This window comes from Myotis nattereri (assembly GCF_964212035.1).
Source record: "Myotis nattereri genome assembly, chromosome: 9".
NCBI lineage: Eukaryota > Metazoa > Chordata > Mammalia > Chiroptera > Vespertilionidae > Myotis > Myotis nattereri.
Window position 1 is genome coordinate 54167867 of NC_138084.1, and position 283296 is coordinate 54451162.

A 283296-nucleotide genomic window follows, 5' to 3' on the forward strand; every position below is an offset into this window, starting at 1 on the left:
ATGTCACCTGTTTTTGTTTCTCTCTTTCAAAACTCGACCCTTTGCTGCCAGTCTAAATGTAGATACTAACCAGCCAGTTCTATCTCTAGTGCTCAAACAGGACGGGAATCACATAAGTTTCACTAGAATTTGAAAAAGGAAGTAGTAGGATGATGTCAACCAGAGATTAACCTGAACCCTATAAGGCTAGCTGATGTGATGATTATACCACAGAAGGAAGTGAGAGGAGCGGTAAGTGGAGGAATCCCATTCAAAAAATTGAGGCATCAATACTTGCCATCCCCTGGTTTAGTCTTTCTTCTTTTCTCTTGCATAAATCAGATTTTCAAGGAAAAAAAGACATTGACACTACCCAGTAGGCATTTTAGAGAAATTATTATATCCTGTGATTTTGTTTGATGAGATCCAGATCTATTAACAAAGCCTTTTTATATGTTATTAGGGCCCCACATTTAACTCAGGTTTAGGGATTTAAAATTTTTTTTTTTTTTTTTAATTTCAGAGAGGAAGGGAGAGGGAGAGAGAGATAGAAACATCAATGATGAGAGAGAATCATTGATCGGCTGCCTCCTGCACGCCCCCTACTGGGGATCAAGCTCACAACCCAGGCAATTGTCCTGATCGGGAATCAAACCGTAACCTCCTGGTTCATGGGTTGATGCTCAATCACTGAGCCACGCAGGCCAGGCTTGGGATAAGTTTTAAAACATATAGTTAAATTACCATGACAGTCCTATGTAATCCTGCTAGCTTCAAATGAAATGCTAACATACTCAGAAAGTCTGTGTATACCATCTGCCAACCAAATCTAAATTACTGTTCTTCAATCTAGTGATTCTCAAAAGATGCAAGCTTATAGATAGTTAACATGTTATGTATCATATCATGAATTTTGTGGTATCCTCCCATTTCCATTCCCCCTCCCCTTTTTTTTTCACTATGGCTGGTGGAATTCTATAACACCATGCTTTTGCCAAGAACATACAGTTCTTAAACCAGCAGGCTTCCTCTTTGTCAAGCCAGCCCCAAATTTCATACAACTGTAATGACTTCCTTCAGTGCATCTGCAGTCCATCTGTGGTTTGGTGTCCAGCTGCCCTGTTTCTATCTGGCAGTGGAATTACCCAATTCTCAAGACATGTCAGCCATCCTTGCTACTATTCTATGGATTCTACTGAATAAGTTGCAATTGGACTGTGAGCTGTGTGCTGTTAAACCCCCTGATGAGGTCATCATGAGCATGGCGTTTAGCTATCAGTAGATAAGTATTTCATTCTTGGGGAAAATGTTGCTTGAATGAATGGATGAAAACATTTTGAAGTCATCCATTTGGAAACATCAAACCTCTCATTTGACAAAATCACATTTACATCATGTCCATCCCATAATTATCTATCTGGAGCATCATGATTATTGCAATATTTTATTAATTCACTATATTTCAAAAAAATATGTATTGAATACCTACTTCATGTCAAGCATCTAGGTCAGGGGTGGGCAAACTTTTTGACTCGAGGGCCACAATGGGTTCTTAAACTGGACCGGAGGGCCGGAACAAAAGCATGGATAGAGTGTTTGTGTGAACTAATATAAATTCAAAGTAAACATCATTACATAAAAGGGTACGGTCTTTTTTTTTTTTTAGTTTTATTCATTTCAAACGGGCCGGATCCGGCCCGCGGGCCGTAGTTTGCCCAGGGCTGATCTAGGTGCAGAATACTGTTCTATTGGTGAACCCATCAGTGCTTTGGGAACTAATCAACTTAACTTTGATCACCAACTTGAAGCATATTTGTATTAATCATAAATGAACAGAACTAAAAACAGAAGGGAAAACTAGAATAGCACATGATACTTCCTAGGTTCCCCAAATTAAAAAGTATGTTTCCCAAATTAAAATAGTGAGGTGTGCGGTTTAGGGGACAACAACGGTTTTGTTTTGTTTTTTAATGTCTTCTATATATTAGGAACACTGCATACATAAAGTTTTTCATTTAATTTTATCACCTGGCTTGTGTGGTTCAGTGATTGAGGGTCAACCCTTGAACCAAGAGATCACAGTTTGATTCCCAATCAGGGCATATGTCCAGGTTGCCAGGTAGATCCCCACTGTGGGGCATGCAGGAGGCAGCCCGTCAATGATTCTTCCTCTTCATTGATGTTTCTATCTCTCTCTCTCTCCCTCTCCCTTCCTCTCTAAAGTCAATAAAAACAAATAATAACATTTAATTTTCTCATTACTATAATTCTGAAAGTATTATGCCTACTTAATATGAGAAAAAATAAGTTTTAAAAGTTAAGTCTTTGAAGTCCTAGAATCCCACAGATATTAAAGTGGCAGAAGCAAGATTTAAAAACTCATTGTCTTTCTGTAACCTTACCTAAAACCCTTTAGACCATCGGTTCTCAACCTGTGGGTCGGACCCCTTTGGGGGTCAAACGACCCTTTCACAGGGGTCGCCTAAGACCAACGGAAAACACATATATAATTACATATTGTTTTTGTGATTAATCACTATGCCAGTAATGGCGAACCTATGACAGGTGTGTCAGAGGTGACACGTGAACTCATTTTTTTATAAATATAAATATAAATCTTTGTTATACTATGGTTGCAAATATCAAAAATTTTCTATATGTAACACGGCACCAGAGTTAAGTTAGGGTTTTTCAAAATGCTGACACACCGAGCTCAAAAGGTTTGCCATCACTACACTATGCTTTAATTATGTTCAATTTGTAACAATGACAATACATCCTGCATATCAGATATTTACATTATGATTCATAACAGTAGAAAAATTACAGTTATGAAGTAGCAACGAAAATAATTTTATGGTTGGGGGTCACCACAACATGAGGAACTATATTAAAGGGTCGCAGCATTAGGAAGGTTGACAACCACTGCTTTAGGCAAAACTTGTACAACTGCCAATACAGGTTAAATTTATTCAACAAATATTTCTTGCCTGCATACTCTATGCTAGGCATTGCTAGATGCTAAAATATAATAATGTGTCAGACAAACATAGTCTCTGTTCTCAACTTATATTTTAATTAGCAACAGATGAAAGGTAATATGCTGCACCTCAAGCAACTTGGTAATGTCTATGACATAAAAGTAAGAAAGTGAGCAAGAAAAAGAGTATGAAAGAGAGGATTAACCAAAATTTTTATTCCTTATTACTTCACTCAAGCACTTTCCAAAATCTAGCAAGCCTATAGCTCCCTATTCCCACTCTTCTTAGACATTAGGATTATCTAAATTATAATCTTTTGACATTCTGTTAGCTAAGCTAATATGAACACCTGGCAAACCCTTCCTCCCTCACCTTTCTATATTTATACTTCCTGATGCTGCCACATCAGTTAAAGATCATAATCTTATATAACCTTACCAAAAGTAAGGACATTTCCTTGAATGTAGCTGAGTTTTCTTGCCAGAACCTCAAAGTAAATTCTCTACTTCCAGTTGTGGGATTCTTATTCAGGCTCTCAGCTTCCATAATGGTGATAATAAAGGGTGTCCCAAAATTCATGCAAGAAGTAATTTTGATAGAAAACACAGGTTTATAATGAAAAATTGTAAATTTTTTATTGATTCATAAAGTATACAGTATAGGGTTATGTATAGAATAGCATATCGGGTAAATGGCCTCCACGGCTTTGCTGGCACATACGCAGTCTTTTGTTGAAATTTTCCATGACTGTTTTGCATAAATGTGGCTGAATTTCGATGAGGCTCATTTTCATCTTGATGGCTTGGTTAATCGACAAAATTGTCACATTTGGGGTTCAGAAAATCCACGAGTGATTGTTGAGAAACAAATGCATCCACAAAGTGTCACTGTTTGGTGCGGATTTTGGGATGGAGGCATCATCGGACCATTCTTCTTTGAAAATGCGGCTGCTCAGGCAATAACAGTTAATGGTGCTCGCTATCGAGACATGATAATCCAGTTTTTCTGTATGCTATTCCATACATAACCATATATTGTATACTTTATGAATCAATAAAAAATTTACAATTTTTAATTATAAACCTGTGCTTTCTATCAAAATTACTTCTTGCATGAATTTTGGGACACCCCTTATGTAACTTCGTTGATTACTGACCTTGTGTCCTAAACACATTACATGCATTATCTCAGTTAAACCCTCAAACTACTTCATGACCTTAAGTTTGTGTTGACCAAACTCTGTTTCCTTTTCTCCTGAGCACACAAACTTCATTTCCCAGCCTCCTTTGTAATTAATTGGGGTCATATGACTGATTTCTCTCCAACAGAATGTGAACAGAGTTAAAAAAGCCACTTAAAGCTGGGCCCAAAGAACCTCTAAAAACACCTACACATAAACACACACACATACACACACACACACACCAACACATACTCCACATTCTCTTTTTCTCTCCCATCTACCCTGTGAATGAAGACTTCAAAGAATTTAGAGGAGTTCAAAACCACAAAATGGAAGATCCCTGAGGCCCCAAATTAATCCTTGGAGGATTGCTGCCCAGGAGAAATGTAAGACCAGGAAAACCTGTGTTGGATTTGACTTGTTTTATTAAATTGTGCCTCTGAAATTATACACTTCTTTTCACTCCATTTTACTAATGGAGAAACTGAGGACTAAGAAACGTTTAGTGACTTGCTTAAAATTCTCAGCTATTAGGGGAGCTAGAATTAGATCTCAGATCTCTCTGACTTTAGAGCCTGGGCTCTCACTGCTTGAGTGTCTCATGACAAAGTTCGTGTACATCTACATTGTCATAAACTTCCATATGGCCTTTAATATACACTGCTTCACCTAGCATGCTGAAGGGTAACAATCATCAGGGTAACCTCCAACTTCTCTCTCACATAAATGAAGCTCTCTTACTGTCCTTAACTTGAAGTACGGTAGCAATCATCTCAGGTAGAAACTATAGTTTACCTTTAACCCTGCTGTTTGGCTTATGTACCTATTTGCTTTGTTTAACAATAGACAGGTTATTTTGATTTTCTGAATTATATAAATCATCCCATTCGATTAAATACCCTATTGATTATGTGACTATCCCATGGGTTGTGGTCATACTGGTCTCAGAAAGCACATTTTCCCTTACCTGGGAAGGACAGCACGATTATCCCAAGGTCAGAGGCTCCAGTTAACGTGTCCCTGTGGACTCAGTGTTCCGGAAACCCAAAACAAAAACTGTCATTTAGAGAACATGCTTAAGTCTGACCAGGTTCCTCATTCCAGACCCCAGGGTTCTAGATAATGTGTTTCTGTCAATTCAGTGATCCAGAGACCCCAAACTGTAATTTAGATAACGTGCTGCTTCTGCTTCTGTAAATTGCTTTTTGCAAATCAGGTTCCTCATTCCAAACCTTGGGATGTAGTCAATACCTTTGTGATCTTTGCCTATGTAAGTCTGGTTTTGCGACCATCTTACTACTATGAGATTTGGGGAATGGCCCCTCATAGTCCCGGATTGCAATAAATGTGACTCTTTAATTCGACTTCTTGAGGCGTCCTTCTGTGATTCGCAGGGTACATTACAACAAACTCACCCTTGCCACACTCTCCTTTCTTTCAGGTATATTAATTTTTCAATTTCAATGACTTTTGATTTTATAATTTCAATATATATTTGGACCTTTTATACCTGTTTAGAGATTATGTGTAGATGAGTTGTTAAATATAATCCTTAACTTGAAAGGGAAGATTAACCAAATCTTGACCGTGAATCATCATCAAAAATTCTGTAATTATGAAGCAGAATAAAAGTAGGATACCTGAGCCATTAAGATATCTAGCATCCATTCTTTTCTGTAACCTGTAGAGGCTGAATCAATCAAATCAAGTATTAGGACATGCAACATTGAACTAAAATAAGATCAGAATTTTAATGTCAATGTTAAAATTAGGATATTGAATTTTGACCAATAAGTATTAACCAAATGAAGGAGATTTATTAATTCATTTGAAGTAATGGGAGAAGTACCAGATCTGGAGCCATTCACACTTAGGTTCAAAATTCTATGCAAGTTATTCAGATTTCTTATATGTAAAGTGGATGAGCCCAGCCAGTGTGGTCACTGGTTCAATTCCCTGGTCAGGGCACATGCCTGGGTTGCAGGCTCAATCCTCAGTGCAGGGCGTGCAAGAGGCAGCAGATCCATGATTTAATGCTTTAAGCATTAAATTGTCAGCATTAAAATAATGTACGTGAAACACTAGTACAATATTTGACACCCAGTTGTCAATAAATCACTTAACAAATATTTACTCAGAATTTACTATGGGCAAAGCACTCTGATAAATTCTCAGAATACAAAGATTAATTAGACAAAATATTAACAATGTTCTAAGTAATATGACCAAGGTATGCACAGAGTTCTTTAAGAGAAAAGGACATCTCGTTCTCCTGGAGGAATGAAGGTTTCTCAGGGGCAGTGACAGGTAAGCTGAGTCCTGAAGGATGATTGGGAATTGTGAAGGGATCAAAAGGAAGTTATTCCAGGCAGAGGAAAACCATTTATGCAAAAGAAGCCATTTGAGAACTCAGTTTTATATGGCTTACACAGTGTATGTGTGAGGTTTTCATTTATTAACTCAATCAGCGAGTAGTTCTTGAGTACCTGTGTGTGCTAAATAGTGTTTTGGGTCCTAAAAACGTATAAGTGAATAAAATAGAAATGGTGCCTCTTGAATGGTGCCTCTACTCAAGCAGGGCATATAACAAGCAATAAATAAATAGAAAGGAAACAAATACAGGGAGTGATGAGTGCAGTGAAGAAAAATTAAGCAGGGTAAAAGAAGAATGACAGGGGAGCGGGACTTTAAAGTAGATGACAAGGGAAAGCCTTTCTAAGGAGGTGGCATGTGACTTGAATGGAATGTGGGTATCAGCAATGCAAATATGGGAAGAAGATCATTTTGCATGAAGGAAACAATAGGTAGGATGGATGGTTCTCAGGCAGGAACTAGGTTAACTTGTTTGCAGGACACCAAGACCAGTGTTGCAAGAGAAATGAGTGAAGAAGTGAAAGAGACTTTGGAGATGACCTCAGATATGACTTTAAAGCACATTGGGGAGTCTAGATAATATCCAGAACTGGATGCCCCTGCAAATAGACAGCAAGCCGTATATCCTAGGAATAAGCTGTTGACTGCATGAAATAGGCTGTTTCCATCAAGACCCCACAGATTGCCATATTCTTCTTTGTATGTGTATCCCATTGGTTTTGTTTATTTATCTTCTTGGCTATTTTCTTCCCCCTCGTCTGGATTAAGGTACTAGGTTTTTAATAGACACCCTTGCTTTTTACTCATGGTATTCCCAAGCTCTGTGTCCTACAGTTACCACAATCCACAGATCAGTGTTTCTCTCTGGCATCAATGTTTCTCTCCCTCTCTCCCTTTCCCTTCCTCTCTCTTCAAAATCAGTGAAGATATATGATTTGAGAAAGAGAGGATGGGAGAGGGAGAGAGAGAGAGAGAGAGAGAGAGAGAGAGAGAGAGAGAGAGAGAGAGAGAGATCAGTTGCCTTCCACATGTACCCCGACTGGGACTGAACCTGAAACCTGAGTATGTGCGCTGGCTGGGAATCAAACTTCGCCCTTTTAGTGTACAGTATGACACTCTAACAGAGCCACACCAGCCAGGGCATAAAATTTATATTTTAATTGCAGTTTTAGGTTCGCAGCAAAATTGAGTGGCAAGTACAGAGAGTCCTCATGTTCCCTGTCCCCACACATGCACAGCCTTCCCCACTATTAGCATCCACGGTGGTACATTTATTACAATTAATGAACCTACATTGATACATTATTGTCACCCAAGTCCATAGTTTACATTATGGTTCACTTTAGGTGTTGCACATTCTGTGGGTTTCAACAAACATATAATGCCATACATCCACCATTGTTTTCTCATACAGAATAGTTACACTGCCCTAAAAATCCTCTGTGCTCTGCCTCTTTATCCATCCCTCCCTCTTAACCCTAACATCCTTTGATCTTTTTACCATCTCCATAGTTTACCTTTTCCAGAATGTCATATAGCTGGAATTATACAGTATGTAGCCTTTTCACTTAGTAATATGCAATTGTTTCCTCCATTATCTTTTCAGGGCTTGATAGTTCATTTCACTATAGCGCTGAATAATATTCCATTGTCTGGATGAACCACAATGTATTTATCCATTCACCTACTGAAGGACATCTTGGTTGCTTCCAAGGTGTGGCAATTAGGAATAAAGCTGCTATAGACATCTTGGCGCAGGTTTTTAAAATTAAATTTATTGGGGTAACGTTGATTAATATAATTATACAGATTTCAGGTTTCTATGTTACAAAATCTGTATATTGTACTGTGTACCCACCACCCAAAGTCAAATCTTCTCCCGTCACTATATTTTAGGATTCCCTTCACCCCTCCACCCCCTTCCCTCTGGCAATCACCACACTACTGTTTGTGTCCAAAAGTTTTAATTTTATATCTCACATATGAGTGATATCATATGGTCCTTAGCTTTTTCTGACTGACTTATTTCATTTTGCATAATATTCTCAAGGTGCATTCATGTTATTGCAAATGACAGTATTTCATCCTTTCTTGTGGCTGAGTAGTATTCCACTGTGTATATGTACCACCTCTTCTTTATCCAGTCATCTATCACAGGACACTTTGGTTGTTTCCATATCTTGGCCACCATCAGTAATGCTGCAATGAACATAGGGGCGTATATATCTTTGCAAATACATGTAAGTGCAGGTTTTAATATAGACTTAAGTTTTCAATTCATTTGGGTAATACCAAGGGGCAAGACTGCTGGATTGTTTTGTAAGTTTTGTAAGAAAATGCCAAATTGTCTTCCAAAGTGGCTATACAATTTTACATTCCCACCAGCAATGAATGGGAGTTTCTGTTATTCCACATCCTCACCAGCATTTGGTATTTTCAGTGTTCTGGATTCCCTAATGCCATATGATGTTGAACATATTTTCATATACTTACTTTCCATCTGTATATCTTGTTTGATGAGATGTTTTGCCCATTTTTAATTGGGCTATTCGTTTTCTTATTGTTAAATTTTAAGAGTTCCTTGTATACTTTGGGTAAGTCCTTTATCAGATATTGTCTTTTGCAAATATTTTCCCCCAGTCTATGGTTTGTCTTTTCTTTCTCTTGACATTGTCTTTTGCAGAGCAGGAGGTTTTTATTTTAACTAAGTCCAGCTAATCAATTTTTTCTTTGATGGATCATGTCTTTGGTGCTCTATTTAAAAAGTCATTGCCACCCACTCAGAGTGGTGCAGTTGGTAGAGTGCCATCCAGTGCACCAAAATGTTGCTGGTTCAGTCTGGTCAGGGTACATACCTGGGTTGCAGGTTTGATCCCCAAAAGGGGAATGTATGGAAGGCAAACCAATCCATGTTTCTCTCTTCTCTCTTCTCTCTTCTCTCTTCTCTCTTCTCTCTTCTCCTCTCTTCTCTCTTCTCTCTTCTCTCTTCTCTCTTCTCTCTTCTCTCTTCTCTCTTCTCTCTTCTCTCTTCTCTCTTCTCTCTTCTCTCTTCTCTCTCTCTCTCTCTCTCTCTCTCTTCCTCTCTTTAAGCATGTCTTTGGCTGAGAATTATTTTTAAGTCATTGCCATACCCAAAGTCATCTAGGCTTTCTCCTAAGTTTTTCTATATTATCTACTATGAATTTTATACTTTTGCATTTTACATTTAGGTCTAATACCCTTTTTAAAAAAATGTATTTTTATTGATTTCAGAGAGGAAGGGAGAGGAAGAGGGAGAGGGAGATAGAAACATCAATAATGAGAGAGAATCTCAGGTGCCCTTGACCAGAATCAAACCTGGGATCCTTCTGTCTGTCTGTAGGCCGATGCTCTATCCATTGAGCCAAACCAGCTAGGGCTAATATACTTTTTTGAGTTAATTTTTGTGAAGGGTGTAAGATTCATGTCTATATTCTTTTTGTTTGTTTGTTTGTTTGCTTCCTTGTTTTTGCATGTGGATGTCCAGTTTTCCAACACCATTTGTACAAAAGACTATCTTTGCTCCATTGTATTGCCTTTGTTTTTCCATTAAAGGTCAGTTGACTTATTTTTATGTGGCGCTCTCTCTCTTGCCTGTCCATTTTGTTCCATTGTTCTATTTGTCTATTCTTTTGCCAATACCTCACCAATTTGATTACTATAGTTTTACAGCAAGTCTTAAAGGTTGGTAATGTCAGTCTTTCAACTTCGTTCTTCTTCAATATGTAGTTGGCTCTTCTGGGTTTTTGCCTTTCTAGATAAACTTAGAATGAGTTTGTTGATATCCATAAAATACCTTGCCGGGATTTTGACTGGAATTGCAATGAATCTATAGATCAATTAGGAAGAACTGAAATCTTGACAATTTTGAGTCTTCCTATCCATGAACATGTACTATCTCTCCATTTTTTTAAGCTTTTTGTTTTTTTAATATCCTTCACCAGAATGTTGTAGTTTTCCTCGTATAGATCTTACACATATTTATTAGATTTATACCAAAGTATTTCACTTTTTGAGTACCAATGATCATTGTTTTTTAATTTCAAATTCTACTTGTTTATTGCTGGAATATAGAAAACTAGTTGATTTTTATTTATTGACATACTATAATCGTTTTTTAGTTCCAGGAGGATTTTCCCCCCCAATTCTTTCATATTTTCTTCATAGACAATCATGTCATCTGCAAACAGAGATAGTGTTATTTTTCCTTCCCTGTCTGTATACCATTTCTTGTCTTATTTCACTAGCTAAGTTAGTAGGTTTGTTTTTTTATTTCTCTCCACACTATAAGTATTTTACTTCATTCTTGGCTTGCATGGTTTCCAAGAAGAAGTCAGATATAATCCTTATCTTTGGTTCTCAGTGGGTAAGGTGTTTTTTTTGTTTGTTTGTTTGTTTTTAACCTCTGGCTTGTTTTAAGATTTTTTAAAATTTTATTTGATTTTCTGAAGTTTGAATATGATATGCCTTGGTGCAAATTTATATATATATACTAGAGGCCCGATGCACGAAATTCATGCAAAAGTAGGCCTTCCTTTCCCCAGCTGCTGGCACCGGCTTCCCTCAGAGCCCCAGCTTTATCTGGAAGGTCGTCCGGAAGGACATCTGGAAGGATGTCCATTCTAATTAGCATATTATGCTTTTATTTTATATATATATACTGATTTCAGAGAGGAAGGGAGAGGGAGAGAGAGATAGAAATATCAATGATGAGAGAATCACTGATTGACTGCCTTCTGCACACCCCTTACTGGGGATCAAGCCCAAAACCCGGGCCTGTGCCCTTGACTGGAATCAAACCTAGGACCCTTCAGTCCACAGGTCGATGCTCTATCCACTGAGCCAAATCGGCTAGGGTGGTGTAAATTTTTTAAGGCATATATCCTCCTTGGTGTTTTCTGAGATTCCTGGATTCGTAGTTTGGTGTCTGACATTAATTTGGGGGAAATTCTCAATTATTAGTGCTTCAAATATTGCTTCTCTCTCTTTCTTTCTTTTCCTTCTGGTGTCCTCATTATACATATGTTATAGTTTCTGTAGTTGTTCTACAGTTCTTAGACATTCTGTTTGGTTCCTTTAGTCTTTTTTCTCTTTGCTTTTCAGTTTTGGAAGTTTCTGTTGTCATATCCTCAAGTTCACAGTCTAGTGATAGATTTTCCTCAGTCATGTGTAGTATATTAATGAGCCCATGAAAGGCATTCTTCATTTCTGTTATAGTGCTTTTGAATTTACATCTCTCTGCTAATATTACCCATCTATTCTTGTATGTTGTCTACTTTTTCTATTAGACCCCTTCTCATATTAATCAGTTGTTTTAAATTCCCAGTCTGATAATTTCAGTATCCCTGCCATTTCTAACTCTGGTCTGATGCTTGTTCAGTCTCTTCAAACTATGTTTTTGACTTTTAGTATTTATTATAATTTTATATTGAAATCCAGAAATAATGTACTGGGTAAAAGGAACTCCAGTAAATAGGCCTTTCATGATGTGGTGGTAAGATATCAGGGAAGAAGTGTTCTCTAGCCCTATGACTGGGTCTCAGTCCTTTGGTGAGCCTGTGCCCATGTATTGTGAACCCTACCCATGCCATTCAGTCCCCCCACAAACATGCACACACCCCTTAGGTGAGACAGGATGACCAGAGGGAGCTGGATTTGTGTATTTCCCTTCCCCTGGGTAGGTTAGGCTCTGATAAAACCACAACATCTTAGACTCTGGTAAATAGCTTCCCTGCAAGTAGACTTTATTAAAAACAGGATGCTCAGGCATATTTCAGAATGGTTCCTTTTCCCCTTCTCCTGATGGAAACACCAAGAGAATTTTCTTTGGTATTCACTTGGTGTGAGGGCCTGGTAGAGCGCCTGGAGGTAAAACTCACAAAAGTGGGGGTGAGGGAGGCTATGCCTGAGTTCTCCTATAGTTCTTAGCTCTCAGGCTTGTCCACATAAGGGCTTGAGTCTCCAGCAATTTATTAATTACATTTTAGGTTTTCTTTTCCTTGCACTCATTTTTGCTTGGGGGTTTCAGTTCTGGTAAGTTGTGATTTTTTGTGTTCACCTGTATGTCTCCAATTTTGAAGGTAGTGGTTTGTAAACCTCGTGACCTCACTTCTCTGACAGATATAAGAAGAGTTGATTTTTTCAGTTTATTCATCTTTTTACTTGTTACAACAGAGTAGTAACTTCTGTGCTTCTTATATGCAAATCAGAAACTGGAAAACATGCTCAAAGTCACTAATCATCCAAGAGATGCAAATCAAAACAACGAGGTATCATCTTACACCTGTCAGAATGGCTATCATCAACAAATCAACAAACCACAGTGCTGGATAGAATGTAGAGAAAAGGGAATACTTGTGCACTGCTGGTGGGAATGCAGACTGGTGCAGCCACTATGGAAGATAGTATGGAGTTTCCTCAAAAAGTTAAAAATGGAACTCCCATTTGACCCAGTGATCCCACTTTTAGGAATATATCCCAAGAAACCAGAAACACCAATCAGAAAGGCTATATGCTTTTCCTTGCAGCACAATTTACCATAGCGAAGATCTGGAAACAGCCTAAGTGCCCATCAGCAGATGAATGGATTAGAAAACTGTGGTACATCTACAGGATGGAATACTATGCTGCTGTAAAAAAGAAGGAAATCTTACCATTTGCAACAGCATGGATGGAACTGGAGAGCATTATGCTAAGTGAAATAAGCCAGTCAGAGAAAGATAAATACCACATGATCTCATTTATGGATAATAAAGACCATCTACACTAATAAAAGAGAAACATGGTAATTGGCATACGACCGCTACCCTTTTCATTGGCTAATCAGCAAGATATGCAAATTAACTGTCAGCCAAGATGGCGGCCGGCAGCCAGGCAGCTTGAAACTAACATGAGGCTTGCTTGCCTCAGTGACAGAGGAAACCAACGTTCCCCTCCTGTGGCTCCAGGCCTCTGAGCCTGCAGTTTGAAACATTTTAACAAATACTTCAGCCAGCAGATTCGCAACATTGTATGCAAAGGCCAGAAACCTACTTTCAGGAGCGGAGGCCTAAGAGCTGGAGCCAAGCCTCAAGCTAAAGCTGGCCCAGAATAAAAAAAAAAAAAAAAGGAAAAAAGGAGTGGTTGGGAGTTCAGTCACCCCCAGCCTGAAAACAGCCCTCAGCCCCTCACCCAGACTGGCCAGGCACCCCAGTGGGGACCCCCACCCTGAAGGGTGTGTGACCAGCTGCAAACAGCCATCATCCCCTCATCCAGGCTGGCCAGGCACCCCAGTGGGGACCCCCACCCTGATCCAGGACACCCTTCAGGGCAAACGAGCCGGCCCCCACCCGTGCACCAGGCCTCTATTCTATATATAGTAAAAGGGTAATATGCCTCCCGGCACCGGGATCAGCATGACAGGGGGCAGCGCCCAAACCCCCTGATCGCCCTGCGGCTCTGTGTGTGACAGGGGGCAGGGCCACAACCTCCCTATCCGCCCTGCTCTGTGTGTGACAGGGGGCGGCGCCACAACCCCCCCCCCTCCCCCCCCACGGGCCCTGCTCTGTGTGTGACGGGGTAGAGCCATAACCTCCCCATCGGCCCTGCCCTGAGTGTGAGAGTGGCGGCGCCCCAACCCCCTGATCAGCCCTGCTCTGTGGGTGATAGAGGGTGGCGCCCCAACCCTCCCCCCACGCCCCCACGGGTCCTGCTCTGTGTGTGATGGGGTAGAGCCATAACCTCCCCATCAGCCCTGCCCTGAGTGTGACAGTGGAGGCGCCCCAACCCCCTGATCGGCCCTGCTCTGTGGGTGATAGAGGGCGGCGCCCCAACCCACTGATCCGCCCTGTTCTGTGTGTGACAGGGGACGGTGCCCTAACTCCCCTATGGGACCTACTCTGTGAGTGACAGGGGGGAGTTCCTCAACCCCCTGATGGGCCCTGCTCTGTGTGTGACAGGGGGCAGTGCCCCAACCCCCGGATTGGCCCTGCTCTGTGCGTGACAGGGGGTCGCGCCGCAACCTCCCCATCGACCCTGCCTTGAGTGTGACAGGGGGTGGTACCCCAACCCCCCAATCGGCCCTGCTCTGAGCCCGACCAGGGGCTGCACCTAGGGATTGGGCCTGCCCTCTGCCACCCGGGAGCAGGCCTAAGCCAGCAGGTCGTTATCTCCCGAGGGGTCCCAGACTGCTAGAGGGCACAGGCCGGGCTGAGGGACCCCCCCCCCTTCCCCCCGAGTGCACAAATTTTTGTGCACCAGGCCTCTAGTTATAATATAACTGATGAACAAAAAATAGATACAGAGGCAGAGCAGCATTGAGCAGACTGTCAAACTTCAGCGGGAAGGCTGGGGAGGGTTGGGGGGCGGGAGGGGGGTAAGAGATCAACCGAAGGACTTGTATGCATGCATATAAGCATAACCAATGGACACAAGACATTGCGGGGTAGGGGAGGCTGGGGAAATGTCAATTGGGGGTGGGGGGGGACATATGTAATACTCTTTGTAATACTTTAAGCAATAAAACAAAATTTAAAAAAAAGAAACTGGAAGGCTGAACATATTGATTTTGAGGTGCTCAATAGACACCCAAATGGAGCTGTCCAGTACACCATAGAATATTAATGTGGCTCTCAGTAAGCTGGAGGTATAGGCCCAAACAACATGAGCATATAAGCAGTTGGTAAAATCACGGAGTGTATGAAGTTAACCGGGGAGTGAGCTCCCAGGAGCAACACAGAGTCCTGGGGAATTCCAACATTAAAGAGACAGCATACAATTTTGAAGGAGCACTAAAGATATAGTCACTCTCTGATAAAATTAAGTTTTCCCTAGTACCTTGCTATTGCTCATATAAATTTATCAAAGTTCATTACCTTTTCTTCCTTTATACCTGCACCTCCTACACCCCAATTAACTAAAGCAATTATATTACATAATCCACTCATCCCAAAGCAATTTTTAACATGGAGACATTTTTTAAAGTAGAATAAAATATTCCAGTCTACCTTTTAAATAAGGTTCTATAGATAGTTCTGTAAATCTTTTGTTTGAAAATATCACTTTAAAATGAAGATATTTTATTCCCATTGACAGTCCACAGAAAGTTCTGAGTACCAAATTCTAAACCTCCAAAAGTGGGATTAAAATTTGAGATACTGAAAGATGCCAGGAAACAGTGGCATTTCTGCATGCCACAGTGACATGAAGGCAGGAGAGACACATCTGCCAAACTTTTTATTGTAAGTAAATCACTTTGTACTGACATAGCTTTACTTTAGAGGAGAATGTTTGTGGGGATTTTCAATCAGATAAAAATAGGGCTGCTGTTTTCTATATGCCAATTAACATACTTGACATGTAGCCAGATCTGCCCTGGACACAGCAGGGGATGTACAATTTGTCCTGATTCTGTGTGAAATGAAAAATGCAGTACTTGGCACATGAAAAAATATGTGAACCCAGAATATGCTGTCAAATACAGAAAGTCAAATGAAGAGAATTGATTTACTGAACGGCAGTCTATGCTTTCTAGAGAACAAAGGAGGAAGGAAGACTCTCTGGACTACTAACATACAATAGGAATGTTGAGTTTAACTGTTAATACTACATGTCAATGAATAAACATATTTAAAGACATTTTCTTACAACTCAATTAAAGATGCATTCTTCTTACCATGAGTTTAAAAAAGGAACTGGTAGTGGCTTATACACAGCATATAAATACATGTTAAAAAATTTTGCACAGAAAATCTGCCTTGATGTCATCTAGTCCAATTCCTTTACTTGTGGATGAGGAAAATTGGTCCCAGGGATGTTCAGGCTACTTTCATAAGGTCACCCTGATACACTGTCCTCACAGATTCTTTGGCTCATGAACTGAAAACTTTATGGGAGCATCAAAGTTACAGTAACATTTCAAATAACTAGAGTGCTTGAAAAATAGTTTATTCTTTAGAAAGAAAAGTGTTTTTATATTTATAACATCAAAAATTGACCTTAGGTGCCCTAGCTGGTTTGGCTCAATGGCAAGAGCATTGGCCTGCAGACTGAAGGGTCCCAGGTTCAATTCCGGCCAAGGGCACATGCCTGGGTTTCAGGCTCGATCCCCAGTAGGGGGTGTGCAGGAGGCAGCCAATCAGTGATTCTCTCTCATCATTGATGTTTCTATCTCTCTCCCCATCTCCCTTCCTCTCTAAAATCAATAAAATATATTTTAAAAAAATTTTTTAAATTGACCTAAGGTATCTTAGCTTATAGTTCCACCCTTATAAGTATCAGGTTGAAAACATGAAATTGCTGATCTTAGATAATTATTTACCCACAAAAACAGCAAATTTCATGTGGTTCAACCGAAAATATGAAAAGTAAACTAAATATTTCAATAACTCATAAAAACTCAAGTTCATAACTTCAAAGATTATCATATAGTTTAGCATTATGTCTCCAGATATCATAGTCCAAATGACAGTATAGAAAATATTCTGGCGGCCGGAGAACCAAGATGGCGGCATAGGTTAACGCCGGAGTTTGCTGCCTTGAACAACTACTTCAAAAGTGAAACTAAAAAACGGAATGGACATCGCCCAGAATCACAGGAACGCTGGCTGAGTGGAAGTCCTACAACTAGGAGGAAAGAGAAATGCATACGGACACTCAGAGGAGGCGCAGTGCTGAAGTCAAATTCTGAGGTGCGGAGTGTGAGGAGCGGGCTGGCGGCGGAGGGTGCGGTTGGTGTTTTCAATCGGGAGGGAGTCGCAGACTCTGAGCTCCAGATACAGGCGAGTCTTTAGGGACCCAGACTCAAACGGGAGAAGCAGGACTGTCTGGCTTCGGTCAGAGCGAGTGCAGCTTTCTCTCCGAGGTTTGCAGCAGGTGCTGGGACTCAGAGAGGCAGAGCCCCTGGGGACAGGACTGAGAGCCACCATAACTGCTCTCTCCGGCCCACCCTGTTGATCCTGTTCGACCTGCCCCACCCAAGCCCTGCACAGAGGCATTTGCCGGATAGCCTCAGGCAAACGCCAGATTAGCACCTCCCTAGAGGACAGAAGTTCTCTCACTGCAGACACAGCTGATTCTCATAGCCACTTGGTCCGGAGGTCAAACCCTCCCAGGTATTAGCTACAACAATCAAGGTTTAACTATAAGACTGTGCACAAAGACCACTAGGGGGTGCACCAAGGAAGCATAACAAAATGCGGAGACAAAGAAACAGGACAAAATTGTCAATGGAAGATATAGAGTTCAGAACCACACTTTTAAGTTCTCTCAAGAACTGTTTAGAAGCCGCCGATAAACTTAATGAGATCTACAAGAAAACTAATGAGACCCTCGATGTTATATTGGGGAACCAACTAGAAATTAAGCATACACGGACTGAAATAACGAATATTATACAGACTCCCGACAGCAGAGCAGAGGAGCGCAAGAATCAAGTCAATGATTTGAAATGTGAGGAAGCAAAAAACACCCAACTGGAAAAGCAAAATGAAAAAAGAATCCAAAAATGCGAGGATAGTGTAAGGAGCCTCTGGGACAGCTTCAAGCGTACCAACATCAGAATTATAGGGGTGCCAGAAGATGAGAGAGACCAAGATATTGAAAACCTATTTGAAGAAATAATGACAGAAAACTTCCCCCACCTGGTGAAAGAAATGGACTTACAGGTCCAAGAAGCGCGGAGAACCCCAAACAAAAGGAATCCAAAGAGGACCACACCAAGACACATCATAATTAAAATGCCAAGAGCAAAAGATAAAGAGAGAATCTTAAAAACAGCAAGAGAAAGAAACTCAGTTACCTACAAGGGAATACCCATACGACTGTCAGCTGATTTCTCAACAGAAACTTTGCAGGCCAGAAGGGAGTGGCAAGAAATATTCAAAGTGATGAATACCAAGAACCTACAACCAAGATTACTTTATCCAGCAAAGCTATCATTCAGAATTGAAGGTCAGATAAAGAGCTTCACAGATAAGGAAAAGCTAAAGGAGTTCATCACCACCAAACCAGGATTATATGAAATGCTGAAAGGTATCCTTTAAGAAGAGGAAGAGGAAGAAAAAGGTAAAGATACAAATTATGAACAACAAATATGCATCTATCAACAAGTGAATCTAAGAATCAAGTGAATAAATAATCTGATGAACAGAATGAACTGGTGATTATAATAGAATCAGGGACATAGAAAGGGAATGGACTGACTATTCTTGGGGGGGGAAAGGGGTGTGGGAGATGCGGGAAGAGACTGGACAAAAATCGTGCACCTATGGATGAGGACAGTGGGTGGGGAGTGAGGGCGGAGGGTGGGGCGGGAACTGGGAGGAGGGGATTTATGGGGGGAAAAAAGAGGAACAAATGTGATAATCTGAACAATAAAGATTTAATTTAAAAAAAAGTGAAAAAAAAAAGAAAAGAAAATATTCTGGCTCCATAAATAACCTGAAAACATTGGGAGCCGTGCTGTTTACCCTCCAAGATAGACATCAGTGATGATCCTCACTTACTGGTATTCATGCCCTTGTATAGTCCCCTCTCACAATGAATAAGAATGACCTTTATGGCCAATGAAATGTTGAGGAAACGATAGTGTATGATTCCTCGGGCTAAATTATAAAAAGTATTGCAGCTTCCACTTTGCTCTCTCTTGGCTCACTGACTCTGGCAGAAGTCAGCCACTATGTTTTGAGAACACTCAGAGAGTCCGATGGAGAGGGCCACGTGGCAGAGAACCCGGGCCTCCTGCCATCAGCCTGCATTAACTTGCCGCCTTGTAAGTAGGCCATCTCGGCAGCAGGTCCTCAGGTACCACAGCCAAGTCATCGGAAGCCCTGACGGATAGCTTGATTGCAACCCCGGGAAAGACCCAGAGCCAGAACTACCCAGCTAAACTGTTCCCAAATTCCTAACTCACAGCAACTGTGTGAGATGCTGTTTTAAACCACTAAGTTTTGTAATAATAGATAACTAATACAGGGTGATACATATCTGTATGTAAATATACAGATATAGATATTTTTATATTTACTTAATTAGTTTCCTAGGACTGCTATAACAAATTGCCACAAATGTGGCTTTAAAACAATAGAAATTTATTCTCTCACAGTTCTGGAGGCCAGAAGTCTAAAATCAAGGTGCGGGCAGGGCTGCACTCCCTCTGAAGGCTCTGGGAAGATCCTTCCTTGTCTCTTTCAGCTTCGGGTAACTCCAGGTGTACCTTGGCTGCATAACTCCATTCTCTATTTTCTCCTTTTCTCCACGTGCCTGGGGCATGTGTGTGTGTGTGTGTGTGTGTGTGTGTGTGTGTGTGTGTGTGTGTGGCTTATAAGGAAACTTACCTTGGAGATAGAGCCTACCCAGATAATCAAGGATGATCTCATGTCCAGATCCTTAATTTTTTTTTCAGATCCCTAATTTAATTACACCTGCTTTATCCAAATAAGGCCACATTCACAGGTCCCAAGATGTGGACCTATCACTGGGAAGACCATTGTTCATCTTACTACATGTGGTGTGAGTTTACATATAATTTAATATGTAATCTGCTTAAATCATCTAGAAGAGTCATGAAGGCAAATAATAATAACATGATAACAGTAATAACAAAAGACCTGGTTGAGTGTCCTAGTGAATGGGTTTAATTACTCAAAGCTGCATGACATCATCTTTTTTTATAAACAGGAATCAGGGGTCCTGAGGTGTAGCCTCCACTGGTTGTGTAGCCTTGGCAAGAAACTTCACTTCTATGACCACTTGTAGGAGGAAGGTTCTTTTCCCCCAGCCTCTTTCCATGCGCAGAGACATCCACTAGAGACTAGAGCAGTGATGGCGAACTTTTTGAGCTCAATGTGTCAGCATTTTGAAAAACCCTAACTTAACTCTGGTGCCGTGTCACATATAGAAATTTTTTTGATATTTGCAGCCATAGTAAACCAAAGATTTATATTTTTGATATTTATTTTATATATTTAAATGCCATTTAACAAAGAAAAATCAACCAAAAAAATGAGTTCGCGTGTCACCTCTGACACGCGTGTCATAGGTTCGCCGTCACTGGTCTAGAGTAATACCCCTGGGCTTTCGTTGCCTCCATACTCACTCTCCCAGTGGAGGAGGGGGGATTTACTTGATTGATGAGTTCAGGAAAAAGAAAGGGACGTGGTTGACCAGGGCCTGGCCTAGTGAGGCATCTGGAAAAAACTTTAAGCAGCCCCGCACTCTCAGGGTCTCCCCAAGTGCCTCATTCACCTCACCCTAGCTCCAGCCCTGTGCATAGCCTACACCTGGTTGGCTCTCCCTGACTGCAGAGTCCTATATCTGTTCTGCTCTCTGCTAAGTGGTAGGAGGCCTGCACCTGATTAGGGAGGTGTGGGGGTGTCCAATGGACCCATGTCTAGATGAGTAAAACTATCCAATTTGGGGGTGAAATGTGACCACATATCAAAGCCATATCTTTCAATTTAGCTTTTTACAACTAATAAAGCTGCTATTTTAATCTCCAGTTATCTGACTCCTTTATCTGTCTCTCAGCTGATTCCGAAGTCAGGTAGAAGAAAGTGCTATTTAATGACATTCACACATACGTATACACACACACACCCTTAGACACACACATAACAGTTCCCTCATTTTTTTTTTTTAAAAAAGGGACTAGATAACAGTAGGAACCTTTATAGCCCTACTGTGGGAGAGGAAGGAGACAGAGGGATGGTATTTTGTTTGTTTTGAAATATAGTATACAGCTCATGTGATCTCCCTGGAAGAAACTGAAATTAAGACCGGTTATGTAATCTGTTCAAGGGCACAAGCAAGTAACTGACAGGGCTGAACTTCATATGAATGTTTTCTGAGTCCTAAGCCTATGCTCTGTTTACTTAGTTCTTGGTTAGCCATCCATGTCTCTTAATTCTAAATTCTTAGTTCTGAGATCACAGAGTATAATGGTACTGTTATTTGTAAGAATGAAAATTACAAGTAACTTGTCATCGCCAAGCTTGGAGCTCCTTGAGGGTAGACATTGTTTTATCCAGCTCTTAGTACAATGCCTGTAACACAATAACACTCAATAAATGTTTGTCAAACCAATGATGATTAATCTGGAGCCACCAGGAGGCTAGGGAAATTAAGAACATAATATTTTGTGAATTGACAATCTAAAATAGGTTCAATAATAAAACTACAGTACTCCCTCTATTTCATGTAATAAATTTTATATGATTAGATAATTTTTTAAGTTTAGTCATCTCTCTATACCCTCAGTTTTGACATTGTTAACAGTGGCATATGGACCTTGATTCTCCCGTGAATCTTTTTAAAATGAAAAATGGGTTTAATCAGAAATTTTCTGGCTTCCACTATTACCATGATCCTTGCTAGAAAACAATTATAGGATGTTTGGAGATGTTTGCCTTGTTTAGATTTTGAACTCTATTGAGCTTTTTTTTCTCTCTCAGAAAAATCTCCTGGTACACAGTTTCATACCAGCTTGGCATATGGTTATTTGGCCCATATGCTATTTTAAATAACATTTAGATTTAAGTTTGTATATTTAGGGATATAGTGATGATACGATAGAATTTTATTTTGAGTTTTAGTTCTTTCGGAGTTCCACAGGGTACAACCACATCTAGAACTGAACTTCTTAAGATGCAGTTCCCAGCAAGTTTAGGGGAAAAAATAAACCCCTTCAGGTTTGCCTCTCTTCTACTGGACCAGAAGCAGCAATTTATTTACACTTTAGTCCAGACTGGGGAAAAAGGGGATTTCAAACAAACTGGTATAGCATAAGCCCAAGTGGTTGGCAACTGCTAACCAAAATGGTGGTGGAAAAAGACTTGTGTAAGACACACCCTCAAATATCGGCTCCCCCATCCTTGCTAGGTGATGGAACCTTGATTTTAGCTGGGTTTATAGCTGCTCAAAAAGAGAAAGAAGAAAAAAAAGAGCTTTGTCTGCAGTTAGGTATATGCATGTGACTAATTCCGATCAATGAGATGTTAGCAGAATTGTCCTTTGGGATTTCCTGGAAGACTTATTAAAGAGAGGCCATGCAGCCTTCCTTATTCCTATCTCCTTCATTTTGACTGAAAATAAAACATAATGGTTGAAGCTCCAGCAATGTTTCTGGGCCACTAGGTAGAAGCCTTTCCATCTTTCTCATCTATACCCACTCCCAAGAGACAAAACGATCTATTAAAGCCCTCAGATATTGTTTTATATTGGGCAAAGTAAAGAGAAGGATCTAGCCTTAGCTCCATGTTCATCTTCTTTTTCTATTCCCCACCCCAAATATTATTCTATTTTCATCCTGACCGAAGAAACCAAAGATACCTAAGCAACTTCTTCCAGAAGAGGAAACTTGTTAACACTAGCTTTTGAATACAGTAGCAATTTTTCAAAAAATAGGGTTATATTCTTCCAAGATGGACTAAATACCCTGGGTTTTCTGTACTAGGAAATTAGTTTAAATTATTTCCCTGCATTTCAAATAGCTCATTAATTTTTATGACTGTAAGGGCCCTAGGACCTTTCCTTGAATACTCACCAAAGGTGACTTTTACCCTTAAATTTCAAACTGGTTTACACATTACAGTTGAAAGTGCCACAGCTGCTTCCCCAGAAAGCCTAGTTTTTCTTTTCAAATGCTTCCTCATTTTCATAATCTAATTTCTAAAATGTTTCAATCAATAATTATGTATTGAGTCCAATGTTGTAAGATTATGAGCTCATTTCTTTTTAACTTTTCTTTCTACCCTTGAAAAGATATGTCACATTTTCAATAGTGTATAATTATTAGTGAGGTAGGTAAGAGTAGAAAATGGGAAGAGAAAAAAGTTAGACTTCAACACGTAGGAAAACTAAGTTCACATCACGTATTTTGGCTAAGTACATTCTTATAAGGAATGCCAAAAGATTTTTAGCCAGCAGGAACAAAAGCCTGACAAAACCAAAAGGCAGGTTTCCTTATGATCTAATAGGATAATTTTGTCTTCATAATTAGCAAATTGATATTGCTAAAATAGCACATGGAAAAGTATGCTCAGATGTTCCCCAATGGAAACAATGTGGATGACTCAGACCGTGAGCAATGGCAGCACAGGATGACATTGGGGAAATGCACACAATTGCCAAATCATATCCTCAGGCACCAGAATATGTGCTAGTCCGCTACCCACTACCGTCTCATGTCTCTAAGATATGTTGACACATTTATTTGTCACGAGTCTTTCTTTAGTCTGTATGTGGTGTAATACAAAAAGCACTGGGTTCAAGCTCTGAAGGCTTGAGCCCTAGACCAGACTCTAACACTTTCGACCTTGCGCATGCCACTTGACCTTGCCCAGTGTCAGTTTCCTCGTCTGTAAATTGGGGTTGATAATACCAGCACTACCTGCCTCACAAATCTGTTGTGAAGATCAAATGACATGTATGTATTAGTGCTTTGTACATATAAAGGTAAGCTTTCTCTTACTGCAGGTCTTTCCTATATCTTCAGATCCACTTGTGACAATCTTTTTGAAAATTTGTAGCCAGGCTAGATCTTTCAGTGACCTCTTAAAAGCAAATCCCTTATTCTCTGAGTCTCTTTATCTGTAAATGACAAGTTGGACTAGATTGATAGGTCAGAGGTTTATTTAAAAGCAGAAAACTTTTTTAAAATAAGCTTATTCAGACAATCACCATGTAAAATGGACAAGAGCAGGTTTGCTCTTGAGATGGTTGAAGTTGGAATGAGAATAACTCGGAGACTTGCCTAATTAGACTCCCGTCCCTTCCTACTATACCCCACTTAGGCAGCCACAACAAACCTCAGGTCCTTCCCACTCTAACCTTCTCTAATACTGATGTTATGGTTCCAACCCTTATGGTTCTTCAAACAAAACTCTCTACGCTAGAAAGGGATAAAGAAAAGCTGTAGTATGGCTAGATACCCTGGCATCTGAACTCTTACCAACAAATTTGCGGAAATGTAGTCAAGTCAATCTAACCAGATAAGTGCCAAACTCATGTCTTTAGGAAGCTACATGAAATGTCTCACAGTCTTCATGGAGCAGAGAACTCTGCCCCAGACTATAAAAGTAAATATTGAATGGGCAATTCTCCAAGTTGTTCTCCACTAAATATACAGCAATACTGCAGGCTCTTTGAAACTGTTTTCAGTAAGAATGACTCAGAGATGAGGAAGCCACTTACAACAAAGCAAGTAATGCAATGCCATTTCTCAATGCCCCAAACAAGAGAGATGCTTAGGGAAGTTGGTTTCAGGGTACACAGTTCATGTAATCACAGAATGTCAGACCTGGAAATAATGTCAGAGAATAACCAGTCTATTTTACAGGTGACAAATCTGAATCCAGGAAGACTGCTCAAGGTTAGGAATTCATTCAAGCTTCATTAACTAAACATAAGAGTGAATAGTAAGTATGTGCCAGGTGGTAAGGATAAGAAGGCAAATAAAGTCACTAATTATCCGAGAGATGCAAATCAAAACAACAATGAGGTACCATCGCACACCTGTCAGACTGGCTATCATCAACAAATCAACAAATGACAAGTGCTGGAGAGGATGTGGAGAAAAAGGAACACTCGTGCACTGCTGGTGGGAATGCAGACTGGTGCAGCCACTATGGAAGACAGTATGGAGTTTCCTCAAAAAACTAAAAATGGAACTCCCATTTGACCCAGTGATCCCACTTCTAGGAATATATCCCAAGAAACCAGAAACACCAATCAGAAAGGCTATATGCATCCCTATGTTCCTTGCAGCACAATTTACCATAGCTAAGATCTGGAAACAGCCTAAGTGCCCATCAGTAAATGAATGGATTAGAAAACTGTGGTACATCTACACAATGGAATACTGTGCTGCTGTAAAAAAGAAGGAAATCTTACCATTTGCAATGGCATGGATGGAACTGGAGAGCATTATGCTAAATGAAATAAGCCAGTCAATGAAAGAAAAATACCACATGATCTCACTCATTTATGGATAATAAAGACCATTATAAACTGATGAACAAAAAATAGATACAGAGGCAGAGCAGCATTGAACAGACTGTCAAACTACAGCGGGAAGGCCGGGAGGGTTGGGAGACGGGAGGAGGGAGTAAGAGGTCAACCGAAGGACTTGTATGCATGCATATAAGCATAACCAATGGACATAAGACACTGGGAGGTAGGGGAGGCCGGGGGAATGTTAAGCAGTTAGGGGAGGGGGGGTGGTGGTGGGGGGGAGGATACATATGTAATACTCTTAGCCTATCTAATAAAGACGGAATATGAAAAAAAAAAAACCAAGGCAAATAAAGCATGACCCCTATCCAAGTAGAGTGAGAAGATGACAAATAAAACCACAAGTGTAGCTAGATGGATACAGAACCAGGACTCACATTCTGTGCCCAAGTTCTTAGCCAGTGTCATACTGCCTCTCAAACTGAAAATCTTGAGAAATTAGTACTGGAGCCAAACTGCTCCAAAGATTATTAATGGCATCTAAGCCTAGGTCCTTGGGGTGCACAAGTACTTATCCACATTTCTTGAGGACGTATCAATAATAAAAAGGACTTTATCCTTACAGGAAAGAAAACTCTTACAAAGATCTATCACTGATTCCTATAAATACTTCTTAGAACACTGATGAAACCATGAATGGGAAGGTCCTACAAAAGAAAACCAATCATAGCATGGTCTTTGCTCCAATTTTTGAAGATATCACCGTCAAGGTCGAAATCATGAAAAATTCCATTAGTTACTGGCATATTTTCCAACCTACTTAAGCAAGAAAAGGTGATTTTCATTAGCTATTTTATGGGTTTATTATTTTTCTTTGGCATATAAAATACTGATGAAATATACAAGATTTCAAATATTTTGCCATCATTTAATAAAGAAAACAAAAAAGCCAAACAAAAACCTATGGCCATGCCTATAAAATTTCATGTCTTCATTATTGGAAAGATTCTAACATGAATTCTTTCTTATCAATTCCTTCCTACTTGTGACTTTTCTAAAGTGCTTTAAAATTTATAGTTTTTAACAGCACATACACCTAACAAGAAAACTTTAGGGAACAACCTCAGCATCTTACATTTACTTGACAAAAGTCTGGCATTAGTAGACTGAGGTCAGGCTACTCTATAAGGAATCTATCACCTATCCATCCATTTATCGGCAAGCATTTATTGAGTGCCTTCTACATGAATGCCATGATATCATATGCTAAGCAGAATAATTTCTCAACGTGTAGTGTGAGGACCCACCCGCATCTTAATCACCTGGAGAACTTGCTGAAAACATATGTTCTTATATCTCATAGCATACGTCTCCCATAGTGGTTATAATTCCTGTTGCAAGTAACAGAAAACAATTTGGCCTTCCTTAGACAAAGAAGGCACTGTCTGGAAGGATATCAGGGGTTCTCAGAATTGACCAGAGATTAGAAACAAGGAAGCTTTAGTAAAACCACAAAAACATGTACAGGAATGACACTATAACTATCCCCAGTTCTAACTTTATCATTGCATCTCTGCTTAGATGGAAAGTTCTGAAAAAGAGCTTTCAGATGTTAGATTACTCTTCCTAACATTGGACACAGAGGTAGATTCCTCTAACGGAAAATGAAAATGAAAATGGGAAGTAGAGTTAAATGCTGGCTAGTCAAAACTGACAAATGCCTGTTACCTAACAGATCAGAACCTTTGAGGGTTGGGCTGGGGATTTTCTACATTTTTAAAACAAACTTCCAAATAATTATGAAGTATTCTAAAGTCTGAGAAATACCAATGTAAAGGATATGATCTATACCTTAGAATAGATTTAAACCAAGGTGGACAGCAGAGACATCTTATTTATGAAATTGAAGAAATATTCCAAGTCCCTAATCAGATGTTGTCTCTCTGCAGACATTGCACCCATCTCTACTCCTTGCCCTCATCAGCCACCTTTTCATTCAAAAATGAGCATCTTTATAAAAAGATACTATACTGATAGTCAATCACAGCACAATATAAGTATACACTCACTTTTATGGGAAAATGTATAGATGCATAAAAGCAAGTTGGGAAGATTCTACACCAACGTGTAAATAATAAAAAAGAAAATCAGTTAAAGCCAGAAGCAGTATCATTTTCACTATTGAGAATGAAGTTTGGCTGCTTTGTAGAGCCTACAGAGAAAAAAATGAACTAAAAGTTGAAATATATGCTGTAAGTTTCAGTTAAAACACTCAGCTGTATAATTTAAGTAGGAGCCTAATGAAGCTCCACACATTTAAAAAAATCAAACTACTAAAACAATATTAACTTATTTTGAATTTTGCTTGTAATTACAGAATATAACAGATATTGAGTCTTTATCAGTGCTTCTATAGCTTTTCTGATTATACAAATCACAAGGAATGTTGATTAAAAATACAATCTCTTAGCTTCCAAGCCTTGGAGTTTTTGATTTATCAGACCTGGGATGAGACCAGGGAAACTGTCTTTTTCACCAATGCCATATGAAATTCTTATTACTAGAGAAATTTAGGAAACAGGATTTTCTGTGAACAGTACCCAATTCCTGTACCCCAGAGGAACTTGGAAGGTACTAACTTTACTTGTACAATCAGTCTGTCAGGCACTGGGCTCAAGGCTTTCCACACCTCTTTTGGTCTTCGCAAGATTCCATAAAATAGAGAGTGTGTTACCCTTTCCAGGAATCAAACTCTGAAAGGTTGAATAACTGGAACAATACCACAAAACCAGGTCCACCTGTCTCCAAAGGCTCTGCCAGTCAGTCTCTAATTGCTTCTGCACATTGCCAAATCCTGTGTGTCAGAAAAGGAAAGGGGGAGGGCGGGGGGAGAGAATTTTAGCAAGTACACTTCAGTTTTTCAAGCTATTATTGACATATACAGCAAGTTTAAAAGTTAAATCTGTCTTTAAATTTTCTAGTTGAGATGTATAATTGTTCAAAAGAATCATGTAGAAGTCCCAGGGGAAGACCAAAAGGAATAGATGATCGTAAAACAGATGGAAGATTATAGTGGATTTCTATATTAATGTTATTTTGATAGAAAATATAGAGACCCTTTTGGTTGAGGAAGTAGAGGAAAGAGTAAATACTAGTATATCACAATATTTGAGGGGATCTGGTGAATTGTTGCTCTGAAGTTGGCAATTTAAACTATAAGGAGAGCATTCTTTTGATGGGTGCAACTCTTAATTCTGACTGAAGGAAGCAAGACAAAAGAAATGCACAGTCTGTACCTCCAACCTTTGTTCTGCATTAAATATGCTGGGAAGGGAGATTCTTCAAAAACTCATGATAAGCAGGCCTAGTTGTAAGAATCAGGTTGTCTTATACAAATGTAAGAATAATTGACCTGAGTTGAACTAGCTTTTTTAGAGAACACAAGCTGAGTTGAACTAATTTTTGTGCAAGCTCTAATGTTCCCTGGAAAAGCCCAGCAAACACAACCTTCAGGCCTTTGGTGCAGAAATGGGATAGGCCATGACAGGAAAGGGTGGAATATGTCAGCAAGTTTTTGTTGAAATGAATGTTCCCTTGCTTTTAATTTGTGGTGTTGGTCCAAATGTAGACAATAGTGATTATTTTTCAGTTTGTTTTAGGATGTGGCTGCTTCCTTGGCTTTCAGAATAATCCTACTTCCTTGTTTTCCTTGTATCAATATGTCATAATATTTCTGATTCACAGTTAGGAGAGGTGATCCTGGAAATAGACTAGTGTGGGTGTGGGGAAGGGGTGGGGGGAATTTATAGCTTAGGAGAGACCACAGTTTGGTAATAAACTTAACTCAGGGGAGCTTCCAAAGAGGTATTAGACCCATCAACCAGTAAGAGGACAGTTAAAGAAATGAGTCTGTATAATGAGAAGGCCATTATAAAGAAATCTGATAGACTGACAGGGCCAGGCTACAAAGCAGCATCAAAAACCATGTCCTTCTTATGTAGATACTAGCAGCCCAGTGCACAAAATTCGTGCAAGGAGCTCAACCCTAGCAGCTTCGGTGGCTTGCCTCGGCCCTCGCAGCCCTAGCTTTGTCTGGGAGGTCGTTCGGCTGTCCAGTCTAATTAGCATATTACACTTTTATTATTATAGATGATAGGCTAGAAATTAATCTAAGAGCTTTGTGTTAGAAAAGCTAAATAATATCACAGGGGAGATATTTAAATAGGGAGAGTAGTTTTGACTTCCAAAGCACAGTTTGCATATGAGGAAGCATCCTACTGATCATTATTTTAATGTTTTGTGTATATTGAATTTATTTCATTTACACTTAATGTTTTAACTAAAAACAGGTTTGAAGACCTGAATCTGTAAGTTAAGAATCTTAAAAAGGCCCTGTACTCAAAAGCTGAGAACTCCATATTAGAAAGTGTGATTTTTCTAGGTGTTCGCAGCCTGGATGCCTTGCATGCCTGAGATCAAAGGTTTCATTGTTCTTTGAGATCCTCCCAATTCTAAAAGCTATAAATCTATGAACCAGAATCTGAAGGGGAAGAAAAATAAAACCTTTTCTCTTTAGTATGTCTATATCTAAGAAACATTTCCAACTAGATTATACTATATCTTCATGCCATGCCATATTTTATCTATGTGCCAAATGAAAAATGTACTTGGAAATGTTTTGGTGGTCAATTATAACTCCATTCTGGAAAACTTCCTCTACCAACCACAGCTATTCAGACACATTTTAGAATGTAGATTAGGTGTCCAAGGAATACCCAGAAGGGTCCCTGAGGCCCTAAATGAACTCTTAGGAAAAACTGTAAATTGATTACAAACGCATCTGGGACTGGCACTGGTGCCTGCCCCTTTTTCTTGTAGATCTCTAAGCTAGCCACTGTGAGAGGATAATGGAAGCATCCTGTAATAGACAAACAAGTTTGCCTTTTAGACATCTCCATGTGACTGTGTCATAGGTCCATCATACTTAAAACCAAATGAAAACCAAATCCCTACAACGTGTTCTACCTCGTCTTGCCTGTCTCAGTAAATGGTACCACCATATGCACAGGAGTTCAAGTCCAAATATAGGACTCATTCTAGTTTCTGCTTTACCTCACTCCTCAAATCCAATTTATCAACAAATTTTAGAAATTTTGGCCCTAGCCAGTTTGGCTCAGTGGATAGAGCGTCGGCCAGTGGACTGAAGGGTCCCAGGTTCGATTCTGGTCAAGGGCACATGCCCAGGTTTTGAGCTTGATCCCCAGTACAGGGCATGCAGGAGGCAGCCGTTCAAAGATTCTCTCAGCATTGATGTTTCCATCTCTCTCTCCCTCTCCCTTCCTCTCTGAAATCAATAAAAATATATTTTTAAAAAAAGAAATCATGAACACAATTTTCCGAGGCAAATCCTGAATTTTACTATCATTACTATTACTATCCTACTCCAAGCCACCATCCTTGCTCATCTGGACTACTATAAAAGCTTTCTAACTGTTTTCACTCTTGTTCTTCTATACTCCATCCTGTAGCCAGAAGATAGAATCATCCTGTAAAAACACAAATCAGTCCATATCTCTTCCTTCTTATTTCAACCCCATCTAAGGCTTCCCCCTATAACTACAATATAGCCAGTAGTCTTACAATATCCTATAAGATCCTACATGATCTGGCCATGCCTACCTCTACAGTATCAACTCCTACCTATCAGCCCTTTGTTCAATTCACCTTAAATACAGTGTCCTTTTCCTGTTGTCTCATGAACCTGTACACCAACTCCTCTATACTCAGTGCCTTGGGTTGCTGTTCCCTCTGATTGATATGCTTTTCCCCAGGCCTTCTTATAGCTATCTCCTTCTCATAATTCGGGTCTCAGCTCAGTTACTAGCTCCTCAGAGAAGCCTTCCCACCTCTCCTCTCACTATTCATTAGATTTATTTCGGAATTTGAATTTTTTAACTATATGCATCTCTTACTTTGGTTTTTTAATTAAGGTAAAAAAAAATCTACATATAATAGCCTAGTCACTATTATATCACTTTGTTTTCTTTGTTGCAAGCATCATTATCTCAAATTAATTTTCTTTATTTATGAGTTTGTTTATTTTGTGTTTCCCACTACAGTGTAAACTCCATGAGGGGATATTTGTTTCAATGACCCTATGTCTGCCATGGCAACAGGTACTTACAAGATCTTTCGTACATTGTAGACTCTCAATAAATATTTGTTAATTGAGTAGATTTCATTCACCTAAGAGAGCAGTACTTTCCTTTTGGCTGAGAATGGTCACATGAATTCATTTAGAAAGAATGTTTTAATGAAATATTTTGTTCAAATTGTTTGCATATTAATACCTGTGCACATGGAATGGTTCTTTGATATAACTGAGAAATTGTCAACATATAGAGCTTATAAGAAATGTGGCAAATAGTATCTTTATTCATTTCAGCACATCAATGGTGAGGTTCCTATCAAAGTGAAAATTGAAAAGCAATGTTGATTCGGTTCTGACAGCTAATATCTGCTTTCTGCTTTCTAGGCAGTGGTGAACTGTGTGGAATTTCTGATGCTGGAGATGAAACCAGAATATCAGAATGCCCTAGGCTGGTTCGCAGCACAATTAAAATGGAAGAATAAGAGGCAAGGACAATTGGTTATGAAAATACGAGGAAGTGGTTAGGGCAAGTGGTTTAGAATTAGGGCTTTGAAAAATAAGATCTCTCATTGATTAGGTGCCTACTATGTGTCAGGCCATTGTCTATAATCCTTATAGAAACAATTCACATAGGTATTGTTTCCCCATTTTACAAATGAGTAAACTGAAGATCAGTGGGCTAAATGATTTGTCAAAGCCACATAGCTGTGTAAAAAGTATAGCAATGGCCCTAGCCTGTGTGGCTCAGTTGGTTGGGCAACATCCTGTGCACCAAAAGGTTGCCAGGTCAATTCCTGGTCAGGGAACATGCCTAAGTTGCTGGCTGGATCCCCAATAGGGGGCATGTGCTCTCTTCACTCTCTAAAAATCAATAAACTTTTTTTTAAAAGAAACTAATTCTTGCCCAGCCAGCATGGCTCAGTGGTTGAGCATCGACCTATGAACCAGGAGGTCACAGTTCGATTCCCAGTCAGGGCACGTGTCCGGCAGGCTCGATCCTCAGTGTGGAACCTGCAGGAGGCAGCCGATCAATGATTCTCTCTCATCATTGATGTTTCTACCTCTCTCTCCTTCTCCTTTCCTCTCTGAAATCAATAAAAAAAATTTTTTAAAAGAAACTAATTCTTAAAAAATAAAAGTAGAGCAATTGCTTAAACTAGATTTTTTCAAATTCCAAAGCTGACAAGCTTTCCACTGCACACTGTCTTCCTGGTGATGATATACACCATTTATGTCTGTGATTCCTGGCACTAAGTTTGGGGCCTGGCATAGCTTCCTAATGGAATTATGCCTAGCTGGACAATAAATGCTTCTGCTGCCATGGAGGGGCGACCTTAGTGAGGTGTCCAAGCCCAACTGGGTCCAAGGTTTGCTGACTAAGCAGGTTTCATGCCTGGTGTTCGCTGAATCTCTCCCTCCTCACTTTCTTTCCCAGCATTCCCCTGCAGCTCACCTCTACCTCTGTCTGCTAATCTAAGCATCCGCCAGGCGCTAATGAAAAAGCGACTCTGGCCATCCTGTGAAGGGAAGAGGCAGCTCAGCAACATCGCTGCTGAGAGCCTTGGCGGCTTTAGTGGTGTATTCCGAGGAGCTGATGTGTGCAGCCCACAGAGAGAAATAGGTAAAATGCAAAACGGAAGAGGAGGATAAGTGTAAGAGGAAAATCTTCCTGACAGAGATGAATTAGTTATAGGACTAACTCCCCAAGGGAAGAGATGTGGCTCCATTCCCTAACGCCCACACAGAAAACATGCTATAGAGGGCAAGCGGGAGACAGAGGGGACATTAATGACTAATAGGCGCTTTCCACCTCTGAGTTTTATGAAGATAAATGATCCACTTTTGAATGGCGGAAGAAATAAAAATGGGGAAATGGAGCTGACTAAGGCACTACAAAGATGAAGAGGATTGGAGGTTCTTGGCCCTCATGCTGAGTGAGGAAAATCACTTCTTCCAACTGGGGCAGTGGTCGGCAAACTGCAGCCCCTTGAGTGTGGCTCTTCCACAAAATACCACGTGTGGGTGCACACGTACAGTGCGATTGAAACTTCGTGGCCACACTCAAGAAGCCAAAGAGCCGCATGTGGCTCACGGGCCGCAGTTTGCCGACCACTGAATGGGGGAATGCAGAGCTGAGCAGTTCAGAGTTTTGAATTGTGAGTTAAGGCTCTGCCACTTGCCAACTGTATGAACCTGAGCAAATTAGCCTTTCTAAGCTACAAAGTAAGAATAATGCCTTATTCTATTGGGTTTTTTTCACTGTATAATAGGGATAACACCATTGCAAAGGGTTCTTGTGAAAATTGAATGAAATAACTCATGTAAAAACAGTGCCTACCATGTAGTAAGTACTCCATTAATGACAGTAATTATTATTGGGTCATAGCTTTGTGTGAGGGGGAATATTTTGGGTCTTTATCATCTATGTCAGATTGTGGGGACAATTCTTCCCTTTAAACTTAACAATAATGCCTCCTGGTTTAAACATTTGCTGTGTTGATATCTCACACCCTAACTGCTGATTTGGCTTCAGCTTACAGGGAAGATGAACCCAAAATAATAGGTACTGCTTTTACTCTTAGGCAAACTTGCCAAATAGCAGCTCAATCCATGTTGATACTCCATATCATTCTGAGGATACAGCCACCTCCCTGTGGAAGATAAAGCTAATAGCACTGTACAGTATTCAGTCTTTTACAGTTTACAAAGTACTCTTATCTGGAAAGAGCTACTGTCTTTATTTTACAGATGAGGAAACAGAGACTTAAAGAACTGAAGCAACTTGATTAAGATGACATAGATAATTCCTTGGTGGAGCAGGGAACCACACCCAGCTCCCCTGACTCCAAGTCGGGAGCTCTTTTATAAGGTGTTGCAGGGGGTGTGAATAGGTAGCAGATTAAAAAGCTAGTTGCTCCTGCCCTGGCAGGGTAGCTCAGTTAGTTGGAGTGTCTTCACATGTATCAAAAGATTGCCGGTCAGGCCGCATACCTAAGTTTCCGATTTGATCTCTGGTCAGGGCATGTCTAGGAGGCAACTGATCGATGTTCCTATCTCTAAAATTGATATTTCTCACCCTAGCCGGTTTGGCTCAGTGGATAGAGCCTGCAGACTGAAGGGTTCCAGGTTCAATTCCTGTCAAGGGGCACATGCCTAGATTATAGTCTTGATCCCCAGTGTGGGGCCTGCAGGAGGCAGCCGATCAATGAATCTCTCTCATTATTAATGTTTCAATCTCTCTCTCCCTCTCCCTTCTTCTCTGAAATCAATAAAAATAAAAAAAATAAAAAAGCTAGTTGCTTCCAGTCATAAAAACATTGAATTTTCAGAATAGGATGGAGCTTTCAGATTACCTAACACTATGGTTTCTCACTGTGTCCAGGGAATCTAGTAGGAGATAGGGAGAGCCAAGCAGGAGGTTGGAATTGTATGCAGTTCATCTTTTATCAATTAAATTTATAGCATTACAATGTACTTCTTCCTTGGAAAAGAAGAAGAGTGTATGAAAACCCCTAATCTAGTTCAACTATTTCATTTCTTCAAGAAGGATATGGAGGTCCTGTCTGGTTAAGGAACTTGTTGAAATCTCATAACTAGGGGCAGAGCTAGGACGAGCCCTCAGGCCTAGTCCCCTGTGTATTTGATAAGCATGCCATCAATCTTTCCAAATATTTTGTCATTCTCTAAATGTTTTTCTTTAATTACCTCAGACAAGTCACTTACTAGTGACAATCAAATAATCAAGGAGAAATTAGTCGCTCCTGATGACTCACTATGTGATGTTGGATCAATCCATTGGTCTCTGGACCCTCAGCTTTATCACAGATAAAATGGGATGATAATTCCTGTGTAGGCAACTCTCAGTGGAGTTGTTGTGATGACTGTAAAAGAGAACAGGTGGAGTTTCACAGGGTTCTTCCAGGGAAGGAGACTCAGCCAGTTCATTATCTTATTACTTACAAGTGCCTACCAAGTATGTCATTGCTTCTAAGGTGATCTCTGTAATTTATCACCCTTGTTTGTTTCTTGTTCCTTATTTAAGAGGGCAATGTACTTTATTTTTGTAACCATATCAAGTACTACCTGTTTATGTAATAGCCTTAAAAACATCTTATCACATTGGTTTTCTGATAAACTTTTGTGATTTCTTACTACCTGCATGTGGAAAGTAAATCTTATAAGGTTAAATACTTTTCATTCTAGATAAGTTATCACTATCGGATTCCAGCAAGCCTGGGGAGCCCTGAGCCAGATGAAATCAAAGGACTTATGTGCAGGTTTCAGAGTTGGGATCCTCCCACCTAACTGGAGGTTTCTCTTCCTTCGACAAGGAATACTGAGAAAACACTCCCATGACCTTCAGGCTGATCTTGTAAGCGGTCTTGTGACTTTGACCAGGTTCTTTATCTCTCTGAGCTATCTCTCACTTGTAAAAGGCAGATAGTTGCCTTCCCTTTCTACCTCACAGGGCTGTCAGGAATCAAAAAAGAGAACACAGGGTGGGTGGCATGTTTTTAAAACTGTGAAGTGTATGCTAACTAAAAGAACTGTTATTTTTAGAAATGTGTAAAATACTACAATTATTTATAACTAGTAGCCCTGTGCACGAATCTGTGCAGAAGTAGCTCGCTGCCGCTTGCCTCAGCTGGCCACCCACTACTACCACCGCCACTGGTAGCTCTCCGCTGCTCATAGCTCACTGCCGCACTCTCCTACAGCCCTTCGCCTAATGGCCCGCCCTCCTGTAGCTCTCCCAGCTCATAGCTTACTGCCCCACCCTCCTGTAGCTCACTGCCCTTTCCTCCTGTAGCTCTCCACCACTTGTAGATTGGTTGTGACATTATGGTGTAATGGATAATTAGCATATTCCTCTCTTATAATATAGGATGTGCATTTCAACTACTTCTTCTCAACTTGTTAGAAATACCCACTTGGACTAATCAACTACTCGGGTTGAAGAAAGATGTTTCAATTTATGCTGATTTCCATGAAGAAAGTCAAGGGGCAACTGAGCAAGGCACAGTAAAAACTAGAGAATTACCTACTTAATTGACATTTATCACAAAACAGAAAGTATTTTTATGTTTTCAATTAAGAACATTTAAATTTTCTTAAAAAAAGAAATTAGCATGGCCGGCATGGTTCAGTCATTGAGCATCAACCTATGAACCAGGAAGTTACAGTTTTTGATTCCTTGTCAGGGCACCTGCCTGAGTTTTGGGCTCAATCCTCAATATGGGGCATGCAGGAGGCAGCAGATCAATTATTCTCCCTTATCATTGATGTTTCTATATCTCCCTCTCGCTTCCTCTCTGAAGTCAATAAAAATATTTGTTTATAAAAAGAAATTAAGCAGATCTTTATCCCAAATTCTACTCTGGATACTCCAAATTTTTAACTTCATCTCTTAGAGAATAGCATTTGATGCTTACCCATGTTGATACTTTAAAAAATTTGGACCTTGTTTCCATTATGCATGTAAGCCAGCCACAGAAGCCAACCAGTATTTTAAGACTGCAGTGTTTACTAATGGATGTCTGGCTAGAAACTGTTGGCAGAATCCTGGCAGAGACTTCCACTAATGATGTGGAACTACACTGCACAATCATGTCCACGTGCATTAAGTCTATCCACGACTGTCATGATTTGCAGTGGAACCAGAAACAAGCACCCCCAAAAGTCCTGGGATTTTCCTGGAGGATGCATTATGTCAGAACTGGTTCAGACCCTCCCAAAGTCATTGCCACAGCCATTCATTTCATTTAGGCATTCTTTACAAAAATGACTTCAGAATACAGTGGATATCAGACTCTTTTGCAGAATATTTAGAGACATTAAGACAGAATAGCCTATATATGGACCAAGCCAGAAAAATTTATGAAACATTTTCTTAAAAACCACAAGTACTTTTCTTGTGCATCCACTGAGATCCCCAAGATATATGGATATTCAATCCATCCTCCCACCCCCTACCCCAGGAAACCTATTGTCTGTTAGGCATTATCATTTTCATCCCTAGTTGTAGCTAGAACTAGGAGCATCAGAAGTCATTCCTCAATAAGGAAGAAGAATGATGACATCCATTTTGACTCTCTGGACATTGTTACTGTATCACTCTTCTGGGGGAGAGTAATTTCTGTTTATTAAAAGAGAGAGATTCCAAACTTAGATACGTGGGAAGTCATTTGATATGTATTAGAATTCAAGTCATTCACATAGTCCTAAACATTATGATTAATAAGAAGCTAAGCAAGGAAAATGAATAACAGCAATTCTTTAAAATGGAAGAATAAAGGAATAGTTTGTTGTTATGTATTAGTATTACTTACTATTAAAGATGCCAAGACACTGTCATCAGATTTCTCTCCCTTCTACCTAGTTCTTAGACCTCTAAGGAATCTTCATTCCATTTTCTCAAATTAGATGCTGCTTCAAAAATTTTAGAAGTAAACCATGAAATCAGGACACTAGAGAAGCATTAATCTTTTGCAGATTGATGTTGAATCAACATCTTTATCCCATATTAATAAGAAAAGGTTCTATGTCTCTCCCTTCTTCCCTCCCTTTCTACTTTCCCCCTTCCGTCCTTTCTTCCTTCCATTTACCCTTCCTTTTTCCCACTCATATGGCCTTATGGTGCTCTTTATGTCTATGACAACATTTCAGTGGAAGGGGACCCTCAGGAAACAGTGTGCTAACATGCTGTGTGGTCAGACAAAGAGATGTATTTGTGAGGCCTGATGCTGTAGTCGCTATGGCTCCCATACATCCTTTATGAAGATCTTTGTGCCTCAGTTGTTAAAACAGTTATAGTCAAAGATTATCCTTTTAATATTTAACATTGTCAAAGTTAATATATACCCTTTACTTTTCAACATTGTCAGTGTTAACACAAACCTTTTAATGTTTAACATTTTAAAAGTTAATATAAACTGCATTAATGTTTCTCAGTTGACCAAACACAGGAATGACCACTATGAACTAGTTGTGTCTGTAGTTTTTCCAGTAGGTAGCCAGTAAAATTTTTTTGGTGATGATATTGTCAGCAGTCATAACGATATCTACCATTATTCTTAGCATTATTTTGTATACAAAGTACTATTGTCCTGGGGGGGGGGGCCTGGAGGGGGTCCATGGAGAGAAAAGGGGAACATATGTAATACTTTCAACAGTAAAGATTTAAAAAGAACAACAACAAAGTACTGTCATCCTCAATACCTCATTTGAGATTCACCTTGGGCCACTGCTCACCAATCCAGGCTTCTTCCCCAATTGCCTCTACATCTCTTCATGTGCTGTTCTCCCTCTCCCTGGAGCTCCATATTCTGTCTATGCATCAGCTCCTTCCTTCATTCTCCCAAGTATAGTTAACACATGCTATTGTGTTATCCTAAGACTGCCATAACGAAGTACCACAAACTCAGTGGCTTAAACAACAAAATATTGTCTGAAAGTTCTGGAAGCTAGAAATCTGAAATTCAGATGTTGGCAGGGTTGGTTTTCCTGTGAGCTACAAGGGAGGAATCTGTTTCAGGCTTTTCTCCTTGACTTGTAGATGGCAGTATTCTTTCTGTGTCTCTTAATGTGGTCTTCCCTTTATGTATGTCTCTGAGTGCAAATTGCCCCTCTTACAAGGACACAAAACATATTGGATTAGGGCCCACTCTAATGATCTCATTTTAACTTGAATACTTCTGTAAAGACCCTGTCTCCAAATAAAGTGACATTCTGAGATACTAGATGTTAGGACTCAACATATCTTTTTTAGGACTCAACATAATCCAACCTGTAATACTAAGGCTTAAAGATAACACATGGAAAATGCAGAATAGAAAAGAAAAACAGACTGAATCTCAAGTGTCATTGTCATGGAATCCATTGGCTATGCCTGGTACAGGAGCTGATTCTCTCCCTCCTTATGTCCAATCTGCTACCATGTTTCTGGGGCCTGCTTACCACCCTGAATAGAAATAGGGTTATACACAACTTTCACTCCCTGTGACAGTTAATTTTATGTCTCAATTTGACTGGGCTACCGGGTGCCCAGATATTTGGTCAACCATTATTCTGAGTGTTTCTGTGAGAGTGTTTTTGGGTGAGATTAACATTTAAATCAGTAGACTCTGTAAAGCAGATTGCCCTCCATAATATGGGTGCCCCTCCCAATCATTTTCAGGCCTGAATAGAAAACATAGCTAATTCTCCCCTGAGTCAGAGTTCTCCTGCCTGACAGTCCTCAAACTGGAACATCAGCTCTTCCTGCCTGATGGCCTTGGACCTGTCACAGCAGCTCTTCCTAGTTCTACAGCAGCTTCCAGCTTTAAGGCTCGAACTGGAACATTAGCTCCGCAAAATGTGTAAACACACATACATACATACGCAGGCACAAGTACACAATATTGGTTCTGTTTCTCTGGAGAACCCTCATACACTCCCTAGGACCAGGTCCTACCTAATGAAGAAAAATCACAAACAACATAAGTATCCCTTCAGGATTGCAACCTATCTGTCACAGAGCCAGCCCTTTATCTTACTAAATACCCAACTCTCCTAATCCTAAGCTTTACATATGGGTTATTCAACTGGTTTTCAGTCATCTTTATGACTGAAAATGCTCTCCCATTGGTCTCTCCAAGAAAAAAGCAAAGGCCTTCCCCCAAATACAAAATTCAGCTGCTAATCTTAGAATTGAGAAATTCTGAGGCCCTAACCAGAACTCTGTGCTATGTTCACAAAACTTCTCACATGTTCTTTGCAAACATTATAAATCGTTGAGGACTTTCTCAAGTTCTCTTTATCTGATTTCCTTTAGGCCTTTTCATGCAACTAAACCAGTGATTTTCAATCTTCTTTTAAATCTCATGGTACTCATAAACTAATGACTGAAAATCTGCAGCACACCAAAAAAAAAAAAAAAGTATATATTGCCTATGTAACACACACACACACACACACACAAAATAGGTATAATTGTCATTCATTCACACCAAATGGCTGTTGTTGTGTTGATTCTTGTCATTTTTTTCATTTGGCAACCTAGTGGAAAAGAGGTCAGTGCCCTTGATTAAATAAGTCCTGCAGCACACTGATTGAAAATTGCTGAACAAGACAATTCCCTTATCAACTGTCTTTTATACTTAATATTGTATATGTGTGACTTTGTACAAAGAATTAGCTTTGTCTAATTAAGACACAGCACAAACCATTCCAAAGTTTAAAAAGAACTGAACCAAATCAGACTCTTGAAAGAGTATCTCTAGGCTGGAAGGGGACAAACAACACCCCCTGACTCTGTGGCTTGACCTGCATCTTTACTTTGGGTTTCTGTTTTCCAGATTCTCTCTGTCACCACAGCACCTGTTCATGCCTCACACCAGGCTGTGTGGTTCCCCTTTAAAAACTTCAGTGTGGACAAAAAATGTTTTCCCTCGGCATAACTGAGACAGGCTGGTATTTTCAAGACAGCTTTACTAAACATGAGGGAAAACAGAGAAGAACTAATTACAGAAAACATACACGGTATAAAATTAGCCAAGTTTCCAACTGCAGGTTTCTGCTTCTAAAAATTCCATCGGAAGTAGGAAAGCATTCCTGGGCCTCAGCCTCATTTACCCTTACTCAACCACATCCCTTAATTTTGTTATATCCTGTCTGGACTGCTTCTCTCCCACCTCCAACACCTCATCTATTTCTGAGTCCTATAATATTGAGCTGCTTCCTTGATGTTTTGAACCCATATTTCAAAGAAAAAAACACAAATTAACTTTTAAAACTATCATTCTCCCAATAAAAATATCCCAGACTTCCAAAGACCTGCCAAAATGCCTGCTTATAAGAGATTTTCAAGTTTTGGCATTGAAGATCCACTGGCTTTCAAACATTGGCTCCTCTCAATACTGATATTAAGCCAGCATAAATCAGAATAGCGGATGTTCCCTGGGATAATGAATATTCTTTACAATGGTAGGTAGGGTTCTGTGGTCAAATAAATTTGAAGAATATTCGGTTAAACTAAGTTTCCCAGTTCTCTCCACTGTATAATTTCTCAAGCCTTTTCAAGTCATTAACAAATATATATTGAACACCCATTATGCTCCAGGAACTGCTGTAGGTACTGAGAAAACCCCAGTGAATAGTGAACAAAATGGTTAAGTTCCCTGCCCTGCCTTCATAGAATTTACTTTCTAGGTGTGGTTCCCTCCTCCGCCTCCCGCCCCCCCCCCCCCCCCCCCCCCGCCGCCCAAAAGTGAACAAGCAAACAAGTAAGATTTCAAATAATGGTAAGGGCTGAAGACCTTAAGAGGAAATGTTATAGGGGAAAACTGAAAGTGGGGAAACCCAAGTGGCAGGGAGAACAGGGAATCCTCAGACCTGGCAGGAAAAGCTTAGCATGTTGGAGGAAGAGAAAATAGCTGAGAAACTGAGGAGGAAAGTGCATGTGATGAGGTATGATCTTAAAGGCCTCAGTAAGAAGAAAGACTTGATTGTTGATGCAATGGAAAACAATTTGAAGGGTTTTAAGCCTTGGCACAATCTAATTTACAATTAGAAGGAAAAGTAATCTCCTTGGCTGTTGTGTAGAGAATGGAATTTAAAGGTCAAGATTACAAGTGGAAACCAGTTAGGAGGCTCTTGCAGTAGTCCATCTGAGTGATAATGATGGGGTTGTCAATGTGATAGACAGAAGAGGATGGCGTCAGCCTGGTATTGAGAAGTAGAGCAACAGGGCTTCCTGATGGGTGAATGTGGGAAATGGGGATCAGAGAGAAGACAGTGATGACGTCTAGCTGTGGGCTTGAGCAGTTAATTACATGGTGGTGTTATTGACTGAGCTGGGAGAGACTAGGGAAGCAAAGTCTCGAAGGGGTGAGGAAAATCAAGAGATCATTTTATTCAGGTGAAGTTCAAGGTACCTATTACACATGTAAGAGGTGCTATCAAGTAGACAGATCTTATATATCTATGAGGCTGGAGCTCAGGAGAAAGGTTTGAGATATAAATTGGGAAATCATTAGCATATAAATGGCATTTAAAGTCACAGAACTAGATGACATCTCCTAGGGAGAGTGTACAGAAAAGCTGAGGCCCCAAGCCAAGCCCCGCGGCACTTCAAGAGTAGCAATCTGGTACAGAGGAGGAGTCAGCAGAGAAGACTTTCAACATGTTAGTGTGCATTAATGACTCCCTAAGAGGCACTTCCCAGGCTAATTTGACCTTGAACCTTTTGTCACATAGCATCTCCCAGGACGAGAGTGCTAAGGAAAACATTTTGGAAAATACTGTTCATAGTCTCCTAGCTACGCTCCATTGTGGTATAATATGTTAACTTTTAAGGCAGATAGGCAGGTCTTCTCCCTCCAAGTAGAGAGGTATTTTAGTAAAAGCCCAGCAGCTGCTAAACCAAACACTGCCCTGATGACCCAGGCCAAAAACTATACCTGCAGGAAGCGCAGCGTGCCAGATGCAGGGAGAAAGAAAGGAGGGCTGTCCCACCGTCGCCTCACCGAGCCAAATGTAATATAGAAAAGGCAGTTTTCAGCCTTTTTATATTAATAACGTAAAGCCTTTTACATGTTCCACCATCGCTCAATGAGCCAAAGCTCACACGCTGGCAGTTTTTATTCTTTTTACCTTAGTAACGGTTTTTTGTTGGTTTTTTTTGAGGAGTGAGAATAAAAGTCTGAGACCCAGGGCATAAATGTTCGTGTGTGTGTGTGTGTGTGTGTGTGTGTGTGTGTGTGTGTGAATTATGTAACTTTTTTCAGCATACTAGCATTTGGATGTTTCTGCACATATATACTCTACCAGTGTTCTTGATGCTCTGGAAGGAGTTCAGTTAGATAAATATATTTTTCTCTATTTTCTGGTTAGGTCTTTTATGCTTTTGCTTTTGTTTTAAGGAACAGAAACTCAGGCATATTATTGGAATCTGAGAAAACTCTAAGAACAGGTTTCTCTCTAGGATGCATTTTTCCTTTCTCTCTCTCCTCCCTCTCCCTCTCCCTCTGCTTCCCCTTTTCCCTCCCCCTCTCCTCCTCTCTTTCTCTCCCTCTCTCTCATACACACACACACACCCCACACAGGTTCAGAGGCTGGATGGTTTTTCTCTCTAGTGTCTCTGAGACCTCTCACTTTTTACCGTTATGCACTAAGAAATCATAATAAAATCCTCTACATTTGCATACCATCATCAAAGTGGAGCACCCATGCTATGGACTAAATGTTTGTGTTTCTGTAAAATTTTTATATTGAAATCCTACCCTTCAGTGTGAAGGTATTAGGAAGCGGGGTCTTTGGGAGACAATTCGGTCATGAGAGTGGAGCCCTCAAGAATGAAATGAGTGCTTTTATATGCAGAAACACGAGTGATGATCTCTCTCAGCCAAGTCAGGATACAAGGAGAACAGAGCCATCTGTGACAAGGAGGAGTTCCCTCAGCAGACACCAGATCTGCGGGGGCCTTGATCTTGGACTTCTGGCCTCCAGAACTGTGAGAAATAAACGTTTGTTGTTTAAGCCACCCAGTCGGTCTATGATATTCTGCTATAACAGCCTGAACTGACTGAGATGACACGCTGAGTCTTGGAGGTTTGTTTTATAAAAGAGGAGACTAAGGGAGGAGAGACACGACCCAGTGGAAGGAGCCCTCGATGGGTTTGATAAACCTGAATTCTGCTCTTGTGTGACTATAGGCAGGTGGCTTCATCTGGGCCTCCGGTTTCTCTTCTGCAAGGGGAGGAGATTGGGGAGGGATGAGTGAACTTCAGGATGCATCTTTCAGCACTTACAGTCTGACTTTGGATTTGGAGGGCTGAGGGCATGCAGTTAGGTGGTTCATGACAGAGAGGGAACCACATTTTCTATCACCTGGCCCAGTGTTTTGTTTGGTTTCATTATATCACAATGCATTTCCATCAAATATTTTTTTTACCTCAAACCATTTTCCTCATCTATTTGGATTGCTGTGAAAACACTGTAGGAAGGCAGCATTGTGCCGCGAAAAAATTATAAACTTTGAAGCCAATGAGACCTAGGCTTAGATCTAGGTCTACTTTCAGCTTTGTGAGCTGGCAGCAGTTACTAACCCCTTCTCAGCCAGTTTCATCATCTGTAAGACGGGTGTATGTAATGCCTGTCTCCTAGGGTTGCTGATCAGATTGAGACTGTATCTACAAGGCATCATGGCCATACTAGGTACCAATATTTTGTCTTAGTCCTTTCGGGCAGCTATAACAGAATACCATGGACTGGGTGGCTTAGACAAAAGAAATTTTTTCTCAACTTGGGAGGCTGAGAAATATAAAACAAAGGCATCTTGATCTGGTGTCTGTTGAGAGCCTGCTTCTTGGTTTGCAGATGACAGAAAAAAAGGCTAGCTGAGTCTTGGCCTCTTCTTTTTGTTTTATTTTTTCGGGTTCCCAGTGCAATTTTAAGTTATTTTCATAAGTACCCAATTTGAAATTAATAGAGAAACTGGGTAAGTATGATGTGGTTTTAACATGTGTTAGGTTTTAGTTAAATACAGTGTATATGAACATGTCATTATTATGCTAATTAGCATCTATCGCTACTCTTTACTGTGCAAAATAAACTTGAAATTATACATCCTGTGGTGGTATAATTTAAAGATCTTTGATATGATACCAACAACTTTCAAATTCTGGTCACAAACTGCATATGTATTGTAAGAGTATTAAAATACGCCTTTTTGAAAAATAATAAGATGACCATTTTGTACCTAAATAAGGTTTCACAGAAAGATATGAAATACTTTAGCATATAAAAGTAGTTGCCACTTCCCATATGGACTTCCTTCTTTTTATTTTATTTTACTCTTATTGTTGAAACTATTAAATGTCCCTCATTTCTACCCCTTTTGTCCACCTCCACCCAGACCCTGCCCTTCCCCTCCCTCTGGCCCTCACTGCACTGATGTCTGTATCCATGGGCTATGCACATATGTTCTTTGGTATTCTCTTCACCTTCTTTCATCCAGTCCATCCCACCCGCCTCCCCTCTGAGATCTGTCAGTCTGTGCCATGTACCCATGCCTCTGGTTCTAAGGCTGAAGAAGAAATATATATATATATATATTACCTTTTCTTTATCCATTTGTCTGCCACAGGACACTTAGGTTACTTCCATACCTGGCTTTTGTTAAGTGCTGCAATGAACATGGGAGTACAGATATCTCTTCGAGATCCTAATTTCAATTCCTTTGGATATATACCCAGAAGTAGGATTGCTGGATCATATGCTAGTATTAATTTTTTGAGGAACCTCCATTTGGATTTCCAAAATGGCTATTTTATGTATTAATTAACATTCCTATCAACAGTGCACAGGGTTCTTTTTTTCTTCACATCCTCGCCAACATTTGTTATATTTAGCTTTTTTTATAATTGCCATCCTAACAGGTATTAAGTGATATTTTATTATGATTTTGATTTGCATTTCCCTAATGTTTAGTGATGTTGATTGAGCATCTTTTCATAAACCTATTGCTCATTTTTATACCTACTTTAGAAAGTCTGTTCTGTTCCTTTGCCCATTTTTTAATCAAATGGCTTTCTGCTATTGAATGGTAGAAGTTCCTTATATATTTTGGATAGTAACCTCTTATCAGATAGATAGTTTGCAAGTCTTTTCTTTTATTCCATAGATTGATTTTTCGTTTTGTTGATTTTTTTCCCTTTACTTTGGGGGTTTTGTGCTTGTACTTTGGGTATCATAAAAAACAACAATAACAAAAATGCATTGCCAAGATTCATGTCAGCACCCTTCTACCCTCCCTTTTTGTCTAAAAGTTTTATGGTTTCAGGTCTTACATCTAAGCCCTTAGTCCATTTTGAGTTGCTTTGTGTGGTGTAAGATAAGGATCCAATCTCATTCTTTTGCATGTGAACATACAGTTTTCCCAATACCACCCAGGCTTGAGGTTTTATTTTATGCCATATTATATAATCTAAGTCAAGTCTCTTGTGATCTCAACTTTTGTTCACTGTACAAACTTCCTTCTCCAACCTTTCCCCCCAGAGAGACCATGTGCTCCTCTGCCTCTAATTATTGCTTATTTCTTCTGCATATGTCTTTTCTCATTATCATGCCTTTACAGGGAGGAGTGGTTGGCCTCTTCTTATAAGGGCACTAATCCCATTCATGAGCGTTCTGCCCTCATTACCTAGTTATCTCTCAAAGGCCCTGCCTCCTAATACTATTACAGTGGGGGGTTAGAATTTTAACGTGAATTTGGGAAAGATACAAACATTCAGTCCATAGCACATTCCATCTCATGTTTTACATCTCCCTCCTTCTTAATTACTTGGGGAGATAAGGAATTACAGCAAAGAGTTCATGAACCAGGATGAGGATAAGGCATGTGATGGCTTCATTTTCTGTATAAGTAATATGTATTCAGGAAAACGTTTTAGTTCAACCCCTCTTGTTGAAAGCCTTTTCAAAATATAAGTCTATGCTTCTCCTTTGGAAACCACAGCGTCTGAATTCTGAATATAATTGAATCTTTCTTGGTGATTAAAGACCTTGCCATGCCTCAGGCTTATTATTCAGCATTTGAATTCAAAGTATTCACCTGCTTGGATAAATATGCAGAAGGTGCCAAACTGTTGGAATGTGTTGAACTCAGGAAATTTCTAGAAGTTTGCTGTTGTTTTGAATTAAATCTTTAACAATTTCTTTGTGGCTCAGACTTCAAATAGAGCAAACATTCCACTTATAGACGAGGATCTTGGGTATTGTGTTCTGGGTAAACAATCAATAGATTTTTTTTATGCCGACTTTTTTGAAGGATCTGAACTAGGCATCATTTTGAACATGAGGAAATATAAAGATAGGTTTGAGGCCTCAAGGAACGTATACTGTCATTAGGGCAGCAAAACATAAACTCATAAAAAAAATATAAACTCATAAAAATGTAACTATAACAAGAGCCAAATAAATGAGAGAACTCTTCATCAGGAAGTCAGTGCTTGAAATGGAACCATGGTAGGGTTTGGACCAGTAGTGCTCTGTGGTAGAAAGAATGTTTGATAGGGAAGGGTCTTTAAAGTAGAGGGAATAGTATAAATAAATACACAGGGATGGGAAAACTTGGGGTATATCCAAAGGACTGTTAAGGTTTTCATTTCAGAGATAATTAGGGTTAACACAAGATATTTTGTTGGGACATTTCTAGTTTTTGGTAATATGTACTGAATATTCAGATGTCTTGAAAAGTGTTTCTTAGGTCCCTGTAGTTGTGGGAAATGGTGACCCACTATACAATCATTCTTTTGTAAATCAGCTTATCTCTGTGGGCCATTAATACATAGGGCACAAGAGAATTTATAGGGTTTCCAATTTGCTTGTTGTTAGAGGCTTAGACCCATCTCCTATTATTATTTTGTTGTTATTGTTAATCCTTACTGAGGATATATTTATTCCCTGTTGATATTTAGAGAGAGTGGAAGGGAGGGGGAGAGACAGAGGGAGAGAAACATCGATGTCACATCGATTGGTTGCCTCCCGAATGCACCCTGACTGGGGCCGAGGATCCAGCCTGCAACTGAGGTACATGCCCTTGACTGAAATGGAACTTGAGATCCGTCAGTCCTCAGGCCAACGCTCTAACCACTGAGCAAAACAAGCCAGGGCGAGACTCATTTCTTAGACACCAGAGATGTCTAGTTCACCAGACAGCCCTATTAAGATCCATTCTCCTTTGTAGAAAACAACCTTTTTGAGCCACGGGATTTGTCCTGGGTTTGGATCCCATTACCCCTCCTTAAACATCTCAAGCCAGGAGTGTGGAGGAGGGAGAGAAACAGGTTTCTCTAATCTTCCCGCTTGCCTCACCTGTCCCCATTTGCCGGGCCAGCCCTGTGCCCACTCCTATCCCACACTGGCTCCTTAAAAACAAGGTCACTTTCTTAAGATAGCATTTCACCTACTGGTCAATGGACTTGCACACTCTTCCTTTATGAAAGTGAGAGAAAGAAGGGGGAAATCTGTGCAGGACCCTGATGTTATGGGACATGACTTAGCTTTGTGGAAGCCATCACTCCCGGCAGAGATTTAAAAAAACATGATACAGCAGTGTGTATTCCACATTGAAGTGTTTGGGCAGAGAGCCCCTTGCTAAAAATTGCTGGATGAATAGAAAATCTTACCAACATTTCCATGAATTGATTGATTCTAATAAGGAGGAAAAAGAAAGGTTGATGAGATCCTTAAATTCATCACGTAAAGCAAATTTGGACTATACCAACGAACATGGCTTTTTTACTTTGTAAGAAAACAGACATTTTATCCTGGACACCAAATGAGGGCATTTGGGTTACTCCTTGTCTAGGGCTAAGGTTCCCTTCTCTTATTATTGTTGTTTTCCCATATCTGACCTCTTTGTTCCTGCCTGTCACCTTCGATCATAACGCAAAACTCCTCTCCATATAGTGAAAAACTCCTTTCCTTATGAGGCACAGGGCCAGCATGGCAGAATTGGTAGGGAGTTTAGAAGCACTAAATCCTCTCTTCTGGCTTTTGAGAAAAGGAAAATGAGACTCAAAGATAAAGGGGGTTTGTTGAGTGTAGGGATGCAAGCAAGTGGTAGAAGGTTATAAGATCATTTATATAAAATTTGACAGTTTACAGAATTCTATCACACATATAATCTCATAAAAGCCCATCATGTAGGTGATATTATGTCCATTTTACTGGTGAGGAAACTGAGACCCAGAGAATTCTCCTGTAAGGCGAAAGAGCACATATATCTTTTTATCAGGGAAACTGCCCATGACAAAGCCTAGTGACACTGAAGTGTCAAACTCTTTTCTGAATGGCTGGCATACAAAGATTAATGACCCTGCCTGTCAGCTCACATATACTAGGGGAAGGTGGTCAGTCTCCCCCAAAGCCACTCGCAGGGTACCCTAATGCTGTCACAAAAAATTCCCGTACCCTAGAGGGACTGAGTCCCGTGTAGCCATTTGACTCCCTCTAACCATGGCTATGTGGGAACTTTGGAAAGGGCCAGCTGTTCTGCAGAGGAATCTACATGTTAAACAGCACAGAGTTGAGATTCTCTGTAATGAGAAAAGTAAATAAATGAAAGTTGGCTCAAGATTGCAGAAGCTTTTGTTGTTTAATTGGAAATAGAAGTGGGGTGGGGATGAACTATGGCTTTCAGGCCTCTTCTTGTCTTTTGCTGTTCTCTGCATAGAACCCACCTCTGTGGCCCTGCCTTTACAGAGTAACTCTGGTCAATGACTAGATCATCCTTTCATGGGTGGTGAAAAATCATTTGGAACCCCTGTTCATCTAAGACAAGGGTCAGCAAACCACTGCCGGCTGACTAAATCCAGCCTGCCACCTGTTTTTATAAGCTTGTGAGTTAAGAATAGTTTTACATTTTTAAATGGCTGGGGAGGGCCCTAACCAGTTTGGCTCAGTGGATAGAGCGTCGGCCTGCGGATTCAAGGGTCCCAGGTTCGATTCCTGTCAAGGGCATATCCCCAGTGGGGGGTGTGCGGGGGGCAGCTGATCGATGTTTCTCTCTCATCCATGTTTCTAACTCTCTATCCCTCTCTCTTCCTCTCTGTAAAAAACCAATAAAATATATTTAAAATAAATAAATAAACAAATGGCTGGGGAGGGGGGATCAAAAGAAGAATATTTCATGCCATGTGAATATCATATTAAATTTAAATACCAATAAATAAAATTTTACTGGAATGCATCCACTTTTATAATTCTTTTGTGCTACAACAGTGGAGTTGCAACAGAGACTATATGGCCCACAGAGCTCAAAATATTACCCTAGCCGGTTTGGCTCAGTGGACAGAGCATCGGCCTGCGGGCTAAAGGGTCCCGGGTTTGATTCTGGTCAAGGGCTCATACATTGGTTGCAGGCTCCTCCCTGGCCTGGGCCCTGATCAGGGCTCATGCAGGAGGCAATCAATTGATGTGTTTCTTTCACATCAATGTTTCTCTCTTTACCTCTCTCCTCCATTCTACCTAAAAATCAATGGAAAAATATCCTTGGATGAGGATTAACAAAACAAAACAAAAATTTACCATCCAGTCCTTAATAGAAAAACGTTGTCAACCCATGTTAGAGCAGTAATCATACTGTATGAGAACTGGCTCATATGTATTTTGAGTTTATGAAAGACTCTACTTTGCTTAGAATGATGCTTTATTCTTGTAGGATGAAAGGGAAAATGATGTGAGCTTGGGCAAGTCAGTTCTCCTTTTTGGGCCTCAGTTTCCCATTTTGTGCAATGAGAGAGTAGGCTAAGGTGAACTTGGTCTCTTCCAGTTCCAACATGCTCTAGTTTCTAAAAATGTTTTTATTGATTTTTTAGAGAGAAAGGGAGAGGGAGAGATAGAAACATTGATGAGAGAACAACATAAACTGATGAACAAAAAGAGAACCAGAGACATAGAAGCATCGAACAGATTGTATAACCTATGAGGGGGGGCAGAGGGGTGGGTGGTGATGGAGAGATCAACCAAAGGACCTGTATGCATGCATATGAGCAAAACCAATGGACACAGACAGTAGCGGGGGGGAGTGAGGGCTTGTGCTTGGGGGAAGGGGTGGTGGGGGAGAGGTCAATGGTGGATAAAAGGAGACTCATGTAATACTTTAAACATAAAGAATAAACATAAACAATAAACAATAAAGAATTTTAAAAAAGAGGAAACATTGATGAGAGAGAATCATCGATCAGCTGCCTCCTGCACGCCCCTTACTGGGGATCGAGCCTGCAACCAAGATACATGCCCTTGACCAGACTCAAACTCAGGACCCTTCAGTCCTTGGGCCAATGCTCTATCCACTGAGCCAAACCAGTTAGGACCAACATGCTCCATTTTATATTAAAGTTACTGTAGCCAAAAATAAGTATCATATTCAGTTCGTTGAATCCTCTTTTCTCCAACATTGGGTTCTCCCTTAGCGACCTCCTGACTGTTGGCTGGTTTCCCAGATCCATCAGTACCATGAAGTGGATGACCTCGCTAACTAACTTTACTGGAGCAGATGATGTTAGTGTGTGCATTGCATGTAGTGTGAAAATTTATTACAAATCAATAACTTCCTTTCTTCATGTCTGTCTGCCTTGTGTGAGTCTAGTGACAGGAACAGTTTTCTCAGAGCCTGATCACCATTAAGAATCTGAACATGTGGAGTCCAGAGATCACACTCCAGATTTATGGTCACCCCCCACCTACATCAAGATGTATACACATGGCCCAGAAAAGAGCCATCTGCTCTTACTTAAAAAAATCTCACTACTTGGAAAATATGGCATTTTCAAACCAAGTAGATATAAAAGGCTCCTTCAAACCTCACAAATGCATAGGACCATGCCCTCAGGTGGTGTTTGGTAGACACCTTTCATGGCACAAGGATAAGGCCTGATGTCTATCAATAGGATTTGATTGAAATCCTGCCCTCTTTCCTCACAGAAGGGTTGTTACCTCTCCCCAACTCCCTTAATGTTAAGGGGACAGGATCTTCCCTAGAATTGAGGCATATGGGACATGATGAAATGTGTTTGCCTGAAATGTGGCCTGATGAAGGCTTCCTGAGCTGAAGCCATGCCAACCCTCATACAGTAGGTGAATCTGTTTTCTGGACTCTTCTGTTCCCTTTTATAATCATCCCTCCAGGTTTCTAACACTATCCACTCTTTATCCTGGGCCTCTGCTATGATGCACCAGGCATGAACGCACCCTTCTAAATGAAGGGTAGTGAGGGATATGAAAAAGCATAAAGCACTTTGAATCAAACTAGTCTGAGACCCCATTCCTCCACTCATTGGTGGAGCCTCAGTTTCGGTTATCTGCTAAAAGGAGATTATACTTACCACATCCCTCTACTAATCACCCAAAGTCCCTAACAGGCAACAACTGTGAATTATTGTTCTTTCTATCTTGAACTGCCCAGTACATAGAATGAAGCAGACACTTGGCATATGCCTCCTGAGCAAAACTGAACTGGCTTTACATGTAATCTTGCATGGATCATGAAGCACGGAGTGTTTGAGCTAAAAGGAACTTGAAAACCTATCCAGCGCAATGTCAGCAAGTAACAGGCACAGGTGCCCCACTTCCCACTTCTGTGCTAAATGGCCAGAAACAGTCACTATATTCTTTCTAGGTGAGTGTCTTTTCTGACCTGAACTTTACAATCTTCCACAAAGCTCTCTGGGAGGCTCCTACCATTTGACTGAAGTTAATCACTGGAAGGGAAAAATCGACCAGTATGTATCATCTGGATTGAGTTCAATTTGCACTTTATCAATGGAGATACCCAGACCTAGAGAGATGATACGATTTGGCCAAGGTCACAGAACTAATTGCAAGGTGAGTTTGAATTAAAATATAAGTCTCTTGGTCCTTCATCCATTGTATAACTTTTGTCTTCTAACAGAAGTCTCAATGCCTTCAAGCCAAGGAGTGAGCACTGGGGGAAATTTCTAGCAAGGACAAATGAGGTGTGTGTGTGTGTGTGTGAGAGAGAGAGAGAGAGAGAGAGAGAGAGAGAGAGAGAGAGAGAGAGAGAGAACGCGCGCAGGGCCTTAGAGTCATGGCTCTCTCCCTGGTCATTCATAAGGCAAGTAAGATATTCCTCACACTTTCACTGAAATGAAAGGCAAAGATACAAGGACCCAAAGATCTAGACCAGTAGTTCTCAACCTGTGGGTCGCGACCCCTTTGGCGGTCAAACAACCCTTTCACAGGGGTCGCCTAAGACCATCCTGCATATCAGATATTTACAATTCATAACAGTAGCAACATTACAGTTATGAAGTAGCAACGAAAATAATTTTATGGTTGGGTCACAACATGAGGAACTGTATTTAAAGGGCCAGAAGGTTGAGAACCACTGATCTACACAGATAAAATGAGGACTTTACCCCAGAGCTTATAGACATACACACACACACACACACACACACACACACAAACACACAGTGACAAAACTCGAGCTATCAGATATGCTGGAGTTTTGGTATGACCACTTAATACCCAGTAAGTCAAGGAGGGATTAATTCAGGAAGCCACTTCTGAGTGGAGTCTCCCAAAAAGAGTCACAGTTCTCCAAAGCAAAGAATGGAAGCGTGTTCCATCAGAGGAAATTGTGTGTGCAAAGGCACAGACTGGAAAGAGCCTGGCACATGTGGGGACTAGCAAGGAGTTCTGCGTGGCAGGAACATCAGATGCATAGTGAATAGGAAGGAAAAGGGAGGAGAATCAGGGCAGTGTCAAGTGAGGGATCTAAAGAGAGAAGCAAAAGCAGCCTGCTCCCAAAGAGTCTACAAAAACCGATAAAATATTCGCACAAATAGGAGGGGTTCTTCACACAGTTTGGCAGCTGAAGCTGGGGTTACACCTGCAGCAATATCCCTGGTCCCATCCATACCACTCAATGATGCTCCCGTCCCTTCATTCCTGGGCTTCCCAATGGATACAGCAACCACAAGTACAACCACCTCTTCAAAATTATCCTGATTAAAGATTCTGGTGTTGGAAAGAGTAATCTCCTGCCTCAATTTACTTGAAATGAGTTTAATCTCAAAACCAAGAGCACCACTGGAGTAAATTTTTCAACAAGAAGCATCCAGGTTGATGGAAAACAATCAAGTTACAGATATGGGACACAGCAGGGCAAAAAGGATACTGAGCTAGAACATCAACATACTATCGTGGGGCTGTATGTGCCTTATTGGTTTATGGCAGTGATTTTCATCCTTTTTCGTCTCATAGCACGCATAAACTAATTACTAAAATTCTGTGGCACACCAAAATATATATTATACTTTTTGCCCATCTGGCAAAAAATATAGGCATAATTTGTATTCATTCAGAATTGATGTCTATTGTTGTGTTGGCTGTTGTCACTTTTTTGTTTGACAATCTGCGGGAAAAAGGTTAATGACTCAGACTAAATAGTCAGGTATTGAATGGTTTTTTTTGTGTTTTTTTTTAAATATATTTTATTGATTTTTTACAGAGAGGAAGGGAGAGAGATAGAGAGTTAGAAACATCGATGAGAGAAACATCGATCAGCTGCCTCCTGCACATCTCCCACTGGGGATGTGCCCGCAACCCAGGTACATGTCCTCGACCAGAATCGAACCTGGGACCCTTCAGTCCGCAGGCCGACGCTCCATCCACTGAGCCAAACCGGCTTCGGCCAGGTAGTGAATGTTTTAAAAATTCTTGCGGCACATCGGTTGAAAATCGCTGGCTTATGACATTGTTAAACAGCTCAAATATGAAAATGTAGAGCGACGGCTGAAAGAACTGAAAGGTGATGCTGACAGTAACATTGTCATCATGCGTGTGGGCAATAAGAGTGATTTGTATTACCTCAGGGCAGTTCCTACAGATGAAGCAAGACCTTTTGCAGAAAAGAATGGCTTGTCATTCTTTGAGCCATCAGCTCTTGTCTCTACCAATGTAGAAGCTGCTTTTCAGACAATTCTGATGGAGATAGGTGGCATTGTTTCCCAGAAGCGAATGTCAGACAGATGTGAAAATGACGTTTCCAAGCAACACTGTGGTTCCATTCATGTTCCACCAACCACCGAAAATAAGCCAAAGGTGTGATGCTTTCAAAACATGAGACGTTTCTCTTCTCCCCTAGAAGGCTGTGTATGGTCCATTTCCCAGGTCTGAGGTTTAAATATATTTGTAATTCTTGTGGTCACTCTTGTGTTTTATTATTTCCTCATACTTTACAAATTTTCCATGACTTAAAGTCTTTTGATTTTAGCTTCTTTTTTTTTTCTTCACGCTATGGTTTCACCAGCCTTGGTTTAATAAACTGACTGTTTGGATTCCTCAATTATTATTTACTTTTCATCATGGAAGCCTGTCGCTATAGGACATAACAGAACTTGATCATTTGAAGCTCAGACCTGTTGGTCTTGATTAAATCAAACTAAAACTTTGAGAAATAAGCTATCATTTAGCCGACAGAGCAACTTTTCATGAGCAGCTTATAATTCACACACTCTTCTCGCAGTGCAGAGCTTGAAACTTTCCCATTATTCTGGAAGTCACTTTCTAGAACGCCTTAATAGGGTTATGGCATTCAGTAAATTTTGTTTTTGATTTTTGTAAGCATCAACGTTGATTTGAGGGGCCTCTTTTTGCTGGACAAGAGTTATCTTAATAAACACAAGAGGCTGTTAAAAAAGACATATACATTCATGGATAATAGAGACCATTATAAACTCTTGAACAATAATAGATACAGAGGCAGAGCTGCCTCAAACAGATTGTCAAACTGCAGCGGGAAGGCCGGGGAGGGTTGGGGGACTGGAGGTAGGGGGGTAAGAGATCAGCCAAAGAACTTGTATGCATGCATATAAGCATAACCAATGGACATAAGACACTGGGGGGTAGGGGAGGCTAGGGGACTGTCTAGGGCGGGGGGGAAAAAATGGACACATATGTAATACCCTTTGTATTACTTTAAGCAATAAAAAAAAATTAAAAAAAAGAAAAAAAAAGACATATACATAAATAATTATAACACATGATGCATTGCTCCAGTGCTTTTCAGATGATCAAAGGAAGTGCAGGGCAGCTCAGAGAAGAGAGCTTCCCACTGGAGGTTGGAGACTATATCACTAATTAGTTAGGCAAGGTGAGAATTGGTCCTTTTGAACTTTAAGGATCCAAGCAGAAGTTAAAAATATAATTACCCAGTCATGTTCTTTTTGGATATTATCTTTAACTTAATGGACCGGATCCTAAATCTCACGGCACTGCCCAGTAGGGTGCACATTCCCATGACATAGCAGGCTTGTTCTGTTCACTCTTCTGTCGTGCCTACACCAATGCCTGGCCCCCTAGTAGATGCCAAATAAATATTTGTGGAATCAGTATCCTAAATGATGTGCTTTTACCATGGCAACCACATGTTGGTAGATATTTTCAGTGTTTTAAAAATATTCTGTCCCTTAGTTGCCATTAGCACAACTGTATATGTCATGCATCTGGAGTCCTGACTTTAAAAATATGGTAACAAAACCCATATATACAACATAGGAAAGCTTCATTCTCTCATTTTCAAAACCTCTCCCTGTGCCAGCTGGAGTGTTTGTGAGGGAGGTGGGAAGGGAATGTGGTTTTGTGGAGACCACACAATTTCTGGGCTAGAAGCCTCAGCCACACCCTTCTGCATGGTTGGCTGCTCACATGGTCTCAGACGCGGGCAGTCCCTTCGTCTGGTCCTTTGCCCACTAAACACGCAGGCTTCAGGGGTCTTGGATGAAAGTCGATTAGCATCTTGGAAAGGATGTATTTGGGGCGCTTGTGGCCTTGCTTGGGTCTTTCCAAACAAGTTTCTGGCTGTTCTGTTGGAAGAGGAAAACTTCGACATCTGCAGAGATGAAAGAGTGTGTTGTTTCACAAACTTAGCATCTGCCCAACACTCCCTGGAATGTAACATTTAATGTGCTTAATTATCACTGTCAAGTGGATCATCAGTGAAAATCATTAGCAACCGTATATGTTCTTCCTCTTTCCTTTTCTTTTCTTCTTTCCTTTTTTAGTCATTCCATTTCATTTAGTTGTAGGTTAGATGTCAAAATTATTGGGTGCACATAGATTTTTTTTTTTAGTTGAAAAGAGGCTTGCATTGTATTCTGATTTTCCACAGCCTATCTTTCTCTCCTTGAAAATTTTGTATTCCATTTGTTTTTTGTTTGTTGTTTTTTATCTCTGCGAGGAAAGGAAAGGAAGAGAGAAATAGAAATATCAATGATAAGAAAGAATTATTGATTGACTGCCTCCTGAACACCCCTTACTAGGGATTGAGCCTGCAATATGGGCATGTGCCCTGACCAAGAATTGAACTGTGACCTCCTAGTTCATTGGTCGATGCTCAACCATTGAGACACACTGGCTGGGCAGATCCCATTTGTATTTAGAAAACAATGGAGAGGGCTGCCTTTCTGAATGGTTCCACCATTCTCCAAATAAAAACTTTTAGAATGATCTTCATTTCTCTTACCACTCCATTCCTGAGTTCTCTCAGTTCTACCCCAAAATTATTCTTATGTGTATCTCCTCTTGTCTGGCATCTTTATTGAAACTCTCAATCTGGATCATTCTAACAGCCTCTTAACTGATCTCCCTGGCTGCAAGATCCCCTCACCAGACCAGCCTTTGCACTGCTCCCTAGCCCACAAGTTAGACTGAGACTCTCCTCTAACACCACAGGCGCCTCCGCATCACACAGGAAATAAAACACACATCCTTCACATGCTATTCAAGACCAGGTTGAGTCTTGACAATGCTTTAGCAGCCAACCTTTGGAAATGAAAAATAAATAAAAGGAAAATAAATTTATAAAATAAACTAGATATATTACCTGAAAACTGTTCTCCAAAAATTCACTGCAAAAATAATGTGGCCCTGGCTGGTGTGGCTCAGTTGGTTGGAGTGCATGTAGTCCCATACACTGAAAGGTTTGGGGTTCAATTCCCAGTCAAGGCCCAGGTTGTGGGTTTGATCCCTAGTCAAGGTGCGTACTAGAGGTAACCAATCGATATTTCACTTTCACATTGATGTCTCTCTCTCTCTCTCTCTCTCTCTCTCTCTCTCTCTCTCTCTCTTTTCCTCTCTCTCTCAAATAAATAGAAGCATGTCCTTGGTGAGGACTAAAAAATAATAATAATGTGTTTGTGTGGGTATGTATATATACATGTAGATAGATGGATACATGTAGACAGGCAGTTAGACAGGCATGAGCAGAGCAAGGATGATGGGCCAGATACAGAAGGTCACCAAGTTGGAAAGTCCCTGGTGTCTAGCAATGGGCAAAACTAGGAAAACAAGGACCTCTCCCCTAGTGTGACCTTTCCTCCCCTAGCATACTGATGGTCATGCGGTTTAAATCTCCTGACCTTCTTATCTCTGGTCATGCATTTCAGACCCTGCCCTAACCTTTCCTCCCCTGGATGTCACTAGTCATGCAGTAGACCCCTTTGGAGGAGGAACAAGGGGCTAAAGAGCAGCCTCATATGACTCCCATGCGGGCCCTTGTACAACCTCCCTCAAGCATTAACCCCTAGGGATCACATCTAGGCCTCAGTTGTGTTTCAGCTTCAGGCCCAGAAAAGCAGCAAATCAGACCAGTGATGCATGACTGATATCAGGACCAGCTGCAATGACTAATGACCCCATGGAGCCGACTAGTCAGTGGGGACCATGACCCTGAAAGGACACACACCTGGGAAGCTGGTGAATATTCTATTGAGATCCTCTCGTGGGAGGATCCCCCTAAAATCCCCAGCCATAAAAGCCCTTAGGAAGGAGGGCCCAGGGCACTCTCCCTCTTGGGAACATGCCTGAGCCTTTCCCATCTTCCTCTTCCCCACCAGGTGCCCTGCCTTTACCTTTCTCTTTCCTAAGCCCTTCTTTTGTCCCTGTAACTGGTTTGCTGAGCCCCTCTTCTACTTCTGTGACTTTCTAAATAAACGTTCTCTTATAGTTTGACTATTGGCTCTGAATTCTTTCTTAGCCAGAACGCAAGTACTGAGGTCACTCAACCAAGATCTGGTCTGACTCCACCAGTCTAACACCAAGTGCTGTTTTCGCTGCCAACAGATAGACACACACACACACACACACACACACACACACACACACAATGTTCAAAGTGGTTATTAGAGTTTATAGGCAAGCCCACAAAAGTCTATTCAACATATAATTGTATGCAAACTACTATGCATGTGCAATTTTAAAAATTACTCAGTCATCCCAATAAATAAAACAAGAAAACCACTGACATTTTAAATAATTTTTTAAGAAATACAACTTAACTACTGGCTCTTGAGGTGACAAGACGGACAGACAACTCCATTTGTCTTAATAGCTAACATTTACTAGTACTTCCAATATGTCGGTCATATTCTAAGACCTTTACAAACGTTAAGTATTACAAGCATTTGATCACACAACAACATTATAAAATTGATATTATCCTCCATTTAAAAAACAAGGAAACTGAGACATATGGGAGCTACATAACTTGTCAAGGTCAGGGCCAGTTAACAGTGGAGGATGCACAGGAAGTGTATAATGCTGTCAGCAAGAGACTGGCTGGGACCAAGCTGGGTAGTCAGGGTTTGGTACTAGGTATGTGATGTTTTGTTGAGGTCATTTTGATGCTAGTGATATTTTGACATTCACAGTTAATTCATTTCTTTAAAGAATAAAGCATTAGCCTGGCCAGCGTGGCTCAGTGGTTGAGTGTAAACTTACGAAATAGGAGGTCACGATTAGATTCCTGGTAAGGGCACATGCCCAGGTTGCGGGCTCGATCCCCAGTGTGGGGCATGCAGGAGGCAGCTGATCAATGATTCTCTCTCATCATTGATGTTTTTCTTCCTCCCTCTCTGAAATCAATAAAAATATAAATTTTAAAAAATAAAGCATTAAATTTTCAATTTTTAAAAAATCATCATACATTTGAAACCTATATAATTTTATTAACCAATATAACATCAATAAATTCAATACATTGTTTTTGAAAAAGATAAGGAGTATTGCCAGACATAAATAAGTTTATTTCATACTGACAAAAAGGTCAATTCATTAAGAAGACATCCCAGTGTTAAGTGTGTTTGCATCTTCAAGCCCTGGCTGGGTGGGTCAGTTGGCTGGAGGGTCATCCCATACATCAAAGGTTGCAACTTTGATCCTAGTCAGGGCAACTGATCAGTGTTTTCTCTTCTCTCTCCTCTCCTCTCCTCTCCTCTCCTCTCCTCTCCTCTCCTCTCCTCTCCTCTCCTCTCTTCTCCTCTCCTCTCCCCTCCCCTGTCCCTGTCCCTGTCCCTCTCTCTCTCTCTTTCTCTCCTCCCACCTCTCTCTCTAAAAATCAATAAAAGCACATCCTCATTGAGGATTTTTTTTAAAAATGGAACTTCAAAATTTAAAAAAAATCATCAAGTACTCTATGCAGAAGAAATGCACCCTAACATCAGGGTAAAGTGAGGATCAGATGGGAGATGCAAGAATGGGCTGGAGTCAGAGATGTGGTGAAGACAGTGAAGCTTAGAAATGGGGTAAGGTTGTTCATTTGTTCACTTTCTATAAGCGATCGGCTTGGTATTTAGGGTCACAGAATGTCCATGGTGTCAAAATGGCCAAAACAAAATGTTCTACTTCAAAGAGGGGCTTGTAGGAGGAAGAGGTTAAGCAGTGAGTGCTAACCACAACCTGTCTTGGGCAGAAGCAGAAGGAAGCCTCCAGCCAAGTAATGGAAGGAAAGTTGCTTTCTGTTTTGGTTGTCAGAAAGGGCAAAGAATCAGAACACCACCACTTTTGCAATGGGTGAGTTTACAAAATTGCAGGAAGTGTCTGACAAGACATTTGATAGATAAGACACATCATCTTCATGCAGTACCTTTTTGCTGTGGAGTATTTCCCATCTGCAAATTGGGGTTATTTGACAAAGTGGCATCCCCTCTGGTATTATCCATGGGTCAAGACAAATGAAATATCGTGGGAAAATGGGATACAGGACCAGATTCAAACCTGGACTCCACCACTTGTCAGCTGTGTGTCTTTAGGCAAATCTCAACCTCTTTGAACCTTAGTCCCTTCATTGATTAAAAGGGAATAATAATATTCCCTAAATCTCGGGGTTGTTGTGGGCCTTAAACTGTACCTTCAACATTCAGTAAAAATTCATCAAATGGCAGGAGTGCTTATTGGGATTACAGTTGAGTATTTTTCTTTTCTGAATTTCTTGATTTCCTACCATGAACACATATTGCTTTTGTAATTAGAAACAAAAATAATACATTTATTCTCTTCACAGTGATAGTCAGAAGATGCCGGGGGATGCCGGTTGTTTTCTATACTCCAGCTTGGCTTTACTGGGGTCAGCTCACCGTGCCCAGGCCTGCAGCACTTCAGCGAGGCCGAGATCAGTGGTAGCTCAGTGCCCACTCAGTGGGAGCTCTGTTCTGTCCATTACATACTGACCCCTGTCCTGCCATTCCCGCCGTCTGCCACCCCGCTGGATGTTCCCAGCCACCCCCAGTCCTCAGGGAGTTCCATTTTCTTAACCTTCTAGTTTCATTTATTGAGCATCAAGGCCTGGAGGCCCTGCCATAGACTGCAGGAGTCAAGCCTGCAGTAGGTCTTTGGAAACCAGGGAGAGTGTGGGCGAGCACATTAAATGAAGCAAAAGACTGGCAGGAAACCAGCTTCTAATCTGGAAGCTCCCCCTGGTTCTCTTCTTTTTCTTTATAAGTTTAGATCTGTGGCTCCCAGAACTGCCTTAGCAATAAGAGAAGAGATGGATGTAGGGATTTAAGTCTGAGTTACAGCAGCTCCTGAAGCATTCCAGCACCAGGAAGCATAACCAGGGCGGCTCTGTCACATGTGAGCTGCCTGGATCGCCCACCCGCTCATTCGAGGGGCCTGTTTGCATTCAAGGAGGTAGGGGAAGAGCCAAAGGGCCAGGATCTTTCTGAACCACGAGGTGTGGTTCATTAACTTCCTCTCAAAACCCCTCCTGCTTGCTTGTTCCTGTATCAGCAAACATGGCTGCCATCCCCCCAGCTGCCTAAGTCAGAAATTGAGGAGTTGTCCTTGACCACTTCCTCTCCTTCACGTCCCACATCCATTATAGATGCAATCCTACTTACTCTCTTCCTTTAAAATGGCCCTCCACTGCTACCAACCTACTCTCCTGCCTCTATAACAGCTATCCCCCAATAGAGAGTTATTTGAATGTCATGTAGCCCCAGGTGACAGCTAGAGAGGATAAGGAACATGTAAGGGTCACACAGGCAGTGAGGGACAGGCAGATCCAGAGGAGAATCCAGGCTTTCTGGTCCCAAGTCTAGCATTGCTCCCGGACACCAGCCTGCTCTATTTGCTATATTTGCATTGATACCCTGATAGCTGCTAGACACAATCATTGTCTCCCTCTGGGGTTTCTCCAGTGTCACCTCTGGGGGTGGCTCCCCATTTGAGTTATGGGGTTTGTTATTTTTTGCCTGATAATTTACGTCCCCATCACTCTTGAAAGTAGAGGAGGGCATCTCTCAGACCCCTGCTGGTCCTCTCATTTCAGCGTTCCACCAGTTGATTTTTATGTGATCTCTTCGCAAACAGCTCCTGAGCTAGTGAGGCCAACAGAAAATATGCACATCGAGGCAAAGACTCTATGCAAGTCCAACATTTAAAACACAAATAAATGGAAATATTTTCCTCTAGACCAAATTTATAATCTACATAGGAAAGGGAAACAGGAAAGTTGATCTGGTTGCGTTTTCAGTCCTATCACACTCCATAACTTCTTGGTATGTCGCCGTTCAGAGCTTGGTAGGTTGGTTCCCCATTGTACTCAAGACTCCAACTGATTCATATAGAGAATTCATATAATTCATATAAATGCATGCTATGGGTCAGGCATGGTAATGGGTGCTGGGAACATAGTACTGTTTCACATAGACAGGTATTCTGCCCAAGGACATTTTATAGGCTAAGGAATCTGACCTAATCTATCATTTAGTTTCCTTTTAAAAACATTCATTTCTGGAAATCATCTTGACAAATTTTAAATACAGGATTATAGAATTATAGATTTTATGAGACATCAAGGATATATCCATTTAGCCCAGTGCCTTTCTCCCTTTAGCCAATGTGTAAATCCCTTTTACAAGACCTTTGTCAAGTGATCATGTAATCCTACTTTGGACATCTTCAACAACTGGGGATTTGCTATGTCTAAGGTGGTCTATTCTACTTTTAAATAGCAGAAGGAATTAGAATGTTCTTCCCTATGTTGAACCAAAATTGGTTTCCCTAAGACCTGCATGTGTTCTGCCCCCTTGGCACACATAGGTCAAGATAGTTTTGTCTGCTCTGAGTCAGCCGTGGGCTATGTGAGAATGGTTATGATGTTCCCCAAACATTCTCTTCTCCAGACCAGACATCTCCACTTGATTCCACCTTTCTCCATAAACATGGGTTTGAGCTCCTTCTCTAGTCAAATGGCCAACAGAACTACTCCCTCCCACTCTGTGGAAACATAAAAAGAATCTTCACATAAACAATATTATTCTCTTTGAGTTTCCTATGTTATGCTCCAAGATCATGTGATCATAGAGCAAATTTCTCCCACCCCTGCAACATCCCATTACATAAGTCTGTAATAGCTTTGAAATAAGCAGGTAAACTTTATTGTTCACAAACTAGAGCTAATAATATTGAGCTTTCAGGGTTGTTGTATTAAAAGAGATAATGAATGTTGAATTAAGTATTTCAACAATATTAATGGAACATCAATCATGTATTGGACACTGTGCTGGACTCTGGGTAGGATACCATATTGAAGATGATAGAGAATACCTCTAACCTTATAAAGCTTAAAAAGATGGACTATAAGTGTCTTTTCAAGAGTCATACAGTTTGAATTGAAACCCAGGGATCCCCATAACCTAAACTGGAAGCTTAAAATTGATACCCACTGTTATGATCATCATCATGATTAACATAGATACAACCATATCAATATCAATAAAGCCTTTAAGTGTTATAATTTCCTTATGAGAATAGTGCTTTTAGAAACAGAGGGAAAACCATAGTGGTATTTCTTATGAATATTAACCATTATATCACAAATTATCTCATTTCCTCCTCCTAGAAACCCCATATTTCCTGTGAATCAAGGGATTTCATAATAAATGAGCTGAGTTAACTTTTACACAGTAACTTTATTTAAATCTGGATTACTTCCCTAACTTGGTCAAATCAAATGAGAGATTCTCGTGCAGAACAGCAGCTTCATCAAGGAAGGTGCCGGCTTCCTTCTTCCTTCCATCCATCTGTCCACCAAGTCCTTTTCAGCTGTCATTTCATTCAGCACGCTGGGGATGGCAGGATGGGCTCCCAACACCAAGGCGGCTTTCAGTTCTTCCAAAAACGGTGTCTTGACTTCCTTATCATTTCACATCACAATTTTCTCAGCATTTGGTCAAGGAACTGATAAAAGTGGAAGAGTTATTTACTGTAAAACACGTAGTATCTTTGCTCAATTTGAAACCACTGATCTTCCTGTTTCTCTGTTACCGTCAGATAATCCACCATGTTGGGTGGGGTGTGCATGAAACCACCACCTAAGATCTCACCAGGGGAGGGGAATGACCACAGGATGTCATCATCTGTGTCAGAAAAGCGGCAAATGTTCCTGTTTGCATAGCTGAGAAGATGCTCCATGTCCACCTTGCTGCTGAAACTTAAGATCTCTTTCATTAAGCCTCCTCCACTCACCCTATATGCTGACAAGACTTTTTCTTAAAAATATATTTTATTGATTTTTTTACAGAGAGGAAGGGAGAAGGATAGCGTTAGAAACATCAATGAGAGAGAAACATCAATCAGCTTGCCTCCTGCACACCCCCTACTGGGGATGTGCCCGCAACCAAGGTACATGCCCTTGACCAGAATCGAACCTGGGACCCTTCTGTCTGCAGGCCAACTCTCTATCCACTGAGCCAAACTGGTTAGGGCCTGACAAGACTTTTAATACTATCTATGACTTGGTGTATTAATCATAGTGAGATTTACTAGTATAGTGACTAATATTTATTATATACAATTAGCCCAGCATGGTACTTGGTAGGTACTGCCTCTCAGTTGATCCTCACAACAATCTTCTGGGGTAAGCATTATTCTCCTTTTCACATGAGAAAATTGGCTCAGAGAGGGCAAGTGGCTTGCTCATGATAGTTTAATGATCCAAGTGCCAGGCTTAAGGCCCAATCCAGTGCCCATGATCTTTTAACTTCCTTGCCCCACCACCCCGTACACATGAATCCCATCCAGAATAGAGAGCACCACACTCAGGTGGTCCTTCCTGCCCTACTTGCTCACTCCCTTCCACTGTTTGTGTCCTTGTCTATGTCCTTCATAGTATTTAAGCTCCTCTGAGGGAAAGATAATTTATTCATCTTTGTATTTCTTCCCAGAAAAGAGAACACAGTAAGGTCTCAGTAAGTGCATTTCAGGTGAAAACACTTATACAAACCAAAATACAGTGCCATGGCGAAAATTTTTGACTTCTACTTCAAAATCACAGAAAAGCTCCTGTTTTAAAATTAATAATGGATCACATCACTTGTATAGCCAATGTGATAGTATCTATGGAATGACTAAACAGTAAAACTCCCTTTTTACTTTGGCTCCAAATTGTACATCCTTTTGTTGTCCAAAGCCAGAGAGAATAAAATTCTCTCTCAGGGTAATGAGTGCACAGGAGGAAAGCTCTCCCCTTTACAGAAGTTTGGCTTCCTGGGCACAGTTGCAGATTGAGAGGCAGAGTTCCTGGCATTCGTAGTTAAGACTGGGACACCTGAAAGTATTCATTCCAAGTGGAATGGAAGAAAAATGGAACAAATGGGTGTATAGGGATCAGTAAGCTAGGACAGAAAACAGACCAAGTTGGTAATAACACTGTACATTTACAGAGCATTTCCTATGTTTCAGGCACTTACTTACATTATTTGTTTTCATCCTTACGACAGTCTGAGGGGTAGATACATTTTAAAGATGTAGAAAAGAATCTTAGAGAATTTAAGTAACTTGCCCAAGGCCTCACTGGTGATAAAGGTAGAGCTGAGAAAATTGAACCCATGTTTCTCTGACTCCAAAGTCTAAGCTCTTAAACATTAATGCTAATCATTAACTGCATTTGCCTAACCATGTCATCGGTTCCGTGGTAAGCAAGCCTAGAGGTAAAATATCAGAAATACCGCATATTATTTATTGTTTTTTACTTACATATATGTAAAAGCTAAATATATAGTTCTCATCTTATAAGATGAATGTTCTTCTAAATTAATCTTTTAGTTGGCAATATAGGTCTGGGCTAACAACTATCTCTAGATAACATGCAGGGGCATCTGGACTCAGTATCTCCAAACTGACCACTTTATTCAAAAAACTGATATTCAGAGTGGGCAGACCAGATAAGCAGCGGCCGTTACCGCTTGAGCCTGATGAAAATGCTGTTTGTTTCACTTATATTTGTAGAGTGGATTATGGTCTACCAGCCATGTCATATATATTATTTCATTTGCTCCTCTAAGGAAAATTATGAGCTAGGTAAGGTAAATAATATCTCCGTTATACAGATGGGGACATTCACCCAGAATTAGAAACCTAATTCTACTAAACCTACTTCTACTAAATGGTAGAAGTAGGACTCCAGTTCAGGTCCTGAGGATATAAATCCCAAATAAATGAACCTTTTTAATCCTTCAATAGTGCAGATTGAACTATGCTCAAGACTTGACTCTATTACACATCTCCTTTGTCAAATAAGGGAATGAGGATATGTATCTCACAGGACTGTCACACAATAAAGTAATGCAGGGAAAGCTCCTTCAATAAAGCAGTAAACAGAAAATATGCAGATCTTGTCCTCAAGAACTTTGTAGTCTGGACTTAGGAGGTGAGGAGTGAAACACAATTAATAATCAAGTTGCAGTAATAGTGTTATGAAGGAAGAATACAGAGCATTATGCAAGCACTCAGTAGGTTGAGCTAAGCTCCTGTGTGGCTGAGGGAAGGCCTCCCTAGGCAGTGACAGCTAAACTGAGATCTGAAGGATGAGTGTCAATTAACTAGGTGAGGTGGGAGGAATGGGTGTGGGTCATCATTGATGAGGAAGTCTGATGCCTTGAGGAATAAAGAAATGACTGTGTGCCTAGAGTGTAAGGGGCTCCAGGAAAAAAGGTATGAAAGGATGCTGGTATGAAAGTCAAGTTAAAATATTTGAATTTGATCCTAAGGGCAACAGGAAGTGATCAAAGGGCTTTAGGCAGGTGCCCACTTCTCCTTTCAGGATCTAGGATAAGCCACCTTTGCTCCAGCCACCTAATATAGTTTCTGTTCCCTCTATGCAAGAATTAGCCTCCAAATTTTAAAAGTACGTTGAAAACCAGTGTACACATTTCTGGAAAGCTTGTTTATCCATTATTTGAGTTGAGCAAACATTTATCAAGCATCAACCATGTAAATACTGGGTGCTGGGGATACAGAGGTGGCTAAGATAGAGGCCCTGTACATTAAGAGCCCACGGTTTGGGGTACAGGTAGACCAGAAGAATAAATAAGTAATCACAATAAACTAGGATATATTACAAGAGAAGAATTACAGGAAGGGATTAGCTCACAGAGCCTCGGGTTAGGGGAAATTTTTAGAAGAGGCGATTGGCCCCATAGTGTGTGCTCAATACATGTTGAGTGATACATGTTGTAAAAATAACAGTTTAAGCAGAGTCTTTCCCCCACCCCAACTTTATTGAGATGTAACTGACATGTAACAATGTGTGAATATGAACTGTACCATATGTTGATTTGATATACTTATATATTCAAATGATTACCACCATAACATTATTGAGCTGAGTCTTAAAGGATGAGGGGAAGTTTACCAGGGAATGAACAAGATTAAAAATACCATGAAAGTGGTCTTGAGATTAGTTTATCAGAAGTCAACTGAATGGGCTGAAAGGGAGAGATTATAGGTGAGAAGTAAAAACCTGGGGCAGTAACCCCGTGAAAGATGAAGAGGACTTGATATTCACTCAACAGTACTCCTGACTGTACTCAGTTTGCCTGGCACTGAGTTGCACTTGGTGGTACAGTGTCTGGCTTGAATCTCTCCCTGAATGGATGTCTGTTCTCCTTCATACGAGCAGAGACCATCTCCTAAAATCCTTACAGCACTTAAATTCTATGTTCTGTACCCCATGTGCACGTATCAAAAGTCAAGTTGACAACTGGATTCACCGAGCTGCAGTGGGAGTGAGGCGTCCTGAAAAGGGGAAGAAGGAGAAGACTTTCCCTCTACTCTGTACCACAGGCACTCTTCCTCCCATAAGAGAGTAGGCAGATCTCTCTCTCTCTTTCTCTCTCTCTCTCTCTCTCTCTCTCTCTCTCTCTCTCCCCCCCCCCCCCCAACTGGGGATTAAACTCGGTATGTGCCCTGACAAAGAATTGAACCCACCACTTTTTGGTGTACAGGACTATGCTCCAACCAACTGAGCCACATTGGCCAGGACAATAGGCAGATCTTAAACTCAGCCAAACCTGCATGTTATCCGTCCCTTCCAAAGCCTGGTATGTCTTTTTCTTTCTTAGTTGCATCTACTTACCTTAGCTGGAAACCTCAAGATAATACTGGAAGCCAAAGACAAACTATGGGGGAGAAGGGGTCATTTTTTAGGCTACTAAGTGGTAGAACTGGGACTCCAGTTCAGGTTCTGAGGATCTAAATCCCAAATAAATGAACATCTATTCCTTTTAATCCCCTTTCCTCCAGTATCTTCAAAAGAGTTTTTCCTTTCATTCACTCACAGAAAGAAGCAGGTGATCCTAAGATCCAGCAATGCCACTTCTCTAAATCTACTCTAGAGACATATGCACACAAAGAACAATGGATAAACGTATTCTTCCTACAAGAGAGGAAAAATGGAAACAGCCTAAATAAAAACAGTCAATTAATACAACACATGCTAAATAAACCATAGCATATTCATAACACAGGATACTGTGCAACAGCTAAAATTATAAGCATTAATACAGAAAGCACTCCAAGACTGCTTAGTGGGGAAGGCAATTTGAAGAACAGTAATTTGTTAGGTATTATATTATACTAGAGGCCTGGTGCACAAAAATTTGTGCACTCGGGGGGGCAGGGGGTCCCTCAGCCCGGCCTGTGCCCTCTCGCAGTCTGGGACCCCTCGGGAGATAATGACCTGCTGGCTTAGGCCTGCTCCCGGGTGGCAGAGGGCAGGCCCAATCCCTAGGTGCAGCCCCAGGTCGGGCTCAGAGCAGGGCTGATTGGGGAGTTGGGGCGCCACCCCGTCATGCACAGAGCAGGCAAATTGGGAGGTTGTGACGCCACCCTCAGTCACGCTCAGGGTAGGGCCAATTGGGGGGTTGGGGCACCGTCCCCTGTCACACTCAAGGCAGGGTCGATGGGGAGGTTGCAGCGCCACCCCCTGTCACGCACAGAGCAGGGCCAATCCGGGGGTTGGGGCACCGCCTTCTATCACCCACAGAGCAGGGCCGATCAGGGGGTTGGGGAGCTGCCACTCTCACACTCAGGACAGGGCCGATGGGGAGGTTATGGCTCTACCCCGTCACACACAGAGCAGGGCCTGTGGGTGGGGGGGGGGGTGGGGAGCTCCCCCCTATCAGGCACGGAGCAGGGCTGCTCAGGGGGTTGGGGCCCCGCCCCCTGTCACACACAGAGCCACAGGGCGATCAGGGGGTTTTGGCGCTGTCCCCTGTCACGCTGATCCCGGTGCCGGGAGGCATATTACCCTTTTACTATATAGGGTAGAGGCCTGGTACATGGGTGGGGCCGGCTGGTTTGCCCTGAAGGGTGTCCTGGATCAGGGTGGGGGTCCCCACTGGGGTGCCTGGCCAGTCTGGGTGAGGGGCTGAGGGCTGTTTTCAGGCTGAGAGTGACTGAAGTTCCCAACCGCTCCTTTTTTTTTTTTTAATTCTGGGCCAGCTTTACCTTGAGGCTTGGCTCCAGCTCTTAGGCCTCCCACGGCTGAAAGTAGGTTTCTGGCCTTTGCTTACAATGTTGCGAATCTGCTGGCTCAAGTCCGGCAGTATTTGTTACAATGTTTCTTAAACTGCCCGCTCAGAGGCCTGCAGCCGCAGGCGGGGAACGTTGGTTTCCTCCAACGATCCTCTGTCACTGAGGCAAGCAAGCCTCATGTTAGTTTCAAGCTGCCTGGCTGCCAGCCGCCATCTTGGCTGACAGTTAATTTGCATATCTCGCTGATTAGCCAATGAAAAGGGTAGCGGTCGTACACCAATTACCATGTTTCTCATTTATTAGTGTAGCTCACTGATATGAAAAATAACTAATGACAAGAGGACAACCTCGAACAGTAATTTGTTTCCTGTGGCTACATACAGAAGCATTAAATGCATAGAAACTGGTAATAGCAATTACCTCTGACAAGGTGGGAAGTGAACTGGGGCTGGAAATGATGGTCTAAAAGAATCAATCCTGGTACTATTTGGCAAAGTTTATTAAAAACAATGCTGTTCATTTTTATGTTCACAGATGTAAATAAATTAGTAATTTATACTTCCATTTTAAAGGAAGTAGATACTGACCTAGCCAGTTTTGCTCAGTAGGGTCTGAAGGGTCCCGGATTCGATTCCTGACAAGGGCACATACCTCGGTTTACAGGCTCGATCCCTGGTCCTGGTTGGGGTGTGCTCAGGAAGCAACCAATCGATGTCTCTCTCTCACATTGATGTTTCTCTCTCGCTCTGTCTCACCCCTTCCCTTCCACTCTCTCTAAAAATCAATGGAAAAATATCCTTGGGTGAGGAGTAACAAAAAGAGAAAAAAAAGAAGGTACTAATTATTATTTTCTGAATTATTCCATTTTTAAAAAATAAATATATGCATAAAAAGGTTTGAGATAATTTTATATTAAAAGTTCACAGTTGTTTCTACATCGATGGGGCTCTAGTTGTGTTTTCTTTTCCTATTTCTTAATTTTTCTATTAGGAATGAATAATAAGAGAAATTATATTTTAAATAAAATGATATGAGGAAACTGAGCTAGGAATAATGAAAGAGAGAAAGGTAAGAGGAAGAAATGCATAGTGGCAGAGAATAATGTAGAGAAGAGATGTTATTGGGATTTTTTAAAAGAGATTTTTTTTATTTTCCATAGAGTTGAGGGGAAAAATATTTTTGTTCTCAGAGTTTTTTAGGATAATTTCCAAGCCATCAAGTTCCTAACCATAACCAAAGATGATGATTTTATAAGCAAGCCAATATAAACATAGTAAATGTTTATACTTCTATATTAATAACATGACATTGGAACTGCACAAGTTCTTTCACATTGGCTCTATTTTATTTTTCTAAAAAATTTCCATTCGAGTCCCCTTTAAAAATATAACACCTCCACCCCCACTCCATGGCTTTAAATTTCAAGAAAAGGCATGACTAGATGAACAGAGCAACATTTAGGAGTGGACCACGGAGTGCAGGAACGGAGGGAGGAGGGAGGAAGAAAGGTAAGCATTTGGGCAGGAACTGGAGGGGAAGACTTTTTTCAGGACTACTTTAGTGTGTATTCGGGTCATCTGGGGATCTTGTGCAAATGCAGATTTTGATGCAGCACGTCTGGCCGGGACTCCCAGGTGATACCCATTCTGCTGGTCCATGGACAACTTTGAGCAACAGGTCTCAGTCGGGGAATTTGCTCTTCCACTCTGGCCCAACTGCATTTCCCTTTAGAAACCTCTGGCTGTGATAACCTCTTTCTTTCTAATCTAATGTTGCCTTTCCATCAAAATACCAAATAATAGAAACTTTTCAGAAAGTCATTTTACCACATTACAAGGTCTAGTTCAAGGCCCGAGGCATGGAAGTGAGTGAAATGGGAAACAGAATATGGACTGGGCAGGAGCTCCTGAAATACAGATGTTATTGGGTATCTAGGGCGTGGTATTCTGGGAAAAGCCCTGGACTGGTTGTCAGAAGACCTGGTTTCATTAACCAGCTGTGTGCCTTTGTGCCCGTCTTCTCTCTGGTTCTGTTTCCTTTTCTGCCAAATCAAAGAAATGGTCTGCATGGCTTCTGAAATCTTTTCGGCTCAGACACTGGAGGAATCTCTAAGGAGAGCCCGTATCAGCAGGCAGGGAAGGAAAGAATAATGTGCCGCCACACACTTGGCTGCCAAGGGTCGTGAGCACGTGATGTAATGATGGAGGAATTTTCCCTTGTCTGCCCAGACGCAAAAATGTTAGAGTGAGAGACTGGGAAACTTGCCTGGTATGAAATCCTAGTACCACAACTTCCTGGTCTTGGCAATTCGAAGTCTTGGGAATCTGCCCCAGCCCCTGTAAAATAAGGCAGACTGTGTTAACAGGCTCTCTAAGAACCTCAGTGTGGCTCTGGCAGCTTTCAGATGCAAAGGTCCTCAATCCTTGGGGCCACCCCCAGGTTCCACCTCATTCCCTTACACTGATCCGCAGCCAAATTCTGAAGCCTCTTGAGCTTAGGGTCCCAGCCAAATGGCCCTACTGCTTTCCTGTTTGGGAAAGCCTCCAATTCCCGGCCAGAGGCCAAATCCAACTTTCGCAGCAACTCAACTCTTCTCTCAACAGCAACCGCAGGACCCCGAGTCTCCCAGACACTGCAGACTCTATTCAGGCCTGGAGCAGCCAAGCCCAAGGGAATTGGGCAGGGCAGACAGTGACACGTCTCTACATTTATGATAGTCCTGTCCTTAATGTGGGGATCAGCTCCCAGTTTGATAAGCACAGGATGGGCAAGGGACCTGCTACGGTGAGATTACCCAGACTCTGAGGCAATCTCCACCTCACACCTCAACAGATCTGTACTCCTGTGGCTTTTTTAGCAAAGACTCTTAAGTCGTCTAAAAGCATGCCAGCTTCAGGAAGATTCCTGTGGTTTGCCTAAGCCCGTGGTCAGTAAACTGCGGCTCGCGAGCCACATGCAGCTCTTTGGCCCCTTGAGTGTGGCTCCTCCTAAGCCTTAGGAGTACCCTAATTAAGTTAATAACAATGTACCTACCTATATAGTTTAAGTTTAAAAAATTTGGCTCTCAAAAGAAATTTCAATCGTTGTACTGTTGATATTTGGCTCTGTTGACTAATGAGTTTGCCGGCCACTGCGCAAACCAGGAAGAGTAGCCAGACTCCAACCATGTTCCTGAGACTCCTGTCTCCCAGCTGACACTCACTCAGGGCCTGGCCTCCTGACATGCCCACTTGGGATACAGTGACCTGCGGGCGGCAGGCGTTATTTTTCCCTCCACCCCCGGCCTCGGCCGACTGACTGGTGGGGCTGGCTGTACAAAGGCTGCTTTTATAATGTGCTTCCTTGGTATTTTTGGTGTCTGGAAAGGGCCTCCTTTCCTCTCACAGTTCATTAGCAGCATCAGAGCATTTCCCTTTCCTCAACAGAAAGTCTGTTCCCGCCCCTGAGGCCAGGCAGAGGTGGCAGGTGTGGCTACATGCTCCGGAGGTTAACCTCAAACTCAAAACTTAGAGCCCTACATGGTAAGAAGCAACGTGAAATGCAGTGTGAGCTTCCATCTGGGCAGAGTCGGCAAGCAGACACAGGTCCCTGGCAAGCCAGGGGGTTGTTTTCTAGCCTCTGGATCAGGTGAGGGGGCAAGAGAGGGGGGTGGGGAGCCAATGTGTGTTTGACACGTTTGTGAATTGTTCCTACAACAAAGGCTTTTTTGAAAACAACAGAGCGGAGCTTTATATGTTTGAGGGAGAAGCACACAGAAGAACCTATTGTCAGGAGGGAAGATTGCATGAGTAATTGTGCATGAGCTCAGTCTTCCCAGATGAAATGTTAGGCGTATTAAGGGTAATTGTGGACATTCCAATGTTTTCACTTGGGAAGGGGGGAAGGGACTCCTGGGAGGTGAGGAGGCAGGTTGTCTAGCAAGACAAAGAAGGCAGGAATCTGAAAAGCTCTTCCCCCACTTTTCCTTGCTGGGTCCCATTCTTCCTGTAGGAGGTGGTACCTGAATTGAGATACCACCTCCTACAGGAAGCCCTCCTGCCCCTTCCTCCTTCCCCACCTCCCACTTTAGGTGTTACTGTACATATCTTCTGTCTTTTCATTATGTGCTACACTGTGGTGGTACTGAGAGGCTGTAGAACAGTGTGCATGTCTCCGCGGCCAGACTCCAGCAGCTCCTAAGTGTATACCATAACCTTGGCAAACTTGCTTGTCCTCTCTGGGCCTCAGTTTCTTCATCTATAAATGGGAGTAATACCTGCCTTCTAGGGTTGTGGAGAGGATTAAATAGGTTAACACATATAAGGCACATAGAACAGTGCTTGAGCCCTAACCGGTTTGGCTCAGTGAATAGAGTGTTGGCCTGGGGACTGAAGGGTCCCAGGTTCGATTCCGGTCAAGGGCATGTACCTTGGTTGAGGGCACATCCCCAGTGGGGGGTGTGCAGGAGGCAGCTGATCAATGTTTCTCTCTCATCGATGTTTCTAACTCTCTATCCCTCTCCCTTCCTCTCTGTAAAAAATCAATAAAAAAAAAAATTAAACAAACAAACAAAAAAAACAGTGCTTGACATGTAATATCCACCCAATACATATTAGCAATTATTATTTCTATTTGTATCCTCAGTGGTTAGCACAGTTTGTAATATATCATGGATCGGTGGTTTTTCCACCTTCATATGCATCATAATTGCTTGAGGTGAGGAGCTTTAAAAATACATGGGCCTAGGCTCCACTGGTCTCGGAGTGAAATCTGGTCATAGCATTTTGAAAAAATTCCCAGCTGGTTTTATTATGCAGCCAATGTCATAGGTGCTCAGTGAATATTTGTTGAATGAATGAAACAAATGAGTTCAAAATGAACAAACTCAGGTGATCCCATCCTTAGGAATGTCGATGTCATTCTGTCCCCCAGAAAGTTGCCTCTCCCTGGGGCAGGCTTAAAGAGAATAATATGACGGTGAATCTAGTGGAATACAGGACAGAATTATAATTCTAGGAATCTCAACATATTGCAACACTGGAGAAATAAAAACATTTAGCTAGAGCTAATATTAGAGATCAGTGGTATTTCCTCTTGTTCTCCCTTCTGTTTAGGTGGACTTATTGCTCAGAGAGTTGCCATAACAACTCTAGCCAGAAGCTGAACTTTGACCTTTCCTCCAGTTTTAATTTTGATTTGCAACCCAATCTTTCATTTCAGTGGACATAATAAAACATGTAAAGACCTCAAGTAAAGCATTTGTACCACTCTAATATATAATTATGTGCATGATAATAACATAATTGTAATTAACTTCTTTACCTAGTTGGTTTACAAAATTTAAACAGACTGCTGCTTATAGAACACTAGAGGCCCAGTGCACGACATTTGTGTACTGGGCGGGGGGGTTTCCTCAGCCCGGCCTGCGCCCTCTCACAGTCTGGGACCCCTCAGGGGATGTCTGCCTGCTGCTGCGCTTGCCAGCCGTGAGCCTAGCTCAGCCATGGGCAAACTACGGCCCACGGGCCAGATCCGGCCCGTTTGAAATGAATAAAACTAAAAAAAAAAAAAAAGACCGTACCCTTTTATGTAATGATGTTACTTTGAATTTATATTAGTTCACACAAACACTCCATCCATGCTTTTGTTCCGGCCCTCCGGTCCAGTTTAAGAACCCATTGTGGCCCTCGAGTCAAAAAGTTTGCCCACCCTAGCTTGTGGCCTAGCTTCTAGCTGAGTGGCGCTCCCCCATGGGAACGTACTGACCACCAGGGGGCCGCTCCTGCGTTGAGTGTCTATATACCCTGGTGGTCAGTGTAAGTCATAGCTACCGGTCGATTTGCATATTAGGGTTTTATTATATAGGATTATCAGGGACCTCACAATAAAAATGAAATAAAAAAAACTACAGCTAGTGTCCCTACTTTCAAGAAACTTATATATTAATGGAGGAAGTAAAGATAAACAAATATAACAGAAATTTTTGAACAGTGTATGGAAGTATGAAGTGGCCTTTGGAGTCAGCCTTTAAGTCTATTTCTCATTCTCTGTATGACATCAATTAACTCAATTAATCTCCTGAGTTTTGGCTTCCTCATTGACCGAATGTGGATTCTGATACCTCCGTCACAGGATTGTTGTGAGGTTTCAAATCAATAATATATGTAAGTGCCTGGCACTTTGTTATTAAATGAAATTATTTTAATTAAAAAAGAAGCCATATTCCAGCAGCACACTTTGTTGTCAGAAATTTCATTATCAAGAGGAGAGATAATATGGACAAGGAGGAAGCAAATCAAGATGGAGAACTAAGCACAAACATGTGTCTGCCCTTCCACCATAAATCCTTTAAAAGACAAGAAAGATAGCTTTAAAAATTAGTAAGCCCTTAGCAGCACCGGCAAACAAGAGAGGAGGCAGAAGTTATGATAAAAATATGGAAAGCACTTGGGGTCTGACTAACAGAGGACTCAGAGTATTAACACACTCCAAACACTTTTAAGAGAAAATTACTTTAAGGGTAGGAGCAGAGAATTTCCTAGCTCAGAGGAAGCAAACAGAAAAAATAGGAGGGGGTTGTGAAGCAGTCATCAGGGTTATTAATTTTTTTAAAGATGTTTTTATTGCATTTTTTTAAGAAAGAGAGGAAGGGAGAGGGAGAAACATCAATGTGAGAGTGAAACATAAATTGGCTGCCTCCTGCATGCCCCCTACTGGGGATGGAGCCCACAATCTGGGTAAGTGCACTGACCCGGAATCAAATCAGCAAACTTTTGGTTCATGGGACTATGCCCAACCCACTGAGCAACACTGGCCAGGGCAAGGGTTATTCATCTTTAAACTACCCTCTGAACAACAGACCTCTTTCTTCCCTCCAACTTTATGGCACTGTAGGGAATGGAGGGAGTGGGTGGGATAAAACACACTTATCAGTACTGGCAAACAAGAGAGGAGGCAGACGCTATGATAGTTAAGGAAGGAAATTATGTCTGGGGAGGGCACCTGCTGGCATGTAATAGCTTGTGAGAAAAGCAAGCGGGACGTAACCTGTCAACTGTGGCTGCATGGAAGTAAAGGTCTCCTTATTATGGCTTTTGGGGATGGGCGAAGGCCTGAGTGGGGAGGAAAACAGTCCTAAATCTGCTCTCTACCTCCTCCAAGCTACTTTCAGGGAAGTCTGCAGTCAATGTTCCCACTCACAGAGTTCCAAAGGAGCCTGTAAGGGAAATAGATCACTCACAGATGAAATAAAAACTTAAATGAAATAGCTACTAATGAACCTATCCTTCAAACATAGATGTGAATAGAAAACCAAGGATCACCAGATACTTGAGGGAATTCAACAACTCTAAAGAAAAGGTCCAGGATGAACAAACTAAAAATTGATTCTAGAGAAAAGACAGATAAAGGAACATAAAAGAACATGCTAAAAATTCTAAGTAACATCATCCTTAGAAAGTTGCTTGAGAATATTGTAGCAGGCTACTATGAAAAAGGAACAACTACTATGACAAAGGAAAAACAACTAACACAAAGGAAATTAAAAATTATGATATGCCCTGACCGGTTTGGCTCAGTGGATAGAGCGTCGGCCTGTGGACTGAAGGGTCCCAGGTTCAATTACGGTCAAGGGCATGTACTTTGGTTGCAGGCACATCCTCAGTAGGGGGTGTGCAGAAGGCAGCTGATGGATATTTCTCTCTCATTGATATTTCTAAATCTCTATCCCTCTCCCTTCCTCTCTGTAAAAAATCAATAAAATACATTTTAAAAAAATTATGATAGTAAAACTAAGAAAAGCAATAGATGGGATGAATAATAGAATGAATATAACAAAAATTGGGGATGTTATTCAGAAGTAAGTGTGGGGAAATCTCCCTGAATATACAGAAAAGATCAGGAATTGAGAGAAAAATTAAGAGACTGCTGCAGACTGAATTGTGTCCCCACTGCCCACCCCAAATCCATATATGTTGAAGCCCTCACTTCATTGAGACTGTTTCTGAAGATAGGGCCTCTGAAAAGGTGATAAAGAAAGCTTAAATGGGGCTATAAGGTTGAAACCCGAATTCAATAGTGCTGGTCCCCTTATAAGAAGAGAAAGACACAGCAAGAAGGCAGCTGTCTGTAAGCCAGGAAGAGAGCCCTCACTAGAAACTGAGTTGGCCAACACTTTGATCTTATCTCTAAAACTGTGAGAAAATAAATTTCTGTTGTTTGAACCACCCAGTTATGGTATTTTGCTGTGACAACCCAAGCATAATAATATAGAGACACAAAGGGTTTATTCAAAAGTGTCTCCATTCATTCAGAAGAAGTGCCAGGAGAGCACTGAGAATTGTGGAAAAGCGATCCACTAAGAAATAATAAGCCGAAACCAGTTTGGCTCAGTGGATAGAGCGTCGGCCTGCGGACTGAAAGGTCCCAGGTTCGATTCCGGTCAAGGGCATGTACCTGGGTTGCGGGCACATCCCCAGTAGGAGATGTGCAGGAGGCGGCTGATCGATGTTTCTCTCCCATCGATGTTTCTAACTCTCTATCTTTCTCTCCCTTCCTCTCCGTAAAAAATCAATAAAATATATTTTTTTAAAAAAAGGAAATAATAAAAGAAAATTTTCCCCGACCCAAAGAAAAACTCAAGACTTCACAGGACCTGCCACGTGTCAGGCAACGTAAATTTTAAGAAATCCTTACTTAGACACACACTAGGGATATTTCAGAGCCAAAAGGACACAGAGAAAAGCCTAAGAGTAGTCAGAGAAGAAAAACAGTTTACCTACAAGGAAAAAGACGAGATTGGCTTTCAGACTTCTGAAAGGTAACTCTGAATGCTGGGCAGCAATGAAGCAATAACTTCAAATTTTGAAAGAAATTCATTTGGAGCCTAGAATTACTGTTCTCTCATGTGAATGCCAAACTAGCATTCACATGAGAGAGGAAAATGAAGACATTCTCTATTTATCCTTCAGGTTGCCAAAAATGGGTAAAGTTGATCAAACCCAGCACTAGCAAGGTTTCAGGGTGAATGGCACGCTCACCTCCGTGGGAGTGCCCATTGGAAGTATGTATCAAAGGTTATCATGAGCTGTCTGCCCAGGGTGTAGGCAATAAGTGGCTTCACCAACAGAGGATAATTTTAAACAATAACTTGAAAACAGTAATAATAATAAAATCTTCTTGGTCTGCTACTTATTATCACCATGAACAGTGAAAATAAACAATGTCAGTGATAAAATACTACTTCCTGCCAGGGCAACCCATTCCTCCTTTTCCCCCAACCCCTATCCTTGCCTGCTACTGAATCTTCCCAAGCACATTAAAAGACTTATCGCAGAAACTTACAGTACTTACCAGATAGATAAATAACTTACAGAAAGAAATGGGGATATTTGAGTAAGGTTTTTACTTTTTACTAGTTATCTGTGTGTTTTTTAAATTATTGCAAAGAATATATTCACTTATTTATGCTTACTTTCTTGTATAGTTAAAAAAATTTTAATTTGAAAAAAGAAATAACATGGTAGGCACAAGGATTTATCCCAGGAAGTCAGAAAAATGCGGTACAATTACAGCATATAACCATCCCCCCAAATATTTTAGATTATGCTTAGGTACAGTGACTGCATTTTCAAAATTAAAAATCAGAACCCAGTGTCTGCCAAAGGGTTTTTGATGCAACTTCTGAGGAGAGACAGCCTGGGACATCCAATCTGGATGCCAAAATGATGAAATTTCTGGGGCACTCTGATGGCTTATTATTACAAATAGACTATTTGAAACCGGGCCTGTCTATAAATCCCCAAGCCCACTCTGTTTTTGGATCCTGTTGTAATGGAACCCCTCTTGATATTATGTCAGCTTAAAACTTAGCATTCAGTGTATCTTACTCAAACTCCCCCAAGTCCAAGACTTTGCTCCCCCTGAGATCTACGGGGAGCCCTGATGCAGTACTCTGAACTTCACAGTTGCTTCAGCAGCATCCCAAGCACACTGCCTGCCCTTGCCTGAGAGGGTAGCTTTTTTCCTGACTCTCCATCAGCCCTCTGCTTCCCTACTGGCCTCCCCACCCCCAACTTGGTCAGCTGCACCCACCACACAAGCCACTATGCCTCCTCCCACCTTGTGCGGAGCTGAGCCAGCCCTGCCTGGGCCGCTGATACAAATCCTGCTGAGACTAGCACAGACAGTCCCAGGCACAGAGCAAGCTGAGACCATGGAAATGAAATTGCTGTGTACAGAAAGGATAGGGGGTGACAGACCCAGAGAAACAGGAAAGAGTTTGCCAGGAAAACAGGCTGAGTAGAAAAGAGAAGTTGGAGCAGAACTCACAGACCATCTTGGGGTCAGTGAAGGAAGTGGGAGAAAGGTAAGAACTAAATGTACACAGTAGTTTTAGTTCTAAGTGTGAGGAAGGGCGCAAGGTAAATGCATGGATCCATCACTGAGAAAGAGAAAATGAAAGGCTCCTGTGAGCCCCAGAGTGTTCTGCTGGGGAACAGGGAAAGAACATGTGTCAAGAAGACCTGCTCCTCATGTCTAGAAAGTTGTTAACCCCCTGAGCATTACCTGCAAGTTGGAGGTTTTTCTAAACATTAAATGAATTCAGGTGAGTAAAGCTTTCAGGCCAGCATTCAAGAAATCTGAATTTCTTGCCCAGCAGGTGTGAGCACTGACCTATGAACCAGCACTGACCATAGAACCTAGATCACAGTTCGATTCTCGGTCAGGGCACATGTCTGGATTGTGGGTTTGATCCCTAGTAGGGGGTGTGCAGAAGGCAGCAGATCAATGATTCTTATCATTGATGTTTCTATCTCTCTCTCCCTCTCCCTTCCTCAATAAAAATATATTTTAAAACGAAGAAGAAGAAATCTGAATTTCTTTTCCCATCAAAATGTAGACAGTGATGATGGAAACCCCCCTGTAGCCTCTACTACCCACTCTGTCCTCGTGTGAGCACTGGAGACACCAGATAATAGCTAATTGTGATAGCTGACATTTATTGAGGGCTTATTATTTGCAGGCTCTGTTCTAAATCCTTTATAGTACTAGCGTAATCCTCACAACAACCCTGTGAAGTAAACAATATTATTTTTCCTTTACAAATGAGAAAGGTAAGGCTTAATGAATTTAAATAATTTGCCCAAGAGGCATAGCTAATAAAGAGGCAGAACCAGCATGAAAATCCAGCTCTAACTGCAAAACCCATGTTCTCTTTCACTGCACTGTATTCCTTCCCAGTAGTAAGGCAGAAAATAGGAAAAAAGTTAAACAGGCAAAGGCCCTATTAGAGGCATCAATGGAGATGAGGAGGCGGCTCCTATTATCCTGTCTCCCTCTGGGAGAGAGCAGCTGCTGTAGGAGGCTTCTTAAAGAGCTCCCATTTGAGAGTGAGACCCAGGTGGGGGAAAGGCTACTGCTGAGATGAAGTCAGAACCCCCTTCCCACTGCCGGACATGGGTGATGGCTTCCGAGAGCTAACCAATCATATATGCAAACAGTGCAGATAAAACAGTACACAGGGGCATTGCCTCGTGTTATGGAAAGATCTTGCAATAAAGGATGTGGTAATATGTCCAAACAGAAGGGTGATGAATCGGCAGGCAGTCTGAAACAAGCAGAGTCCAAGTTTGTCCATGTGTCTACATTCTGTCCACTCTGCTTCCACATATTTGACCTGGTACTGTGGACACAAAGCCTTGGGAGGAGGAAAAGGGCCTGAAGGAGATGCTGCCTGGGGGAGGTCAAAGCACCAAACAAGTAAAAGAAATTACTACTGCCAATTTAATAATGCCAATAATGTTAGAGATTCTAATTAAGGTTACAGCCATGACCACTGCCTCATTTATTTGCTCACTCGTATATTTATCCAGGGAACATTTACAGAGAGCCTAGTGTGTTCCAGGTCTGCGCTAGGTGCTGGGACACTGTAAGGAGTTCCCAAGTACTTACAGCATAGTCAGGAGACAGTAGAAAGAGGCTCTTCCAACACAATCAGGTAAAAGGTCTGCTATCAGGGAGGGCCTTTCACCTGCAACCACGTGGCTCTCTCTGCAAGGAAGTGATTGGTCGGTGGGGAGTCAGGGAATGCCTCCTACAACGTATAATCCAGCAAGGGCCTTTGAGAAGTAGTCCAGCTCCCTCCTGTATAGAGGACACCATGAACCTGAGTTATAAACTGCAAATTAAGAGTGCATATGGGCCCTGGCTGGTGTGGCTCAGTGGATAGAGCATTGGCCCATGTACACCAAAGGGTCGTGGGTTTGATTCCCGGTTAAGGGCACACACCTGGGTTGCAGGTCTGATCCCTGGCCCGGGTTGGGGCATATACAGGAGACAACCAATGGATGTTTCTCTCTCATATCTGTGTTTCTGTTTCTCTCTCTCTCTCTCTCTCTCTCTCTCTCTCTCTCTCTCTCCCTCCCTCCCTCCCTCCCTTCCACTTTCTCTAAAAATCAATGAAAAAATATCCTCGGGGCCTGGCAGGTGTGCTTCAGTGGTTGAGCATAGACCTATGAACCAAGAGGTCACGGTTTGATTCCTGGTCAAGGCACATGCCCTGTTAGTGGGCTTGATCCCCAGTAGGGAGCCTGTAGGAGGCAGCCGATCAATGATTCTCTCTCATCATTGATATTTCTTTCTCTCTCCCTCTCCCTCTCTGAAACCAATAAAAATCTATTTTTAAAAAAATATCCTCAGAAGAGGATTAACAAAAAAAACCCAAAAAAACAAAAACAAAAAAAGACTACATATAGTATCAGATGAACAGCACTATCACAAGTACCCCAGGAGCTTAAGGGAAACAAGCATCACTGAATCAAGAAAGCTTCCTGGAAGAGGTGGGATTTAAGCTGAGCTTCCTGGAAAAATAAAGTGTGTGTGTGTGTGTGTGTGTGTGTGTGTGTGTGTGAGAAGGGGAGACAGCTGATTTTTAGATATTAATTAAACTGTTCCTTAAAGCTAATTTTCTTTTATCTGGTAAATCACCAAAAGTCCTTCAGATCTGTAATTTTTGGTTTGTTTGAGAAGATCTGCTATCAGATGTGATATGATTTGTGGTACAGGCTTTGGAGTCTGTCAGACATGGTGTCAAATCCAGGCTCTGCCATTTTCTAACTTAATTTCCTCACCTGTTAAGTGAGGATAATAATATCTACTATGTGATTGTTATGGGTATATATAAAATAATACATGTAAAGTGTGCAGTATAAGGCCGGACACTCAGAAAACACCCACCATAGCTCCTTAAAGGTTGTTATAATTATTTTTAAAATATATTTCAGAGAGGAAGGGAGAGGGATAGAGAGATAGAAACATCAATGATAAGAGAGAATCATTGATCAGCTCCCTTCTGCAGGCCCCACATTGGGGATCAAGCCCACTACCTGGGCATTGCCCTGACCAGGAATCAAACCGTGACCTCCTGGTTCATAGGTTGATGCTTAATCACTGAGTCATGCTGGCAGGGCAGTTGTGATAATTATTTACCTGTATGGACCCTATTACATTTACAGCGCATCTTATATATATTAAGTATCCATGAATTTTATCAAACAGTTGGGCACAGTGCCAGGCACCATGCTAGAAGCTGGACATAGCCAAGTACCAGGCAGACATTTTCCCTGCCTGCTCAGGACAGTCTACAGGGATGTCAGACATGCAAGCACATGCCTGTAGTACAATGTGAGGTGCACTGATAATAGGGACAGGCAGTGATGTCATGGCACTTCTTTTCTTTATTTTATTTTAATTTTATTTTTCAATTACAGTTTAGGTTCAATATTACTTTGTATTAGTTTCAGGTGTGCAGCATACCAGTGGTTGGCAAACTCATTAGTCCACAGAGCCAAATATCAACAGTACAACGATTGAAATTTCTTTTGAGAGCCAAATTTTTTAAACTTAAACTATATAGGTAGGTACATTGTTATTAACTTAATTAGGGTACTCCTAAGGCTTAGGAAGAGCCACACTCAAGGGGCCAAAGGGCTGCATGTGGCTCGCAAGCCGCAGTTTGCTGACCACAGGGTTAGACAATCATGTACTTATCATAGCACTTCTAAGGTTGTGTTATAATCTTGGGTGCTCTCTCTTACTCTTTCTCTCTGAAATGACTTGCTTTGGGGAAAGTCATAACCAGCAGACCCACGGAGAGGCCCCCATGGCAGGGACTGCAGCCTCCTGCCGACAGCCATGTGAGCACACTTGGAAATAGATTCTCCAGCCCCAGTCAAGTCTTCAGAGACTACAGCTCTGGCCAATAGCTTGACCCCATAAAAGGGCCTGAGACAGAACTACCTGGCTAAGCCATTCCCAAATTCCTGACTCAGTTCATTTGTGAGACAATAAATACTTGTTCTAAGCTACAAAATTTGGGGATATTTGTCTCACAGCAATAGATAACTAATACAGTGCCCCTCCTCTGTGCTTCAAGCATTCTGTTCCTCCTGTCATGGCACTTACCACACTGTGTTGTACTTATCCTTTACATCTCTGTCTCTGCCTCAGACTGTGAGATTAATGGAGATCTTGTCTTATTGTCTTTGTAACCTCATCAACTGGCACATGCCTGGCCCATAGTAGATGGTCAAAAACCTTTGTTAGATTGATAACTTGATTTGTGCAGCACATTAGAGTTGGCAAAGCATTGGTGCATTCATTCTCTCATATAGGCTTCATGGGAACACTAGACTGTAAGTACTAATATCATTCCCATTCAACAGGTGAGGAAACTGAGGCTTGGTGACTTGCTTAAATATCTCATAGCCAGTAATTAATAAAATCAGGACTCAAACCCAAGTAATCCATATCCTAGTCTATTCTACTTTCTCTATACCAAACTGCTCTTCACTTAGCTTGGGTGGTGGGAGGGCAGATGGGCTAGGAGAAAATTTAATCTGGAGATGGGGTGCTGCCCAGTGACGATGGAGCTCCATAGAAGGGGACAAGAAAGTAGCTCATTTATAAATAGGCCAGGTCTGTACCCCACATTCAATATGTCATTCAATCCTCATAAAAATCCTATGATAGGAAATCAGTTATTTTTATTCCCACTTCACAGATGAGAAAACCAAGTAGAGATCTCACCTATGTTAAGTGATAGAGCTGGGACGCAAGCAAATGTATTCAAACTCCTAGTTCAAGGCTCTTTTGAAAAAACTCGAACCACTTCTTTTTCCCAGTACCTATCAGCTGCATTTGGACTCCAGATAGAATTCCTGATTCCAGCAGTGGCACACAGGGCAAGATAACACAATCTCAGACAGTGAGAAGGCATGACTAATGCAAGGATTCTACCTGTCTGGCTATGTCCCACCTCACCCTCATGCTGAGCTCCAGTCACTAATTCTTTGGCCCAAGGTCAAAAGTTGCACAACATCCCTTTTATCAATGAAAGGAAATGTGCTATTGTGCTTAGAGTCAGTTTCAGTTTGCACCTCTTTAAAGTGGGGGGAAAAATGATTGCAACGATGAGGACATGCGATGATGTATGTGAAATGGCTGTAATGGGTATTCGCAAGCATGTAAATACTCTTCTCCCCTCTGGTTCTCTCTTGTCTCCCTATGGGACATTTTCAGGCCAGGGGCACACATCCTCTTGTGAGCCCCGCTTCTCCCCATAAGCTGACGGCTTAGCAGTGGCCGTGGAGAGCAGAGGGAGAAGAGGAAATTTCTGAGGGCTCTGTGCAGTCTCCAGCCTGAAGGGAGCTCACAGTGGGATTTCTGCTTTATGTCAGCTGCGAGGTGGAGCAGGAAGACTCCCATCCTTGGAGGGCAGGTATCCTGCTGAGGAGAAGAAGCCCCAGCTGTTCTGTGGGTCCTGGTGGAATGCGGCGCAGGGCTGCCTGACGCCTGGCAGCCCTGATAAAGTTTGGATAAACTTGGCCTGTTCACTTCCATGCAACCGACCTTTCCCCTTGAGGCCTCACTGACCAGAAAAACATCCCAGAAGCCAATAATTTCTCATTCTCCAGGGACCCAGGGAGCAGACAGTTTCTGGGCTGAACATCAGGGACAAACCAATGGACTGTGAGAGCCTCTGTGCCGAGGGCCCCGTCTGATCCCAGGAAATGGACTGCCAGTTCCGTGTGCTAGAAGACAGCTTCCCGCCAGGAAGAGGAGCTGGGCTTTGTCTCCATGTGCGCCAGCATGTAGATGTAGCTGTCTGGAGTTTCACAGATGGCTGTGGAGATGGCTGGCCCCAGCTGCAAATTGGAGTGGTCCTATTCAATGCAGCTCAGAACAATTAAACAACCAAAAGAGAACCTACCAGGTCAAGCCTTTGAGGAAGTAGGTGATGTTGGGAAAAGGCCATGCATGGGCTTTGACGTTCGAGAGGCTTCGGTTTAAATTCCAGCTCCACCACTGACTAACTATGACTTAGGAAAGATACTTTTCCTCTTTGGGCTTCAGTTTCTTTTTCTGTAAAGTAATAGTAATACCTGCTTTGTAGGGCTGAGATGAAAATTAAATAAAGTTATCGTGTATAAAGGATATAAAATAAATGCCTAGTGCCTGATCAGTGCTCAAAAACCAATCTTTCTCATGAGGAGGTGGAGGAGAGGTGAGTGACAGGCACAGTTAGGGAGATAGCACATGTAAAATTCTATTTAACTCCTTTGATTTTTTTTTTTCAACCGGCACATATTAGAGAACCTCCAAAGCAACTAGAAGGAGAGGTAAGAACAATGGCCACTGACCTAGAGGAACTCAGAGTTCTGGAACTGAGACGGATGAGTAAGCAAATAATTTCTATCAGATTCTAAGTGGTCTGAGATGAACAAGTTAAAATGCTGTGGGAGCAGACTGGAGGAGGTGTTTACATTCTCTGAATGAGTTAGAAGAGGCCTTGCTGAGGAAGCAACTCTTGAGTTCCACTGAAAAGATGAACAGACAGAAGCTTAGTAGGTGAAACGGGGGTGAAAGGTCACTGCTGATGTTGGAGACAGTGTGTGGAAAAAACACGGAGGCATAAGAGTGCTTGGTTAGGGGAATTGGAACCATGAAGTAACTGGATATAAGGGACATGGTAAAAGGCCGTCAGCCTTGAGAGATACTAAAAAGTCCTTGCTTGTTTGCTAAGGAGTTGGGACTTTGCTCTGGAGGTAACAAAGGGGTTTTAAAACAAACAAAAAACAAAATGATTAAATTTGTTTTTGGGAAAGGTGACTGGGTGGAGGATGGATGCAAAGGAGAAAGACTGGAGGCCAGAGACTGGAAGCATATGGAGATAAGAAGCTCATCTGGGTTACATAATCAGGAAGTTGGTGGGGGTCCAGGAAGAGAGGCCAGACCTCCTGGCTCCTGGTTTGAGCTTTTTCGATTAGATTGCTCCTCCTTTCACATCTCTGAAACCTGCCTACTAAGCAAACCTTGACCTAAAATTACAGTGCTCATGTGGACAGGAAAATAAAGCACACAAACTTGCAACTAGGTTCGAACTGGAGTGAGGCACCTGATTTTTATCCATGATTTACCACCGCATTAAGCATTTTTCTGAGCATCCACTCCATGAGGTCTGCACTCCTAAGGAGAATGCAAATCCTTACTGATTTGGGCCAGTCATTCATCCATTTGGTCAATTCATCTGTCTATCCACGGAACCACAGAACCATCCATCCATCCATCCACAGAAATGCATTGGCAGCTACTATGTTCTAGTCTGGCTAAGTCCTGGAGAGGAAAGGCGATCTCTGCCATCAGAGAGCTCACAGCCTCTGATGGAGAGGGAGACAGAAAAACAGACAGACAATCCAAGATGATGAGTGCTAATCCAGTGAGAAGTGTGTGCTCATTACTATGGAAGCTGAAGAGGCATATGCAACAGTCTGAGCAAACATGGAAGGAGGGGACACTTGTGTCAAGCCCTGAAGGCAAAGAAGAGGGTACAAAGGTACTCTAAATAGAAGGAAGAGCAGATGCTGTTTGGGGTTCCAGTGCAATGGTGAGAGTGACTAGGATTCGAGAATATAACAGTCTTCCTAGTCCTGAAGCCAAACACTTGCTGTGCCTATTTTAATTACATAAACCACATTAATTCAGATTTAATGTATGGCTTCCCTCTGGCACCTCACTATACAAGACTAAGCCAGTGCCTACTTTCCCCAAAATTACCAAATAAGCAAAGTTTGCTTGACATTTTCTGACCTCCTCTTTCAGTGCTGCCTGTCTCTGGGCATTTCCACTCCTGGCCTCAATGCCTTAAGTTGTTCCTCCTACGATCCAGAGCTGACTTCAGCCCCTCTAGGCAGTGGCCCAGGTTCCCAGCCTCTGTCCATTCTCACTCACTTCCCTAGCATGTCTTAGCTTGGGCATTAAATCCTGTCCAGCTTTTAGATAGGTTTACATTGTTCACAACTACATTACTTTGTTCGGAACTACTGGCCAGCTTAAATAAAGCATTACCCTGTCAGAGGTGTCTGCTCTCAACATTTCTTTCCTCATCTTATTTGTTCTGTGAGGTGCATGACTTCATCATTCTTCCACTTGTAGTTTTTAGTGGCATCCCGTTCTTTGGAGCCACCTCTCTACCTCTTTGGCAGCCCCATAGGTAAAGCTCTATGAAACACACAGAGTTTTAACCACCTCCCCTACTGTGGTCTTCTCTCCACACAAAAAGTTCTGTATCCTACCCAGTTTTTCTCTTCCCAGTTCCTCCACATAGTGGCAATAATAAAACATCTGAATAAATTAATAACTAAAGTAATGGACTGAAGTCTCTGGAACAAACTTCTGCCAATAGAATGACACTCTAGACCAGGGGTGGGCAAACTTTTTGACTGGAGGGCCACAATGGGTTCTTAAACTGGACCCGAGGGCCGGAACAAAAGCATGGATGGAGTGTTTGTGTGAACTAATATAAATTCAAAGTAAACATCATTACATAAAAGGGTACGGTCTTTTTTTTTTTTAGTTTTATTCATTTCAAACGGGCCGGATCCGGCCCGCGGGCCGTAGTTTGCCCACCCCTGCTCTAGAGTCTAGAGTAGTGGTTCTCAACCTTCTGCCCCTTTAAATACAGTTCCTCATGTTGTGACCCAACCATAAAATTATTTTCGTTGCTACTTCATAACTGTAATGTTGCTACTATTATGAATCGTAATGTAAATATCTGATATGCAAGATGGTCTTAGGTGAGCCCTGTGAAAGGGTCGTTCAACCCCCAAAGGGGTCGCGACCCACAGGTTGAGAACCGCTGCTCTAGCGGTAGAAATGGCAAGTGTAGGAACCTGTATGCCTCTCTGCTATAGGACAGTCCCTACTTTGCCTGGTCTAAGGTTTGTTGAGAAAAGATAAATGCTGCTCTGGAGACAGGAAGACAATAGCTTATACCTTAAATTCTTTGAGCCCTGTCTGGCCTACTTTCTCCAGGCCCATTTCTGTGGGCCTGTGCTACTTTGCATGGTTCTTATTCATGAACTAGGAGCTATTAATGACACACCAGGAGCTGATATTATACTTGACCTCAATTATGTTTTAACATTAATGCTGTGAAATTTCACAGAAGAGAAGACCTAAATTGAAATTAATGCTCACAAAACAGAAAAGAGTAGTCCCTAGTTTATTAGTAGAAAAATCCTGGCCTCTGATCTGAACTTTACTTTTTTTTCTTTTTTTGTATTAAGATCCAAAAATACTAAAAAGTCCGACTGACTAGCCATGCAAAACATATGCTGAGAATTCTCAGCCAAAGCCAAATATGAGAAAAGTCAAATAGTGTATAGAAAACAAATAAATGAATCACAGTGATGGGTAAACTGCTGTTTGGCACAAATCCATGAACACAGACCAAGAAATGTCTCTGCAAAGACATGAGAAATATCTGTAGAAAATATCTCTGAAAAAGATCTGAGTCTGACCTGAAATTTTGTCTACAACTGAGCTTTGTCCTGCAGAAATAATCCATAATGTTTTCCTTTGGTACATATTTGTTCACCAATTTGTCCCTGGGTCATGGGGGAGGCTGCTCCCTGCAGAGTGAACTGCACTCTACGGTGGCCTTGGTCATTGTCGTGCATGGCCAGCTGGAGCCAGGCTGACCCACTGCATGGGAAACAGAGGTGATAGAATCTTGGCGGCTTGGAGTCGTGGAATGGGGCCAGGACTAGGGATTGGGGCCCTGGGTCAAATAGCTGTACACCACATGGAATGTTCTTTAAAAAGCCCCATGCATTAGCATGCAACTGACTACAGAATGTTTAGTCTAATGTCCAACTTGGCATTTAATTACCATAAGCTTCTTTAATTCATGCAATCTCTTTTTTCATGATTAAAGTCATCTTGTGAATATTAGAAATGAAAAAGGAGGAAGGACTTAGGCTTAAGTTTTCCAAAATCTGCCAGATAACTAGTTTTGTGTGCTAAGTTCTAGGTACAATGGGAGCTACAAAAAAAAAAAAAAAAAATGAACAAGCACAAATCCTCTTGTTCTCAAAGAATATCAAGTCTAGGAGGAAACATAAGACAGGGGTATTATACCTTAAAGTAAGGGAGAAGAGAAGAAATAATTATGATAGCAGCTGGCATTTATTAAATACTCACTATGGCCAAGGCACTATTCTAAATGCTTTACATGTATTGGCTCATTTAAATCTAACAAAAAAGCATATGAGGTACATACTACCAGTAGCTCCGTTTTACAGATGAGGCAACTGAGGTGTGGCGAAGTTTATAACTTGCCCAAGATCACCAGTAAGATACCAATAGGGATTTAAACTCCAGTGATACAACTGCAGACATTGTGTGCCTAGCCACTGCACAATTCTGCCTGCCAGGGACTGAGAGGTGTATGTCTAAAGTGTTCTGGGAGCTCAGCTCAGGGAATCCTCACTGCAGCCCAGGAGAAAGATTACCCACACTTTGTGGAGAGATGACATTTGCACTAAGCCTTCAAGGATGGGGACGATGTGAACACACAAATGTTGGCGGTGAGAATGGAAGGTGAATTCAGAGACAAAGAGCAAGGTGTTTCCAAATGGAGAGCAGCATTAGTAAAACACGAAGCAGTAAACACACAGGATCTAAGGAAACAGCCGAGATCGGTCTGGTTGTATTCGAGTAAAACCAGAAAGCAAAGTAGTGGGGGCTGGGAGGGCAAGCTGGAACAGACCTGAACGGTTTGCTCATGGTCCTTACTAACCTATTCCCAGTACTTTGTCAAATTCAACTTATCACCAAAAACCTTGACAATACAAATTAACAGATGAGAAAGTTAAAAAAAAAAAAAGAAAGAAAGAAAAGTCACTTTCCCCCAAGGAACTGCAAGTGCAAGGGGACTCAATTCTGGCTCCAGTTTTCTGCTTGTCACCTGTAACTATCCTTCCAGATGTTGCAAGTGAGCTATACCATTAGATAAATAAGTGCAACATCATATGGGATGGTAGTCAGATTCTTGGTAATAACCCTTGATAATCATGAAGTGTTCTAGAGCTTCTTTAGAAATAATTGAAGTCTGACTTGTTCTTATAGCTATGCAAGTAATGTGTAACTAGAGTATAAAATAAATCTATGTTTATTTTAGAATTGGTAGGGTCTTTAGAAACCATGTAGTCTACTGTTTTGCAAAGGAAGCAAAAAGGAAAAAAGAAAGCTAAAAAGGTTAAATGGACTTACTCAAAGTCATCCAGCAAGTCAATAGTAAAACCATGTTTTGAACACAAAGTTTTGGGGAAGTAAAACAATGCTTTTATTGCACATTATAAAATCTGCTTATGGGAGTATTCAATGTTCTGCCGTTCCACTATTTCTTCATGAATCTTTAAATGTTAGTTAAAACACAATAGCCAAAGAGGAGGCTTTTTAAAATGTTGAACACAATATTTTTATGTTCACTTAGAAAGTGAACTTTTTAAAAATACACCATGCTACAAAACAACTCACTAGAGATATTAAAATTAGCAGCAGCTGACACTGCTTGAGCACTTGCACAGTGGTGAGCATTGTGCTGAGCACTTAAAATGCTTTATCTCAAATGCTAGGACAATAGCACTCACAATGGTACTACTATTATCCCCATTCTCTGGTCAAGGAAACTTAAAGAGATTTAGTAACTTGCTCAAGGTTACACAGCTAACGAGTACCAGTCTGGACTCAGACCCAGGACCACCTGACACCAAATACTGTGTTATTAACTAATAGGGACCCAGTGCATGAATTTGTGCACCTTGAAAGGAACTGTGGGCTGCAAGGCTGCGGTGTGCACAGTGGTGGGTCTCAGCCAATCCTCCACGCCCCTGACTGGTCCCTCCCACCACAGCCCCCCATCATGCGGTCCCCTGTCTGCCAGCAGCCCCGCTCCTGCCGCCGCCACTCCCACCTGCTGATGGTACCGGCCCCACTTGCACCCGCTGACTGCGCAGAGTAATTGGGGCCAGCACCACCAGCGGGTGCCAACAGCGGCTGCTGCCCTGATCACCCCTCAGGAGCAGGGGGAGGTGGAGAAGCCATCAGGGGCAATTGGGACCAGCGCCAGGCACCAACAGCAGGTGTGAGTGGTGGCTCTGGCTCCAGCTGCAGGTGCAAGTGGGGCCGGTGCCGGCAGTGGGTGCAAGAGGCAGCTGCCGGCCCTGATTGTCCCCCAGGAGCAGGGGGAGGTGTAGAAGCCCTGAGGGGTGATCAGGGATGGCAGCTGCTGCTCACACCCGCTGACAGCACCAAGTGATCAGGGCCGGTGCCAGGCGCCCACAGCGGGTGCAAATGTTGTGCCTGGCAGTACTGCGGTGCACGGGAGCAAAGAATTTTCAGTAACCACCAGAGGCTCGCCCCAATGACAGCGACCAGCGCCATCTTGGTTTGGCGTCCCGCTCACCTGCTCCACCATTCCACCGCAGCCGATGCCCGCCATGTTCCGCACTCTGCCACCTGCTGCCGACACCCGCCGTGTTCCATGTGTGCCCCCTAGTGGTCAGTGCATGTCATAGCGATTGGTTGTTCAGTTGTTCTGCCATTTGGTCTATTTGCATATTAGCGTGATATATATATATTATAATACTAGAGGCCCGATGCACGAAATTCGTACAAGGGGCTCGGCCCTCGCAGCTGCAGCGGCTTGCCTCAGCCCTCACAGCCCTGGCTTCATCTGGAAGGTCATTCAGCTGTCCGGTCTAATTAGCATATTACACTTTTATTATTATAGATTTGACCTCCATAGCTAGTCATGGGTGAAACTTAACCTTTTTAGCAGGAAATGTTAATCATACAGATAAGGTACAAAAACAGGCTTAATTTTCAATAATTTTCTCCCTTACTGAAAGCCTCTCAATAGATAACACTTCTCACAGGTCTCCCTGTCTGTGTCTCAGCCAACCATCTTAATGCACTTTGCTGGGAAAACAGACACCCTTGGTTTATCACAAAGTCAAAATTTCAGTGACTGTTAATGACTGTTAGCAGCCTGGGGCCTACCCAGTGTGTGGCTATCAGACAGCTGCCATGAGTGAAGGCTGCTGGGTTAGCCTGGGACCCTGGGCAGGAGTCTAGGGACTTGAGATGTTGTGTTCAGCAGGCCTAGGGCTCTGCATAGCCCCACCTGTGGTTCCACTGTCCATAGGCCTCACTGGCTACATTTAAGAAAATGCCTTTGGGTCTCTTGCTTCCTCCATGTCCACACTGCCCTTCTTTAGATCTCCATCAGTCATCTCTTGCCAAGACTACTCTTAAATCCCCCTTTAATCCTCATGTATCTAACCTGACACCTTCCTGCTACCAGAATGATCTCTCTAAAACCGATCATGCCAATCCTCTACTCTGAACTCCTTGATGGCTTCGTGTTGCTGAAAAAATAGAATTCACGCTCCTAAGTATGGTATTCAATATCCTTCACAATCTGGCCTTTCCTTACCTTCTGGGATTCAACAAATATCTGGTGAATTAGTGAATACTCTCTTATTTAGGCATCCTTTGGGCAATCATTTCCTCCACTTGTTATTCAACGATTGAATTTTACTGAGTGTCCACAACATGTTGAATTTTAACAATCACTATTTTTTCACAAAGTACACAAGGAACACAGTTATGGATGTAGGATCTAGAGCAGCCGTGGACAAACTACAGCCCGCGGGCCGGATCCGGCCCGTTCGGGTGTTCTATCCGGCCCGCGGAGCCGAAAGAGCAGAGGGTTCTCTTGCTCTCCCCTCCGCTCCTTCACCAGCAGCAGTGTTAACATGGCAACGTTGGGAAACACGGCCGCAGCTCCTTCTTCTGAGTCCAGTTTAAGAACCCACTGTGGCCCTCGAGTCAAAAAGTTTGCCCACCCCTGATCTAGAGACTTGGGTTTAGGTGCAATTCTGGCCCTTTCTTTCTCTGTGGCTTTGGACAAGTCATTTCCTTCCTCTGGGCCATAGTTTCTCCATCTTCATAAAAGAAGGTAGATCTAAATCATCTCTAGGGCTCTTTCAGGCCATGTCTATTCTGGTTCTTGATATTAGAATCCCCTTGAGAGGAAAACCAAGAATGTTAACCCCTAGCCAGCCAAAGATGTGTGTCCCACAGCTAAGTTCCGTGCTCAGCAGAATGGGGACACCCTTGCTTTCCCCCCTGCATCACTTCAGCGCCATTTCTTGGAATCTCATGACCAGCCCTGCACTGAATCACAGCACTGGCATTTTCATCTTCAATGTAATAGACCGTAAAGCTGAGACAGTGGAGCTCTTAGAGCCTTCAGCTATGATCTCATCTACTGACCAAGACTTTTCTTGGCTCAGCTCTGAACAAAAAACACAAAAAAGTCTAGCCCAGCCGGCATGGCTCAGTGGTTGAGCATCCACCTAGGAACCAGGAGGTCATAGTTCGATTCCCAGTCAGGGCACATGCCTGGGTTGCAGGCTTGATCCCCAGTTGGGGGAGTGCAGAAGACAGCCGATCAATGATTCTCTCATCATCATTGATGTCTCTATCTCTCTCTCCCTCCCCTCCTCTCTGAAATCAATAATTATATATAGATATAGATATAGATATATAGATATAGATATAGATATATAGATATTTAAAGGCCTACTTCAGGAAATGCTGGTACTGACTCAGCATGCTCTATGTCTAGAATTGGAGCAGGAACTTGTGTGGATCAGCAAGGACCTTGCAGTCTCCAGTAGGAAAGAGAAAAAAGCCAGGTAATCCCAGGAGAATCAATCCTGAGGCCAAAGAGATTTCAGAAGGTGGAAGGTGGAAGGCTGCCTGGCCAGTGTGGCTCAGTGGTTCAACATCGACCTATGAACCAGGAGTTCAGGGTTTGATTCCCAGTCACCGCACATGCCCAGGTTGCAGGCTTGGTCCCCAGTAGGGGTGTGCAGGAGGCAGGAGATCAATGATTCTCTCTCATCATTGATGTTTCTGTCTCTCTTTTCCTCTGCCTTCCTCTCTGAAATCAGTGAAAAAAAAAAATTTATATATATACATATATATATATATATATATATATATATATATATATATATGTTTTAAAGGAGGTGGAAGGCAGCAGGGTTGGTGTGAAGGGAACTCCTTTTTTTTTTAATCCTCACCTGAGGATACTTTTCCATTGATTTTTTTTTTTTTTTTTTGAGAGAGAGAGGGTAAGACAGAAATATCGATGTGAGAGAAACACATTGATTGTTTTCCCCCTGCACGCACCCTGACCAGGGCCCAAGGAGGAGCCTAGAACTGAGATATGTGCCCTTGACCAGAATTGAACCCGGGACCCTTCCATCCACAGGCCAACGCTCTATCCACTGAGCCAAACCGGTTAGGGCGAGAACTTTTTCTTTTTCTTTTTTTTTTTTTTTAAGTATATATTTTATTGATTTTTTAAAGAGAGAAAGGGAAAGGGATAGAGAGTTAGAAACATCAATCAGCTGCCTCCTGCACACTCCCTACTGGGGATGTGCCCGCAACCAAGGTACATGCCCTTGACTGGAATCAAACCTGGGACCCTTCAGTCTGTAGGCGCATACTCTATCCACTGAGCCAAACCAGTTAGGGCGCGAGAACTTTTTCGAGAACCTTCTGTATACAGGCACTTTCAATCTGGGCTATAATTTTGCAAGGTAGGTATTATCCTATTTCCAAAACTCAGAAAGATTAATTAACCAACTTTTTCGAGTCACATGACTAGTAAGTAGCTGTGGAGTTCAAACCTTGGTCTCCAAAGACCTGAGTTCTTCACGCACCCTGAGAAGCACCTGGGAGAAATTTAGGAAATCTTGATAGTAAAGTCAGATGCGTAGGAAATACCCATTGTATGCTTATTTCAAGGAATCTGGCAAAATAATGGAATAATAATGATGGAATAATATTGAGTCCAAAATCATGAGAAAAGCTAGAATGACACTCACTATACTAGTACTAAATAGTTTTAGTTCATAAATAAATGTTGTCCTTTAGGAAGAGAGCACATAATGATGTTAATTCCTTGAACATGGACGTGACTAATAGGCTGGGTATGACATCAGGCATCTTGTCCACACAGCTGTCTGGGCCCGCTAATCTGTGTCTTGCGTCTCTAGCTGCTGTCTACCCAGAGGCATGCTGCACTCTAATTTCCTGGCCTCACAGTTAGCTTGACATTTTTGCTGAGTCTGACTCACTCGCTCCCAGCCTCAATTGTTCTGTGCCAGTGCAGACTTCTTTTACAGTTGGCCTACTTAGAAACGCAGGATGTTAGTGTTGGAAGGGAGCTACCTTCGAAGTCACCTAGTATAACCCCCTCGTGTTACAATTGAGAAAACGGGCCCCAGACAAGATTTGGTGATGTCTGGACGTGGGTAGGATAAGGTATGAAGCATGATGGGACCTCAGTAACAGGGCCTGTCAGGCAGGAGGAGGAGGCTGGGATCAAGCCACACTGAAGCTGGCAATACTAACTCCCCTGCAGGATTACTGGGATTGTGGTCGGCACAGGGAGATCTGGCCTCCTGGAAGAATGGGTTGGGAAAGGGAAGCAGAGAGTCAGGATCCCAGCCAAGCAGTCTGGAGTTCAGGGCAGGGCTTCTGTGCCAGCCGGGAAATGTGGGGCTGGGCAGGGGAATTGGGCTGAAGGTCAGTTGTGAGGACTGGACCAACATGTCCAGGCAGGCAACTGGGTATGAAGAGAAAAGTTATAACGCAGAAGCTATCAGGGTGTGCAGAGTTCACCAGAGGCACGATAAAGTCCAGATTAGTGGCAGCAGACTCCACCCCAAGGTGGTTGTTGTTGAAGCACTCCTTACCCTTTTTTTCAGTGCATATTTTCAATTTATTTATTTATTTTTAATATATTTTTATTGATTTCAGAGAGGGAGAGATAGAAACATCAATGATGAGAGAGCATCATTGATTAGCTGCCTCCTGCACGCCCCCTACTGGAGACCAAGCCCACAGCCTGGGCATGTGCCCTTGACCGGAATTGAACACGGGACCCTTTAGTCCACAGGCCGACGCTCTATCCACTGAGCCAAACCAGCTAGGACTCCTCACTCTTTTTTTGAAGACTCCAGCCTGTAGCTGGAAAGAGCAAGTGACTCCAGATCATAGCTGGGGAGCCAGGGAAGACAGCTCTTTAGTATTCCATCCATTCTGCCTCCCAAGTGTCTCTGGAATGTTCCTTTCCTCCATTTCTATTGTTATCGTCCTGAGCCCTGGTGATCACCCACACGAATTATTGCAGCTGAATTTTGGTTCACCTCTCCCCTTCTACCTGTAATAATGCATTCTTCTCACTGTCACCAGAGAGATGTTTCCATAATACGTGAAGATATCACTTGCTTTCCATAAATGTTGGATGGTTTACCATTGCCTGGAAGCCTTCACAACAGGGCTTCCACTGGAGAATCAAGCCCTACAGAAAATTATTTGAGTGACTATTTTCTCTGTCCTTTCCAGGACGATATATACCTGGTAACATTCTAGGTAACCAGGATATGAATTGATTTACATATGAGTGCCTTAAATCAAGAGGGCTTACGATCCAAATGTCTAAGCCTGGCATACTAGGTCCCACACAACTTCAGCCCAATCTTCCTCTAGCCTAATCTTCTGCCCTCCCTACCACACATCTTACACTCTGGCCACACCAAGCTCTTCCCATTTCTTCATCATGCTGTTTTTTTCATGTCTTAATGTTCTTCTTTCTACCTGGCCTCCTTATTGGTCTTGTAAAGTCTTAGTCATCCTTCAAGACCAAGCTCAGATGTTACCGCCTCTCTGATGTGGTGCCTCTACAACCTTTGAAGGTTGATTAAATTGTTCCTTCCTCGATGCACCCATATTATTCGTGTGTTGCATGCCACTGCTAGCACATCATTCTGAGTTGTAGGTTTACTTATCTGCATGACCTACAAAATTTTGAGCACTACAGGCAACATCCTGTCCCCTGACCTGAATAGATTTTATTAAACTGAATGACCCCAAAGCTCCCTGGATAATTTTTTAAAAAAATGCTAGTTTTGGCCCTAACCGGGTTGGCTCAGTGGATAGAGCGTCGGCCTTCGGATTCAAGGGTCCCAGGTTCGATTCCGGTCAAGGGCATGTACCTTGCTTGCGGGCATATACCCAGTGGGGGGTGTGCAGGAGGCAGCTGATCGATGTTTCTCTCTCATCGATGTTTCTAACTCTCTATCCCTCTCTCTTCCTCTCTGTAAAAAAAAAAAAAATCAATAAAATATATTTTTTAAAAAATGCTAGTTTTGGAACACAGGACTCTAGACTTTTAGTCCATCATTACTTAGTTTTCTACATGACAATAAATAAATCAGACATTAAATATGCCAATGTCAGATACACAAGTGTGCATGGTGGTAGTGTGGGCTGGGAGAAACCTTCCTGGATAACTACTGACAGGAAGTTATCCAGGAAGTAAGGAGTAGGAGCTGGTAGGCCACACTGGGAAGGGAGATTAGAACCAGGAAAGTGTTTGGTAAAGTGTAGGAGTAGACTCTCTCAGGAGTATGCATAGGGCTAACCTTGTAATTTTTCCAGGAAACAAGAAAAGAAAAATAAGGAAAAATAGTTTGTGGTGGGATTAAGTGAAGGACACATACATCAAGAACTGATGTCTGAAATGACTCATCAAAGCCTAGGCCGGCCGTTGTGACTCGGTGGTTGAGCATCCAACTATGGAAACAGGAGGTCATGGTTCCATTCCTGGAATGGGCACATGCCTGGGTTACAGGCTCGATCCGCAGTGGGGGCCGTGCAGGAGGCAGCCATTCAATGATTCTATCTCATCATTAATATTTCTATCTCTCCCTCTCCCTTCCTCTCTCTGAAATCAATAAAAACAAAACATATTTTTTTAAAAGACAGTATGAAAAAGCTGAAATCTGATAAAATTTTTAAAAAGAACTTATATTTTCATAGTGCAGAATATCATCATATACATGATCTCATTTAATTCTTAGAATAACCATGTGGCAGGAGTTGGGATTAGGGTAGGAGTGATGTTTGTGGTGTTACAGTATTTCCTTTACCAAGGAGATGGTTAAGAGAGGAGAAATTACATGTCAAACACCGACTGGCCCTAAGCGGTGCCACTGGAACTGAAAGGCAGGCCTGCTTGTCGAAGGTCCAGATCCACACTAACTTTATTTAAGAACTGGGAGATAGCTCCTCTGGTCTGAAAGCTGAAGGCCTTTCCAAAATCAAATAGGATGACCTGCAGAGGATGTTCTGAGTCATGATTCAGAGGGACTCTCCATAAACTCAAGACTGTCCTAGGCTGTTGTAAAAATGAAGATAGAAAACCGCTAATCAGCTGACTTGCAGGGAGTAGCTGACACAGAGCAATTCTTGGTGTGAACTGGGCAAAAGTGTGACTTGACTAAAGAATCTGGGGCAGGACAGAAAAGCAGAAAGCGGATTGTTTTCTATCTGCCTGTGACCCCAGAGGGCCTAGGGGACAGCCGGTGAGTACCAGGCTGCTGCACTTCTTGATCCGGGTAGGATGGAGGAAAGGTGTCAAAGAGATGGAGAGGAAGAGCTGGGACCACAAGAGGTTGCTCAGCTGGTCCTCTCCCTCTAATTTATCCATGAACCTTGGAAACTGTGAGACTTTAGAATAAAAATACCTCTGGACAAAAATAAAACAAATTTTAAAAAAAACAACAAAAAAACCCACTGGCCAGGCTCTGCAGATGATTCCTCCCATTGTCACTGAGTGTCTTTGGTATGCACTTCCTATCACTCAAGGGCACAGAGTGATTTAAGTAACTTCCTACCCCACTGTCTAATACTCTGAATATATACAATAATTCAGGCGGAAATTTTAAAATATGTTTTTATTGATTTTTAGACAGAGAGGAAGGGAGAGGAAGAGAGAGAAAGAGACATTGATCTGCTATATCTCGACAGGAAATCGAGCCCGCACCACTGGCATGTGTCCTGACTGGGAATCGAACTGGTGACCTTTCAGTGCACAGGATGATGCTCAACCAACTGAGCTACAATGGCCAGAGCAGGAAATGACCTTTTTGATTACAATCAAGATTTCAGGTTTGTTTAAAAATATATTTTAAAAACTTCATAGATAAGCCTGGCCAGCGTGCTCAGTGGTTGAGCACTGACCTATGAACCAGGAGGTCACAGTTCAATTCCCGATCAAAATTAATAAAAATATTTTTAATAAATAAATAAATACTTCACAAATGAGATTCCCTCTCCTTCAAAAGTTAGCTAGAGCCAAAACTGGTTTGGCTCAGTGGATAGAGCGTCGGCCTGTGGACTGAAGGGTCCCGGGTTCGATTCCGGTCAAGGGCATGTACCTGGGTTGCGGGCACATCCCCAGTGGGAGATGTGCAGGAGGCAGCTGATCGATGTTTCTCTCTCATCAATGTTTCTAGCTCTCTATCTCTCTCCCTTCCTCTCTGTAAAAAATCAATAAAATATATTTTAAAAAAAGTTAGCTAGATAAGCTCTGGCCAATATGGCTCTCATCCCATGCACCAAAAAGTCACTGGTTCAATTCCAGGTCAGGGTACATGCCTATGTTTCAGGCTTGATCCCCAGTAGAGGATACGCAGAAGGCAGCCTTTTGATGTTTATCTCTCACAAGTATGTTTCTCTCTCTCTCTCTCTCCCCCCCTCCCTCCTCCCTCCTCCTCTAAGATCAATTTTTTAAAAAAAGTTTTTAAACTTGCCTAGTTTTTTACATCCTCATTTATAGTAACACTAGAGACCCGGTGCACGAAATTCATGCACTGGAAGGGGGCTGTCCCTCAGCCCAGCCTGCACCCTCTCCAATCTGTGATCCCTCGGGGGATGTCCGACTGCCATTTTAAACCGGCAGTCGGACATTCCTCTCACAATCTGAGACTGCTGGATCCCAACTGCTTACCTGCCTGCCTGCCTGATTGCAGCTAACCGCTTCTGCCTGCCAGCCTGATCACCCCCTAACCACTCCCCTGCCAGCCTAATAGATGCCTAACTGCTCCCCTGCTGGGTGATCACCCCCAACTTCCCTCCCCTGCTGACCTGATAGCCCCCAACTGCCCTTGCCTGATGGCCCGATTTCCCCCAACAGCCCTCCCCTGCCAGCCTGGTCACCCCTAACTGCCCTCCCCCGCTGGCCTGGTCACCCTAACTGCCCTCCCCTGCCAACCTGGTCACTCCTAACTGCCCTCCCCTGCAGGCCATTTTGTGGTGGCCATCTTGTGACCACATGGGGGCAGCCATCTTGAGCAGGGGCATGATGGTCATTTGCATAGTACCTCTTTATTATATAGGATTTATAGGATACACTGTTTATAGGAGCCTAATATGTAGCATCTACATATTAGGCTCCATGCTAGGTTCTGGGTACCCAGAAGTGAACAGGAGACAGCTCACCCTCATGGAGGTTAGCGTTTAAGGCAACACGGACTAGCGTGGTTGAAAGAGACCACAAAGACTCATTCAACTGCCTCATTTTAACAGTGAGAAAATGAAGGCCCAGAGAAAGGTCGTATCTCCTTGAAGGTCACACAGTTAGTCCATGGCAAAGCCAGATAAAGAAAATAGTTCTACTTTTCAATTAAGATCCTGATCTGAAGTTATCCAGGAAGCCAAAAAAAGCATTATCTTCCTTCCCTTCTGTCCCAACTCAGTAAATCTCTTTCTTGGCTTCTTGATTATTGGAGAAAGTAAATATTTTCCTACCCTGTCTTTTCTGGAACTAAGCGTGGTCTGTTAGTAATAAACCAGAGTTTCCTCATTCTCTGGAACTCTGTCTTCTGCGTCCTTTGTAAACCCTCTTCTCCACAGAGGCTCTCAGTCTTATAACCGCAGCTCCAGGACCAGGAAAAACATGCGGCCTGTTTTATTTTTTTCACAGGAAGCAGAATGTTAACTCTGTCAGAAAACAGCATGAAGTTCTGTTTCACTGTTGTCTGAAAGATTTATGCTGTTAGGGCCCTAGCCGGTTTGGCTCAGTGGATAGAGCACTGACCTGGACTAAGGGGGCCTGGGTGTGATTCAGGTCAAGGGCACATGCCTGGGTGGCGAGCTCCATCCCCAGTAGGGGATGTGCAGGAGGCAGCTGATCAATGATCCTCTCTCATCATTGATGTTTCTATCTCTCTCTCCCTCTCCCTTCCTCTCTGAAATCAATAAAAATATGTTTTCTTTTTAAAAAATTTATGCTGTTAGAAATACTGATAATATTTGTATTAGTTTGTGTGCTTCAGAGAAACAAAACCAATAAGAGAGAAAGGAGTTGAGGAGAGAATTTTGGAAATTGGCTCATGCAATATGAAGGCTGCCAAGTCCAAAGTCTCAGAGTAGGCCAGCAGGCTGGAGACCCAGAGAAGAGCCACTGCTGCAGTTCATTGGCTGGCAGAATTCCCTCTTGCTAGGGAATGGTCAGTCTTTTGTCTATCCAGGCCTTTGATTGATTGGATGGGCCCATCCACATTACAGAGGACAATCTGCTTTACTCAAACTCCACTGATTTAAATGCCAATCTCGCCCTGGCCATGTGGCTTAGTGGTTGAGTGTCAACCTATGAACCAGGAGGTCATGATTTGATTCCCAGTCCCACATGCTTGGATTTCAGGCTCGAACAATGATTCTTTCTCATCATTGGTGTTTTGATTTTTCTCTCCCTCTCGCTTCCTTTCTGAAATCAATAAAAATATATTTTTTTAAAAGATTATAAAAATAAATGTCAACCTCATCCAGAAATACCTCCACAGAAACATCCAGAATAATGTTTGACCAAATATCTTGGCACAAATTAACCATCTCAAACCTATGAGCTGAGATTTTTACAATCCCAAGAGTCATATATTTCTGAAGTAGCCACATGGGTGTCAGTTGATGGGGGAACCATGGATATAAAGTCCTCGTGAACCTATCAAACAGCATCAGGGGAGAAGGAAGGAAGCCTGGCAAAGATGGAGAAACCTTCAGGTAGACAGAAATGTTACAGTTAGGAAAGACCATCAGAAGGGGGTTTTCTTTTGGAAAATTAGAGGTTCCCTAGCCCTCATCCTTTTCCTACTGTTCTGTTTCATAGATGAAAAGGAGGATAATCCAGAGACCAAAGACCAGACAGAGGAGACATTGCCTTGCTCTTCCTTCAGATATGCTTGTCGGCCAGAGTTCTAAGAGCCAGACCTTTGGGGCTGAGATAATTCCCCTCCTGACTCCTCTGTATGGGGGATGGAGACACTTGGCTTCATGCTGAGGGAATAAAGCCTGTGGCTGCAGAAGAAGGTCTGTTGGGGCTCTGACCATTGGTGAAGCAGCAGCAGTCTTGGAGCTCTGAACACACCCCATGCAGGGATTCCGAAGGGAGCTCTTGTGTACATTGAGCAAGTATCTCTTGCCAGGCACTGTTCTAGGAGCTGGCAAGGCAGCAGTGGATGAAACCCACAAAAATCCCTGCTGTCCTGGAGTTCACATTCTACCAGGGAGACAGACAATGAACCATATAATGATGTAAAATACAGCTTACTAGTATAATATGCTAATGACCGGTACTAGCAAGAAAAATATAGCAGCACAGGGGGCTAGGAAATAGATGTTGCCATTTCAAATAAGGTGGCTAAGCAAGTCCTCACTGAGAAAATGAGTGATATTTGAGTAAAGACCAGAAAGAGGTAAAAGGGTGAGAAATGCAGACATGTGGGGAAAAAGCATCCCAGGAAGAAAACAATTTTTATGGGTTGAATTGTGTCCCCAGAAGATGTATTAAAGGTCCAATTCCTGGTACCTGTGAAATATGTATGCCCTTATTTGGAAATAGGAACTTTTTGTAAATGTAACTAAGTTAAGATAAGGTCATGGGGGAGGGGGGCAATGCAATATGTATGATTGGTGTCCTTATAAGAGGACACAGAACCCGGCCTGTGTGGCTCAGCGGTTGAGCGTCAACCTATAGACCAGGAGATCAAGGTTCAGTTCCCAGTCAGGGCACATGCCTGGGTTGTGGGCTCTATCCCCAGTGTGGGGCAAGAGGCAGCCGATAAATGATTCTCTCTCATCATTGATGTTTCTATCTCTCTCTCCCTTCCCTTCCTCTATGAAATAAATAAAAATAGATTTTTTTTTTAAAAGTTGGACATTTCACCTGTAGCCTCACCGCTATGATGATTTGTGTGCTACAGATGCCCAATTTCTTCAAAAGTAAAATGAGAATCAAAAGTACACACTTTCCAAGGCAGTTGTGGGGATGAACGGAGATCAGCTTTGCCATCACTCAGAGGTTGGTAGGTGCTCTGACTGCCGGTTTGAGGCAGTTCTCTGAGAGACTGGTGATGAGGGGGATGCCGCTCCGCTCTTCCCCTTTGACCCTAAGGGGTTTCATCCAGTGGTGGGAGATCACAGAAAAGAAAATACCTCCCATGAGAGAAGGGGCCTACAGATTGTGCCGAAAATTTGAGAATCATATTGGGGTGAGGAGGGAGTCGATATGAAGTATATCTTGATCTGAGCCCCTTCCAAAGCCTGACTCCACGGTAGGACCAAGAGCCTGGCTCCTGGAGTTGAGAAAGGTTTTCCAATCCCACAAGAATGATTTCAAAACAACCCTCATGGCACTAGGACGGTTCGTCTCTGCCCATTCTGAGGAGGAAACAATTTACCCAGACGCAGGCCTGGTCAGGCTCCCTTCTCTAACAAGATCAGGACGCAGAGCTCAGGAGGGCAGAGGACAGCACATCCATTAACCAGCCGTTTTCACATATTGTTCCTGCACAGCCTTCAGCATTGCTGTTCCGCAATATAACAGGTTGAACAACACTGGGGGAGTAACATTCTGTCCTTTCAGGATAGTAAGCATGATGGGGATTTTGCTACAGGCCGAAGCAGTATAAGAAATGGGGCAGATCCAAATGGGAAAATGCTGTGTGGCTTGTAACAGACACTAAATTATGCGAAGAATAAATTTAGATCTCCTCTCTGAAATTCCTGGTATACAATTTATTAGTCTCTTCTTACTAATTAACTGTAGTGTTCTATTCCAACCTTGGACTTCTAGGTAAATTCTGACCGTTCATTCATTATACAGCTACTAGTATATACTGAGTACCTATCACATGCCAGGCATTGTGGAGAGTGTATGAAATCTTGACTCTGATTCTGAAGAAAAGAGAGGAGATTGCTATGTAACAATTCAGGGGGCTTCTCCACTGAGACCTTACTTGTGGGGCAGTGAGAATGCCTTCCCTATCTGCATATGGAGAAAATCATTTCATGTAGAATGGCTTAGTTCCGGTGTTCACTGGGCTCATCGTCTCATCTAGGGGTAGCTAAGGATTGGGAAGAATAGAGCTGCAGAACATGTTGCTATGGTAACTCAGCATTAACACACCTTGGCTCCTTTGTGTCGCCCCCAAATTACCTTTATAACTACAGTACAGTTTCAGAACGTGGGAAGCTTTTCTTAATTTTCACCCAGCCAGTTATAAGGCGTTTCACAAGGCACACAAAGACAGGGTCCTTTGTGTTTGAGGCTATGCTGATGCTGTTTCCTAAGCCTCAAGCATGAAATCAGGATCCAGACTCTCTTATTCTGTTAGGGAAGATTTCACTTTCAAATCCCTTTCACATGTTATCTCACTCCCCCCGCCCCCCGCCACACACACACACACACACACACACACACACTCTCTTTTTTGCTTATCCTCACCCGAAGATATTTTTCCCACTGATTTTTATTTATTTATTTTTAAATATTTTTTATTTACTTCAGCGAGAGGAAGGGAGAGAGAGTTAGAAACATCAACGATGAGAGAGGATCATTGATCAGCTGCCTCCTGTACTGGGGATCAAGCCCGAAATCTGGACATGTGCCCTGACTAGGAATCGAACTGTGACCTCCTGGTTCATAGGTCACCTCTCAACCACTGAGCAAAACTGGCCTGGTTTTCCATTGATTTTTAGATAGAATGGAAAGGAGAGAGGGAGGGAAGGGGGGAAGAGAGAGAGAGAGCCAGAGAGAGAGAGACAGAGAGAGAGAAATCGATTTGAAAGAGACACATCTGTTGGTTGCCCCCCACATTTACCCTGACCCAGGCCAGGAAACATGCCCTTGACCGGGAATCAAACCCTCAACCCTTTGGTGCGTAGGCAGATGCTCTAACCACAGCACACCAGTCAGGGCTTATCTCACTTTTATTGCCACATTTTTTAACCTCATGCCTAAGCAATCCAAAAAGGCAGGAAAATGAACCCGCTAAACAATTATGCCTCTAAGTAACCATGTGAGGTAGGAACTAATATCCCTATTGTTCAAATGGAGGAGGAGGAGGAGGAAGAGGAGGAGGAGGAGGGAGAGGAGGAAGAAGAGGAGGAGGAGGAGGAGGAGGAGGAGGAGGAGGAGGAGGAGGAGGAGGAGGGGGATGAGGAGAGAGCAGCAGCAGCAGCTTCAAGACAGCAACAGAAGAGCATTAAACTTAGTGCAGGGCCCTTCTACTAGTAAACATGGGACCTAGAGTGATCCAGAAAACCCATGAAGGTGACCCTGAAATTAGGGTTAATGTGTAGGGCCAAAAAAAAAAAGTATCCACATTTTAACAGTTGATAGTTCAATTTTGAAAATGAAATGTATTTTAATAAACACTGCCTTTATAATTATCCAAAGTGTGTGTATACATTTTTGGGACATTCTATATAAATAAAATACACTGTATAGAACAGATACTCATTAAATTGTAGCTATAATAATTGTTATTAGCTTCCTATTGCTGCTATATAAATTATTATAAACTCAGTGTCTTAAAATAACACAAATTTATCTTGCCATTCTGTAGGTCAAAAGTCTTATGGGTTAATATCAAAATGTCAGCAGTGCCCTAGTCAGTTTGGCTCAGTGGATAAAGTGTTGGCCCTCGACTGAAGGGTCCCTGGTTTGATTCCAGTCAAGGCTCAATCCCCAGCCCTAGTTGCATGCAGGAGGCAACCAATTGATGTATCTCTCTCACATTTATGTTTCTCTCTTTGTGTCTCTCCCCCTCCCTTCCACTCTCTCTAAAAATCAATGGAAAGATATCCTCAGGTGAGATTAACAACAAGCAACCAAAAAAATATCAGCAGGGCCAGGTTCCTATTGAAGGCTCTAAGGGAGAATCCATTTCCTTGGGGTTTTTTCCCCAACTTCTAGAGGCTGCCTACATTCCTTGGCTCATGGCCCCTTCCTTCATCTTCAAAGGCAGCAGTGTAGTATGTTTCCATCTCTCTCTCACTTTCTGAGCTCTGTTTCCCTTGACACATTTCCTTCTCTGACTCTGACCCCTTTCTTCACAGTAGGACCCTTATGATTTCCTTGGTCGAACCCAGATAATCCAGAAGATCTCATCTCAAGATACTTAATCACATCTGCGAAGTCCTTTTCACCATGTAAGGTTGCATATTCACAGATTCCAGGAATTAGGACTTGAACATCTTTAGGGAATCATTATTCAGCTTACTGCAGTAACAATGTGTTGATGATGATGATGACAATGTTCTCCTTCTTTGATCCTTCAGTGATTTCAAGATAAAATCCAAACTCTTGCAGGACAGGGTTGGCCTATTGTGATCTGACCCACGCCTACATTTCTAGCTTCAACTCGTTCTACTGCCCCCTAGTCACTGAACATTCCAGTAACATAAATCACTTGTCGTATGAATTTTTTAACTGCAACTTGCTCTCACCTCCTGACCACATTCTTTCCTACTGTTACGGCTGCACAGATATACTTTCCAATCCCCCCTCTTTAACATCCTTCTTCCCTTTCAATTCTTTTTAAAAGAATAATTGGCCAAAAAAAAAATAATTGGCATACAATATTATATTAATTATATTAGGTGCACAGTGCTGTGATTTGACATTTTTAATAACTTACAATGTGATCACCCCACTAATCCTAGTACTTTTTTTTTGATCACTTGGCCCAAGTTTTCTTCTGGGAAACTTTTAACCCACCACTTACTTGTGATCTTGAATACGTGATTTCACTTATCTATGTCGCAGTTTTCGTACTTAAAGAATGAACTCGTAAAATATTACATACATTATTTAAGAATCAAATGACATGATCTATGAGAAGCACTTAGCAGGCTGCCTCACAGATGGTAAGTGCTCACAAATTACCTATCATTATCATCCTAAATATTCCTTGACCATCCCCTCCAGTATAAGAACTTCCTCCTCTGTGCCCTTTAGCAACCAGTGCATAGAAGGTAGCAGCTTTTCTGAAATTGTCTGTTTCTTTTTAAATCTCTTCTGCTGGGCTGACCATTCTTTAAGATCAGGACTCAGTCCTTCACTTCCATATCCCTAGTGGGTTTGTGCCAGTAGGTTAGTATTTATTAAGGCAAAATAGGAAAATAATTTTTTAGGAGGATACATGCAAATTCTGTTCTCAGAATATTTCTGTAATGCATTCCTTCCATTCTGATCTTCCTTCAATGCCAGTCTAAAAATATCCCATGTGCCTATCTTCTGTTTAAATGCAAATGCAGCATTAACAAAACTGACCCTATTGTGCCAAATTTCCTTTGCTCTAGCCTAGCGGTTCTCAACCTGTGGGTCGCGACCCCTTTGGTGGTCGAACGACCCTTTCACAGGGGTCGCCTAAGACCATCCTGCATATCAGATATTTACATTATGATCCATAACAGTAGCAACATTACAGTTATGAAGTAGCAACGAAAATAATTTTATGGTTGGGTCACAACATGAGGAACTGTATTTAAAGGGCCAGAAGGTTGAGAACCACTGTTCTAGCCACTTTCTCCTTTTTCCCATCTATTTCCTCCTGGTAAAAGTCATTGCTCTCAGTGTCACGATCCCATCTTTTTATTATTTTTTAAGAGTGACAGTCATTTTCCTAAAATTTGCATTACTGCAAACTTGGCAGAAAGCTGCAGCGTGTTACCCATAACAAGGGAAGTCCTGCCCTTCTCTTTATGACTTGTACTGCGGTCCTTAGGTCACCAGGACATTGGACCTTGAGCATAGACAGATCGAGTCCATATGAGCTACTTGTCCCTGCAGGGTATAGTCATGCTAAAGCTAGACACCGAGCTGGAGCATCCGGGTCACACACTCAGGAGTTACTACAAAACATGAAGCCACTCCAACCGGTGTGCTCTTTAAGCGCACGTTTGAGGAGGGGGTGGGGCTGTCTAATGTATTCATGAAATCATTCACTTGACAGGTGCCACAGAGACCCGAAGCCCACCCTTTTCACTTGGAGAAGAGACGCCGCAGAGCCTAGTGGAAAGAGTGCTAACTTTAGAGTCACGACTTGGCTTTGAGCCCGGCTCCATCACTTACTTGGCTGGCTGCTCTTTTGGCAAGCCTCCATCTATCTGTAAGCCTCTGAATCTCTGACTTTAGGGTAATGTTAGACCTAGTCCACTTACCTTATTGGGTCGATATAAAAACACTGGTACTTAGCCCCCGTCAGCATGGCTCCGTTGGCTGAGTGATTCCCAGTCATGATGCATGCCCTGGTTGCGGGGTTGATGCCCAGTAGGGGGCATACAGGAGGCAGCCAATCAATGTTTCTCTCTCTCACTCTCCTTTCCTCTCTCTCTCAAATCAATAAAAACATATTTTTTTAAAAAAATACTGGTACTTATTGGTCACTAACTATGCACTGAGAGGTGCATTTTCCCTGTTTTATACACGAGAAAACTAAGGTTCTCATCATTATTCTGTCACATCATTATTCTGGAAACACAAGGGAAACCAGGATTCAAACACAGGTCTTTCTGCCGCAAAAGTCTTTGTTGTTGTTGTTTTCCACTTAATTAAACCAGACTGATGCTCATGAATTATGCATCTTATGAAGAAACTGAGGCCAAAGCAGTGCAGTAACTTCCTTCAGAAGTTGGTTGCCGGGGTCCAACCCCAGCGGGTCCAGGGGTCCCCAAAGGTGTGGACGGAGTCGGCGAAGAAGGAAGGACACGAAGACAGTGTTCAGTTGATCAGCAGCCTAGCCAGGATCTCCAGCCAGGATCTCCAGCCAAATTCTGGTCTGGATCTCCAGAGAGGTTCTGCTTAGGATCTCCAGCCAGGTTCTGTGTCTATGTTCTCTTGCTAGGTTCTCCAGCCGGGTTCTGTAGCGATGTTCCCTCACTAGGTTCTCCAGCCAGGTTCTGTCCAGGTTCTCCAGCCAGGTTCAGTCACCAGGTTCTAGTCAGGTTCTCTTGCCAATTTCTGTAGTCAGGTTCAGTCCAGGATCTTTTGCCATGTTCTCTCCAGCGAAGTTCTTCTGTCTCTAGGTTCCGTGTAGGTTCTGTCTTCTTTCTGTCTCCTCAGTTCTGACTTGTTACATCTGTATTTATACCAGTTGATTCCAATCCTATAAATCTCTATTCCAAAGGTTAGGGCGTTTCTTATCTCCATTCCAGGGAGTAAAGATTATGTAGCTTAAGCATGATTGTTCATAGTTAAAGTGATTAATTACCCGCCTGGCACTTAGTTAAGAGGTTTTATTCCCTCCCTAACTTCAGGGGAAAATCCCTACCTGGGGAAACAACCTTTCTCAGAGACCTTGGTTAAAACACATAGTGTCAAGAAGGTGAGAAAACATATTAAGAACAGTATGCCATATATGCCAGGTCCCTTGAAACAGCAAGCATGGACCGGCTCCCGGCAGTTGGTGGCCTGTTTTAATCTAACAAGTACTCAGTGGGGCTAGTGTATGTGCAGGTCACTCAGGAATTAAGGTGTGGCTGCATCCAGGTGAAAGAGGGAAATCCAACATAGGGGGCAAGTATTTAAAACTATTTTCACACGGTTCCACTCTGTGGTTTCACTCGACAGCTTAGGTGACACAATCTCAGTTCAGATCACAGGAGTTTCCAGATTCCTTGTTGTGGGACATACAGGCCCTCTGTGACTTGGCCCAGCATAAATCTCCAGCTTCATCTATTGTCAGGCCTCACCTGCCACAACCTACCCCAAACCTCCTCTTCAGTCCTAATGATTTGCTTACAGTTCCTGGAAGTCACCCAATGGGTTGTGTCTCTGCCCCTGTTCCCTTTACCTGGAATGCACTTCACCCTCTGAATACCCCATGAGCCCTATACTCATTTCCTAAGACTGCTTAAGTGTCACTTCCTGCTTACATGTTACCTAGCCTCCTCCCCCCTCTCCTCCACTTGAGATAGAATCAACCATTCTCTCCTTTCGGCCTCTAACATTTCCTTGCCATAGTTTTGTAACAATTTTACTTTTTTATTGTATCATTTTATGCAATAAAAATGTTTATTGCAGTGTGCTCTCCCTCCAAGGAGCATGCCCATGCCTTTCTTCCCTTTCAGGCACGCACCTCCAAAATTCCAAGGATCTCCATAAGACTTGCAACTGGGGGAGCAATGGGCAGCAGCAGCTCGTCTTGGACTTACACCCTGAACGTGTTCCCAAGGCCCCCTTTTCTCTGACTTCTCAGTGAGCCAAAGCAGCCCCCACTTAGGCTCATTTCTTTCCTATAACATTTCTAGAGATCCAAAGCAGCCCTGCCTAGCTCTCTCCTGTTGTTTCTTCTATCCTAAGCCGTTCCTGTTTCACTGTCTCCAGCTTTAATAAAAAACTGAAAATTAATGTTGACTGCAATAAAATTGTTTACTTCCATGTCTTTTTTCAACTGTTAACACCTTCAGGGTAAAAACTATCTTATTTCTAACTGCATTTTTAGTCTTTAGTCTGTAGTGGGGTGAGCACCGAACACCTGGTAACAGAGTCTGGTGGCTGGCTCACCCAACATCTACTCCCAACCTGCTTATCTCTGTCTGCCTCCTCTATAAAGGCTGGAAAAGAGTAAATTCTCTTTTTCTAATCTCTGTTGCAGTTATTAGGAACTGTGTGGAAAAACAGTATGGTTGTGTAAATATGTTTATGTAGGTATGTAAATGCATAGAGAAATGTGTAGCGCTAGCCCGTCCAGCATGGCTCAGTGGTTGAGTGTTGACATATGAATCAGGAGGTTGTGGTTCGACTCCCGCTCAGGGCACATGCCGGGTTGTGGGCTCGATCCCCAGTGTGTGGTGTGCAGGAGGCAGCTGATCAGTGATTCTCATCATTGATGTTTCTACACCTCTTTCCCTCTCCAAACCTCTGTCTGTAATCAATAAAAACATTTTTTTAAAGTCTAGAACAGGGGTGGGCAAACTTTTTGACTCAAGGGCCACAATGGGTTCTTAAACTGGACCGGAGGGTCGGAACAAAAGCATGGATGGAGTGTTTGTGTGAACTAATATAAATTCAAAGTAAACATCTACACTAATAAAAGAGAAACATGGTAATTGGCGTACGACCGCTACCCTTCCCATTGGCTAATCAGCGAGATATGCAAATTAACTGGCAGCCAAGATGGCGGCGGGCAGCCAGGCAGCTGATGCGAATAGGGAGGCTTGCTTGCCCCAGCATGAGGAAGCCAAGGTTCCCCGTCTGCAGCTGGGGGGCTCTGAGCTCCTGAAGCAACAACTCCAAAAGATACAATATTTCAATTATAGAAGCTAAAAGATGGCGGTTAATTTGCATACTCAGGCTCCAAGCTGAGCGAAGCCAAACAGCCCTGAAGTGGCAGGGCAGAGAGGCCTCAGGGACCCGGGATCAGTGGAGCAGACAGGCCTCCCGCCCGGGATCAGCGGAGCCGCGAGGCCTCAGGACCCCGGGATCAGCGGAGCCGCGAGGCCTCAGGACCCTGGGATCAGCGGAGACGCGAGGCCTCAGGACCCCGGGATCAGCGGAGCCGCGAGGCCTCAGGACCCCCGGGATCAGTGGAGCAGACAGGCCTCCCGCCCGGGATCAGCGGAGACGCGAGGCCTCAGGACCCCGGGATCAGCGGAGCCGCGAGGCCTCAGGACCCCCGGGATCAGTGGAGCAGACAGGCCTCCCGCCCGGGATCAGCGGAGCCGCGAGGCCTCAGGACCCCCGGGATCAGTGGAGCAGACAGGCCTCCCGCCCGGGATCAGCGGAGACGCGAGGCCTCAGGACCCCGGGATCAGCGGAGCCGCGAGGCCTCAGGACCCCCGGGATCAGCGGAGCCGCGAGGCCTCAGGACCCCCGGGATCAGCGGAGCTGCGAGGCCTCAGGACCCTGGGATCAGAGGAGCTGCGAGGCCTCCCAGCCCCCGGATCAGCAGCGCTGAGAGGCCTCCCGGCCCCAGGGATCAGCGGAGCCGAGAGGCCTCAGGACCCCGGGATCAGCGGAGCCGCGAGGCCTCAGGACCCCGGGATCAGCGGAGCAAGGAGACCTCCCAGCACCTGGATCAGCGTGACAGGGAGCAGCAACCAAACCCCTGATCGCCCTGCAGCTCTGTGCATGACAGGGGGCGGTGCCCCAACTCCCCAATTGGCCCTGCTCTGAGCCCGACCAGGGGCTGCACCTAGGGATTGGGCCTGCCCTCTGCCACCCGGGAGCAGGCCTAAGCCAGCAGGTCGTTATCTCCCGAGGGGTCCCAGACTGCGATAGGGCACAGGCCGGGCTGAGGGAAACCACCCCCCCCCCCCACAGTGCACAAATTTTTGTGCACCGGGCTTCTAGTCATTACATAAAAGGGTACGGTCTTTTTATTTTTTATTTTTATTCATTTCAAACGGGCTGGATCCGGCCCGCGGGCCATAGTTTGCCCACAGCTGGTCTAGAAGGAAGACAAAGAAAATGTTAACAGTGATTACATTTGGGTTATGAGATTGAGCAGAGAGAACACTGGCTTATTACTTTGTAAACTTGTGTATTGTTTGAACAATTGGCATGTGTTATTTTTATTATGTACAAAATAGGGAAAAAAACTTCACCAAAGGAGGTATCCAAATAACAAGTAAGCATATGAAAAGATGATCCACAGCATATTAGTCATTAGGGAATTGCAAATTAAAACAGTCATGAAATACCGTTACCTATTAGAGTGGCGAAAACCCAAAACACTGACACCACCATATGCTGGTGAGGGTGTGGAGCAACAGGAACTCTCATTCAATGCTGGTGGCACCACCACTCTGGAAGGTAGTTTGGCAGTTTCTTACTAAACTAAATATGCTCTTACCACAGGAACCAGCAATTGTAATCCTTGGTTTATACCCAAATTGAAATTTAATTCTACACAAAAACCTGCACACTAATATTTAAAGTAGCTTTATTCAACCCTGCCAGCAGGGCTCAGTGGTTGCGCGTTGATCTATGAACCAGGAGGTCACGGTTCAATTCCCCGTCAGGGCACATGACCAGGTTTGGACTTGATCCCCAGTGGGGGACATGCAGGAGGCAGCCAATCGATGATTCCCTCTCTTCATTGATGTTTCTCTCTCTCTCTCCCTTCCTCTCTGAAATAAATAAAATATTTTTTAAAAATTAAAAAATAAAGTAGCTTTACTTATAACTGCAAAAGTTGAAAGCAACAAAGATCTCCCTCAGTAGGTGAACTGATAAACTGTTGTACATTTAGACAATGGCATGTTATTCAGTGCTAAAAAAGAAGTGTGCTATCAAGCCATGAAAAGACATGGAAGAGCCCTGGCCCACCCACTGAAGGGCCTTTGGTTTGATTCCTGGTCAAGTGCATGTACCTGAGTTGCAAGTTCCATCTTGGCCCCCAGTCGGAGTGCATGTGGGAGGCAATCAACCAATCAACCAATGTGTCTCTTTCATATAGATGTTTCTCTCTCTCTCTCTCTCTCTCTCTCTCTCTCTCTCTCTCTCCCTCTCCCTCTCCCTCTCCCTCTCCCTCTCCCTCTCCCTCTCTCTCCCTTCTACTCCCTCTAAAAATCAATGGAAAAAATATCCCTGGTAAGACATGGAAGAAACTTAAATGCATATTACTAAGTGAAAGAAACCAACCTGAAAATGCTACACACTTTATGATTCTAAATATAACATTCTAGAAAAGGCAAAACTATGGAGACTGTAAAAAGATCAATGATTGCCAGGAATAAGAGGGGAGAAGGAATGAATAGGTAGATCACAGAGGATTTGTAAGGCAGTGAAACTGTAATGATGAATACAGTCACTAAATATTTGTCAAAACTCACAGAATGTATAACACTAAGGATGAGTCCTAGTATAAACTATGGACTTTGGGTTTTGATGTAGGTTTATCAACTGTAACAAATGCACCACTCTGGTGCAGGATGTTAGTGGTAGAGGAGGCCATGTGGTGGGTAAGAAGGAACTCTATGTACTTTCCACTCAATTTTTCTGTAAACCTAAAACTGCTCAAAAAATATCATCTATTTTTAAAAAGAGAGAATAAAAGAAATGACAGCAATTTAAGACAGCCCAACACATTTATTCAATTTTTATTATGCACAATGCAATGGCCTAGGTGCTATGAGGGTCTGGTGATAATTAAAACATAATTAATAAATAAAAAAAACAACATAATTCTTGTTCTCAAAGAGTTTAAATATAATGGATGAAGATATAAAACTATACCATGCTGTAAAATGTAAGTTCTAATGTGCTATAATAGAGACACAAAGAACTGGTTATGAGAATCCAGAGAAAAGAATAGTTTGCTCTGTGCTGATAAGTAGATCTTAGAATACTTGACTGAGGCAAGAATATGTGAGTTGGGCCCTAGCCAGTTTGGCTCAGTGGATAGAGCCTCGGCCTGGGGACTGAAGGGTCCCAGGTTCAATTCTAGGCCAGGGTACATGCCCGGGTTGTGGGCTTGGTCCCCAGTTGGGGGCATGCAGGAGGCAGCCAATCAATGATTCTCTCTCATCACTGATGACTCTATCTCTCTTTCTCTCTCTCCCCTTCCTCTCTGAAATCAATAAAAATTATATTAAAAAAAGAATATGTGAGTTGGATCTTGAAACATAAATGTTGTCAGTCAGATATAGTGTGGCTGTTAAACAGGAAGAGCACTCTAGGCAGAGGGAATATCATAGGGAAAGACTTGGAGGCATGAAAGTGTACATATACTACCCTAGGCAGGTAGCTCAGTTGGTAAGAGAGTCATCCCAATGCACCAAGATTGCAAGTCTGATTTCTGGTCAGGATATCACCAATGAATGCATAAATAAGTGGAACAATAAACTGATGTTTCTCTCAAATCAGTAAACAAATTAAAAATTTTTTAAGTATATATTCTTCTAAAAAATGGTGGCTGACTATGTTGCTGCAAGGGATACAGTGGAAAATAAAAATTGGGAAGGAAAAGTGGGGTAAAGGTATGCAAAATCTTGTATACTCCACGCCAAGTAGTTTATGTTAATAAGATAAAAGCACAGGTCAGCAAAGTCTGGTAGACTGGATACCTTGTCCTGCAGCCAGGACAGGGGTAAAGAGGCACAGGCTTCCGTTGCCTGGGCCAGTATTCAGGAAGGATGGGATCTGGTGAGCCGCACTCAGGAGCCTGCAGCTGGATGGAGCTGCAGGAGAGAAGCATGGCTGGGGTTGCACCATCAGCCAACTAAGAACACCTACTGGTTTTGGGATCAGAGCAGCTCTGCCTTCCCTGCTCAGCCTCTCGCTGGCTGGGCAGAACTTCCATAATTAAAAATCAGGCTTTCTCATTGTTGGTGTTCTCTTTTTTCCCCCAATATATATATTTTTTATTGACTTCAGAGAGGAAGAGAGAGGGAGATAGAAACATCAATGATGAGAATCATGGCCTCCTGCCTGCCCCTTACTGGGGATCGAGCCCACAACCCTGGCATGTTCCCTTGACAGGAATCGAACCCAGGACCCTTCAGTTCTGCAGGCCGACACTCTATCCACTGAGCCAAACTGGCTAGGGCTGGTGTCCTCTTTTAGGGTCACCTCCAAGCAGACAGAGGAGATTTGTGGGGATTTCTGGTGAGTCTTTTTTTCTTTCCTTTTCCTTATTCCCCCTATTTTAGGCATTAAGTAAGGGACCTGCCACTTGATCCAACTCTCTCTGATCATCTGTATTTTATTCAGAGAGTTGGTACTTTGGAATGTCTCTAAATTTTCCTAACTCTGGTCTTCTAAGCTCCTGACCTTAGATTACTACCTTACTTATTCTCTACTGCTCTATTTGTGTCCCTGGCTGATTCCCAGTTGTTCCAAAACTTATTGGTTTCGTGGCTTGGCTCTGCTTTTTACTTTACTCTGAACCTCTGCCTCAGAAACCTAAAAATAAGGGCTTGCCACCTATTATGGGCTGCAGCCATTGTTCCTAAGCTGCTCGTAACCTAATCAGGGATGCACAATTTATAAACATTAAACAAAATGCAAAATTGGGCAGAATTAAACTCTAAAATACAATAGTTGGGTAAAGAAAAGGCAGGAAAGTGTAGAACTAAGTCAGGACACCTGGGATTCCGTTGTAGCAGTCACTAACTGGCTGAAGGACTGGCCAGGTCTCTGAACCTCTCCTATAAAGTTGGGGGCTCGTTCTACATGATTTCTAAGAGCACTTAGAACTCTGTGACTAAGTACTACGTGAGGGGGAAAAGGGAGAGATCCATTTGGGTGGCATTTGTTGGGTAAATCTTCCAGAAACAAAACAAAAGAGAATTTAAAATAAGTCTTAAGGATGGATGGGATTTTTGACCGAAGATTGACAAGATTGAGAACACTCCCTGGGCAGTTGCTCAGTGGTTAGAGCGTTGGTCTTGGGATGGAAGGGTCACAGGTTTAATTCCCGGGCGGGGCATGTGTGGGAGGCAACCAACTGATGTGTGTCTCTCTCACATTGATGGATGTCTCTCTCTCTCTCTCTCTCTCTCTCTCTCTCTTCCCTCCCTCCTCCCCTCCCTCCCTTCCACTCTTTCTAAAAATAATCAATGGAAAAAATATCCTCAGGTGAGGATTAACAGAAAATATTGAGAACACTTGCCAGCTTGGAGGTAAAATCATTAGCCAAGTAGGGAGGGAGGAACGAGCAGAGTGGTTTACAGCACAGAAAACACACCTGTTGAGCAAAGCAGCAGGGAAGCAGTAGGTGGGCAGGTTATGGAGGATGCTGGATGCAAAATTGAGGGGTAGCAGAGGATCCTTGAGGAGGGAAGAGGGTCTGGGAATAGTGGGCAGGATGGACTGGGAGAAGAATATGTTGGGAGGGAGATGAGATTGTGACAGTAGTCCAGGTGTGAGTTATGTAATTTTGGGCAAGGGAGCTGAGGTGTGAGTGAAGAGGAAGTGGAAAATCTGAGAGACATTTTGAAGAAGAGATTGAATAAAGAGGGGAATGAAGAGGAAGCAATCAAATTTCACAACCAAGGGTGGAGGGTATTTCTTTGGGGAACATTTGGTCTGTTGGGGAGTTTCATAGATTCATTTTTAAACATGAGCATGCCTGAATAGTTTTACTGGAAGTCTTCTAACATAAGCAAGTCTTTGTAGGCAGTTAGAAATGATTGTCAGAACCAGATATATAGGGTTTTTAATCATTGGCACCAAGGCAGTATTCAAAACCATAAAAGTGGATACTATGTTTGAAGGAGAATATTACAAAAAGAAAGTCATACAGGTAAATTATTGAAAGAAAAAAAGAATAATAATAATGGTATTGCCCTAACTGGTTTGGCTCAGTGGATAGAGCATTGGCCTACAGACTGAAGGGTCCCAGGTTCGATTCCAGTCAAGGGCATATACCTTGGTTGTGGGCACATCCTCAGCAGGGGGTGTGCAGGAGGCAGCGGATCGATGTTTCTCTCTCATCAATGTTTCTAACTCTCTATCCCTCTCCCTTCCTCTCTAAAAAATCAATAAAATATATTTTAAAAAATAATGGTATTCCTTTGGCCTGTCTGACAAATTTCTCTCTCTCCCTCTCTCTCCCTCTCTCTCTCTCTCTCTCTCTCTCTCTCTCTCTCTCTCTCTCTCTCTTCTCGGCATGAATATTAGCTATCTTTTCATCTCTGAATAACTGTGTTTGTAAGATAGATTAGCTTATAGTTGCACACAACATGTCAGTGGCTGAAAAGTACTTCTCATTCATTCTATGTCTTTCACTTCCTCGCACATTTTATTGGGCAAAGAAGGTCACACAGCAAGTCAGTATTTGAAAGCAGTGGATGTGCAGTTCTCCTGCATTAATTGAGAGTGGGAATATTTGTAAACAGTTCTAGCAACAATCACATAACAAAATTTTTTCCTTCTATCTGCAACCATGCCTTCTCCACCCGTTTATCTGTATCATCACTAAAATGTTCCTGGTATTAGCATTTTATAACCAGTGGTAACAGCATAATTCCTACGTGAACATGTTATTTCAGCTTCTTTTCTTTTAGATTTCTCCTTATTTTGATACTGCCTTCCTTTGGTTCCATGGTTTGCTCTCTTTTATCCTTCCTTTCCCTATTCTTGGAACTAAAGACTCAAAAAAAAAAATGCTATACCTGCAATCAAAACAATTTTTTGCCCCCCTTTGTCCTCCCTGTAGTTCCGCTTCTTTCTTTCTCAATAACAAATTTCTTCCCTCTAGGTCCTGTCACACTTCCTTCTTCTACTTTCTCACTTCCTTATCATTCAGAGTTGACAGCCATCTGAGATCAAAATAACCAGCTGACAAGCAATAGATATTACTCAATCCACTGTTTATTCTGCTCGACATTAATTAGTTGGTTGCCCTGATTTTCACAGCTTGTGCACATCCCATCAATTGTTGACTTGATTAATTCTGATCAGAATTAATTTTTTCCCATCAGTATCCCACAGAATGTTGTTTGAATTTCTAATATGATTATCAAAGTCTGCTCTGTCTCAGGGTTATTTTTGCATATGCTCTCTCACATCCTATAGATTAAGCTGTGATTTGCACATCATAGATACTCAATAATTGTTAACTCACTGATGAATTTTATTTATGTCTTAATTGACTATTGCTTTTGGTAACAATTAGATATATCTTGATTCAGCAAATGGCACTTATTAAACTCTCATTCATATCTAGGAAAAAAAGGAATATACAGTATTTTTCTATTGATGACCTCTCTACCTTTCACCTCTCATATTAGACTGTAATATTATTGCTTGTTTATTATTCATACTACACCTACCTCCCAAAGGGCTTTGAAGAGAAATAAGGCAGTAAATTGATTGATTTATTCATTCACTAATTTATTCAATGATTACCGATGAGTGCCTATTATGAGCTAGACATGGGTAGAAAGTCTAATAAGGCAAGGTGGCCTCTTTCAAAATCTGAGAGCAGGTGGGAGACCGATTAGGAAAGCAATTGCTACAATGTGATAAATGCTATGGCACAGAGGAGAAGCATCTAAATCCAACTGGGACTTCTTGGGAGATAGGACCCTGGGATCGCTTTGAGGTTAAGAAGAGATAGGTAGGGAACTGGGGTGAAACAAAGGCTCTTTATGTGAAGGAAACGTGCCATGTGCAAAGACACTGAAATGGGGGGAAAAATACAAGCTCTAGGAACTGCTCAAGAGATTAAATAGGACTGACACATAACATACAGGCTGAAGGATGACAGATGAAGCTAGGAAGATGAGCTGGTGTCAGATCTAAAAGGGGTTTGTGTAGTAAGCTAAAGGCATTTTAACTTCAAAGCAATGGCGCATATCTGAATTCCTTCCCTGGTGGGATCTAGGATGCCATTCTAAAATTATAGTTCTAGAAGTTGGGTCTGGTTATGAATAGGGTAAGATTTTCCCATAGAGTGCAGGGAATGGAATTAAGATTATTTGAAAGTGACGGCCCAGAGGCAAACCCAGGATTTATTCAAAGTTGAGAAGAAAAATCAGGAATAATGAATATGAAACATATACTGAAAGACAAGAGAAAAGAGGTCAAAACAGGACCAGAGGTCTGATTTCTGGAAGTCCCCTTCCCCCTTTCTGGGCTCCTTCAGCAAGGTTTCTGGGTGGGAGAAGAATATTCTGAACCACTTTGGGCCTGAGGCCCTCCAAGGATTTTAAGCAGAAGAGTGATAGGGACTCTCACTCTCTTCTGAACTCCAGGCCCACAGCATCTCGTCCTGTCCTGTGAGCCCTCCCCCACATGTATCTGGCCTAGAGTCCTCAATAAATATTTAGTGAATGATATGAATTTGCTGCTAATTGTTAAATGCAGGAATGCTTTTATTTAGTCTATTTATATGTTACGTGAGTATAGTGCCACGGGAAAACGAATTTTGTACAAACACATAAGAACTCACTCTTATCTATTTTTAATAAATGTCAACTGAAATTATATTATTTACCCAGCTATTCAAATGTAACACTAACCTCTTTTTTCAACAGTATCTCAGGCATGCAAATTTAAATCATACACATTAAGAAAGAAAACAGGCCCGACTAGCGTGGCTCAATAGCTGAGCAAAGACCTATGAACCAGGAGGTCACAGTTCGATTCCCAGTCAGGGCACATGCCTGGGTTGTGGGCTCAATCCCCAGTAGGGAGCATGTAGGAGACAGCCAATTGATGTGCCTACCTCTCTATCCCTCTCCCATCCTCTCTAAAATGAATAAAAACATATATTTTAAAAAGAAAGAAAAAAATAAAAAATAAACCCTCAAAAGAAAAACTAACTAAAATATAAGAACAATATAACACAACCAGTTTAGCAGTCATATGGTATAAGTCTCCATAACAACAGTAACCCAGAAACAGTGGCTGAGATAATGTAAAACATGAGTTCAGACAATGCGATGCTGCTCACAAACCTTGTGTGTATGTGTGTGAATCACCACCCGTCATAACTGAAGTTGGGCGGCTAAATGTCATGACGGCAATAGCAAAAGCTACAGTCTTCTGGGCAGAAGCTTCACTGTTTGCCTGCCATCCTTAAACTGGGGAGAAATGTGTGCTTTGGATCTGTCCATAAGGAGAGAAGGCTCTCTAAGTAAATATCAGTTAGACAGGGTGTGTCCAGCCTGCACACATGTCACAATGGTGCCATCATGAGACAAGTCCATGTAATATAAAAAGCAAGGGAGGAAATACAAAATGCTAAGAGCTGCAGAGCCCCCTGGATTACCAGTTTTTCACAGTACAGGTATCAAATCTGTGGGTGTATGTACGAGCATCCTAAATTGGATGTGCATCATAAGTTGAGTCAACCGGCATTGAAACCTGAATTGGGATTTCAGTTATTTATATGAACTTCCTGCCTCAGATTTCAGGATGGTTTCGTCATACTTCACATCACCAGAGAACACAAAGCAGCATTAATTTTCGGCAAAGATGAGGCCTATGGTATAATAATAACAATAAAAAAAAATAAGTATTTGGTCTTTGACCCAGGTTCCTGGCACAGGGCTCCTAAAACACTTGGAGTGATGAGTGTCTTTTGTATACTAATAAGATGACTGGTGACCCCATAAATAGCTTCAGGATGGGGGGGGGGTGGCCAGAAATACCAGGCCTTGATTAGAAACTTGGACCTTTCAGCTTCACGCTGCCGCCCGCCCCCCGCCCCCTCCGCCACACACACACACACACACACACACATGCACACACACACACACACACGCACGACCTCCAGACAGGGGAGAGAGACTAAAGATTTAATTCCATCACCAATGGCCGATTATTTAATTAATTATACCTCCGCAATGAAACCTCCATAAATACCCCTAAATGAAGGGTTTGGATAGATGGCTTCCAGGAGGGTGCACACAGGGAGGTGCTGGGAGGATGGCACTCTAACTCCTCGGGACAGAGGCTCCGTGCTCTGGACCCTCTCAGACCTTGCACTGTGCACATCTTCATCTGGCTGTTCAGTTGTACCCTTTATAATAGACCAGTGAGTTCTGTGAGCTGTTCTAGCAAAGGATTGAACCTAAGGAGAGGGGTATGGGAATGCCTGATTTGTAGCTGGCTGAATCGAAGTACAGGTGGCCTAGTGTTGTATGAAAAGAGATGGTTAGCAGTCCTCTTGACAAGGAAGGAAGAGGCTCTTGGGCCTAACAACACGCACACAGTTAAGGCATTGCCACCTACTTCATGGCACCTAATCATCATTAAAAAAGAAAAAAAGTACAGGTGATCTAATATTTGTGACTGGCATCTGAAGTGAGGGGGTCTTGTGGGACTGAGCCCTTAAACCTGTAGAGTCGGACGCTCCCTCCAGGCGATTAGCATCAGTATGGAATGGAATTGAAGGACCGTTCATATTGTGTCCAGAGAACCAGGGAACTGGTTGGTGTGAGAAAAAACAATACATACTTTTGGTGTTAGAAGTATTACAATACTTATAGTACTGTTTTTACAGCTCACCCTATGTAAATAAATCTTTCAAATGTTACCATTGTCTTTGTTTAAAAATCAGTTATTTAGCAAAATCTCACAGGTTATCTGCATGTGTGTATGTGAGTGTGTGTGTATGTGTGTGAGTGTGAGTGTGTGTGTGTGTGTGTGTGTGTGTGTGTGTATCATGAGAAGTTCAGAATAATGGCTTTAATAGATACAGAGGTGGGTCTGATTTTTTGTACTCAAACATTCCAGGTCTAGATTAATGTTGCTCTGTTCTTTCTCCACTATTCTTTCCTTCCTTCAAGTAAATTCAAAGTTAACTCACTGCTTTTGGAAACCAATATCATCCCTTCCCACTCAGTTACCTCTCTACTTTGTTCTGCCAAATGCTCCATTTTCTAACACACTCTGCAAGGCAATGGAGAGCCAAGGAATTATTTTAATTAAGCCTTGAAAACATGGTAAAATTTGCCATGTGATTTTAGGTAATCACTTAAGCCAGAGGCTATTATAGAAGACTAGGTCCCGGTGCATGGATTTGTGCACATTGAAAGGAAATTAATTAGAAGAAATATTTTAATATCACTATTCGTGTCTTGCTAATGAAAAGAAAATAGGATTCTATCAAGTCTCCTATCTACCTACTCCAGGACTTCTGTGAGGATCAAGTGAGATGAGGCATAGGAAAACGCTTCACAAACATTTGGTTAAACTGTAAAATGTTGCCACCTGGCTATAAAGCAAGTCATGTTCCTGGGTTGAAGAAACTCCAAGGAGGCTAGTCGCTAGGGAGAGGAAGCTGGGCGTTGCTACGTGACGTCATTACCCAGTGCTCACAGCCACCATTTTCAGGCTGGGTGGGCTGTGGGCCACATTTTGCACCATGGGGTCATGGCAGCATTGGATGAGATTTGGTGGGGTGTCGCTCCAGGGTGGTGGTGGAGCCTCTATCCCACTTGGGGTAAGCCGAGTGTTGGTTTGTTGGCACCAGGTCCGTAGTGCCATTTATTTTTAAATGGCCAGTGCTCATCATGGCAGCTTCTGTGTTGAGCGTCTGCCCCCTGGTGGTGTGAGCATCATAGCTACTGGTCAGACGGATGGACACTTAGCCTTTTATATATACTAGAGGCCCAGTGCACAGATTTGTCCCTCAGCCTGGCCTGCAGAGATCAGGCCGAAACCAGCTCTCTGACATCCCCCAAGGCAGCGGTTCTCAACCTGTGGGTCGCAACCCTTTTGGAGGTCGAACAACCCTTTCACAGGGGTCGCCTAAGACCATCCTGCATATCAGATATTTACATTACGATTCATAACAGTAGCAACATTACAGTTATGAAGTAGCAACGAAAATAATTTTATGGTTGGGTCACAACATGAGGAACTGTATTTAAAGGGCCAGAAGGTTGAGAACCACTGCCCCAAGGGGTTCCGGATTGTGAGGGGGCAGTTCTCGGGTGATGCACCCCAGAATCAGGCTCCCTCCTCTCTAATTCTGGTGCGTCACCCAAGAACCACAACTGCCAAGTCACCACAGCTCAGCAGCTCCTGTGTTGAGTGTCCACCCCCTGGTGGTCAGTGCACATCATAGCTACTGACTGACGGTCAAATGGTCAGACAGTTGAACAGTCTGTCAAATGGTCACCTAGGCTTTTATATATATAGATAGTGGGTTAAAGGAAGAAGGCTAGTGGTGTAGTGCACAAAAACCCAGGTTCTGGAAACAGCTCAACCTGGGTCCAAATCTAATTTCCAACACTCATTGAGCTGTATAACCTTGAACCAGTTAATTATCCTCTCCAAGCCTGCATCTCTTCAACAAGGGCATCAGTAATGGTTTTTAATTAAGGCATGCTTATAAAGTGCTTAATGCAGCGGTTCTCAACCTTGGCTGCACATTAGAATCACCTGGGAATCTTTTTAAAATCCTGATTTCTGGGCCTCATCCTCCGGAAATTCTGTTTCTTTGTTGTGGGGTGGGGCCACAACATTAGTAACAAAGAAACAGAATTTACAGAGGATGAGGCCCAGAAATCAGAATTTTAAAAAGATTCCCAGGTGATTCTAATGTGCAGCCAAGGTTGAGAACCACTGGTTTCATGTAAAGCCTGACACAAAGTATTCACAATGGCAACATTAAGCTTAACTGCCCTGTTGTTCTGTGAATGTTTTTCAACTGGGTCTTAGCTAGATTTTAAACTCCTTTGTATTAGCATCTATTTCCTTTCCCGTTAAGGGCACCTGATATAATGCCTGTCTCCCTGTCCTGACTAGAAGGTTATTCAAATGTCATCCCATTCCAACTGTGGGACAATTTTTTTGTCAAAGGAAGGCCAAGCTGGTCTTTCATACCCTCTTCTTTCTTTTAGTGCCCCTGAGACCTTATTCATTTTAGGCTTCGCTTTCTGAACTCATACTTTATTAAATGCCACCCACCCACACCACCTGTCTTGCCTTCCCAGAATGAATCTTTCACTAAAACTTACTCTGCCACATCACATACTTTCCAGCTCTATCTGCTTGCTGGTTTATTTAATATATTCAAAATAACTCGTCCTGAGTGCTTACAAGGTGCTATGAGCTAGGGAAACAAAATGAAAGTGGTACAGTTTTATACTCCAGTAATCCGTATTCTGCTTTTGCTTTACACATTGGTGATTATCAGCCCCAGAAGCAAAACCACCTGTATAGTTTCAAAATCTACACATGCTTCTGTCCCACCTAATTTAGTAAATCTGGGTGGGATTCAAATATATAAAATGTCTAAACCTTTCTCAAGAATTTTACTGATTAACTAGGGCAAAGAAGAACCAAATGATATGTTTAGAGTAGGAAGGTGATAGGAATCTGGAAGTGTTGTGTAATGTAGGGGAGGAATACGTTTCCTTCTTCCATACTAGGTTATTTGGCTTCTCTAATAATTAAAGTGACAGAACACAGGTTAACAGGAGAAAAAAAAGCCCAGTGACCATTGTGGTGGAACGACCTGAACGACTGGTCGCTATGATGTACACTAATCACCAGAGGGCAGATGCTCAATGCAGGAGCTGCCCCCTGGTGGTCAGTGCCCTCCCACAGTGGGAGCAGCAAGCACAGCGACGGTGGCAGGAGCCTCTCCCACCTCCATGGCAGTAGTGAGGAGTGATGAGCAGGCAGGCAGTTAGGAGCGAACAGGCGGGTGGTTAGGAGTGAGGGGTCCCGGATTGCGAGAGGGCACAGGTCAGGATGAGGGACACCCCCCCACACACGAATTTTGTGCATTGGGCCTCTAGTGAAAACATAAGATTCAGAGAAGTGACCAGACGAGTGAACTTTTATACCTTTTAGACAAAACATAATAATAAATTAATAAATTTGTGGAAGAATTAACAAGACAAAGGGCTTTGGGCTAGGCATAGTAAAATGGTAACAAAGTAACAAGACTTGTTTATATAGCATTCTTGACCCTAAGTTCCCTATCTCTGGTGATAAGAATGCCTTCTAACCTCCTGGTACAGGGAAGACACCTACCACATGGGAGGTTTATTTCCTGATTTTAGGGGGACAAAGGAGGGTCAGAGTGTCTTCTTGCACCAGCTGTTTTTCAAGTACCTTTATTTCAAAATAATCAATATGCATAAGTAACATTTTGGGTAACATGTTCTGAACCCCTACAATGGAATAGATATGGGAGACTTAAGAATGAGTAGGTTTTCAGGGGGTAGAAGAACATTCCAGGAAAAGAAAAAGCATGAATTCTAAACTTAAGGTCTTTGAATTTATCAGTATAGTTATTATTAATACACTAGTAGAAAAGGGTTAGGAGACTCATCTATGAATAACTCGGGAATGAAAGGATTTTTTGGTACACACCCTATTATGCATACTTACTGTCAATTTCTAGGGGAAATGCCTTTGTTTTTGTCCACCAATGGACAAACATATAGTACTAGAGGCCGGTGCACAAAATTCGTGTACGGGTAGTGTCCCTAGGCCTGGTTGGCAATCAGGGCCGATTGGGGCCTTCCAGCTGCTGGCCAGGGCTTTCCTTCACTCCGTGCCATCCCTGTGTCAGTGCACATCATAGCAAATTCCCGGTCTCCTGGTCGAACTCCCGAGGGGACACTTTGCATATTGGCCTTTTATATATGTAGATAGTAATCATTTTGTTTTTACAGTTAGTTTTTTCTATAAATTACAAAACCTCTCCTGAGACATGTGACTTAGTTTGTAATCCCACAACTTGTAGACAGTAGGTTTCTCAATTCATGGGTATCGAATGAATGACTGATGGCTTCTTTGTCATGATCATAACAACGCGATTTTTGCCCTGACTGGTGTTGCTCAGTGTTTATAGCATCAGCCCACCCACTGAAGGGTCACGAGTTCAATCCCCAGTCCCTATAGAGGGCATACAGGAGGCAACCAATTGATGTGTCTCTCTCACATCAATGTTTTTCTCTCTCTCTCTCTCCTCCTCCCTCCTTCCCTTCCACTCTCTCTAAAAATATCAATAGAAAAAATATATCTTTGTGTGAAGATTAATAAAATAATAATAATGATGATGATAAAATGTGAGATAGGAGATATTGGGGGCAGCTAGCCAATCAATTCCACTTGCAAAGCATGAAAGCGATCACCTGTTCTTTGTCCAGGTATTGTGGCCCTGTTGTGAAATATGCCAAACTTATCCATTTATTTGACAAGAATGCATTGAGTTCCTGTTATATACCAAGCCCTCTACTTATATATTCATTTCCAAAGAGATATGTATTAATTGCTTGTTTTTAAATATATTTATAAGTTAATATTAGGGAAAGAAAATTTGTACTTAATTAATACCAACCATATGTTTGCTATAAAATATATCTAAAATCTAACCTATATAATATTATATAATTTTTATTCCTCACATCAATCTTGAAAATAATCTTCCCCCCTCCCATCTTTGTTTTTACAGATAAAGAAATTGACACTCGAAGGTGCAAGGTCCAAGATCATGTGGCTAATGGGTTAAAACACCAGAATTTGGACAGAGCTTTGTGTTGCTTCAAAGACCAGGACCTTTCTTCACATTACACTACCTCTTGAGTTTGCCCAAAGGACCCTTTATATGGCTAAGCAGGTTGTTAGTAAAATAATGAATCCATGAGCAAAGCCAGATCTGAATGACTAAACAGGGACCACTCAACAAACAGCCCACCTGGCACACATAAAAATTTTCACTTTAAACTAACAGATTATCCTGAAGACAGCTACAGTAACAATCAACTTCTCACCACTTGAAGGTCTTGGAAATATAGTTTATAATGGAGTCTCTCAGCACTAAACGAAGTCAACATTTATCAGTTTTCATTAATGCAGATGATCAAGGCTAATAACTTAGAATGACCTTTTTTTTAACTAATTTTGCTTGCTTGATTGTTTTTAGGATATTCTTTCAATCTATTACTTCTATACAGCATGACAAGTCTTAGCAACTAATGGTTAATTTGGCCAGTGCGAACAACCAACTTGGATAAGAATACTGAATTGACAGCCAGAAAGTAAATCGGGGTCAAATTCAAAGCTATATTCCAGATTGTTAGGCCATGCTAAAACTAACCAAAAGTCTTGAGAAATTTATCGAGGTAATTCCAAAATATCGTGGGTAGATATGGGAGTGGAGAAGGAGGATGGGATGGACAATTAGTTAGTGCACCCATCTCGGGAATGAAAGGATTGTATGGTACACACCCTATTCTGTGCAGGAAATGCAAATCTCCCAAGGGTAGCTCCACACTGCAGCACTGGCTGGGCTCAGGTCTCTAACACAGCAGTCGCCAACTGGTGGTCCGAGGATCACTGGTGATCCCTGAGGTCTGAAAGGTTGGCAACTGCTGCTCTAACGGGTTCCTATGCAGGGAAGGAGATTCACAGACAGATTCAAAACCCTGGAGTGCAGGGGGAGTTATTTCTTTGGACTCCTCTTCCTTAAAGCCTGCTCTTTCAGCCCTTCTCTTGGCTGCATTTGCTATCCAGGCACATGCTGGAGACAAGTGCATGGTATGAAATCCTTGAGGATGAAATCTTGACTCCCTACCTTGGGGAGTGAGGGGCAGGACTTGTTAGAAGCAGTGAAAGGTCTGGGGCAGAGACTCTGCCCCTTACCTCTAGGGAATGGCCCAGATAGACAGATTCTACTCAGGATCAGAAAGGCATCAGATATTCCAGCTCAGCCCCGGACAGTAGTTGAAGGGATTCTCTTCCAGTGGTTCTCAACCTTCTGGCCCTTTAAATACAGTTGCTCATGTTGTGACCCAACCATAAAATTATTTTCGTTGCTACTTCATAACTGTAATGTTGCTACTGTTATGAATCGTAATGTAAATATCTGATATGCAGGATGGTCTTAGGCGACCCCTGTGAAAGGGTCGTTCGAACGCCAAAGGGGTCGCTACCCACAGGTTGAGAACTGCTGCTTTAGGCGGACACTAAGTAGTGCCACTCAAATGTTCACTAACTCAGGCTATTGGGAAGGCCACCCAAGTTCTTTAAGAAACTAAGAAAATGGACCTAATAAAAATTTAACTACAGGGAGACTATGAAAGCCCAAGAGCAGAATTAACTTATTTGGGAGACTAGTAATTACAACTCTGCCTGCGCAGTGCTCCCCACTACTTCAGGGCAAGCAGCCTCAGCAAGCAGGGCAGTGTGGCTGAAGACAGGAGGCCTGAACTCAACTGGTCAGTGTTAAGCCCCACAGCCCAAGAGTGTCACTGGGAGCCCTGCAGTAAGGCAGTCAAATTAGGAGACGGGCACTACAGTTTCCAGACATTTCACGTTGACCTGGGATGGGACAGGCCACCCTGGGACTGCCCAGAAGAAAGGGACTTGGAGAGCCAGCATTCCTGATTTTGGTCTGGGTACCATTTTGCTTCCTAACAATGACTTTGCATTGATTTGGTCTCATCCATTACCTACTGGGTTATTGTTTTTAATCAAATCTGATTTCTGCTGGTGTCTATGTTTTACCTATATTTACTCTTATGTGATAAGGTTGAAAATTAATACTTTAAAAGGTATTTATTTGGCAAGGGAGTATAGCAAAGTGGTTAATAGTTTGGACTCTGGAGCTGGGTTCAAATCCTGACTCTACCATTTACTAATCTATATGTCCTTGAACAAGCTCCTTAAACTTGATTTGCCTAAGCCTTGATTTTCTCATCAGTAAAATGGGACTAATAAAACTTATGTCACAAAATTGTTATGAGGATTAAATGAAATGAATGTATGTAAAGTGCTTAATTAGTGTCTATATACAATAATTATCAATAAATGCTATTCTTATTATTATTGTGGCTTTAAAGTGCACAAGTATTATCACATGTATTTTCTCATTGGAATTACTTAGTATTGACATTACAATGCAAGTAAGGATGCAAAAGTGGATTAATAATGGAAGAGAGAGGTTGGTAAAGCAGAGGTTCTCCTCCTCCTTTTCTGGCATCTAACATCAGATGAGGTTGATAAGCCATCTCAAAGCTCTGGGTCTGTGTGCTCTCCTCCTCTTAACCTTCCATGAGCTATCAGTTCCCCTCTCCCCCTTTTTTTAAACATATTTTTATTGATTTCAGAGAGGAAGGGAGAGGGAGAGATAGAAACATCAATGATGAGAGAGAATCATCAATCAGCTGCCTCCTACACATCCTACACTGGGGATCAACCCCACAACACGGGCATGTGCCCTTACCAGGAATAGAACTGTGACCTCCTGGTTCATAGGTCAACGCCATGCCAGCTGGGCAGCTCCCCGCTCTTTACTCCTTGGTTGGAAGGTGCCACCATAGGGCCATCACTGGTCCAGCACAACCCATCTCCTTTTCACTTAGCCATCAAACCTTTCTCCATTTTACTCAGAAAATAGCTGTGCCCCTCTGAGGGCAGCAAAAGCACAGCCCAAGCTGCTCACTCTCTGAGCAGGGCCTCTCTCTGGAGGAAATGCCCAGGGCAGTAGAGAGCATTGGTGAGAGCCTCAGTGTCACCCACAGTGTGACACCCTCGCTCTTACTCAAGGCTTCTCTGTATGTGGCTGGGGAAGTCCAGCCTAGTCATCTCTGACGACCTTTGAATGAAGACCCTGCTCTTCCACTGTGGTTGCTTTTGGTGGGGAGAGGTCGCAGATGTAACTGTCCCCACCCACACTCAATATTTCACACTCCTCTACTCAAGCTCTCCAAAGTGCTCTACTGCCTCAGAGAAAAATATGCCATCCCTATAATCCCCCAATCTAATCAGAATGACAATGACAGACTCAACCTGCAGAAGTTATTTCTGCATGGAACAGTTATTTTTGGTGTACTCTTTCCATAAGGTCCTCTAGTCACCAGTCACCCAAGAAAGATGATCACCCCATCGGCTTTCTTCCCCTCCCACACTCCTGAGAAGAGCACATGAAGAGACAGGCAGGTGTGGCTTGACCCCTTGCTAAGCCACTTTCTTAAAAAATGTTTTTATTGATTTCAGAGAGAGGAAGAGAGAGAGAGAAACATCAATCAGTTGCCATCTACACGCCTCCTACTGGGGATTGCACCCACAACCTGGGCATGTGCCCTGACCAGGAATCAAACAAGCAACCTACTGGTGCATGGGATGACACCCAACCAACTGAGCCACACTGGCCGGGCCCCTGCTAAGCTACTTAAAACAAGGTTATGCCTGCCAGAGTGGCTCAGTGGTTAAGCATCAACCTATGAACCAGGAGGTCACGGTTCAATTCCTGGTCAGGGCACATGCCCAGGTTGCAGGCTCGATTGGTGGGGTGCAGGCAGCAGCTGATCAATAACTCTCTCTCATCATTGATGTTCCTATTTCTCTCTCCCTCTTTCTTCCCCTCTTTTAATCAATTAAAATATATGTATTTTTAAAATAAAGAAATAAAATAAAGTAAAACATTCGAACTCTTAACTGACAGGAAGTCCAAATCTATACTTCGATTCCCTCAGTGTAGTTTTCTTTTCTTCTCCCTGATCCAATGTATGGACCCTGGCTATCATGTTTTTTTCCCTTGGAAATGAAACTGATTTAGGGTTGGTGCCCTTGGAAGATTCTCCTTATCTCTTCTTTTAATTGCTTCACAGAATTTCCGTCCCTGCCCAACCATGGCAGCTGCAATGTGCTGAATAATGACTCCAAAATATGCCTGGAATCCAAAAATGTTGCCTTATTTGGAAAAACAGTCTTAAGACGGGAAGATTACCCTGAATGATCTGGGTGGGTCCCAAATGCAATCGCAAGCTAGGCAAAGGGTGATCTGACACCGAGAGAATGTGATGTGAAGACAGATAGGACAGAGAGCCTTGAGGATGCTGGCTTTGTAGCTTAGAGCCACAAGGCCACAAGTTCAGGAATACTGGAAGCCATCAGATGCTGGGAAAGGCAAGGAACAGATTCTCTCATAGAACCTCTCCCGAGGAAGACTGGCCCTGCTGACACTTTGATTTTGTCCTAGTGACACTGATTTCAGGCTCTGGCCACCAGAACAGTGAGAGGATAAACCACCCAGCTTGTGGTAGTAATTTGTTATAGTAGCCACAGGAAACAGACAACAGCCATGCCCCAAACATCCTTCTACTGCCTTTCACTCACTGTTGCATGCTCAGCTTAATTTCAAGTCACTCTGATTACCATCCCTCTCCTTTCTCTCTTTTTCAGGAAGGAAGCCATCTTTGCCAACAGCAGCATATGACATTTTCTTTTTTTTTTTTCTTCTTTTTTTTTTGGCATCATGGCCGCTTCAGGCAGCCAAATCTTCTGCTACTGAACATGTGATCCTATAAACTGTCCTTGTCTCTTTGGAGCCATGTCCATGAAGATGCAGGCATTATCTAAGTGTATTACACAGTATTGTGGGGGCTCCTGGTGACAGGAGTGATCGCGAGCCATGTTACCGGCATCAGGCAGGTCAAATACGCCGTAGAGCGGGTTGCGTTGATCTCAATCGATGCTCCATTTGGTGATGAAGTCTTTCCGGGTCATGGATGGATCTGCTGACCGGACGTGAGTGTGATGGACCCAGGTCGCGACATCATCTACCTTGAGAGCGGTGGGTGTCGTCAGCACCGCAGTGTAGGGACCCTTCCAACGTGGCTCTAGGGCAGGGGTGGGCAAACTTTTTTACTTGAGGGCCACAATGGGTTCTTAAACTGGACCGGAGGGCCGGAACAAAAGCATGGATGGAGTGTTTGTGTGAACTAATATAAATTCAAAGTAAACATCATTACATAAAAGGGTACGGTCTTTTTTTTGAATAGTTTTATTCATTTCAAATGGGCCGGATCCGGCCTGCGGGCCGTAGTTTGCCCACGCCTGCTCTAGGGTCTCCCGGTGGTGAATATGACATTTTCTAAAAGTTCTTTAGAAGATCGAGGCTTCTGGGATAATGCTTTCTGCCGGGGTCCAACCCCAGCAGGTCCAGGGGTCCCCAAAGGCGTAGACAGAGTCGGCGAAGAAGGAAGGACACGGAGACAGTGTTCAGTTGATCAGCAGCCTAGCCAGGATCTCCAGCCAAGTTCTGGTCTGGATCTCCAGAGAGGTTCTCCTGTTATTGTCTTGTTACATCCGTATTTATACCAGTTGATTTTAATCCTGTCAATTTCTATTGCAAAGGTTAGGGTGTTTCTTATCTCCATTCCAGGGAGTAAAGATTATGTAGCTTAAGTGTGATTGTTTGTAGTTAAAGTGATTAACTACCCGCCTGGCACTTAGTTAAGGAGTTTTATCCCCTCCCTGACTTCAGGGAAAAACCCCTACCTGGGGAAACAACCTTTCTCGGAGAGATGACCTTGGTTAAAATACACAGCGTTAAGGGGAGCAAACATATTAAGAACAGTATGCTATATATGCCAGATCCCTTGAAACATATGCTGTGCAGATGTTTCTTTCCTGCAGCGACTGTGTCAAGCAGCAAGGATGGACCGGCTTCCGGCAGCTTTCTCTTCTTCTCTCTTTTACTCTCTCTCAATAAGTAATGGAAGAGAAAGTATTATACGAGCTAGTAGATTTGGTACTCTCTCTACCAAAACTCTCCATTAATTAACCAATACTTCTGAGATCTTCAGTACAGTGATGGTATTCATAATGATGCCCTTAAGACTAGCAAAAGCCTAAAAAAAATTTAAGACACTGAAAGAAATGTTAAATTTACCCATTTCTCCATATCTTTAGAAAAGGCATAACCATTTAACTTATCTAGATCATCAAATTACATAGAGAGAGTCTTAAAGCCAGGAGGCTGACAGGTTGAGGAGAAATGGGAGGATCAAGGGACTGGAGATTTTAGTAAGGTAATAGCAAAAGCCAAGAAATAAAAAAAGCTAGAATGAAAACGGATTGATTAGAGGAGTTTAAGAGTTGACATAGTGTAAGGGTTGGCGCTGTGGGTGATGGCAAGGTCCCCAGGCAGGACTCGAGTAGGTTCCGTAAGATGATGGCAAAGGGCATTGGTGTCAGAAGGTCATGTGTGCTGGACTGACATTCCATGTGGGCGCCAAGTTTGTCTAGGATGCACACATTTAGGTCATGCAGGGGAGACAAGCAAGAAGAGGACTGTGACCAGAAAGGGAAAAAATCTCAGTAAATTAAGATTAGTAATAAGGATGTTGAAGATTGCTAGGTCAAGAAGAATATGTGTGTGTTTGGGTTTTTTTAAAAAAATATATATTTTATTGATTTTTTACAGACAGGAAGGAGAGTTAGAAACATCTATGAGAGAGAAACATCGATCAGCTGCCTCCTGCACACTCCCTAGTGGGGATGTGCCTGCAACCAAGGTACGTGCCCTTGACCGGAATCAAACCTGGGACCCTTGAGTCCGCAGGCCGACGCTCTATCCACTGAGCCAAACCAGTTAGGGCAGGGTTTTTTGTTTTTAACAATGTGAAATGAATTAGAGAAGTGAAATAAGAAGAATTATAAAAGAGGCTGCTAAAATTGTGGTCAAGGAGTTACTACTGAACTTCAAAAAAGCCAGTACTCTAAAGGTTATTCTCTAAATCCTTCCCCCTTCTTTTCCATTTTTAAAGTGGTTCGGGCCTTTACTACCTTTGTGCAGATGTGTTTCTCTGATCATAACTTCATTCCATTCCAGTCCTTCTGTATACCACCACCAGATAAACCTTCCTTATGTGTATGCCACTGCATTGATCAAAATCCTGTAAGGAGAAAAAAAGATCCTTTAAGCAAAAAGTCAAGATAACTAGCCAAAACAAAGTGATCCAACACCTTTCTTTTTCACCCAAGACAGAAGGGTTTCCAAAGATGCAGGACTTTTAGTTCAAAAACTGGGCAAATCAGGATGAGCTATTTACCCAAGATAATTAATTTCAGGAAAATAAGAAGTCTCTGTTGTTACCCAAAGATCCAGTGGGTTGGTGGACCCATCAGAATACCTCCAAATACAAGACCCACATCACCAGTAAATTTAAGAACAAAACATAAATATGGTGAAATCAAAGAACCAAATCACGGACTATTGCAATATCTTACAAATGCCTGATTTCCCTAATAAAATTTTGAAAACAAAAGCTGAACCTCCAGAATCGGATCTACCTTATATATTACAATCTAGAACCACATTGCAGTTATCGGTTACAGGGTGACCAACTGTCTCAATTATAGCACCAAAAGTCCCAAGTCCCAGGTTGGTTGATTATCCATGACCTTACTAGCTTTTTTATTAAATATATTTTTATTGATTTCAGAGAGGAAGGAAGAGGGAGAGAGAGATAGAAACATCCATGATGAGAGAGAATCATGGATAGGCTGCCTCCTGCAAGTCCTCCACTGGGGATCGAGCTCACAACCCGGGCATGTGCCCCCAACCAGAAATCGAACCTGGGGCCTTTCAGTTCACAGGCCAATGCTCTATCCACTGAGCCAAACCAGCTAGGGTTGACCTTACTAGCTTTTGTAGGATGTAAGAACAGAAGAGAAAAGGAGGTGTCTTTTTTTTTAAAAAAAAGAAAGCTTCTTTTATTGATTTTTTTTTTCTTTTTAGAGAGAGAGGAAAGGAGAGGGAGAGGGAGATAGAAACATCAACCATGAGATAATCATTGATCGGCTGCCTCCTGCATGCCCCCTACTGGAGATTGAGCCTGCAACCCAGGCACCTGTCTGGATCAGGAATGAACTGGGGACCTCCAGTGCATGGTACAAAGCTCAACCAACTGAGTCACACTGGCTGGGCATGGGGATGTCTTTATTTACTTGGCTTCTCCAGGTTTTCCATCAATCTATCATAGTTGTTTAGATTTCATCTTCTGTGAACCAAAAGAATATTTCTATCAAGAGATTACTGAGAGAACCAAGATGGCATCATAGGTAAACACCTATACTTGTTGCCTCTCACAACACATCAAAATTACAACTAAAAGGTAGAACAACTACCACCCAGAACCGCAGGATAGCTGGCTGAGTGGAAGTTCCACAATTAGAGAGGTGAAGAAAGTGCATTGAGACTGGTAAGAGGTGCAGAGGCACGGAAAGTGCTGTCACCTGGATGTACTTCTCTTTTAATCGGGAGGGAGATACAAGCTCCTGCTTGCTCTGAGCTCCAGTTCCAGGTGAGACTCTGGGGGACCCAGACACATACGGGGAGAAACTGGACTGTCTGGCATCAGGCTGGAATGCAAGGAAGGCTTTCTCTCAGAGGTGCTGCAGCAATCATTATTTCTGCATGGGGGCACAGGAGGCGGAGATGCAGGGATCTCTCCAGAGCAGGGCTGACTGGCAGCCATTGCTGTTTGCTCTGCCCTGGTGATTCCCTGAGACTCCACCCCACCCAATTTACAGCCCCACCCAAGCTGTGTGCATCAGCTTTTGCATATGAATGGCCTGTCCTCTCTCTGCCTAAAACCTGTCAAACTGCACAGCTGGGTCAGAGAGCCCCAGAGCTTCCAAAAGAAGGCCCAAGGCCCAGCAGCAACAGCCTGCCTTGCTTCACAGCTGGGCCTTGTCTGGGCACTTCCAAACCCATACAAAGAGGAGGAATCTGCAGATGTCTCTGTAGCTCCTGCTGGGTAGCCCCAGACAGTGGCTAACCTTGCACCTCCTTGGAGATCCAAGAGCCAGTGTACCCAGTGGTCAGAGAGAGACCATATCAGATTATAACTCTTCACATCCATAAGAGACACACTCAAGGGGCAGACTCAGTGAGCACCAAACCCCCACTGAAGCAAGTCCTGCCCCATAAGGGTGTCTCCTGCGCAACAGATCTTCCAGTGTAGACACAGCTGGTCATCACAGCAAATTAGCCTGGAGGTCAGTTCCTCCCAGTGATACCAACAGCAATCAAGGGTTAACTACAACAAGACTGTGCAAACAGCCCACAAAGGGGTGCACCAAGAGTGTCCACCTCAGGTGACTGGGGAGGCTGAGCCACTGGGCCCTATAGGACACCTACCACACAAGGCCACTCTATCAACTCATGGAGACTTAACAGCTACCTAGTACATAGAAAAAAACAGAGAGGTAGCCAAAATGCAGAGACAAAGAAACAAGTCACAAATGAAAGAAATGGTTGAAAGCAAAATAGTGAATATAGAGTTCAAAATCACAGTTATAAGGTTACTCAAGAATCTTCTAGAAACTTCTGAGAAATTTAGTGAGACCCTCAAGGATATGAAAAAGGACCCTCAGAAATTATGCATACACTGACTGAAATAAAGAATAATATACAGAGATCCAAAGCAAACTAGAGGATCCCAAGAGTCAAGTCAAAAGATTTGAAATATGAAGAAGCAAAAAACACCCAACTGGAAAAGCAAAAAGAATCCAAAAATATGAAGATAGTGTAAGGAGCCTCTGGGACAACTTCAAGTGTACCAACATCCGAATTATGGGGGTGCCAGAAGAAGAGAGACAGCACGATATTGAAAACCTATTTGAAGAAATAATGACAGAAAACTGCCCCTACCTGGTGAAAGAAATAGACTTACAAGTCCAGGAAGCACAGAGAACCCCAAACAAAAGGAATCCAAAGAGGACCACACCAAGACACATCATAATTAAAATGCCAAGGGCAGCCGAAACCGGTTTGGCTCAGTGGATAGAGCGTCGGCCTGGGGACTGAAGGGTCCCAGGTTCGATTCCGGTCAAGGGCATGTACCTGGGTTGCGGGCACATCCCCAGTGGGGGGTGTGCAGGAGGTGGCTGATCGATATTTCTCTCTCATCGATGTTTCTAACTATCTCTCTCCCTTCCTCTCTGTAAAAAATCAATAAAATATATTTTTAAAAAAATTTAAAAAATAAAATAAATAAAATGCTAAGGGCAAAAGACAAAGAGAGAATCTTAAAAGCAGCAAGAGAAAAACAGTTAGTTACCTACAAGGGAATACCCATACAACTGTCAGCTGATTTCTCAACAGAAACTATGCAGGCCAGAAGGGAGTGGCAAGAAATATACAAAGTGATGAATAGCAAGAACCTACAACCAAGATTACTCTACCCAGCAAAACTATAATTTAGAATTGAAGGTCAGATAAAGAGCTTCAAGAACAAGAAAAAGCTAAAGGAGTTCATCACCACCAAACCAGTGTTATATGAAATGCTGAAGGGTATTCTCTAAGAAAGAGGAAGAAGAAGAAAAAGGGAAAGAGAAAAAATTATAAACAACAAAGTGACAACAAATACATATCTATCAACAAGTGAACCTAAAAATCAAATGAATAAAAAACCCGATGAATAGAACAGACTGGTGAATGTAATACAATCAGGGGCACAGAAAGAGAGCAGACTGACAATTCTCGGGGGGAAGGGATTGTAGGGGGTGTGGAAAGAGATTGGACAAAGAGCTTACACCAATGTATGAGGTCAGTGGGGGGCGGGAAGGCCTGGAGTGGGGTAGGAACCAGGTGGAGGGGAGCTATGGGGGGAAAAAAGAGGAACATCTGTAATAATCTGAACAATAAAGATTAAAAAAAAAATAAAAATAAAAGAAAAAGGAAAAAATATTACTTATAATGATGTTAGGCTAACTGGTTAATAAAATAGAAAAAAAAAATTATGTCCCAATAGGTGTGGCTCAGTAGTTGAGCGCCAACATATGAACCAGGAGAACACATTTCAATTCCTGGTCAGGGCACATGCCTGGGTTGCGGGCTTGATCCCCAGTAGGGGGCGTGCAGGAAGCAGCCAATTAATGATTCTATCTCATCATTGATGTTTCTATATCTCTCTTCTTCTCTGAAATCAAGAAAATATATTTAAATATATTTATTTTTAAAGAAAAGAAAAAAATTTAACCATAAATTCTATAATCAAAATGATAAGGTATGTCTTATAAAATTAAACATACTCTTACCATAAGATTCAGCACCCATATTCCTTGATATTTATTCAAATGAATTGAAAACTCAAATATTTCCACAAAAAAACTATTTATGGAATATTTATGAATACTTATGGAAGTTTTTTATGCACAATTGCCAAAACTTAGAAGCAACCTAAATGCCCTTCAGTGGGTGAGTGGGTAAGCTGTGGTACATCCAGACAATGAATTATTCAGCAATAAGAACAAATAATCTACCAAGCCACAAGAAGACATGCAGGAATCTTAAATGCATATTGTTAAATGAAAGAAACCAATTTGAAATGACTACATATGCATGATTCCAAGTAAATGATATTCTGGAAAAGGCAAAACTACTCCCTGTAATTTATTCTTAGGAAATAATCCAGAAGAACTAGCAATGTACAGAAATGTACATTACAGTCTTAATTATAACAGGAAAAACTAGAAATAATCTAAATGTAAGAGATTGATTAAATAAATGTTAGGACACCATGCAATGAAATACTATAAAGCTATCAAAATGAAATATTTTATAATTCATTGACATGAAAAGATCTCTATAACATATTGTCAAATTATAAAAAGTTATAAGGCAACCTATGTCAAATGAGCCCTCAAATATGAGGATCAGTATTATAGAGTGGGTCAAGGCTAAAACTTTAGCATCAGACACCTGTACTCAATGCTATGGGCTCAGACACTTCTTGACTGTGGAAACTTGGGCATAGTATGTAATTCCCCTAAGCCTTAGTATCTAATCTATAAATTCAAGATAATAACAGTATCTACCCCTTAGTAATGTTGTAAAAATTAAATAACTTAAACAAAGTAATAGCAAAGAAAACTGTCTGACTAAATTACTAAAATTTTAATAGTAGTTGCCTCTGGATGATGGGTTTTAGTGTGATTTATACCTTCTTTTATGCTTTTATGTATTTAATTAAAATACAGGTGAATATATTAAATTTTTCTAAAAGAAACAACAAAATGATTTTTATTTATTACATGCAAAGAAAACATTAAAATATTTCTGTATTATTTGAAATTTTATAGTGAGAATGCATTTACTTATTTGTGAAACTTAAAAACAACAGATTGCTAGGATATAGGCGAAAATATTAAAAATCAATTAATATGTGGATGATAGAATTCTAGATGACATTTCCTTCAGTACAACTTTTCTGCATTTTCTAAGCTCACAACAAAGATAATACTTGTATAGTATAAAATTATAAAGAAAAATCATTTTGTAGATTATTTATTGACATTGAAATAGTCCCATGAATAGATTACTAAGTGGAAAAAAAAAGCTATGACTGGGGAGAGGAGTGGGTGGAGGTAAATGAGGACATAGAGGGGACAAATGGTGATGAAAAAAAAAAAAGCTACAAAGCAGAATATTATGATTTTTGCATCAAAATATGCACATACATAGTAAAAAACAGTGAAAAGGCATACACCAAAATGTTAATAGTACTTGCTTTAAGTAGTAGAACTATGGCTAATTTTTGTTTTACATTGTATTTTTTGTGTGTTTCCAAATATTCTCATTAATCATAAATTTTATGATGAGGTTTTAAAATAAATATTATTAAATAAATTTAAAAAATTTAGAAGTACATAAATGATAGAATACGAGATTATTTGGAGTGGAACCCATAGGCCTTCATATTAGAAAATCAGATAGCATGCTAGAATAATAATGTGGCTCCGACGACTGGAACATAGAAGGGAGCAGAGAAAAAAAATGCTTTCTGAATGTATGTAGAAAAAAATAAGGCTAGCCCTAGCTGGTTTGGCTCAGTGGATAGAGTGTTGACCTGTGGACTGAAGGGTCCCAGGTTCGATTCTGGTCAAGGGGACATGCCCGGGTTGCTGGCTCGACTCCCAGTAGGGGCGTGCAGGAGGCAGCCAATCAATGATTCTCTCTCATCATGGATGTTTCCCTCTCCCTCTCCCTCTCCCCCTCCCCCTCCCCCTCCCCCTCCCCCTCCCCCCCTCCCCCTCCCCCTCCCCCTCCCCCTCCCCCCCCTCCCCCCCCTCCCCCTCCCCCTCCCCCTCCCCCTCCCCCTCCCCCTCCCCCTCCCCCTCCCCCTCTCCCTCTCCCTCTCCCTTCCTCTCTGAAATCAATTTAAAAAATATTTTTTAAAAATTAGGCTAGAGTGCCCAGCCGGTGTAGTTGGTTGAGTGTTGTCCCATGCAACAAGGTCACTGGTTTGATTTCCAGTCACAGCACATACCCAGGTTGCAGGCTACATCTCCAGTAGGGAGCATGCAGGAGGCAGAGGTCAATGTTTCTCTCTCCCTCTCCCTCCCTCTCTTTCTAAAATTAATTTTAAAAAACTGTACTTAATAAAACTAAATAAGGCTAGGGCAAGTCCAACACCTCAGTAGGCTTTCTGCCCTCCCAGACACTGGTACCTAAATGCTGTTGTAAACTTGCAAAACCAAGAATTTACAATACTAGCACCTCTCTTCTCCAAGCTGACTGGTCTTCTTCCTTGCTGTAGACTGAACACCTTTACAGAGCCCTGGAGTCATACCATTGCTCTTGGCATTTCCAGCTCCTCACTCTTACATTAAATGCCGGCTCTATTCAATAAGACAGCCTTCATTTTAGTGAACGCATGTGCCAAACATTTGGCCAGCTCTATTCAACAAGACAGGCTTCATTTTAAAGAAGTTGTGAGCCTCACATCTGGCATTGCATTTCTTCAAACTCTAGGCTTCTGCTGATGAGACTGTTCTAGTCCAAGAAGTGGGTGCCAGCAAGTGCAGATTCGGTTCCACGAGGTATGGAGCGGCACTCGTGTGAATCTAGGTGCCTTTGTAATCTTGGGCCTCCCAAGAGTAGCTTTTCTGGTGCCAGAAATAGGTCTCCACCTCTGCCTCTTGGTAATCACTAGCTGAAGCTTTGAGCAAGATCCCCTTTCAGCAGCAGTCCCAGCCATGAAATCCTGCGTCCTTAATCCTAGTCACCTCTGTGACCACAGCGGGTGCTAATTAGTTAGGAGGAAACTATCTGACCAGAGTCCCGAATCATGGGTGTAGCTGCACAAGCTTATCACATGAAGAAAGGACAGTCCAGAAAATGCCCATTTTTTATTGCCAGCTCATGCTGGCCCCGAATCCTATCAGGGCTCTTGTTCCAGAAGCTGGGCCAGAAAATGTGGACTCCCCAAGGGTACTTTTGCCTTTCTGAGTGAAGAATAGGCCAGGCACTAATAATAAAGCAGAGAAGAGGTGAAAAAAGAAGACTTTTCAAGAGCAAACTAAAGCCAAGAGTTTCCAGAGATAACTGACAGGGAAAATGATCTCTCAACCCACTTCCATTTATAATGCCTTCATTCCTCCAACAGAATTTCCTGCAGAATCAGTGCTTCTATATATAAAATACCCATTTTCTAGATTCACTTCAGAGTTCCCTTTTCTTTGGAATGAAGGATAGAAACCTGGAGCTCCCCCTGGAGGTGGGAGCATGCCTCGTAAGTCTCTGGACTGTGGCTCTTGACTCCTCCCACCCAGTTCATCTTGTCAGCAACCTTATTAGTTAATCCCGTTGCTGACTTTCACCCATTTCCAGTCAGCCTCTAGGTGACCTGTGTACAGCCTCCATGACACCTGATCGGGGTTCACATCCTGTTTGAGATTTAGCTACTTCAGACTTAAAAGAAAGGACCTTGGTCCAAAAGCTCAAGTTGGTTAGAGCATCATCCTGATACACCAAGGCTGTGGGCTCAATCCTAGGTCAGGGCATATACAAGAGTCAACAAATGAATGTATGAATAAATGGAAAACAAATCCATATTAGTTATCTCTATATAACTTACCTTACTGTGTTCTTCCAAATACCCAGTATGTCATGTCTAGCTTGCATAAGATAATCATTAGATAAATGTTGAATTAAGATGTCGAAAGGCGATTTCACACATCCCATTTTCAAAAAATAGAAATAACTGTACTGTTAAAAAAGAAGGAAGGAGTGGAGACGGGAGGAAGAAAAGTGATAAGAAGATAAATGTCCTGAGAATCACTATGCATTGTTTGAACTAATGACCACTAAACTATTCCCTAAAGAACCAAAGCAGTGGGTTATATAATGTCTGAAGTTTACCACCATGCTGAAATTGTATGCCCATCTTCCATTTAGATACACTGATAGCTGATTAAACAGGATAGCATCATAGGGCACCTATCACAGAGCCTAACATAATAAATAAATGTTACTTTCTTTTATTCACACATAATGAAAATGTTTTGCAACATTCTCAATTATTTATTTATTTGATTTTTGAGAAAAAGAGAAACATTGCCTTGTTGTTCCACATATTCATGCATTCATTGGTTGATTCTTGTAAGTGCCTTGACCAGGGATAGAACCTGCAACCTTGGCACATCAGGACGATGATCCAACCAATGGGCTATCCCGCCAGAACCCACAACATTCTCAATTTTAAGAAAGGCAAGAGTTTGCCTTTATCCATTGAGGATGGATGCATAAAGGAATATTTATCTCATAATATGGCAATAGAGAACTATACAACTTGTTTAATCATAAATATTGCAGAAACATTTGTCTTCCCCTCTGGCTGTGTACTTTATTAAAGAACCTTTAGGTGGCTGGATCTCCCAATAGACTGAAAATGCTTTCCCAGTCACACAGTATCACTGGGTTGCAGGCTCCATCCCCAGTAGTGGGCTGTGCAGGAGGCAGCCAATCAATGTTTCTCATCCATGTTTCTCTCTCCCTCTCCCTTACTCTCTAAAAATTAATAAATATACTTATTTTTTTTGAATAATAAAATAAAATGCTTTGATATCAAGGATTTTATACAAATAAGTTCTATTTGTGGGACTATTAGAGTTCACTAAAGTTTAGTTCTTTCTATTTCTACAAAGCTGATTTAATTGCATTATTTATTACAATGTTTTCCTGATTTATTTAAGAGAATCCAAACTATCTCCTGGCCCTGCAAATATGTGGTGTTCTTTTACAACTCTGTGCCTTTGTGGGTGTGGTCCCCTCCTCCCCCATCCTTCAAAACCTATTTTGGTTTTTTTAATGTTTTTTTTAAATTGATTTTTATTTTTATTTTTTTAAAATATATTTTATTGATTTTTTTACAGAGAGGAAGGGAGAGGGATAGAGAGTTAGAAACATCGATGAGAGAGAAACATCAAGCAGTTGCCTCTTGCACACCCCCCACTGGGGATGTGCCCGCAACCAAGGTACATGCCCTCGACCAGAATCGAACCCGGGACCCTTGAGTCCGCAGGCTGACGCTCTATCCACTGAGCCAAACCGGTTAGGGCTTTAAATTGATTTTTAGAGAGAAAGGGAGGGACAAGGATAGAGAGACAGAAACATCAATGAGAGAGAAACATCATCAATTAGCTGCTTCCTGCGGGTCCCTTTCTGAGGATCCAGCCCACAACCTGGGCATGCGCCCTGACTGGGAATTGAACTGGGAATCAAACCATGATTTCCTGGTTCATAGGTTGATGCTCAACCGCTGAGCCATGCTGCCCGGGCCAAAATCTATTTTAAATCTCAAGAAGACGTCCCTGACTCAAGTCAGCAAAGTAAGTTGCTTCCAGTGTCCAACAGTCTTTGCTCATAGCTCTATTACTTTCATAATCACTGGGTCTCTACCTGGGTGAATGCCAATGTACCCACTTGGGGATCAGCATGAGAAAGGAGGAAACTGATTAGGACAACAGTACTCAATTATGAGAAGTTAGGGGCCCATCTTTATTGAGCACCTAAAACTATTATTTAAAAAAACAAAAAAACTTACAGAATGTTTTTTTTCTTCTGATACAATTCTGAGTATATTCTGAGAGACAATTCATAGAAACTGAATTGTGGGGGAGGAAATCTAGAAGAGGAGGGTGAAGATAAAGAATTCTCACCCTCAGAAGACTGCAGGAAGCAAGGTCTAAGTGTACCCACTCCCACATCTTCACTTAGTTATTTATCCTCCTACAGGTCTTCAGATTTCAACTTCCTCAGGAAAGTGTGTCATGCTCTTTCCGATTAGAACAATCATTTTTTTTCATATTTTATTTTTTGTCGCTGTTTTTTTTTTTTAAAGAAAATTATTCCATTTACTATAGCATCCAAAAAAATGAAATACCTAGGAATAAATTCAACCAAGGAAGTAAAAGATGTACACAGGAAAATATAAAACACAGCTGAGAGAAATTATTTTATTTTTTTTATTGCTTTTTTAAAATCATAGCATTTACACCTCCCATATCTAGTGACTCATATCTAGTTTTGCTAACCACTGTACCCTAGGTCCTAGCACAGAGCCTGGCATATCATGGGGTTTCAGTATTTTTAGAACAAATTAATATTGTGTCATAAAAGGCAATAGGCTAAAGGGAATTGAAACAGGTCTACAGGGAATAGCAGTATTGCTAATGATCAGTATGATGGGATCGCCAGAATGAACAGGGTATAAGAGGGTTTTTTCCTCCTGACACCATACATGTGATGTCTTTTCTTTCTTTTTTAAAAAAAACATATTTATTGATTTTAGAGAGAGGAAGGGAGAGGGAATAAAGAAACAGAAACATCAATGAGAAACATCAATTGTCTGCCTCCTGCACACCCCCTACTGGGGATGGAGCCCAGAACGCCGGGCATGTACCCTGACCCGGAATTGAACTACAGCCTCTTGGTTCATGGGTCAATGCTCAACCACTGAGCCACACTGGCCAGGCCTTTTTTCTTTTTATGTGTGATGTCTTTTCCAACACTACTTCCTTAACTTGCTGACACCAACTGGATATCCAACAATTCAACTCAATTCTGACACTATCTACCTGGAGTTAGCATTGGATCCTACAAGTTAAAGGGCTCACTCCACAAAGCTTCCCCCACTTGGACACCAATTGCAAGTGCCACGCTACTCATAATTCTGACCCACCAGATATAAATCAAGGATTCCCAAGACGAGAGGTTCAATATTTGGCTAAAATATTGAACTTAAGAAGGCACTTTACTAGTTTATTATAAAGAACACAAATGAACAGCCAGATGAAGAGATACATAGGGCAAGGTCTGGAAGAATCCCCATGGGGTTAGGGGGTGCCATCCTCCCAGTACCTCAATATGTTCACCTTCCTGGAAGCTCTCTGGACCCTGTCATTTAGGGGTGAGGGGTTCTGAAGATGTTCATTACATAGGCATCATTGATTATACCACTGGCCATCAGTGATTAAACTCAATCTCCATCTCCTTTCCCCTCCCAGGAGGTGGGGCTGAAAGTTCTAAGCTTCTAATAAAGGTTCCACCTTTCCATCCTCCAGTTCCTATCCTGAAGCTATCTAGAGGCTCACCCAAGTGGCCTCATTAAAAGACATTCCACACCATAACCGGTTTTGCTCAGTGGGTAGAGGGATGGCTTGCAGACTGAAGGGTCCCGGGTTCAATTCTGATCAAAGACACATGCCTGGGTTGTGGGCTCGATCCCCAGTACGGGACATGCAGCAGGCAGCCAATGATTCTCTCTTTGTTGATGTTTCTATCTCTCTCTCCCTCTCCCTTCCCCTCTGAAACCAATAAAAAATATATATATTTAAAATTTTTTCTGCCGAAACCGGTTTGGCTCAGTGGATAGAGCGTCGGCCTGCGGACTGAAAGGTCCCAGGTTCGATTCCGGTCAAGGGCATGTACCTGGGTTGCGGGCATATCCCCAGGTGGGAGATGTGCAGGAGGCAGCTGATCGATGTTTCTCTCTCATCGATGTTTCTAACTCTCTGTCTCTCTCCCTTCCTCTCTGTAAAAAATCAATAAAGTATATTTTTTTAAAAAAATTTTTTTTCTAAAAGGCATTCCTATTACCCTTATCACTCAGGAAATTACAAGGGTTTTAGGAACCAGGAACAGAGACAAAAACAACTGTTTCTATGATATCATAGGGTGGCAATGAATTTAAGGGTGTAAATTTAAGGGAATATATAGTTAATAAGTAGTTTGTAAAGATGATGCCAACAATGTTGTTAACCAGGTTTTTAAAGTAATGATGTTTTAAGTTACACTTGAATTTCATTTCCCACTAACTTCGTAAGTAAGCAAATTAAAAACATCAGCAGGTCTTCACTCAGTAATTACAGCACTACCCTCCTCACTTCATCTAGCCCCAATACCATCTTGCTCTGCATCATGTATTTGACAATTAGACACTACAGACACTCATGAGAATGTGTGATCGAATGAAATATTCTGGCACTGTGATAGCTTTTCTAGAAAGAGAAAGGTAGATGCCTTTTAACAATCTTAGGCTCCACAGGAGACTGCTCCTCCTCTTCTTAAAAACTTAACATATCAAAAGATACTTTCCAGTACAAAATGTAAATAAGTTGATAATTTAAGGGAACAAATCAGGCCTGCCACTATAGACACTCCAGCTCAAACTTGTTGCTGACTGGGTAACAGATAGCAAATCATACATAATCTACTGATTGAGACATTTATTCATTTTTTCTCTTAAGTATCTGTTGAAAGCCTTGTCTATGTCTGACACTAGAGAAAGTGAAAATAGGCCTATAGGATATAAAATGAACTCCATATAACAACCTACCCTCAAGAAGTTCCCAATTTTGTTATAATAAAAGACTAAAGAACACATTATAGAACAAAATTTATTTTTTATTTTTTAATTGTTTTATTGCTTACAGTATTACAAAGAGTATTACATATGTCTCCTTTTTTTCCCGCCCTTGACAATCCGCTGGCCTCCCCTAGCCCCCAGTGTCTTATGTCCATTAGTTATGCTTATATGCATGCATACAAGTCCTTTGGTTGATCTCTTACCCGCTTCCCCTCCCGCCCCCCAACCCTCCCTCGCCTTCCTGCTGTAGTTTGACAGTCTGTTCAAGGCTGCTCTGCCACTGTACCTATTTTTGTTCATAAGTTTATACTGGTCTTTATTATCCATGAATGAGTGAGATCATGTGGTATTTTTCCTTCATTGACTGGCTTATTTCACTTAGCATAATGCTCTCCAGTTCCATCCATGCTGTTGCAAATGGTAAGAATTCCTTCTTTTTTACAGCAGCATAGTATTCCATCGTGTAGATGTACCACAGTTTTCTAATCCATTCATCTACTGATGGGCACTTAGGCTGTTTCCAGATCTTAGCTGTGGTTACTTGTGCTGCTATGAACATAGGGGTGCATATATCCTTTCTGATTGGTGTTTCTGGTTTCTTGGGATATATTCCTAGAAGTGGGATCACTGGGTCAAATGGGAGTTCCATTTTTAGTTTTTTGAGGAAACTCCATACTGTCTTCCATAGTGGCTGCACCAGTCTGCGTTCCCACCAGCAGTGCAAAAGTGTTCCCTTTTCTCCACATCCTCTCCAGCACTTGTCCTTTGTTGATTTGTTGATGATAGCCAGTCTGACAGGTGTGAGATGGTACCTCATTGTTGTTTTGATTTGCATTTCTCGGATGATTAGTGACTTTGAGCATGTTTTCATATGTCTCTTGGCTTCCTGAATGTCCTCTTTTGAAAAGTGTCTATTTAGGTCCTTTGCCCATTTTTTGATTGAATTGTTTATCTTCCTTTTGTTAAGTTGTATGAGTTCCCTATAAATGTTGGAGATTAAACCCTTATTGGTGATAACATTGGCAAATATGTTCTCCCATGTAGCGGGCTTTCTTGTTTTGCTGTGCAGAAGCTTTTTATTTTGATGTAGTCCCATTCGTTCATTTTCTCTTTAGTTTCCAGTGCCTTAGGAGCTGTATCGGTGAAGAAATTGCTTCGGCATATGTATGAGATTTTGTTGCCTTTGGATTCTTCTAGTATATTTATGGTTTCCTGTCGTACATTTAAATCCTTTATCCATTTTGAGTTTATTTTTGTGTATGGTGTAAGTTGGTGGTCAAGTTTCATTTTCTTGCATGTATCTGTCCAATTTTCCCAATCCCATTTATTGAAGAGACTATCTTGACTCCATTGTATGTTCTTGCCTCCTTTGTCAAATATTAATTGAGCATATTGGTTCAGGCCGATTTCTGGGCTCTCTATTCTATTCCATTGATCTATATGTCTGTTCTTTTGCCAGTACCAGGCAGTTTTGAGAACAGTGGCTTTGTAATACAGCTTAATATCTGGTATTGAGATCCCACTTACTTTGTTCTTTCTCAGGATCGCTGCAGCTATTCGGGGTCTTTTTTTATTCCAGATGAATTTTTGGAGAGTTCGTTCTAGGTCTGTGAAATATGCCGTTGGTATTTTAATGGGAAGTGCATTGAATTTATAAATTGCTTTGGGTAGTATGGACATTTTAATGATGTTGATTTACCAATCCAAGAACATGGTATATTCTTCCATCTGTTTATATCATCCTCTATCTCTTTTTTCAGCGTCCTGTAGTTTTCTGAGTAGAGGTCTTTTACCTCCTTAGTTAAGTTTATTCCTAGGTATCTTAATTTTTTTTGGTGCGATGGTAAATGGGATTGTTTTTTAAGTCTCTCTTTCTGTAAGTTTACTATTGGTGTATAGAAATGCCATAGATTTCTTGGGATTAATTTTGTATCCTGCTACATTGCCAAATTCATGTATTAAGTCTAATAGTTTTTTGATGGAGTCTTTACAGTTTTAAGAACAGTGGCTTTGTAATACAGTTTGATATCTGGTATTGGGATCCCACGAACTTTGTTCTTCTTTCTCAGGATTGCTGCAGCTATTCGAGGTCTTTTTCTATTATAGATGAATTTTTGGAACGTTCATTCTAGATCTGCAAAATATGCCGTTGGTAATTTAATGGGGATTGCATTGAATCTATAGATTGCTTTGGGTAGTATGGACATTTTGATGATGTTGATTCTACCAATCCATGAACACAGTATGTTCTTCCATCTGTTTATGTCTTCCTCTATCTCTATTTTCAGTGTCCTGTAGTTTTTCGCATATAAGTCTTTTATCTCCTTAGTTAAGTTTATTCCTAGATATCTTAATTTTTTTGGTGTGATGGTAAATGGGATTGCTTTTTTAGTCTCACTTTCTGTAAGTTCACTATTGGTGTAAAGAAATGCCATGGATTTCTTACCATTAATTTTGTATCCTGCTACATTGCCAAATTCATTTATTAAGACTAATAATTTTTTGATGGAGTCTTTAGTGTTCTCTATGTACAGTATCATGTCATCTGCAAATAAGGACAGTTTTACTTCTTCTTTTCCAATTTGGATCCCTTTTATTTCTTCTTCTTGTCTAACTGCAATGGCTAGTACTTCCAGTACTACGTTGAACAGGAGTGGTGAGAGGGGATATCCCTGTATTGTTCCTGTTTTTAGGGGGAATGGTTTTAGTTTTTGCCCACTGATTATGATGTTGGCTGTGGGTTTGTCATATATGGCTTTTATTATGTTGAGGTATGATCCTTCTATTCCTACCTTGCTGAGAGTTTTTATCAAGAAAGGGTGTTGAATTTTGTCAAAAGCTTTTTCTGCATCAATTGATATGATTATGTGGTTTTTTTCTCTCAATTTGTTTATGTTATGTATTACATTTATTGATTTGTGGATATTGTACCATCCCTGCATCCCTGGAATAAATCCTACTTGGTCATGGTGTATGATCTTTCTGATGTACTGCTGGATCCTAATTGCTAGGATTTTGTTGAGGATTTTGGCATCTATGTTCATGAGGGATATTGGCCTGTAATTCTCTTTCATTGTGTTGTATTTATCTGGTTTTGATATTAGGGTGATGCTGGCTTCATAGAATGAGCTTGGAAGTGTTCCTCCCTCTTGAATTTTTTGGAATAGTCTGAGGAGGATAGGTTTTAGTTCTTCCTTGAATGTTTGGTAAAACTCACCTGTGAAGCCATCTGGTCCTGGGCTTTTGTTTGCTGGAAGCAAAAAAAATTTTGATGACTGCTTCAATTTCTTCCATAGTTATTGGCCTATTGAGATTTGTAGCTTCTTCCTGATTAAGTTTTGGAAGGTTGTATTTTTCTAGGAATATGTCCATTTCCTCCAGGTTGTCTAGTTTGTTGGAGTAGAGTTGTTCATAGTATTTTCTAACAATCCTTTGTATTTCTGTGGGGTCTGTTGTTATTTCTCCTCTTTCATTTCTGATTTTGTTTATTTGGGTCCTCTCTCTTTGTTTCTTGGTGAGCCTGGCTAGAGGTTCATCAATCTTGTTTATCCTTTCAAAGAGCCAGCTCTTGGTTTTGTTGATCTTTTGTATTGTTTTTTTGGTCTCTATGTTGTTTATCTCGCTCTGATCTTTATTATTTCCGTCCTTCTGCTTACACTGGGCTTTTCTTGTTGCTCTCTTCCTAACTTTTTGAGTTGTAGGGTTAGGTAATTTATTCTCATTGTTTCTTGTTTCTTGAAGTAAGCTTGTAGAGCTATGAACTTCCCTCTCAAGACTGCTTTCTCTGTGTCCCATAGGTTTTGGATTGTTGTGTTTTCATTGTCATTTGTTGCCATGATGTTTTTTATTTCTTCCTTGATCTCTCTGGTAACCCAGTCATTGTTTAATAGCATGCTATTTAGTCTCCATGTGTTTGATTTTTTTGGATTGTTTTTAATGTAGTTGATTTCCTGTTTTATGCCATTGTGGTCTGAGAAGATGTCTGATATGATTTCAGTCTTCTTGACTTTGAAGAGACTTTGCCTGTGACCCAATATATGGTCTATCTTTGAAAATGACCCATGTGCACTTGAGGAGAATGTATAGTCTGTGGCTTTGGGGTGAAGTGTTCTGAAGATGTCAATTAATTCCATCTGATCTAGTGTGTCATTTAGGATTGATGTTTCTTTGCTAATGTTTTGTTTAGAGGATTTGTCCAATGGTGATAATGGGGTGTTAAAGTCCCCTACTATGATTGTGTTGCTGTCAATCTCTCCCTTGATCTCCTCCAGAAGATTTCTTATGTATTTGGGTGCTCCTATATTGGGTGCATATATGTTTACCAGAGTTATTTCTTCTTGTTGGATTGCTCCCTTTAGTATTATGAAGTGGCCTTCCTTATCTCTTTTTATGACCCTCACTTTGAGATCTAATTTGTCAGATATAAGTATTACTACCCCGGCTTTTTTTCTGCTTCCATTCGCCTGAAAAACCTTTTTCCATCCCTTCACCATCAGTCTGTGTGCATCTTTTTTTCTGAGGTGGGTTTCCTGTAGACAGCAGATATATGGGTCATGTTTTCTTACCCACTCAGTTACCCTATGTCTTTTGATCGGGGCATTTAATCCATTTACATTTAAAGTTATTATTATTTTTTAAAAAATATATTTTATTGATTTTTTACAGAGAGGAAGGGAGAGAGATAGAGAGCTAGAAACATCGATGAGAGAGAAACATCGATCAGCTGCCTCCTGCACATCCCCCACCGGGGATGTGCCCGCAACCCAGGTACATGCCCTTGACCGGAATCGAACCTGGGACCCTTCAGTCCGCAGGCCGACGCTCTATCCACTGAGCCAAACCGGTTTCGGCTTAAAGTTATTATTGATAGATACTTGTTTATCGCCATTTTTATTCTTTACCCCTGTGTTCCTTCTTCGTTTCCTACTTTTTCTTTTTACAGCAGATCCTTTAGCATTTCTTGCATTGCTGGTTTGGTGGTAATAAACTCCCGTAGTCCTTTTTTGTCTGTGAAGCTCCTGATTTGACCCTCAATTTTGATTGATAGCCTTGCTGGGTACAGTATTCTTGGATTCAGACCCTTCGTTTGCATGACTTTGTATATTTCATTCCATTCTCTTCTTGCCTGATGTGTTTCTGTTGAGAAATCAGTTGCTAGTCTGATGGGGGATCCTTTGTAGGTAACTTTCTGTCTGTCTCTGGCTGCTTTTAAGGTTCTTGCTTTGTCATTGGTGTTTGCCAATTTAATTATAATGTGCTTTGGCATTGGTCTTTTGGGGTTCATTTTGTTTGGGACTCTGTGAGCTTCTTGGATTCGTGTGAGTTTTTTCTTCCCTCTATCAGGGAAGTTTTCTGTCATTATTTTCTCAAACAGGTTTTCTATTCCTTGCTCCGTTTCCTCTCCCTCAGGCACCCCTATTATTCGGATGTTGTTTTTTGTGTTGTCCCAGAGTTCTCTTAGGCTCTCTTCCTGCTTTTTAATTTTTTTTTCTAGAAGCTGCTCTGCTTGGGTATTTTTTCCTACCTTGTCTTCTAGCTCACTGATGCAGTCCTCTGCTTCTTCTAGTCTACCGTTGATGCTTTCTATTGAGTTCTTTATAGCAGTGATGTCATTCTTTATTTCTTCTTGGTTTTTCTTCATTTCCGATTGGTTCTTACACATATTGTTGAATTTGTCTTCCATTCTTTTCATCCACCTTATGGCCATTTCTCTGAATTCTTTCTCTGACAGGTTGCTTGCCTCCATTGCCTCCATTTCGTTTACTTCCTTTTCTGGTGATGCCTGTTTTTCTTTCATACACGGGCTGGTTCTTTGTTTCACCATGATCTCTCTTCTCCAGATGTTTGGTTATGTAGTTCTCTCTCTGCTTTCCATGGGGGGGAAGCAGGGTTCCTCTAAGTTCACATAGTTGCGCTGCTTGGGATCCATTGTTTCCGGGTTAGTAACCGATCTCTGGATGCCGTGTCTTTGGATGAATATGCTTCCAATAACAGCCACTCAAGATGGGGTGTTCTCTGCGGCTGAGCTGGCGCTCCGGGAGAAATTTCAGCCGCTGTCTCCAACTGTCCCCTTTCTCCGGGAGTCCTCTGTCTTTCCCAGCTGCAAACTGTCTCCCAGCTGAATATCTTCTGCTTATCAGGGCTGTATGTTACCCGTTTCAGCTGCTCACCCTTACTGCTCCAGGACAAGGCACGGGACACATCCGATAATACCTCCGCCATTTTCTTCTCTGGTCGGGAACTTTGTAAAATCCTGATTTCTGGGCCTCATCCTCCAGAAATTCTGTTTGTTACTAATGATGAGACCCAGAAATCAGGATTTTAAAAAGATTCCCAGGTGATTCTAATGTGCAGCCAAGGTCAAGAACCACTGCTCTATTGCCATTAGGGGACACGTAGGAGGTAGCCAATCAATGATTCTCTCTCATCATTGATTGGCTACCTCCTACATGTCCCCTAATGGCAATAGAGCCTGCAACCCCGGGCATGTGCCCTGATCGGGAATCGAACCATGACCTCCTGGCCCATAGGTCAATGCTCAATCACTGAGCAACACTGGCCGGGGCATGATAGCTTCTTATCAAGTTAAACATACACTTTGACATACAATCTAGAATTCTACTCCTAGGCATTTACCGAAGAGAAATTAAAACAGGTCCACATAAAGACTTGTCCATAAATGTCCATAGCAACTTTATTCATAATAGTCCCAAACTATAAACAACCCCACTGTTCATCAACAGGTAAATAGATAAACAAAGTATTCTATACCTAGACAATGAAATACCCAGCCATAAAAAAGGAACAAACTACATGTGCATGCAACATGGATGAACCTCAAGACATATGTATGTACCAAATACATACTGTGTGATTCCATTTATATAAAACTAGAGGCCTGGTGCACAGATTTGTGCACATTGAAAGGAAATTAATTAGAAGGTGACCGGCAGGGTGGGACTGGCAAAATGAGCTGGACACACCCTGGAGCCAACCTCCTGCGGTCCCTCCCCAGCCAGCCACAGCTGGGCAGCACCGGGGCTCAAAGGGTGTCTGTGGAGCGAGCGGAGTCCCTCCGGCAGGTGGGGTCCCTCAGCCTGGTCTGCGGGAATCAGGCCAAAACCAGCAGTCTGACATCCCCTGAAGGGTCCTGGAATGCGAGAAGGCACTCTGCAAAGTTGCTGTCACTCGGCAGCTTCTGTGTTGAGCATCTGCCCCCTGGTGGTCAGTGTGCACCATAGTGACTGGTTGACTGGTCATTCAGTCACTTAGGCTTTTATATATATAGATTCTTCTAAAAAATGTACAGTAGTCTACAGTGGCAGAAAGTAAATCAGTGATTGCCTGGGATGGAGGTGGAGAGTACCCCACATGACTGTAAAAGGGCACTTAGGGGATGTTCTTCTATCTTGGTGACAGGGGTTACACTCTTGTCAAAACTCATGGAATGTGCCCAGCAAGTGTGGTTCAATGGTTTGTGTACACCTATGAACCAGGAGGTCATGGTTCGATTCCTGGTCAGGGCACATGCCTTGGTTTCAGGCTCGCCCCCTAGTAGGGGCCTGCAGGAGGCAGTTGATTGATGATTCTCCCTCATCATTGATGTTTCTATCTCTCTCTCCCTTTCCCTTCCTCTCTGAAATGAATAAAAATATATTTTTTTAAAAAACTCATTGAACTGTATACTTTCAATAAATGCAGTTTATCCTCCTCCTCCTTCTTTTTCTTCTTTTTTCATTGTTTTGATAATCCTCAGCTTAGGATATTTTTTCCCATCATTTTTTTTTAAAATATATTTTATTGATTTTTTACAGAGAGGAAGGGAGAGAGATAGAGAGTTAGAAACATCGATGAGAGAGAAACATCGATCAGCCGCCTTCTGCACATCTCCTACTGGGGATGTGCCCGCAACCCAGGTGCATGCCCTTGACCGGAATCGAACCTAGGACCTTTCAGTCCGCAGGCCGACGCTCTATCCTCTGAGCCAAACCGGTTTCGGCCCCATCATTTTTTTAGAGAGAGTGGAAGTGAGGGGGAGAGACAGAGAGAGAAACGTTGTTGTGAGAGAGATGCACTGATTGGTTGCCTCCTGTATACACCTGGGCTGGGGCCAGGGATCGAGCCTGCAACAGAGCTACTTGCCATTGACTAGAATCAAACCCCAGACCCTTCAGTCCACTAGTCTGAAACCAAAAGTAGCAAGTAATTTTTGCATAAAATATATTAAATATATTTATTTTCTTGCCTTGGTTATATGTAACCAAGGTTACATGGTGGTGGATTAGTGTCAAGGTCAGTTGATCAAAATGCAACCTTTTTAGAGGCTGGTTTCCCTTTAAGTGCCTCATGTTGTTTTGCAAAGCCCATGTAATTTAATACATGTAATCACCCTTTCAACACAAAAACTTCCCTGATGTTGCCTTATTCCAGCAAAAATAGCATTATCTGATCCAACAGACAAATACTCCTGAGACATCATACAATAACAAACCAGTATGAACGCTGGGAAAAAGAAAACCAAATACTGACAAAGAAATTAAAGTGCAGTTTTACACTCTTAAGGGATTGACCTCACAGTTCTAAGTTAAACATCGGATTGCAGGATTGTTTGGGAACTTTTTACTCATAGACAGGAGTAAATTTCTTATGGCGGAATAACAATCTTTCAGACAATGTACAGATTACAAATGTGGTTTTTTTTTAAACTCCTGTTTCTTTGGCTTTGATAGCTACATTTTTATTTCAGAATTGTGCATTTACCAATAATATTCCAGACTCTCAGATAATAATAGTTACTTAACCTGGCAATAATTATAGTTTGTTTTACAGAGAATTAAATAGGACATAATAGGAACCATTCATCAGATGAAACTTTTCCTTCAAACAGCAATAGACTTGCCCTGGCTGGGTAATTCAGTTGGTTAGATCATTATTCCGACACACCAGGAAACAGGTTTGATCCCCAGTCAGAACATACAAGAAGCAACCAATGAATCCTATTTAAAAGCCTAATATGCTAAGTGTCTGGTCAGCCAGTCGGCCATTCAACCAATTAAAGCATAATATGCTAATGATATGCTAAGGCCGCTCAACCACTTGCTATAATGTGCACTGACCACCAGGGGGAAGATGCTCTGACTGGTAGGTGAGCTTGCTGCTAGGGTCCGGCTGATTGGGACTGAGCAAGATGGGCCGGACATGCCCTGGAGCCCTCCTGCGGCCCTGATCGTGCACCGGTGGGGTCCCTCAGGCTGTCCTGTGCCCTCTCCCAATCTGGGACCCCCCACGGTATTTCAGAAAGCTGGTTTCGGTCCGATCCTGCAGGCCAGGCTGAGGGACCCCACTAGTGCACAAATTCGTGCACCGGGCCTCTAGTGTATAAATAAGTGGAACAACAAATCAATGTTTCTGTCCTGCTGGTGTGGCTCAGTAGTTGAGCATCAAACCTATGAACCAGGACACAGTTTGATCCCTGGTCAGGGCACATGCCTGGGTTGCAGCCTCAAACCTGGTAGGGGGCGTGCAGGGGGCAGCCCATCAATGTTTCTCTCTCATCAATGTTTCTATCTCTCTCTTCCTCTCCCTTCCTCTCTCTCTAAAAAACAACTAATAATCTTTTTAAAATGTTCATTGAATGAATAAATTTATAAGACATTTCTAATTTTGTCAGCTAGACCAGCGGTTCTCAAAGAGTGGTCCTTAAATCAGCAGCATGTGCATCACCTTGATTTTGTTAGAAACACACATGCAACTTAGTATATCTGGGTATGGGGCTGAGCAAACTGATTTAATGAGCTATTCAGATGATTCTTATGCTTGTTACACTTTGAGAACCACTAATCTAGACAGCATTTTTCTTTAAAAGTGAATAACATTTTCTAAATCTCAAAAATATTAGGCTGAGCAAAAGAAGTCGGAGACAAAAGATCACACAATGAATTATTCAAAATCTGAATAGTGGTTGCCTGGGGTTGGGAGATATTTAAATGGAAAAAGGCATGAGGGAACTTTCTAAAGTGTTGGAAAGTTTTATCTAAACCTTGATGGAATGTAGATTACATGAGTGTATGACCAAGTCAAAATGTATCAAACTGGATACTTGAGACCTGTGCATTTTATATAAGTGAAATACAAACCAAAAAAAATTAAAATAAAATATATTAATGCCATTCTAATTCTTGCTGCTTAAGTTTTTTTTCAGGTGTATTTTTACATAGCAATCCTTTCCTTTTTCTTTATTTAATTCTTTTTATTATTTTTATTTTTTTTTTATTGATTTTAGAGAGAGAGGAAGGGAAAGAAACATTGATCAGTTGTCTCCTGTATGCAACCAACTGGGGATGGAACCCAAAACCTGGGTATGTGTCCTGACCAGGAATTGAACCCACTATCCTTTGGAGCACCGGACAATGCTGCAACCAACTGAGTCACACTGGCCAAGGCACATAGCAATCTTAAATCTATCTACAAGATCTTACATGATATGACCCCCTACCTACTTTTCTAATATTATGTTACCAAGCTCTCCCCTACCTACTTTCCTATTATCTGTTACCAAACCCCTATCACTTTTTATACCTTGACCAGCACTAAGCTTTTAGTTCCCCAATGATACATATTTCTATCCTGCCCCAGGACCTTTGCTCATGCTGTTACCGCTCCTCTTTCTTCCCTTCTACTTAGTTAACTCCCGTTCTTCTTTCAGTTCTAATTCTTCTGCTTGTCCCTAAGGAAAACCATCCCAAATCTTACTTTATTGTCTGTGTCCATGGAACCCTTTGTAGGGCTACTATGTATGCTTATGCAGGTTGTTAATCTAAAAAAGGGTGCTAGCTGAGGTGATAAGGCTGAAATTCAATTTGTGCTTCACTTACAAAGCCTTGCACATGGAGCAGGACTGTGTCAACCTGGAAGAAGGGCTGCCTTTCTTTCTTTTTTTTTTTAATTCTCGCCTGAGGATACTTTTCCCATTGATTTTTTTTTTTTAGAGAGAGAGAATCCAAGGGAGGTAAGGAGGCAAGGAGCGGGGTGGGAAAGAGAGAGAAAGTGTGTGTGAGACGGAGAGAAACATTGATATGAGAGAGACACATGGATTGGTTGCCTTCCACATGCGCCCGACCAGTATCTTTGTTCGTGTGATTATTTGTTTCCCCAACTAGACAGTAAGCTCTATGACCAGGGCCAGGATGAAATCTGCTACCCAAATCGAACCTGTAACCCTTCAGACACTCTAACCACTTAGACACACCAGCCAGGGTTGGGCTGCCTTTTTCTTTTTTTAAAATGTTTTGTTGACTTTCAGAGAGAGGAAGGAAGAGGCAGAAAGAGATAGAAACATCAATGAGAGAGAATCTTTGACTGGCTGCCTCCTGCACACTCACTACTGGGAATCAAGCCGGCAACCGGAGCATGTGCCCTTACCAGGAATGGATCTGTGACCTCCTGGTTCATAGGTTTGATGCTCAGTCAATGAGCCACACCAGCTGGGCTGCCTTTTGCTAATTCATCAAAGACATAGTCTGCCTGCCAAGCTCTGCTACTCTGGGTTGGTTCTGTCTATATGGGGACACCTTTCTAAAGATAGCATCAAGATACAATGGTGGCAGCAGCAGCCCTGACCACAGGCTTCCCTTCATAGTATTTACTACGATTGTAATTTTAGATTTACTAACCTGATTATTTGTTTTTCCCACTAGACAGTAAGCTCTATGACAGTAAGAAACTGTCTGGTTTTGCTTATTATCAAGGATTCCCAGCTCCCAGAACAGTGCCTGTCACATAGTGGGTATTCAGGAAACATTTATTAAACACATGAGACATTTTTTAATGTTGGAAGAATATTAGGCTTTTTGAAGATAGGGACAGTGTCTAATTTTCCCTATTTATTTCCTCCATGGCATTCAGTAAATTCCTCCTGACTGATTTAAAAATATTCAAAGAAGCCATATGATACTCTGTTCATAGGAAACTAGATCTGCAAATATATGATTACACACTGAATGAGTGATGATGAACAGCTGCTATTTATGAAGCTGAAAAGACAAAAAAAATGTTGAATGAATAAGAAATCAACATCAACTGAAATGGGAAGGATTTAATTTAGCTTTTGAAACTCATTTCCTGATATGAAGCTTACAAGAAACCAGAAGACAATACCAAGGGAGACTGTGGATTTTCTTTTAAGTAGATGATCTTTTGAAAAATTTCCCAGATAGAACAATCACTTATTTGAAGGCTAAGGGGTATTTCTGACTAGAGTTCTCATCAGTCGAATAGGAGATCAATTTTATTTTTTAATAAGTCCAGTAGTTGAGCATTGACCCATGAACCAAGAGGTCACAGTTTGATTCTCGGCCAGGGCAATGGACTCGATCCCCAGGGCATGCAGGAGGCAGCCAATAGAGGTCAATGTTTCTATCTCTCTATTCCTTCCCTTCCTTTCTCCCTAAAATCGTTAAAGACTTTAAAAAAAAAAAAAAAAAGTGAAACCAAAAAACGGAAGGGACATCACCCAGAACCACAGGAACGCTGGCTGAGTGGAAGTCCTACAACTAGGAGGAAAGAGAAACGCATACGGACACTCAGAGGAGGGGCAGTGCTGAAGTCAAATTCTGAGGTGCGGAGTGCGTGGAGCGGGCTGGCGGCGGAGGGCGCGGTTGGCGTTTTCAATCGGGAGGGAGTCGCAGACTCTGAGCTCCAGATACAGGCGAGTCTTTAGGGACCCAGACTCAAACGGGAGAAGCGGGACTGTCTGGCTTCGGTCAGAGCGAGTGCAGCTTTCTCTCCGAGGATTGCAGCCATTGCTGGGACTCAGAGAGGCAGAACCCCTGGGGACAGGACAGAGAGCCGCCATAACTGCTCTCTCCGGCCCACCCTGTTGATCCTGTGCGACCCGCCCCGTCCAAGCCCTGCACAGAGGCATTTGCCGGATAGCCTCAGGCAAAGGCTAGATTAGCACCTCCCTAGAGGACAGAAGTTCTCTCACTGCAGACACAGCTGATTCTCATAGCCACTTGGCCTGGAGGTCAAACCCTCCCTGGTATTAGCTACAACAATCAAGGTTTATAAGACTGCGAACAAAGACCACTAGGGGGTGCACCAAGGAAGCATAACAAAATGCGGAGACAAAGAAACAGGACAAAATTGTCAATGGAAGATATAGAGTTCAGAACCACACTTTTAAGGTCTCTCAAGAACTGTTTAGAAGCCGCCGATAAACTTAATGAGATCTACAATGAGACCCTCGATCTTATATTGGGGAACCAACTAGAAATTAAGCATACACGGACTGAAATAACGAATACTATACAGACTCCCGACAGCAGACCAGAGGAGCACAAGAATCAAGTCAATGATTTGAAATGCGAGGAAGCAAAAAACACCCAACCGGAAAAGCAAAATGAAAAAAGAATCCAAAAAATGCGAGGATAGTGTAAGGAGCCTCTGGGACAGCTTCAAGCGTACCAACATCAGAATTATAGGGGTGCCAGAAGATGAGAGAGAGCAAGATATTGAAAACCTATTTGAAGAAATAATGACAGAAAACTTCCCTCACCTGGTGAAAGAAATGGACTTACAGGTCCAAGAAGCGCGGAGAACCCCAAACAAAAGGAATCCAAAGAGGACCACACCAAGACACATCATAATTAAAATGCCAAGAGCAAAAGATAAAGAGAGAATCTTAAAAACAGCAAGAGAAAGAAACTCAGTTACCTACAAGGGAATACCCATACGACTGTTAGCTGATTTCTCAACAGAAACTTTGCAGGCCAGAAGGGAGTGGCAAGAAATATTCAAAGTGATGAATACCAAGAACCTACAACCAAGATTACTTTATCCAGCAAAGCTATCATTCAGAATTGAAGGTCAGATAAAGAGCTTCACAGATAAGGAAAAGCTAAAGGAGTTCATCACCACCAAACCAGGATTATATGAAATGCTGAAAGGTATCCTTTAAGAAGAGGAAGAGGAAGAAAAAGGTAAAGACACAAATTATGAACAACAAATATGCATCTATCAACAAGTGAATCTAAGAATCAAGTGAATAAATAATCTGATGAACAGAATGAACTGGTGATTATAATAGAATCAGGGACATAGAAAGGGAATGGACTGACTATTCTTGGGGGGAAAAGGGGTGTGGGAGATGCAGGAAGAGACTGGACAAAAATCGTGCACCTATGGTTGAGGACAGTGGGTGGGGAGTGAGGGCGGAGGGTGGGGCGGGAACTGGGAGGAGGGGAGTTATGGGGGGGAAAAAAGAGGAACAAATGTAATAATCTGAACAATAAAGATTTAATTAAAAAAAAAAATTCTGGATAACCAAAAAAAAAAAAAAATATATATATATATATATATATATATATATATATATATATATATAAAATAAGTAAAAGGGAAAAAAACACACAAAAAACAAAACAAAACAAAAAACACCTGGCTCGGGCCCTAGCTGGTTTGGCTCAGTGGATAGAGTGTCGGCAAACTGCGGCTCTCGAGCCATATGCGGCTCTTTGGCCCCTTGAGTGTGGCTCTTTCTAAGCCGTAAGAGTACCCTAATTAAGTTAATAACAATGTACCTACCTATATAGTTTAAGTTTAAAAAATTTGGCTCTCAAAAGAAATTTCAATCGTTGTACTGTTGATATTTGGCTCTGTTGACTAATGAGTTTGCCGACCACTGGCCTAGTTCATAGACCAATGCTCAACCACTGAGTCACACTGGATGGGCATGGAGGACCTGTCTTTAAGTCAGTGGTTCTCAACCTTGGCTGAACATTAGAATCACCTGGGAATCTTTTTAAAATCCTGATTTCTGAGCCTCATCCTCCGGAAATTCTGTTTCTTTGTTACTAATGTTGTGGCCTCAGCCTATAACAAGGAAACAGAATTTCCGGAGGATGAGGCCCAGGAATCAGGATTTTAAAAAGATTCCCAGGTGATTCTAATGTGCAGCCAAGGTTGAGACCACTGCTTTAAGCAGATAAGAGGAGTTCATAGAAAATCTGTTTTTCAAGTGCTTTCAGCTCAAAACAATCAACATTCCATAGCAGCATACTGTGGATGGCATGTCCTGAACTCCTTCACTTCCACTCTGCTCCTTGATTACAAATCCTCTCCTGTCCTTGCTGCTTTCAGAGCTTAGCCCGATTTCTCTACTACAAGTCTTGACATTTATTATAATAGCCTTGAATATAATTCCCTCTTGTTTTAACAAGTGCCAGAATAATTTTTAGCATTATTAATGATTAACTAATATCTATTTATTATCCCTAACTCACCAGAAAAAAATTTAAATATCCCTCTGAGTTTTAATAAAAGTCTTTAAAAATATTTTCGCTTGTTTGGATTAACATGCACGCTGAAAGGCATGATACTTTGATGTGTCTTTTAACCAAATGTTCAGCACTTTTCTAATTTTATGACTAGCAGTTGATTCCTACTTCCCACCTCCCACTGATCTGAGACATGTAGATTAATTTGGTTTGGAAATACTTTAGTTGACTATCCTTTAGTTGACGAACTATATTCACAATTATACTTTTCAATAGAAACGGGAACCCTAGCTGGTTTGGCTCAATGGATAGAGCGTTGGCCTTCGCACCGAAGGGTTGCAGGTATGATTCCGGTCAAGGGCTTGTAGCTCTGTTGCAGCCTCTTCCCTGGCCCGGGCCCTGCGTGCAGGAGGCAACCAATTGGTGTGTTTCTTTCATATCAATATTTCTCTCTTCCACTCTCTCTAAAAATTAATGGAAAAATATTCTCAGGTGAGGATTTTAAGAAAGGGGAATAGGTTCATCTCTGCTCATGTAAATGTCATACCAAAGCACATCTTATTTCCTCTGTGACTGACGCCATACTAGTCTTATCTGTCACCAACTGAAGAATGCTTAGCAGTGCCTGGCACATTAGAAGAGTTCAACAAAAAACTGCAATTAATATTAAGAACTGAACTTTAATTTTTTTTTTCACCTTTCTTCTTTTTCTTATTTTTTTTTAAAAAATGGAACACTTCACAGATTTTCATGTCATCCTTGCCTGAAGGCCGTGTTAATCTTCTCTGTATCATTCCAATTTTAATACATGTGCTGCTGAAACAGCTTCTATAATTTTCTTGAGTCTTCACTGCAAAGAAGTCTTATTCTACCCTGTCTTTGCTTTACCTTCCTTTTCTCATTCTCAACTGAGTTCTCTCCTTATCTCCAAAAGGAAGAGTGACTTGCAACCTGCTGATAATGAAACGGACAGAGATAATGATATTCTCTGTTAAGGCATCGTGCAAAAGTAATTCTGTTCACTAGAATTTTATGGATGGGGCACTCTATATTGGTTATTCACTTGTGATGTAAAGAGGTCTAAGAGAGAGAGAGAAAAAAATATATATCAAGTAGATGCTCAAGAAATTTTAGGTGCCTTCCTATCTCACTTTACATATGAAGACAATGAGGCTCCCAAAACCAAGGAGTGATAACCAAGTTCTACAAAGAGGGTGTGTGTGTGTGTGGCTATCATCACTTTCCTTTTCTTGCTGCTCATTCGTTTTTGTGTCTTAATGACCACGTAACAAAATCTCCAGGCTCACCAATGTAGTTGGCATCTGTCAAGCACCTAGATATGGTAACATTTACAGGGATAACCATTTTGGTGATGTCCAACAGTTTTGCTGTCTGCCCCTACAACAGCGTTTCTCAACCTGTGGGTCCCGACCCCTTTCACAGGGGTCGCCTAAATACATCCTGCATATCAGATATTCACATTACGATTCATAACAGTAGCAAAATTACAGTTATGCAGTAGCAACGAAAATAATTTTATGGTTGGGGGTCACCACAACATGAGGAACTGTATTAAAGGGTCGCGGCATTAGGAAGGTTGAGAACCACTGCCCAATTTATTGTATCTGGTGTACCAAAATGACAGTCCGTCCTTTCAGTCCGCCTCACCCGCAGTGGGAGATAACCACTGGTTTGGGGGCCTTGATAACTCTTTAACAGAAAGAACACTCTGGACTCTTAACTCATTGGGGGTCTAAAATCATTACAATTGTTATCCCTACTTAAACCTGATCCAATATTGGTACCAATTGGGTGAGGACAACCATTCATTTCAATAAATATTCACCAAAAATTTAGCACGCATCCAAAAACTACGATTTGGTAGCGCTTTGATACCCAGCCCGAGCTACGGAAACCCAAGGAGGACTACCTGGCTCAGAAAACACGACTTCCAAGAGGCGGGGCTTGGGAGAGGCGGGCCCGGACGTCCCAGCGCGAGAACACGCCCCGACGCATGCGTCCTTCTTAGCCGGTAACTTCCATTTGCTAGATGGGGGAGGCGAGTGGAAAGCAGGCTACAGTTTTTAAATTCCTATTCTTAACCAAAAACTTAATTGTGAACAATACCGTGAATAACTTGCGAGCCTTATTTTCCGAGTTCGGGATGAAGAACACTTGGCCTACACCGCGAACGCAAGAGGTTACGTCTCGTATCCTCCCTGTCCCCTGGGACATGGGTGGTCTAGTCCATTCCCCAGACTTTGGAGTCCTTGCAGCGGGTCGGAGACCGAAGAATTGGGCCAATTGCGACTGAAACGTCTTTGGAAGGAGGAAGGGGGTGCGGGAGCATCCCTTTGAGTCCCGCCTCTCCGTCTCCAAGGCGGTGGTAGGGAAAGGGGAAGTACGACATCCTGCCCTCGACAGCCAAAGGAGCACCCCTCTCCGTGCAAACTGCCCGGAGGGCGGCGGGAAAAGGGCCGGACGGGAGTGGGAAACGAGAAGGAGCCGGGAAGCCGCGCGGGAGGGCGCGCGCGCGCCCCTTTTTCAGCAGTGTGGCGGGGTCGCACGCACGCCCGCCTCGGCGGCTGGGCGCGGTTTGCGACAGTGGGGGAAGCGGCGGCGGTGGCGGCGGCGGGGGCAGCTTTGCGGCAGGCTCCGGCCGGGCTTGCTTGACGGCGGTGTGGCGGAGGCCCCGCCCTCGGCGGCAGGAACCTGGAGGGAGGCGGAGGAATATGTCCGAGAGGGAAGTGTCGACAGCCCCGGCGGGAACAGACATGCCTGCGGCCAAGAAGCAGAAGCTGAGCAGCGACGAGAACAGCAACCCGGACCTCTCCGGAGACGAGAATGTGAGTGGGGACGCTGAGTCGTGCGGGCGGGACTCCGGGGAAAGTTTTGAAGTCTTTTTAAACTGTGGGAGCGGGGCGGCCGGGCGGCTGTGGGGGGAGGGCGAGGTGTCACTCGCTCTCAGGAAAACGCGGGCGTGGGAGAGAGAATCGGACTTGTCGCTGGGGTGTCGACGTGGGGCCGAGAGTGAGCAGAGACTTGGCGGAGCGTGGTCGGGGGACAGGGGGAAGGGGGAGCGGCTCGAATCCTTTCGCGTGGACGGGCGCGTTTGGGCCTTGGGGGCACTTGGGGAGAGAGAGTGCGGGAGCTGAGATTCCCGTCGTTTAAAAGGCGAGTTAGAGATGGTTCTGGGAAAGTTGGGAGGGAGAACCCGGCGTGTTAGGCACTCTCTTAAAGGAGTTAGGGACCGTGTCCCTCCTCGACCCTCACGGACCGCTGGATGGGAAGAGCCGATCGTAAGGGGTTTCCGTGATTCTCCGGAAAGGAGGTCTGGTGCCTGCCCCTGCCCTGTCCTCGGAGATGAATGAGGTCAGTCCGCTTTTCTGGAGGAGGAGCCGATGGGAGGGTCGTCTTCTGACTTGGAGGGGAAAACCACCCGCGAGGAAGGAAAGAGAAGGGACGGTTCCGCTTTCGAAAGTTGCTGAGATACAGGGCACCACCTGGACCAGTGGCTCTCAACCTGCCTAACGCCGCGACCCTTTAATACAGTTCCTCATGTTGTGGTGACCCCCAACCATAAAATTATTTTCGTTGCTACTTCAGAACTGTAATTTTGCTACTGTTATGAATCGTAAGGTAAATATCTGATATGCAGGATGTATTTTCATTGTTACAAATGGAACATAATTAAAGCGTAGTGATTAATCACAAAAACAATATGTAATTATATATGTGTTTTCCGATGGTCTTAGGCGACCCCTGTGGAAGGGTCGTTCCCCCCCCCCAAGATGTCGCGACCCACAGGTTGAGAACCGCTGACCTGGACGGTCTTGGCACAGGTAGCTGTCCTTAAGGAGTGGGCTTCATGGCCTCGCGGTGTTTGATTTGGGGAATGAGATTTAAAAATAACAGTAAGACCAAAACGGATCATGATCAACATCTTCTAGTCCCAACTGTGTTTAGGTGAGATGCCAGTAACAACCGAATTGACATTGCTCTTCCAGTTTCATGTTTTAATATGGCCAATAAGTTCTGCAAAATGTCTTGACAATTCATGTAAAGATAATACTCCAAAATGTGAGCCCCTTTTCATAATATACGGCAATAACATCTGGCTATCTTTTAAAATCTGTAAAGTGTTATAGGAGGGTGGTAGAAGTTCTTCATTTTCTTATTTGGCTAGTTTTAGGAATAAATAGGACATCTTATACACCCATTTCTTAAATTCTACATCACTGCATTACTGATCGAAGCATAATATTATATGAATGACATGGTGTCATGACCAAAATTTTCACGGAAGGGATGGGAAAAGAACTCTTTGTAGATAGAAGAAAGATTTTTAGGTGATTGTCAGTTTGTGGGATTTGGACTTGAAATTTCTGGAAAGCTTCAGTGTTGAAAGTTACTTTAAAAGTAACATTTTTCACTTTTTCATTCCAGTCCTTGGAGCCTGTTTTCTTTTGCCTTCTCTTAAATTTCTTTGGGCAGATTAGGTTAGTAATAGGAGCACAGACAAGATCCAAATGTTAGGTTAACATTTTCCCTCTACTACTTACTGGTTGCTTGATCTTGAGCAAGGCAAGATCCTTGACCTAGTTGCCTCAGTTTATCTTACAAATGGAGATAATAATGGCATTTACCTGGAGGGGCATTTGTAAGGATTAAGTGAAGTAGTGTAGGTGAAGTGCTTGCAAGAATGCCTGCCTCTACCCTAGCCGGTTTGGCGCAGTGGTTAGGGTCCCTTGCAGACTGAAGGGTCCCAGGTTTGATTTCTGGCTAGGGCAAGTACCTCCATTGCAGGCTCCTCTCCTGCCTGACTCGGGCATGCTGGAAGAAGGCAACCACTGGATGTGTTTCTTTCATATCAACATTTCTCTCCATCTTTCTTCCACTCTCTCTAATCAGTGGAAAAATATCCTCGGGTGAGAATTTTAAAATAAGAATGCCTGCCTTGCCGTAACTGGTTTGGCTCAGTGGATTGAGCATCGGCCTGCGGACTGAGAGGTCCCAAGTTCGATTCCAGTCAAAGGCATGTACCTTGGTTGCAGGCACATCCCCAGTAGGGGGTGTGCAGGAGGCAGCTGATCGATGTTTCTAACTCTCTATCCCTCTCCCTTCCTCTCTGTAAAAAATCAATAAAGTATATTTAAAAATAAAAAAGTGCCTGCCTCATAATAAGTACTATTCAAATTTTATATAATTGCTATTACTATAATTTTGTGATCACATAGTATAATCATATGTTTCTGACCTCTCCACATACTAAATAATCAGGCAGAAATGTAATGAAAATAGAAATTTATTTAGACGGAGGAAACTTCAGGGGGCCAAATAAATTGAAAGCTTATTTTATTTTTGCAGACTCTTAGGGAATATATTTGATGCATTAGAAAACTGTTCACAACCAAATGATTGGATGAAGCCTTTGTTTTGGTTCCTCCATCTGGATGAGGACTTCATATTTATGTATATGTTTTTATTGATTTCAGGGAGAGGGAGAGAGAGATAGAAACATCAGTGAAGAGAATAACATTTTTAAATGTGTAAAATACAGTGAAAAAATTATAAAAGTAATCATAAACTTATGGTATAAAATACTTTTGAGATTTGTTTTAATAAAGTATTTTATTTTTATTTATAAATCAAAACACTAACATTTGTCACGAATACTGTTAGCATTCTTTTAATTTATTGGAGTGACATTGGTTAATAGTATCATATAGGTTTCAGGTGTGGATTTCTATGTTACAAGATCTGTATGTTTTACTGTGTGCCCATCACCCAAAGCCAAATCATCTTCTGTCACCATATATTAGGTCCCCTTCACCCCCCCCCCCCCCACCTCCACACCTTCCCTCTGTCAACCTGGACCACACTGCTGTTTGTGTCCATGAGTTTCAGATTTATATCCCACATATGAGTGAAATCATATGGTTCATAGCTTTTTCTGCCCGACTTATTTCATTTAGTATATTATCTGCCTTTGCTGGAATTTCTCATTTCCTTTTTTTAAAAATTGAATTTATTCGGGTGACACAGTAAAGGGTGTGTGCAGGAGGCAGCTGATTAATGTGCTCTCAAATCGATGTTTCTCTCTTCCTCTTTAAAAACCAATAAAAATATTTTTTAAAAGATGTTAAGGGAAGAAATGTGTTACTGGCTTTGGTATTTTATATAAAGCTAAATATGAGAGTCATCTATCCTGCATAATAAAAACCTAATATGCAAATTGGCCAAATGGCAGAACAACCAGTCGTTATGATACACACTGACCACCAGGAGGCAGATGCTCAACGCAGGAGCTGCCCCCTGGTGGTCAGTGCGCTCCCACAGAGGGAGTGCAGCTCAGCCACAAGCCAGACTGACAACTGGTGAGCGCAGTGGCGGTGGCAGGAGCCTCTCCCGCCTCCACAGCAGTGCTAAGGATGTCAGTCAGATATCCCCCAAGGGCTCCTGGACTGCTAAAGGATGGAGGCCAGGCTGAGGAACACCGCCCCCCCCCCCCCCCCCCGCCGCCCCAGTGCATGAATGTCATGCACCGGGCCTCTAGTATTAAACTAAAAAGCTGGAAAAAAAATAAAGGGAGATAAGAATGCAATGTGCCCTATTATTATTTTCAAATATACTTTTATTGATTTTACAGAGAGGAAAGGAGAGGGTTAGAGAGTTAGAAACACACCTGATAGAGAAACATTGGTCAGCTGACTCCTGCACAACCCCACTGGGGATCGAGCCTGCAACCAAGGTACATACCCTTAACTGTAATTGAGCCTGAGATCCTTCAGTTCCCAGGCTGATGTGCTATCCACTGAGCCAGATTGGTCAGGGCTGTGCCGTATTATTAACAATGTTTTGTATGACTTCTTGTTTAATTTAATTTATTGGAGTGATGTTGGTTAATAAAATTAAATAGGTTTCAGGGGTATAGTTCTATAATGTGTCACCTGTATATTGTGTGCACCCCAAATCAAGTCAGTTTCCATCACCATTTATTAATTCACCCTTTACCCACTCCTACCTCCCCTACCCCCAGTTGGCTTCTGGATTAGAATGTAAAGAAGCTTGTGAATAATGCATGTAATAGTTTTATTATTTTACTTCTCTAGTGTTAAAAGATAATTTTCAGAAAAAGGCAAGTGAATACATGTTAAAATTTTTATTTTACTCATGTAAGGGAACTGGGCAAGTCAAACAGTACAAATTAATAAGTAATAAAGGAATGTTGAGATGAAATTGCAAATGGGGTCAAACACTTTTTTTTCAGAGTGTAAGGGAAGGTACTTTGCACCACTACCGTTAGAGACAGAATTTGGACTACTAGTTAGTTATCCACAACTTGAAAAAGAGATGTAAGGTTAGTCAAAGGCAACTAAGAAGGCTATAATCTGATACCATGGAAGAGTGTACCATAGATAATGCATAGTTTTCCATCGAAACCCAAAATTGTTTTCTACATTAGATTTTAACTGTTTAAATACAACTGGGAGGTGGGGAGAAATTGGGAAAGAGAAAAACAGTGATTTTAGCCTAGGAACTGAACTTTAAAATTTTACATTTTTATATCTCTTTAAAGGCAGATAATGTTTAAGTTACAATTCAAGTTTTTTTAGCATGTCATTTTGGTAGGAACCATTTACAGCTTTGAAAGCCACCCTCAAAAACTACTTTTTTAAAATTTATAAATCTTTATTGTTGAAAGTATTACATAGGTCCTCCTTTTCCTCCTATTAACCCACTCCCATCCTCCCTCCCACCCCCATTAAATGAATTTTAATATACTTTTGTCCCTCTAGTTAAGTTTAACCTTTATAATATAAAGCTAGCTTTAGGAAGCAGTAACTTAGGAACAGCCCATAAGGTGCAATGGTTCCTAGACTGTATTCTCATAGATGTTAATAGGCACTCCAAGAAAAAAGGCTTTCTCTAGAATGTGGTTAACTACTGCCCTAATGTTACAGATTTAAATAAATCTCTATTTCTAAAAATACATTGTAATATGTAATCAAAGGAGGTGAAATCCTCTTCTGAGATTAGAGGGCCATCAATATATCTTGTGGACTCGAGATTAGGTAAAAATTAGGTGAATTTTCAAGGTTTTCTGCTGCCATTTCTACTTTGGAAGGGAATTACTTTATAGAGTATCTGGAGCTCTAACATACAGGGTGGGGCAAGAGTAGAACAGAGTTGTGAGTTAACGGAACAGTTTATTATATTAGTTATTGCATTGTTTTCCATATGAACAGCTGTAAACCTACTTTGCCCCACCCAGTATTTATGAGTGTCATTATTTTAGAGCTATGAGTCAAATTTCAGTTGTACAGAATATGTGGGACTTCTTTTAGAGACTGGAAGGGAGGGGGAGAGACAAACATCCATGTAAGAGAGACACATTGGTTGCCTCCCACTCACGCCCTGACAAGGACCAGGGATCTAACCTGCAACCTAGGTACATGCCCTTGACGGAAATCGATCCCAGGACCATTCAGCCTGAGGGCTGACTCTATCCACTGAGCCAAACTGGCTATGGCAAGCATGTCAAACTCAAAGGCTAACACGGGCCAAATAAACAAGGCATGTGGCCCATGGGCCGCAAGTTTGACATGCTTGGGCTAGGGCAGTGGTCGGCAAACTGCGGCACCTTGAGTGTGGCTCTTCCACAAAATACCACGTGCGGGCGCGCACGTACAGTGCGATTGAAATTTCGTGTCCACACTCAAGGGGCCAAAGAGCCACATGCGGCTCTTGAGCCACAGTTTGCTGACCACTGGGCTAGGGCATTAAGTCAGATTTAGGAGTCAGAGCTTTGGGTGTGAATTTCAGCAACCCTAACATGCAAAAGATGACTTAGGCTCTCCTTTTGTTTGTTTGTTTTCTTTTTTCTTTTAAATTTGGTTCTCTTTCTATTTTTTTTTTTAATTTGCTACTTAGGCTCTCTTAGACTTCTTATCTAACAGTACCTTGTGTGGAGACCATTGTGTTGCTATTTAAAGGCAGCATTAGTACTGTTTTTCTGATTAGCTTTTTTTGTTTATATTTTTGCTGAAATATCAAATATCCACAAGTTCTAATGTGTAGCTGGTTTGCTTTTTATCCTTTGGAGATCGGAATAAAATGTTCCATTACTTACAGAATTTATTAATTATTTCTTTTAGGTCATTCAGTAGCTGTCCAGTAAAAAGTCATTTGCTGCCTGAGTGTAGTATTACTGTTTTATGTAATTTTTTTCTAACTTACTGCTTACAGGATGATGCTGTCAGTATAGAAAGTGGAACAAACACTGAACGCCCTGATACACCTACAAATACACCAAATGCACCTGGAAGGAAAAGCTGGGGGAAGGGGAAATGGAAATCCAAGAAGTGCAAATATTCTTTCAAATGTGTAAATAGTCTCAAGGTATGTGCAGAAAGACAAATCCTATTAGTTGAATGCTAAGCTGCAAGATTATTTACCAGTGGTAAACATTTTATGCTCAAGATACTCTGTCAAGTTAAAAATATTTTTAAATTACAGTACTTTTTGAAGTTTTGTTTTTATAGTATAGACTGCATAGTTATAATTCACTCTACTTTCATTTAGTGTTTCGTTTTGTCTTAAATGGATAATACCTAGTACTGCAGGCTAGTTTTTCTTTATTGTTTATATTCAAATAAAAGGTTTTGGAAAATGTATTTTGATAAAATTTAAAAGTATATGCTACTTTCAGGTACTTATTCCTAAAAAGAACTGAATGTGACTCATTAATTTTGAGCCAGCATAAATTGAAACCCATGCCTTAGTTTCTGCAGTTTAAAAGAATTTAACTCTTATCTGTTGTTTTATTTGATTGTTTTCAAAGAAAAGGATATAAATTAAAAAATTTTTGATTATGTAGAAAACAAGTGGTTGAGGTTATATAAATGACTACTTCCTCAATAGTATCTTTATTTATAAAAGGGATTAGTGGAATTTAAGATGTTTTTCTTTACATGTATTCATTATTGGTTTAAATTTGGGGGTGTTTTCCTTCGCTGAGCAGAAATGTGCATTACATTGTCTTATACATGTATGAAAGAATCTTTTCTAAATATGTATTTCAGGTAAAGTCTTCAGAAAGCATAAGCGACTATGGCTATGTGGAAATTATTTTCTGTCTGTAGCAAAATTCTTTGTTCAGTGTATGTCAAATTATACTCTTAAAAGAGAGAGATTAATCTTGGTTATATATTTTTTATAAAGGGAAAGTGCCCATTAGTTTCGTATTAATATTCAGTTATATCAACCTATTTTTAGATAGTATGTCTAGAAGGTTGTTTTAACTGTCAGTTAAATATTTTAATTAAATATTTCAAAGCATTAAATCTATGGCTTTTTAAGGGTAAAAAATAAAAGTTGTTAGACTTTAAAAGTAAAAACAGTCCCTTGAAGTGAATATGAAAATTAATGTTAAACGCCAAGAGATTGCCAGTAAAATCCTGAGAATAACTTTGTGAACACTTGTTTTTTATATATGTCCTTATAGCCAGCCTACTAGCAACTAAAGGTATAGTCCATGGCTTCCCCTGCCCCCTATTGTTCAATTACCATACTTGTTTATTACAAAACTTGGGATGTTTTTCTTTTAGGACTCAAATTCAAGGTTATTTAAAATTGTTTCTATAGCAATAATAGAAAGCAGTGATTTGCATCTTGGTGTGCTTCAGTTTACAAGGGAAAAATTAAACCTAATAAAGTTTAGCTAGTGCTAAGCCACTCTTACTTAGGTCATTTGTTAGTTTACAATTTCAGAAAAATAAATTTTGTCCTTACGTCCTGAGAAATGAATGCATTTGCCATAATTACCCAGTTTTGTTTTGATTCCAAAAAATATGGTTGGGTGTGAGAACATAGAAGGCAAATATAAAAGTATTTTCATAAATAAGTGCTTGTTACCTAATTCTGATTTAAGGCATTGGTTATCATAAAATTTTATCATATACTAGTATTTTAAAATGTGAAAACTGGACAAGTAGATACCATTTTAGAGTCAAAAGTCAGTTTATGTGTGCTATTTCAAAATAGTGGCTTCCATGTTCAAAAAAAGTTATAAGGAGGATGGTCAGTCTACTACAATTTTTTTGTTTCTAAAATACATTAATTTTTCTTATTTCATGGTTATTTTATAGGAAGATCATAATCAGCCATTGTTTGGAGTTCAGTTTAACTGGCACAGTAAAGAAGGAGATCCACTGGTGTTTGCAACAGTAGGAAGCAACAGAGTAAGTGTTAGGGTCTGTTTGGCATTTGGTTTGATGGTTAGATTCTGGGATTAATATAATAAATGTAATGATTTTGAGATAAATTTCGTGTAGCTAGTTTGACATTATTATTCCTTTGTGTGAACATGAAGCATTCTAGAAGTTGTCTAATTAAACCTAGTATTCATGACTGAAAATACATCTTTTTTTCATACTAGTGGCCTGGTACACAAAATTCGTACACATTAAGAGGGAATTAATTAGAGGAAATATTTTAATATTGCTATTTGCCCTTTCTCTATAATAGAAGTGTCAGAGATAAAGAAAATTAGTAAAGTGTATATGAAAATCTCCCTCCTGTCAGAGTCTGGGCCGCGCCGTGGGACCCAGAGTCAAGTTCCCACCTACCCGCGTGTGCGCCTCGAAATCGCATAAGACCCAGTGACCCGGCCAGTCCCACTCCCATCAAGCCCTGCTAGGCAGGGGGCGCAGCTTCAGGTCCCCAGCCCAGGAAGGCGAGAGAGATAGAAACATCAATGTTGAGAATCATTGATTGGCAAGCCCCCTACTGGGGACCAAGACCTCAACCCTGGCATGTGCCCTTGACCAGAATCGAACCTGGGACCTGTCAGTCTGCAGGCCGACGCTCTATCCACCAAGCCAAACCAGCTAGGGCAGGAACGTGATTTTTAATGCACACAGTTTCTATTGTCTGTGGTGCATTTTTTTAAAATATATTTTTATTGATTTTAGAGAGGGAGAGAGAGAGAGAAACATCAATGATGAGAGAGAATCATTGATCAGCTGCCTCCTGCACAGACCCCACTGGGGATTGAGCCTGCAACCTGGGTATGTGCCCTTGGCCAGAATCAAACCTGGGACCCTTCAGTCCGCAGGCCGATGCTCTATCCACTAAACCAAACCAGGTAGGGCTCTGTAGTGCATTTTTAATGCAGTTTCTTATTATCTAATGGCCACCGTAACAAGAAGGAATCTTCAGACCAAAAGAGGAAGGAGAATTAACAGAATATAACAATTTATATTGAAATTTGGTTATTGCAGTCCTGTGTGGATGCTGATGTATCCTTTCCTGAGTTTTCAATATGTTTGGCTAAAGAAATTGTCTTTCATAAGCACACTGAAACTAGGGTAATTTACTTATGGGATGATTGGACTTGAGCCAGCAGACTGCCTAGTAGTGTTGCACCAATTCTCCTCAAAATTAACTTGATAAGCAAGTTAGTATTGCAGTATTTAATATATTCTGGAAATTATGTAATGCCATAAATATTATAATGGCTTCCTCAAATTAAAGGAGCTATTTTAAAGCAGTAGTTTCTGTAATATTTTAAAAACACAGTTGTGACTAAAATATGTTTAAAAGCTAAAAGCATGTGTTTCTGTATCTGAGGTAAAATTTACTGTATTTTGTTTTCCTTAGGTTACTTTATATGAATGTCACTCACAAGGAGAAATCCGGCTATTGCAATCCTATGTGGATGCTGATGTATCCTTTCCTGAGTTTTTAATATCTTTGGCTAAAGAAATCGACTTTCATAAGTACACTGAAACTTTTCTCAATTAATTAGTTCCCCAAAGTTATATTGTTCTTTCTTAACCTTAAGCAATGCTATTCCTTCACTACCATCCAAGAGATTTCTGGTATCTAGTTTTCCTCGTCCCTAGAAATCCATTGTAGGATGGATATGAGAGAGAATGGTGCAGGTGACTGGAGATGTTTATTGGAAATCCAGTAATAGAAAATTAGAATAGTTAAAACCTCCTGTTTTTTGTTTTGTTTTTTACCTTGCCTAGAATTTTATCATTTCAAAGTAGTTATATTGATGAACTTGAGTTGATCAGAATCTAGGACTGGAAATCATGCTAAGTATTTGATCAATAAAGCCTACAGGGAAAAACATATATCCAGTTTGTTTAGAAAGTAAAATATTGCAAAACATGGGTTCATAAAGATAAAGACTTAACAACCCAAAGGGATAGATAGAAAAGCTTGTTGATAAGATTTTTCTTCTAGATCCATTTGAAAAACTTAGCAAACAAAAAAAGACAAGGACTTTTCAGTCTTCCCTAGATAATATGGAAAGAAGTGACCTGTAGCCATACTGGAAAGGTCGTACACAGGAAAAAGTGGAAAAATGAATAGTAAGTCATCTTTAGAGGCACAGAGAACTATTGGGGTAGGGCAAGAGTCTGCAAAGTACAGCCCCTGGGGCTGGCCATCTGTTTGCTTTTGCTTTTTTTATTAGGTAATGGTCCACCCACCTGTTTTGTAAATAAAGTTTTATTTGGACACAGCCATACACATCCTTTACATGTTGTCTGGCTGCTTTCAAACACAAAGTTGAGTTATACAAATAGCTAAATAGTTAATTAAAATGCAGTGGAAGGACTGGTTTTGTTCTATCATTTTGTATAAGTTTTAGACCTAAAAATTTCCATTGTTTAAATCTGGTGATAGAATAATAAGAACTTCTGTGTCAAAAACTTTAGCAAGTCTTTGGAGGTTTCCATGTATTATAATCGTTTATGTATGTATTTACTTTTAAAAAACTGCATTTCTTAACCAGAATTTGTAGGCTGATGAAAACTTTTACACTTGTGCATGGACATATGATAGCAATACAAGCCATCCTCTGCTGGCTGTGGCTGGATCTAGAGGCATAATCAGGATAATTAATCCCATAACAATGCAGTGCATTAAGGTGGGCGTTCTTGTTAAATTGTAGATTTGCTTTCTTTTGAATGAACACCTGTGAAAATTTGTCAGGTTAAATTTAAAACTAAAGGAATCAGTGTCTACAATTTCTAATTTGATCTGTACTGTGCTTACTTCATCCTTTAGACAAGTCTTTTGATACCTTTGTTACAATTGGGTAATGCAAATTAAGTAATGAGTGGGAAAATTTTATTATTTACAATATTTTCTATTTTTCTACCTCGCCTTATACCGAAAGACTCTGAAGAATAACAAAAGAGTGAGTCCATTCTCACATACCCTAACTAGGGTTTTGAAGCCTTGAAAGTTGATATTAAGTTTTACAAATCAATTTAATTAGAAGTTTTAAACCCTGAGAGCACAATACAACCACATGAGGATCTTTTCCATCTTTGCCTTGCCTCTGCTATTCCAGTCAAATCAGATTATCAGCAGGTGGGACTTGAGCATCTTTTATTTTTTTCCCTTCAAATTTGTTGGGTGATTTTATTTTATTTTTTTATGCATTTTTTTCTTTGTTGGATGGTTTTAATATGCAGCCAATGTTGAAAACCACTACTTTAAGCAAAACGAGTTTTTCATTCTCTTAAAATTAATGAAAAATAATTTATTTTTCTTAGCAAACATTAATTCACAGATTAAATATTTTACAATAGAATTTGTTCTTGTATATGAAAGTTGATATGTTTTAAATTTATTGTAGCACTATGTCGGGCATGGAAATGCTATCAATGAGCTGAAATTCCACCCAAGAGACCCAAATCTTCTCCTGTCAGTCAGTAAAGGTAAGAGAAGGAAATTATTTTTTACTATTTTTTTTAAATCCGAGGATATGTTCCTCCCATTGATTTCAGAGAGAGAGAGAGAAGGAAGAGGTAAAGAGAGAGAGAGAGAAACATCAATGTGAGAGAGAAACAGATTGGTTGCCTTCTGAACTCTCCCTGAACCCACATACTCCGAAATCTGGATATGTGCCCTGACTGGGAATTGAACCTGAGATCCTTCGGTGCACAGCACAATGCTCCAGCCAACTGAGCTACACTGGCCAGGGTAGAAATGATTATTTTTTAAGAGAGAAGCATAATTGGTACTGAGGATTAGTTATGCTACCCTTATTTACCATATTGCATTATGATAATTCTAGAACTTTATCCTTAAATGAAATTTTTTTCAATTGAATTATGTTCATCATCATTTTTAAAAAAATTTTTATTAATTTCAGAGAGGAAGGAAGAGGGGGAGAGAGAGAGAAACATCAATGATGAGAGAGAATTATTGATTGGCTGCCTCCTGCATGCTCCCCACTGGGGATTGAGCCTGCAACCTGGGCATGTGCCCTTGACCAAAATCGAACCTGGGACCCTTCAGGCCCGCAGATCAATGCTCTATTCATTGAGCCAAACTGGCCAGGGCCATCTTCATTAATTTTAAGTGTCAGATTACCAATTCTTTTTTTTAAATTTAAATTCTTTATTGTTTGAAGGATTACATATGTTTCCTTTTTCCCGCATTGACCTCTCCCCGGCCACTCCCACCCCTCAGCACACGCCCCTACTGTCTGTGTCCATGGTTTATGCTTATATACATGCATACAAGTCCTTTGGTTGATCTCTTACCTCGCCTTCCCTCTGAAATTGGATGGTCTGTTTGATGCTTCTATATTCTGGATCTATTTTTATTCATCAGTTTATGTTGTTCATTATATTTCACAAATGAATGAGATCACATGATATTTATCTTTCTCAAAAATTATATTTTTAAGAATTTTTAAGATAGTTTTGCAACTATCACTCTATCCAATCATGTAATAAGCAATAATGCATCTGAAAATCTATGTTGCCTTTATATATAAAAACTTTTGTTTTATAAAGCATTCCCTATTGCCCAGCCGGTGTGGGTCAGTGATTGAGTGTCGACCTATGAACCAGAGGTCATGGTTCGATTCCTGCTCAGGGCACATGCCCGTCTTGGGCTCAGTCCCCAGTGTGAAGCATGTAGGAGGCAGACAATTACTTTCTCTTATCAATGATGTTTCTGTCTCTCTTTCTTCCTCTCTGAAATCAATAAAAATAAATTTTTTTAAAAAAGAAAATGTTTATTTTGGGAAATTGACACCTAAGAACTGATGACTTTTTCTTGATAGCAGTAGTAGTTGGGCTCAGGTATTACTTTCCAAGTGACAGAGGCCAGAAAGCCTTACTTGTTCTACATATTACAACTTTTTAACACTGCTCTTTCTTCCCGTTGTGTCAGTGAGGTTTTTTTGTTTGTTTGTTTTTTATCAAACAGCTTTTCAAATTAATAAGAATTTTGCTGCACACAATATCATTAAGAAAGTGAAAAGACAAACTACAGAATAGGAGAAAGTATTTCTAAATCATATATCTAATAAGGGACTTGTATCAAGAGCTCTTATAGTTCTACAGTAATAAAACATCCAAATTAAAAAGTGGGTTGAATGACATCTTTCCAAAGAACATGCACAAATGTCTGGTGGGCACATGAAAAGGCACTCAATATCATTAATAATTAGGGAAATACTAATTAAAAACACCAGGAGCTACCACTTCACACTTGCTGGGATGGCTATAACCAAAGTTACAGTAACATGTTGGCTAATGTGGAGATACCCTTCTTCACCCCTATAGCTGGTGGGAATGTAAAATGTGGCCACATCAAAAAACAGTTTGGCAGTTCCTTATAGTTAAACATAGACTTACCATTCCTGGATATGTGTGTGTGTGTGTGTGTGTGTGTGTGTGTGTGTGTATGCAAGATGAATGAAATGTCCACATAAAATTTGTACATAGTTGGAATCGAATTATTTTTATGGCAGTGTTTTATTCAACTACATATTAACATAATGTATTAGTCTAATATGTACATTACAATGAGTATAAATACATTGTCATTAGTGTAGTATGTTAATATTCATGTATAGTGTGAACATTGTTACAGTTCAAGCTTCACATGGCATTTATATTATTGCTGTACATTATTTTGTTAATATTTAGTAGAAAATGAGATTGCTTGAATTACAGTTATAATTTTTATTTTTTTCTCCGTCAGTATGCTTCTTTTTATTTATTTATTCATTTATTTATTCATTTATTTAGAATATATTTTGATTGACATAGAGAGGAAGGGAGGGGGAGATAGAAACATCAACGATGCGAGAGAATCAGCCCTAGCCAGTTTGGCTCAGTGGATAGAGTGTTGGCCTGTGGACCTAAGGATCCTGGGTTCAGTTCTGGTTAAGGGCACACACCTTGGTTGCAGGCTCTTCTTTGGGGTCTGGTTGGGGCTCCTACAGAAGGCAACCAACCGATGTGTTTCTCTCACATCGATGTTTCTCTCTGTCTTTCCCTCTCTCTTGCCCTCTCCCTTAAAATCAGTGGTAAAAATATCCTTGGGTGAGGACTTAAAAAAAGAGAGAGAAAATCATTGATTGGCTGCCTCCTGCACACCCCCTACGGGGATCAAGCCCAAAACCCAGGCATGTGATCTCCTGGTTCATAGTCAGTGCTCAACCTCTGAGCCACACCAGTCAGGCTCAGTAGGCTTTATTTAGATTTACAAGAAATGGAATGCCAATTAACATGTCATCAGCCCTTTGAGGTCTTAAAGGTCTGTAATACTATAAAATTGTCCTGATATATACTGTATGTAGATTTCAATACTATTATTAGATTTACTGTAGAAATTTTATAAATCTATGCAGTCTGTCCTGGCCAGTGTGGCGCAGTTGGTTGAGCATTGTCTCATGCACAAAAAGATCAGTTCCCAGTCAGAGTATATGCCCAGGTTTCAGGTTCAGTTCTCCAGTTGGGGCACATGCAGGAGGCAACTGATCAAAGTTTTTCTCTCTCCTTTTTCCTCTCCCTTCCTCTCTCTCTTAAATTAATAAAAACACTCCAAAAATAATTCTATTCAGTCATCTTTTCTTACTCTTTTTGAATTATATATATATATAATACATATATTATATATATGTATATGTGTGTATATATATATATGTGTGTGTGTGTGTGTGTATATTTTTTTATCCTCACCTGAGGATATTTTTTTCCATTGATTTCTAGAGAAAATGCAATGGAGGGAGAAGGGGGGGGAGAGATGGAGGGGCATCGGCATGAGAGAGAGACATGGATTGGCTGCCTCCCACACTGGCTCCTACCAGGGCTGGGGAATCTGCAACCAAGGTATGTGCCCTTGACCCTTCAATCTGAGGGCCAACGCTCTAACCATTGAACAAAATCAGCTACTCAGTCCTCTTTAATGTATAAATGGATATGGTGGAGGGCAGAGCTAATATTTTGTTCTGTGGCATAATGTAAAACTCTGTCAAATTCGGTAAATAAGTTAAAAATATTTTTAAAACTACAAGTATTTCTTTTCTTGAAAGTTTGTGCTGATACATACCTAAATCTGTATGTGATGTAAATGTTTTAAGTGATATGGGTTTCGTTATTAGTCTTTACTATTCATAAGTTAAGTCCACACTTGTGTAAGTTTTACTTTAAAGAGGTTTTGAACATTCACAGTAAATGAATGATAAAAATTCATCTTAATTTTTTTATTTCTATACTAGATCATGCTTTACGATTATGGAATATCCAAACAGACACTCTGGTGGCAATATTTGGAGGTGTTGAAGGGCACAGAGATGAAGTTCTAAGTGCTGTAAGTTGAAAGCTGCAGGGCAGTGACTTTCAGGTGCACGTTGTTGTGAACAATCCCCATCGAACTCTTTCATGAAACCATATGTTGTTGTTGTTTTTCATATAGCCTGGCAGACAGTCATTTCATTTACTTGTAATATGCAAGGTTTTTATCTTATAAATGAAGGAATAAAGCAAGAAAGTCTCTTTGTATTTAATTTGTACTCATGCACATGAAAGAATACTAACTATGAACTTGTTTTTTTTCCTATATTGATCAAAAAAATCACCAAGTTATGTTTTGTTTTGCTGTTTCTCAGTTATTAAAGGAAAAGATTAAACTAGTTAGCAATTGCTGGGCACGGAGCTGCATGCCTGTAGTCCCAGCTGAGGAAGGAGGATTGCTTGAGCCCAGGAGTTCTGGGCTGTAGTGCACTATGCCGATCAGCTGACAACAGTAAGTTTGGCATCAATATGGTGACCTCCTGGGAGCTGGGGACCCCCAGGTTGCCTAAGGAGGGGTAAATGGTCCCAGGTTGGAAATGGAGCAGGTCAAAGCTCCCATGCTGATCAGTAGTGGGATCGCACCTATGAATAGTCACTGCACTCCAGCCTGGGCAATATAGTGAGACCATGTCTCTTAAAAAACACACAAACAAAAATAACTAGTTGGCAATTAAGAAAGTTTGTTTTATTTGCAGTGGAAATCTAAATTATTCATTTTTAGGAGTGTTTTATTGTGCACAGGCTGAATTTTGGATAGCTTTCTCTCTCATGGCACATTGTTATCTTTATGTTATAACTAGAGGCCCAGTGCACAGATTCATGCACTGGTGGGGTCCCTTGGCCTGGCCTGCAGGGATTGGGCTGAAACCAGCTCTCCAACATCCCCCGAGGGGTCCCAGATTGCGAGAGGGCACAGACCAGTCTGAGGGACCTCACCTGTGCATGGATCTGTGCACTGGGCCTCTAGTATGCATATAAGATCTTTGATTTATCCCTTCCTGCCCTCTTCCTTCCCCCTTTCTCTCTGATATTTATCAGTCTGTTCCATGTTTACATGCCTGTGGTTTCTGCTCCTGCGTTGAGCGTCTGCTCCCTGGTGGTCAGTGCATGTCATAGCTCCTGGCCGGTCAGCTGGTCACTTAGGCTTTTATATAGAGAGATTTATTGATCTTTTATAATATAAGTGTTTTAGGTTTCATATTTTTACATTATTTTAGCTTTACTTATGTTTCATTCATAGCTTACTTAGTAGTTTTACAGCTATTCAGTCCTTATTCATTAAACTATGTAAAGGGGCACCATGTTTTGTTTTTTTTTAAAATATATTTGTATTGATTTTACTGAGGGAGAGGGAGAGAGAAACATCAGTGATAAGAGAGAATCATTGATTTGCTGCCTCCTGCACACCCCACTGGTTGATTGAGCCCGCAACCCAGGCATATGCCCTTGACCGGAATCAAACCCAGGACCCTTCAGTCCTCAGGCTGATGCTCTATCCACTGAGCCAAACTAGCTAGGGCAGGGGCACCACGTTTTGAATCATGTAGCATTTTAATTGGAGGTACTTAGTGTTCCTATGGTTGGAGTTTGTGTGCTTTTGTGAGAATCATGCCCTGCCAACTTGGATTTTCTAGTAGTTGCAGTAGCAGTCTCTCTTTGGCTTTTAAAGACTACCATTGTTTGTTAAGAATTTCAAATTAGAGTTACTGGCACGAACAGTGAGTCAGTGAGTGCCTTGCTGCTGTTAACCAGACTGGTGAATCCAGTAAGCAACAAACCTAAAGTTCCTAAGCTCTTGTGAAACAGTGTTCACAATTAATCCAGAGGTTGGATTAACATATACTATCTAGGTGAGTAAGGAAAATATTTTCCTTAAATAGAACTCCCTACTCTTATTTCCTTTTATTTTTAATGGGAGTATTTTTCTTTATTTTTAAAATAGAATTTATTGGGCTGACATTGGTTAATAAAATTTTATAGGTTTGAGTTGTACAATTCTATAATACATCATCTGTATATTGTATTGTTGGTCCATCACCATCTACTGTTATTTCTTAAAATGAGAACAGGTGACAGTCTGTATTTCTTTTCTATAATACAGGAGTTCACTGTTAGAAGAATTAATATATGACGCATGTATCATGTGCTAAATTAAATAGCATCCATGTACCACAGTGTCTTATCCATGAAATAAGGTAGTTATAATAGATATTTGTTAGATGCCTATTAAAAATTAGTGAACAGCAAATGATAAACTTACATTGTTTCCCTTTTTTAGACATTTTTAAAAATTCATTTAAAAAGTGAACTCTTAAGACCAGTGTAACTGAAGATTTTGACTTACAACACAGATAAAATTTTAGTTTAGTAGCTGCACATACAGATGTCAGTTTCATTGCTTGATTAGGGTTGGACAAAGAAAAGTAATATAACTATTCAGGTTTTATGTCATACATCAGCATTTAAATTTTTTTAAATCCTCACTATAGGATATTTTTTCCAGTGATTTTTTTTTCCCCCTCTTAGAGTGGAGGGAAGGGAGGGAGGGGGTGGGGAGAGAGAAACATCACTGTAAGAAAGAGACATTGATTGGTCGCCTACAACACCCACCCCGACCTACTGGCCGGGATCAAGCCTACAAACCGAGGCTCGTGCCCTTGACCGGGAATAGAACCCAAGACTCTTAGGTCTGAGGGCTGATGCTCTAACCAGTGAGTTAACTGGCTAGGGCTTGGCATTCAGTTTATCTTCAAAGTCAAGCAAAGAAAATATTTTAAAATTCATTGAAAGATAAATGGAATTTAAACACTATTTTTTGCTTTCCTTAACTTACAAGCTCATCTACTGTGGTGGTGACAAATCACTTAAAACTAAATTTTTTTTTAAAATATATTTTATTGAATTTTTACAGAGAGGAAGGGAGAGAGATAGAGAGTTAGAAACATCGATGAGAGAGAAACATTGATCAGCTGCCTCCTGCACATCTCCTACTGGGGATATGCCCGAAACCCAGGTACATGCCCTTGACCGGAATCGAACCTGGGACCTTTCAGTCCGCAGGCCGACGCTCTATCCACTGAGCCAAACCGGTTTCGGCTTAAAACTAAATTTTGAGAGCAATAAAAACTGTTTTATTTTCTACACAGATGAAACCCAAAATGTTAGTGTTGTGGTTTGAAATTTTTCACAATACTGTACATAGGTGAAAACTGAATAGTATAGTTTGGAAAAATAATTTAAATGTTTAACTTAAGCTTTTTGTTTTACATACAGGATTATGATCTTTTGGGTGAAAAAATAATGTCCTGTGGTATGGATCACTCTCTTAAACTTTGGAGGATTAATTCAAAGAGAATGATTAATGCAATTAAGGACTCCTATGATTATAACCCAAATAAAACTAACAGGTAACATTTGTGGCATTTAAAACAAGTATCTCATGCTGTGAAATAGATGGGTCTTACTTTTTCCAAAATTGTTATATAAGTCCCCAACACTGAGTTTAGAAGTTAACTTTAAAAACTTTATATATCATAAAATTCACAAATTTTCAACGGAAGCCATTATTTTTAATCTAATATATTTATGTTTCATTTTTTTAAAATCGGCTTTACATTGTATTTTCTCTAACTTAGTAGCACATTTTACTTAGTTTCTTTCAGTGTAAATTTTAATTCAGTGCAGTAAACCTTTTTTTAAAATGGGGTTCTTAGCTTTAATTCATGTTAATATAATGCTTTCCTTTAATTGCTACTCATTTCATTAAGTGGAGAAATTTCAAAAGTGGGAGTCTTGCTCCCTGAGACTAAGAAGTGGGAACTTTGCGGTGTTCTTCATATATTTTTTTTGTTTGTTCGTTTTTTGTTAGTTTGTTTTAATGGTTATCTTCATATATTTTTGAAATGCCTCAGTTCTTGATTCAATAACTATCTTTTCAGAATCTTATTTAGCCTATTAATATAATACTTTGACCATAGTTATCATGTTTGTGTATATTAACTTTGTTTGCACTTTGTGTTTTAAGCAAAGCTAGAATTTTCTGGTGATCAAATCAGACTATTAATAGATTATTAGTTAAATTTGTAGCCATCAGTAGATATTTCATTGCACTTATATTCATCAAACTTCAGTGGCCTCTAATAATTAGTACAACTTTCAGATTTCTATTTTAAAACACCAAAAGTTTATACAGTCCTAAATTTACATTTTTATATTTTCTGGAGCTCTAGAATACATAGAAATTATATTTCACAGTTTACAAAAAAACGGGGTTATGCTGGTTCTCCTTGAAAGGTTTAATAATAGTTTATAATATGTATTTGATTTAAAAGCAAATAATAGCCTAGCCCATGTGGTCACTGGTTTAGCATTAACCCATGAACCAGGAGGTCACGGTTCGATTCCTGGTCAGGGCATATGCCCAGGTTGCAGGCTCAGTCCCCAGTGTGGGGAGTGCAGAAGGCAGCCAATCAAATGATTTTCTCTCATCATTGATATTTCTATCCCTCTCTTCCTCTCCCTTCCTCTCTCTGAAATCAGTAAAAATATTTTTTAAAAGCAAATAACATAATTATAGCAGAATTAAGCATTTAGTAGATCATTAATAATATTTTAACTTTTTAAAAGATTTTTGTATTCACTTTTAGAGAGAAAGAAAGGAAAATGTTGATGATGTGAGAGCAAAACATCGATTAGCTGCCTCCAGCACGCCCTCCCCCTTCCTTCTGCCCCCAACTGGGGACCTAGCCTGAAACCTGGGCATGTGCCTGACTAGAAATCAAACCAGGGACCTTTCAATGCACAGGATGACACCCAACCAACTGAGCCACACCACCAGGGCTAATAAAAGATCCCAGAATTTGTATTGGAAGGGATGTTAGAAATGATTCAGTCCATCATTCTTGTGGGAAAAGTAAAGAGAGGATTTGTGACTTGCCTGAGACATAACTAATTTCTGGCATATCAAACTTATACAGTTATTTCAGTACAGAAAGTGAATCACTCGCTAGATTAGAAATGTTAGGTTTACTTTTAATTAACTGTAGGATTGGTAGCAACTTGTAGCTTATGGTCTTTACACAAACATTTTTAAGCGGGGGAAATGCTACCATATTTTACTTTCTTCAATACAAAAAAAGTCCTAACTAATATATGTCAGATTCCTGTCAGATACCATTTTCAAAATTGTTGCTCAAGGCAGTACTCTAATGTAATCTTACCTTTAGCAGCCTTTGGAATTATGTATCATTGTTCCTAGAAAAATGACCATCTTTTTTTTTTTAATATATTTTTATTGATTTCAGAGAGGAAGGGAGTGGGAGAGAGATAGAAATATCAATGATGAGAGGGAATCATTGATTGGCTGCCTCCTGCACACACACACACACACACACACACACACACACACACACACCCCTCCGGGATCAAGCCCACAACCCGGGCATGTGCCTTTAATCGGAATCAAACCCAGGACCCTTCAGTCTGCAGGCCAATGCTCTATCCACTGAGCCAAATCAGCTCCAATAAAATGACCATCTGTTGAAATAACCCAGATGTGTTGACTTTTGTAGTCTAATTTTATTTATTTTTGTTGTTAATCCTCACCCGATGATATTTTTCCATTGATTTTTAGGAATAGTGGAAGAGAGAGAAAGAAAGACAGAGAGAAACATCGATGTGAGTGAAACACATAGGTTGGTTGCCTCCTGCACAAGCCCCAACCAGGGCCAGTGCCTAAGGAGACTGCAACCAAGGTACATGCCCTTGACCGGAATCAAACCCAGGACCCTTTGGTCCACAGGCTGACGCTCTGTCCACTGAGTCAAACCAGCTAGGGCTCATAGTTTAATTTTAAAGGATTGAGTAGGTATTTTCTGTAAAAATACTTCTAGGTCTATAATCAGATATCTTTGCTTATCATTGGTTAGGATAGCCAGAATTGATTAAATTTGGCCTATATATACATGGTATGGTATGAAGCTACAATTTTTATAAATGAAATTGCATAGGATAAAAACAATTGAATTGAGCTGATAATGGAAAAAAATATAGAAACAAAAAAGGAGTAAGACTGTAGCTCTCAATAGAAAGGTAAGGTATTCAGTTTTCTAGGATCAAAGAAAAATCATCATGCATTTTATTTTTCAAAGTTTATAAATCCAAAAATAAAAGTTAGTGTGATTCGACTATACTTTTTTCTCTTAACTTTTACATTTCCATTTCAGGCCATTTATTTCTCAGAAAATTCACTTTCCTGACTTTTCTACCAGAGACATACATAGGAATTATGTTGATTGTGTGCGATGGTTAGGTGATTTGATACTTTCCAAGGTATGGTAACTGCTGTTAAGCTGTACTTCCATTGTTTGTGTGAGTTGGATTTTTTTTTTTTTTTTTTTTTTTTTTTTTTTTTTAGGGAGCTCGATTTTTAATGGAGTTTGGTAAATTGGATGGCAAATTGGGAATTGCTTTTTCTTTTCTTTCTTTTTTTAATTTTTTTTAGTCTCATGATATTTTGATAGGTTTGGAAACTTGTTCTAGGCATAAGACATTCCAATGAATTTTATAATTTGTGCTCCAATAAAATGAAAAATTTTCATTTGTAAGATGATATTGTTGTGATAATCAGTGTTATTATAAAATAACCAATATCTAAAGCTAGTAGTAGTAGGGTTGTGTTTTTTTTTTTATATTTTGTGTCCATTTCAATACACTTTTACATTTAAAGAAACAGACAGCTGGAGCTGGCTCATGGGCTGTAGTTTGCCAACCCCTTCTCTAGCATGTTGATGTATATATGTATCCTTCGCTGATAATTTAGAGAAGTTGTTGGTCATCTGAACATTTGGGATTGTTAAATTTGGAGAAATTGCTAGTTTCTTGTGTGGATTTCAGGTCATTTCACATTTTCTTGGCAGAGCCTAATCTATTTTTTTCTTGACTTGCAGCTAGTTTTATTTTATTTTTTTATTATTATTATTATTATTATTATTATTTTGCTTATTTAAACTTTTGATCTTGAAGTTAGATTCACAGGAAGTTTGAAAGATAGTACAGAGAGGCCCCTTCACCCAATTTCCCCCAATGGTTACATAACTATAATACAATATATAAAGTCTTGACATTGTACAATGTGTGTGTGTCATTTTATCACATGTGATTTTGTCATTGTAAGAATGTTACAGTATGGCGCTTTTTAAGATTTTTTTTTTCCATTCATTATAGTGCCATCCAAGTTGTTGTGTGTCAGTACTTCTCGCTTTTTATTGCTGAGTAGTATTCTATGGTATGGGATGTACCACAGTTTATCTAGCCATTCATGTATTGTAGGACATTTTGGTCCTTTCCAGATTGGGGCTATTAAACATAAAGCTGCTAATGAACAATCGTATATAGGTTTTGTGTGGACTTACTTAAGTTTTCATTTCTCTGGGATAAATGCCTAGAAGGGCAATTGCTGGGTCATGGTTAAGTTTGTTTAGTTTTTTAAGAAACTGCCAAACTATTTTCCAGAGTGGCCGTGCCATTTTACATTCCCACCAGAAATGTATGAAAGATCGAGTGTCTCGGAAGCTTCGCCGGCATTTGGTATTGTCACTATTTTTTATTTTAGCTGTTCTGATAGGAGTGTAGTGATATCTCATCGTGGTCTTAATTTGCATTTCCCTGATGGCTAGTGATGTTGAACATCTTTCATGTGCTTATTTACCATCTAATATATCCTTTTTGATGATGTCTCTTCACGTCTTCGCTCATTTTCTAATTGGATTGGTTTTTGTTTTTATTTTTACTGTTGAGTTTTGAGAACTCTCAATATATTCTAAATATGAATCCTTGTGTCAGATGTGTAGTTTGCAAATATTTTCTTCCAGTCTGTAGCTTGTCTTTTCATCCTCTTAACAAGGTCTTTAGCAGAACAGATGTCTCTAATTTTGATGAAATTCAATTTGTTGATTTTTTAAAAATTATTTTATGGATCATGCTTTTGATGTGTTTAAAATGCTCTTTACTAAGTCATAGATCCTAGAGATTTTCTCCTGTGTTTTCTTCAAAAAGCTTTATATTAAATATATGATCCTTTAAAGTTAATTTTTTTATGAGGTTTAGGTAGAAGTTTATTTTTTGCCTATAGGTTTCCAATTGTTTTAGCACCACTTATTTGAGAGACTAATCTTTCTCCTTTTAATTGCTTTTGTACCTTTGTCAGATTGTTTGGACATACTTGTGTGAGGCTCTTTCTGGTTTTTCTTTTTGTTCCAGTACTCCACCAGTACTACATACACAGTTTTGATTACTCTAGCTCTGTAATAAATCTTGGAATGGGTAGGTAGAGTGATTTCTTCCATTTTATTATTCATTTTTACAATTATTTTATTCTGTTGCTTTGCCTTTCCTATAAATTTTAGAATAATCTTGTCTACACCTATAAAAAACCTTGCAGAGTTTATTTGCAGGGGGGTGGGGGGGATTTTGCTCAGAATGGTGTTAAACCTATCTGACATTTTGGTAGGGAATTATTAATATCTTGGAATTTTCTGTATGGACCATCTTGTCATTTGAAAATAAGTTTTATATCTTCCTTTCTGATCTGGATGCTTTTTATTTCCTTTTCTTGCCTTATTGCACTGGCAGACTTCCAGTACTATGTTGATTAGAAGTGTTAAGAGCAGACATCTTGACTTATTTCTGATATAAAGGAGAAAAATTTTTAATCTTTTACAATTACGTGTATTAGCTGTATAGTTTTGTAGATATTCTCTATCAAGTTGAGAACTGTCCCCTTTTCCTAATATTTTTAGTTCTACCATAAGTGGGTGATGACTTTCGTTAAGTGCTTTTTCTGTATCCATTGATATGATCATGTGGTTTCTTCAGTCTGTTAATGCAGTAGATTGCATTGAATTCTCTTTGCTAATATTTTGTTAAAGATTTTTGTGCCTGTAGTCATGAGGTATGATGCTGAAGTTTTCTTTTTATGCTGTTTTTGTCTGGTTTTGGTATCGAGAATACTGGCTTTATAAAATGAATTTCAAGTCTACCCTCCTATTTTCTTAAAGAGATTATATGGAATTGGTGTTAATTCTTTAAATGGTTGATAGACTTCTCCAGTTAAATCATCTGAGTCTAGAAAACTTTGAGGGGGAGTTTTTAAAACACAGATTCAATTTTCTTAATAGTTAAAGGACCATTCAAATTAGCTATTTCATATTAATGAATTTTTACTGGTAATTTTTCTTGTATGAGGAATTGGTCCATTCCATTTAATGTAAAATTTATGTGTATGGAGTTGTTTGTAGTAGTCCTTTATTATCCTTTTTATATCTTTAAGGTCTCTAGTGATAGCCTGTTTCATTCCTGAAATTGGTAATTTTTCTTTTTATGAGTCCTGCTAGGGGTTTGTCAGTTTAAAAAAATTTTTTGCTTGCTGTGGGTATATTTTGCACTTTCACTAGTTTTTTAAGGTGGGAGATTCGATTATTGACTTGAGACTCTTTTAATGTAAGCATTTGGTGCTGTGAATTTCCACCAGTACTGCTTTAGCTGCATCTCACAAATTCTGATAAGAAGTGTATTGTGTAGTTACTAGGTGTTGGGAGACATTTTTGTTACCTTTCTGTTCTTCATTTCCAGTTTGATTTCACTGTCAGAACACACTGTTTATTATTTTGATTATTTTTTTCAGATATGTTTCATAACCCTATTTTTGGTTTGTTCCATGTGAGCTTGAAAAGAATGTATAGTCTGCTATTGGGTGGAGTGTTCTGTAAATATCGTTTAGTTCCTATTGGTTGATGATGTGATTGAATTTATATCTTTGTTGATTTTTCTACTCATGTTGTTATTGAGAGATGAGTTTGGAAGTCTCCAGCTATTATTGTGGCTTTTTCCTTTTTAGTTCTATATCTTGCAGCTCTGTTGGTTGGTGCTTACACATTTTGCTATGCCTTAGTGGCTTGACCTTTTATCATTATGTAATGTCCACCTCTAGTAATTTGCTTTGAAGTCTCCGTTATTTGGGAGTAATTTAGTCCATTTTGCTTTCTTTTGATCAATGTTTGCATGGTATATCCTTTCCCAACTTTTTTCTTTTAATGTACATATGTCATTATATCTGAAGTGAGTTTCTTGTAGGTGGCATATATACTGAGTGTCCAGATTATTATGACCACCTGACGTTTGTTGGCAAATTAGCTATAATTTTGCACTGAAGTTGCTAGAGGGCCAGACCATTATAAATAAGGAAGCAGGTTGTTTACCATGACAGAAGTGATTTTTTTCTGAAGATATGGGTAAACAATGCGATTTAACAGCCTTTGAACATGAGTGGCCAGATTATGACCACCTGACGTTTGTAGGCAAATTAGCCATACACTGCATCATATGGGATATGGAAGCTGAAGGCCTGTTCGAACACCTTTGCTGTCTGCAGTTACCAAGATAAAACATCTTCAATTCGCACAGGAACACAAGGCTTGGACAGTCGAGCATTGGAAAAAAGTCATGTGGTCCGATGAATCATGTTTCCAGTTGCATCATGCAGGTGGCAGAGTGAGAATTTGACGGAAACGGCATGAAAGCATGCACCCACATGCATGAGTACAACCCTTCAAGCTGGTGGGGGCAGTGTTATGGTTTGGGGGCATGTTTTCCTGGCATGATTTGGGCCCTTTAATTCATGTGGAACAAAGTCTGAATAGCACAACATACCTAAGTATCCTTGCTGATCAGGTTCATCCTGTCATGTTGATGGCGTATCCCAATGGAGATGGCTTTTTCCATCAAGACAGTGCGCCTGCCGGAACTGGTTTGGCTCAGTGGATAGAGCGTCGGCCTGCGGACTGAAAGGTCCCAGGTTCGATTCCGGTCAAGGGCATGTACCTGGGTTGCGGGCACATCCCCAGTAGGAGATGTGCAGGAGGCAGCTGATCGATGTTTCTCTCTCATCGATGTTTCTAACTCTCTATCTCTCTCCCTTCCTCTCTGTAAAAAATCAATAAAATATATTAAAAAAAAAAAAAAGACAATGCGCCATGCCACGGTGCTTGTATTGTGCAGGAGTGGTTTCAAGAACATGAGGGAGACTTTACCTTGCTTAGGTGGCCCCCACAATCACCAGATCTCAATCCAATTGAGCATTTGTGGGACGAAGGTAAAAGAGCCATCAGGCAGCTGGTTCCACAACCATCAAATCTCACAAAACTGGACAGTGGTATTCATCAGGCATGGTGTCAGATTCCTCACATCACCTTTCAGCATCTTGTGGAGTCAATGCTAAGAAGAATCGCCGCAGTATAGAAGGCAAAAGGTGGCCCAACAAAGTACTGATGGGGTGGTCATAATAATCTGGCCACTCATCATAATATATATCCCACGTTCAAAGGTGGTTAAATCACGTTGTTTACCCATATCTTCAGAAAAAAAAATCACTTCTGTCGTGGTAAACAACCTGCTTCCTTATTTATAATGGTCTGGGCCTCTAGCAACTTCAGTGTGAAATTACAGCTAATTTGCCAACAAACGTCAGGTGGTCATAACAATCTGGACACTCAGTGTACTTGCGTCATGTTTTTTAAATCCACACTGTCAAACTTTTAGTTGGTATATTCAGACCATTTATATTTGAGCCTTAATATATCAATTATTACATAATTCTGCCTTTTAATTTCTCTGGGTTTTTTTCTCCTAAGTTTCTGTAGGTTGTGTGAACATGTTTTAGAATTACACTCTTATTTGCCTGTAGTATTTTTTAGTATATTTCTTTGTTTAGCCTTTTTGGTTTGCCCTGTGTTATATATATGGTATATCCATATATCTGTGATATATATACATTCGACGTTAGGACAGTGGTTCTCAACCTTCTGGCCCTTTAATTACAGTTCCTCATGTTGTGACTCAACCATAAAATTATTTTCGTTGCTACTTCATAACTGTAATGTTGCTACTGTTACGAATCGTAATGTAAATATCTGATATGCAGGACGGTCTTAGGCGACCCCTGTGAAAGGGTCGTTCGACCGCCAAAGGGGTCGCAACCCACAAGTTGAGAACTGCTACCTTAGGACAATATGGTGGTTTAGAAGATGCTGACCTCCATGCAGTCAAAAATCTGTATGTAACTGCAGTTGATCCTCTGCATATGCTGAGTCTCACCTGCAGATCGAAAATACCTTTTTTTCAATAGACCTGCACAGTTCATACCTCTGTTGTTCAAGGGTCACCTGTATATCAGTCTACTTAACTGTAAATCAACATTTTACTCTTCAAGTGAGGTGTAGAAACTTTCCTTTACTTCACTTTTCCCTCTACTTACAATTGTCTGAAACATTCCCTTTAGAATGAAGAACTACATCAAATAGTATTACAGTTTTTGCTTCAACCATTAAATGTAATTTAAAAACTCAAGAGGGAATGGTGAATATTGTATTTACTCATTTTGCATTTTTTTGTCCTTCTTAATGTTTGATGTTTCAAGAACCCTTCATAATATCATTTTCTTTCCGTTCATAAAACTCCCTGTAGCCATTCTTTTAGGGAGGTCTGCTAGTGACAAATTACCTTCATTTTTCATAGAGAATGTCCTTATTTCCTCTTCATTCCTTAAAGGTATAGTCACTGTATATAGGATTTTGTATTGCAATTCTTTTCTTAAATATTTGAAAAATGTTGTGGCTCCTCTTTCTGGTTTCCATGGTTTCTGATGAGAAATCTACCATCATTGGAATTATTCTTTCTGTCTTAAATGCAATCAGGATATTTTTTTCTTTGTGTGGAGTTTCCAAAAGTTTGACTATGATGTATCTTAACACAAATTTCTTTAAGTTTATCTTTTTGGGGTTCACTCAACTCCTTGAATTGAAGCATTTTTATGATGGCTACTTTAAAACCCTTGTCAGATAGTGCTAACATTTATGTCATCTCTGGGTTGACATCTGTTATCTCATTAAAGTTGAGACTTTTATGTTTTATTTATTTATTTGTAGAGTACATTTATTAAAGCTGGGGACAGTGGAAAAAAGGGGATTTAGAGTAGAAGCAGCAACAGGAGAGCCTAGGTGGGGCTGCTATTGGCTCCCTGAAATTAGAGAAAAGGGGCCTTGGGGACAGGTTCAGTGGTTTTGCTGCCCACTCTTCCTCTCGTTGCAAGTCCCATGGGGACTCCAAGAGCTTAAAAAAAGTAGGTGCCTTACAAAAGGGCATGGGCACGCTCCAAGGAGAGCGCTGAGATTGAGATCTGGATATTTTGGGTATTATGTTACAATCTCTGGGTCTTTTATTTAGATCTACATCAGGCTTCCTCTGATAAATTTTCTTCAACTGGGGAGGGGGAGCACTGCTTCATGATTGGCAGGTAGCAAGGGAAGTTCACGTTCTCCCCTTGATTGGGTGATGGTGTTTCATTATTGCTGGGATGGGAGTTCAGGCTTTCCACTGCAGCTCAGGTGACACCACCCTAGCAGAAGGGGCTGATGGGACTCATTACTGCTCCTCAGGTGGTCTCCACTGACACTGTAGATGGTATCCTCTGATCCCACCCCAGCCAAAGAGAAGGAAGAGTCACCTCATTACAGAGCGAGTCAGGGTTATTATGTACTGAGATGTTTAGTTACTACCTGGGAAGGGTTTCCCACTGAGTTTTTGCTGGACCATATAGGTGCAGGTCCACAGTTGGTTTGGGGTGTTTTTTTGTTTTGTTTTGTTTTTGGTATTTGGCTGTAGTTACAGAATTTGTTTGAAAATTTTCTCTCTTGCTACGTTGCCATTTCCTGGTCTCTTGTAGAGAGCAGGCTTTGGGGACTAGGAGGTTGGGTTTGTTTTGTTTTGTTTTTGTCTGTCTAGCTTCACCCGTTAGAATTGTTGAGTTGCTGACTTTTCCAGCATCTTGCCTGAGATACATAAATGAGGGAAAAGAAAATTGGGGAGCTACATTTCCTGCATGTCCCAGGATACCTAATCATTCTGCCTCCTCTCTGTTTTTTAGACTTTCTAAAGTTGTATGTAGTGGGACAAATAAGGGAATGTCTATCTAGTCTGTCATTTTGGAAGTAAAAAGGCTGTAAAATTTCTGCTCTTAGAACTTCATCAGATGGTGGGAAAGGATTTCTGCATTTTAAGTGAGAAGCTGAACTGAATAAATTACACTGGTGTCTCAAATCTGGATCTGCATCAAAATCATTGGGAGAACATTGTAAAAATAGATTCCTAGACCTTACCCCACAGATTGTAAATCTGGCACAAGGGCCTAGGAATGCGTAATTTTAAAAAGCTCTCTAGGTGATTTCGAGTACAGCCATCCATTAATGTGGGTAAATTCTTTTACCTCCCTATGCTTTAGTTCTCCATGAGGGGACTCTACTAGGATCCTTTATCAATGTAGGCAATAAGAAGCACTTGAACAGCTATTTTACACTTCTGTTTCAGCCTCCTATCCCAAAGATTCTGATTAATTAGGGCTGGGGCCAGGATGATTGAGAAAACTACAGGCTATCAACTCAACTGTGCACTTAGGGAAGAGTCATTCAGACTAGGTGATATCTAAGGTACTTTACAGTAAAGAACTTGTAAATAAATAGTTCTGGGATTTTATATAATTTGAAAAAGGCAAAGAAGGAAAAAAGAATGTTGTCCCCACCCTAAGTGTTACAACGCTGGTCACCCCCACAGGGTTGCCACATGGAATTATGTAGGCTGTGTCCTGTGAAACTTCACCTACACCAGTAATTTTCAGTCCTGACACCTGTTGAAATACATTGTAAGGTGTTCAGTAGCCTGTATTCAGTAGAGGCCAGAGAGATTGCCAGGTGTCCCTTAATGGCAAACCAGAGACCTACATAGTAATCTGAGTAGTGCCCACTGATTTGCAAATACTTTTCCATTATATTGTTTACCACTTGTTGCTTACGTAGAATGTATGCAAAGATTTGAAGTTAGACGATAAGAAAGATATAACTTAGCCTATTTCAATCTCATCCTCATATCAATGTCTTAAAAGTAAACCACTGCTTTTATGCCTTGTACACATAATCTGGTCTCTAAATCCCTTTTTGTGAATTTCATAGGAAAGCTAATGAATGAGGATTTATAGTTAACAAATAAAGGGAACCAGTTGGATAGGGAAAGATGAAACTAGTGAAGTAAAAAGCAGGAGCCATATTGAAGAGCTATGTATTCTACTACACTGTAATTTTTACCTTTGCTATAAAACACTTCAAGTCTCTGGATGCTAATGTATCAAGAGCTGGATTTGGTTTGGTTTGGAAAACAAATTGTGACTTTTAAAATAAATAGTTCAGACAGTGTAATGCCTTTGTATTGCCAAAATCTGTTAATAAATCAGACTTCTTATCCTCAAATGTGGACATTAACTCTACAAATATAAATGAATGTATATCACTTACTTAGATGGATAACCAGGTTCTATGAGCTGTCAGTTCTAAAATGATGATAGAGAAAAGCTTTGTTTCAGTATTTGTAATTCAGTTCTACAAGTAATTTTTTTTTCTCATCTCTCTTTTAAAGTCTTGTGAAAATGCCATTGTGTGCTGGAAACCTGGCAAAATGGAAGATGATATAGACAAAATTAAGCCCAGTGAGTCTAATGTGACTATTCTTGGGCGATTTGATTACAGCCAGTGTGACATTTGGTACATGAGATTTTCTATGGATTTCTGGCAAAAGGTAGCAACATTTTTCCATTTTGAAATTATTTTACTTAAAGCCATGGTAATTTTAGTTTTCTCTGTTATGCATCTGTAGTTTTGAGACTCTATCTTGATGGTTTGTATTAATTGTTTGGGCCTTTGATATTATTTATTCTATCCTTGTGGCTCTGAACACCATCTGCTATTCTTAAAAATGAAATTGACAGGTGTCAGGAGTGGTAGTTAGGTGTTTATTTTCTACAACATCTGTTACTAAAATTTAATGTTTTGGTGATTAAAATTAATGTTTTTATGTGTCTTTACCTCAGAAAAACTTCACAAACAAACATGGAAGTTAGAAACAAAATAGTAGTTACCTAAATTTTTGAAGAAATTTGGTATTAGGTTTTTGTTGGTAATGAATTATCTGAGTATTTATATGAACATTTTTGTAAGATCTTTCTATAGCTTTAGCTACAGTTTTTTTAAAAATATATTTTTATTTATTTCAGAGAGGAAGGGAGAAGGAGATAGAGATAGAAACATCAATGATGAGAGAGAATCATCAGTTGGCTGCCTCCTGCATGCCCCCTGGGGATTGTGTCCGAAACCCCAGGCATGTGCCCTTGACCAGAATTAAACCCAGGACCCTTCAGTCCCCAGGCTGACGCTCTATCCACTGAGCCAAACCAGCCAGGGCTGCTACAGTTCTTTAAGACATAATAAAGAGTACATGTATTATAGTGTAAATTGTAAAGCTCGTCATAAATTTGCGACATGCTTTCTTTCTTACTCAAGACACCTCTGTGAAGTATTAGTTGCTGTTATCCCCATTTACAAATCAGAAATATAAGATGCAAAGAAGTAATCAAGAGCATAACCAGAGGATGGAGCTGAGGTTTTCCCAAAATAAGAAAGCTCTCTTAGGATTGCTTGAAATCTTTAAAGCTTATTTTAATAATTTGGTGGGTTTTTTTAAATATATTTATACAGATGCTTGCATTGGGCAATCAGGTTGGCAAACTTTATGTTTGGGATTTAGAAGTAGAAGATCCTCATAAAGCCAAGTAAGTATTTAGAAATTCCTGCCTTCATATTCTTTTTTTTCTTGTTTCCAAATACTTCATAATTTGAAAGAACAGATCAGTGCACAAATAAAAGTACCATTAGACAGATCTTATGCAAGCTGTAATAGAAATAAAAACCAAGAACTCAAGAGATTAACTGTAGCTATTAGAGAACGTATACTATCATGCCCTCACTCTTTTTTACCTTCCATATCTTGTCTTTTGCTACACCAAATATAGAGGAAGTAACTTATACTTACAATGCCATCTTTAAATCATTTGTAATATTTGCATGTCTTAGAGTACTTTAAAATATTTTTTATTCTAATGATTGTTTTTCATAAGTACCTGATAACAACTTATTTTTTTCATATAAGTTATATGGTGCCTATTGAATTTAAAATATACCCAGGTATTTTAAAATTTGAGATTGAGCTCTTAGTAAAGTATGTTCTGTTTTCAGATGCCTTCTGTATGCGTTGGGACAGCTAATCATTTTCTACTTTATTGTTTTAAGTTAGATATTGGCAACATTATGTATGTATGGTATTTTAACCTGTTGTCATGTTTTCTCCTTAGATGTACAACACTGACTCATCAAAAATGTGCTACTGCTATTCGACAAACCAGTTTTAGCAGGGATAGCAGCATTCTCATAGCTGTTTGTGATGATGCCAGTATTTGGCGATGGGACCGACTTCGCTGAAATATTGTTCCTAATCAAATTAGAGTGTGTTTCCTGTGTATAGTAGAATTAATGTATCTTGCTAGTAAGGGCACATAGAGCATTTAGAGTTGTCTTTCAGCATTCAATCAGGCTGAGCTGAATGTAGTGATGTTTACATTGTTTACACTCTTTGTACTGTCTCCTGCTCAGACTCTACTGCTTTTAATAAAAATTTATTTTTATAAAGCCACGTGTTATTTTAGTTTATTTTTATTGTGATGAAAAGAAATGTTGAACGTAATAAAATTATGCCTTATCTTTTTGTAATGATCAATTTCTTGTAGTTCACTTAACTGGAGTAGGCTATATAATGTAATAGTAAGTAATTATGTTTAAAATTTTAGAGTTGTAACAGTAATGTTCTAATAACCTATCCTTACAGTTAAAAAATATTGCCATTCAATTTACAACTTGGTCATTAGTTATAGTGGAAATATCATTAGAGCAAGGGAGGGTAGGTATTAGAGCAAGGGAAGCTTTGGTGTAGTGAGTTGAAAAATGGAAGAAATGGGGAGTATGTTTGTATAGGGAGCGTCTATCCCCCTTTCTGGAAGGTTATTGGTTAAAAGAAATAAATAGACTGTCTTCTCTAAATAAACTTTGGTCCCACTTAAAAAAGAGGTCATAAGGTTGAGAGTAGTTGGTTATTTTGTCTCAAACATAGTGTTTTGCTTATGTTTATGGGCAAGAAACAGCAAGAGTGAGAATGAGATATGAAAGTCCAGAAAAATCCCCAAAGAGTTAGCACCAAGATGACAAGTGGAGGGTTTAACCTGAAGCAGAGCAAATGAAGAAAACCTGGGTGATTATAGAATAAGGTAGGAGGTAAAATGAGAGGAGCCAAGGTAAAATACAAAAGACTGAATTTTATCAAGTTTTTAAATTCATGAGCATATTTCTATAAAACCGTACCATCCCATGAACATACCATTATTTAATATCTTTTGGGATATGTTAATTCTAACTTCTATAAAAATACATTTTTTTTTTATTTCAGAGAAGGGAAAGGGGGAGAGAGAGATGGAAACATCAGTGATGAGAGAGAATCATTGATTGGCTGCCTCCTGCACAAACCCAACTGGGCATTGAGCCACAACCCAGGTATATGCCCTGACCATAACTGACATCCTGGTTCATAAGTTGACACTCAACCTCTGAGCCTCACCAGCCAGGCGCTTCTAACTTTTTGCTATTATAAATAACTACAGGCCCAGTGCATGAATTCGTGCACCAGTGGGGTCCCTCGGCCTGGCCTGCGGGATCAGGCCAAAACTGGCTCTCCAACATCCCCCAAGGGGTCCCTGATTGTGAGAGGGCACAGTGCACGATTGGAGCTGGGAAGGGATTGCAGGAGGGCTCCAGGGTGTGTCCAGCCTGTCTCGCTCAGTCCCAATTGGCCAGACCCCAGCAGCAAGCTAACATACCAGTCAGAGCGTCTGCCCCCTGGTGGTCAGTGAATGTCATAGCGAGCAGTTGAGCGGTCTTAGCATATCATTAGCATATTATGCTTTGATTGGTTGAACGGCCTCCTGGATGACTGGATACTTAGCATATTAGGCTTTTATTATATAGGATGTTTTGACTAACAGCCTACTACACAAAGTTTTTGTGTACTTCCCTGATTATTTCCTTAGGCTTATTTGTCAGAATTTGTTACTGAATGAAAGTGTATTTTTTTAAAAAATATGTTTTGATTTTTTACAGAGAGGAAGAGAGAGAGATAGAAACATAGATGAGAGAGAAACATCGATCAGCTGCCTCCTGCACATCTACTGGGGATGTGCCCGCAACCAAGGTACATGCCCTTGACCGGAATCAAACCTGGGACCTTTCAGTCCGCAGGCCAAAGCTCTATCCACTGAGCCAAACCGGTTTCGGCGAAAGTGTATTTTTATTAAGGTTGTACCAGTTCACTTGATCCAACAGTATATGTTAGTGCCCATTTCAGTTTTTTTCTTTTTAGTTCCTGTGTATATCTCTGTGTAGATCAGAGGCCTGCAAACTTTTTCGTAAGTAGCCAGATAGTAAATATTTTAGGTTTTGTGAGCTATACAGTCTCTATCACGTCAACTCAACTGTGCTGCTATATATAATGTGAATGCAGCCACAATATGTAAAGCAAGCATGTCAAACTCGCGGCCCACAGGCCACATGCCTCATTTATTTGGCTTGTGTTAGCCTTTGAATTTGACATACTTGATGTAAAGGAATGGGCCTGGCTGTAGTCCAGTAAAACAAATTATAAAAATAAGGACACTAGCTTTTAAAACCAAGTAGATAATGAAATAAGCTGCTCTGACAGTTAAAACAATACACAATATACAGAGCACCAAAGATCAGATTTTGGAATTATCAGAAATAAAAGCCTCATTTATGTGTACTCTCCTCATTCCTTGCTTATTCTTCATTTCAATTGTCACCTAATACACTGTACTCGAGGCCTGGTGTATGAATTCGTGCACCAGTGGGGTCCCTCAGCCTGGTCTGGGGACTCAGGCCAAAACCAGCTCTCCGACATCCCCAAGGGGTCCCATATTGCAAGAGGGTGCAGGCCAGGCCAAGGGACCCCACCAGTGCATGATCGGTGCTGGGGAGGGACTATAGGAGAGCTCCAGGGCATGTCTGGCCCATCTTGCTCAGTCCCAATCAGCCAGACCCTAGCGGCAAGCTCACCTACCAGTCAGAGCGTCTTCCCCCAGTGGTCAGTGCACGTCATAGCTAACAGTTGAGCGGCCTTAGCATATCATTAGCATATTACGCTTTGATTAGTTGAATGGACGACAGGGCACTTAGCATATTAGGCTTTTATTATATAGGGTACTTATTTAATTTGTTGCAGTTTTTCCACTGGGATATAGGCTTTATGAGGTGGTGTTTTTTTTCAAATATTTTTACTGATTTCAGAGAGGAAGGAAGAGACAGAGAAACATCAATAATGAGAGAGAATCATCAATCCATACTGGGGACTGAGCCCACAACCCAGGCATATGCCATAATGGAATCAAACCCATGACCTGGTTCATATAGGTTGGCGCTTAACCACTGAGCCTCACCAGCCAGGCGGGCTGTAGTTTTGTTGTTTCCTATATAATTCCCAACACCTAGATCTGTCTTGCATGTAGTAGGTGCTCAATAAATATTTGTTGAATGAAACACTTAAATAAAACATGGGCAAGAAACATGAGCAAGCAGAGGCTACCAAGATGGACAAGGATTTGAAAAAAAAAAACTTTTAGGAATGAAAAGTGTAACTTGAAACAATGAAAAGAAATTAATGAACTGGAAAAGATCCTAAGAAATTACTGTATTTTTTCCATGTATAAGATGCCCCCCACTTTTCCAACCCAAGATTAAGAAATCAGTGTTAAACAGTTTGCTGGTTTTCCTTTTAAGGCCTTGTTTTTTGGCATCTTTAAGGAGTTGTTCTTCCTGTTTTCTCCACTGTCTGATTATACACTCAGTGGAAGGTTGTCCAAATTGTCTCTGCAACTCTATTTCCATGCTCTTTTGCATAGCTGAATACATTCAGTTTCAATTTTGCAGAGTAAAAACTTCACTTACCGGTATTTATCTTATTAGTTTTTGACATCTTTTTCTTTTTTAATAAATTAAATCTCTATTGTTCAGATTATTACATTCATTCCTCTTTTTCCCCCCCATAACTCCCCTCCTCCCAGTTCCCACCCCACCCTCTGCCCTCACTCCCCATCCACTGTCCTCATCCATAGGTGCACGATTTTTGTCCAGTCTCTTCCCGCATCTCCCACTTTCCCCACCAAGAATAGTCAGTCCATTCCCTTTCTATGTCCCTGATTCTATTATAATCACCAGTTCATTCTGTTCATCAGATTACTTATTCACTTGATTCTTAGATTCACTTGTTGATAGATGTGTATTTGTTGTTCATAATTTGTATCTTTACCTTTCTCTTCTTCCTCTTCTTAAAGGATACCTTTCAGCATTTCATATAATACTGGTTTGGTGGTGATGAACTCCTTTAGCTTTTCCTTATCTGTGAAGCTCTTTATCTGACCTTCAATTCTGAATGATAGCTTTGCTGGATAAAGTAATCTTGGTTGTAGGTTCTTGGTATTCATCACTTTGAATATTTCTTGCCACTCCCTCCTGGCCTGCAAAGTTTCAGTTGAGAAATCAGCTGACAGTCATATGGATATTCCCTTGTAGGTAACTGAGTTTCTCTTGCTGCTTTTAAGATTCTCTCTTTGTCTTTTGCTCTTGGCATTTTAATTATGATGTGTCTTGGTGTGGTCCTCTTTGGATTCCTTTTGTTTGGGGTTCTCTGTGCTTCTTGGGCCTGTAAGTCTATTTCTTTCACCAGGTAGGGGAAGTTTTCCGTCATTATTTCTTCAAATAGGTTTTCAATATCTTGCTCTCTCTCATCTTCTAGCACCCCTATAATTCTGATGTTGGTACGCTTGAAGCTGTCCCAGAGGCTCCTTACACTATCTTCGTATTTTCGGATTCTTTTTTCATTTTGCTTTTCCGGTTGGGTGTTTTTTGCTTCTTTGCATTTCAAATCTTTGACTTGATTCTTGTACTCCTCTGGTCTGCTGTTGGGAGTCTGTATTATTATTTCAGTCAGTGTATGCTTAATTTATAGTTGGTTCTTCATCACAACATCGAGGGTCTCATTAGATTTCTTCAGGATCTCACTACATTTATTGGCAGTTTCTAGGAAATTATTGAAAGACCTTAAAAGTGTGGTTTTGAGCTCTATATCTTCCCATTTCTGACATTTGTGTCCTGTTTCTTTGTCTCCGCATTTTTTTATGTTTTCTTGGTGCGCCCCCTAGTGGTCTTTGTGCGCGGTCTTGTTGTAGTTAAGCCTTGATTGTTTTAGGTAATACTGGAGGGATTTGACTTCCAGGCCAAGTGGCTGTGAGAATCAGCTGTGTCTGCAGTGAGAAAACTTCTGTCCTCTAGGGAGGTGCTAATCTAGCCTTTGCCTGAGGCTATCCAGCAAAAGCCTCCCTGCAGGGCTTGGGCGGGGTGGGTCCCAGGGGATCTACAGGGCGGGCGGAGCGAACAGTTATGGCTGCTCTCAGTCCCGTTCCCAGAGGCTCTGCCTCTCAGTGTCCCAGCAACCGCTGCAAACTTCGGAGAGAAAGCTGCCTTCGAGTTCCAACCGAAGCCAGACAGTCCCGCTTCTCCCGTTTGAGTCTGGGTCCCTAAAGACTCGCCCGAATCTGGAGCTCAGAGCCTGAGACTCCCTCCCGATTGAAACAGACAACTGCGCCCTCAGCTGCCAGCCTGCTCCGCATGCACCTCCGCACCTTAGTATTTTACTTCAGCACTGCACCTCCTCTGAGTCTCGGTATGCTATTCTCTTTCTTCCTAGTTGTAGAACTTCCACTCAGCCAGCCTTCCTGTGGTTCTGGGTGATGTCCGTTCCGTCTTTTAGTTGTATTTTTGAAGTGGTTGTTCGAGGCAGCAAACTCCGGCATTAACCTATGCCGCCATCTTGGTTTCTCCTATTTTTTGACATCTTTATGGGCTCAGAATGCTCCAGTCCTTGTTGTATCTGCGCACTCTCCACCTCCACCTCCAATTAGGGCATCATCTGATGTCAGTAACAATAAGGCTTGTTGATTGGAGGAAGCCTGTTTGACAAGGTATGGGCAGCTATGCACCTGCCTGGCTCCCTCCTCAGCTGACTTCCGTGTATAAGATGCCCCTCGATTTTCAGTCTAATGATTTTAGAAAAACATAGCATCTTATACACGGATAAATACAGTACTTAGAATATGGCATATAAAATCAAATGGAGAATAGGAGGAGCTATAACTGTGGAAGAGATAAAAAGGTCTAATGATACATTTGGAGATTCAGGGGAAAAAGAATATTGAATTATTTTACTTGCTATCATGATAACTAAGAGCACCATGTCGGCATTTATGATAGAACTAGGTCAGTGATGGCGAACCTTTTGAGCTCGGTGGTGTGTCAGCATTTTGAAAAACCCTAACTTAACTCTGGTGCTGTGTCACATATAGAAATTTTTTGATATTTGCAACCATAGTAAAAGATATTTTTGATATTTATTTTATATATTTAAATGCCACTTAACAAAGAAAAATCAACCAATAAAATGAGTTCGCGTGTCACCTCTGACACACGTGTCATAGGTTCACCATCACTGAACTAGGTGGTGGTTCTTGCATCTTCCTTAACATGTCTCCTCCCACTTTCCATTGCAGTATAGCCACTAATGAAACAGTTACTTCAGTGTACGAAACCCAGAACTTTACCCTGATAATGTATTATTGCCTTTTGTGATGAGGCAAGGTGCTCACCAGTATAAATTTTTAAGGCTGCCTACAAGCACAATTGTAGTACAAGATGTGGAAGTCCCTGGGTGGTTTTGTTTCTTGAACAATGGGAACCAAGGACTGATATCTACACTATGGGTCTCCCCAGGATTTAATGCTTGAGCTAAACTCCCTCTACCAGTCATTTACCACGAGTATTCCAGTGCTTTGATGAGCCATGAGCTCTCCATTTAACTCCACATCATGGAGCCCTTTTTCTATCTCCCTCTCCCTTCCTCTCTGAAATCAATCTCCATAAATAAAAGCCTAAGCGACCGTCTGATCATTTAACCATCTGACCGGTAGCTATGACATGCAATAACACCAGGGGGCAGACGCTCCGACCAGTAGTTATGATATGCACTGACCACCAGGAGGGCAGATGCTCAATGCTGGAGATGCCATGCTGCGGTGACTTGGCAGCTGCAGTTCTTGGGTGATGCACCCAGAACCAGAGAGGAGGGAGCCTAATACCGGGGTGCATCACCCGAGAACCACCTTCTCACAATCTGAGACCCCTCGGGGGATGTCAGAGAGCTGGTTTCAGCCTGATCGCCACAGGCCAGGCCGAGGGATGCCACCGGTGCATGAATCCATGCACCAGGCCTCTAGTAAAAATATATTTAAAATAAAAGTTCAAAGATAAAATTATTAAGAATGCGAAGTTGGAAACAGCAAAGTGTCAAACCACCTATGGAGTTTTTCTGAGTCCAGTGCCCTATACTATGCCATGAGCCCATGACGCTGGCCCTGCCTGAGGCTGGCCTGAGGCCCTGTGCTTTCCTTTCCCCAGCAGCTCTCATCTGGCAACTGACATCCGTTGATAGGTTTTCATTTCTTTTCTAAACTATTTAGTCTTATCAGTCTCTTTCTGGCTCTATCTTGGTTTCTTTGGTCCATTTAAGTAAAATGAATAGAACAATTCTGCCCCACATTTTTCTCCAGAGGAAATATAATTTACTGTTTGTTTCAACGATAGGAAATAGGGGAGAAGCTGGGAGCCACATTGGCTCTGTGGGCAGGGGACCAGAATGTAGATGGCTGCTGTTGCAGAGATGGGCTCAGAAAGGACTGGGATGTGGCTTTATAGTTTTAGGCTTTAGAAAAGAACTGGATAGAAATTAGATGTTTTTAAAGTTGCTTAAAAGCTAATGCGAGAGAAGGGTAGAGGTCTAAAGAGTTAATGGTCACCTTGACTAGAAATACTTAAAGAAGTAAAATGTTCATTGAGGCAAAGGGGAGAGTCATTTGGCTTAACTGCATCTTCAAGCTTGGATGAGGTATCATCTAGGACAGTAATTTTTTAAAAAAATATCTTTTTATTGATTTCAGAGAGGAAGGGAGAGGGATAGAGGGGTAGAAACATCAATGAGAGAGAATCATTGATTGGCTGCCTCCTGTACGCCCCCTATGGGGAGGGGGGAATCAAGCCCGCAACCCAGGCATGTCCCCTTGGCTGGAATCAAACCTGGGACCCTTCAGTCCCCAGGTCAACACTCTATCCACTCAGCCAAACCAGCTAGGGCTAGGACAGTAATTTTTAAAAAAAAATCTTTATTGTTGAAAGTATTACATATGTCCCCTTTTTTCTCCCATTGACCTCTTACAGCCCGCCCCCAACCCCTGCCACAGGCCTCCACCAGCCTATTCTCTGTGTCCATGGGTTATGAATATATGCATAAAAGTTCTTTTGTTGATCTCTTCCCACCCTAGGACAGTAATTTTTAAACTTAAAAAATGCAATCCACAGTAAGAAATAGACTACATGTATTATATGCCAATCTCACACATATACCTAAAAAAATGTCCCATGAAACAAAATACACTTGTTTGATGTCATCTGAAATTTTCTGTTTTTGTAATGCAGTGTGACTCACTAAATTAATTTCACAACCCAATGAATAATGGATCTCAACTGGCAGTTTGGAACACTCTGATCTAAAAGAAATGAGTCTAGATGACTTTTATCAAGGACCCACGCTGTCAGAAATACAAGCAAACATAGAAAATGCTACATGGTGTCTTTAACCACAGGTCATAGCTCTAACATTATAAAGTTTGTAACTTTGCCTACTTTCATTTATCACCTCTGGGTTTCCCCTGTTGTGATTTATAGAAAATGACCATCATTCTGAAATTGAGAGAGTGGATTTCAAAAAGATTCTTGGTATTTTGTGGTCATTTTCTGATGCAGAGTAAGATTGAAAGCAGACTCATTTCACCTGCTGTTTCTTCTTTTACCCCAGGATGATGTGAAGTGTAAAAAGTTGGGTGATTTCTGTTACATTTTATGTAATGAGTGAAAGAGTGTGTATTTATGTTTAATGCTAAAACTAGTCAGCTGTGACTTGTCAGAAAATCACTGGTTGTGAGAAATGTACAGTACTGCATTGACCATTATTTGTTGTTGTTTTTTAATTTGACGCAAAATTACTTTTTTTTGCATTCTTTTTTTCATTAATTAAATCTTTATTGTTCAGATTATTACATTTGTTCCTCTTTTTTCCCCCCATAACTCCCCTCCATCCGGTTCACACCCCACCCTCCTCCCTCACTCCCCATCCACTGTCCTCATCCATAGGTGCACGATTTTTGTCCAGTCTCTTCCCGCATCCCCCTCACCCTTCCCCCCCCCCAAAAAAATAGCCAGTCCACTCCCTTTATATGCCCCTGATTCTGTTCATCAGATTATTCACTTGATTTTCAGATTCACTTGTTGATAGATGTGTATTTGTTGTTCATAATTTGTATCTTTACCTTTTTCTTCTTCTTCCTCTTCTTAAAGGATACCTTTCAGCATTTCATATAATACTGGTTTGGTAGTGATGAACTCCTTTAGCTTTTCCTTATCTGTGAAGCTCTTTATCTGACCTTCAATTCCGAATGATAGCTTTGCTGGATAAAGTAATCTTGGTTGTAGGTTCTTGGCATTCATCACTTTGAATATTTCTTGCCACTCCCTTCTGGCCTGCAAAGTTTCTGTTGAGAAATCAGCTGACATTTGTATGGGTACTCCCTTGTAGGTAACTGACTGTCTTTCTCTTGCTGCTTTTAAGATTCTCTCTTTGTCTTTTGCTCTTGGCATTTTAATTATGATGTGTCTTGGTGTGGTCCTCTTTGGATTCCTTTTATTTGGGGTTCTCTTTGCTTCCTGGAGTTGTAAGTCTATTTCTTTCACCAGGTGGGGGAAGTTTTCTGTCATTATTTCTTCAAATAGGTTTTCAATATCTTGGTCTCTCTCATCTTCTGGCACCCCTATAATTCTGATGTTGGTATGCTTGAAGCTGTCCCAGAGGCTCCTTACACTATCTTCGTATTTTCGGATTTTTTTTCATTTTGCTTTTCCGGTTGGGTGTTTTTGCTTCTTCGTATTGCAAATCGTTGACTTGATTCTTGCAATCCTCTAGTCTGCTGTTGGGAGTCTGTATAATATTCGTTATTTCAGCCCGTGTATGCTTAATTTCTAGTTGGTCCTTTATCACAACATCAAGGGGCTCATTAGATTTCTTGTAGCTCCTATTAAGTTTATCGGCAGTTTCTAGAAAATTCTTGAAAACCTTAAAAGTGTGGTTTTGAACTCTATATCCAGTAGTTTGCTTTCCTCCATTTCTATCATTTGTGTCCTTTTTCTTTGTCTCCACATTTTTTATGCTTTCCTGTGTTGATAAAGTGGTTTTCTGTGCTGAGTGTCCTCTAGGGCCCAGTGGTTCAGCCTCCCCAATTACCTGAGGAGGACACTCTTGGTGCACCCCCTTGTGGTCTTTGTGCACAGTCTTGTTGTAGTTAAGCCTTGATTGTTGTAGTTATCACTGGGAGGAATTGACCTCCAGGCCAATTGGCTGTGAGAATCAGCTGTGTCTGCAATGGGAGAACTTCTGTGCTGGAGACACCCCTCTGGGGCAAGACTTGCTTCAATTGGGCTTTGGTGCTAACTGAGTCTGCCCTGAGTGTGTCCTTTATGGTTCCACGGAGCTGCAAACTGGATGGTCCCACTCTGACCTCTGGGTTTCCTGGCTCCTGGATCTCTAGGGAGGTGCTAATCTAGCCTTTGCCTGAGGCTATCCAGCAAAAACCTCCCTGCAGGGCTTGGGCAGGGCGGGTCCCACGGGATCAACAGGGTGGGGCTAGCAGTTATGGCTGCTCTCAGTCCAGCCCTCAGAGGCTCTGCTTCTCAGTGTCCCGGTAATCGTTGCAAGCCCCTAGGAGAGAAAGCTGCCCTCGAGTTCTGACCGATGCCAGACAGTCCCACTTCTCCTGTATGAGTCTGGGTCCCTAGAGACTCACCCGGAACTGGAGCTCAGAGCCTGAGACTCCCTCCCGATCGAAAACGACAACCGCGCTCTCAGCCGCCAGCCCGCTCTGCATACACCTCCGCACCTTAGTATTTTAGTTCCGCACTGCACCTCCTCTGAGTCTCGGTATGCTTTTCTCTTTCCTTCTAGTTGTAGAATTTCCACTCAGCCAGCCTTCCTGTGGTTCTGGATGATGTCCGTTCTGTTTTTTAGTTGTATTTTTGAAGTGGTTGTTCGAGGCAGCAAACTCTGGTGTTTACCTATGCCACCATCTTGGTTTCTTCAAAATTACTTTTTAAATTGCTAAAATGTTGTATTACAAAAGGTTTGGTTTATCTTTCTGGAAGACTGGGAGTCAGAGCTTAATAATCCCAGTTTTGAGTAAGCATTCTGCATTGTTTCCCTCGAATCCCGGAATAAAACCGGCTGCAACAGTATTTGTAACTCTCAGAGGTCAAAACCGTTTGTGAAGGGTGCTCCAAAATAATAATTTATTTGTGCCTTAAAATGTTATCTTCAAAAAAAAAATGTTATCTTCAAGTAGCCCAAAGAGAATCACTTATAATTTCATTGGCCAGGTGTGAAAAACATTGCATTACTTAGGCCCCTGTGTGAACCTGTGCCATGCAATGGGCCCAAATGCTGGTTTGTGGAAAAAGGATCATTTAGGGAGCATAAGACAGATCTCTGCGTCCCAACCTGATTCAGAGATCTAAGCTCAGTTTTGTTTTATCTTTTTAAGCTTGTCCAGATAATTCCAACAGACAGATTAAGTTTATTTTAGCCCAGCACAACTTTCCACAGTCATTTGAAACTTTCTCACTGTGGTTAACTAGTACCTCTCAAACTCATGTTCAAGGGCACTGGTGGGAATGGTGGGGAATTGTTAATAGTTCTGTTTGTCGGATCACCTCTGTGTCTGGGATTTAGCATTGTTTCCATCCCAGGTCCCACATCTGGGCCTGATTCAGCTTCCTGCCAGGGCTCCTTTCTATGGCTTTGCTCTCCAGTCTTCTAGGCCACAACCAAGACCAGGATATACAAGAGAGGGAGCTGCAAACAGGCTGTTCGAGGTCCCACATAGACTGAGGTCTCCCTTCTTCCTGGCCAGGGCCCCTCACTGCCTGATGCGCTGTCTCTTTCCTTCTGGTGGCCTTGCCAGTCTTGGGACTAGCTCCTGCCAGGCTGCCTCTGGGGCCAGCCTTCCAGGTAGTCAGGCTGCTTTCTGTATGCCCATCGTAGGGCTCCATTAAATGTCTGTCTCTGGAAAGGGTTTCTACCTTTGTGAGTTACTGCCTATCTTCCACTTCCCTTACAGTGGTTCTCAACCTGTGGGTTGCGATCCCTTTGGCGGTCGAACGACCCTTTCACAGGGGTCGCCTAAGACCATCCTGCATATCAGATATTTACATTACGATTCATAACAGTAGCAACATTACAGTTGTGAAGTAGCAACGAAAATAATTTTATGGTTGGGTCACAACATGAGGAACTGTATTTAAAGGGCCAGAAGGTTGAGAACCACTGCAATGTCTGGTTGAACCTGCTCATTTTAGCACCTCACGGAAATGAATGCACTGTTGTGGTTTCCTACATCAGAAAATCAGTGCCAGGCTAAGGGCTTTGGGAGCCTTTCCTTAGTTTTTGAATCTCACTGTTCAACACACTAGTTCATAGTAGGCATTCAGTGAAATGTTGAATGAGCAAAAAATTAGCTAAGAAATCTTCGCTTAAGTGAATTTCTGATGAATTTCAGGCAGCATAGATTGTGCACATGTGTTCACAGAGGTGAACACCATGAGGCCTACTCCGTATGTAGAGCTGTCTGGGGAAAACAAAGGGAAGATGTGTACCTTATTGGCCTTTAGCCTTAGCCCTAGCACACACAGCTTAGCCTTTATATTTTCTTTAGCACTGTTTTCCACATTTGAACATGTACTAGAATCACCAGGAGGGCTCGTTAAATCACACATTGCTCTGCCCCATTCCAGAGTGTCTGATTCTGTAGTTTTGGGGTGGGGCCAGAGAATTTGCATTTTAACAAGTTCATAGGTCCCTTGGTGCTGTTGGCCCAGGAACCACACTTTGAGAACCACTGAAGTTTTAATAGTAGTAGCTATACTTAAGTACTGTTTTACTCCCTACCATGTACCAGTATTGTGCTAAGCTCCTTATATAAGTTATTTTATTTATTATCCAACAACCCCAGGAAGTACCAGTTATCCCATTTTACAGATGAGGAATCTGAGGACTAAAGGGTTTTTTTGTTTGTTTGTTTTTGAGGACCAAAGTTTTAAAATAACTTGTCCAGTGTCCTAAGGGACAGGGCTGAGGTTTGAACTAATTTCTAACTTCAGGGTCCATGTCTATAACCATAATAATATCCAACACAGTTTATGTGTCTTAAGTAAATACCTGACAACATGCAGTCCAGTAACTCCTGAGATAAATGCCCAATCGTATCTACCCCCTGACAACCATCAAATGCCAGCTCTGATAGCAAGGAGCCTGAACATCCTTACTCCTTGCTTTATCTCGGGAGCCTAGAAAACAGCTCACACAGGGGTATAATAAATAAATAATTGTTGGAAAGTAATGCATATTTAAAGTATCTAACTTAGGCAAACAAAAAACAAACCCTTTTGTGAATGAAGTAGGAGCATGTTCACATATACAGACTGAGTGTTCAGATTCTTAAGTTGGGGTGGTGGCTATTTATTCTCCTCTAGCTCAACACCTGTGAACTAGCAAAGCTCCTGTATACATGAGATTATACATATAGGCCATTGTTGCTCAAAGTGTGGTTTCTGTACCAGCAGCATCAGCATCACCTGGGAACCTGTTTATGGCTGCCAGACTTAGCAAATAAAATATAAGATGCCAACTTAAATTTGAATTTCAGATAAAATAATGAAATGCTTGGGAATACTTATAATTAAAAATGATTCACCATTTATTTGAAATTCAAGATCTATGGGGCATTATGTATTTTATTTGACAACCCCTAACTTCTTAGAATTAAAATTCTTGGGCCTGATGTACTGAATCAGAAACTCAGGTGAGGGCCAGCCAACAGTGTTTTAACATGTCCTACTAAGCAGGGCTTAGTCCAACCTGGCCAGCTGTTTTTGGAACATAAAGTTTTTGGAACAGAGCCATACCCTCTTCTTCACTTATTCTTTAATTTATGTACTTACTAAGTTTACTGTCCTCTTGGAGCTTATATTTTTGTTATGGGGTTGTGTTAATGATATCTTCATCTGTAAGTGACAAATCCAGCTAAAACTGGCTTAACCAGTAAAGGAATACATATATTCTCTTGCATAACCAGAAGTATGGAGGTAGAGTATGCTCCATGTCTGGTTGGTTCCACAGTTCTTGGTGTTACAAGGGCATGACAGGACAGAGACCTCATGGCCTAAAAAGCCTAAACTATTTGCTCTCTGGTCTTTTGCAGGAAACATTTGCTTGACCTTGACCTAAAGAGAGCTTCCTCTGATGATCTAATTGCAGTTTCTTTTCTTTTTTCTATTAATTGCAGTTTCAACCTCTCCCAGGAACATGATCTTTAAAAAAATCTTTATTGTTGAAAGTATTACATATGTCCCCCCAACCCCCAGTAATTTCTTCTAGCCTGCCCCCACCCCAGGCCTTCACCACCCTATTGTCTATGTCCATGTGTTACAGACAAACTGGAGAAGAACCAAGCAATGCTAGAGAGATGGAGTTACATTTATTACGTGCGCAGGCCCAGAGGAAAATGTCTCTCAAATTCTGGGTGAAATCGCACAGTAAGTTCCTGTATTTATACTATCTTACCCTCTTTGTCTCCCAAATATGGGGTTTTTCCGGTTCCCTTTGCAAGTTCTTAAAGGGTCCTATGTGCTGGCACTTTGAGACCTCGACCAAAGGCTTGGCCTGACGCCAGCACAGATAACTTCGTCTGGGGAAGGTTTAATGGCCTCTCTGAAATGGTAGTAGTCTTATTTTCCCTATTATTTAAGCCAGCAAGCATTTACAGAAGCCATACTATCAGGGTTAAAATTTCAACCAGCAGTTTTTATATAAGATGGATGCTTCACATGGGTTATGCATATATGCATACAAGTTCTTTGGTTGATCTCGTCTCACCCTCCTACTCTCCCCAACTTCCCTCTGAGATTCCTCAGTCTGTTCTATTCTTCTATTTGGGTAGAATGAATCTTGATGGCAATTAGCACTTGATGCCGGTTGTTTGGGCTATTGTTTTTTATTTCCTTAGAACCTTTTCTGAAAATGGATATAGAAAAAAAATATATTTTACTATAAAACTCCCATTAATTAAGCACTGCCAGGTTCTATTTTAAGTGTTTTGTGAATGTATTAATTTACTTAATCCTCACAGAAACCCCAGGAGAGGCAAATTATCCTATATAATAAAAGGCTAATATGCAAATTGTCCCCTCCACCGTGAGTTCGACTAGGGAGAGGCCGATTCCACCTGTAAAAAGTTGTCAATTAGTACAAAATAGCTGGTTAAAAATTAGCACTGAGCTATGGTGTAGCAGAAAGAACCCCGATTTGGATCAGGACTTGGATTCAGACTCCAACAGTTAGTGCTGTGTCAAGATTTGGGGCTGGTCACTCTGGGCAATTTCCTCGCTTACAAAAGGGAGATAATAACGCCTACCTCACCGGGTTTTTGTCAGGACCTCAAAAAGGAATGACTGTAAAAGCGCACCGTGAGAAACAGCTCCCGGCCTTGGAGTCCCAAATTTGGATCCGCACCATCAATCCCAACAGGTAAAAACTCCTAGTACCCTTCCCGGAAGCCCACGCAGAGCCCTCTGGGACTTGTAGTCTCGCACTGGCTCTGCTCGCCTTTCTCTCATAATTGGGGCGGGGTGGGTGTACGCCCCGGAAGTACTTGTCTCCCGCGGGGCAGAAGGCGTGCCCGCCGCTGGCATAGCCGCTATGTAGCGGCGGGGCCGATATCCTCCTGCTTGTTGTGGAAGGTGCTTGGGCTCCACTGCTGTCGCAGCCCCTGGACGTCTAAGTCGCCAGCCTGGGCCCCTGTGGCTGAGCGGAGCCGCCGCCGCCATGTTTGGCTGCTTGGTGGCGGGGAGGCTGGTGAGGATGGGGCCGCGTGGGATCCGGCAGGGGGCAGGATGCCGGGGCGAAGCGCTGGAAAGGGGAGGTGCTCGGGGTGGAGGGCTGCGCGGAAAACCCCTCCTGTCCACTCTCTGGCTGAGGGTGGGGAGGGGAGACGCGGACGCTTGGGCGTTCGTTCTGTTTTGCCCGGGATCTGTTCCTAGTCGGAGTGGCCACGCTGCCATTTATGGAATGTGCGTTACGTGCCGGGGAACGCACGCCTTTGTCCATTCCTGTCATGTTAGCCTTCTGTCTAGCGCTGATGTGGCAGCTCAGACTCACCAACCTCGCAGCGTGCGAGATGGTTGCCGGCCTCCGGTTCTTTTTGCAGCTGGGGAGCTGAAGCTCCGTCTAGATCACTCGCCTAAACTCGCGGAGGGCGTGCGATGTACATGTGGCCTTTGAATCTAGCCCGTGGCGTCCTGCTCATCAAAGATGAGGGTGCTCGGAGCTGGTGGATCTGCTGGTTCCTTTTGGAAGGCGTCTAATAAAAATATGCCGGAGCGAATTGTAAGTTGGCTGATAGAAACGCCTGAAATTGAAGAGTGAGTCAAATCCGAGATGACTCTGGAAAGATGTGAGCAGCTACTTTCCTTATCGGTCAGAAGAGATAACAACCTCCCTTGCGGGAACGTTAGAATGAAAGACCAGCACCTGGAATTGTTCAGGAATATAGTCTGGAAGGTGTGCGTTGCTTGCCTCCTTAGAAAACACCTAGAGGTTCATTTCAGACCTAACTCCTTTCACTTGGAGTTCTTTTTCTTACTCTTTTTTCCCCCCTCCCCGATGTGTTCCATGTTGCAGCCCCTTAGTTGGATGTTAATGTATTGTATTATGTGCACATCCTAAGGAATCACAAAGATAAATTGGAGATGACCGGCCTGAGAAAGTTTTTTTGTCCGTCTCTTGAGTGGCTGGGAGGCCACTTCTGGTGCTGGTGATAATTGGTAATACCGGTGAGATAACTCTGGATTGCCCTGGCTCTTGATAGGAAAATTGAAAGGCCTTGAATGAAAAGTGTCATTAATGAGCGACTTTGAAAAAAATGAGTGTTTTTTTTCTTTTTTCTGTTAGTGACTTGTTTTTATATTTTTCCATTGATTTTTAGAGAGAGTGGGAAGAAGAGGGAGAGACAGGGAGAAACATTGATGTGAGAGAGGCACATGGATTGGTTGTCTCCCAAACGCGCATCAACCGGGGTTGGGGATCAAGCCTGCAACCCAGGTACATGCCCTAGACCGGAATGGAACCCAGGACCCTTCAGTCCGTGGTCTGGCACTCTATCCACTGAGCCAAACCAGCTAGGGCTCTTTCTTTTTCTTTCTTTCTTTCTTTTTTTTAATCCTCACCGAGGATATTTTTCCATTGATTTTTAGGGAGAATGGAAGAATTAGGGAAAGACAGAGAGAAACATCGATGTGAAAAAAAAACACACGCATTGATTGGTTGCCTCCTGCAAGAGGCCTGACCAGGGCAGGGCCCAAAGAGGAGCCTGCAACCAAGATACATGCCCTTGACTGGAATTGAACCGGGATCCTTTGGTCTGCAGGCTGATACTTTATCCGCTGAGCCAAACCTGCTAAGGCTCTTTCTTTAAAATAAAATAAAAAATATATATATTTATGTATTCTCTCTCTCTCTTTATATATATATATATACATATGTATATATATATATACATATGTATATATATATATATATATAAATAAATTCAGATTTTGTGGTTTGGTAAATAGGAAGGCAATAGCAATTATAAACAAAACCAAACACCTTACAGAGGGTAAACTCTTCAGCCATTTGACTGGAGTTTGCTCAAAATGGATACTACTTTTTGCTAATGGATGTGGTATAGGAAATTATAGTAATTTTCTAAAAATTTTGTAAAGCTATGGCTGGGTGGCCCAGTTCCTTGGAGGGTTGTCCCATACAACAAAAGGTTGCGGGTTTGATTCCCGGTCAGGGCATATACCTAGGTTGTAGGTTTGAATCCTCGGTTGGGTGTGTGGAGAAGGCAACCCATCAATGTTTCCCTCTCACATTTAATTCTGGCTGACTGTCTCTCCCTTCCTCTCTCTCAAAAATTAATAAAAAATAAAAACATGCCCTTGAGTGAGGATTAAAAAATAAATAAATACAAAATTTTGTAAAATGAATATTCTTTGTGAAAGATTTCTGAGACTTCAAAATAAGATCTCATTCTATAAATTCATGTTCAGTTCTAGAACAGTAGATTAGATTTTCAAATGAGTTGAGAAAACTTTTTAAGGTTTCCACCTAGCACATTCAAGGTAGAATTTTTACATTTTATTTACAGTCTGTTCTCATTATTTGTAGTAATTGTGTTCTATAACGTCTCTGTGAACACTGAACTGGTAAATATCGAATTATTGCCCTTAGGGGAAATGCAGGGTTAGGTTCCTGTAAGGATCTGATCACAATTTTATCCATTTGTTTATGTGTGTTTCTGTTTAAAGACATCTTATTTAATATGTATTGATTCATTAACATTGGACTCAGCCAGTAGCACTGTAACTCACGTCAGAATGAAATTATGTAATACCTATTTTCTCAGTAAGGCACCTAACAGCCTTCTTGGGTTTAGGAACACTATTTCAGCTTGGCCATTTTAAGCAGGCAAATCACTGTAGTCCTGGCTGGGTAGCTTAGTTGGTTAGTGTCCTTCCAGTATGCCAAGGTTGTGGGTTAGATCTCTAGTCAGGGAGCATACAGGAATCAACCAATGGCTGCATAAGTAAATGGAACAACAAATTGAGATTTCTCTCCCACATCAAATAATTTAAAATATATACATATATATTTTATTGATTTTTTACAGAGAGAAAGGGAGAGGGATAGAGAGTTAGAAACATTGATGAGAGAGCAACAGCTGCCTCCTGCACACTTCTTACTGGGGATGTGCCGGCAACCAAGGTACATGCCCTTGACCGGAATCGAACCTGGGACCCTTCAGTCTGCAGGCTGACGCTCTATCCACTGAGCCAAACCGGTCAGGGCATCAAATAATTTTTTTAAAAATAAAATAATAAACAGTCAAGCCACCAACAAAATATAAACATGGCACTAAATAAACTATGAAAAGGACAGTTGTTTACAGTATGAGAGCTGAAACCAGAAGGCACAAGGATCTGACAGAAACTGTAGTTTTGTTCTGCAGCTTGGAACGTTTTGCTGCTTTGAAAGTGCAAGAAATAATGATTTGGGGGTTATAAATATATTTTAGTGAGTAGACAAATTAGCAAGTATGGAATCTGCAAATAATGAGGAGGGACTAAATACTTCCCGAATTGCTTGCCCATTTTAATTACCTGAAGTTCTCTTAAAAATTTTACTTATTTAATATTTTAGTGAGAGAGGAAGGGAGAGAAATATTGATTTGTTGTTCCACTTATTTATATATTTATTAGTTGATCTTTGCATGTGCCCTGACCATGGATTGAACCGGCAACCTTAGCATAGCCAGTCGATGCTCTAGCCAACTGAGCTGCCAAGCCAGGGCTAATTACCTGAGGCTCTTTACCGTCAACGAGAAGATCAAGGTTTGGTGGTATGTTTTGAATAACCTTTCATTTTTATAACATTCTGAAGCGATAGTGATTTACTTTTGTAAGTAAAATCCTTCCAGGGGTCTTCTGAAATTATATTTTTAAAAGATTGCATGAATGAAATCATTTTAAGATTAAGTATTTTTGAATTCTCTTTTTCAAAATATTTCTAAGTTTGCAATTAGAGTTAACATACAGTATTATATTAGTTTAAGGTGACACCATATATTGTTATTACTATATTATTGACTACTAGAGGCCTGGTGAACGACATTCGTGCACTTGGGCGGGGGCAGTCCCTCAGCCGGGCCTGAGCCCTCTCGCAGTCTGGGACCCCTTGGGGGATGTCCGCCTGCTGTGGAGGCGGGAGAGGCTCCCACCACCGCCGCTGCACTTGCCAGCCATAAGCCCGGCTTCTGGCTGCGCGGCCCTCCCCCTGTGGGAGCGCACTGACTACCAGGGGGCAGCTCCTGCGTTGAGTGTCTGCCCCCTGATGGTCAGCGCACATCATAGCGACCGGTGGTTCTGCTGTTTGGTCGACTTGCATACTAGCCTTTTATTATATAGGATATTCCCTTTGCTATATTTTGCACCCCATATTTTACTAGGATTCACTATTAATATTAGCATTCTATCTAATATAGTTGGTAATTCCATAATTAGAGTCAGATTTACCCAATGTTATACTTGGTATAATGTCTATAATTGACTGTACTTGATAATAGCTTATAGCAATACTATAAGGCAGCGATTTTCAATTGGTGAGCCACAAGAATTTTTAAAACATACAATACCTGACTATTTAGTTAGAGGCACTGACCTCTTTTCCCTTAGATTGTCAAATAAAAAAATGACAATAGCTGTCCGGTGTGAATGAATCAAAATTCTATTTTATTTTTTGTCAGCTTGGCAAAAAATATATTTTGGGGTGCCTCAGAATCTTAGTAATTAGTTTATGTGTGCCATATAACAAAGATTGAAAATCGCTGCTATGAGAATTATAAAAACTCATCAAACTATTGAGTTAAGACGAGTTTCTTATTTTTCTAGGTGCAAACAGCTGCACAGCAAGTGGCTGAAGATAAATTCGTTTTTGACTTGCCTGACTATGAAAATATCAACCATGTTGTGGTTTTCATGCTGGGAACAATCCCATTTCCTGAGGGGATGGGAGGATCTGTCTATTTTTCCTATCCTGATTCCAGTGGAATGCCAGTATGGCAACTCTTAGGATTTGTCACGAATGGAAAACCAAGTGCCATCTTCAAAATTTCAGGTCTTAAATCTGGTAAGAGTAATATATTGAAATAGTTTCATAATTAAACTGTGTTCTTAAATAGCATAACATAGAATGTGGCTTTTAAAACATTTCATTATATTTTTCTGGCTGCTAACGTAATACATAACTTTTTAAAACAAAATTAGATGACCCTCAAACATTCAAAAAATAGTAACTGAAAGACTTTAGTTCCTCACACTCCCATCCTCTGCCCCTGGAGAAACCACTCATTGTTGTTCTCTTTGTATGGTATATGCCATTGTAAAGGGATTTTCCTGAATCCGTGGGTGTTTTAATAAATAATGAGCAGAATCTTGTCATAATTTGTAATATGCATATCTATGTTTTAAATGAACAGATAAACCAAGTAGACTCATATAGTAAATAAAACGAGCGTCATTTTTTCTTTTATGAAGATGTTTGATCTCTTAGATTTGATTACCCCTTCAGTGTTCTTTTGGTTGTATTGGCATTGCAGATTTTAGACTTTATGGGGACATAATCCTTGCTTTGATTCTATTTAGTTATGTTGTGAAGAAATGTGAGAGTAAACCTAGATATCATTTACTCCCATTGAGTCTCCAGTTTCCTTGAATCTAGATGAAAATAGACATGGAAAATTCTTGGAATATAAATATACCAGAGAAAACATAGAGACTATACTATGGGATTTTTTTTTTTAAAAGGCAGCAAACAAATAATTATATTGCTCCTTATGAGTAATGGGTCAAAAACATTGTAACATAGGGAACCAAAAAAAAAAAAAAAGCTGCCATTAGTATATTAATCTTAAAACTTAGAGTAAGGCAAAAGCATTATCAAGGATTAAGAGATTTATTCACTAGGAATGAGATAATTTACTAGGAAGATTTAAATATTTCTGGGAAACGGTAAATGTCATAAATTTGTGTGTATATATAATGTAACTTCAAATATATAAAGAAAAATATTGACATGATAAATGGACAGCCTTAATATTTTAATATACCTCTTGATAATTAACATATCAAGTAGATTATTAGTAAAGAAGGAAGATTTGAATAAAAGACTTAACAGACTTGAGCTAATGGATATTTATAGAACTCTGCAACTGATAATTAGGTCACACAGATCAAGCAAAAGTAGGTTTATAGTTGTTTGTATGGAAAATAACACAATAATTAATAATATAAAAATAAACACTGTTTCATGTACTCACAACTATAAACCTACTTTGTATACATTTTTTTCACCCTGTATACATTTTTAAGTCCACAGAACATTTATGAAATATCACCACATATCAAGTTACAAAGCACACTGCAGCAAATGGCAATCATTTGTACAACCCACAATGCAGTGTTGTTACAAATCAAAAGATAAAACATCATCATGTTTAGAAATTTAAAAATATTTAAAAACAATTCATGAGTTGTAGAAGAAATGATCATGGAAAATAAACTTTTACAGAAACCAAAACAAACCAAAAACCCCATCACAAATCAAACCTTTTGAATGCAGGTAAGATAGTACTAAAGAGATTGACTCATAGGCTTAAATATACTGTGTATGTATATATATAAAAAGAGAGATTGAAATTAATGAACTAAGTATTTAACTTAAGCAACTCAAAGAAAGTAGAAAATAATAATGCTAAGAATAGAAATTAATGACAAAGTAAAGAAATAACAGAGGGCTTAATTTAAAAAAAATTCGATTCTTTGAAGAGACTAATGATGAGCCACTGAAAAGATAGTATTGAGGAAAAAGAAGGCACAAATAATGTAATTAAAAATGTGAAAATGGGGACATGACTATAAGTATAGTAGAGAGGAATGTTTATGAGCAATTTTGTGCCAATTTGAGAATGACAAAGGAGCATGAAATTGGCTATTTTCTAGAAGAATATACTAAAAACTGACTAAACAATAAATTTAAAAATCCTGAATAGATATAATACCAATAAAGAAGTTAAAACCAGTGATTAAAAATATAATTCTCCCTTCCACAGGCATCTGTCAGGCCCAGACAGTTTTATAAAGTTCAACTAAACCTTTATGAAACAAATTGTTCTTATCTATAATAATAAAAGCATAATATGCTAATTAGACTGGACATCTTTCCAGACAAAGCCGGGGCTGCGAGGGGAGCCCAGGTCCCAGGTGCCTGCTGGCAGCCGGAGGGAAGCCCTGTCCCAGGTGCCAGAGGGAAGCTGGTGCTGGCAGCCAAGGAAAAGAAGGCCTACCCTTGCACGAATTTCATGCATCGGGCCTCTAGTCTTTTATAAACTGTCAGAAAATAGGAAAAGAGGCAGTTACCTAGTTATATTTTGAAGCTAATTAACCTTTATATCAAAAAGGCCAAGGACAGCCAGCTAGTGTGGTTCAGTGGTTTGAGCATGAAACTATGAACCAGGAGCTCAAGGTTCTATTCCTGGTCAGGGCACATACCCAGGTTGCAGGCTCCATCCCAGTAGGGGGCATGCAGGAGGCAGCCCATCAATAATTCTTTCTCATCTCATCCTCTGAGCCACACCAGCGGAGCATGTTGTTCCTTTTTATTGTTGGGTAGTTCCATTATTGGATATACTACAACTTGTTTATCCTTTTATCTGTTGATGGACATTTAGATTGTTTCCAGTTTGGGCTTATAAAATAAAGCTGCTAGAAACATTTGTGTTCATCTTTGTATGGACATATGCTTCCATTTCTTTTGAGTAAATACCGAGGAGTGCAGTGGTTGGATCATATGGTACTTGTATGTATAACTTTTCAAGAAACTGCCAGAGTATTTTGCAACATTGGTATTCCATTTTACATTTCAACCAGCAATTTATGAAAATTCTAGTTCCTCCACATTCTTGTCAACACTTGGTATGGTTAGTTTTAGGCATTTTACTGCATGTATAGTGGTCTCCCATTGTGTTTTATAAATTTGCATTTCCCTAATGACTAATGATGTTAAGCTTTTTCCCCATGTGCTTATTTGCTATCTATATATCTTCCTTGGTGAAGTGTTTGTTCAAATCTTTTGCCTGCTTTTTTAAATTGGGTTGTCTTCTTACTCAGTTTTGAGAGAAATATATATATATATATATATATATATATATATATTCTTGATTCAAGTTATAAATTTATAAGATATGTGATTTTAAATTTTTTTTTTCCTGCCCTAACCGGTTTGGCTCAGTGGATAGAGCGTCGGCCTGCAGACTAAAAGGTCCCAGGTTCGATTCCGATCAAGGGCATGTACCTTGGTTGCGGGCACATCTCCAATAGGGGTTGTGCAGGAGGCAGCTGATTGATGTTTCTCTCTCATCGATGTTTCTAACTCTCTATCCCTCTCTCTTCCTCTCTGTAAAAAATCAATAAAATATATAGTTAAAAAAACCTAAAAAAACAAACTAACAGATATTCCTGGCCTCCATCCCAAATCCACTATATCTGATACTCCAGGGGAGGGCCCAGGAATCATCTTTAAAAAAAAAAAAAAAAAAAAAATATATATATATATATATATATATATATATATATATATATATTTTTTTTTTTTTTTTTTTTTTTCCCCCTGGTCTTTGGCTTATCTTTTAACAGTGTCTTTTGTAGAGCTGAAGTCTGTAGTTTTGATCAAGTCCATTCTTAAATTTATTCTTTTCTGGATTGTGCTTTTGGTGTAAGCAATTTTTGCCTAATGCAAGGTTAGAAAGGTTTTCTCCTAGACGCTTTTCAGTTTTGGATTTTACATTTATATCTGAGATCCAATTTGAATTTTTAGTGCAAGGTATGGATTGAAGTTCAATTTTATTTTTTTATTTTTCAAGTGGATATCAAACTGTTCCAATATCATTTGTTGAAAAGATGAAGTTACAACATTTTTCTACATCCATCATAAGCATGTTCACTTGACATTCTGTTGGGAACTCTTTTTTTTTTTTTTAATATATTTTATTGATTTTTTACAGAGAGGAAGGGAGAGAGATAGAGAGTTAGAAACATCGATGAGAGAGAAACATCGATCAGCTGCCTCCTGCACATCTCCTACTGGGGATATGCCCGCAACCCAGGTACATGCCCTTGACCGGAATTGAACCTGGGACCTTTCAGTCCGCAGGCCGACGCTCTATCCACTGAGCCAAACCGTTTTCGGCCTGTTGGGAACTCTTAAACTGCTCCATTTTAATGTAGAATATGAACATATGCAAATGAATATATGAGAATTTATTGTAAGCATACACAAATGAATATATGAGTATTCATGTATTGGTTTACAAAGGAAAGAAAGAAATGGAAATAGATGTTATAGTGTTTTGTTTTGTTTTAAACAATAAATCACTAGTTGAAAACATTCTAGTAGATTAGATGGATATTGGTATATATAGTAATAAGCAATACAGGAAGCAGAGCAACTAATTTGGGGGAAGAGAGAGATGTTTTTGCTTTTGGTTTGAGGGTCCTGTGGAACACGATAGCAGTGCCTTAAATATAAAGTGGTTGATTCGTTTGTGTAGCAATAGGCTAGTAGTCAGCTAACTGTTAACCTTTTGCATAGTTGGAAAGTGTAGTTCTATTTGGCACCCAGACTCATATGCACTGATTAAGGTTAATATTGGCCACTAGCCAGTAGACCAGGACCCATTGGTTGTTTTTGGAGATACACTAATTAAATGGTCAATTTAATTGTTCCTACCTCACTCTCTGTTCTTTGCCCCAGCTCTGCCAACATTTTGAGTTGGGAAAGGGATACAACATCTCTTTTTTATTTATGATCATCACTATATTCCCTGTAGGAGATACTTTGGTAGTTGTGAAAAGTGCTTTCTCCTATACTTTTTGCAATGTCTTTGTCTTTTCCCTTTTTTCTTGTGACACTGAAAAGATTAGAGGTTAGGATTGGGTACATTCTGGGATCATAAGAATATTTATTCAATCTGGAAAAAGTTCAGCATTCATCCAATCGGAAAAAATTGAGCAATAAAAAATGAGTTAATCAAATTGCTCTAACCAAAACTTTAACAATAGTACTTAGTGAGATAATGTTTTCTGTTCTGGCATTAGATGAAACAGTCCAAACTCTAATCCCAGAGTAATACTTGATTCAGTACAGGATAATAGATTTATTTCCATTATGATAATTACTAGTTCTTGTATTCTCTTGCCTTTTAAAAAATAAATTGTTTCTCATCATTTCCATTATAATATGGGTACTGATAGTTTTACCTATGAAAACAAAACAGTTTCAATGTAGTATTTGTAATGGATAAATCACATGCTTTATTTAAGAAAAATAAAGCCGCTTAAAATACTGAGAGACTTAGTTCATATCGACATTGAACGAATGGTAAAATGCTGTTAAAAATTTTTTTTTGTAGTATGTTTTGGAATAGTACTTTTTAGATGTTTAAAGTATTAGAATTCTTCTTAATTTATATAAAAGATTAGACTTGTTATTTGTATTAGGGAATTATTAAAATTTGTGTTAGGGAACTATTAAAATATAAGAATTGGTGGACTTATAAGGTTCAAATATATGTTTTATTATATTGAGCAAATCTAGCTAAATAACACATCAGGGTGAGAAAGAGACATACTGAACTAACTTTAGGCAGTTGTAATTGAACTGAAAATTTATTAAGTAACAAATCTAGCAGAATTTTATTGGTGTAGGGAGAGTAGAAGGTTAGTTTAGGTGAAGCAGGTTTCATGTTAAGAAACTTTGGCAATGTTTGCAATTCTCTGATGAATGATGAACAGATTTCTTAACTCACAGAACAGTTTTGGTTGGGGAAGGTCAAGAGAGTTCTGTTGGGAGAATTGCAGTTGGAATGGGGTCTTGAAACCAGTTACTATGAGTTATTTTCATTGAGAGAAAATTCTTTGTGACTCTTGGGTTCTGAAAAGGAGTTATGATAAATACATTTGTGTGCTGATGCTGGACCAATCTGGGTGATGGATAGGACTGAACTTAAAATTATAAAAGGAAGAGCCCTAGCTGGTTTGGCTAAGTGGATAGAGCATCAGCCTGTGGACTGAAGAGTCCCAGGTTCGATTCCGGTCAAGGGCACATGCCTGGGTTGCGGGCTAGGCCCCTGGTAGGGGGCATGCAGGAGGCAGCCGATCAATGACTCTCATCATTGATGTTTCTATCTCTCTCACTTCCTCTCCCTTCCTCTCTGAAAGCAAAAAATATATATATTTAAAAAAAATTATAAAAGGAAGGGTTTGGTATTAAGAAACAAGAAATAACTTCCTTTCCTAAAATCAGTTATTTATGCATTTAATTATTGGTTGATATTTGTATGTTCCCTGACTGGGTATCGAACCTGCAACCTTGGCATAGTGGGATAGTGCTCTAACCAAATAAGACACCTGGCCAGGGCCTTTATTTCCTTCTTAGCACATACTTTTCAGACTGATGATTGCCCTCAGTAGGATTCATCTTTGTGTATACATTAAAATTATTCTAAGACAGTGTTGAAACAGATTAGAATGGAGATCATTGAAAATGGCACTATGGGAGATTAGACTGGAACATGAACTTGAAGTATGAATAGGTTTGGATGGTATGGAAGTGGGAGGATGGGAATTGCATTTGGAGATTATCAAAATCATAAAAGTGCACTGTACCTTCAAGTGACAGTGAGGAGGAGATTTTTAAAGGTAGCATGATATACCCGGCTGGTGTGGCTCAGTGGTTGAGCATTGACCCATGAACTAGGAGCTCACAGTTCGATTCCGGTAAGGGCACATGCCTGGGTTGCAGGCTCAATCCACAGTAGGGGGTGTGCAGAAGATAATTGATCAATGATTCATTATTGATGTTTCTTTCCCTCTCTCCCTCTCCCTTCCTCTCTCTGAAATCAATTTAAAATAACATACTAAAAACACACACAAATGAAGTAAAAGGCATGGGATAAGGTTTTAAGATTTTAAAGGTAAAGTGGAGCTGTTATGTGTTGGTCATGCAATATGAGGCTTAATTTTTTTTCCTGGTAGGCAAGTGTTTGAGCAAGGTAATGATATTATTACAAATGTTGTTTTAGGAAAATCATTGGGATGGGTTGGGGAGTCTTGTTGAAATTAGAGCAAGAGAAATCAATTAGGAAGATTTTATAGTGATTGAGGGATAAAGCAAAGGGTAGCATATGGCATATCTGTTTGTGCAGTGCACTGTGCTAGGCTTTTACATGTACTATCTATTTAATCTTTAACAACACTTAGAGGTGGGTATTACAAGTCTCTGGTATTTAAGAGGTTAGATGTCAGAGAAATTGAATATTTTGTTCAGAGAAGAAAGTCTGCTTTTACACAGTATCTATACATCTACCTCTTTCAAACCGTTTTATATTGTTTGGTAATACCATAATTTATTTAACAAATACCTCTTGATGGAAATTTGGGCTGTTTCCATTTTTTTTATTGTTTTACTAACAATGCTACAATAAATATTCTTACACATATCTTTGTACATATTTTCTAGCACTGTATTTCTGTAGAAGAAACTCCTAGAAGTGGAACTGAATTCCTGGATTAATATGGCCTTTAAAACAAACGTATAGGAGGCCTGGAAAAGGGTACTGAATGTGGATACTCGATCATGATTGTCATGGCAGTTTTTAGAAAGTCGTAATAAAGGTACAGTGTACTTAGTACTACCTAAAAAACTAATAGAGCGGCCCAGCTGCAGTGGCTTTGTTGGTTGAGCATCATCATGTGCACTGAAGAGTTGCTGGTTCGATTCCCGGTCAGGGCATATACCTGGGTTGTGGCTTTGATCCCCGGTTGGGGTGCATATGGAAGGCAACCTATCAATGTTCTCTTTCACATTGGTGTATCTCTCCCTCTCCCTTCCCCTCTCTGAGTATGTCCTTGGGTGAGGATTAAAAAAACATACAAACAAAAAACCAAAAACTAATAGAGCATATTCTTGCTAACGATATTAACAGAGTAAGCCATGGAATATTAGAATGGAAGGCCCGAAGAATAATTTAATATAATCCTTAATTTTACTGTTGAGACTCTTAAAATCTGGAAAGTTTTAGAGTGTTCTTAAAATAGAGCAGGGATTAGGATCTAGCTCAGGGGTGGGCAAACTTTTTGACTCGAGGGCCACAATGGGTTCTTAAACTGGACCGGAGGGCCGGAACAAAAGCATGGATGGAGTGTTTGTGTGAACTAATATAAATTCAAAGTAAACATCATTACATAAAAGGGTACGGTCTTTTTTTTTTTTTTTAGTTTTATTCATTTCAAACGGGCTGGATCCGGCCCGCGGGCCGTAGTTTGCCCACGGCTGATCTAGCTACTCATTTTTTTTTATTTTTATATATTTATTGATTTGAGAGAGGAAGGGAGAGGGAGAGAGAGATAGTAACACCCAAGTAAGTTTAAGGAGAAACCTACATTTAAATTCCTTTTCATTGTTTTATGTGTATATATAGTTGATATGTTTGTAACTGCTAGTTTCTGCCATTTTTACTTAGTATTATTTCATAATGGGTTATGAAATTAAAACATTTTAAAATTGATTTTTAGAAAAAGAGTAAGGGAGAGGGAGAGAGAGAAACTTCATTGTGAGAGCCCATAAGCCAGGCATATGTCCTGACCAGGAATCGAACTGACAACCTTTTGGTGCACAGGACTACACCCAACCAACTGAGCCACACTGGCTAGGGCTGAGATTTAAAAAAAATAAATTGCCATCATTTTTTCCCCAAAGAATAGTTTATTGATTTTTAGGGAGAGAGGGAGGGAGAAGAGGGAGACATCTGTGTGAGAGCATAACATCGATGGGCTGTGGACTATGAAATTTTGATGTGTTCAAAAGTGTTAAATGTTTAGTTTTCCCTTATTTTCTTTCACTTCTTTACTATTAACTAAATAAAGCAAGTAACAGAAACGTTCTGATCTTCATATGGACTAGAGTGGGAATAGAAGAATAGATTTTTATTTTTATTTAAAAGGAAGAGGTGACATGAGTTTCATAAGCACGGATGTAGAGAATACCAACCTTTTTTCTGCCAGTATAGTACTTTGTTGATAAATTATGGTTTGATTGCTTATCCTTGCTGGGCATTTTGGCCCCCCACCCCCAACCCCCCTGGGGCAAATCTCTGAACATACTTTATATTTTCAGTTGTTTGTTGCTAGTACATAGAAATATAATAGAATTTTAAGACTTCATTTTTTTTGAGCAGTTTTAGGTTACAACAAAATTGAGAGGAGGGTACATTTCCTGTTTACCCTTCCCCCTACACATGTATAACCTTTCTTATTATCAGTATTATTTACCAGAATGGCACATTTTTTACCAAGGGTTGAACTTGCAATGACACATCATAATCACTCAAAGTCCACAGTTTACCTTATGTTCACTCTTGCTGTTGTATATTCTGTGAGTTTGGACAAATATATAGTGACATATATACATAATTATATCATAGAGTATTTTCACTGCTCAAAAAATCCTCTGTGCTCTCCCAATTCACTGCCCTACCCTATGCCTACTCCCAGCAGCCACTGATTTATTTTTTACTTTGACTGCATAGTTTTGCCTTTTCCAGAATGTCATATAGTTGGCATCATACAGTATTAAGCTTTTTCACATGGGCTTTTTTCACTTAGTCATGTGCATTTACGTTTCTTCCATGTTTTTTTATGTTGGTAGCTCATTTCTTTTTAGTGCTGAGTAATATTCCATTATCTGGATTTATCACAATTTATCTACTCATCTACTTGGGAAGATCAAGTTTTGAATAAATTTCCTATAAACATCCACATGTAGGTTTTTGTTTAGACCTAAGTTTCAGCTCCTTTGGGTAAATACCAAAGAGTACAATTGCTGGATCATAGGGTAAGAGTATGTTTAGTTTTATAAGAAATTGCCAAAATGTTTTCCAGAATGACGGTACCATTTTGCATTTCTGCCAGCAATGAATGAGAGTTCCTGTTGCTCCACATACTTGCTAGCATTTGGTGTTGTCAATTGATTTTTGTATATTGACTGTATCCTGAAGGATGAAGGAAAGGTAACATATATAATATCTTGCTAATCTCCCTTATTCTAGCAATTTCCTAAGATTTTCTATATAATCATAATGTCTGTGGAAATGATTTTTTACTCCTTTCCTTTCAAATTTTAAACCTTTATTTCCTTTTTGTTGTTGTTAATCCTAGCCTGAGGATATTTTTTCTATTGATTTTTAGAGAGAGTGGAAGGGAAGGGGAGAGAGAGAGAAAATTTGATGATCGAGGATTGATCTGAGAGTGGCAAATCAATTGGTTGCCTCCTGCTTGAGTCTCAACTGAGATGTGCCCTTAACTGGAATCAAACCTGCGACCTTTCAGTCCACAGGGTGATGCTCTAACCACTGAGCAACCAGCTAGGGTGCTTTTTCAGAGAGGGAGAGAGAGAGATAGAAATATCAATGATGAGAGAGATGGTTTCCATGTCCTTTTTTTTATGTTGTTGAAGTTCTAAGTTTAACAACTCTTACCCTATGTTCATTGAACATCCTTATAACTAGTGTTTTGAGCTCTGCATCTAATAGATTGCTTGTCTCCATTTTTTTAGTTCCTTTTTTTGAAGTTTTGTTCTGTTCTTTCATGTGGGACATGTTTATTTGTCTTGGTTATCTTGCAGACTCCCTGTGTTTGTTTCTATGTATTGGGTAGAGCTGCTACGTTTCCCCAGTTTAATAGAGTTGTCTAATACAGTAGGTGTCCTGTAGGGTCCAGTGGTGCTCTGATGTCTGCTGAGTCTGCCACTTGAGTGTGTTGCTTGTGAAGGTGGTTGGGTGGTGATTCTTCAACATGGTCTGAAACTGTGTGTGCTTGCGTGGGGGCCTTCCGAGAGGTGCATGCCAAGGTCAGCTGCTGCCTGTGTTCTGTCCGGGGCCATCTGGCATGAGCTGCAAAGCAATCAGCACATGGCTGCTACTTGTGTTGGAGTTGGAGGTGCCCAGGCAAAGCCAAGTTGTGAACCAAGGCCAGCAGCTGCTAGTGCTGGGCCTGGGGTTACTTAGCAAGAGGTACAGGTTATGCTGAGGCCAGGTGCTGCTTATTTGAGAGACTTCAGGAAAATCTGAAGCCTGAGCCAAGATGGGCCATTTGTATGGAAAACCCACTGGAAACAGCTTGGGTGGGCCTGAAAGTTGGGTAAGGCGGAGGCTCAAGGAATCACCAGGATGGGACAAGCAGTGTGAGTCAGGTTGATGGAGTCTCAGATATGGCACCTACCTGCTGGTTTTTTTGGGGAGGGCTCATCAAAGGAGCAATAGTCTCTGCTAGCACTTCTGTCTGGGCAAAAGTTACCCCCCTTGTCCCCCTCCCCTTCCCCCCCTCTCCCCCCCAGGTCTCACTCTGATGCCAGATAATTCAGTTCCTTCCCATATGTCTCTAGTGCCTTTCAAGCTGCTGCCCCAGCACTGGAGCTCAGAGGAAGTGAGTCTGAGTAAGTCTGAGTGAAGGCTCTTTAAGAGGAACTGCCTGGGTCTTCAGCAGTCCTCTGTGTCACTCAGCCTCAATCCCCCTGGTTTTTACAGCCAGAAGTTATGAGGACTTCTCTTCCCGGCACTAGAACCCTGGAATGGGGGGTCTCGTGTGGGGCGGAGACCTCTCATTCCTCAGAAGACACTTCTGCAACCTAGATATCCCTCCTGATTTTTATTCACCTGCCACATGATGTGGGACCAACCCCTTTCTGTTAAAATACCAAAGGTATATCTCAGACCTGGAACAGATATTCTAAATATTTATATGGAATGACAAAAGACCCCAGTAGTTGCTGTAATCTTGAGCAAAGTTGGAGGTATCATACTACCTGATAATAAATTATACTACAGCCTGGCTGGTTTTGCTCAGTTGTTGAGCAGGAACCAAGAGGTCACTGGTTCAATTCCCAGTCAGGGCACATTCCTGGGTTGCTGACTCGATCCCCAGTAGGGAGCTTGTAGGAAGCAGCTAATGGACGATGTTTCTCTCTCATCGATGTTTCTATCTCTCTATTCCTTTCCCTCTCTCTCTAAAAGTCAATAAAAACGTTTAAAAAGATTATACTGCAATGCCATAGTAATCAAAACAGCGTGGTACTGGCACAAGAAGAGGCATGTAGATCAATGGAACATAATAGAGAGCCCAGAAATAAACCCACCCTTTTATGGTCAGTTAATATTTGACAAAGCAAAAACAATGAGGTAAAAGTCTCTTCAATAAATGGTGTTGGGAAAATTGGATAGATACATGCAAAAAGTGAAACTAGACCACCAACTTACCCCATACACCAGAATAAACTCCAAATGGATTAAAGACAAATGTTAGGCTCAAAATCATAAAAATCCTACAAGAAGCCATAGGCAGTAAAATCTCAGACATTTCTCTTGGCAGTATTTGTTCTGATATATTTTCTCAGACAAGGGAAACAAAAATAAACAAATGGGACTACATCAAACTGAAAAGTTTTGCATAGCAAAAGAAACCATCAGCAAAATTAAAAGGAAACCCACTGAAAGGGAGAACATATTTGCCAATGATACATCTGATAAGGGGTTAATTTCCAAAATATATAGAGGACTCACAGCCCAATTAAAAACTGGGCAAAGGACCTGAATAGACACTTTTTAAAGATAACCAATAACCATATGAAAAAATGCTGAATGTCACTAATCATCAGAGAGATACAAATTAAAACCATAATGAGAGATCACTTCACACCTTTCAGAATGCCTATCATCAATAAATAAATAAACAAGTGCTGATGAGGCTGTGGGGAAAAGGGAAACCTCATGCACTGTTGGTGAGAATGAAGACTGATGCAGTCACTGTGGAAAACAGTATGGTGTGTCCTCAAAATTAAGAATGGAACTGTCTTGCCCTGGCTGGTTTGGCTCAGTGGATAGAGCATCGGCTTGCAGACTGAAAGGTCCCAGGTTCGATTCCGGTCAAGGGCATGTGCCTGGGTTGCGGGCACATCCCCAGTGGGAGGTGTGCAGGAGGCAGCTGATCGATGTTTCTCTCCCATCGATGTTTCTAGCTCTCGATCCCTCTCCCTTCCTCTCTGTAGAGAAATCAATAAAATATATTTTTTTAAAAAAAGGAACTGTCTTTTGACTCAGTGATCCCTCTTTTGGGGATATATCCGAAGAAACCAGAAACACTAATAGATAGGATATATGCACCCCTATGTTCATTGCAGCATTATTTACAATAGCCAATATCTGGAAGGAGCCCAAGTGTCCATCAATAGATGAGTTGATAAAAAAGCTTTGGTGCATTTACACCAGGAGTGGGGAATGTCCGGCACTCGGGCCGTTTAAGGCCTGCAAAATCATTTGGTCTGGTCCTTCCAAAGCATTAGGGGTGAGTTAATTAAATGTTTGGCCAAATATAGCAAGCTAATTTTTAACTTGATATTTTTGTATGGCCCAATAATGATGTTATAAATAACCAAATGGCCTTTGACAAAAAAGGTTCCCCACCATTGACTTACACAGTGGAATACTACCCAGCAATAAAAAAGAAGGAAATCTTATCATTTGCGACAGCATAGATGGACTTAGAGATTATTATGCTAAGTGAAATAAGCCAGTCAGAGAAAGACAAATACTATATGATCTCACTTATGTGGAATCTAATGAACAAAATGAACTGATGAACAAAATAGAAATAGAGGCATGGATACATGGAACAGACTGAGCTGTCAGAGGGGAGAGGAATTGGGCTGGATAAAAGAAGGTGAGGGAATTAAGCAAAAAATCATATATATATAACACAGTCACACAGACAACAGTGTGGTGATAGCCAGAGGGAAAAGGGGGTTGAGGTAGATAGAGGTGGGCAAAGGGAGTAGATAAATGGGGATGGAAAGAGACTTTGCTTTGGTTGATGGGTGCATGATGCAGTGTACAGATGATATTTTGATGAGTTGTACACCCTAAACCTGTATAGTTTTATGAATCCGTGTCACCCCAATAAATATAATTAAAAAATGATGGTGAATTAAAATAGTATACTAGTATCTATTTAACATAAAATTAAACTTCCCAATTAAAAGAGATTTGCAGACTGGATAAATAAATGTGTTCTAACTATTGACTTACAGATACAAATTGTTGAAAGTAAAGGAATAAAAAAAGATATGTAAATAGAAACCAAAAGGGAGCTGGAGTGTCTGTACTAAAATAAGTCTAAATAGACTTAAGATAAAAATTGTTATGGGAGATACAAGAAGGATATTATATAATGACTAGAGGCCTGGTGCATGAATTCGTGCATGGGTGGGGTCCATCGGCCTGGCCAGCTATCAGGCTGATTGGGGCTGCTGGCTGGGGAGGGACTGTAGGAGGGCTCCGAGCGTGTCCGGTCCTTTCACCCAGTCCCAGTCGGCCAGATCCCAGCAGCAAGCTAACCTACCAGTTGGAATGTATGCCCTCTGGTGGTCAGTGTGCATCATAGCGACTGGTCGAGCAGTTGACTGAACAGTCAGCCGATCTTTCAGATACTTAGCACAGTGGTCGGCAAACTGCGGCTCACGAGCCACATGCGGCTCTTTGGTCTCTTGAATGTAGCCACGAGTTTCAATCGCACTGTATGTGCGCACCTGCACGTGGTATTTTGTGGAAGAGCCACACTCAAGGGGCCACAGTTTGCCGACCACTGACTTAGCATATTGTACTTTTATTATATAGGATAAAAGGGTCAATCCATATAAAAGATATAACAGTTATAAACTCGTATGTACTTAACACAACAGCAAAATACATGAAGTGGAAACTGACAGAATTGAGGGAGAAATAGTTCAACATCAGTAGTTGGAAACTTCAATATCCTACTTTCAATAATGCATAGAACAACTAGATAGATGATTATCAAGGAAATAGAAGACTTGAACATCACTATAAACCAACTAGACCTCAAAGACTACTGTTAGGACATTCTACCTAACAACAGTAGAATACACATTTTATTAAATATCTTTCATGAATAAATTGCACATGTCTTTATTGCCTATTTGATAACAGATCCCAGGTGGTGAGTGGGATGATCGTGACATTTAATAAAATATGCCATGTTATTTATTAGTAATAATGGCAGTTTAATGGAAAAATCAGAAAATGTTAAAACTCTAAAAATATTCTTTCCTCCAAGTTAGCATTGAGAATCTTTTATCTAATTAATGCTCATTCATTATTTTTTCTCTCATTCTGTTTATTTTTAATGGGAAAATATCCAATATTTTATTTTAATAAAGTAATTTTACTAATTTTTAATAAGATGCAGTAATTTTAATACATTTTAGAACGATAACAGCTATTTTTCTGGTAGGGAAATTTTTAGTTTTTTAATATGATAAAAACTAGGTAGCTTTTTACATTTATCTGAAAAGAGAAACTTTCATGTAGCAGAACTTTTTTGAGCTTGTAGATCAGAGGTTCTTTATATTTTCAAAGGAATTTGTATGGGATACGAGTTAAACTTGAAATTTGTGGCACATGTTAATTTCTTTCAGGAGAAGGAAGCCAACACCCTTTTGGAGCCATGAATATTGTCCGAACTCCATCTGTTGCTCAGATTGGAATTTCAGTGGAATTATTGGACACTTTGGCTCAGCAGACTCCTGTAGGTAATGCTGCTGTATCCTCAGTTGACTCATTCACTCAGGTAATGCAATGCACATTTTATTATCTTCTAAAGTAATTAAAAAATTCTATTTTATACTTTAAAAATTAGCCTGGTGGTAGGAAACATGTAAAAATGAAGGTAAATGTACAGGGTGGGGCAAAAGTAGGTTTACAGTTGTGGTATGTGAAACAGTTTATTCTTGTAGTATTATTTGTTATTCATTGTATTATTTTCCATAAGAACAACTATAAACCTACTTTTGCCCCATGACAGAAGTTATTGGCTTCCATGGATATTTTCAGTTCACCTTCTTTCTCTATAGGTATTTTACAATTTGTAAATGCTTTTATGAGACTTAATGTTTTTATGGTGATAAAAATAGGTTTACTTATACATTTTTCTCTTTTCCTTTCATAATTAGCATGCTAGATTGTGAGAATATATTTGTGAACCTGATAAGCAAGATGCCTGTCCTCATGGAACTTAAAGGGGTATAATTCTATAAGGGTTGATTTTTAACTTCTGTATGACAAAGGCCTTAAGGGGAGGAGGATCCAGACAGAGGTTTAGCAAGTACAAAGGCCCTGATGTAGAAATCTGTTATGTTTGAGGAATAACATGAGGGTTTTTGTGGCTGTAGTACTGTGAGCAGAAGTGAGACTTGGGAGATGAGGTTGGAGATTATGGGTGAGATTGTTGCAGGATAAATCATATGGAACCTCCTTGTCTTTTGTAAGAACTTTGGCTTATATTCTGTTTGGAGGAGAAAATATAGGAAAGAGAGTTTTAAGCAGAAGAGTAATATGATCTAACTTACTTTTTAAAAATATGTATATTTTTATTGATTTCAGAGAGGGAGAGAGCGATAAAAACATCAGTGATAAGAGAATCATTGATTGGCTACCTCCTACCTACTGGGGATTGAGCCTGCAAACCAAGCATGTGCCCTTGACTATAATCGAACCTGGGACTCTTCAGTCTGCAGGCCAACATTCTATCCACTGAGCCAAACCAGCTAGGGCATAACTCACATTTAAAAGGATCACTTTTGCATCTTTGGAAACTAGTGGGGCAAAGATGCAAGAAGGAAGATCTTCTGGGAACTCTTGTGAAAAATCTATATGAGAGATGATAATGACTTGAACCAGGGGGGTATAGGAAGTAAAAAGTAATTGATTTCTGGAGATAATTTGAAGATGGATCCAGTAGTGTTTCATGGTAGGGATCACATGTGAGGTCTAAGATAAAGGGGGACATTAAATTATTGCTCCAAAGATGTTGTCTTGAGGAATGGAACACAGAAATATTGTGAAAAGTATGGGGCTGGGAATGGAATCAGGAATTGGATTTTGGTCGTACTGTATTTGGATGTCTGTTAGATATCCATTTCAGATGACAAGTCTAGATATCAGAGAGAGGTCTGGGATAGAGATCAACATTTGGGAGTCATCAGTACAGAGATGGTATTTATAGTTGCAGAGGTGCGATCACTGGAGAAGTAACTGTAAATAGAATAGTTGGCCAGTGACTGAGCTCAGGGCCATTTCAAAGTTGTGAAGCTTAAGAGATGAAGAGAAATAAAAGGAGTAGGTTGAATGAAATAGGAGAAGACCTAAAAATTTTGGAAGCCAATTTGGATATGCCAAAGAGAAGTCATAAAGTGCTTCTTTTAAAGTGAAAAGGTGAAAGTTCTTTATTTAATAAAGGACAGAAATCATATGCTGAGGTGGCTAAGATCTGTGGTAAGAATGAATGTTTTATCTGTGAAATTGCCTAATTTATAAATTAAACTTTATCAGATATATATGTATAGGGAAAAAATCATAGTATATATAGGACTTGATACTATCTGCCGTTTTAGACATCCACTGGGGATCTTGGAATTTAGCACCTGTGGGTAAGGCAGGACTACTGTATTTGAACTTTTTTATAAAGCATATGCATTTTTTATTAAATATTTTATTACAATATATATATTAAGTATACAGAAAAGTTCATTCCACAAATATTTATTGTGTACCCACTGTGTGCCAGGAAAGTTTCTTCTAGTATATTGCTTGTCTTTTAATATAGTTTATAGTTTCTTTTGCATAGAGACTATATATATATATTTTTAAATGAGAGATTTACTTTTTTTTAATGTATTTTTAAAAAATCCTCACCTTAAGATATGTTTATTGATATTAGAGAAAGGAAAGGAGAAAGAGAGAGAAACATTGATGTGAAAGAGAAACATTGATTGGCTGCCTCCCATATGTGCCCAGATGGGACCAAACCCACAACCTGTATATGGGATGATGCTCCAAACAACTGAGCTACACCAGCCAGGGTGAGACATAATATATTTTTATGTACACAGGCTTATCAATTGTTTCTGTTATAATTTGTAATTTTTTGTGTGTGTGTTTGAAGAATTTTTTGTTACCCTGATATGGGAAAATGTTATCATTAGGTTCTCTTATAGTTCTTGAAGCTTTAATTTTTTACTTTTTGAATTGCATTTGTGTATGGTTTGGGAAGGTACCTAAATTCATTTTCCTGTATGGAAAACTAGTTGACCTAGTTCCATTAATTAAATGGCTAGTCCAATTTTTTTAAAACTCTAAGTAATAGCATCTTTGTTATATACCACATAGACAGTCACATGTGCTTAGGTTTGTTCTGGGGTCTCTCTTTTATTCCAATTAGTTTATTTGCCTGTCCCTTTGCCAGTAAAAGTCTTATTGTTTGGTAGGTCAAGTCCCTTCTAATCATCAAAATAGGCTTAGATAATCTTCACAATAATAATTTTAGTATCATCTTGTTGAGTTCCATGAAAAATATTGTTGGAATTTAGTTGGAAATAACACTGGATTTATAGGCTTACTTTGGGGAGAATTGCTGCCATTATTATATTATCTTCCCATCTATGAACATGTTTTATCTTTCCACTGAACATGGTGTATAGGTCCTTTTCATTTTTTTAAAGAGAGTCTTGGAATATTTTTCACACATGTTATTATCAGCTTGTTTTAGCCTTTTTTCTAGGTATTTTAAAGACTGATTCTATTCTAAATTGAATTTTTTTAACGTTAACATTAAACATTTTTTTGCTAATGTGAAGGGTTGCTGTTGATTCTTCTCCACCTGCTGCCAATACCAATCTTTTAGTGATCTCACTGGGCTCTGATATTAATTCAAGTACCATAATGGTAGATTCTCTTGGATTAAATTACCTTGATATTATTAAACACACAAAAACCCTAATGATATATTTTCTCTTATGTAGAGAAGAGACAGCAGGAGCCTATTGGCTAGTTTTGTGTTTCTGAGAAAGTGATGTTGGGAAAATTATTTTTGAGTGAATTGAAGGTAGTGTTATGTTTTGTAGTTCATTTTCTTGGGGCTTAAACCCAGGTGTGAAGGATGTTAGTGGAGTTGCCCATTTGAGGGTCAATGAGAAAAAACAGTCCAGGAGGAAATGGTACAGTGTTACCTTTCTCTTCTTTACAGTTGATGACAAATAACCAGCTATTATATTTAAGTTTTATCTTTCTGGCAAGAAAAAGACTTCTTAGACATGGCTACTGCTTTATATGAAAAAATAAGTTGCTTTTAGGAGGGTGATACCAGTTTGAGGAAATGAGCACAGTTGATATAGAGGTGGAGATAAAAGAAGATATTTTGAAGGAAAAACATTTTTCTTGTTCCCCCCCCCCCCCCCCATGAATGTTAGGAACATAAAATATTGTACAACATAAATTCTTTGCGATATAAAGAAAGTACTGAAGGCAGATTGTTTTGATTTTATGCCGTAATGTCATTTTATGACCTCCCTTAATTTTCAGCATTAGACTGTCTTAGAACTCAATCCTTAAAACTGAGTTAATGTGGGAACATTTTAAGTTTAAAATACTAAGGTCTAAATGGAGTATTTAGTAAAATAGACTAATCTATTCATTATTAACTTTTCAGTTCACACAAAAGATGTTGGACAACTTCTACAATTTCGCTTCATCATTTGCTATCTCTCAGGCCCAGATGACACCAAGTCCATCAGAAATGTTCATTCCAGCAAATGTGGTTCTGAAATGGTATGGGGCATTTTCTTATCTCTAATATTAAGGATTTTGGTAACCATATATATTTTTGTCCATGAATGTATTTCTTCTTTGACATTTAAACATGTTTTTTTGCTGTGGACATCATACATGAACATTTGCATACCATTACAAAGTATGTACTATAGAGTTCAGATTAGGAATGGTTCTTACCCTAAATATTCTTATATAGTATCCATTTTGAATTTATAAAGACAGGAAAATACAATTGGTTGTGTTTTAGAAACCACAATTAAGGAGTGTAATTTTTTAAGTATTTTGAATTATAAGTACTATGTATGAGGCTTGAAATACCAAGCAAAACTTTTTATAAGTTTAGAAAGTCTTGACCTAAAGTAAATATGTACATATGAGGCATCAGGGTGGTTTATACTATATCCTGTACATGAATGATTAATAAATACATTTCCTCAACTTTGCCATGTTTTTTCTGTTTTGTGGGTATTTTTTTTTTCACTTTGAATATTCCAGTAGTGGGGGAATGCCTAGGGAGAATTTACTGAGAAGTGGTAGCATAGTGTAGCATGGATAACACGGAAATGTGTTAGGTCTGAGCTTTGTTATAATGCAGCTGTATGATCTCGAACAAATTACTCTCATCTGCTTATCTTTGAAATGAGGAAAGAAGAGTTAGATTTGATTATTTTCCCCTCTTAGATCCCTTCTCACTCTCAGATTTACAGGAGATAAACAATAAAATTCATTATGATTTGTGCTCTTTAATATAAGCCAATTATACGTAAATACGTTTTTTTAATTGATTTTAGAGAGAGAGGAGAGGGAGAGGGAGGGAAGGAGAGAGAGAGAGAGAGAGAGAGAGAGAGAAAGAGAGAGAGAGAGAGAGAGAGAGAGAGAGAGAAAGAGAGAGAGAGAGAGAGAGAGAGAGAGAGAGAGAGAGAGAGAGAGAGAAACATTGATGAGAGAGCACCATTGATTAGCTGCCTCCTGCATGTCCCCTTCTAGGGATTGAGCCACAAACCTCGGCATGTGCCTTGACCAGTAATTGAACTGGCGACCTTTTGGGGCATGGGATAATGCTCAACTAACTGAACCACACCAGCCAAGGCTAAGCCATTTATACTTAAAATCACTATGGTTGCTATTGTTGTTGTTTTTTTAAAATATATTTTTATTGATTTCAGAAAGGAAGGGAGAGGGTGAGAGAGAAACATCAATGATGAGAGAGAATCATTGATCAGCTGCCTCCTGCATGTCCCCCAATTGGGGATGGAGCCCACAATCCAGGCATGTGCCCTTGACCAGAATCAAACCTGGGACCCTTCAGTCCACAGTCTGACGCTCTATCCACTGAGCCAAACCAGCTACACCTGGTTACTATTGTTTTATAAAGTAATAGTTAAACTTTCAGATTAACTGTTTGGTGTTTTATCTTAGCTTTCTAGAAATGACTTGTAAAATTGTTTGTTTTTTTAGTATCATTTGGCAAATTATGAAAGATTCTATTTTAATTTTCTTGTAAATATGTCTTTTCTTTTGTAGGTATGAAAACTTTCAAAGACGACTAGCACAGAACCCTCTCTTTTGGAAAACATAATTTGAATAAAATAATTTTTAATGGATTCTGGAATTTGTCCTGTTTTGAATATAAATGACTCCATTTAAAAGCATGAAATCAAAAGGATCATGAAACCTAAGTTTAAAAACTGTTTAGTGACTTTGAAGCTTAATGAAAATCTTTATAAAAAGTTAAAAACATTGAAAAATGAAAATATGTTCCTCATTAATGACTTTTCCCCCTTAAGTTTAAAATATTCAGAGACAAAACATTTTGTTTTGGCTGTGATTCATTATTTTACTTAAAAATAAAGCATATTCACAACCATAGTGTGCCAGATGTCATTGCATTGATAATCTTTATTTTATTTTATTTTAAAAAAATTATTATTGTTGAAAGTATTACATATTCTCCCCCCCTCCCCCCGCATGGACCCCTTCTAGCCTGCCCCCACCCCAGGCCTCACCACCCTATTGTCTGTGTCCATGGGTTATGCATATATGCATACAAGTTCTTTGGTTGATCACTTCCAACCCACCCATCTTCCCCCACCTTCCCTCAGAGATTCCGCAGTCTGTTCCATGCTTCTGTGTCTCTGGATTTATTTTGTTCATCAGTTTATTTTGTTCATTAGATTCCACATATGAGTGAAATCATGTGATGCTTGTCTTTCTCTGGCTGCCTTATTTTGCTTAGTATAATACTCTCCAGTTCCCTCCATGCTGTCTCAAAGGGTAAGAGAGTCTTCTTTCTTTAAAAAAAAATATATATATATATTTTATGGATTTTTTACAGAGAGGAAGGGAGAGGGATAGAGAGTTAGAAACATCGATGAGAGAGAAACATCGATCAGCTGTCTCCTGCACACCCCCTACTGGGGATGTGCCCACAACCAAGGTACATGCCCTTGACCAGAATCGAACCTGGAACCCTTGGATCCGCAGGCTGATGCTCTATCCACTGAGCCAAACTGGTTAGGGCAAGAGCCTTCTTTCTTACTGCTGCATAGTATTCTATGGTACAAATGCACCACAGCTTTTTTATCCACCCATGAACTCATGGGCACTTGGCCTGTTTCCAGATCTTAGCTATTATAAATTGTGCTGCTAGAAAATAGGGGTGCATACATTTTTTTGATTGGTGTTTTGGTTTTCTTAGGATATATTCTTAGAAGTGGGATCACTGGGTCAAATGGCAGTTCTATATATAATTTTTTGAGGAAACTCCATGCAGTTTTCCATAATGGCTGCACCAATCTGCATTCCCACCAGCAGTGTACTAGGGTTTCCCTTTCTCCACATCCTCGCCAGCACTTGTCATTTGTTGATTTGTTGATGGTAGCCATTCTGACAGGTGTAAGGTAATACCTCATTGTTGTTTTAATTTGCATCTCTTTGATGATCAATGACTTTGAGCATTTCTGTATAATGCTCATCTGTATGTCCCCTATGGAGAAGTGTCTATTTAGGTCCTTTGTTCATTTTGTAATTGGATTTTGGTCTTCCTTTTGTTAAGTTGCATGAGTTCCTTATATATGTTGGATATTAACGCTTTATCAGATGTATCATTGCCAAATATGTTCTCCCATACAGGGGGCTCCCTTTTCATTTTATTGATGGTTTCTTTTGCTGTGTAGAAGCTTTTTGTTTTAATGTAGTCCCATTTGTTTATTTTCTCCTTAAAAGAGGAGAAAATGTCTGTTTAGTTTCCTTTGCCCTAGGAGATGTATCTGTAAACATAATGCTACAAGACATGTCTGAGATTTTGCTGCCTATGGTTTCTTTTAGGATTTTTATGGTTTCCCAACTTACATTTAGATCTTTTATCTATTTTGAGTTTATTCTTGTGTATGATGTAAGTTGGTGGTCTAGTTTCATTTTTTTTTTGCATGTATCCAATTTTCCCAGCTCCATTTATTGAAGAAACTGTCTTGATTCCATTGTATGCTTTTGCCTCCTTTGTCAAATATTACTTGAGTGTAATGGCTTGGGTCAATTTCTGGGGTCTGTGTTCTGTTCCATTGATCTTTATGCCTGCTCTTGTCTCAGTGTCAGGCTGTTTTGATTATGGTGACTTTGTAGTACAACTTGATATCTGGTATCGTGATTCCTCCAACTTCGTTCTTTTCTCTCAAGATTGCTGCGGCTCTTGGGGGGTCTTTTTTAAGTCCATATAAATTTTTTTTAATATATTTTATTGATTTTTTACAGAGAGGAAGGGAGAGGGATAGAGAGTTAGAAACATCAATGAGAGAGAAACATCGATCAGCTGCCTCCTGCACGCCCCCTACTGGGAATGTGCCCACAACCAAGGTACATGCCCTTGCCCGGAATCGAACCTGGGACCCTTCAGTCTGCAGGCCGACGCTCTATCCACTGGGCCAAACCGGTTAGGGCTTCATATAAAATTTTGGAGTATTTGTTCTAGGTCTATGAAATATGCTCTTGGTATTTTAATAGGGATTGCATTGAATCTGTAGATTGCCTTGGGCAGTATGGACATTTTAATGATGTTAATTCTATCAATCCAGGAACACAGTATATTCTTCCACTTGTTTATTTCTTCCTCTATCTCTTGTCCTGTAGTTTTCTGAGTACAAGTCTTTTACCTCATTGGTTAAATTTATTCCTAAGTATCTTAATTTTTTTGTTACATTGGTAAATGGGATTGTTTAGTTTCTCTTTTTGAGAATTCATTATTGGTATATTAAAAAGCCATTGATTTTTTGGGTGTTTATTTTGTATACTGCTATGTTGCAAAAGTCATTTATTAAATGTAGTAGTTTTTTTGGTGGAGTCTAGAGTTTTCTGTGTACAATATCATGCCATCTGCAAATAATGAGAGTTTTACTTCCTCCTTTCCAAATTGTATGCCTTTTATTTCTTCTTATCTGATTGCTGTGGCTAGGACTCCCAGTACTATGTTGAATAAGAATGGTGACAGTGGGCATCCCTGTCTTGTTCCAGTTCTTAGGGGAAATGGTTTTAGTTTTTGCCCATTGTAGGTTTGTCATATATGGCCTTTGTTATGTTGAGATACGCTCCCTCTATTCCCACTTTGCTGAGAGTTTTTATTAAAAATGGGTGTTGGATTTTGTTGAATGCTTTTTCTGCATCTATTGATATGATCATGTGATTTTTGTCTTTTAATTTGTTTATGTGATATATCATGTTTATTGATTTGCAGATATACTAGCCTTACATCCCTGGAATAAATCCCATTTGGTCTTGGTGTTATGATCATTTTCATATATTGCTGGATGCAGTTTGCTAATATTTTGTTGAGGATTTTAGCATTTATGTTCATCAGGGATATTGGCCTATAATTCTCTTTCTTTGTAGTGTCTTTATCTGGTTTTGGAATTCGGATAATGCTGGCCTCATACAAAGAGCTTGGAAGTATTCCTTCCTCTTGGATTTTTGGGAATAGTTTGAGGAGTACAGGTTTTAGTTCTTTGAATGTTTAGTAAAACTTGCCTGTGAAACCATCCGGACCAGGGCTTTTGTTTGCTGGGAATTTTGTGATTACTGCTTCTATTTCCTCAGTTGTTATTGGCCTATTTAGATTTCCTGATTCTTTCTGATTCAGTTTTGGGAGGTTGTATTTTTTTAGGAATTTGTCCATTTCGTCCACATTGTCAAGCTTGTTGTCATATAGTTGTTCATAGTATTTTCTTACAATCCTTTGTATTTCTGTGGTGTCAGTTATTACTTCACCACTTTTGTTTTTGATTTTATTTATTTGGGTCCTCTTTCTTTGTTTCTTGATGAGTTTGGCTAAAAGTTCTCAATCTTGTTTATTTGTTTCAAAGAACCATCTCTTGGTTTCATTGATTTTTTTTTTGTATTGATTTTTTAGTCTCTGTCATTTATTTCTGCTCTAATTTTTATTTCCTTCCTTCTACTTATTCTGGGCTTTTCTTGATGTTCTCGTTCTATTTTTTAAAAAATATATTTTTATTGATTTCAGAGAGGAAGGGAGAGGGAAAAAGAGAAACATCAGTGATGAGAGAGAATCAATGATTGGCTCCTCCTGCACACCCCCTACGGGGGATTGGGCTGCAACGCAGGCATGTACCCTTGAGCAGAATCGAACCCAGGACCCTTCAGTCCTCAGGCCAACGGTCTATCCACTGAGCCAAGCTAGCTAGGGCTCATTCTAATTCTTTAAGTTGGTGACTACACAGCTAGAAATCCATGGAGGCGGGCAGTCTGCAGACATGCAGCCCACTGACCTTTCCACTGCATTAGGCTTTGGGAACATGGTTTTTGTTCATATGCTTAGTAATAATTTATTCTGTTTGTATGCCAGTATTTTGATTGGAGATGATCTTTATTATAAAGTCAGGGAACTTATGTTTAATTGTTGATATTAATATCCATTTAAAGCATATATGTTATTCTATAATTTACACAGTGGGCACTTATCCCCTTTTATTATGACTATTTTTGAGCTACAGTATTCCTGCTAATTGGTATTGTATTTAAAATACGGTTTTGAGTGCACAAACTGTTTTGAATTTGAAGTCAAATGACTAAAAAAAAGTCAACTCAATCCTCCAGCACTCCTTTTCCTCGGAGGGGGAGCCCAGGAAAAACCCAAACTGGGAAACAAATTCCAGCTCAAATTTAAACAAACCCTCAAACAGATCCGGAGATTCGAATGTCCATCACTAGGGCAAAAGGTAGTCCCTGATTTGTATAAGGTGATTACAAAAAGGACCAAGTTTCTTTGCTGCCCAGGGTAAGAGGGGAAGGAAACAACGTTAAAATACATTCCCAACCTCGCTATCTGGAGCTGCTGAAATCACTGGGACACCTGGGGGCTCATTTTAGGGGGCGGGGCCAAGACCCTAGCAATAGAGCGACCCTTTGTTACATCCTAGCAACGCGCCCCTCCCTCCCCTAGGTTGGCCCCGTCCCTCCCGGCTGAGGCTCTTGCCTCTCTGTGGTGCGGAGTGCTAGCAAGGCTTTGCGCGCGCTCATTCCGGTGCTTTTCAGCTCTGGTTTTCCCGCGGTGGAAGCCGCTCAAGGGAGAGCCAGGGCAGGGGGAGGGACAGCGAGGAAAGACATTTAAGAGAGAAAATTTTCAATATTTGGTAATTTGTATGTTTAAGGATTATCCAAAGGTCTGGGAAGAGAGGACTGGTGGGTGGGAAAATCACTTTTGTATAAGTTCCAGAAGGAAGACAAAAGACCAGTTGAGGACCCAGCAAGAGCCCATTGAGGAGTGGAGATGCTGGACACCATCTTCCCTTGCCTGCAGGGCGTGGGCAAGAATGTGTTGCCCACACTGCCCTTGCTGAGCCAGGAGGGTAAGCGACTTGAGGTGGGGGCCCTGGGGCTAAACCTTTATCTGCTGGTTGGGGACCAAGTGGAAGACCTTCTCTATCCCCTAAAGTGGCCATGTCACCTTGGCAACCACCTTGGCATATCAGGCTCAGGCTGGATGCCCAAAAACAATTGTATTGACTGCCTTAATAAAGGACAGGGGCCAGTTAAGGCTTTTGATTGAATAGGACAATGTCTATATAGCACTTAGCTCCAGGACTAAGGCAAAGTAAATGCTCAATAAATGTTGGCTTATAACAACCACCCCACACCCGCTCCTCAAAGTTCATGCAGAAATACAGCTACTTTTTTTGTTGCCCTTGATATCTTGGGGTTGTATTAAGGAAGTGAGATGATCATAAGAGCTGGGTGTTAGCAAGAGGACCCAGCAGCTTTTCATAGAAAACGTGCTAGGCTTGGTTGAAAGCATAGTTTCTCAGAAGAGTCACCCCAAAGCGACACTGAGATCATTCTGTAAGAGATAGGAGCCCTTGGGAAGAAAGGTGCTCCAGCAATGGAATTCGGGATTACTATCAGTTCATTGTAACTTAGTGATGTTGTCTAGGCTTGAACCAAATCATTTGAGGAGACAAATAGATGAGTAGATGCGTCTTCTTACTCTTTCCTCTGCTTCACTCCTATTTTTCCCTGTTAAAATAATTCTAAAAGAAGCATTAAATACTATGGTTTCAAAAATATTTGCCATATTTATAAATTTATAGATAATTTATTCACTCAACTAATTGTTTATTTTTTTAAAAAATATATATTTGTATTGATTTCAGAGAGGAAGGGAAAGGGAGAGATAGAAACATCAATGATGAGAACCATTGATGGGCTGCCTCCTACCCGCCCCCTACTGGGGATTGAGCCCTTCAGTTCACAGACAGATGTTCTATCCACTGAGCCAAACCAGCTAGGGCAGCGGTTCTCAACCTGTGGGTTGCGACCCCTTTGGGAGTCGAATGACCCTTTCACAGGGGTCACCTAAGACCATCGGAAAACACATATATAATTACATGTTGTTTTTGTGATTAATCACTATGTTTTAATTATGTTCAATTTGTAACAATGAAAATACATCCTGCATATCAGATATTTACATTATGATTCATAACAGTAGCAAAATTACATTTATGAAGTAGCAACGAAAATAATTTTATGGTTGGGGTCACCACAACATGAGGAACTGTATTAAAGGGTCGCAGCATTAGGAAGGTTGAGAACCACATTCAAGTAATTTTTAGAACATACTATGTGCTGGGTACTAGAGAACTGCTGGTGAACAGAAACCTTGGAATTCATAATCTACTGGAGAAAGATGCATGTTAATCAAATATTCACAGAAATAAAAATATAAATTTATACTCAGCAAGTGGTAACCAGTGTCAGAGATGATAGGAGTCAGAGAGGTGAAAATTAAACATGCCCATTGAGTTTGTTGACAAGGAGGCCATTTGTGACTTCAGCAAGAGCTTTATTGGTTGAATGACAGAAGCAAAAGTCAAATGACTACTTATTAACTTTCACAAATGCCTCGCCCCAATTTCAGCAAAACACATAAATTAACTTTTTTTAAAAAAAATATATTTTTATTGATTTTTTACAGAGAGGAAGGGAGAGAGATAGAGAGTTAGAAACATCGATGAGAGAGAAACATCGATCAGTTGCCTCCAGCACATCTCCCACTGGGGATGTGCCCGCAACCCAGGTACATGCCCTTGACCGGAATCGAACGTGGGACCTTTCAGTCCGCAGGCCGACAGTCTATCCACTGAGCCAAACCGGTTTTGGCCATAAATTAACTTTTCATCATTGTATGTATGAAGTCCAGCTGCTGCTGTATGTTTCACCCGTTTAATGTTATGCAATTATAGTACTTAGAAGGACAGAGGTGAGCTGGTGAAACTATTGGTGACTACACAGCTAGGAATCCATGCAGCCCACTGACCTTTCCACTGCATTAGGCTCTGGGAACATGGTTTTTGTTCAAATTGCTCAGTAATAATTTATTCTGTTTGCATGCCAGTATTTTAATTGAAGATGATCTTTTATAAAGTCAAGGAACTCACTTTTAATTGTTGGTATTAATATCCATTTAAAGCATACTAGTATATGTTATTCTGTAATTTACACAGTGGCATTAGGAAAGTTGAGAACCACTGTTATAGAGTAAAGCAACAAGGGTAGACTGAAATATCAGTTAAGTCTTTTCACTAGGGTTTGGTTGTAGGCGATAGAGTTTCTCCTGAGCCTAATCAAACCATTTCCCTTTGGTGTAGATCGTTTTCCTGAAATTTGAGCTGCATATCAGGAGTCTAGGTGAAAGAATTAACAGTTTTGACCTAATAACATTAAAAATTTTTTTTATTGATTTCAGAGAGGAAGGGAGAGGGAGAAAGAGAGAGAGATAGAAACATCAATGATGAGAGAGAATCATCCATCAGCTGTCTCTTGCACGCCCCACCCTGGGGATCAAGCTGGCAACTGGGCTTGTGCCCTGACTGGGAATCAAAAGGTGACCTCCTGGTTCATAGGTTGATGCCCAACCACTGATTCGTGCTGGCCGGCTTGACCTAATAACTTTGAAAGGCCTCCATGAGACTGGATACGGAGATTCTGTATTATTAATGAATTGATGTTTTCGGTCATGATATTTTTAATTTAGTGTACAGTTGGGACTGGGTGAAAGACCTTACTTCTTAGAAGCTGGCAGTAGACTTCTTTTGTCTATGGGTGTGGGGCGGAGTGGGGAAAACAATAGTATGGGAAGAATAAAGGAAATACCTAATTATAGTATACTGTGTATCCATGATGCAGATGGAAGGCGGCATCTTGACATATCGGACGACACCCTTGGCTTTATTCCTGTGTTACAGAATGGTATAAGAATGAATGTTCACATGAATCAGATGGCACAGAGTCGACACTCAATTGTTTGTTGAATGGGTCAATAAGAAAAGGGTAGATTGTACTGGGTTAATTTTATCACATCAATAGAAATATGTGACAGAGTTCCCTTCATTCTGGAAAGATTTTCTTTAAAACTTCATTATACTTATTATATTTCTAATTACATTTTTGGAACTTTAAAGGGTTAGTTACCTGGAAAATTAATTTTGGGAAATAATCTTGTTTTCTGTTAATTTGAAATTAATTGGGAATCATGGTTGTTTGATCTGCATTTAATATTTACATTTTTATTTATTAGCACTAAGGTACTACTAAATAAATTATTTTTGGTTTCCTTTGAATTACAGATGTCTCTACTATTTGGGAGCATGTATCGGAATTTGTGGAACGGCAGCTATCCCTACACAAGGTAGGAGTCCAAAGAATCTTTCCACCTTAGTCCCATGTAATTTTGCTGGGAGCAGGATAGCAGACTTTAGAGCCACCCGGTTTAACTTTTGGTCTCATGATTTTATGATGCTCACACTTGGGACTTGTGAATATTTGAAAGTTCTGCTCTACTAGGATATCACTAATCAGCCTGTGTGTGTGGAGAGCAAGTAAATGAATTCTGCTTATCTGTGATCCGATAGTTCCTGGCTTAGATCTAGAAGGATATAATAATGCTTCGTGTCTTTCCTCCTTGTAGAGATTGGATTTTAATTGCAATATAAGAAGACAGGGACTGAACTCAACTTGCTAAAAATGAGAAACTTTTCTCAGGGCTGGACTAATTCTTCCTGACAGATATTTGGGGAGTTTGGAGGGAGCTTCGAGGTTGTGGAACTTTTATACCCTATGTGACAGCCCTTGGGCTGAATTCATCCTTCAACCTAATTTTGTTTGGTCTAATAATTTGAATTAGTCATCGCCACTTAAAATTGGGAGAGTGTATATAAAATTTTGGATTTTTTTCCTCAAAAAATCAGATTTAACAATACCAGTTTTTCATGTGTGTGTGTGACAGTTGGCTGGAGCTGGCTATGGGCTTTCCCCTTTCGATGGGGCATGCTCTGTCTGTCCACCACATTCTCTGACTGCATAACTTCACTCACTCACATCCTTTCTTGGCCCCTGAGTTTGTAAACCTCGATGTTTAATATTTCCAGAGAGACAGAGACCTAGTTTAAGAACCAGAGGTTGCCACACTGCACCATATGCCTTGGGCACTGGGTTGTCTGATTTTAAGGACGGGATATAACATTTCAAAGAAGGAACGGGAAAGCAGAAATTCTCAGGATCCCTTAAATTCTCTCCTTCCAATGACAAATGATTAAAATTTAAAATGTCCCACAGTTTAGGACAAGAATAATCTTAGGTATACTAGTAGATTAAGAGCAGTTGTAGCACATGCAAGTTTTCTTAGTCCTCACAGCCTCTGAATGATAAGGAGATGAGGGATCTGATGTCAGAAAGGCATCATGGGTTGTTATATTACATTTTATACTAAACTTATTTAAAGACATAGAATCATAAAATGCTGTAGCTGTAAAGGATTGTAGGATCATTGAATTTTTAAGGGCTAAGGTTAAGTCTATTCATTTTTTAAAATAACAATACTATAGATTATATTTCTTCACTCCTTCAGTAAATTGTTGCTATGTTTTATCCTTTTTTTCCTTTCAGGGGGTTCAGATTCCAGGCCTTGGAACTTTCACTTTCATGAGACAAAAATTTGATGTGGGAAACAAGTTTATTCTGTTTGAGAGGCCCGTATTTATCATGGCGAAGAAGTTAGTACAGCTCCATGGACTAAAACAAAACAAAGTATATACTCCTGGTAAATATATTTAATATTTAAGATTTTTCCAGAGGGTGACTAACCTGTGAATGAAAATGAAAGGGCAAAAAAAAGCTGGGGTTCACTTTTCACATGGTCCTTTTGGCAGAGGGGAGGGGCTAAAGTAGAAACATAATTTCCAGTCTTCCTGCAGACCCTTATATATATATTTTTTTTGTTATTAATCCTCACCGAGGATATTTTTCCATTGATTTTTTAAAAATATATTTTATTGATTTTTTACAGAGAGGAAGGGAGAGAGATAGAGAGTTAGAAACATCGATTAGCTGCCTCCTGCACACCCCCTACTGGGGATGTGCCTGCAACCCAGGTACATGCCCTTCACCGGAATCGAACCTGGGACCCTTCAGTCCACAGGCCGACGCTCTATCCACTGAGCCAAACTTGTTTCGGCTCCATTGATTTTTATGGAGAGTGGAAGGCAGGGGAAGAGACAGAGAGAGAGAAACATCAATGTGAGGGAGACACATCAATTGGTTGCCTCCTGCATGTGCCCCAGACCAAGGCTGGATGGAGCCTGCAACTGAGGTACATGCCCTTGACTGGAATTGAACCCGGGACCTTTCAGTCTGTGGGCCAACACTCTAGCCACTGAGCCAAACTGGCTGGGGCCTGCAGGCCCTTTTAAACCTCAAGTAGCTTAAGAGGCAGGCTTGAGAAGACCTGATGTGACATCAAAGCAAATCTTTATAAAAGCCACATTTGTGCTGTACAGACTTTATTCATATTTCAGACCCTAAGAAATTCCTTCCTTCCTTCCTTCCTTCCTTCCTTCCTTCCTTCCTTCCTTCCTTCCTTCCTTCCCTCCTTCCCTCCTTCCCTCCTTCCCTTCTCTCTTCCTTCCATTCTCTCTTCCTTCTGCTAATATTTACTGAGGGCCAACTATGTGTCAGGCCTGGTTCCAGGTGCTTGAGATTAGTGGTAAACAAGACAGACATGATGCCTGTCCCAGAATGCTTGCTTACATGCCAGCTTCAGGGGGTGGGCTTTGTGACACTGGCCCTGGTCACTAAGAGACCTTTGGGGGTCTCTCCCTGATTTCTGGCTCTGTTTCTTTTGACCTTTCTTATGATCCCCACTGCATCAGATTCATATACAGATGAAGAGAGACAGTCTATCTGCAGCGTCAGCAGGTGAAACACTGAAACTTAACTTTATGTTAAGTTTCCTGAAAAATTTCAGAGTAACTTTCCACCAAAAAATTATATATTGAAAAAATACAAACTATACTTAGAATTCATTATGCACATATTCAGTATGATGTTTGACAGACTTTTCAACCATTTTTACCTACAGTTTTATGACAGAAGAAATATCCTAATTCATCAGAAGCCTACAAAATGAAAATAAAAATAAAGTCTCCCCCCGCACCCCCAAACACCTGTGACTTAGAATTGGAGTTTATTTTCTGTCTTATCTTGTAATGCAGCCCACAAAAGTAGTTTAGGTCTATAATTATTTTCACAAGGTTGAGGGAATTTCAGAATTAAATATATATGACTGAATTTGTTCACAAGAACAATTCTGTCTGCAGTTTATCTTTTGGGTTATGATTCTTCATCATTAATTAGCTGGGTTTCTAATAAAACATTTTTGATTCTTAAGGATGATTAATACATGGTCAGTGCTTTGAGTAACTCAGAATCTAGCATTGGAGATGGATATATAAGCAAATGATGCAAAATAGTTACTAGTAAGTGCTACAAAAGCAGTGTTGATCAGAACTGGATCTGATGCTAGGATTGGCTATCTCTGCTTGGGAAGGTTTAGGAAGATGACATGTGAGGGAGGTCTTAAAGGATGACAGGACTTTACTGATAGAGAAGCTGTGGAAGATGTTTCAGGAACAGTATGGACAATTCAAGAATAAGGGGAAAAGTGAATCCTGTTAAGGGTGCCTGTGTGACCAGGGCAAATGATTGTAGAGGCAAGTGGAGGGAGGTAAAACAAAAGTGGTTGCTAGGGTTCAAATTGTGAGGGGCCTTAAATGGTGTGATTAAGGAGTTTGGAATTCATCCTGTAGGCACCGAGTAGCCATTGAAAGTGTTTGAGCAGGGGATTTTCTGTACTGGTCCAGTTGTTAGTTTAAGAAGATGGATCTTTTAATTAATAGTTCGGTAAAATATGGCAAAAGCCTGAGTGAAGGCAGTCGCAGTCAAGGGGAAGATGAGGGAATCTATTCACGAGACATTTCAGGTATAAAACTGATGGGATTTGGTTACAGATTGGAGTATTGGGTAGTAAGAGAAAGGAAGGTATTTAAGATGACTCAGATTTCTTGGAAAATAGATTAATATTCATGCCATTAACTGCCATAGGGAGTGAAGGAGAAAAGGCAGATCGTGGTGGCAAGTATAACACTGAGTTTGCTTTTGGACATGTTGAAATTGAGATTTTTGTAGGGATATTTAGGTAGAAATGATTCCAGAGTTCAGGAGAGGGGTGGAGACTAGAGATCAACATTTGGATAAGTTTACCCAGGAGAGAATATAAAGAAGAGGAGATAGCAAAGGACAAAATCCTGTAAAGTAGACAAACCCCCATCTTATAAGAAATAGAAGAGGAAAAAAGCCAGCAAAGGAGACCCAGAAAGAGAAAACTGGAGAATCAAGAATGGCACCATGGATACTAGAAAAGAGAGGGCTTGGTTAACAGACGTTAAAGAGAGGTCATGACAATAAGATCTGCAGTGTATCCATTGGCTTGTTCATCATGAGATGATAGTGCCCTTACTGAGACAAGTCCACCAGAGGACTGATTGCAGAGAGGCACTGGGTAAAAGGGAGGGGGGAATCTAGAGGCAGGCAATATAGCTTCCTCTTTTAAGATATTTATTTTTAAAAATGAAATGGCGGGAGATGGTATAGAATTACCATTACATTGTGCAGGAGACAGTGGGCTAATATAGGGAAACTTTTAAAAAATAATATAGTTTTATTGATTTCAGAGAGGAAGGGAAAGGGAGAGAAAGATAGAAACATCAATGATGAGCGTGAAACATTAATGGGCTGCCTGCTGCATGCTCCCTACTGGGAATTGAGCCCACAACGTGGGCATGTGCCCTGACTGGGAATCGAATCATGACCTCCTGGTTCATAGGTTGACGCTCAACCACTGAGCCACGCTGGCTGGGCTAGGGAAGCTTGTTAATCATTATCTAGCAGTATGGGGATAATGCTTGCTGAATGATTGTTTAGAATGTCGTCATCTTTTTAAAATATGTTTTTCTAATTGATTTTAGAGAGAGGGGAAGGGAGAGGAGAGAGAGAAACATTGATGTGAGAGAGAAACATTGATCGGCTGCCTCCTATGCATGCACTCCAACCACGTATTGAGCCCAAAACCTGAACTTGTGCCCTGACTAAGAATTGAATTGGTCAGTGACCTTTCGGTACACAGGACAACACTCAACCAACTGAGCCACACTGGCCAGAGCTAATGTCCTCTCCTCTTTATCCCGTTCCTTTATCAGTGGACCTTTTTTGTTTGTCATGTTGATCATTGCTATTTACCCCTTCCTGACTTGTGGACCTTGCATAACTCTATATCTGTTCTAGTTGAAAGGACCCTGCTCTTCCTTCCAGCTAGGTATAGTCATATTCCTTTGCAGTGTCATTTGTGGGACTCATTAGAGAGGAAAAGCTTTCTTCAAGTTATCCTCTGATAAGACCCAATTTCATTTGAAAGGTAACTTCTAGTGAAGATGACTCTCTTTCAAAATGCTTCATGTTTATAGATATTTACAATCATTAAAAAATTATATGATAACTGGAGGAGAGAGAAATATTGCTGCAGCATGTTCTAAAAGATAAGGGGGCTGAAAAATTCAGAAACTGTCTGATGAGAGAAGCATTTATTACTATGTCTCTAAGAGGAAATCTAAATTGTGTCTAGAGTATTATTTAGAAAGCTAATTATTTTTATTTTGAGCAACCCCCCCCCCACACACACACACTACATTTTTAGGGAAATTGTATTGATTTGTACTGATTAATACTTAGTAATAACCAGTTGTTAGTTGTAGGAATAGTGTTACATTGGTACAACTAAAGGCTTCATAGTGACAATTTTCTTTTCAAGTATTGAGAATCAGATGATTATATGTAAGTGTATGTAATATGCCCTTGTTGTAATTTCCACTTCCTTTCCCCCACCCCAACTGTCTTTTTCTCTTCTAGGTGACATCCCAGTTATTCCACTAAATTTTGTCATGATATCCCTGGAGGGTTCATTTAACAGGGATACAGTGGAAGGATGTGTGAAGGAGACGTTGCTTTTTCTATCACGATCCATTTCAATCAAACAAAATGTGGAGTTTACATTCAAAGGAATCGGAGTCCTCATGATCAAAGACGGCAGGGTGAAGATGAGATTTTTGAAGGAATTCCTTTGTAAAATGGATGGAAGCGGGACTTTGGCAAAAGCCCTAGCAAATGTAAATTAATGTTTTCCTTCTCCTAATCCCCTCCCTTCTCCCCGCCCCCTCATAGGTCATTAAGGAAAATTCAGGCTGACTGTACTTTAAAAAGCAGTTACCTCACGTGCAAAACAGTGCTTACTTATAGATGATAACGTTGACAAAAAGGGTAGATGGGTAAAGGAACTTTAAACGAAGTTTTGAGTGCGTACCATTGGAAAAATATAGGTAGTAATAGAAACTCTTATAATTCTGAACGCTTTATAGTACCTTGTAGCTTATAAAGTTCTTTCCCATGTATTATTTCATTTGCATCTCGAAATGTTATAAAACCAGCATTATCATCATCTGATTTTACAAATGAGAAAAATGGGAGCTCAAAGAGGTTGCTTGGGAAGCCTGAAGGCGGGGTGCTGGTAAGTGGTAGAACTGAAATTCAAGTCCAGACTTTCTAATCACTCTTTTTTTTTTTTCTTTCTTTCTGGTTATACTATTCTACAACAAAAAAATCTACATAAAATCTATAACAAAATCTAATCAAGCCATGGAGGTGGATCTTTAGTTTTTAATTTTCCATGTTGTAGAAGAAATTTTTTAGTTGGTCACTGTTCACTATGGTGACCATTGTTCACCATGAGGTAGCTGGTGTGGCCTTCAGGGAAAGTTGTACATAGAGTTTAAGGAGGCAATGAAAGTCATTCTGCAGGACTCATTGAATACTTAGTGTGCTTTAGGGGCCCCTCTGTGAACTAACATAGTTTATGTGAATGAATTGGATGATCACAAATGTTATAAAATCCTGTGTCCCTCTAGAGAGCAAAAGCCTGACTTTTAAATGAAAAATCTATAAAATGAAAGGCTATCAATATGGCCTAAATTTGCCCTCTACTTTCTCCTCTCCTGGAGCTCTGGGGTGTGGATTTAGGTGATGGCATTTGCATTATGTGTCTTTAGTGTCTTTCCCACAATCTGGCTTCCATACAGGATTGTTAAGAGGGATGCTGGGCCTGTGGGTGGAAAGTGGAAACATATACAGCTTTAACCCTCTCTTTTCCATAAAAATGCGAGGCAAGGTCTGCAAAATCAAAAGCAAGGCCAAAGCACTGGCCCATCTTGAACCTTCAGGGATTCTGCAGAACTTTGTGGTTTCAATAGATGTTTTCAAAGGGGGGGATAATGTTGTAATTGGCCTGCTGCACGCTAAGACACGATTTTTAAGGGACATTTTCTAAAGAACTAGTCCTGAGAGATGTCTGAGAAAAGGGTTTGGAGGCCACCGCAGATGGGGAACTGCTGCCTGTATCATCCTCAAGGACAGAGTACGGTGAAGGATCTGAGAAGTCTGGACAGAAAGAAGCCACTTTACCTTTCTGAACATATTTAATCATGGAACTTTAGGTTAATCCAATACTTGTTAACATCTCTAAAACACACTTTGGGAAATTGCTGTAAAGTGGCAAGATCCCTTCTCCCCCTCCCCCAAATGTTCCTTGCTTAACCTGAGTGCTCTCCTGCCCATAATTCCCCTGGGAAGCAGCTGTCTGCTTGCTTCAGGTCAGGGATGCTGCTTTTGCTCAAAACATTTTTAAAACCTTTTCCTGGGAATTCCCTTTGGAGCCTTTTGTGAGTTATATCATTAATCCAAAGAGAATAATTGCATATATTACTCTATATTAGTATATGTGATAATGTGATGCTTTTATAATGTACTGATAATGATAATAGCTGCTGTTTCTTGTGTGCTTACTATGTGCTGGCCACTTTCATAAAGTGCCCATAAAAATCCTATAAAGTAGACCCTATTATTATCCACAGATACCTGGGGTCTAAAAGCTACATAATGTTTAGCAGTGTAGGGATTTGAATATGAGTCCCCCTGAATCCAAACCCTTCATTTAAAATCCAGAGCCCGATTTTAGAATGACCTGGCTCAAGAGTGAATTCATCAGTTTGCTCATTTTCCTGACAGTTTCAATAAGTCGGCTATCCTCTTAAAGATGGGTCAAAGAAGCTGTCATTTCCAAAGGCAATTTCCAAAGAGGAAGTGGTTTGAGAAAAAGCAGCATCATTGGGACTGTTGTGTGACATTGTTTTGTGATTACCCAGGAAGACAGTTTTGATAACTGAGATCCTTCCTCATTGGATTTCAAGCTCTAGACTTTGAGTACTAAATAAAAACAATAATAAAGATGATCACAGTAGCCTTGCCTCTGAGATGCCCTGTAGCTTTGCTTTGTCTGTGTCCTGGACCATAACTCGGGTGTAAGCCCTCTCTGCCCTGTCTTGCAGAGGCCAGGCACTGTGGACTCAGTGTTGTCTAGCAGAGAGTCCTTCAGGAAGCTGCCTAACAATGTGCTTGCATTTCCAAGGTGAGTGTTTTGGTCCACAAGCTCCTCCAGGCATCAGCAATCCTTGCTGCTCTGTTGACTTAACTGGGCAGTGTTTCTCAACCTTTTGTAGCTCATGCTCCTTTTAGTAATAGCCTTACCCCACTGTTACTGGTGGCTGCTGCTGACAATGATTAAAATCATGATGATGACAATGAATAAGACATCATCTATGAAGCCCTTACTGGATTCCAGGTACTATTAAGCACTTTCTAAATATTAATATACTTAATCTTCACTACAACCCTTTCATATATGTATTATAATTTTATCCATTTTATAAGGGTGCAAAATTTTAATTTTTAAATTAATCTTTATTATTGAAAGCATTACAGATGTCCCCCCCTTTTTCCATTGTCCCCCTCCATCCTAGTTTTAATTTTTTAAACAAGTGTAACAACATGGTTCAGTGCTGAGAACACTGAAGTAAGTAAGGGACTTGGGTTTTATTTCCATTTTGGTTACCACTCACTTGTGTGCTCTTAATCATGTTCTTAATTTCTGTGCCATAAACTACTATGCATTTCAGGTGGAGGAAGTTTGGGGAATAACAACCAGCTCCCAAGAATATTATTTTCTTTTTTTTTTTTTTTTTTTTTTTTTTTTTTTTTTTTTTTTTTTATTATTATTTTTTTTTTATTTTTATTTTTTTTTTTATTGCTTAAAGTATTACAAAGGGTATTACATATGTGTCCATTTTATCCCCCCGCCCTAGATAGTCCCCCAGCCTCCCCTATCCCCCAGTGTCTTATGTCCATTTGTTATGCTTATATGCATGCATACAAGTCCTTTAGTTGATTATTTTCTTATGACTTGTTCAGTCTGGGGCATCTTCTGTGTGTTGGTTTGGAACAGCTTCCTCTTGGAAGGACTGTATGACACATATCTCAGCAAAATCAGTGTGAAGCTCAGAACAGGCCATAGAGAATAGTTGGTCCAACCCCATCATCTTCTAGATAAGATGGCCACACAACTAATTAGGGGCCACGCCAGGAATAAAACTATGGCTCCTGACTGTTCCAGTGGTCTTCCCATTGCACAATGTTGCCTTACTCATTAAAAATCAATCAATGGGTTCAAAATAATTTTATGATTATATTTTGGAAGGCAAATTTGGGTGTCCCCTTGGACATATTTTCCAGGAGGGAAATAATTGCAGTGAGGCAAGGAAAATTAGAAATTCTAGAAATGGACACAAGGACTCAAATACACAAAACAATTGCAGGTGTTTTACTGACTTGATGTTTGGCCCCTGATTTTACTGGAAGTTCCCTACCCCCAACACCCAAATTTTAATCCAACACTCTGTACCTGAGACCAAAGAAAATCTGCAATTACACACATGAACTGAACAGACAGACCCCTTCTCCCATTGTGCCATTGCAAGTCCCTCTGTTTTGCCTGAGGAAAGGATGGAGAAGTGGGGAGGAGAAAGAATAAGGGATATAATGGTTATTTCTGGGCATACTCTGCCTACCAGGCTCTGAACCCTTTGCCTTCAAGCTTTTACTGTAGCATCCCTATGGCATCTGGTTACAGAACTGGAAAAGACAGACAAATTCAAACTAAAACCAAAATAAAAACTTAAATTCAGGCCTTCAAAGCATTTTCTATAAGACCAGCTTTTGAGTCCTCAGTATAGAATTGGAAGGTTTTGGTGCTGACCCAAACTCCCAGACTTAGCCTCAAAGAGTGTGAGTCAGTTTGTACTCAGCAAAGCAAATCACTCACCCCCTTGAGAGACATGGGCTTATGACAGAATCAGCAAGCTAGCTGGGTTGCTTCTCAGAATTGAAAGTTCACACAGTCACCTATTCAGGTCCAGAAGGACAAACATCTTTGCTCATTCCTAGGATTGAGCTCAAGGAGATGGAGAACAAACCACTTATGGAGACCATTGTGGAAGAAGGTGAGAAGTATAAACCAAGGAAGTACAAGTTAAACAACTGGACAGACAAAGTAGAAGATGTCAGAGGTACGCCAATGGTATAATCTGTCACTCTTTACTGCTTAATGAGCCCACCCATATTGCTTAGAACTCCTTTACCCAAAGCAAATAAAGTTAGATTCACAAATAATCACTGTATTCTTCTCTCAAACACCAATTCCCTGAATCTGTATCTTAGTTTACTACTTTTATGACTCTTAGGTACTTAGATTGTGATCTCTTTGCTAGCTCCCCATTGCTTAAAGAGGTCAAAACTCAGATGACTTGTATGAATGCTTATAAGCCTGACCAATGGACACAGACACCAGGGGTGGTGAGGGCATGAGTGGGGGGGGGGGCAATGGGGGAATAAGGACCCATATGTAATACCTTAATCAATACAGAAAAAAATGTGAAAAAAACAACAACTCAGATGCCTACAGGGTCTGGGCAGGTAACACACATGCATAAATTGGGATGGTTATAACATGATAGGGAGACATGTTAGCATAAATAATAATTTTTATGAAAAATGGTACGTGTATATCTTTGATACCTGGCTTATAGAAGATAGTGGATTCTCATATCTGGGTCTTCATTTAATCTGTTGTGATAACATTGTTTTGGTTGAAGCATATGAAAGAAAACTAGAAAACTTCAAAGACTTTTCAAAAGGATCTTAGGGATCCCCAGAGGTTGCCAGACTATAGAGGACTATTCCTCTATCAGATTGTTGATTTGTGTAAATGTGAGCCAAGTGTTATCACATTTTCTGATATTTTAAGAGAAGCAGAGATCCTGAAATCGACTGACTTAAAATATTGACAGCTAATTGACATTGACATCCTACAAAAAAGGATGATTGGACCAAACAAAACATATCAATGAGTAAACATTGGCTTGGACATGTTGGTTCTGTAATGTGGCCTATGGGATTACATATAGACTTTTAGTTTAAAATTCACATGTTTCGTATTCTTAGCCTCATATGTCACTGCTCCCTACAGATTCCTTCTTTGAGCAAAATTGTCTATTCATGTTCTTCTAACATGTCTTACCCTCCCTTCCCTGACCTCATGCATTTGTTCACTTTTTTTCCTCCTGCCTTGAATGTCCTTCCCTTTTTTTCTTTAAAAAAAATATATTCTTATTGATTTCAGATAGGAAAGGAGAGTGACAGCGAGATAGTAACACCAATGATGATGAAAGCAAAAATATATACAGGGTGGGAAAAAGTAGGTTTATAGTTGTTCATATGGAAAATAAGACAATATTAATAATACAAAAATGAACTCTGTTTCACTTACAACTATAAACTTACTTTTGCCTTACCCTGTATTTTTAAACCACACTAGGGCAAGGGACAATAATTTAAAGGTAAGAAAATATATCTCATGTGAAAATTTTCCCTGGTAAAATTATGAGTTTAAAAATTTGTGTTAAGTACAAACCACCTATTTAAAGTTGAAAGGACACTTACTTTCATTTATTCTACAGATATCTTATCACCCAAGAAATGTCCAGACAGAAAAGCTTTCTCCTCTGGCAAAGCAAAAGGCCTCAACTTGCCAAACAAGTTTGAGCAGAGTTGGGATAGGGAGAAGAATATGAGCTCTGAAAGGTAATGCATTGGTATTTTTTCTGTTACATTTACTAAATATAGTTGTGTGTTTTTTATTGTTTTTGTTTTGTTTATTGACTTCAGAAAGGAAGGGAGAGGGTGAGAGAGAAATATAGATGAGAGAGAATCATTGATTAGCTGCCTCCTGCACTCCCCCTACTGGGGATCCGGGCCACAACCCAGGCATGGGCCCTGACCAGGAATCGAACCGTGACCTCCTGGTTCATGGGTCTATGCTCAATCACTGAGCCACATTGACCAGGCTAAATATAGTTTTGAGTAATTTCTTGATGTAGGGAGTTTAAGTAAGTGTTCATTCATTCCTTCATCCAGTATTCTTGAGTACAGTTTATGTACTAGGTGACAGGGATAGTAGGGACAATCAGAGCTCACGATCTAGTGGGGAAGACAGGTATACATAGAACAACAAATTCAGTAGGTAAAATGCTATGACACAGGTGGAAACAAAATAGCACAGAGGGGGAACATCTAACTTTTCTTGTGGGTTTGGGAAAACTTCCCTTTTTGTTTTCTGAGTGCTTGGATATCATGACGTGACACAGTTTTATAGTGAGACCAAATTGGAAAGCAGTTTTGCCATACATGCTGACACTCAGTAATTATGTTCTTTGAGTGAATGTATTGCAAGTTATGATGGCTGTGTCTTTTTCTTGTTATGTTATGTCAAAAAATTTCTACTTACTTCTCCCTTTGAGTAGGATACTTTTCAAGACCACAAATCAGTCAACCACACGCAAGTATTTATTGAGTACTTTTATGTGCCTTGTACTGTGCTGTCAACTTTCAATTTATTACTGTATCAGCTGTTACGAGTGCAATGTATACTTTTTGGGTTACTAAAGTCCTGTTCAAAACTCTAAGCATGCTTGTTTTGGATAACTTCACTGTTATTAAATATAATTGAGAGTTGAATGTCTAGTACTTGGTAATTTAGTTCAATCCAACACACATTTAGCACCATCCTGTGCCAGGAAGTTTTTAGACACTGAATATACAGAGCTATCCAACATATAAAAGACATAAACCTGCTTTAATAAAATATGTAGTCTTGTAGGAGGACTGACACTAAAGAAATAATGCATGTGATGAAAGTAACAAAAAAAAGTACAAAAGCTACAAAGAGGGGAAAGTAATTGTTAGTAAAGGTTTCCTATAGAAATTGACCAACAAATGTTTTTTGTGCTGATTACTAAAATAATACATTTTTATCACAAAAATTTTGAAAGAAAAGAAAGAGATATAAAAATTACCAATAATCCCAGTGTATTCTTCATTTTAACTCATATATAATATATACATATATTTATATTTGCAACATATACACATATTTTAAATAAAACTGAGATTGTCTGAACCTTTGTTATACTTAACAATAAGTGGTGAGGATCCCTATGGCTTTAAATATTACAAAACATGAACAAATGATTGCACATCATCTCATTGATTAAACCTTTTGTTTAACCAATCTCTTATTGAATAATTTAGATGAGTTTCAGTTTTTTAAATGATGTTGTGATAAATATAATTACACATAATTCCTTGCACACACCTGAGGATAAAAACTTTAAAGTGAAATTTCAGAGAGAAGGAAAGAGACCATTTTTTTATGCCTTTGTTGCACTTACTAATTATTCTCAAAAAGATTGTACCCAATTGCCTTCCTAGTAGCAATAACATGAGGGACTGCTGTCTTCTCTACAGCTTTGCTAATACTGGACATTGTACCCTTAGTGGCTTCCCATTCTCACCCAGGGCAAAAGCCAAAGGCATTACTATGGCCTATGAGGTCCTGCCTGATCTCTGACCTCCCTATAGCTGCACTGAACACAGGCATGCTCCCACTATAAGGACTTTGCACACATTTGCTCTGCCTAGAATGCCCTCTTCATCAGATATCTGCATTACTTTTTTTAAAAATATATTTTATTGATTCTTTACAAAGAGGAAGGGAGAGGGATAGAGGGTTAGAAACATCGATGAGAGGGAAACATCGATCATCTGCCTCCTGCACACTCCCCACTGGGAATGTGCCCGCAACCAAGGTACATGCCCTTGACTGGAATCGAACCTGGGACCCCTCAGTCCCCAGGCCGACGCTCTATCCACTGAGCCAAACCGGTTAGGCCATCTGCATTACTTTTTAAAAATATATTTTTAGTGCTCACTTCAACAGCACATATACTAAAATTGGAATGATCCAGAGAAGATTAACATGGCTCCTGCACAAGGATGACAAATATATATATATATATATATATATATATATATATATATATGTGTGTGTGTGTGTGTGTGTGTGTGTGTGTGTGTGTGTGTGTATACATGCATACACATATATTGATTTCAGAGAGGAAGGGAGAGGGAGAGAGATAGAAACATCAATGATGAGAGAGAATTGCCAATCGGCTGCCTTCCCCCAACCCCCGCATGCCCCTATGGGGGGTTGAGCCCACAACCCAAACGTGTACCCCGACTGGGAATTGAACTGTGACCTCCCAGTTCATAGGCTGATGCTCAACCACTGAGACACACATTATTTTTTCCTCATTTCCTTCAGGTATTTACTCAATTGTATCCTTGGTGCGAACTTTCCAGGTCATTCTAGTTATGGTTTAATACTCCATTCTTCCAGCACAATGTGGCACTTATCACCATAAAAAAATACTATATAGTTGCCCTGGCCAGGTAGTTCAATTGATTTGAGCGTTGTCCCAATATGCCAAGGTTGCAGGTGCGATCCTCAGCCGGGGCACATATAAGAATCAACCAATGAATGCATAAGTAAGTGGTACAACTAATCGATGTTTCGCTCTCTCCCTCCCTTCCTCTCTCTCTCTACATAAACATTAAAATACTCTATAGTTCACTTATTTTTCTTGTTTATTTGCTATCTGCCTGTCCCCATGAGAATGTTAATTCCACAGGGATCTTGTTGTGTGTGTTTTCTTCACTGCATCTTCCATGCCGAGAACAATGTACACAGTAAGCACTCAATACATTTTTTTGTAGAATGAATAACTTTTATCCTCATTTTGCAGAATTGGTAACTGAGATTTTATAAGACTACCCAGCTTGGCTAATGCCAGTCAGCTTGTAAGCAAAAAATCTGGTCAAGTCCATGTTAATCTGACACAAAGCATAGGCTCTTAACCTCTATAGATACAGATGCTTTAAAGAAAACCACTGAGATATTTACTCTGTCTTTTATATTTACACTTGCCTCTAAAATTACCGTTGCTCTCGATGTCGCACTGTGTTAAACATGGATTAATGTTGTGTTGTTTTTATAGCTTATCATCTTCAAGGTGTCGGAAAAGGGACAATGAAATGAAACCTAAAACTCCTCCAGCCAGTGCTTGCCACGATCATAATAAGGCAGGACAGGTACAGAGTTTCAAACAAAACTCAGTCAGAACCTTCTTCTGACTTCTGTTTCTCAGTGAGAGTTCCGGGAATCACTCTTTAACATGTGGATATGGCTCCTGTAGTCAGGACTCCAAATTGGACTGTCATCAGTCTATCTACTAGTCAATCAACTAGTTAGAAATAGGGCTGGGAAACCTCTTACTAATTTTCAGTTGCTATTAAATGAGAGTTGAGTAAATCCTCTTGAATATTTGTGGGGCCCACTCTGCAAATCTCATTTTGCTAATTATCATTAACATATCCTTTTATAACGTCTGCTTTTTGATACACCTAACCTTTGGAGAGCTTGTGAAGGCAAAAAAGTAAAAGGTAAACTTAATTTGTCCTAAAACTTGGTATTGCAGGAGTTGTGTTACGTATGTTTGCAACGAGCACAACAAAATTCCCCATTGTACTACAGTGAGGAGAGGAGGAGGAGAGAGATAGAAGAGGAGCAACTCATACAGCAGTATCAAATGTTGAAAGATCAAGATACTTTCTTCAAGCACCAGGTAATTCAATGCCTTGATAAAAGAGTGTTTAACATGGGACAGTAGACCATGATTATAAAAAGGCATTTAAAATGTCCTATCACATGCCTGTGATGGAACACATTTAATCACTTACGTACTGCAGGACTGCAACTTAGGTCTGTGTCCAAGTTTTCACTAATAATAAAGAACACTGGGATGAATATTCAAGCAGCTGATTTCTACCCCTTCCCTCATAAGGCCTGAGTTTTAAAGGTGGAATTCCTGGACTTATATGGCTTTATTGTTCATTTCTGGTAAAATATAATTCTGGTCAGTGCTTCCTTCAAATTCATGGCGTATGTCAAGAAGCAAAGACAGAATGGCACCTGTGCAGGTGCACTGTCAATAACTGGTCTGTGGTCACCAATAATTGACCCTTTCCTGCATTTGTGATATAAGGTAAGGAACCTTCCATTCCTTCTTATGTACCCTATAGAGGTGTTGCCTGAAACCCAAGAACAGGGAATAAAAACTTTCCCCAACCATTGCCTCCAAAAGGCAGGTTTCTACCTTGGTTGGGTTATTATTATTATTTACATATATTTTTTTTATTGATTTCAGAGAAGATGGGAGAGGGAGAGAGAGAGAGAAATATCAATGATGAGAAAGAATCATTGATTGCTGCCTCCTATACACCCCACATTGGGGATCGAACCTGCAACCTGGGCATGTGCCCCTGACTAGGAATCAAATGGTGACCTTCTGGTTCATAGGTCAATGTCCAACCACTGAGCCACATGGGCCGGGCTTGGGTGGATTATTGTAATGTAGTTGAATTAATTTTTTAAAGGCTATATTTTAATGTTATTTTTCCCTCCTCTAAAGATGAGAAGTCTGGCTAATAGAGAACAGAATCAAAAAAATGCTGCCTATAATCTTGGAGTTGCTGAAGCTATGCGAATCCACAAGAACGAGAAACCTGGATTTTATGTAAGGGTCTTTTTAGAATTTCTATTGTGAATACTTGCCCCCTCTGTGAATTTTGGGTTCTGTTGTCAACAAAGAATGTCCAGCCTATAGAAAAGTTTCATAAGAGTTTATTTGAGTCAAAAATTTGAGGATATGCCCAGGAGCAAAATCTGAAAGGATTGAGAAAATGCTCTGGAGAATTGCAATTTTGTAGCTTATTTTACACTTTAGAATCAAAGGAGAGAGAACCTAAAGAAAGTTACATGAAATCCATTGGTAGTAAATTAAGGGGACAGGAAAAAAAAGCAAAGTGGGGAAATTTCTGGGATTAAATAAAAAAGCAAAAGAGAAAAACACATACTTCTTAGATTTGTAGGTAAAGGAGAGTTAATAATTAGCACAGCACATAGAGATGGTGTGTGGGGAACACGATAACAATGTGGGGTTTGATGGTCTTGTGCTGTTGATTGTCTCTTTGAAGAATAGGAAAAGAAAATTACTCTGACATTTCCTAGATGCATAAGAGCAATAGAGTTCACAAGGTAAAGGGTGACCTTCGCTAAGGAAGCTATAGGCCTGGGATATGACCACCTGCTAGATGACCTGCCCAGGTGGAAATTTATAATCAGAGCATCCTGTGTGGTTACTTTTGGTCACCGAGTCTGTAAGACCTGCCAGGTGGCTCCCCTGAGCATGTCAGGTTTAGTTTATGGCCACCTTTTCTTTCACACCATATTGCAGGTTGTGCTGGTTTTTCACTGGCAGACGTGAAAAGTGGGCTGTGCCTCCACAGTGTTCACATTCAGCACACAGTCCTTATTTGTCACTACAGTGCTTATTAATGATAGAAATTGTCAACCAGGAGCTGGGGTGGGTCGTAGGGGACAGTCTACTAAAGTCCTGCCCCAGGAATAGCTGACTGAAAAGGAGAACCTGCGTTACCTGAGGGCTTGCTAGAAATGCAGAATCTAGGGTCCCACCCTAGACCTCCAGAATGGGAATCTACATTTGAATAAGATCCTTAGGTGATCTGTAGGTGCATTAAAGTTTGAGAAGCCGTGTTTCAAATGGAGGTGAGCCACCTGCTTTGTCACTGATTTTAATATTTTCAGTCATTATATGTCTACCTTTATTTCTGCCTGAATCTTTCTCCTTTCACTCACTATCTAAGTGGTAGACTGACCCTCTAGACATCAATCTAACAAAATACATATTTTTTTGTCCATTGTCAAACATTTATTAATGCATTTCTATGTGCTTGCCACTTCGCTGGTGGCTAAGAATACAAAGATGAATGAGACAAGGTTCCCTTTGAAAGAGGTCTGAAGAAGATAGTGGGAGAGACAGATTTAAAGAGTCAAGAGTGTGGTATGCCAAATGCTATGATAATCTTAGAATACCACACTAAAGAGGAGAGTCACTTAACCCAGACCAGAGATCTGGGAAGACCTCCTGGCCTATAAGAGTTAGGAAAAGACCTGAATGGAAGAAGAACCTTCCAGGCAGGGATGGCAGGGAGGGAAGGAGGTAGAGCACAGTGCTTTTGAGACTTAGGCATGATCTTTCTGTCCTCTTAGATATAAGTTGCACATTATATGTATTACTGCCCACTTGGTATCTCCTATTTGATATATCTGTAGACATCTTAAACTTAAAAAGACCAAAACAAAATTTTTGATTTCCTTTCTCATCCTGTTCTCTCAGCTTTCCCATTTTAGTAAGTGGCATCACCAGGCAGACAGTTGCACACCCAGATTCCAGATTCCTCCTTTTCTGTCTCCCACACCCAACCATCTGCAAGTCCAGTTGCCTTTACCTCCAACATGGATCTAGCACAGTGATGGCGAACCTATGACACGCGTGTCAGAGGTGACACACGAACTCATTTTTTTTTGGTTGATTTTTCTTTGTTAAATGGCATTTAAATATATAAAATAAATATCAAAAATATAAGTCTTTGTTTTACTATGGTTGCAAATATCAAAAAATTTCTATATGTGACACAACACCAGAGTTAAGTTAGGGTTTTTCAAAATGCTGACACGCCGAGCTCAAAAGGTTCGCCATCACTGATCTAGCATCTCTCCATCTTCAATGTTACCACCCTAGTCCAAACCACATTATAAGGCCGAACTTCTTCAACACTCTCCCTAATTAGGCTTGCCTTTCTGCAGTCTATTGTCCACACAGCAGCCTCTCAGAATGATTAATCAAAACATATCTAATGGCTTCCCATTGAATTAAAATAAAATTTAAACTTACCTTGACCTGCCAGGTCCTACCCTGTTCTTTGAGCTCATCCACTTCTATTTTCCCTTGCTCACTATGCCTCTGCCACATGGACTTTTTTCTGCTTATTAAACATGCCTAGCTTGTTTTCATAGTGTCTTTGCATTCGCTGTTCCTACTGTATGGGACACGGGTCTCCTCGTCTCCACCGAAAAGCGTTCCCTAATAACCAACCAATTTAATCCTATTCCCACGCAGCCACTTGCCATGATAAGGGCTTCATAGCACTTACCACAACCGTAAATGACCTTTGTATTGCCTACTGATTCACTGTCTGTCTCCTGCTCCAGGGTGCCTGCTCAATGAGAGCAGGGTGGTTTGTGGGTCTCAGTTCTTGGTTACTGTTGAATCATTAGTGTTTAGAACAGCCAGACCCAGAGCAAGGATGCAGTTCTGATTCCTGCAGTTCACCTCTTCACTGTCCTTGCTCATGCTTCTGCATTCTCAGAATTCTTATTTCCTTCTCTGTGTTGTATGCATTAGCTCTGGACCTACTCCATGAAGTCCTGTTTTATCTCAGACACTGGGCTTTGGTCTGTGCTGCTAGATTTATCCTTGAGTATATTCGTATTATTCTGTGCATTACCTCAACACTAGCTGGTCAATGTGTTGAGGATTTGTAAGTATTATAAATTAATAACTACTTCCTGATTTATTTTAGCTTTCTGAATTATTACCTTTATTCTTTGTTGCTCTTTGGTATTCTAGAATAAATAAATTGCTTCTCTTTCATTCTAGAAATCCTGCCTATTTGATAAACGGCCATTCAGTCCTGAGATAAAGGCTTTAAAGCAAGAGGAACATATCCAAGGTCTCCTGAAACAAATTGATACTAGACGGGAAAAGGAAATAAAGCAAAGAGAAAACAAAGAGTTGATGGAACGCCTAGAACGAGTGCAACTCACAGAGGAGTGAGTCTAGCTAGATGAGCTCAGGAAAACAGAGCCGGAATTTTTAAAAAATATATTTTTATTGTTTTCAGAGAGGAAGGGAGAGGGAGAGAAAGATAGAAACATCAATGATGAAGATCATTGGTCGGTTGCCTCCTGCACACCCCCTACTGGAGGTTGAGCCTGAAACCCAGGCATGTGCCTTGACCGGGAATCAAACTGTAACCTCCTGGTTCAACCACTGAGCCATGTAGGCCAGGCAAGATCACTTTTCTTAGAAAGGAATCTTATGATGAATCATTTTATAGATTATAGAGACACTTTTTGCTTTCCTATCTAGATTTTTTTAATGTACAAGGTGAGGAGCACTGCCTGCCCCCGTAGTAGTGCATTTGTATAATATGATCAGCACCTGCTTATTATCCCTGTCCTGTCTGTCCCAAGACATTGTCCACTAGGCTATGGATTTGAATGACTGTTTTCTTCCTTAAAATGAACACTCCTTAAAGGAACGCTCACTTTTTACTCACCAGGCTCTTGTTCCTAATAGTTATTAGACATGTTTTTTTTTTTTTTTTATAATGATAGGAACTCTTTTTTTCTTTTAAATATATTTTATTGATTTTTTACAGAGAGGAAGGGAGAGAGATAGAGAGTTAGAAACATCAATGAGCGAGAAACATCGATCAGCCGCCTCCTGCACATCTCCTACTGGGGATGTGCCCGCAACCCAGGTACATGCCCTTGACCGGAATCGAACCTGGGACCTTTCAGTCCGCAGGCTGATGCTCTATCCTCTGAGCCAAACCGGTTTCGGCTAGACATGTTTTGATGATGTTAATCTGTATTACTAAATACTCAGTAACAAACTTTGCCCCTACCTTCCCTTATTCTTAACTGCCAGACTTGCTGCCCAACGAGCCAAATATATACAAGACAAGATGGAAGAAAAGGAGTGTTACAAGAGGGCTTTGGATGCACAGGTAGGGGAACAGTTATTAATTTAAGGATTGTACAGTGCTTCCGTAGCATTCTAAAATATGTCTAAATACTGTGATGTTATGAATCCCCTTATGTGTTATCCATTTGGTGGTTTGGGGGCCCCCATTCCTTCCTGAAGGAGTTGGTGTGTTACTACTGTGCTGAAGCCTCGTGCATGAAGTTTATTCCCTGGTGTAACTGTAATCTGCATTATGTGTGTCCCTGTTTCAGATAAAGAACAGATTCCCCCAGCTGCCTATATCTGAGCCCGACTCTTCTGAGCCCCTCTTTGGCAGGGATGAGACTGAGCTGATGGTAGAAACGCGAAAGCGAGAACAGAATTGCATGAGACAGCAGCAGGAGGCAGCTGCTAGGCACAAGAGGAAAGCCATCCTGAACCATCTGGTGGACCAAAAGCGGGATTTGCTGATGCTGCAGAAGACACAGCAACAGTAAGAGACCCCAGATCATTCTTCGTCTTCCTCCTCCCTACTTCCTCTCCCCTATCTGCCTCTCTCTCTTTCTCTTTCTCATACAACAGCAGAAAAGCAGTAAGAATAGTGATCACACTGAGGAGATACTATGTGCAAAATATTGTCCTAAGTTTATTGCATGCTTCATCCTCACAATTCACCCTATAAAGAAAAGTTATCAAATTTAAAAAAAACACTCTACACTCTCTTGATCCTATTTCTCTCTCCAGTTACCTCTTCATATTTTTCTTTCCCTTTCCTGTACAACTTCTTGAAAGACTTGGCCACATCAGCACTGCCATGGGAAATACAATGGGAGCCACAAATGTGCTGCTGTGCTCAAATAGACTCGGGCATGAAACTCGGGCCCTTTCTCAACCTCTGATAAGCCCCTTCCTTCAAAGAACTGTGCGTGTAGTAGCTGTACTGATGATTTCTGGGGAGGGGGTGGGGAGGGTGACAGGGTAGTCAGAAAAGGACTTCATGCCATAGCAATGCAAGTACCTTTACATTCAAACACCAGACACCTAGTTCTTTAAAAGCCCTGATTTAGGCAACCTGCCAGTGGGGAGTTTTATAAAATCATCAAACTGCTCAGGAGTTCCAAAAGGACTTTTCTTCAAAGGAATCTCCTCTTTTTAGAAGGCGGTTGTACTTAAAAAATAAAAAAAAAAGTTACTTTATTAACATTTTATAAATGGTCAGTGGGATGGTGCGAAGAAATGTTAATGTTCTACACCAGGGCAGTGCACACATGAAAATATGAGTAGAACAGCAGGTTGAAGAAGGAGTACATTGTGATGAGGGTGGGGTTGCGTTATTAGGAGAGAGAGGTAGGAGTAGTTAAATGCTTGGCTGTTAGAGCCACGTCACATGTGGGATAGTCTTGCATCTTCCCAGGGCAATATAGATTTGTATGTCTATATTTGCTAAAATATTGAACTAGTCTTATATTTCTTGAAAACTAGCTGTTGCCTCAAACCCCACAAGTGCACCCCTGCTGCTCAGGCTGTCCAGACCCTCCCTGGGATTCCCCTCCTTCACCCCCCAGGAAAGACCACTTCCAGTCCATTCTGATTGATCGATGTGGCTCTGCCATTTTCCTGGTGGCATATTGGGCATGTGACACGCCGCTGAGGGCATTGGGTTCCTTATCGGTTGTTAGGGATAATACCAGTATCTTCCTCCAAGGTGGTTGAGGGTTAAATGAAATGATTCTTGTAAAGAGGTTCTGTTTTGTAGCAAACAGCCTCCTGCTGTCCCATGGTGGCTCTGCCTTCCCATGCTGCTGTCCCAGCCAGCTCCGTCCCTTTGCATCTGTTGTAGAGGTTATTGCAGCTTCCTCCTCTGCTGCTAGCCCTCAGCTGCTCTGGTTGGTCTCCTAAACTTGGATTTAGGAGGAAAAGCTGTATGACCTGAGCCAAACCGCACATGAGGTCTTCGAGCTCCTTTCCTCCTGCAAAAGGACAACCCCACTTGCCCTCCTGTCCTGTCTATGAGATTATGTATGTGGAGGATGTTGGAAACTGCAAGGCTCTGAACAAATACGAACTGTGGTCTGTATTTGATTATCTCTATGACCACAAAGCCATAGACCCGTTTTCTGTGTGGGCCGGGCCCTTGTTTTCCGGTTCTATATCCTTTAGTGGTTATTCCAAATTCTCCTGCTTCTCTCATCTTTCCTGACTCCTCGCCCTCCGGGCGCCTCAGGATGTGATCTCAGGTCTTTGCGTGGCAAATAGAAGGTCATTTTCTTTCAGAGGGAATAGCTTTAACCTGTGCAACCCAAACAGGTCTGCTAAAGTATTGTTTTACTTAAAAAAAACTTTTCTGTTTTTGTTTTTAAAGAATTGTAACAATTTATGCTGATTAAAATGTTTATTGGTGGAGAGATTAAAATAAAAATGAATAATCTCCCCTGACCAAGTAGTCAGTGTCAAGGTTAATATGTAAACTTTTATATTTTCTCTTAAAACAATGCACATATATTTTCCCCTTCATTGTTGTAAATGAAAATAAGACCTATGAGCTCTTATACATTACTGCCCAACCTTTCCTGAACCTTCTAATGTGTCATTAATTTACAGTTATGTCAGTACATATGCATAAAGTTCATTCTTCTAATTTAATAATAATATCTATAATATGGATTACTATAATTTAACTTCTGTGCCATTAATGAACATTCACTTTGTTTCCAGATATTTTGCTGTAACAAATTTGCAATAAACATTTTTTTAAAAATCCCCACATGAGGATATTTTTTCCATTGATTTTTAGAGAGAGTGGAAAAGAGGGAGGAGGGGGAGAAAGAGAGAGAGAAACATCAATGTGTGAGAGACACATCGATGGGTTGCCTCCCACATGGTTCCCAACCAGGCTGGGGATTGAACCTGCAACTGAGGTACATGCCCTTGACTGGTAATTGAACCCAAGACCCTTTAGTCCACAGGCTGATGCTACTGAGCACCAGCCAGGACTGCATTAAACATTTTAAATATATACTGGTTTAACATATAATTTATACTTTTAAAAAATTTCTATTGGATAAATTCCTAAAACTGAAGTAGCTAGATCAAGCGTATGGAACATTTTAAATATTACCAGGTGCTGACAGTTTGTTTCTATAAAGGTACCCTAGTTCGCTTCCACCAGCAGTCTTGTTGCTTCCCCTCTAACCCTACTTCATTCTCTCACTTTCTAGGCATTTAAATTAAACTGACTTTTTAATCTATATTTTCAAGGATAATATAAAAATGGCCATAAAGCATATGAAAAGATGCTCATCATCATTAGTTATAAGGGAAATGCAAATGAAAACCACAATGAGATAGCTGCTCATTAACAAATGGTTTCCATATTCTGTGAAATGTATGTGGTGAGCTTTATTCAACCGCCAGCTGTCATCATTTGCTCTATTTGAAATAGAGGTCAGTTAGCATTTAATTATATTTTGCCTTTCCAAGATAAGAGATAGTTCATGATTTATTGAATATTTACTTATGTGAACCTGAGATACAGTGATTCTCTACTCCAGTGAGTAAAGATGGCAAGGGAGGAAGGTGAGATTTAAAATGTGTTTTATTTTATTTTTTTAAAACACATTTTTGTTGACTTCAGAAAGGAAGAGAGAAATAGAAACATCAATGATGAGAGAGAATCATTGATCGGCTGCCTCCTGCACGCTCCCTACGGGGGACTGAGCCTGTAACCCGGGCATTTGCCCTGACTGGGAATTGAACCAGTAACCTCTTGCTTCATGGGTTGACACTCCATCCACTGAGCCACACCAACCAGGGCTGAACACAGGATCTTGAAGAGATATTTGCACACTCATGCTGATGTCAGCATTATTCACAATAGCTGAGCAATGGAAGCAACCCAAATGTTCACCCACAGATGAGTAGATAAACAAAATGTGGTATATACATACAATGGAATATTATTCACTTTACGAAGGAAGGTAATTCTGACACATGCTACAATATGGTAAACCTTGAGGACATTATGCGAAGTGAAATAAGTCAGTCACAAAAAGACAAATACTATATGATTTCAGTGTATGGTATTCAGAGAAGTCAGATTCATGGAACAAAGTAGAAGGTGGTTGCCAGGGGCCAGAGGGAGGGAGAAATGGGGAGTAGTTTAATGAGTTTAGAGTTTCATCTTTACAAGGTGAAAAGAGATCTGGATATTGATTATACAATGATGTTAATATACTTAACATCATATATCTGTACACTTAGAAGTGGCCAAGATGCTCAATTTTATGTTATGTGTTTTTGACTACAATGAAAAAAACTATAAAAAGAAAAAAAGGTTAATAAATTATGTATAATAGGTACCATTCAGTCATTGAGCTCCCATTATGTGATAGGCATTGATACTTTCTGTGTATTATTTCATTTAATCTTTATAATGACTGCTATGCTTGTTAGAGGAAAATGCTCTTAGAAATGAATGAGCACAGCACATTATTGCCTTTTATTGGTGGGTCCTGACACCTAGTGGTGGTTGCTACCTATAACAAAGCCCTTCAGAGCTGGCTAAAGCAATTGTCACATACCAGAGTGAAGTCTCTTCTAGACTTTATTGAGAGTTGATGGTAAGAGTTTGAGCTGGGCAAGAAATAGGCACATATAAAGAATTTGGTCTAAGGTGATTCATGACAAGCAATGACTATGCATTTGGAGATCAGTCATAGAAGCACTTAACGTTAGGAATATTGGAACATTGTTCTTGAAGGAGACATTATACAGCCGTCACTTTGAAAATATGACCTTGATCAAACACTCCTTTTTTGTGTGTTTTACCTTCTTTACAATGTTAGATATTGCCTCGATCTCATTTTCTTTTGCCTAGTCACTTCTGTCTCTTTTCTCCGTTGCACACCTGGCTACTTTGTCTTATAAAATGCCTGCAGCAACTGGGAGGCTGATTACTGACATCTGAGAGGCTGGAATAAAGGGAAAGAAGCATAAAGTATTGGAAATCCATTTGAAATGATTCTTCAGAGCAGTTAAATTAGCCTCAAATTGGGGTGGGACGAGAAGAGATAAATCAAAGAATTTATATACTTACTAGTGACCCGGTGCACAGATTCGTGCACATTGAAAGGAAATTAATTAGAAGGTGGCTGGTGGGGCAGGACTGGGCAAGGTGGACCAGACACTCCCTGGAGCCAACCTCTCGTGGTCCCTCCCCAGCATCTACAGAGTGAGTGAGTCCCTCCGGCAGGTGAGGTCCCTCGACCTGGCCTGCTGGAATCGGGCCGAAACCAGCTCTCCGACATTCCCTGAGGGTTCCTGGAGTGCGAGAGGGCACTCTGCAAAGTTGCTGATACAGTGATTCTTTACTCTACTCCAGTGAGTAAAGATGGCAAGGTAGGAAGGTGAGATTTAAAATGTGGTGTAGAACACAAACACAAGTGTGCCGTAAACCAGATTCAGGGCCAATAGTGCCCCAGCAACAATATAACCCACAGCAAAGGTGGAATCGCGCAGTGAGGAATCAGGCTCCCTCCTCTCTGGTTCCAGGGTGCATCACCTGAGAAACACTGCAGCTCGGCAGCCCCTACATTGAGCATCTGCCCTCTGGTGGTCAGTGTGCATCATAGTGACTGGTTGGACAGTTGGACACTTAGCATATTAGCCTCTTATATATATAGATATGCATAGCCCATGGACTTGGGCAATAGGATAGTAAAGACCTGGAGGAGTGGGTAGGGGCAGGAGGCAGGGGAGTAAAGGAGGGGGAGTGGGAGATATCTGTAATACTATCAATACTAAAACTATATTTTAAAAATTAGCCTCAAAGGAAATTAATAGCTTTCAAGGCTGAATTTGCTAATTGGAAAAAGGTTTCAATCCTGCTAACTTAAATAGGATTGAAGATGAAAGGTCCTAAACCCATACATTATTTGAGAGGTAGGAGTTTCACTGTGGTATTTTTGTACAGTGTTCATATCTTTCGGTACATTTCAAAGAAACAAAACAGAAGGTTTTTGTTTAATTTACCATAAAAGGAATGGGGCTCATGAGGTTGGTGTATATTCTCTCCCCGATATTGTGAACAGAATCAGACTATTCCGCTCTCCCCAGGCACTTGGCGGATAGAGATGCTGAGCTAGAGAGAGTGAAGAAGATGAACCAAAGCTTACTGGAGGACTGGAAGCAGAGTGCTGAGATGAAGAGGCAGCGGGACTGGGAGGAGAAGGCTTTTGAGCGGTAATACCTGACTGGAACCAGAAGTTCTGGGTTTGCAAAGAAAATCCCTTCTGCTCGTTTACTTTCCTCTAATCGTGGGATGGCCAATAGATTTCAAGAGCCAACTCCAGTTGATCAGTGATGGCTGCCTAGTGAACTTTATGGGGAAAAGAATTCTGGGTTCAGTGAGAAAAATGGCTCCAATGTATTAGAAACATCTGCTATGAATATGGGATTGGAGAATATTGTGTTATGTGTTATGCAGTTGCCATCTCTGCCCTAATCTTTGCCTCTGTACAGGATGGCTCTATTTTCTTTTTTTTTTTTGTGGAGAGTGGGGAGGCATGGGGGGAGGAGGATGGGAATTGTCTTTGGAAATAACTAGTTGGAAATAGGGAGACTGAGTTTCCATCTGAACACATCCAAGGCTTACAGAATGGTCATCGAAGAGCAGAGTCAAGGGGTTGTGGGCGAGATTGGCAACTGGAAAAATGAGAAACCCAGTATGGAATCAACCAAAAACATCTTCTTGGAATGTGTCATTGTTCCTCTCTGCAGCTACCTTTTTACATTCTAGAGTTAGGGAATCAAGCTTGGTTTTGAAAATTTAGCACTCACTTTGCAGAGGCAGCTAATATGTTCTTATTTGTGAGATGGGGAAGTAAACACCTCCCTGGCATTGCTAACCCAAGAGTTTTGGGGTTCAGATAAGGAGGTGGAGAAGTAATACTCTTAAAAATTAAAACACTTTACAAATGTAAGGTGTGACTTCATAGAATGCTAAAAACTTGAAAAAACAGGCCAAGCCTATAGAATCAAATGCTATAAAAATTTGAACATACCCAAATAATATTTTAAATTGCCAATTATCAACTAATTGTTATCATGGGCAAAATTTGTCATAATGGATCTTGATCTGTAACTCTCCTTTTCATTTTTGATTTTCTTTTAAGGCATTTTTTTGGGGGCCTGTCTTTGTAATGTGCAAAACCCATATTTTGTGACAATGAAAGTATGAGGGATGACATGGAAAATAGGTTCCCAAGTGGAAGTGGGGTGGTTTGATTGGTTGGAAGAGGAAGTAAAAGGGGAGTTGGAGATTTCAAGCCATTTTCTCAGTGTTGGGGGCAAGCAGATAAAGGCAGTGAGAGTAAGCACAGGGGGATTTGAGTTGGATTTTGGAAGCATGCTTGGCCAACATAGTGACCAAGGATAGAGGAGACACAGAAATGACCTTGAGTAGCAGGATAACACAGCTGCTCCAAGGGCATGGCAGAGCAGACCTGTGTCCCGAAGACCTAGGCCAGGTGTGGGCAGGGACTCCAGCAGGCAGCAGGCAGGAGGAAGGAACTGGTTGGTTTGAAAGAGAAAACAAAGCCAAAGCAGGTGGGAGATGACAGGTGGGTGGTACGCTCCTGGAGGGCAGGGGCCAAGGGTGACTTTCCTTTTGTATCCCTTCCACTGCCCTGGCTTCCTAGCGAGGCCCCCAGCAAGGACTCTGGGGACGCCTGCTCATGGCTGCCTTTCCTCACCTATCCTCAGGGCCTCGGACAAGCTCTTCCTCCTGGACCAGTGTGACAAGTACCGGCGCTGCAAACAGTGCCAGCGCAGCACCTCCAACGGGGGCCACAGCCACCAGTTGCCGCTGAAGAAGCACCTGCAGGGCTCCGGGCTGTTTGTGTGAAACTCAAGAGTTTGGACCTGCACTTCCTGGTCAAAGTTCTTTTTTTTTAATGTCTGAAAAATTGTATTGTGCGGTTTCAGTGCTTTTGGGTAGCTTGCGTTTTAACCGCTTACCGAATTCACAAAGACAGGGTCTCCCCTCCTGTCTTCCTCCCAGCCCCATAGAATCCTGCTGCCACTGGAGGGGGGATGGCACCCAGCTTTATTCTGGCTGTGGGGGTTCCGCTGACTCAGCCCCGCCACTCCCTCTGTGACTTTGTGTAAAACATGGTATCTTTCCTTCATATGTAATGAATAATTTAGTCATAATAAATATGTTCTGCATGCCTGACTGTGTCTAGCAATTCATATTGGTAAACTTAAAAATAATTGTCTTTATTGATTTTTAGAAAGAGAGGGAGGGAGAGAAAGAGAAGAGAGAGAGAGAGAGAGAGAGAGAGAGAGAGAGAGAGAGAGAGAGAAGCACCAATCAGAAGCACCAATCAGCCCAACGGGGAACTGAACTGGCAAGCTTTTGGTGTACAGGACAATGGTCAACCAACTGAGCCACACTGGCCAGGGCTTAATAAACATTTTTAAAAGGTAGAGATGCTTTGTAGCTAAAACAATTTTAATTATAAAATTTTTGAAAATCTTATAGTTCTTTGCCATATCTGTTAGAAGCTGCTTATTAACTATTATTTTTATTTGAAGTGTGATATTTTTCCTTGTCTTCCTAACCAAAAAAGTGGGTTTCTACCAATGAATTGATTAGACATTTTACATGCTTTTTGAACTGTGTTAAGATAATATTTGGGTACTTGATACTTTATTTTATTATATAACTAGATGCCTGGTGCACAAATTCATACACCATTGGGGTCCCTCAGCCTGCCCTGCAGGATCAGGCCGAAACCAACTCTCCAACATCTCCTGAGGGGTCCCGGATTGAGAGAGGGCACAGGCCAGGCTGAGGGACCCCACCTGTGCACTATTGGGGCTGGGGAGAGACAAGGGAAATTGGCCAGTCAGGGAGGGGTTGTAGGAGGGAGGGCTCCAGGGCATGTCTGGCCTTTTTCACTCAGTCCCAATTGGCTGGACGCAAGCAGCAAGCTAACCTACCGGTCAGTGCACGTCTACGCGAGTGGTTGAGCAGCCTTAGCATATCATTAGCATATTATGCTTTGATTGGTTGAATGGCCAACTGAACACTTAGCATATTAAGCTTTTATTACATAGGATTGCTAAAATGGTGATATGTTTAATGTTAGTTTAAACATATATTCATTCTGTCTGAAAACACATTTCTGCAGGAGAAATAATTTGTCATTGTTCACCATTCACCAGCTGGTATAAGAGCTTAAGCATCGAAATAAATAATGAAATTCAGGAGAGAGACTTAATTTAAGTAAGATGGTATAGTTTTGTCAATTAGTAAAAGTAGAAACAAAGGCATTACTAAAGATAAGGAAAATCATTATTTAAAGTTTCAATTCACCAGGAAGTTATAACAATTCCAAACTTCATGCATCAAACAACATTGGTCCAAAATATATAAAGCAAATATGGACAGAACTACAAGGAAAATTGATGTTTACCACAGTTGTGGGAAATTTTACTGTCCTTTCAGAAGTCTGTAAGAATAAAGATTTGAACAAAACAACAAGCTTGATCCCATGAACACGTAAGGGGCATTGCATCCAACAGCAAAGATCCATATATTTTTCAAAGTACATGAAATATTTTATTGAATTTGACTATAATAGACAAACAAACATTTCAGTAAATTTAAAAATATCTGAATAATACAAACACTTTTCTGACTACAGTTAAGCTAGGAAAAAAGTTAATATCCATGCATTTGGAATTTTAAAAAATCTATGTTTAGAGACTTCTATTTCTAGATAGGATGAAGTAGGTCATGGGAGCCCAGCATCCACCCTGTAACAACCAGAAAAATATGGATAAACATTTTAAATCATATGTTTAAAGATGTGGGAACTGTGAAAGCAACAAAGACTAAGTGAATAGGAATTCCAGAGGAAGGAGCTGAAGTAAGTGGCCATTTTGGTCGCTGGCAGCATTTACTAATTCTGGTCTGGGATTGAAAAACAGGCTTGATCTTTGTAGTGGGTCTCTACTGAGGGAAAGAGAAACCCAGCAAGGCTTTTTGGTGATCGTGTGTGTGTGGGTGCAACAGACTGGAACATTGAGAAGCTTGGCCCGTTTCCTCCATATGTTGCAAGTTGAGTTCTTCAGAAAACAAGATACTGAATCTGAGATTTGCATTTGGAGGTTTACTGGGGAGTCCTCTCAGCAATGCCTGTGAGAGAGCTAGAGTACCAGCATGCGGCAGAAGAAGTTGAGTGGAGATACATGTAGTTTTGCAGCAATGGCTTCAGCCAGTCTTGCAGGGAGCTCTGAAACTAGGATGGCCATTTAGAGATGTCCCCAATTGAGGTAAGGGGGCTGGGCCTCTAGACTTGAATCAAGTAGTCATTGGATGCAGGCTGTCTCCTGGGGATGAGGGCATAACCTTGGGTGAAGCATTTTCCTTTAGTCAAGTGTAATTCTCGGGGAGGGAGGATGCACCTGTGAACCTTCAGCTGCTGATACTCCTGACAGCTGGTGTAAGGAGTGTTTCAGAGCAGAACAGCGACCCGGGAGGTGCAACCACAGCACCCCCATTCTAAATGACACTTGCTGAGTTCTGAGGCTGAGAGAGGCTGGGGAGTTAGAATGCAGACTTAAAAGACAGAAGAAATCTCCCTTAATCTCATTGTGCTTAAGAGACAAAGTCCTGCCAGAAATAGAGGTTACAATCTTACCATGTCTCCTAGTCTATTGCTTGTCTCCGCCCCCGCCCCCCCGTTTATTTTTCCCCATTACCATTTTTATCCCTCCTATACCCTGCTTCACCTTCACCCATCCCCTACCTCCCATAATCACCACAGTGTTGTCCATATCCATGAGTTCTCTCTTTCCCCACCTGCTCAATCCCTCCACTCTCCCAGCATCCTCCCCCTCAGCTGTCAGCCTATTCTCTAAAGTCTGTGCCTATTTTGGATGTTAGTTCAGTTTGTTAATTAGATTCAATATATGAGTGAAATCATATGATATTTGTCTTTCTTTGACTTATTTCACTTCGAATAATGTTCTCCAGGTCCATACATGCTGTCACAAAGGGTAAATTTTTCTTATTTATTTATTTATTTATTTATTCATTTATTTACGGCTGAGTAGTGTTCCGTTGTGTAGTCAGCTGTTTCATCCACTCATTTATTGATGTACTCTTGGGCTGCTTCCAGATCTTGGCTAATGTAAATAGCACTGCAATGAACAAAGAAGTGCATGTATTTTTTCATATTTGTATTTCACGTTTCTTCAGATAAATTTCCAGCAGTGGAATTGCTGAGTCATAAGGCAGTTCCATTTTTAATTTTTTTAAGATATTTTTTATTGATTTTTTACAGAGAGGAAGGGAGAGGGATAGAGTTAGAAATATCGATGTGAGAGAAACATCAATCAGCTGCCTCCTGCACACTCCCCACTGGGGATGTGCCCGCAACCAAGGTACATGCCCTTGACCGGAATCGAACCTGGGACCCTTGAGTTCGCAGGCCGACGTTCTATCCACTGAGCCAAACTGATCAGGGCAGCCATTTTTAATTTTTTTGAGGTATTTCCATTCTGCTTTCCACAGTGGCTGCACCAACCTGCATTCCAACCAACAGTACATTAGGGGTCCCTTTTCTCCACATCCTCACCAGCATTTGCTGTTTGCTGAATTATTGATGATTGCCATTCTGACAGGTGTGAGGTAATATCTCATTGTGGTTTTAATTTGCATCTCTCTGATGATTAGTGATGTTGAGCATCTTTTCATGTGTCTATTGGCCATCTGTATGCCCTCTTTGAAGAAGTGTCTATTCAGGTCCTTTGTTCACTTTTTAATTGGATTGTTTGTTTTTTGGTGTAGATTTTTATAAGTTCTTTCTAATGTTGGATATTAACCCCTCATCAGATTTATCAGAGAATATGTTTTCCCATTTAGTGGGTTATTTTTTTCATTTTGTTGATGGTTTCCTTTGCTGTGTAATAACTTTTTAGTATGATTTAGTCCTATTGTTTATTTTTTCTTTTGTTGCCCTTACCTGAGGAGATATATCAGAAAAAAATATTGCTATGAGAAATGTCTGAGATTTTACTGCCTATGTTTTTCATGTGTTTTTTTTGT

General features: G+C 40.7%; 3 protein-coding genes, 1 long non-coding RNA gene and 1 pseudogene across 9 annotated transcripts; 4 read left to right on the plus strand and 1 right to left on the minus strand.

Moving 5' to 3' along the window:
- Positions 1 to 26153: 26153 nt before the first annotated feature.
- LOC308525513 (ras-related protein Rab-11A-like) lies at positions 26154 to 55231 on the plus strand (annotated as a pseudogene). Its single transcript has 4 exons — positions 26154 to 26231; positions 31997 to 32097; positions 54093 to 54357; positions 54879 to 55231. The product of its transcript is annotated as a ras-related protein Rab-11A-like (transcript).
- Positions 55232 to 55743: 512 nt separating this feature from the next.
- Positions 55744 to 166451, minus strand: LOC308525306. Its single transcript, XR_013996456.1, has 4 exons — positions 166024 to 166451; positions 135750 to 135859; positions 72485 to 72555; positions 55744 to 57355 (listed from the first exon to the last, which is right to left on the minus strand). It is a non-coding gene; the product is annotated as an uncharacterized lncRNA (long non-coding RNA).
- Positions 166163 to 200226, plus strand: EED (embryonic ectoderm development). 3 transcript variants are annotated; one of them, XM_081100129.1, is made up of 13 exons: positions 166163 to 166742; positions 173146 to 173298; positions 175047 to 175139; positions 176560 to 176625; positions 177716 to 177841; positions 178559 to 178640; positions 182447 to 182538; positions 185796 to 185929; positions 188747 to 188852; positions 190035 to 190109; positions 198039 to 198197; positions 199154 to 199227; positions 199807 to 200226. In XM_081100129.1, exons 1-13 carry the CDS (start codon positions 166629 to 166631, stop codon positions 199931 to 199933), a joined length of 1401 nt encoding a protein of 466 aa, XP_080956255.1. In that variant the 5' UTR covers positions 166163 to 166628; the 3' UTR covers positions 199934 to 200226. The 3 variants fall into 3 exon arrangements, with proteins under 3 accessions (XP_080956255.1, XP_080956256.1, XP_080956257.1); XM_081100130.1 differs by lacking the exon at positions 190035 to 190109; XM_081100131.1 differs by lacking the exons at positions 185796 to 185929; positions 188747 to 188852; positions 190035 to 190109.
- Positions 200227 to 215492: 15266 nt separating this feature from the next.
- Positions 215493 to 241820, plus strand: HIKESHI (heat shock protein nuclear import factor hikeshi; the record flags this gene model as incomplete). Of its 3 annotated transcripts, none has more annotated exons than XM_081100403.1 (5): positions 215493 to 215684; positions 220319 to 220556; positions 236028 to 236179; positions 240095 to 240213; positions 241741 to 241820. In XM_081100403.1, the coding sequence occupies 5 exons, from the start codon at positions 215655 to 215657 to the stop codon at positions 241793 to 241795; spliced, it is 594 nt and encodes a 197-aa protein (XP_080956529.1). In that variant the 3' UTR covers positions 241796 to 241820. The 3 variants fall into 3 exon arrangements, with proteins under 3 accessions (XP_080956529.1, XP_080956531.1, XP_080956530.1); XM_081100405.1 differs by lacking the exon at positions 215493 to 215684 and adding an exon at positions 216141 to 216215; XM_081100404.1 differs by lacking the exon at positions 215493 to 215684 and adding an exon at positions 218687 to 219270.
- Positions 241821 to 246991: 5171 nt separating this feature from the next.
- On the plus strand, positions 246992 to 279409 carry CCDC81 (coiled-coil domain containing 81; the record flags this gene model as incomplete). The annotated part of the gene is made up of 15 exons (XM_081098453.1): positions 246992 to 247070; positions 250347 to 250408; positions 251665 to 251818; positions 256018 to 256274; positions 258546 to 258625; positions 260497 to 260618; positions 262068 to 262191; positions 265503 to 265596; positions 265983 to 266129; positions 266976 to 267080; positions 270087 to 270259; positions 271143 to 271221; positions 271451 to 271671; positions 277293 to 277418; positions 278940 to 279409. The coding sequence occupies 15 exons, from the start codon at positions 246992 to 246994 to the stop codon at positions 279079 to 279081; spliced, it is 1965 nt and encodes a 654-aa protein (XP_080954579.1). The 3' UTR covers positions 279082 to 279409.
- Positions 279410 to 283296: the final 3887 nt, after the last annotated feature.

Coding starts and splice junctions, on each gene's coding strand:
- EED (XM_081100129.1), top strand. CDS start 166,629: ATGTCCGAGAGGGAAGTGTCGACAGCCCCGGCGGGAACAGACATGCCT. Junction 173,299..175,046: donor AATGTGTAAATAGTCTCAAG/GTATGTGCAGAA, acceptor GTTATTTTATAG/GAAGATCATAATCAGCCATT. Junction 175,140..176,559: donor CAACAGTAGGAAGCAACAGA/GTAAGTGTTAGG, acceptor TGTTTTCCTTAG/GTTACTTTATATGAATGTCA.